We start from the raw sequence: 288,358 nt of genomic DNA, 5'->3' as shown, positions 1-288,358 counted from the left end.
AGACTCTACAACAGCCAAGTCTAAACTGTGAGCAGTGCAGTGCACATAACAGGTTGTGTATCCAAAACTAACTTTTTCAGTCCTTTGAACTTACCTCTCATATTCGAGGCACCATCATAGTACTGTTCTCTTAAGTTAACCATTGACAAATCAAGATGAGCAAAAACGTCTTTTAAAGTACTAAACAGAATTTGTGGTGAAGTGTTTGGGATCTTGTATAAGCCAATAAAGTCTTCGTTGATGATTAAAGAGTCATTGACAGTATGGATGCAAAATGACACTTGGTCGTGAATCGAAGAATCACAGCTGATTCCTCAAACTGGGGAGGGGGAGGGGGGGGGGCTGCTATCAAGTACGGGGTCCCACAGGGTTCGGTCTTAGGTCCTTTACTGTTCTTGATATACATTAATGACTTACCATTCCACATTGATGAAGATGCAAAGTTAGTTCTTTTTGCTGATGATACAAGTATAGTAATAACATCCAAAAACCAGGAACTAAGTGATGTAATTGTAAATGATGTTTTTCACAAAATTATTAAGTGGTTCTCAACAAACGGACTCTCTGTAAATTTTGATAAAACACAGTATATACAGTTCCGTACAGTAAATGGCACAACTCCAGTAATAAATATAGATGTTGAACAGAAGTCTGTAGCTAAGGTAGAATTTTCAAAATTTTTAGGTGTGTCCATTGATGAGAGGTTAAACTGGAAGCAACACATTGATGGTCTGCCGAAACGTCTGAGCTCAGCTACGTATGCTATTGGGGTTATTGCAAATTTTGGTGATAAGAATCTCAGTAAATTAGCTTACTATGCTTACTTTCATTCACTGCTTTCGTATGGCATCACATTCTGGGGTAATTCATCGTTGAGTAGAAAAGTATTCATTGCTAAAAAACGTGTAATCAGACTAATTGCTGGAGCCCACCCACGGTCATCCTACAGACATCTATTTAAGGATCTAGGGATCCTCACAGTATATATATTCACTTATGAAATTTGTTCTTAATAATCCAACCCAGTTCAAAAGTAATAGCAGTGTGCATAGCTATAACACCAGGAGAAAGGATGATCTTCATTATGCAGGGTTAAATCTGACTTTGGCACAGAAAGGGGTAAATTATGCTGCCACAAAAGTCTTTGGTCACTTACCAAACAGCATCAAAAGCCTAACAGATAGTCAACCAATATTTAAAAATAAATTAAAAGAATTTCTAGATGACAACTCCTTCTACTCATTGGCTGAATTTTTAGATATAAATTAAATGAGGGGAAAAAAACTAACTTAAACATTAGTGTCGTGCAATATTTTGTGTAATGTAATATCTTGTACAGACATCTTTTATTAACCTGACACGTTCCACATCATTACGAAGTGTCGTATTCATGATCCATGGAACAAGTATTAATCTAATCTAATCTTGTTTCGTCAACCATAACAGAAAATTGTCTCAAGAGCTAAACGGCCTTTCTTCAGATCACTATCTAACTGTTCATTCAATTGGAAGGCCACACTTCGGTTAGTGATAGAATTTAGTTCAGAACACCTTTAAGTGTAAACATATTTTCATGAAGACGGAATTTTTCCAAAGCCTTTTTCCAGATACAAAACCCTGCGGAAGTAAATGCATCTTTTATTATTTTTAATTCAAGAAAATTGTGATAGATTTTTAGCATCTGCCTCTTTGTAGGTTTTGCAGAAAACTTTTTTGGTAGATGCTTCATATTCTAACCATGTATATTTGATCAACCAAGACATGAAATGATCTTCCCCTACCGGATTGTTCAGGATTCAGCTGTGAACGGTTCTCGCCTGAAGACTACGAAGCAATTGACGACACAATCGTTGTTGGAAGTTGACTTGCAGTGTCATCAACTTCAAAACGCGCCTTTTTGGTAACAAATTTAACCATTGCAAACTTAATTAACAATACACTACGGGACTATAGTAAACGAATAAAATACAGTCATATAAAATAGTCCACTAGACACTAAAGTCGGAACACTAAACACGTCTGCAGCATGCACTGAACGAAGCTATCCACACTGACTGCGAGAGCAGAGTGGGCTTTATATAGCCACACCATCGTAATTTCTCGAAGCGTCAAGGCGACGCGAGGCGGAGGGTTCCAGGCGCTTCTGCTCCAGTCCTCTTGATGTCGTCGCGCCGCAGTGCTGGCCCGCCGGCGCCAGACTTTACCCGAAGGTTTACCCACCGGGAAAAATTCTAAGTTTGCACGCAGCACTGTAACACTACCATGATTCACACCACTCTTTTCAGTCAGCCTGCTTATTACCGTAATAATTATTTGTTTTAACTCATTACTTACTGTATTTTAAAAGGTAACTATTGTCAAACAAGGAAAACAAAAAATTCCTACATAATTTTGTGATTTTACAAAGCATAATATAACTAATAATTTTCTTGCGAAGCATAATATAACTAATAATTTTCTTGAATTATTGGGGGGGGGGGGGGGGGAGACTACGCTCTCACCCCCCCCCCCCCCAAACGATTTTTTGAGGGGGCTGCGGCCCCTCAGGCCCCATGGAGTCGGCGCCTGTGGTTATTAATACACCAACGCTCACGTCAGTGATGGATACTGAATCTTCTCAAAAATTCACGTAAAAATCGGAGAAGACTCGCAACATACGCAATTGGGGAGCCAGCCCAACGCATGCTGAACATTAGTTTGCTATTCATCTACCCAGAGGATGCTGCTGCCGGGACCTGACCTGCAGCTCCAGGCAAGAACCGACTAGCAGGCTAGCCAGAAATTTTCTTCGTACCCACTGCTCGCAAGAGCCACAAGCCAGAAATTTCCATCCATTCCAGCCACAGGCTATCTCTGCCCTCTGTCACGCACTATGCAGTGTCGTCCTAGGAAACATGACACATTTATCATTGTAATTACAATGAAATATTATGATTGGAGCCGCAATCTGATGACATTTGACAATGAGTGTATCGTAAATACCTCCTCCTGATTGCTGTGTCTCTGGAAGTATTAATGGTTGTCCTTGTTACAGCCAGACATAATTTTCCATCTATTAATCGAACTCTCCTAGCCCAAATCCATAACCCCCCAACTTGTATGACCAGACATTGTCATTTTCTTTGCAAATGTCATAACAATGACCACAGTAACTTAACAGTTTAGCACAAATTTCACAAGCCTACCATTCACAACGAATCTATCACTCCGAATTAAGTGGTCTTCCATACAAACACTAGGACCCTAAACACAGACAGTGATTGTGGGATGTGTATCAACAGACTGAGAGTGTGGGTGCATGTTCCCAGCAGTATAAGCTCGTAATAAAATCATCCTTATAATCGAATTTATAAAGTGGTTCAGATGAGTAAGATGGTATTAATCCGATATTTGCAACTCCCTCATGCTGCTCCTAGATATTTCCCACCCTAACAAACTATGTATAACACATTCTATCTCGATGACTTGTAGGTAGTTTAACAGGGATTCTGCTATATACCCATGGGGTTATAGGGAGGGGAGGATAATGGTTGATTGAGAAGGATCATATAGAGTAGACGGTGTGCTATGTTAGGAATCACTTAAAAATGCAACGCTACATTGAAGTTGTAAGAAATGCACAAAATCCTCTGTCCAATACACTGGATATTCAGACTGACAGTGTTTAGCTTTCCGGAAGAAATGCTGTCTGCGATTTGGAATGAAGTCTCCATTCAGTTGCATACTTGTGTTGTATCCTATGGAGATGTCTCTTTATGATTACCGCCACTGGTGAATCACATTCATCGAACTTTCATATCTCGAAGTGAGTCACCTTTGTCAAACCTATCTGCTAAGGACCCCTTATAGAAAAACTCCAAAGTGGTTTTAGTCAGTCCTCTGCAACTTGTAATTGTTCCTCAGTCCCTGCTCCTCCCTCCCTGCAGCTTTGTCCGTGTCAACGTCCCAAATTTAAGTTTGAACTGACCGCAAGCCAGAGAGTGCTGTATAAAACAACTGTCTGCATCCTGTGGTGAAACAGGGTGATTTAAGTTAAAGTGACAGGAACACGTTTTGACCAATCAGTGGAAATCAGAACTTATTGTCGTAGCTCCACCAACTGTGTACAATGTGTAAGGCCAGTGCCAAACGAAGCTTTCTCCTACAACATAAGGTAGCAGGAAAGACAGTACAAGCAGTTACAGTGGTGTTTCTTATCAAGAAAATTTGTAAGTCTCCACACCATAGGGGAACTGGAAGAAGGATGAGGATTCTGCTGCAGCATTGCGGTGCATTTGCGAACTACATTCAGGTATTGCAGTCCAAAGGAGACAAGACTCCTTCAGTGTGCATTTGTGTGTCATCCAACAGAGAAAAACTACGAACTATGAATTCGGAAAGACATTACCCTGTCCCTCTGTTCCGATATATTGAAAACAAATACTGTCTGTGTGCTGACATCGAGCATATGTGGCGATCCTTTCAAATATACAGTTATTGGTGTACTGGAGCAGCCGGCCGTTGTGACCGAGCGGTTCTAGGCGCTTCAGTCCGGAACCGCGCTGCTGCTACAGTCGCAGGTTCGCATCCTGCCTCAGACATGGGTGTGTGTGATGTCCTTAGGTTAGTTAGGTTTAAGAAGTTCTAAGTCGAAGGGACTGGTGACCTCAGATGTTAAGTCCCATAGTGCTTAGAGCCATTTGAACAATTCCACTGGAGCAGGTAGCCAGTGATCGAAGTCACTTGTACAGACTAGTGTAAAGTTTCATGGCCCATGCTGTAGGAGGACCATATCCCAAAGGGTATCAGTCGCAAGAGGGGGTACCCGTGTTGTTGTGTCATTAGCAGTTTGATACACAGTTTCTCAGCAGTAACATATCCAAGCGCCATATGACTACAGGTTTATACACTGCCATTCATTTTGTTTTTTCACCAAAGCTCTGACATCTCTGTCAGGTGCTAAATCACATTAACACATTTTGATCAGTTGGCTCTCACAGATAGCTGGACATTGGAAGGTATAAACAAGCTGCATCCACAACACACAGGATGGTTGAAATAATAGATACAGGCAGTGTTTCTTATTGACAAAAATGTGAAAGACATCACAACATATGGAAACTGGAAGAGTCATTGTGGAGCGTTTCCAGACAGCTACCTGAAGGTGGTGATCTCTACATTTAATCTCATCTTTCACAGTGATGTGGAAGCAGATGTCCAGGTGTTCTGTTTCGAAGAGACCAATAGCATTGTTTCCTTATACTGCAGTCAAGTGTGCGGTCACTGTTTCAGTGCTGGTCCCTGGAAGGTGTTGCTCCCACCAAGACTCTCTTAATCACAAAGAAATGGTATCAGTCAATCAATATGTGATAATCAACAACATACCAGTGGATGAATGGGGTAGAAAAAACGCCATCATTATGGGGCAATGTACTGTAATAAGCGATAGTGTGATCAGTTTTTCCATAATATTAATGTTGACCAACGTGACAGCAGCATGCTTCCCAATTTTTGTATCATCACAAACCATCCCTCCACCACTTTGTGTGTACCATACAGTAGATTGTGAATGTAGATAGATTACTGTGCAGTATGTCCATTCGTCATTAATTCTTGATGAACCTATACACCAATGTGTACCAGACATCATCCTATACCAAAGCAGTTAGGTTAGCTATATATTTCTAGCACTTTCGTCGTCCTATGAAAGTTACGATTGCCCATCTTTTCCTATTTGGATGAGACACTCAGCGTTCTCGCATTCTTGGGATAAAGTTGGAGATTGAAAGAATTCTGCACATTGTTTCTTACCAACCCTCCCTACAATAGTCACAGATTCAGTTTGTGGATGATCAAAAGTAGAAGGGTACCTATACCCTTACATTCAACATCTCGTGATGGAAAAGAGCAAGCTTACTTCATAACTGCTGCTCAGGGAAGACTATTCTGCACACATCCTCCTCGTGGCACCCATCCAAGATCTCTCCAGATGCGCGCATGTCGAGGAGGTTAGCACCCTTTACGGTGTTAGTATACATGGGAGTGTTGTGGTGATGCAAAACACAGTTAAGAACAAATGTGTGGTTTATGTATGATGGAGTTCCACTCAGATGGAGTTTGAAACATTTTATGTAAAACATCTGTGCTATCAATTCTAAAGTGTTGCTCTAGTGTCCGGGATCAGCATGCAGAAGGTATTGGCAAGAGAGAAATGGTCATCGAACATAAACACATGCACTTCTAAGGCTATACGGTTCTGTACTTACTATAATGTTTAAGACATGTAGTTTCTGAAATATTAATCATGCAGAGTGCAACACAATTAATCATCTAATGCAGGGCTTATATATCCAACATCTGAAATACACCCATCCTACATGTTTTGTATCCCACTCACTGAGGTGACGAACTTGGTGATGATAAAACTGCTTTCTTCTAACACCAAAGAAAAAACAGTCTTTGTGATACATGCACAATACAGCTTTCCAGAGGTGTATAACGCCCACAGTTTACATCTGATTACGGTTCAGAAATTCTGTTCTCGCATCAGTCCTATAAAATGATCGTGAGCAATGGAAAATGTCTCTTACAAGGAAACAAACACATAGCAGCAGTATTTGACATGTGAAATTATATGCCATACTGCACTAACTCCATTAACAGGACAACTGTCAAGCAAATATATAAATAAAGTTTGCAGTACCCCATAAACACCTGTCACTAACTTAGAATCACTCCAGTTACGAAACTGAAGACTCAATTTATGTCCAAGATGTGGCAGAGAAATGCAGTACTTAGAGCATTCATCTAGAAGATATTCACAAAACTGGTGCACCCCGAGGGAATAATGGAAAAATGGTTAAACGTGTGATAAGTAACCTTCAGCAACACTTCCATCTCTCTAGGATGCATCATCAGTCTACCATTAAAACATTAGTCATTACAGCCCCTCTCAAAAAGTTGCTCCATCTAATTTATATCATTCTTTAATGCAGATCCATGTTAATTTGGAGGCAGATGATTCTCTTTACCAGGAAAGTATCAAAGACAGCAGTCAATTTGCATCTATCACTATTGCCTCAATAGACGTACAGTAAAGTGTTGTTAGAAAACCATACAGCAACTGTTGTGTAAGGTACGTGTTAGCTGACACCACATGGTTGTGATTGGTATAGTGTTCAGGGAAGCACATTGTAAATGTTTGTTAGGATTTAAAACACCTAAACAGTGGTGCACAGGGTCAAACACTCAATCCATTCTTTAGTTGTAATCTGGTAATACAACGTTCTTTAGCTAAGGATGCTTTATAAAAATCTATAAGGTGGTCGCTGATAACTTTGGTGTCACACTTGGGCCTGTGGCCCAAAATATATAAATTTATTGCTCTACATTTGGTGGTCATCCATAGCATTCTGCTGTATGTCTATAGAGGTAATAGAGACACATGCAGGTTGATTGCTGTCTTTGATGCTTTCCTGGAAAAGAGAACCGTCTGCATCTAAACTGACATGGGTCTGCATTAAAGGATGACAGAAAGTAGGAGTGATCGGTTGAGAGGGGTTGTAATGAGGTACGATTTAGTGGTAGACTGACGATGCATTCCAGAGAGAGGGAGACATTGCTGCAGGTTATGCATCATGCAATAAACCATTTTTTTCCTGTTGTTCTCTCAGGATGCCTCAGACAAGTGGCATAGCTTGCAATTGACATGTTCTGTGTGCGTGACTTGGAGTGCTATCTACCTGCAATCGGTAACAGCGAACAGCTCCATACCACAGTCAGTAGAGGGTTTGAAACCCATAGGGTTAATCATGTCCACCGATGGAAAAGCTATTTCAACACCCTCCTCTAGACAAATGAAGGTGAATGCAAAGTACTGAATTTCCCTGCCACAGCTTGCACATAAATAGAGTCTCCAGTTTCATAACTGCAGTGATTCTAAGTTAGTGATAGGTGTGAACCATAGTTATGGACTCAATTCGCTCTGTTCCTTTACAAGATGTGGTAAGTAGTGGATGTAGTGCCCTCCTACTTCTGCTCAGCTGCAAATCAAATAAGTGACAGTGTTGTAGGGAGTGTTGGTCAAAGACCATATGGGGAGATCTTTCAATCTCCAATTTTGTGATAAAATTGCGAGAATCCTCTGTGGCTCTCATCCACTTAGAGAAAGATGGGCAAACATAATAGTAAATTACACATTATGATAGGAGTGCTAGAAATATGTAACCAACCTAACTGCATTGGCATAGGATGATGTCTGGTATACTTTGGTGTATATGTTCGACAATTAACCGTAAATGACATACTGCACAGTAATCTACATTTTCCATCTGCTATATGGTACACATGAAGTACTGCAGGAATGATTGGGAAGCATGCTGCTGTGTAACTGATTAGCGTTGAAATAACGTAAAAACTGGTAAAAGTGATCGCATTATCAACTGTGATGATTATTATAATACACTGCTGCATATCGATGGTGTTTTTTCCACTCAATCTGTCCACTGGTATGCTGTTGATTATCACAAATCATAATGATTGACCGATACCACTTGTGTGTGATGGAGAGAGTCTTGGTGGGAGCAACACCTTCCGGAGGTGGCCAGCACCAAAACAGTGATTGCATAGATGGCTACAATGTCAGAAATCCTTGCTCTTTGTCTCTTTGAAACAGAACACCTGGACATCTGCTTCCCTGCCACTGTGAAAGATGAAATTAAATGTTGAGGTCATCGCTTTCGGGTAGCTGTTTGGAAACGCTCCACAATGGTGCAAAATTCCAGTTTCTATATGTGATGTCCAGCTTTCTGTGAGAGCCAGTGGATCGAAATGTGTTAATGTGGTGTAGCACGTGACACAGACCTCGAAGTCATGGTGGAAAAACAAAATGTATGGTGGCGAACAAAGCTGTAGTCATATAGTGTGTAACCCCCCATTAAATTATTAGTTTAGTCAGCCGGTGTCGTAATTTTGAAATAAGAGTTAGTATGAATGTCGCGTAATAATTATTTAGCGTGAAGCGCCGTTGCGACTCGGGCAAAGGTCAATTGTGAAAACTAAGCCACTGAATATTGTAAGTAACATTATTAAGGAATACACCCAACGGACTGCACAAAATAAGAGGGCACGTACATTCGCGAGTGAGTGGTTCAAAATGAGAATTAATACTGTGAAGGAGGTGGGTCATAAGTATAATTACGTCGGTACACATTCAGTTGTATGCGAACGTACAATCGGGATAGAGGCATTCCCTGTGGCCTGGGCAAAAAGAATTGGTTAAAATGCTTTTAGTTACCTGAGAAAGAAAATAATAGGACATCATAATTAAATGAAAAGAAAGATTGCAGGTTCAGAATGTCACAGCAAATATGACCTAAGTATTGAAATAGACATTGGTGGTCACGAAGGGGAAGAGATGAACACATTTACGTACCTCTGTTGTTGAGCAGCGTTGTGAATATCGTCGCCTCCATCTAAATTCTCCATACAAAATTAAAATAATAATAATAATAATCTTCCAGAGCTACAGGAGCTGCGATCCGTGGTACCGTAAATGAGAAAATCGCATTGTTTCAGAAGTTTCTTTCATTTTTTAGCATAATTTCATTTCTAATTATAGAGCACTTCGTGTATACATACCATCACCAGGACAAGAGAACAATGAAAGGTAACTACAGGGTTATTACAAATGATTGAAGCGATTTCACAGCTCTACAATAACTTTATTATTTGAGATATTTTCACAATGCTTTGCACACACATACAAAAACTCAAAAAGTTTTTTTAGGCATTCACAAATGTTCGATATGTGCCCCTTTAGTGATTCGGCAGACATCAAGCCGATAATCAAGTTCCTCCCACACTCAGCGGAGCATGTTCCCATCAGTGAGTTCGAAAGCATCGTTGATGCGAGCTCGCAGTTCTGGCACGTTTCTTGGTAGAGGAGATTTAAACACTGAATCCTTCACATAACCCCACAGAAAGAAATCGCATGGGGTTAAGTCAGGAGAGCGTGGAGGCCATGACATGAATTGCTGATCATGATCTCCACCACGACCGATCCATCGGTTTTCCAATCTCCTGTTTAAGAAATGCCTAACATCATGATGGAAGTGCGGTGGAGCACCATCCTGTTGAAAGATGAAGTCGGCGCTGTCGGTCTCCAGTTGTGGCATGAGCCACTTTTCTAGCATGTCCAGATACACGTGTCCTGTAACGTTTTGTTTGCAGAAGAAAAAGGGGCCGTAAACTTTAAACTGTGAGATTGCACAAAACACGTTAACTTTTGGTGAATTGCGAATTTGCTGCACGAATGTGTGAGGATTCTCTACCGCCCAGATTTGCACATTGTGTCTGTTCACTTCACCATTAAGAAAAAATGTTGCTTCATCACTGAAAACAAGTTTCGCACTGAACGCATCCTCTTCCATGAGCTGTTGCAACCGCGCCGAAAATTCAAAGCGTTTGACTTTATCGGGTGTCAGGGCTTGTAGCAAATGTAAACGGTAAGGCTTCTGCTTCAGCCTTTTCCGTAAGATTTTCCAAACCATCGACTGTGGTACGTTTAGCTCCCTGCTTGCTTTATTCGTCGACTTCCGCGGGCTGCGCATGAAACTTGCCCACACGCGTTCAACCGTTTCTTCGCTCACTGCAGGCCTACCCGTTGATTTCCCCTTACAGAGGCATCCAGAAGCTTTAAACTGCACATACCAACACCGAATGGAGTTAGCAGTTGGTGGATCTTTGTTGAACTTCGTCCTGAAGTGTCGTTGCACTGTTATGACTGACTGATGTGAGTGCATTTCAAGCACGACATACGCTTTCTCGGCTCCTGTCGCCATTTTGTCTCACTGCGCTCTCGAGCGCTTTGGCGGCAGAAACCTGAAGTGCGGCTTCAGCCGAACAAAACTTTGAGTTTTTCTATGTATCTGTAGTGTGTCGTGACCATATGTCAATGAATGGAGCTACAGTGAATTTATGAAATCGCTTCAATCATTTGTAATCGCCCTGTATTACTGAAACTAATACACGAAAAGTGTAAATCTTCTTTTTTCCGTCACTGTTAAATACTTTTTAAGTTAATCTTTGGTATGAGAGTCGAATAATTCTCTATACGTTTATCAATAAGAAAAGATTATTAGGTTCCTGTGTGTTGCCCCCCTTGGGCGAATTGTCCGAAGAAACGTCAAATTCTAGGAAATGAGCCCAACCACTTTACATACTGGTAATTCCTTCACTACTTAACACACGTACTTGAATTGCACTGTTAGTGTCTTTTAAGTGATTTCTCATCATCACTTTTAGATTACACAAAAGATGCATTAACTTACACACTACACATAAAAATTACTGCATCGTCCGTTACATCATATACATGAGTATTACATTACATTTTATACAAGTCCATAGTTCCGTTCTTAGTGATGGGTCTGTAGCGTCATTGTTGCTGTGTACAAATACCATTTTCAGTAGCACATTGACGGTAAAATTACATTTCACAAGTCTTTTCTGTGATTCTGCAGTTACATTTTTCCTGAAAATAAAAAAATTCACAATAACGCCGTACATTTTGGTGTGTCGATCCAGGCTGTAGGGTTCCCAAGGGTATCTGGAGTGGTGTGATAAATTCTTCCTTATACACTCCTGGAAATGGAAAAAAGAACACATTGACACTCCGGTGTCAATGATCACACGCAATGTACACTGCGAGAGGGCTGTACAAGCAATGATCACACGCACGGCACAGCGGACACACCAGGAACCGCGGTGTTGGCCGTCGAATGGCGCTAGCTGCGCAGCATTTGTGCACCGCCGCCGTCAGTGTCGGCCAGTTTGCCGTGGCATACGGAGCTCCATCTCAGTCTTTAACACTGGTAGCATGCCGCGACAGCGTGGACGTGAACCGTATATGCAGTTGACGGACTTTGAGCGAGGGCGTATAGTGGGCATGCGGGAGGCCGGGTGGACGTACCGCCGAATTGCTCAACACGTGGGGCGTGAGGTCTCCACAGTACATCGATGTTGTCGCCAGTGGTCGGCGGAAGGTGCACGTGCCCGTCGACCTGGGACCGGACCGCAGCGACGCACGGATGCACGCCAAGACCGTAGGATCCTACGCAGTGCCGTAGGGGACCGCACCGCCACTTCCCAGCAAATTAGGGACACTGTTGCTCCTGGGGTATCGGCGTCTCCATGAAGCTGGGCTACGGTCCCGCACACCGTTAGGCCGTCTTCCGCTCACGCCCCAACATCGTGCAGCCCGCCTCCAGTGGTGTCGCGACAGGCGTGAATGGAGGGACGAATGGAGACGTGTCGTCTTCAGCGATGAGAGTCGCTTCTGCCTTGGTGCCAATGATGGTCGTATGCGTGTTTGGCGCTGTGCAGGTGAGCGCCACAATCAGGACTGCATACGACCGAGGCACACAGGGCCAACACCCGGCATCATGGTGTGGGGAGCGATCTCCTACACTGGCCGTACACCACTGGTGATCGTCGAGGGGACACTCAATAGTGCACGGTACATCCAAACCGTCATCGAACCCATCGTTCTACCATTCCTAGACCGGCAAGGGAACTTGCTGTTCCAACAGGACAATGCACGTCCGCATGTATCCCGTGCCACCCAACGTGCTCTAGAAGGTGTAAGTCAACTACCCTGCCCAGCAAGATCTCCGGATCTGTCCCCCATTGAGCATGTTTGGGACTGGATGAAGCGTCGTCTCAGGCGGTCTGCACGTCCAGCACGAACGCTGGTCCAACTGAGGCGCCAGGTGGAAATGGCATGGCAAGCCGTTCCACAGGACTACATCCAGCATCTCTACGATCGTCTCCATGGGAGAATAGCAGCCTGCATTGCTGCGAAAGGTGGATATACACTGTACTAGTGCCGACATTGTGCATGCTCTGTTGCCTGTGTCTATGTGCCTGTGGTTCTGTCAGTGTGATCATGTGATGTATCTGACCCCAGGAATGTGTCAATAAAGTTTCCCCTTCCTGGGACAATGAATTCACGGTGTTCTTATTTCAATTTCCAGGAGTGTAGTTGCTTACGCGCTCCACTGCCTCCCTCTTTTATACCAGGATATATTTGATACCACCCCAGTATATCTCCTGTCTGGGTTTTGTAGTTGTCTCATCATGGGCAAGATAAACACGTAACAAATAAAATTCACAGAGATTAGTATTAGTCTAACGCGCTCGCGCCCCAGATGTTTGCGTGATGTAGTAATTATGGTACGCGTAATTGGAGACATTGTTTGCACAGCAATCGTCGACGTAGTGTAACAGAGGAGGAATAAGGAGGGGAACCAGCTCGCATTCGCCGAGTTGGATGAAAAACTGCCTTAAACACCATTCTCAGTCTGGCCGACACACCGGACCTCGACACCAATCCGCCGGGTGGATTCGTGCCGGGGACCGGCACGCTTCCCGCTCGGGAAGCTGCGCGTTAGACGGTGCGGCTAGCCGTGCGGGCGGAGCTACCTTTACTTTTACCGCATTAAAAAATAGTCACATGCAAAGTTTAAGAAAGTTTTATTCAAACTGATTACACACAAGACAATGCCATCTTATGATATAAAAAAGTTACAATTGCGGTTCTCTTCTTAACACTAACATACCAGAGGTGCTGGTCTGCCTAAAGTTCAATGAACATGGATGTCGTTTTTATTTCGTAACGTGGGACGTGTATCATGAGCTGTAGTGGTAAGACTTTATTTAGCGGGTCAAGAAATCGTGTCTCTACATCTCTTTGCACTATGGTGAGTGTCCATTTGGAGGTAGATTTTGCTTTCCATTCATATTGTCCTCTTGTATCACGCTGTCAGTCAATAATGCGTCAGTTACAAGCAACCACACACGCAACATTTAGTCTAGCAGCACGCTACGCACTGTTTGTAAGCCAGTAGTCGCGCGCCCACTGCCGGGTAGCGATTCTTGCATGCCTGTCAATACATCTTTATGAAGTGTTTCGTGCAGCGTTCGCAGAATTAACGAAACTACTGCACCTGCTTCAACTCGTCGTACACATTAGCTGTGAGAAGGGACCACAGGGCACTTCCTACGTTCACTGCACGAAGATAAGTACTTCGCTTTACTATTTAGCTTGCCAATGGCACAGTGTCCTAGTGCACTAACACCCGTACCGTAGTAGGCTTTCTCGATTCACCAACTCCAATTTATTCCGAAGTAGAAGGCTTGTGGTATAAAACTTATCCTCACTTGCTTCTATCCGTATAACTCTCGTGTCACTAAATAAATCACTGTCACTGAATAACTCACTGTCATTGGGTAACTATACACTGTTCCGTTCATTTTTACCGTTCAAAAAAGTGTAGCTTATGAGAACACTAGCTAGGTTTTAGTAGTTTATGCCCATGTTCGTTATTTGCTACTGTATCCTCTTTCAAAACCTTATCTCTGTACACACTGCTCAAAATATTTCATTACAGAAGTTGTTAGTGGAATGTGCTCTCAGAAAATACGTGCCTCTAGTACTACAATTGGCGATCACGATACTATCTTACATCCCCACAGGGCATAAGAGAACACGTTTTCGAGAACAACAGCACTTCCCTAACTTAGTATTGTGCTATAAATGCACCTATACATCGATACGACTATACAAAAAAATGAATGCACCAAAAGTGCTTATAGAAATTGTCTTCAAATGAGGCGAAATCAGTGCATTAACTACTCGTGAATTACTGGGGGGGAGGGGGGTTAGTAATGATACACAAATAAAAAAACAAGTAGAATGAAATAAAAACACACAAATAAACAAATCACTATAATTAAATTCACACTTAATAGAAAATTAAAATGCAAGGTAAAACGAACAACAGATTGATAATGAAGCTTGGCTGCTGTACGATGTACTGCTTCCTAAGTTTGTGTCTGTGTTTGTACGTTTTCATGTTCCTGTGTTCATCTTTGCATCACTATATGTGGACATTTTTTTTTCTCTTTTCCTTTTTTTTTATTATTGAAGGTGACTTCTTACGTCACTTCTTCAACAAAATATCTTCAACTGAGGTTCGATAAAATATTATAAACGTAAGAGAAAATACGTGATGCATTCTTCTAAAGTCAACAGTGATTATTAGTACTTTCATGTCGAAGAAAAGACAAATTATTAAAAATCTCTAATGTTACTGAGCGTCAAGTAGTGTAATTTTCAGTGATCTTGATAATATTTTATAAAGTCGATCGTAAATTGTAGTGACATTAGTGTAACGTAGTTACTTCTCATCGCCGGCTAAAGTCTCGTAGCCTCTCAGTGAACACCACCTGTAAAGAATTATGTTTGTTTCGGCATTACCTAATTTCTCTGCCGGTCAGTTTCCCGTAACTTGCCTCATACATATTTCTTTTTATTATTATTATTATTATTATTATTATTATTATTATTATTATTATTATTATTAGAGATGGTGTCAAGTTTGCCTCAGATAAAGTTTACAAATCGTATCTCAGCAGTGTATTTGCACTCTAACGTGTGCATAAAGTTGAAAAATTATTTGTATTTCAGTAACATCACACTAGTTATTATTCGCATGTTGTATGTTCAGATGCACTTTACTTAGATTAGGTTGTCACGTCTATGATATATATCACGCTAAACTTTCATTAGCGGCCAGAAATCATTTCACCATGTTGTTGTTGTTGTTGTTGTTGTTGTTGTCTTCTTCAGTTCTGAGACTGGTTTGATGCAGCTCTCCATGCTAATCTATCCTGTGCAAGTTTCTTCATCTCCCAGTGCCTACTGCAACCTACAACTTTCTGAATCTGCTTAGTGTATTCATCTCTTGGTCTCCCTCTGCGATTTTTACCCTCCACGCTGCCCTCCAGTGCTAAATTTGTGATCCCTTGATGCCTCAGAACATGTCCTACCAACCGGTCTCTTCTTCTCGTCAAGTTGTGCCACAAACTCCTTTTCTCCCCAATTCTATTCAATACACCCTCATTAGTTATGTGATCTACCCATCTAATCTTCAGCATTCTTCTGTAGCACCACATTTCGAAAACTTCTATTCTCTTCTTGTCCAAACTATTTATCGTCCATGTTTCACTTTCATACATGGCTACACTCCATACAAATACTTTTCAGAAACGACTTCCTGACACTTAAATCTATACTCGATGTTAACAAATTTCTCTTCTTCAGAAACGCTTTCCTTGCCATTACCAGTCTACATTTTATATCTTCTCTACTTCGACCATCATCAGTTATTTTGCTCCCCAAATAGCAAAACTCCTTTACTACTTTAAGCGTCTCATTTCCTAATCTAATTCCCTCAGAATCACCCGACATAATTCGACTACATTCCATTATCCTCGTTTTGCTTTTGCTTTTGTTGATGTTCATCTTATATCCTCCTTTCAAGACACTGTCCATTCCGTTCAGCTGCTCTTCCAAGTCCTTTGCTGTCTCTGACAGAATTACAATGTCATCGGCGAACCTCAAAGTTTTTATTTCTTCTCCATGTATTTTAATACCTACTCCGAATTTTTCTTTTGTTTCCTTTACTGCTTGCTCAATGTACAGATTGAATAACATCGGGGGTAGGGTACAACCCTGTCTCACTCCCTTCCCAATCACTGCTTCCCTTTCATGTCCCTCGACTCTTATAACTGCCATCTGGTTTCTGTACAAATTGTAAATAGCCTTTCGCTCCCTGTATTTTACCGCAGCCACCTTTAGAATTTGAAAGAGAGCGTTCCAGTCAACATTGTCAAAAAGTTTCTCTAAGTCTACAAATGCTGGAAACGTAGGTTTGCCTTTCCTTAATCTTTCTTCTAAGATAAGTCGTAAGGTCAGTATTGCTTCACGTGTTCCAATATTTCTACGGAATCCAAACTGATCTTCCCCGAGGTCGGATTCTACCAGTTTTTCCATTCGTCTGTAAAGAATTCGTGTTAGTATTTTGCAGCTGTGACTTATTAAACTGATAGTTCGGTAATTTTCACATCTGTCAACACCTGCTTTCTTTGGGATTGGAATTATTATATGCTTCTTGAAGTCTGAGGGTATTTCGCCTGTCTCATACATCTTGCTCACCAGATGGTAGAGTTTTGTCAGGACCGGCTCTCCCAAGGCCGTCAGTATTTCTAATGGAATGTTGTCTACTCCCGGGGCCTTGTTTCGGCTCAGGTCTTTCAGTGCTCTGTCAAACTCTTCACGCAGTATCGTATCTCCCATTTCATCATCATCTACATTCTCTTCGATTTCTATAATATTGTCCGCAACATTTCACCATTACAAAAAAAAAAAAAAAAAAAACACTTTACTCCAAGTATTCATATATAATGCCTTGTGGTGTGGATACATCATAAAAAAATTCTCTCTGTAACATGACATGTACTTGCGTGACCATATACTTATGTACCTTAGGGAGTCCAATATTTTCTGTTACTTCTGTTACTTACTCTGTGCCTTACAATCTTGATGCACAAGTGGCATAAGAAAACTTACAGCTACTTTGTTCAGAGGTCTGTGCTAATTGTTCGCTCCAGAATCCTTCGTACATAAACTCAAAACTAAAATACCACTGTGATCATAAACTATTCAGTCAAACCTTCTAACTACACCTGGTGCTAACATGGCTAGTCATCAACTGAAGTGTATGTCCTAGGTTGCTTCTGTATTGTGTCCACAGTTACTTACAAATGTAAACAAAGATAGTGAAATGCTCCGATTCATGTAGCTGCATCAAATATACTTACTTTACCATAACCGTATTCCTTCTTTTTACCATAGGTTACTTACTCCACTCGTTTGCATAGATAAATGTAAAGTGTGATACTTAAACATGGTAGAATTTCCTCAAGTCTCTGCGTGCATAGAGTCCTTTGATTTTACCATTGTGATAACACACAAGTAAATAATATCCGTCTTGCGGAATATGTACAATAATGTGTGGACCAGTATATTTTATTTGCCACTTAGCGTTTTTCTTGGCTAACAGAGAAGATTTCACATGGGTCTTAAATAACTCCTTTTCTCCAAACACAAATCTGGCAACACCATGAAGCTGTTTTGTCAAAGTGTTTCCTTATGGCGTTGAACTTGTTCTGTAATAGAGATCAATACCTGTCTCACCTTTTTTCATCTTGATACCTTAGGAAATTACTACCATGGTAGCATGGATCGCCCCCACAGCTATCCATGGTCAACAAGGGGGAGCATAATGAGGCCACGGTTAGTTTAACTACACATTATTACTATTTGTAAGTGTTTCGTTTGTCACTTCTATAATATTCACTCCCAACGTGTTCCTCTGTTGCGCATTCCGATAATGATTCTGCCCTGAGACCATAGGCGTATTGCTACTTTACGAATGAGACTGATAGGGTTGATTACTAATCGGGTACTGCCACTGCACACTTCGTGGGTCAGTCGTGTTGTTGCTAAATTGAGCCTGAAAATTATCCACTGATTCCCGTTATTGTTTCTATTCCGTTTCCGGTTACCGGAGTAGCCAAAGTAGATTCTGTCACCATTTTTTCTTTTCCTTTTATACCCTGGGTTAAAATTTTGGTTATAGTTATTAATAAAATTGCCTCCAGAACTTGGGCCTGGCATATACGCTGCTGCGACAGGATCGACAAAAGCCGGCTGTGGTTCACCGGCCCACGCTGCTTTGTTGACGCCGTACACTACTGCGGCTGGCGCTGCCCAGGCTGGTTGCCACCACTGCGACGGAAATTATTTTGGTTGGTGTGGCTCTGTTTTGCATTTTCATTAATTAAGTCTGTAGAGTCCAAGACAGATAGAAAATACTACTAATTGCTTTCGGGTACTTGTACTAGCTTTTCCCGATTATTAAGCGGTAGTTTAGCTTTCAGAATGCGTAGGACGTCATTGTGTGTCATTGGCTCGTTCCAGAACCTTGTCTTATTTAAATATTTCTCAAAATACTTTTGCAGTGATCCAAATTTTGGATTATATTGTTCAGGGTTGAATATGGCTTTTCTTAATCTCTCTTGAACGCCATGTGACCAGTACTTTGAAAGAAACACGTTTTCAAACTTTTCTAATGTCTGACAAATTTCCAACATTTCCATCGCTTTGGATGTAACCTGTAACATATTGTATCTTTTGCTGTTCTGACCACGTTTTAGGCTATACATTTTTGAATAACTTTATAAAAATTATCAGATGCACAGACATCTTTTCAGAGATAAACACTTGAAATTGCCGGTGTTTTATAAGACTATCGTCTAACAAAACTGATGACAAAGTGGGTTCAACTATCTGCTGTCCTTCCTTCATCATGGTGTAGTTACCGTACATCTCATAATTTGGTGAACACACACGTACATTCGGAGTAGGATAGTCACTGATTGCACTATCGCTCTTACCTGTGGGTATATTGTCAAGCTGTTCTTCTGCATCTTGGTGTCGTTCTTTCATTGCACCAAGTTTCCTGTTAAGTTGCTCGACTATTTGATTCTACTATCCTGGTAAGTCCTGTGTCAAAGTTTCCTGTATCTGGCCTATGTTAGTTTGCAGTTTAACTACAGATGTGTTTTGTGGTGTAGTGTATACGTGTTCCATTGTGTTACTTTTTGATTTTTCTAAATCTGTTTCTATAGTACGGTTTATATGTGTGTCTTTTTCTTCTAGAAAGTCCTCAAACTGCTGTTTTACCTGTTTTGTCATGCCCTTAACCTGATCTACAGCTTCCTGCATTTTGTATTTAGCTCAGTTTTCTGTACACTCATAGCATTGAAATTTTCAGTTAACTTACGTATCTGATCTGGCACATCCTTAACTGTGGTTTTTAAATGATCAATAACCTGATTCATGGAATTTTAATCTTCACGTACTACTTCCGTTACCTGATCCGCTACCTCTCTTTTTAGTTGCGTCAATTGCGTCGTCATGTTATTCCGCATATCTGTAATGTTTTTTACATGACTGTCTAGCTTGTTCATTTGAGTGGTTACACTCCCTATCTGTGTATTAATTTGGGCTGTTATCTGAGTTACAAATTGTGACATCAAATCTGTGTACATTACTCTAGACATGTGCATAATGTGTGGCTGTTATGGTCATGTGAGGTTCAAAGTGAGTGGTTCAAAATGAGAATTAATACTGTAAAGGAAATGGGTCATAAGTATGGTTACATCGGTACACGTCTGGACCTTGTACATTTGCGGAATCTGGACCAGATACCACAGTTGATATATTATCGTCTGTCGCTTGCGACTGAGTACCACTAGTCGCTGCGACTGCGTTGTCAGTATCTGCAATGTTTTCTTATTCTGTATTAGGCATAGGATGAGCAACTGATTCCCCGTCGGATGAATTATCCATCGTTTCGGTTTGTGATCTTAATTTCACCATAGCTGTACATAGACGTAATTCAGCGTGCAGCCGAACTTCACTACTATTACGGCTCCCACAACACGTAAACAAATCACAGATGACGTCGCGCTCGTTCATGAAATTCAGTGCAGTGAGCTAAGCATCTGGTGAAACAGAACACTGATAAGTGACATCTACGCGCCCAATCAATGAAAATAATTCGCCATCTTGTAGTAAATACATGTATAATATGTTCACAAAAATCTGCAAAACTAACTGAAAAAGAATTTTGAAAAAAAAGTGCGTGTTACGCAGTGGGTCTCGCAAAAATGCAGTTTCATCCCATATTTACCGTCAAACAATAGCGTAGTAGTGCTGTTGCTCTTACCTTGTGTATTTTCTTTTGCCGGTCAGTTTTCTTGGTAGTTGGTTTAACGTTCAATGTTCAAAACTTTCTTCTTTCCTAGAGTTTTAGGATAAATATTTGTAAATGTTATGGACTGATTTCGGTAGTATTTTTCTTATCTTGTACGCAGTTTGGGTAACATGTAAAAGAAACAATTGGTTGTAGCCACAATAATGAATGGAAAAATTATTCACATATTTCAACCTAAAACTGGTACTTTTTCTCTTTGAAACAAAGGTCATGGCACTCGGCCGCCATTGTAACCTCCTGTTAAATTGTTAGAAACTTAGTCAGCCGGTGTCGTAATTTTGAAATGAGAGTTAGTATGAATGTCGCGTGATAAACATTTCATGTGAAGCGCCGTTGCGACACAGGGAAAGGTCAATTTGAAAACTAACCCACTGAATACTATAAGTAACGTTATTAAGGAACACACCCGACTGACTACACAAAATAAGAGGGCCATGGTCCAAAGTGAGTGGTTAAAAATGAGAATTAATACTATAAAGGAAATGGGTCATAAGTATAGTTACGTCGGTACACAGTTGTATTCGAACGTACAATCGGGATAGAGGCACGTACGTTCTAATTACTATCATTCTCCGTGGCCTGGGTATAAAGAGTTGTGGTTAAAATGCATTTAGTTACCTGAGAAAGAAAATAATCGGACATCGTAATTAAATGAAAGGAAAGATTGCAGGATCAGAATGTCGCGGCAAATATGACCTAAATATTGAAATTGACATTGGTGTCCACGAAGGGAAAGAGATGAAGACATTCATGTACCTTTATTGTTAAGCAACGCCGTCGTGAAGACCATCGCCTCTATCTAAATTCTCCATACAAAATTAAAATAATAATAATCTTCCAGAGTTACAGAAGCTGGCACATATGGTATCTATCATAAATGAGGAAATCGTGTTGTTTCAGAAGTTTCTTGCATTGATCAATTTGTTGATTCCGATCATGGTTTTCCGAGCATGCATCTGCCTAGCCCCTCCCGCAAATTGTACAAGAACATAGCATGCAACTGAGCTGAAATTTGAATTTTTCAGTACTTCCAACGTAATGGACTTCTTACCAAATGACCCAACTCTGCCAGAATCGGCCAATAGGAGGCAAGGGAAAAAATCCAGAATGGAGAAGAGTATCTTTTGGAAACCGGGCAGTTGTGGGATCGAATCCCGCCAAGTTAACTAGTTCTAGTATCCACCAATATGATGTAAGGACAAAACTGACTGCACACAGAGGGTATCGATTTAATTCTTCTATTTTCGGAAATAACTCTGTAAAAGGGGAATCCACATTTCGTGTGAGAAAATCCAGGTCTATGGTCAACAACACCTCTGTCTCATATTCGTCTTGAGACATCATATTCAAGTGAGACACTGTGCACTAGTTTCGTTAAAATGTCGTACAACATAGTTCCTAAGTTTCTGTTGGCTAGGATACGACTTGTGACTTGTAAATAGGTGAAAGTATGTTTCATTCCAAATGATGCTGCTAAAGGAATCCTATATATAGGGATACAGGCACAGTGGGATGGTCGCGGTTCCAATATTATTATTATTCATCCTTACGTTCCTCCTAGCAGCAGCTAATCACGTGTAGAACTGCAAAGGGTTACACCCCTGTATGTCAGTGATAGCTTGCTGTCCTATTATTATTACCACCCATCCTTCCCATGTAGGTCTATTGCATAGACTGGCCAGAGCAAGTCTCCAGTGCTACTAGACTAACAGCGAAAATATGCACTCAACATCTAGCAGTTATTGATGAAACTGGATGGAGCTACTGTCTAGTGCTTGATCAATGCCAACTCTGTTTGTTTAAATAAACGATATTCTGCACTGCGTAAATAATAATAAAGACTTACATTTGTTGTATCCAGCAGCCCAGCACAGAATGAGTCCTTCTCCCCCCCCCCCCCCAATCTTTCCAGATGGGGGAGGGGTGAGAAGGGGAGTTAATTGGGGGGAGAACCAACAGCACTCTCTAGTGTTGGTGTAGTAAAGTATATCAGTTAGTCTCCAAACCTTAAGGTGAATTCACAAATTTGATGTACCTGCCAATAAAGTTGAGTTTCATGCAATTTTTGGAATTTCCCGCCAAAATTTCAATTTTCCACTCATGGAACAGATGGGGAAAACCCATAATGTCATCAGTAGGTTGGGGTAATTATTCAGTTTGTATCACTTCGATACAAAGTGGTGTATAACAATAGGTTATGGACCTGTCAATCAAAAGAGAACAATAGTTCAAGGGCTGACATGGAGCAGAACAATTGGTTTGCCCCTGAATGTATGCTTTCCCCTGATGTAGACAACAAACCATAACAAAAGGGCCTGATGCCCCCTTTGCCCTGTTACTTTTGTTAGTGATATTAATCAGTATTTACAAACACTAAGCTCATCATTACAAGGAAGAGAGGAAACTTATTTCCGATTTGGCACAGTATGTTTTCATCTCCCACAACAAATTAAAATTCTTTCGGGAAGACCTTGATACTAAATCATTATCTCATTTCACATGCTTGAAGAAGATTTTACTGCAAGCCTTCCTTTAGTTCAGGTGCAAATACAGGATTATCTAAACAGAATGTTTGCCCTTATTGAAGAAATCAATGTCAGGTTAGTGATGTGACGGCACTTCAAAGCTTCATTTTCATTCTCGAATGTTGTAGAAAATGGCTGCCCTGTTTCACCACCAATTACTAAGAATTCAACAGCTGTACAGTTGGAGCTACTGGAACTTCAAGACGACAAAGGACTAAATGGCCCGAAATGTAGTGGTCGTTAAACTGCTGAATTTTGGAAGAAGGATTCAGAAGAAAAATATCCACTAACAAGAGAGTGTGCCAAGAGACTTACCACTGTTTTTGGGACCAACAGGAAACAAATATACTAACAAAAATTCGTTTGCACAGAAAACTTGAAATGCCAAACGGCGGGTCGGTGTGGCCGAGTGGTTCTAGGCGCTTCAATTTGGAACCGCGCGACCGCTACAGTCGCAGGTTCGAATCCTACCTTGGGCATGGAAGTGTGTGATGTCCTTAGGGTAGTTAGGTTTAAGTAGTTCTAAGTTCTAGGGGACTAATGACCTCAGATGTTAAGTCCCATAATGCTCAGAGTCATTTGAACCATTTTTGAAATGCGAAACAATGGAAACATGAGCTTCAAGAACGGCACTAAAGTGGCCACTGCTCTTCAGCACTGTTGATTTGCGAAGTCGGCAACAGTGGTAACTCGAAGTTTAACTTTTGTGGATTTATCTATAACGGGATGGAGAAGACAACGTATTATTGTCATTTAGTTTTCTTACATAGAAATTGATGAAATATATGATGAGATAAAAGAAATTATTCACGTAGTGAAAGGAGACGAAAATTTAATAGTCATGGGTGACTGGAATTCGACAGTAGGAAAAGGGAGAGAAGGAAACATAGTAGGTGAATATGGATCTAAGCTAAGAAATGAAAGAGGAAGCCGTCAGGTAGAATTTTGCTCAGAGCATAACTTAATCATAGCTAACACTTGGTTCAAGAATCATAAAAGAATGTTGTATACAAGGAAGAATCCTGGAGATACTAGAAGGTATCACATAGATTTTATAATGGTAAGACAGAGATTTAGGAACCAGGTTTTAAATTGTAAGACAATTCCAGGGGCAGATGTGGACTCTGACCACAATGTATTGGTTATGAACTGTAGATTAAAACTGAAGAAACTGCAAAAAGGTGTGAATTTAAGGAAATGGGACTTTGATAAACTGACTAAATCAGAGGTTGTACAGAGTTTCAGGGAGAGCATAAGGGAACAATTGACAGGAATGGGGGAAAGAAATACAGTAGAAGAAGAATGGATAGCTTTGAGGGATGAAATAGTTAAGGCAGCAGAGGATCAAGTATGTAAAAAATCGAGGGCTATCTCACTAGGGGTAAGATAGATAATTCCTACGGGAACATTAAAGTCACCTTTGGAGAAAAGAGAACGACTTGTATGATTATCAAGAGCTCAGATGGAAACCCAGTTCATAGCAAAGAAGGGTAAGCAGAAAGGTGGAAGGAGTATATAGAGGATCTATACAAGGGCGATGTACTTGAGGACAATATTACGGTAATGGAAGAGGATGTAGATGAAGATGAAATTGGAGATATGATACTGCGTGAAGAGTTTGGCAGAGCACTGATAGATCTGAGTCGAAACAAGGCTCCGGGAGTAGACAACATTCCATTAGAACTACTGACAGTCTTGGGAGAGCCAGTCCTGACAAAACTCTACCACCTGGTGAGCAAGATGTATGAGACAAGCGAAATACCCTCAGACTTCGAGAAGCATATAATAATTCAAATCCCAAATAAAGCAGGTGTTGACAGGTGTGAAAATTACCAAACTATCAGTGTAATATGTCACAGCTGCAAAATGCTAACGCGAATTCTTTACAGACGAATGGAAAATCTGGTAGAAGCCGACCTCGGGGAAGATCAGTTTGGATTCCGTAGAAATATTGGAACACGTGGGACGATACTGACCTTACGACTTATCTTAGAAGAAAGATTAAGGAAAGGCAAACCTAAGTTCCAAGCATTTGTAGACTTAGAGAAAGCTTTTGACAATGTTGACTGGAATACTCTCTTTCAAATTCTAAAGGTGGCAGGGGTAAAATATAGGAAGCGAAAGGCTATTTACAATTTGTACAGAAACCAGATGGCAGTTATAAGAGTCGAGGGGCATGAAAGGGAAGCAGTGGTTGGGAAGGAAGTGAGACAGGGTTGTAGCCTCTTCCCGATGTTATTCAATCTGTATATTGAGCAAGCAGTAAAGGAAACAAAAGAAAAATTCGGAGTAGGTATTAAAATCCATGGAGAAGGAATATAAACTTTGAGGTTCTCCGATGACATTGTAATTCTGTCAGAGACAGCAAATGACTTTGACGAACAGTTGAACGGAATGGACAGTGTCTTGAAAGAAGGATATAAGATGAACGTCAACAAAAGCAAAATGAGGATAATGGAATGTAGTCAAGTTAACTCGGGTGATGATGAGGGAATTAGATTAGGAAATGAGACACTTAAAGTAGTAAAGGAGTTTTGCTATTTGGGGAGCAAAATAACTGATGATGCTCGAAGTAGAGAGGATATAAAATGTAGACTGGCAATGGCAAGGAAAGCGTTTCTGAAGAAGAGAAATTTGTTAACATCGAGTACAGATTTAAGTGTCAGGAAGTCGTTTCTGAAAGTATTTGTATGGAGTGTAGCCATGTATGGAAGTGAAACATGGACGATAAATAGTTTGGATAAGAAGAGAATAGAAGCTTTCGAAATGTGGTGCTACAGAAGAATGCTGAAGATTAGGTGGGTATATCACATAACTAATGAGGAGGTATTAAATAGAATTTGGGAGAAGAGGAATTTAATGTACAACTTGACAAGAAGAAGGGATCGGTTGGTAGGACATGTTCTGAGGCATCAAGGGATTACCAATTTAGTGTTGGAGGGCAGCGTGGAGGGTAAAAATCGTAGAGGAAGACCAAGAGATGAATACTCTAAGCAGATTCAGAACGATGTAGGTTGTAGTAAGTACTGGGAGATGAAGAAGCTTGCACAGGATAGAGTAGCATGGAGAGCTGCATCAAACCAGTTTCAGGACTGAAGACCACAACAACAATAACATTGTTGGTTGCATGCATGGCCTAGGGGTAGCGTCTTTGATTAATAATCAAGTCGTCCTCAGTCCCTGGTTGAAAACCCACCCAGCTGCGCGGAGTGTCCGTGTGGTTTGAGGCGCCATGTCAGTGGTTGCGCGAGTCCTCTCTCTGGCATGGGTGTATGTGTTGTTCTTAGCATAAGTCAGTTTACGTAGTGTGTAAGTCTAGGGACCGATGACCTCAGCACTTTGGTTTCTTCGGAATTCACACACATTTGAACATTTGAAACCTGCCCCACCTTGAATTCTAATTAATAATCAGCATTGGCGGCCAAAGATTTCCGGCACAAGAAGTCTCCCTCATCCTGCCGATGGACATATGAAAGAAGGTGAAGGAGTAGACAGAAGTTTAGGGCACTCTGTTGTCCTTGGGGTGGGAAACTACCCCTAAAGGTGGAAGGATTAACAATGATCAACGGCATGGACATTCAGAAGGCGATGGAAACCACTGCATTAAAGACACATGACGTGATTCCACAGGACTTGTGGCCTGTAAATGAAAAAGTGTCATAATGATCTCTTCATTGGCAAAAGATTTCGGAATAACCCCCTTTCGGATCTTCGGGAGGGACTGCCAAGGTGGAGGTGACCATGAGAAAGGGAGTGAGTAACCAACGAAAGGATAACATTCTACAAACCGGGGCATGGAATATTAGAAGCAGGAACGTGGCAGGGAGGCTAGAAAATCGGAAATGGGAAATGCAACGGCTCAATCTGGATATAGAAGGCGTCAGTGAAGTGAAATGGGAAGAAGGCAAACATTTCTGGTCAGATGAGTGTAGGGTAATATCAACAGCAACACAAAACTGAAAGGAAATGAAATGATCGTATGGCATTGGCCGGGAGGCCCCATGCGGGGAAGTTCGGCCGCCGTATTGCAAGTCCTTATTTGTTGACACCACTTCGGCGACTTGCGAGTCAATGATGATGAAATGATTATGGAGAACACACAACACTCAGTCATCACGAGGCAGAGAAAATCCCTGACACCACCGGGAATCGAACCCGGGACCCCGTGCGCGGGAAGCGAGAACTCTACCGCAAGACTATGAGCTGCAGACAACACAAAGTGATACAATGGGAGTAGGATTCATTATGCATAGGAAGGTAGGGCAGAGAGTGTGTTAATGTGAACAGTTCAGTGACAGATTTGTTCTTATCAGAATCGACAGTAAACCAACAGCAATAGTTCAGGTACACATGCAGACCTCGTAAGCTGAAGATGAAGAGATATGAGGATATTAAAGGGGTAATGCAATACGTAAAGGGAGATGAAAATCTAATAATGGGGGACTGGAACGCAGTAGTAGGGGAAAGAGTAGAAAAATAGGTTACAGGAGAATATGAGATTGGGGCAAGGAACGAGATAGGGGCAAGATTAATTGAGTTCTGTAATAAATTTCAGCTAGTGACAGCGAATACTCTGTTTAGGAAACACAAGAGGAGACGGTGTACTTGGAAAAGACCAGGAGATACGGGAATATTTCAGTTAGATTACATCATGGTCCGGCAGAGATCCCGAAATCAGATACTGGATTGTAAGGCGTACCCAGGAGCAGATACAGACTCAGATCACAACGTAGTAGTGATTAAGAGTAGGCTGAAATTCAAGAGATTAGTCAAGAAGAATCAATAAGCAAAAAAGTGGGATATGGAAGTACTAAGGGATGACGAGCCAAGCTTGAAGTTCCGTAAGGCTATAGATACAGCGGTTAGGAATAGCTCAGTAGACACTACACCTGAAGAGGAATGGACATCTCTGAAAAGAGCAATCACAGAAATTTGAAAGAAAAACATAAGTACGAACACAGTAACTGTGAAGAAACCATGGGTAACAGAAGAAATATTTCAATTGATCGAAGAAAGAAGTAAGTACAAAAATGTTCCGGGTAATTCAGGAATACAGAAATACAAGTCTCTGAGGAATGAAATAAATAGGAAGTGCAGGGAAGCTAAGACGAAATGGCTGCATGAAAAATGTGAAGAAACCCGAAAAGAAATGATAGTCAGAAGCTACAGGAATTCCACTGTTGAATGAAGAGGAGAGAGTGGTTAGGTGAAAAGAATCTATTGAAGCCGTCTATGAGGGGGAAGATTTGTCTGATGTGATAGAAGAATGAAAGTAAGCCAGTTTAGAAGAGATAGAGGATGCACTATTAGAATCAGAATTTAAGAGAGCCTTGGAGGACTTAAGATCAGTTAAGGCAGAAGGGATAGATAACATTCCATCAGAATTTCTAAAAATCATTGATGGAAGTGGTACCGAAATGACTATTCACGTTGGTTTGTAGAATGTGTGTTTCTGGCGACATACCATGTGTCTTTCGGAAAAATATCATCGCCACAATTCTGAAGACTGCATGAGCTGACTAGTGCGTGAATTATCGCACAGTCCACATGACAGCTCATGTATCTAAGTTGCTGATAAGAATAATAAACAAAAGAGCAGAAAATAGATGTGTTAGATGACGTATCAGTTTGGCGTTAGGAAAGGTAAAGGCACCAGAAAGACAATTCTGATGTTGCGGTTGACAATGTAACATGGTGCAATATGTTAGAAATTCTGAGAAAAATAGGGGTAAGCTATAGGGAGGACGCGTAATATACAATATGTGCAAAGGCCAAGAGGGAATAATAATAGTGGACGACCAGGAAAGAAATAGTCAGAATAAAAAGGGTGTATGAAATGTAGTCCTCCGCCCCTACTGTTCAATCTGTACATCAAAGAAGCAATGATGGAAACAAAAGAAAGTTTCAGGAGTAGAATTAAAACTCAAGGTGCAAAGATATTAATGATACGATTCACTGATGACATTGCTATTCTGAGTAAAAGTGAAGAAGAATTACACGATCTGCTGAATGGAATGAACAGTCTAATGAATACAGAATATGGACCGAGAGTAAATTGAAGAAGACGAAAATAATGAGAAATAGCAGAAATGAAAACAACGAGAAATTTTACATCAGGATTGATGGTCATCTCATGGTCATGACATTAAGGAATTTTACTACCTAGGCAGCAAAATAACTAATGACAGACGGAGCAAGGAGGACGCCAAAAGTAGGCTAGCACTGGCAAAAGGGGCATTCCTGGCCTATGGAAGTCTACTAGTATCAAACATAGGCCTCAATTTGAGGAAAATGTTTCTGAGAATGTGCGTCTGGAGCACATCAATATATGGCTGTGAAACATGGACAATGCAGAAACCGGAACGGAAGAGAATCTAAGCATTTGAAATGTGGTGCTGCAGACAACTGTTGAAAATTAGGTGGACTGATCGGGTAAGGATGAGTAGGTTTTGTGCAGAATCGGAGAAGAAAGGAATATGTGGGAAACACTGACAAGGAAAAGGGACAGGATGGTAGGACATCTGTTAAGACATCAGAGTATGACCTCCATGGTACTAGTGGGAGTTAGTAAGGGCAAAACCTGTAGAGGAAAACGAAGACAGGAATACATCCAGCAAGTAATTGAGGATTTTTATTGCAAGTGCTACTCTGGTCTATGAGATGATGAGGTTGGTACAGAAGATGAATTCAAGGTGAGCTGCATCAAACCAATCAGAAGACTGATGACTTAAAAAGAAAAAAAAATTGCCAGTGCTGTAAGACCTGTAAGTTGTAACAATCGATTCAAACCATAGAGTGATTCTGTTGACAAATGTGGCTCTACGAGTTAGAACTTTATAATTTGCTCATATAGACAACATGACGTTAATGTCAAGTTCACGGGATTCATGAAGATGAGGGCACGATTTTAATTGTTCAACAACTTTTAAGCATTGTAGATGATGTTGGTGTTGACACTGGTTGAACAATGTAAATAATGCAGTTTATTAAAGTTAGCAATGAGCTCTAGAGTCAAAATAAAGGGAACAGATAACAATAAAACCATACAAATTTATGAACAATAGGAATCAGAATATACATAGGGTGTTCCTGTGTAGCCTATACTTCATGGATTCTCAGTTGAATAATTTCGTTTTGTAGAGACAATTCTGAACAAGTTTTCAAGAGTCTTTACTAAGATTACTTGTGGTTTTGAAGAAAGTTATTTTGTGCTAAGTCTAGTAACGACATGTAAACTCCTTTTTTTACATTAGTCCAAGTAACCTCATGTTACAAAATAATTACTAAAACATACAAAAAACTTTCGGATTTTTGAGCAACCACCTTTAACCAACCTCTATTACTTTCTTTCTCATCAAATTCAAAATTGTGTCATAAACACTTAACAATAATACAAAATATAATTCCGATTTCTAAAATTTTTGAACTTTCCTCGGTTTGATCATATTCGATTCCGACACAAGGTCAGCATTTAACGATGTGCGTAGAGTAACACCAAGAAATAAACAAGTTTCGTGGTCGACAGATTTGCAGATGCAGCCGCAGAGCTCCACAGTCTGCTTCACTCGCGACAACAGTTACTAACGATAGGAACAAGGTCAATCAATTATGTATAATTACTTTAGCTGTAGCTGTCCCAGTTTTAATATTATCTTGAATTCATTACAACAAGGCATGTGAATTGGACATGTGTGATTTGGATACAGCAACGTTAAACTAAAAACTGCTAAATAATGAGCGCTAAAGGTGGCTCTTCAACACCAGAAAAGTGAATGTAGTAGTGGGGTTGTGCGAGAAGAGAAAAAAAATCGAGAAAACAATTGCTTTATGCAAAATCGTTGAATTAAGACATTTATGAAAAGTGGTCAGGAGCAGTTAGTGATGACAACACATAAGTAAAAATCGTGTAGTATAGGGCTAGGATCAAAACGAAGTGTCGTAGTGAACCTGATTGAAAGCCAGACACACAAGACGAATGTGAAAGCTAAGGACCACACAAGAAGTATTTCTGATAAGAAATTTTTTTTTCAGTTAGTACGAATTAGACAATGGGAATAGTACAGAGTACCCTCCGCACCGCATGGTGGCTTAGGAGTATGTATGTAGGTGTAGATGAATATTATTACTGTCATACTACATTCTAAGACAAAAAAAATGACGTTCAACGAAGGAATTACCCGAATGGGACGTAAATCAGAATTCGAGATGTATATGTATAGACATACAAATAATTACAATTTCAGAAAAATTGGGCGATTTACTAAAGAGAAAGAGTATCGGAAATTGAGAAATTTGGTCCACCTCTGCCCCTTATGCCAGCAGTTATTCGGCTTTGCATTGATTGATAGAGTTGTTGGATGCCCCTCTGAGGGATATTTTGCCAAATTCTGTCCAACTGGCGCGATAGCTCGTCAAAATTCCGACGTGGTCGTAGGGTCCTGCCCATAATGCTCGAAAAGTTCTCAATTAGGGAGAGATCTGGCGACCTTGCTGGCCAAGGTAGGATTTGGTAAGCACGAAGACGAGCAGTAGAAACTCTCACCGAGTGCAGGCGGGCATTATCTTGCTGAAATATAAGCCCAAGTTAGCTTGCCATGAAGGGCAACAAAACAGGGCGAGAATATCGTCGATGCATTGCTGTGCTGTAAGAGTGACGCGAGTGACAACCAAAGAGATCGTACCACGAAATGAAATGGCATCTCAGACCGTCTCTCCTGGTTATTGGGCCAAATGACAGGTGACAGTCAGGTTGGTATCCCAGCGCTGTTAGGGGTGTCTCCAAACACTTATTCGTTGATCGCTTGGGATCAGTTTGAAGTAGGGCTCATCACTGAAGACAATTCTACCACAGTCAATGAGATTCCAGGTTGAATATGTGCTTGGAAACGCCCTGGCCAGCAGTGGGACACCAAACATACTGTCGCCCGCCATGCTGCAAGAAGTGATGGGCTGGGGGGCCATTCCTTTTCATAGCAACACTCCTTCATTTGTCATCCACGGCACCAGCACAGCACAGTCTCGTTTTGTTGCCCTTCATGGAAAGTTACCCTGGGCTTTAAGCCACCGTGGTACAACAACCGAGTTAGAAAACTGCTGCGGAAGCAAAGGGAACTTCACAGCAAACATAAACATAGCCAAAGCCTTTCAGACAAACGAAAATTACGAGAAGCGAAATGTAGTGTGAGGAGGGCTATGCGAGAGGCGTTCAATGAATTCGAAAGTGAAGTTCTATGTACTGACTTGACAGAAAATCCTAAGAAATTTTGGTCTTATGTCAAAGTGGTAGGTGGATCAAAACAAAATGTCCAGACACTCTGTGACTGAAATGGTACTGAAACAGAGGATGACAGACTAAAGGCCGAAATACTAAATGTCTTTTTCCAAAGCTGTTTCACTGAGGAAGACTGCACTGTAGTTCCTTCTCTAGATTGTCGCACAGATGACAAAATGGTAGATATCGAAATAGACGACAGAGGTATATAGAAACAATTAAAATCGCTCAAAAGAGGAAAGGCCGCTGGACCTGATGGGATACCAGTTCGATTTTACACAGAGTACGCGAAGGAACTTGCCCCCCTAATTGCAGCGGTGTACCGTAGGTCTCTAGAAGAGCGTAGCATTCCAAAGGATTAGAAAAGGGTACAGGTGATCCCCGTTTTCAAGAAGGGACGTCGAACAGATGTGCAGAACTATAGACCTATATCTCTAACGTCGATCAGTTGTAGAATTTTGGAACACATATTATGTTCGAGTATACTGACTTTCCTGGAGACTAGAAATCTACTCTGTAGGAATCAGAATGGGTTTCGAAAAAGACGGTCGTGTGAAACCCAGCTCGCGCTACTCGTCCACGAGACTCAGAGGGCCATAGACACGGGTTCACAGGTAGATGCCGTGTTTTTTGACTTCCGCAAGGCATTCGATACAGTTCCCCACAATCGTTTAATGAACAAAGTAAGAGTATATGGACTATCAGACCAATTGTGTGATTGGATTGAAGAGTTCCTAGATAACAGAACGCAGCATGTCATTCTCAATGGAGAGAAGTCTTCCGAAGTAAGAGTGATTTCAGGTGTGCCGCAGGGGAGTGTCATAGGACCGTTGCTATTCACAATATACATAAATGACCTTGTGGATGACATCGGAAGTTCACTGAGGCTTTCTGCAGATGATGCTGCGGTGTATCGAGAGGTTGTAACAATGGGAAATTGTACTGAAATGCAGGAGGATCTGCAGCGAATTGACGCATGGTGCAGGGAATGGCAATTGAATCTCAATGTAGACAAGTGTAATGTGCTGCTAATACATAGAAAGATAGATCCCTTATCATTTAGCTACAAAATAGCAGGTCAGCAACTGGAAGCGGTTAATACCATAAATTATCTGGGAGTGATTTAAAATGGAATGATCATATAATGTTGATCGTCGGTAAAGCAGATGCCAGACTGAGATTCATTGGAAGAATCCTAAGGAAATGCAATCCGAAAACAAAGGAAGTAGGTTACAGTACGCTTGTTCGCCCACTGCTTGAATACTGCTCAACAGTGTGGGATCCGTACCAGATAGGGTTGATAGAAGATACAGAGAAGATCCAACGGAGAGCAGCGCGCTTCGTTACAGGATCATTTAGTAATCGCGAAAGCGTTGCGGAGATGATAGATAAACTCCAGTGGAAGGCTCTGCAGGAGAGACGCTCAGTAGCTCGGTACGGGCTTTTGTTAAAATTTCGAGAACATACCTTCACCGAGGAGTTAAGCAGTATATTGCTCCCTCCTACGTATATCTCGCGAAGAGACCATGAGGATAAAATCAGAGAGATTAGAGCCCACACAGAAGCATACCGACAATCCTTCTTTCCACGAACAACACGAGACTGGAATAGAAGGGAGAACCAACAGAGGTACTCAGGGTACCCTCCGCCACACACCGTCAGGTGGCTTGCAGAGTATGCATGTAGATGTAGATGTAGATCTAAGCAAGATACTGCCCAGCTGCATATGGCGAGACTTTCAACCGCTTGTCTTTGTGCTTGCCAACCCTACCCTGACCAGCAAGGTCCTCTGATCTTTCCTCAATTAAGAACGTTTTGAGCATTGTGGGCAGAGCCCTCAAACCAGGCCAGGATTTTGACGATGTAACTCGCCAGTTGGACAGAATTGGGCACAGTATAACTCAGGAGGACTTCCTGCAGCTCAGTCAATTAATGCCAAGCCGAATAATTACTTTCATAAGGGCCATAGGTGGACCAACATGTTATTGACTTTCTCAGTTTGTGAAACGCTTTCTCTTGAAGTAATCATCTAATTTTTCTGAAACTGTAATCATTTGTTTGTTTGTACATGTACATCACATCCGCCGATTTCCGTCTCGTTTGGATAATTCCTGCATTGTGTGTCGATTTTTTGGTCTTAGAGTGTATTATTATTGTTATTAAAGGAGTTCTTTATGAATTGGAATTTACAGCTAGAGTAACGAACTGCAACATAAAAATTTCCATAGGAATACAGAATACATTAATATTATTAACGTCAGTATAGCATGAGCTCACGTCTATGATATTACTTTCGTTTCTGGATATTTAAGTAAGAGAAATACCAAAATCATGCCACAATCGCTGATATAAAATTCAGTTCGTTAGTTGCGGCTCATAATTTCAGTTTCAGTTCAGTGCAAAATATTATCGAGAGAGTAAAATCCAATTTTAAGGAGTCAACAATTGCAAAAACAAAAAGTCAAAGTTGCACAAAATGCACAAGCATTATTAAGAATGTACCGGCCGCAAATATTGAGGAAGAGTTAAATAATGATTTAAGAAAGATGCATTTTCCATCCTTATAGACGAGAGTCCAGATTTGACAATATTGGTTAATGTATATGTTAGGGAGACAATTCTGAGGTCAAAACAAAACTTCTTGGTCTAATTCCCAAAGGTTGTATGGAGAAGTCTGAGTTACTTGGTAATAATGTTGTTTTGCGCTGATATTGTCCATGATATGTTAGGTAAGAATGAATCATTCACTATCTCTTAAGAGTAAACTCCGAGGTAACTGTGAAGGTTGTTTTTGTCATTTGGTACATTTAGTTGCCATAGCTGGTTCACAAGAAATCCCTAGCTATGCTGAACGACTGATGCAAAACAGTTACGGCCATTTTCCCCCTTAGAAGAAATTACTGGAGTTCATGCATTCTTCTCAATTAAAAAATATTAAGCTCAATAAAACAAGATGTTGTGTTGTCCTGCAACAATGGAACGTTTTTGTTTAGGGAAGCAACATTCGAGGATAAGAACTGTGTAAGGAATATGATCATTTTTGAATTTCGAAATCCCTATTTAATGCCTTACCTTCCTCTTTTAAACCATGTATTGTACAAGATCTTTATCCAGAGAGTAAAGTGCACGCAAAATACCATGGCCTCTAGATGCACAGTCAGCTGGGAAAGCATGGGGAGAGCGGCAGTGGTGGGGGTTCGCTCAGAGCGGTGTCGGGGAAATACCGTACGCTGGAGGGAAGTGCAGTTCTAAACTGAAGCGTACGCCATCTTTTTTGTCAATATTAAGTGGGGCCCCTCCACGCTCACAGTTGCATGGTGCTAGATATACTGTCATCTCTGCTTTCGTTAGTACATAAAAAGATTTCTCCCGAAAATGCAGAAATTTATTTTCGCCTGCATTGTTAACCATGTGTAACCTTCAGAGATGCATGATGAATGGCGAATTTTGAGTAAAACCTCCAATTTCTCTGTTTGCCATGTCAAAATTTGCTTCTTTCGCCAGACAACAGCGAAGTTTACACTTTCTCACCTCACTAACATGTGCTGACACAACTGCGAAAGAATTCTGAAAGAGTGGTTTATTAAGTTTATTATGTGAGGAACTGAGGAAAAGCAAAGTCAGTAGCTTATGGAAAAACTCATCCTCAGTCCCAAAAAAAATTATAATATTTTCACAAATGTTGTTACAAAACACATAGCATTTCTTGTTTCACCGACTATCCGTGGTGCTTAAAAATTACATTCTTTTAGCGAAAAAGTCTGTAGCTATTGGGATAACATGGTAGATAATGACGTTTTACGTAATAAACCATCATGGTAAAATACTCTCGTCTTTGCATGCTGTCATTTGTCAAAATCTAATTTCAGTGCTTGAAACTGTTTACGAAATATGAGAAATGTTGTGGATATTTCATTCTGGCTTTATCGCTGGCGCGGCGCAATACCAAATGAGTGTGCTACATCGGATCAATTTTCTCGAGATTGGTAACAGATAGATAACTTCACCCAAGTCTAAAGAAAAATTCAATATGTTAGCTAAATATCATACGCAACAATATATTATGTAATATGCGCCAAACGCAAAATCATAACGACCTCTATTTTTCTGAATTTCTTTCTTTCTTACTTTCACGTAAGTATCACAAAAACTATGACCATTAATGAAACGATGGGCACATCATCATGAACCCAACATCTAATGCTATCAGTAAAGTAAAAACGAAACTTTTTTGCAATATAGTTTCTGTAAAATCGTTTGAGACAGATGACAGTGTGAGCGCCTCGATTCTTTCATCACTGACCAGCCGAAAGATGGAAAACACTTATTGGCCTCCCCTTCCGAACAAACGAATGAACTCACCCAGCGCTTTGGATGAATACTGGTCACTGCACATCAGCCACCGTATCGTGTGCGAGCTATAGAAGAATTATCAGAATTTTGACAGTCAGTTTTATAAAACCTTCCTTCCTCAACAAGGACGAGAAGTTAGACAGTTTAAATTTATATGCCCCTAATGTGTAGCGCAGTACTGAAGAAGTTAATTTTGGGGAATAAGCCATAGAAGCGGTAACAGACTGTAGAGCGGGTAAAAGAGCAGTCCACGTCTATTATGTGTGAAATTTTACCAAAAGTGTGTGAGTGATGCCTACAAGAGCTTTCCAGTAAAAACAATTTTTGTAATAACATGTCATATGTGAGTCGAAAAAGTGCCCTGAGTCCCAATATAGCCCAAGTATGTGATATATCGGAACTTGCGGAGATGCACGAAAGGAAGGTTGGTAAACACGAAGCTGTCAGAATAAAACACTTTTCTGGAACAGAAAAACAAGCGTTAGGTTCTAAGAATAGCATCGAATTTCTGAATGCATTAAGTGAAGTAAAAAAATTTGATGAACAGTTTGTGTTCTCGAATATTGGCAAACTGGCAAAAATAATACATATCTTGCCGCATGGGACTGCAGATGTCAAATGGGCTTTTCCGTGACAACGGACATGAAACTAAAAAATATAATAAGCCAAACCCAGAAACACTAAATGCCTACTTAAGAATATCACTTGACATGTAAAACGAGCATTATTGTTGTATTTCATACCCAACTACACAGGAACATATCCTTCAGTCTGGAAAACGTGAATCAGTCCTCTAAGAAAGACAAACAGGTGTTTAAATCGTCTGAAGGTGAATTATAATGATAGTATTAGTAAACAAATGAGAAAATTGAAATTGTCTTCGCATCGCTAAATTGTGCAATTTACTCGTTCATTACAGTCTTAAATTACGAAAACCTGGATAACAAATAATTTCACAACAGACTGCATTTTATTAAACCTAATTCGTAATGGCAGCTAAAAATAATAAAATATTGTGTTGGATAAAACATATACAGTATCCATCTAAACTGATCAGCCAGAACATCATGACCACGTACCTAATAGCTGATATGCCGACCTTTGGCATGGATAACAGTGGCGATACGTCTTCGCATGGAAGCAATGAGGCCGTGTTTGGCTGCTGGAGGGGGTCGGCACCACATCTGCATACACAAGTCACCTAATTTCCTTAAATTCTGGGGAGGGGGCGATGAGCTCTGACGCCACGTTCAATCACATCCCAGATGTGTTCGATCGGGTTCACATCTGGCAAGTTGGGGGGCCAGCACATCAATTGTAACTCACCACTGCGTTCCTCAAACCACTTTGTCACACTCTTTGGGCTTGTGACATGGTGCATTATCTTGTTGAAAAACGCCTCTGCCGTTGGGAAACATAATCGTCATGAAGGGGTGTAAGTGGTTTGCAACAGTATATGATGCTCCTTGGCCGTCACGATGCCTTGCACGAGCTCCACTGGACCCATGGATGCCCACGTGAATGTTCACCAGGGCATAACGGAGCCGCCGCCAGGTTGTCTCTGTCCCTCAGTACAGGTGTCAAGGAGCTGTTCCCTTGGAAGACGACAGATTCGCGCTATCCCATCGGCATATTGAAGAAGTTACCGGGATTCATCAGAACATGCAATGCTCTGCCATTGCGTCAAGGTCCAGTGCCAATGGTTACGCGCCCATTTCAGTTACAGTTGCCGAAGTCATGGTGTTAACTTTGGCACATTCTTGGGTCGTCAGCTGCGAAGGCCCATCGTTAGGAGCGCTTGGTGCACTGTGTGTTCAGATACACTTGTACGCTGCCCAGCATTAAAGTCTGATGTTAGTTCTGAACAGTTCGCCACCTGTCCTGTTTTATCAGTCTGCTCAACTTAAGTCATCCGACATCTGTAATGAGTGGTGGTCGTCCAACTTTGTGACGTCTGGACGTGGTTTCACCTTGGTTCCGCCACATATTGAATACACTCACCACAGCACTCCTTGAACACCCAACAAGTCGTGTAGTTTCCTAAAAGCTCGTGCCAAGCCTCCGGGCCATCACAATCTGCCCGTGGTCAGACTCAGCTAGATCGCTCATCTTCCCCATCCTACTCGCGGAAAACACGCTCACCGATACTACATGTACCATGCGTGTGTCCGACTAGCAACCATTCTTCGCCACGTGACGCTGGTATCGCCTGGGCGGGTTTATATCGATAGTAGGTCGGTGGTCATTATATTCTGGCTGATCACTGTATAACCAGAAAGTACAAGATTTATCAGAATCTGGCGGAACGAGAAGTTAGACAATTTATATGTAATGACCCTAACATGTAAAGCAAGAGAAAAATCTCTCCTTGTGTCATAGAATATTGCAGAACTGAATTCAACAACCATAAGGTGACCAAAATATTGCTACACTACTGGCCATTAAAATTGCTACACCACGAAGATGACGTGCTACAGACGCGAAATTTAACCGACAGGAAGAAGATGCTGTGATACGCAAATGTTTAGCTTTTCAGAGCATTCACACAAGGAGCTTTTCAGAGCATTCACACAAGGTTGGCGCCGGTGGCGACACCTACAACGTGCTGACATGAGGAAAGTTTCCAACCGATTTGTCATACACAAACAGCAATTGACCGGGGTTGCCTGGTGAAACGTTGTTGTGATGCCTCATGTCAGGAGGAGAAACGCGTGCCATCACGTTTCCGACTTTGATAAAGGTCGGATTGTAGCCCATCGCGATTGCGGTTTATCGTATCGCGACATTGCTGCTCGCGTTGGTCGAGATCCAATGACTGTTAGCAGAATATGGAATCGGTGGGTTCAGGAGGGTAATACGGAACGCCGTGCTGGATCCCAACGGCCTCGTATCACTAGCAGTCGAGATGACAGGCACCTTATCCGTATGGCTGTAACGGATCGTGTAGCCACGTCTCGATCCCTGAATCAACAGATGGGGACGTTTGCAAGACAACAACAATCTGCACGAGCAGTTCGACGACGTTTGCAGCAGCATGGACTATCAGCTCGGAGACCATGGCTGCGGTTACCCTTGATGCTGCATCACAGACAGGAGCGCTTGCTATGGTGTACTCAAAGACGCACGTGGGTGCACGAATGGCAAAACATCTTTTTTTCGGATGAATCCAGGTTCTGTTTACAGCATCATGATAGTCGCATCCGTGTTTGGCTACATCGCGGTGAACACACATTGGAAGCGTGTATTCGTCATCGCCATACTGGCGTATCAGCCGGCGTGATGGTATGGGGTGCCATTGGTTACAGGTCTCTGTCACTTCTTGTTCGCATTGACAGAACTTTGAACAGTGGACGTTACATTTCAGATGTGTTACGACCCGTGGCTCTACCCTTCATTCGATCCCTGCGAAACCCTACATTTCAGCAGGATAATGCAGGTCCTGTACAGGCCTTTCTGGATACAGAAAATGTTCGACTTCTGCCCTGGCCAGCACATTCTCCGGATCTCTCACCAGTTGAAAACGTCTGATCAATGGTGGCCGAGCAACTGACTCGTCACAATACGCCAGTCGCTACTCTTGATGAACTGTGGTATCGTGTTGAAGCTGCATGGGCAGCTGTACCTGTACACTGTATCCAAGCTCTGTTTGACTCAATGCCCAGGCGTATCAAGGCCGTTATTACGGCCAGAGGTGTTCTGGGTACTGATTTCTCTGTATCTATGCACCCACATTGCGTGAAAATGTAATCACATGTCAGTTCTAGTATAATATATTTGTCCAATCAATCCCCGTTTATCATCTGCATTTTTTCTTGGTGTAGCAATTTTAATGGCCGGTAGTGTATACTTACAGGTTCATGTATTTCACCGCCGTCTGAAGAAACACTGAAACATTTCACATATAAAGCTAAAAAAAAAACCTTTGTGAATTCCTTACACCTTCATAAGCTCTAATCCCATTTGAAGTCCCCCCGTCGGAGGTTGGAGACCTCCCCTCAGGCATCGGTGTGGGTGTTGTCCTTAGCGTAAGTAAGTTTAAGTTAGATTAAGCAGTGTGTGAGTGTAGGGACCGATGACCTCAGCAGTTTGGTCCCATAGAAACTTACCACAAATTTCCAAATTTTTTTCCCCATTTGAAGAGGAAAGTACCTGTAGCATCAGACTACAATTATTATATGAACAACGATGTTGTAAATTATCCAACTATCTTCAAGTTTATCACTGTCATCCTTGATGTTGTTAATCAGCAAATAGCCTAACTAGAAAGGTATTTCAGTAGCATACACTTGTTTGTGTTTAAGAGCTTTAATTAGCTTGTTTATTGCCTGTCATTTGTGTACGCTATATTACAAATTATATTGGATATTCTTGTATACTGAATATTCTTGTATCGGAAACAACGTATTTTTGGCTGTCCGTCCTGGCTGTACCCCCAACTCCCCTCTCCTCATGCCTAGGTGACGTTAAATCTATGCAGCGTACTTGATGGTTTTGTGTGTGTAAAACAAAGTGCAAGATTTCACCTAAGTAAATTATCCTGCTGTACCAGTTACACCTGCTCAGCAGCAGGAAAGAAAACAAACAAACAAGCAAGTGAAAATATTCACCGCACTAGAAAGGAGGAAGTTAAAACCATCAGTGTAGTCACTCTGGCACAAGCTACATCAAGATAGCAAAATCACTCAGCAGCGAATAATTTTCATTAATGTTATTTTGCTGTTACTCTGATGAGTGCACCGTGTGAAGATCATTTCTCACAGGCCCCTGTACAAACTTTCAGCGGTAATTTCGTGTTCTCTGTCTGTTGAGTTCCGCAATTCACTTTGCCACTCCAAGTGCCTTCTAGTGAGTCGCATCTTGCAGACTCGACAGGTCACCTTCTCCAATATAATTCACACCTGGTCGGGAATGTTGTAACTTTGGGTGTGTGGAACTAGTCTCTCCAGATCCTTTGTGCAGCCTACACAAGTTGCACGCCGATACTATCTATTGGCCGTTGCGTGTGGGTGCGCCAGGTAGTCTGGAGACACTGTAGCGAATACGTATGTCTTGGCCATCCTAGCACTGCGGCGGGCAGATGTGTGTAAAGTACTTCTGAGTAGCACCTCCTATAATTCATAAAAACGTATTTTGACGTAACAAGTTGTGTTGCGTCTCGTCGTTGTGGAGTGGAAATAAAGGGAGGGCGGTAAGATCTCTCTATGTACCAACATAGGACCAGAGGCCTGTAAGTGAATTGCTGCAAGGGAACGAGAAAGTAGGCAAGCGATCGTTCACCCTTCTGCGTGGAACACATGTTTCTGTCCCCCTTGAGACCTCATTTCCGGATTGTCGCCCACGCGAGTCAGCTATCCACGCAGAATAAAAGTGGGTCTTTCTACAGGCTAGTAGTCACTCGCGTATGAGTCAGTGGCTGCAAGGACGCTGAACGCTACAGAGAGTGTACGTAACTTGATTTGAATAAAGTTCAGTAAATCAACTGACTGTGTTCGAGCGCTGATCACCTGCTTACTGTAAGAACCCCCCCCCCCCCCCCCCACACACACACACACCTATCCTGACCAGTAAAACATATTATAAAATGTTTTCAGTATTGGGATCCTCTGGAATTCCTTTCATGGGGAGGGAAGAATACCCACATTCTTCCAATAGGATGTAGTGGTGATTGACACTATTCACGAATGCTTATGTTTCGTACGCTTATGTGGGACTAGCGCATGGTAGATGAACACATAGTTCTTCCGTCGGCGCGCATCTTTTCGGGCGATGCACCAGAACGAGGCACAGCACTAGAGGTAGGTCTGTAGCAGATACTGAGCACGCGAACGGCAATGATGGTAATTTTTTTTTAATAAATAGAGTAACCGGGTTAATCACTTATGGCTGATGCACAACAAGTTACAGTTTTTCAAACTGTTATATAGCACAATTACGCTCAGAAATTCAGCAATTAAAAACAGATGCAGGAGGTAGAAGGGACGTGGATCAGGTAAATAGCATCCCTCGGGATAGATCCGATGAAAGCATCACGGATTCAGCGCTAGTCAAGAATTTTCCTTTGATTCCTATAATTCCAGTCTCTCGTAGGAAATCTGATGAAGATGATCACGCATTAAAAAAAAAAAAATCTGGAAAAGGCAGCAACGTTAGGATCCTGGAGTGATTGGGATAAAGTAAACGTGGCAAAATTGTGGATCCAAGCTCGTGAACTCGATTTTGTTACGTGTGATACCATGTGCCGTCGAGCAGCTACGTAGGACAATTTTAGCAGACACTGACAAGAGGAAGAATATGGCAAGGTTTCACAGGAAACAGTTCCACACGTGTGTGTGCTGGATGGAGAATCTACTGAGCATTTTGCTGATCGCATTAGGAAAATTAATACAAACACATATGATCTCAGTGAGCATGATCCGCACAATGAGGCAAAATTGCATGAAGCAGGACAAAGGGCATTAGGTGCGTTTTTTAACGGGCTACAAGGCGAAGTCGGTCGTGCAGTCATATTAACGCGTTGTGAGACATTTGAATAAGACATTCAAACGACAGTTCGATTTATGGATAAGCTACGGACAACTCAAATGGACCTCAGAACCAGATCATTGTGTGTTCGAAGCTTGCTCAGGAACCAGTTATCATCGGAGTGCACAATAGGCTAGAAATACTCGAAGGAAAGAAGGTGGAGGCAGCCAAGCTGTACCCTTAAAGGATTAAAAAGCAACCGCAAGTACAGTTACACATAAGTTTTGATTAACTTCATGATAGGCCAAAATGAGTATGCGGCTGGAATGCAAATGATAAGTAGGCCTAACAGAGAGAAACGCTACGAATGTATACTAGGGTTGGTTTTGCTGCCAGCGCACCAGCAAAAACAGAAATTAAGTTCGGTCATAATCGTTACTACTGTAGTGGGAACTCTAAGAGGAATGTCAGAATCGTTGAGGTAATGCGCAAACCGAGCAGCGACTCAAGTATACCGTTCCAAGTCTAGGTACTTTTCACTGAAAGCGAGCACATCCCTCTACGGACAGGAAAAATGCCATATATCGACCGCAGATATACAGAAGTGCCAGGGAAGTAATTTGTTGTTAACTAAGCCATCAGTAAACGGTGACTTGCTAGATCAGAGTCATTGCTATGTAGCAAGAACTGTCAACGTCATTATGGACGAACTAAGTGGAAAATCGCTCGTTCCAGTAAGCAGTGCTAACATGAGTAACCCAAAAGCAGAATTACCGCTCGGAACTACTGTGGCAATAGCATCAAACATAGATCAACAAGACGTGATAGAAGTCCCTACAAGGAGAAACACGTACAGGGGTAAGTTACTGTCCCTCGAATGTCAGTACGAAACAGTCACCTGACGAAGTACACGGATGAATCGAACAGGAGCTAGTTACTAAATTAGACCACTTATCGCCGCCGACCGTTGTGGCCGAACGGTTTCAGGCGCTGCAGTCTGGAACCGCGCGACCGCTACGGACGCAGGTTCGAATCTTGCCCGGGGCATGGATGTGTGTGATATCCTTAGGTTTGTTAGGTTTAAGTAGTTCTAAGTCTAGGGGATTGATGACCTCAGATGTTAAGTCCCATAGTGCTCAGAGCCATTTGAACAACTTGAACTTATCGCCGAAGAATCGGGAAATAATTTCACCAGTGCCACTGAGCTACTCTGATATTTTCCGTGAGCGGGATAATCTCCCAGCAACTCCATTAGTTTAACACAGTATACGTGCAGGAGGAGCAGCACCCATCGCTCAACGACGATACAGACTCCTGTACAGCCAACAAGCCTTAGTCGACGGGATGATTAAACAACAACTGAAAGCTGGGATCGTTGAATATAGAGAACCGTCAAATCCACCCTGGCCATTGTTCATCGTAATCATGAAGAAGAAATCGCTTAAAGGAGAACAGAAATATCAATTTTCTGTTGATTACCAGAAGATGAATGTCTCAGTGTTACCCGACATTCATTCGTTACCGGATCTTGTACACTCACTGGATAATCTTGGTTTATGCAAAATCTTTTCTGTTTGTGACCTAACCACCGGGTACAATCAACCAACTGTACATCCAGACGATTGGGCTAAAATATCATTTATTATGTCTATAGTTGTGTACAAGTGTAATGTACAAGTATAACCATCACCCTTTTGGTCTAAAGAATGCGCCAGCTACATTCCATTGTCTGACAGATACTGTCTTCAGAGGACTGACCCCCACTGAGAACTAATGCCAAGGCTGCAAATTGACAGTAGTAGAACAACAAGGACATGAGGACGCTTTGTTAGTGTGGATTGCCTACATCAGGGGCAAGTATATATTCGGAGGCAAACCTATTGTCCTCTTTTGATTGACAGCTCCTTAAACTGCAGTTCTGCCAAGAGTATTATGACCCTCTGAGAATAATGCATTCTTTTCATGATCAGGTCCTTATCCTATTATTTGGTTAAATGCTGTCTGGTTTACCTCGATGATGTTATAATTTTCAGCCGAGACATGCAACAATATGCTGAACGATTGTAAGCTGTATTTGAGAGACTAAGCGGAGTAAATTTTTCCTTGTCTGTGTCAAAATGTCATTTTTCTATATCTGAAGCAGAGTATTTGCAACACAGGTAAATTGCAGATGGAGTCAGATGTAACTCAAAATTGGTGGAAGGTCTGAAGAACTATCAGGAACTTATGAATGTTAAAGCACTACAGTCTTAGTGACTTTTTAGGCTTTCCTGGTGCAGTAAGTCTTGAAAGTCTCAATGGCTGCCAGATCCTAAAATCAACTAGATTCAATATTTTGGCCATCCAACAGTTGCTATGTTATGAAGATCACTGCTGCTGCTGCTGCTGTTGAGTCCCACTGAGAACTAAAGCCAAGGCTGCATATTGACAATAGTAAGGCAACAAGGACATGAAGACGATTTGTTAGCGTGGGTTGCCTACATCAGGGGCAATTATATATTCAGGGGCAAACTTTCTGATCTCTTTTGATTGGTAGCTCCTTTATCTATTGTTCTGCTAGGAGGATTATAACCCTCTTTGGATAATTTGTCCTTTTATTATTCGGTTAAGTGGTTTAAAAAAAACCCCCACAAATCCCCCTCCACATCCTCCCCCTCCTCCGTCCCCATCCCTCTGGGAATACCCTCACCGATACAAGCACACTTTTGATATCAATTTGATTGACTAATAAATTAAGTTGATCAATTAATTAACGTATCCCCCTCCATCTGCAACCTGGAAATCGGCGAGAATAAGACTCAGTTGATTATGTATTAGGTGGGAAGACGATTGGAGTGTATGAAGTATTTCTTAAATAGTTTAGACAATGTGTGGAATGTTGTTTATTTAAACATAGTTTATTTATTCAGTTAAAGAACTTGTGGGGAAACTGACTGCAGTGTATGGAATACTTTTTATTTAGACAATTTGTGGGTGACAAGGTGACATGAAATATGTAAGCAATTGTGGCTGTTGTGTTGGCAGAAGACCCAACACTGGGTTACGAATGGAGGCCAAAAGGCACGCGTTTTAGCTCACGCAGGCTGGCGTGAGGAGGGAAGAATTATACTGACGTGAGGTCTGGAACATGACAAGGAATTAGAATTCAGAAAGTGGACGTAATTAGTTTGATACTTAACTTTAATCCATTAATGATGAACTTCGCTCTTGATGGTACATGATTCACAATATTATCAGTTCAGAATACATTCTTGAAGAATATAGCGCCTTGCTAGGTCGTAGCAAATGACGTAGCTGAAGGCTATGCTAAACTGTCGTCTCTGCAAATGAGAGCGTATGTAGTCAGTGAACCATCGCTAGTAAAGTCGGCTGTACAACTGGGTCGAGTGCTAGGGAGTTTCTCTAGACTAGACCTGCCGTGTGGCGGCGCTCGGTTTGCAGTCACTGATAGTGGCGACACGCGGACCTGACGTATACTGACGGACCGCGGCCGATTTAAAGGCTACCACCTAGCAAGTGTGGTGTCAGGCGGTGACACCACAGTGGCACTTTTTTCTTCTGATTGCGCATGTAAACGCTGAGTGCGTTTACTTTATATTTGTTGCCAGATCCAGGGACGTTAAAGCACTTATTTTTTATTTTCCTCGCGTTTCAAAGCACACAGGTGTCTAAGCACAGAAGAGAAAATCAGAACAAATATCTAAAACTTCGTAAACCTACTGCCACTTTCTGCAAACAGACGAATTACTTGAATCTCAGTGGCAAACTATTTGGTACAGATCGAGAAATATACAGCAGACATATTGCACTGACCGTTAAACCCTGCAAAAGTGGTCTACACATCATGAAGGGAATGAAGAGTGGTATAGAAGCCACTGTTTGGGGTGTCCCGCATTTGAGCCTATCGTCAGGACGCCGTCACAACGGTCAAAAACACACTATATCCTGATTACAGATCACGTTGCTAAATACCACTGACGACAATCTCATGGCCCCCAAACAAAGCATCAAGTGGCTGTATTCTGTTGATCAGGAAATACCAGACGCACTACCTGTTCTCTCTTTCTCAAGAAGCCACTCCCTGCTTGTCCGTATGAACTGATGTCTCGAAACACGCAGACGGATTTTTTCAACTCTCCTCAGAATATCGTGTTCCTATTGGATAATGCTGGAGACAAAGGGAGAGCTGACGACATTTCGATGTCAAAAATAGAGCGAAATAATCAATTTGCACTAACCTATCAAATTAATTGCTTAACAGTTTACAAGAGTCAAATAGATCGCTTAAAACACTCTCCACACCTTACGATGATCCTTCTTTGTAATAAAACATATTTTCGAAGTTTGAGTATCACACATAATCATTACGCAAATCAAGTAATGAAATTTCCGGGACAAATTGATCGTAGCACCAAACGTATCTGGTGAAACAAAAAAATCATACCGATCACACAAGCTAGTGATAGTGAGGAGCACACATTGCACTGACTACATAGTAGCCCCATCCGCACTGGTTAGGGGAGAGAGACCCACAGCCAAGCAGGCCATGCCTGCCCATACCGAACACTTCTGTTTTGTAATACATGTAACGGAAATAATAAATTGATAAATCTGAAATTTGATGTTGCGATTGGGTTTTTAAAGCACTATACAATTCTTCTCCAGTGCATTTGAAAGGAGGGAGGAAATGATCTACTGTGTGATAGGATAATAACAACAAGTACTGCTGCGACTCTTACATCACACGTACTCACCTTCAGGACGTCCACAATCAGCACACTGTGCCGCAGTACAGCGCCATCGGCGGAAACTACGCCGTAAGCGTGGCGCATGGCCGCAGCCAAGACAGTGCATGTCAGTAAGAGAGAGGTCCGCCAGCTGTGCAGAGTCCTCTCCGGGAGGAGAGGGATCCGAATGCTATCAGCACCCCTGCGCCAACACTCGTCAAATTGAATCTTGTCAAATATCCATATACTTGCAACACATGCGGTCTGAAGGCTACTCAGTGCAAACTGGTATACAAAGGATGGGCCACCCCCATCCCAGAACAAAGGCATCATCTGAGATACTGTTTCTAGCCAAGATCTGACTGCTTCCTGCTACACTTTCTACGGCCATCTCGAGAGGTGCAAGAATACTGAGACCCAGACACATATTTAAATATCAGTGTAAGTACAATTAAATATTACACTGAGCGACGTACTGGAAATGTCTCCTCTTGATGACTTTGGTTCTGGAAGGAATCTCACGTTGCAATTTCAATCTCTATACCACATGTAAAATCTCTCTCATACCCTTACAGTTATACCTCCATCATGACAGGACGCACAGTCATTTTCTCTGCACATGCCGGAACATAATCCACAGTAACTGTACACTGCAACATATACACATTTTAGACAAGCACTGCAGTTACCGTTTATATGTGTACATCACCTGAAAAAATTATGGTGCACCCACACTTATAACGGCAAGGTGTCTCGATTCTCCTCAGTTCTAGGAAATTTTTTTACGTTTAAGCCTTCCAGTCAGCACTTCAGGAAGATTCTGCATCCTGCTAAGACTCTCTCAAACAAGTGTTGTAAAAGCACAGGCGTCTGGTACTATGTGATAATCAATAGCGGTCCCACGGACGAAAGGGTTGGAATACATCACCAATATGGGTTGGTGTACTGTAATCAACCTCGCAGTCGATAGCGCAACAAGGAAAATGTGAGGATATGGTTAGGGAGGACGACGAGGGGACGTTCTGTGTCTCCATTTTGTTACAGCCATATTGCCCATCCTGTTTGTACACTATAGCAGATCCAGTTGAACCCTCGCATTGCTATATTGTGAAGCTTTTTATGAAATGAATCTGTCACTGCTTATGTCCAGACATAGTCCTCAATGAGTTAAAAACACAATTCACCACGTCAAATCTATCCTCCCCTTACGACTAGACATATGTAATTCTGTTTAGTTTTTAGATGAACAGTGTTCTTATTAGTTCCCACAAACGCCTGGTGAATGTTGGAACATAAGCCACAGTACCTTTATGTTCAAGCAGCAGCATAACATTTTTGAATATCATTGACAGGTGTATGAAAAAATTATTAATTTGTGGATTTCACCACTTCCACGAGACCTTTTCATATTTTCCTTGCTTGTAAATCCAGCCAACACAGTGGTGTCTTTTATACATTCAGACCGCCAAGTCAGGATTTGTGTCAGTGCATTCCACTCATAGCTACTGTAGGCCTATCTTCTATCATGCAGATCATACAAATTTCCCCTGACTAAGAAATCATTGTGAATGCATTATACACTAGAGTACATCCATTCAGAGTTAATTTTCAGGGGCCATGCGAATGAGTGGAGTAACCGCAAAATTGTTCTAGTCGAAGCGCATTTTTAAGTTCCTGTTGCTAAGCGCCGTACCTGTTCAACACTTTGGAGCAGCAGGTGGGCATACAATAGACTTCTGTTTGTCCCTTTCAACGCACCAACTGTATGTAACTGAATAATCACTATGAATCCATCACCATCCAGTTATTCAGCTTCAAGTGTGTGAAGGATGTCTGTAAATAAGGTAATGCCATTATTCTAATAGTGAATTTGAGGAGTGGTAGTGAGTATATTGTGCAAATTACGCTCATGCTTTAGTTGTCACTATTAAAGTGGAAAAGTGACTGTACAGTTCTGCTCATTCAAGAGCAGAGCTGCAGTCACACATTAGAAAAAAAAATTGTAGATGTCTTACCTCCTCAATATGCTAAGACAGTTAGCCTTGGGGACTACGGATTTGCGGGGAAAAGAGAATGTTACTGCTAATTACGTGGTTGAGTGGGTGAAATCAAGAAATGCATGCAATGTGCTCTCAGATATTTATATGAAACTGATTAAGAGTCGTTGCCACGTGAATGTTTTTGCTTACTACTGTACACGTTCCCTACATAACTTGTACCATTGCTATGTGATATATACAGCACAGATTTTATTTGCTACCTTTTAAAAGGGATGAACTCATTTCGAAGTATGAGCCCTGCTTTAAGCACTATGACTCGAATGTGCGATGCCAGATTGATGGGCCACCATCAATTAAAATATGTTGTATTGGGTGTATTGCTTGAAAGATCAACAACAACAACAACAACAACAATAATAATAATAATAATAATAATAATAATAATAATAATGTCTGTTTCATAGCCAAGCAAGATGCTATTACTTTTTCAATGGCTTATTTCTTTACTTCATGTTTTCTGTAATGATGAGCATAGACAGTTCATATTTAAATACTCGGCATTCCTGGAAGTTACTGGAATAATTGAAAGATTCCCAGCAACCATTGCATTGGCGAGGTCTATCAAGAATTTGAAGTATACTAAAATACAGAGGAGTGGTTAACACATTTCTACTATGGAGTTCACTGGGATGATCGTCGCACACCTTACACAGATATGGTGACATCGCTTTGATCATTTGACAACACTGATACCATCATCCGCATCAAGAGGAAGGAGAAGATCTCATGGATGCATGGAATCTTCAAGTTTGCTGCTACTCAAGACCTGGAATTCTCCATCGACTCAAGAAGAAGAAGTGAAAATGGTGTCATTGTTATATCTGCTAATGAAAATGTAAAATTACTTCGAGAAACATATGAGTTTTTACCTCATAATATGTGTATGGTTTCTTTTCGTCCTGTTTATGCTTTGGTAGTACACAGCTTCATCCAGATACTATGTCTTTGGCTTTCCTAGATATGTTTATAGACATGTTTGCTATATGCCTTTGGTAGCAGACGTGGCCACGCAGCTTCTACTCCCATAACCCAATATGCATGCTGCACGATAGGTGTAATTCAATGCCACGCAGCATTAGCCGAGCGACCTAAGGCGCTGCAGTCAGGGACTGTACGGTTGATCCCGGCAGAGGTTCGAGTCCTCCCTTGGGCATGGGTGTGTGTATTTGTCCTTAGGATAAAATGGCTCTGAGCACTATGGGACTTAACTTCTGAGGTCATCAATCCCCTAGAACTTAGAACTACTTAAACCTAACTAATCGAAGGACATCACACACATTCATGCCCAAGGCAGGATTCGAACCTGCGAGTGTAGCAGTCATGCGGCTTCAGGCTGTAGTGCCTAGAACTGCTCGGCCCCTCCGGCTGGCTTTCCTTAGGATAATTTAGGTTAAGTAGTGTGTAAGCTTAGGGACTGATGACCTTATCAGTTAAGTCCCATAAGATTTCACACACTTTTTTTTTTAATTCCATGCAAGCATTCTATATATTTTGTCTTAAACTTCAAGTCCTTCACAGCAATCATCTTCAGAAAAACGAATGACATCAATTTGTCCCTGCATATATATATATATATATATATATATATATATATATATATATATATATATATATATATATATATAATGCAGCAGGGGATAGGCTCTTTTTGTAAATAACGATAACAAAGACGTATGATAAGGAATTTTTTGTTTATTCAGTTCACACAGATACAGTATAGTTCTTGAGATTACAGTTCAGTTCTTGAGGTACAGTTCATTTCTTGAGGTACAATTTAGTTATTGAGGTACATTATAGTTCTTCAGGTACAAACTGACTCTGCTATTCCAAAGCAGAGATACTTTTAACTTACATTAATTGGTTGACAATTTTTTTTTCAGTAGCATTGGACGAGAATGTTAACAATTTTTCCAGTCCCAGTAGCAATTATTTAAATGAAGAGAGCGTGTTTGAAAGTTGCTCTGTAGAGCTTAGTGACCTGAACACACTGGTTATAGCAATCTATAGAATTCCAGGATGTGAAGTAACAAAAGTGTTTTTAGCCAAATTCGAATGCCTCCTGGAAAAACTCCAGAAAGAAAGATAAAAAGTTGTTATAGCAGCAGACTTCAACTTAAATGTCTTAGTTGAAAGAATGATTCCACAAAATTTCATGACTTAATTCAAAAATCTGGTTTCAAGCTAAATTTTTCTGAAGGCACTAGGGAAAACAGGAGATCAGTGATCTGGAATGATAATATTATTTTTGTTGTTGTTGTGGTCTTCAGTCCTGAGACTGGTTTGAAGCATCTCTCCATGCTAATCTATCCTGTGCAAGCTCCTTCATCTCCCAGTACGTACTGCAACCTACATCCTTCTGAATCTGCTTAGTGTATTCATCTCTTGGTCTTCCTCTACGATTTTTACCCTCCACGTTGCCCTCCAATGCTAAATTTGTGATCCCTTGATGCCTCAGGACATGTCCTACCAACCGATCCCTTCATCTAGTCAAGTTGTCCCACAAACTACTCTTCTCCCCAATCCTATTCAGTACCTCCTCATTAGTTACATGATCTACGCATCTTATCCTCAGCATTCTTCTGTAGCACCACATTTCGAAAGTTTCTATTCTCTTCTTGTCTAAACTATTTATCGTCCATGTTTCACTTCCATACATGGCTACACTCCATACAAATACTTTCAGAAACAACTTCCCGACACTTAAATCTATACTCGATGTTAACAAATGTCTCTTCTTCAGAAACGCTTTCCTTGCCATTGCCAGCCTACATTTAATATCCTCTCTACTTCGACCATCATCAGTTATTTTGCTCCCCAAATATCAAAACTCCTTTACTACTTTAAGTGTCTCATTTCCTAATCTAATTCCCTCAGCATCACCCGACTACATTCCATTATCCTCGTTTTGCTTTTGTTGATGTTCATCTTATATCCTCCTTTCAAGACACTGTCGATTCCGTTCCACTACTCTTCCAAGTCCTTTGCTGTCTCTGACAGAATTACAATGTCATCGGCGAACCTCAAAGTTTTTATTTCTTCTCCATGGATTTTAATACCTACTCCGAATATTTCTTTTGTTTCCTTTACTGCTTGCTCAATTTACAGATTGAATAACATCGAGGATAGGCTACAACACTGTCTCACTCCCTTCCCAACCACTGCTTCCCTTTCATGCCCCTCGACTCTTATAACTCCCATCTGGTTTCTGTACAAATTGTAAATAGCCTTTTGCTCCCTGTATTTTACGCCTGCCACCTTTAGAATTTGAAAGAGAGTGTTCCAGTCAACATTGTCAAAAGCTTTCTCTAAGTCTACAAATGCTGGAAACGTAGGTTTGCCTTTCCTTAATCTATATTCTAAGATAAGTCATAGGGTCAGTATTGCCTCACGTGTTCCATTATTTCTACAGAATCCAAACTGATCTTCGCCGAGGTCGCTCTACCAGTTTTTCCATTCGTCTGTAAAGAATTCGCGTTAGTAGTTTGCAGCTGTGATTTATTGAACTGATAGTTCGGTAATTTTTTTTGCACTTCCCGTCGATCTCATTTTTAAGACGTTTGTATTCCTTTTTGCCTGCTTCATTTACTCCATTTTTATATTTTCTCCTTTCATCAATTAAATTCAATATTTCTTCTGTTACCCAAGGATTTCTACTAGCCCTCGTCTTTTTACCTACTTGATCCTCTGCTGCCTTCACTACTTCATCCCTCAGAGCTGCCCATTCGTCTTCTACTGTATTTCTTTCCCCCATTCCTGTCAATTGTTCCCTTACGCTGTCCCTGAAACTCTGTACAACCTCTGGTTTAGTCAGTTTATCTAGGTCCCATCTCCTTAAATTCCCACCTTTTTGCAATTTTTTCAGTTTTAATCTACAGTTCATAACCAATAGATTGTGGTCAGAGTCCACATCTGCCCCTGGAAATGTCCAACAATTTAAGACCTGGTTCCTAAATCTCTGTCTTACCATTATATAATCTGTCTGATACCTTTTAGTATCTCCAGGATTTTTCCATGTATACAACCTTATTTTATGATTCTTGAACCAAGTGTTAGCTATGATTAAGTTATGCTCTGTGCAAAATTCTAACAGATGGTTGCCTCTTTCATTTCTTAGCCCCAATCCATATGCACCTACTACGTTTCCTTCTCTCCTTTTTCCTACTGTCGAATTCCAGTCACCCATGCCTATTAAATTTTCGTCTCCCTTCACTACCTGAATAATTTCTTTTATTTCATCATACATTTCTTCAATTTCTTCGTCATCTGCAGAGCTAGTTGGCATATAAACTTGTACTACTGTAGTAGGCATGGGCATCGTGTCTATCTTGGCCACTATAATACGTTCACTATGCTGTTTGTAGTAGCTTACCCACACTCCTATTTTCCTATTCATTATTAAACCTACTCCCACATTACCCCTATTTGATTTTGTATTTATAACCCTGTATTCACCTGACCAGAAGTCTTGTTCCTCCTGCCACCAAACTTCACTAATTCCCACTATATCTAACTTTAACCTATCCATTTCCCTTTTTAAATTTTCTAACCTACCTGCCCGATTAAGGGATCTGACATTTCACGCTCCGATACTTAGGACGCCAGTTTTCTTTCTCCTGCTAACGACATCCTCTTGAATAGTCCCCGCCCGGAGATCCGAATGGGGGACTATTTTACCTCCAGAATATTTTACCCAAGAGGACGCCATCATCATTAACCATACAGTAAAGCTGCATGCCCTCGGGAAAAATTACGGCTGTAGTTTCCCCTTGCTTTCAGCCATTTGCAGTACCACAACAGCAAGGCCGTTTTGGTTAATGTTACAAGGCCAGATCAGTCAATCATCCAGACTGTTGCCCCTGCAACTACTGAAAAGGCTGCTGCCCCTCTTCAGGAACCACACGTGTGTCTGACCTCTCAACAGATACCCCTCCGTTGTGGATGCACCTACGGTACGGCTATCTGTATCGTTGAGGCACGCAAGCCTCCCCACCAACGGTAAGGTCCATGGTTCATGGGGGGAGGGATAATATTATTACTAACTACAAAATTTGACATTGGAAATAAGCAAAAAAAACTGCTTAGACTTGGGTATTTCAGATCACTCAGCACTGTTTATTGAGCTCCCAAAAGCAAATAACCTAAGCCTCCAGAAGTGTGTATAAAAAGGGATCTCAGTAAAATTAAAATGGATTTATTCCGCAGTAAATTAAGTATAATAAGCTGGCCTGTAGACCACAATAGTTCAAGCTCTATAAACTATCACCAATTCTTAAATTGTTTCTTAGGGATTTTAAGGAATCATTTCCTCATAGATATAAGCAAAAGAAAGTAAGTGGTTAGCTCAAATGGACTACAACAGGGATAAAAATTTCTAGTGCCAGAAAGAGAGAGCTCCACAATGAGTTAAAATCAAACAGAAATACGGATTTTGTTACTTATGTCAAACAGTATAAAGCAGTATTTAGGAAAGGTGTAGTGGCAACTAAAAAATGGCAAATAATAAATTCATACGAGAACACAGAAATAAGGAAAAAGCAGTGTGGTCAGTTGTTCGGTCTGAATGAGGAGTCAAAGTAAAAATTCATGAGATTTTGAAAATTAGACATGAAAATTAAATTATAGTAAACCCTGTTCAGATGTCAAGTTGCTTCAATGAATTCTTTCTAAATGTAGTAAGATCGGATGTGTATATGACATTCTATCAGGGCATCACAAATTTGGAAAATAGCCAGAACACATCTTTTAAACAATTTGAAAATATCACCCAAAGGGATGTGGAAAAGGAAATATTGTCTCTAAAAAACAAAACCTCACATGGATGGGATGAAAGAACAACATCTGTAATCAAGTATGTGTACAACATTATTTCTCAACCACTGTCAACTATTATAAAGCAATATTTTGAACAGGAATGCTTTCCAGATGTATTGAAATATGCTGAGATCAAACCTCTATTCAAGAAAGGATCGACAGAAGATATGGGGAATTACCACTCTATCTCTCTCTCTTGGCGGTCTTCTCTAAAGTGTTTGAAAAGATTGCAGCAAAACAAAACAAATTAATAACTTTCTGACTGTAAATGATATAATTTTTAAAAAACCAGTTTGGTTTCCAACACGGTAAAAGCACTGTGAATTCTAAAGATGAGTTTATCCAAAAAATATGCTCCACATTAGATAAAGGTAGAAAGGTCACAGGAATATTCTCTGATCTAACTAAAGCTTTCGATTCATGCATTACTCCTCCACAAATTACAGATGTATGGAATCAGGGATACTGCTTTAAAATGGTTTAGCTCTTACCTGTCAGGTAGGAAACAAACAGTAATTTTAACTTCAAATGGAACCGATTATTCATCAGACTGGAAAACAGTTGCCCAAGGAGTCCCACAAGGTTCGATATTAGGTCCCTATCTATTTTTTTTTTTTTTACGTAAATGACCTGCCGCTTGCTATTGATGCTCATTCATTCTTATTTGCTGATGATACATCAGTTCTAATTGAAAATGAGGTATCTGAAAATATTCCAGAAAAAGTAAAAAAAACTTGAATCTTGGTTCTATCAAAATGGACTAAAACTAAATGTAACTAAAACCAAAATGATGCAATTTGAAGATAAATCAGTAGAAAGGAGTGAAATAAAGATAACTTGCAATGCTCAAGATATCACAGAAGCAAACCACGTGAAGTTCTTAGGCCTAAATCTTGACAAAAATTTAAATTGGAAGGTACACATAGATTACTTAGCAAATAAACTGAACAACTTAGCATTTGCAATATGTATTTTGTCAGGTGCCACAAACATGGATACCATAAAGATAGTTTATCACTGCTACTTTGAGTCAGTTATTCGTTATGGCATAATCTTCTGGGGAAATTCAGCAAATGTCTCGAGGGTCGTAGTATTACAAAAGAAAGTAATTAGAAACATGTGTGTTGCAAAAAAATGGGAATCCTGTCGACCAATGTTAAAAAATTTTAAAACACTATCTATCCCCTGACTTTACATATATGAGATGGTGGTGTTCCTATATAAAAATCAACATATACTAGACACTTTCCATTTTGACCACAACTACAGCACTTTCCATGTAGATAACTTCAAACTTCCAACATATCGTTTAAAACTTTATGCCCAAACGCCAGAGTATATGGGGTTAAAAATTTTCAATAAAATAAAGGCAGTAATATATTTAAAATGGAGATTGGTTCACTGAAAAGATTGCTCTTTGCTCTTCTGATGGAAAGTGTTATTATTCTGTCGATAAATTCATTGAGGACAGCTCCACAGTCTGAACACAGGGATTGTATTACATGTATTATTCTATGTACATGAGTAGCCGTAACTTAGAAATGTAAAATATAATGTATACTTTCGTATTTCCCGTAAAAAAGTTAAAAAAGTTTCTTTTGTAAACCTTGACATGTCTCCTGTACATCAAAACATATCATTTCAAAATTGTACTAATGAGATGAATAAATCACGTATCACATACCTTTTACAATGTTCACCCTGATAGCTGAGTGGTCAGGGTGACAGACTGTCAATCCTAAGGGCCCGTGTTCGATTCCTGGCTGGGTCAGAGATTTTCTCTGCTCAGGGAATTGGTGTTGTGTTGCCCTAATCATCATCATTTCATCCCTTTGACGCATCAAATCGAAAGACTTGCACCCGGCAAACGGTGTACCTGACAGGAGGCCTTTGTCACACGACATTTAAATTTACCTTTTAAAATTATTCTGGTGGACAGTGGACACTTAGAACCTAATTTTCACAATCCCAATAGCAAAGGTTTTTACAATAATACTTCTGATGGGCTGTGTACATTAAAAAAATGGTCCTGAGCACTATGGGACTTAACTTCTGAGGTCATCAATCCCCTAGAACTTAGAACTACTTAAACCTAACGAACCTAAGAACATCACACACATCCATGCCCGAGGCAGGATTCGAACCTGTGACTGTAGCGGTCACATGGTTCCAGACTGTAGCAACTAGAACCACAAAGCCACACTGGCTGTTTGTGTACATTTAAAAACTAATCTCAATCTGTTATCTAATCAATGGCTAACGACACGTGAAAACTTAAAAAACTATTCTATTTACAAGACACACATGGTATATATGTATTTTCCTTGTTTCTTTTATCTTTTTTTCCACACATAGTGTGCGTGTATACACACATACATAGTACACATAAATAAATAGATTTTACATTACACACACACACACACACACACACACACACACACACACACAAAATTACCTACAACAGGATAAAAGGGTCATACTACTACTCAGCAGAGTCTCTTTCTCTCTCTCTCTCTCTCTCTCTCTCTCTCTCTCTCTCTCTCTCACTGATTCTCTCCCTCTCACTCAATAAGAGTCCCCCCTATCTCTTATCTTGTTACAAGTGAGTAGTGTCAGTATGGAACAGTTTCAATCCTGTCACCACAAGTGACCCTTTTAACATCATGAGGAAACAGGCCAATTTTAGACCGCAGCACAGTGTACATCTCATATCCTCTCGACTGAATACTAGTTTGCCGTATCATATGCGGTGGCTGCGGTGCAGCACCGCAATCACTGCTACATGGTACAGCAAATAGTCTTCAATAGAGAGGGCCCTCAATGCCATATGATGCACATCCTTAGCCTGCCTGTGGGTGGCACCTTCCAATGTGCGATACCCATACAGTTTTGATCTAAGACCTAAAAACTTCACAATTGACAATCCAGTCACCTTGTCTTTCATAAGGCCAATAACGTTCTTATTCTGTGGAACAATACTGTAAGGATTATCAGCTGTGTATGAGGAGATGTAGAATTCATTACCATGGTACCTCATTACTTCACATGGACCGCAGTTCTTCACCCATTAGATGACACTATCTGTAACCATATATCTATAATTTATGATCTGCAAAACGAGTTTTAGGAAACTCTTAATGAAAGCAGTAAATGTGAAGTTTGGATAGGTCTAGTGTACACATAGATAGGTTTCATAAACTCTACTGTGGTCTTTGTCATCTCCACAGCAACCCACTTAAAATTTGGTCTGGCAATGCATTTTCTTACGCCGTAACGTTCACCTCATTCAGTTCTATCAGAATTTCATGTCATTCCCTCAAATTTTCTACTGTTTTGCTGAAAATGAATTATTCATTAATTTATAAAAAGTCGCACATCATGGAGGCTCTCTGTCTCATCTTCAGCTCAATACACTACTTCAACCAGGGGGACTGTCTGAAGGAGACAGCCCGGGTGATTCTAACCAGCTCCATTCTTAAGCTGAGACACTGCTGGAGATTATGGTAATGAATAATGTATCTCCACTTATTCTCCCGTGTTGTCATTTGTTTTGGGGTGGAGTCTCCTTGTGGACTAGATGCTCTGGACACAGTGACAAATAGGCATGCGCTTCATGCAGACTGATAGGGTATGTGAGTTCTGGGTTCACCACATACTCTACATCAGAGTCAGCTGCCATACTGCTCATGATTTTTCCACCTAATCCCTTGCATTCGTCTTTGGGCACCCATCGAAACTCAACAATCGGCAGTGGTTGTTGCACTGCGTCGCCTTATAAGTTATTTACAACCAACTGTGAGTTAACGAGCATCGCACTCTCATTTAAATATATGGCCGAAAGAGTCAGTTTTCAGGAATTGTGAAACGAACCCTGTCGTCCAGGACCGTGTGCCACAAAGGGCGCAGATTCACCACGAGTTGGGGAAACTCACAGGCGTCTACTGTATATTGAGGCCTTAGTGCTCTAGTGTGCGAGTGCGACAGACAAGGACCTATGTCACAGGGAAACCCAGTAGAAGGCCTTTGTGGCCAAGGGGACGTAGCAGTGTTAAGTATGACGGACCTAAGATCGGCATGAAGGGAAACATTTATGAAAACTATTTAGTTCTATAGTAATGCAGGGAACCAAGCGAACTTGAATATTAGTCACATCTATAATAGTTTAGGAATTACTCTTAAAGTGAAATTAACAAGTTTAGTAGCAAAGACCTAAATGCTAAAATCTGAACGCTTTGGTCGATATTAACGATCGACATCTCATATAGAAGCGCGTCATTATAATGACAAACATTGTAAATTTCAACTCTATAACTTTATTTGTTTAAAAGATACAATAAATTTAAATTATCAGTATTTTCAGTTAAGCATCAGATGATCATTTCCTCCACACAAAACATATAGCACGATGACAGAATGACACCTTATTGAATCATTAGGTAATAGAATATTTGTTGTAAAGTTTATTGCATAATAGTTACTTTTGTTCTGTGTTTATTTATCAGAAAGCACACTGGTGCAAGGCTACTGGCGGTGACATTCAAAGTTAAGAAGGAAATTGTATTGGTTTTATGTAAAAGAATTTAACGTTTGGTATATAATGGATATTGTTGTTAATTTATTTAGAACGTAAAAGAGGTCAAGCTTTTAATTATGTAAGTATGTTAAAATGAAAAGTAATGCAGAATAAGCTTTAGCCAATCAGATGGACGTCTTCAGGAAAGGGAACTGCGCTAGTCAGTTGAGCGAAGATGTTCGGCGCGCGGGAATTGCCGTCGGAGATGGGCAGAGGGCAGTGCTGGTCGAGGCACCAAAGGGGACAGGTCGGCTGCAGACACCAAAGGTTACAGTTCGGATTGAGACGCGAAAACGGAGAGTCGGTCTTTAGGCAGCTAGGAAGTGACAAGACTTACAAAATTTCGTTATGTGTGGTACCCGGGACTTGGTCTCTGAGCGGCGAGCAGCTGTGCGCCTGTTGTGAACTCTGACTTTTCACATAGTTAACGGGATGGAGTATTGGACTGGTAATTCGCGATGAGATTGTGAATGATCTTCCTGTGTCAAATGGATATGTGCTCTAGTGTAACAATAACTCTAAATACGACCACTTTCGCTATTAGTTTGCTTTTTGAATGAACATTACTCTAACCAAGTCGCAACTGTGTGGCCTACATCTCTTATGAGTCGTGAATTTAGTTCCTGATATTATTATTATCGTTATTATGTGTTATATTAACTTCGTATTTCGCAAACTTGCCATCAGCCAGACAATTTAACCAAAGGGTCACAAGTGTCTAATTTAGGGCGTGTAATACGACACGTGTGGTTCAACCCATAGACGAGTTTGAGCCAAAACATTTTGATGAAGGAGAACCGCATGTGAGCCCGAAAAACTTTGGGATGTTAGCTTACAAAGTACAGTATGTAACTCGAATCAAGAGATGTGTTGAACCTGTCATCCATCTGTGGGTTATTTGCCTTCACATGCCTATGGCCAAATTGGCAGAGTTCCCCAGGGATCCCTCGCTCAAAGAAAAGAGGCATGTCAGCATCGGTCAATAGTTTGATGCTGCACTTTGTTTTCTTGTGCATTCTATCCCAAGGCACTCAAGGTGCCATGTCGTAAAAAGTGGGATACAGAGAATTAGTGGTCATGCATAGACTCCGGAATTTCTCGAAAACTTCCACAAGCAAGCGGCCATCTGTGTATCTCTGTCTATGTAAAGCCGCGTGTACTCTTACTAAAGTGGAGATGTTGAATTCCCGCCTGACATTCACGGATGCTCATACTCTGCATTCATGGCATCGCCTGTAACGTTGCTGGAGAATGCAGTTATGTTAGGTAGTCTGGTTCACTCAGTTTTGCCGTACTATACACATACTCGCATGGGAAAACCCCTTCCTAGTCACAAGTTGAAACTTCTCCTCATTGGGAAATGCAGCTCGAGTGATATCCATATCCTCCCAAGGTTCAATGAGTTTCTGGAATGGTGCCTGCATAAAATGTAACGTGTCAAGGAAGCGGAGCGTAATGAAATGTATTTCTTGACGCTCTCAGGTAGGGCACTGACCTGATTTTGTTCTCAACCAAAATCAGAAAATCAGCCAAGTCCTCAACTAAAAAGTGAGTGTCATACCAACTTCAATTATGTAAGAAAACTGGTAGCGCCTTATTAGCTGGTACATCGAATTGTATGTATTGTGGGCTTCCCCATATGATGAAGTGGTCCTTATGAGGAGTATCTGCTTTTCTATCTAACGGAGCACACAAATATGACCTTCAATCATGTTATTGTACAGATCTTTGTTCTCCTCCAATTTGGTCATGGGAATGTTGTCACTGTGAACCTTATCAACCTCCATGATAGTTTTTCGAGTCAGTAAGCAGCGAAACGCAGGATTATCCCTGACATAAGCTTTGCAGCGGTTAAGGCTAAATTAGAGGACGATGCAATTTGGTATGTGGCCGTATATGGTACATGTTTTTCTATAAAGGTGATATATGAGGTCGTGAGGTCACCTTCACAATGGGTCACAGGAGCGAGGAGGCTTTCAAAGTCGGTGTACACTACAAACAGGCATCACTCCTAGGTGTGAGCATTTTTAAGCTTTATGAATTTGTTTTCCTCAGTAGGCATAATAACACGTACTGGGTCCTTGGAAGTGCGATCTACTAGATGCTCTATCAGTAATTTTTCTGAGGGTAAGTAATTCGGGCACCTTAATGAAATATGCTTTTTACAGCTGTCGTTATTCAGTTGAGAGAATAGGTGTTGGGACATGTCTTTGATCCAAACATTATGATAATTGCCTTTCTCCATATTTTTCTCATCAGAGAGTAAGAGCATGTCTACATACATCTTATGCTCACTGGCAAATTTTGAGAAATGGAGGAGCCAACGACTATACACTTCTCCTGCTCATCTGTCTTGCTTTTCTTCTCCAGGTCATAATCATGAACCAAAATTCAGGTATTCTGCACCTCAAATTTGGTATGTCCTGAATCTTGATGGGGAACTCGATACCATCACAGTTATAGAACTTTGTCAAGGTATCTACCTTACTGAGATGTGCCTTCTGGATGTACCTTGTAATTTCTCTCGCAAACCAGGATGGACCACGCAAAACAAGCCTCATCGTTTCAATTTTCGACATTAATGCATGCCTGCTTATTAGCCATATTCTTAGAGAGCTTGATATATCTAGACCTTCCTTTTACCGGATCATAGAAATGTGCATGGATGTCCAGGTGTAGTATTCAGCTGAGTGCTTTAACTGACCCTCTAACTTCCATCTCAGAAAACTGGGCAAATATAGCACTCAAGGTGGATTTACGAAACCATTCAGAAACTGATGTGCTCCGTTTTATCACCGCTTACAGTCATTAACGTACAGTGAACCGGCTTCATTGCTTTGCCCACGCACTATGTTGAAGCGAGAGGCTTGGTGACAGAAACAATTAGGCCTGCGTTCAGCTGCACCTCGCGGTTGCACTCCTGCCCGATCATGTCAGCACGTGTGTGTAGGTGAACATCTATTTGGATTAGGAATTTCTCAGGTGTTACGTATGAATGGGGGTGCCGCCATCTCATGCTTGCGGGACGCTGGCGTGGGGCCTGTGCATGGTTTGACAGCTGATGGCTGCGTCGATTGTACAGTCATGCTAAAAAGTATCCGAACGACCTGAATTGCATTTCGCCTGATTCGCATGCAACTCACATAACGCAGCTGTCTAGCAGGTCCTCTAACAGCTCCTTAGTACAGTCGTTCGACTATTGTATTGAAAATGGCTCAAACAAGTCGCCACGAGAAAACTCAGCTCTGTATCGCAATAACTCAAGATCTAAAGTAATACCACGATACTACAAATATCGGAGAACACCTTATCACAGATAAGACTCTTCTTAAGGCTTGTAACCTCACATTTATTGCAATAAATGACATACCTGAAATGTTACCACTCTCATTATTACGTCAGATAGGTAATGCACGTAATAAGTTCGTCGTATTCATGATTTCCTTTTAAAATTAACATACCGTACTTGTTATTTCACACAAAGTGACATTAAAAAGTCAAGTTATTCACGAGCAGCTAGTTGAGAATATGTATGAACTTCAAATGACACGGCGAACCGTATCGTTCTGCATTTGGATTCAAACCCAGGTCATGCAGACTAAGATTTCGTGACTGACGGAAACTAACAGTCATTCCTGACTAGGCATACAGAGAGTGATATACCTCGATTTTAGACAGCATCAGTTAGCAAATATCAACTATAAATTACATAACGTAAACATTTTTAACGATGCGAATTCCTACCCAGCATCTATTGTCCCTGTTAACGAACTACCAGAGATGTTAACCCAGAACCTAATCGGATTGTTATCGAAGCACAATCGACTGTGACATATCGGATTTTCTCGGCAGTAGCTAGATGTTTTAACTGAAATGACGAGACGAGACATTGATTTTTTTCCTTCCCAGGGCTCCAACCCAGAACCTATCGCTGTTAGTATTAGACAAAACGAACGTTAAATATGGGTTTGTTACATCAGCAGCGACATGTGAGCATGTTTGAACTAGAAATAATATGACGAAGAGTTCAATGCTGACTGGGAATCGAATCCCACACATACCGTTGTTGACTACACATAAAGAGACGTCAGTTACATAATGTCTCCACCAGCAGCTCGGAATAACATCCTCGAACTTAGAGTGATCTCTCAAATAGTTCTGCGTCTCACAGTGAGTAAAAAACGTCAGATATCCTTAGTGTTGACAACGAATGAAAATGCATTAAAAATCAAAATTATTATCCATCGGCAGATAGGTGTTTTCATGCTAGAGCTTGATAATACATAATGAAAACTTCAGTGCCGGGCCAGCATTCGAACCCATTCACTCGCAATATGTGGAGATGTTGAGGAATCTGCAGTTTTGAACAAACAACAAATTGTGCTGTTTGAGGCTGCTTGATAGGTTCATGGAAATTACACCGGATAATATTGTAGAAATCGCACAATATTTCAGCGAGACAACTGCCCGCCATCTTGAGGTGCGACAGTAGCACCTGAAGACGGAGGGCAGTTGTCTCGCTGAAATATTGTGCGGTTTCTACAATATTATAGGGCGTAATTCCCGGGAACATATCGAGCAAACAACAAATTGTAGTCGAGATGTATTGTCACGAAGGATCAGATTCCATGTTAAGGGCTGTCTGAGTTCCAATGCAAGTTCAGAACCAATTTTATCGACATACAGAAGCTCAAATAAAAGATGGAATAAGGGTCCTGTGACCCTACATAGCGTTTGTTTCGTCACTATAAATAAATAACTAGTATAAGAAAGTGTACTGGTGACAGAGTTCCCACATTTCGCCACTCCTGACTTTATTGTGGTGCAACCTAACGACTACTTGGTAGAGAAGGAATATCATGTTCAATGTGAATTTCAGACCACAATGCCATTATACCTTCTTCACTTGGCGTAGCCAGAAGTGGATAGAATCTGTCTCTCCATATTAAAAATCATGGGCAGAAGTTGGAATCGAACCCACACTGGCATCATAGGAACCTATCATCAATCCAACAGACCACCAAATCATCTGCTGTCTGACTCATTTTTCTTTCATATCACCGTTGCGGCACACTCGATGAGAATTCTGACACACAGGCTCCCTGTAGTGGTTTGCAGCATGTTCAGTACATTCATTTACTTGGTTGACCGAATCGCCATGAACTAGCTGCCTCGGCTACCCAGTGCATACATTCGACTCTATTTGGTAATCACCAAAATAAAATCATGTAAATGCCACCTACGTAGAACTGCCAACAGTGTAGGATGCAGAAATTTAAAGAGGACGTGTTCCTTTCCATTTTAGCTACTCTATTGCGCTATACTGTTTGTTGAAAACGTCGTGCAGTGCAAAAGAAAAGCTGTAACTGTCTGTCTCTCAGAAGTCTAGATCAGGCCATATGCATTATCTCACAACACTGTTGGATGCGAAAGTTCTGGAGGAAGTATTGTTGACTTCTGGAGGTGCTGTAGCTAGATGACAGCTAGTAGCGTCACGGTAAGTGTCACGCACTGTAGATAAGATGTTGCGAGTTACATTTAATTCGCTGCTACATTTTTTTCAACGCAATTCTGCTGTCTGCTGAAGTTACCAGTTTAATGGAACTTTGGACGTAATTACCTTCACTTCTCAACACAAAATAGCGGCATGTGGAAAAAGGGCTAACTTCTGTGACATTTTGTTCTTTTCAGGTTTAATAGACGGGCAGGCAGCAGATGCATCTCGAAATTTTTGTATTATGTATGGGGAGAGCGCATCATGCCAAAATAGTCAGAAAAGTATTTTCTACATTATCTGTCGGCTGGTAGTGGCATTTTATTCTTCTTCAAACCTTGTTTGACAGCTTTAACTCAGAACATGTTTTCTACATGCATGTAATCAATAAACTGCATGTGCAATGTCAGACTGTTATAGATCACATCAGAGAATTCGCATATGTCGTTGATGATTAATTTCTCTCTCATGTTTAGTATAGACGCTTTTTCAGAGGTCAGCACGTCACCAGAGAGCTAGCAAAGAGGTATGTGTTGCCGACTTCTTTTACGAGTCCAATAGTGTCTAGAACTCGTAAACCGCTATTTAAAGGACGAGTTTAGTTGCGATTTATACGTGCAACGACTTTCCTGAGCTGAAAACCGTAAATTTACAATCTTTTGTAACACCTGAAGCGATAATAACTCAGATTATTCAATCGAAATGACAGGAAAAATCAAGTGAACTTTGAGGCTTAACTCCGTGCTCACCAAGAAGTAACTCGTCGATCACAGAGTTGCCAAATATACCTTGCCTTGTTGCCAAATCTCAGTTACAGTACTAGCAGGAAGAAGACGAACCGATGTTATCCTACAGCGGGCTGGGAAGTGACCACAGCTGGCCTTTCAAAGACACGGCTGCGACAACCTGGAATACATAATGCAACTGATTCGCATTTCTGTAACCAGGTTTAGAGATTGGAGCGTAGTTACTAATAATACTCAGAACTGACTGCAAACTAAGCATCATAAATCAGTAACTCTCATAGTTGTTTTTATATTTCACTTGTAACTGTTCAAATGGTTCAAATGGCTCTGAGCACTATGGGACTTAACTGCTATGGTCATCAGTCCCCTAGAACTTAGAACTACTTAAACCTAACTAACCTAAGGACATCACACACATCCATGCCCGAGGCAGGATTCGAACCTGCGACCATAGCGGTCGCGCGGTACCAGACTGTAGCGCCTAGAACCGCTCGGCCAGAAAGGCCGGCACTCACTCGTAACTGTACTCAAACCTAAGAAACTCATTCATGGACGTTTTCGTGCCTCGCCGATAGTCGAGCACACCAAACAAATAAAAATAAAAAAAGAATGTGTGTGTGTGTGTGTGTGTGAGAGAGAGAGAGAGAGAGAGAGAGAGAGAGAGAGAGAGAGAGAGAGCGAGAGAGAGAGAGAAAGAGTGAGAGAGAGTGAGAGGAAGAGAAATAAAGATAAAGAAGAATGAGAGAGAGGGTAAAATATTGTTGTAAAGAAACTGAATACCGGTATGTAAAGAAATCTTTCATTAAAATAACACGTTCCATATCATTAAGAAGTGTCGTATTCATAATCTATGGAACAAGTATTAATCCAATCTAATCAATCATATTGCCGACTAGCCGTGAAGAGTCATGAATTACCGAAATTTTCGCCAATATCAGTAACCAAATCTAAACTTGAAAATAAAAGACGACAGTTTTTGTAATAAACCGGGACTCCTATCGAGACCCTTTCATCCCTGTTAACTAACCACGAAAGATGTCTGATATACCTCCATTCAAAAGTAACAAAGTGTGTATGCATTTAAAGATGAAGTGCATGAAGTGAAGTTCTGTGACGGAGGTACGAACCCAACACGTAATCGGATTGTTAACTAAGTAAAATCAAATGTTACGTATCGGTTTTTCTTACCAGCTGTTAGGTGATTGAATCTAAAATAAGGATACAAATTTGCATGCCTGAGCGACAATCGAACCGCACTCCTATCGTTCCTCTTTATAGTACACGAATATAGCTTATGTATCAATTGCTTACTCGCCAACAATAAGATGTGTGCGTGTTTGACCAGAAATTGTTGGCAACACATGAACAGACATTAAAAATACACGTTAATTTTCACTAGCAGGTCGGTGTGCACGTGATAGGGCTTGAAATGAAACTATGAATATTTTTGTACTGGGTCAGGAATCGGACCCACATACTTACCTTTGGAGGTGACCTAGAGAAGATTGCAGTCTTGGAAAAAGGAACGAAATGATTGACTATCCTGTTCCGAGAGATTCAGATCCTCGAAAGAGGAGATACGAATTCGAATCATAGTCCAAATTTTTCAACGTCTCTAGTTCAATCAAGTACAAGTAAAATAAGAGCCCTGTTCCTTTAAATGGCTATCGGTTCATCAAATAAAATAAAATTTTGTAATGTAAGTAAGTTTACTGGCGACAGTATTTCTGTTTACAGTGACCTCCGCCTACGTCATTTCCCAAAGCAAACCCGCCTGTCCAGTTGGGAATGAAGGAACGTGATGTTTAATGCGGAATCTGGATTATAACGTCTTGCCCTTGAGGTTACCAGAGGTAAAGTAAATCTGTTTGTGCCTCTTAAAAGTAAATGATTGTACCCACGCATTGCACTTGGGATAGTTGGTTCCACCACACCACATTTCCCAGCCCCAGGAGTGTGCTGTAACAGATGATGTGCTTAGCTTACAAAATTAATGACGGTGGAAAAAATGCGAGTCTATTAAATGGTTAAGTAGAAGGAAGCTTCTGACGCGGAGATTGTGCTATTCTCACGTCAGCACTATGTAAAGACTCTTCTAGGCATCATAGCCTCAATGTGAAGCCATTTTGAAATTTTCAATAATTCAGGAAATCACACGAGGAAAAGGGGGACGTAATGTCTTCCACTGGAAGGTCATGTTGTTTTATTTAAATGATTACAAAATCAGGTAAAACGAACAGTGAGGTGGTCAGTATAAGCACATTACTGTTGTCAGTATGATGTTGCACCGCCCAGGGCCTGTAATGATAAAGGGCCCGTTTAGGTCAGTCATATTGTTTACAGAAGTCGAAGAGAGAGCACTACTCAATTCTACAATCCGTATGCATTACATACACACAGAAATTACTGTTACAGTGTACTAATGGAGCCCAATGAATGAATTGCATATTTTCGGTTCTCGCGACATCTTATCTACAGTGCGTGACACTTACCGTGACGCTACTAGCTGTCATCTAGCTACAGCACCTCCAGAAGTCAACAATACTTCCTCCAGAACTTTCGCATCCAACAGTGCTGTGAGATAATGCATATGGCCTGATCTAGACTTCTGAGAGACAGACAGTTACAGCTTTTCTTTTGCACTGCACGACGTTTTCAACAAACAGTATAGCGCAATAGAGTAGCTAAAATGGAAAGGAACACGTCCTCTTTAAATTTCTGCATCCTACACTGTTGGCAGTTCTACGTAGGTGGCATTTACATGATTTTATTTCGGTGATTACCAAACAGAGTCGAATGTATGCACTGGGTAGCCGAGGCAGCTAGTTCATGGCGATTCGGTCAACCAAGTAAATGAATGTACTGAACATGCTGCAAACCACTACAGGGAGCCTGTGTGTCAGAATTCTCATCGAGTGTGCCGCAACGGTGATATGAAAGAAAAATGAGTCAGACAGCAGATGATTTGGTGGTCTGTTGGATTGATGATAGGTTCCTTTGATGCCAGTCTGGGTTCGATTCCAACTTCTGCCCATGATTTTTAATATGGAGAGACAGATTCTATCCACTTCTGGCTACGCCAAGTGAAGAAGGTATAATGGCATTGTGGTCTGAAATTCACATTGAACATGATATTCCTTCTCTACCAAGTAGTCGTTAGGTTGCACCACAATAAAGTCAGGAGTGGCGAAATGTGGGAACTCTGTCACCAGTACACTTTCTTATACTAGTTATTTATTTATAGTGACGAAACAAACGCTATGTAGGGTCACAGGACCCTTATTCCATCTTTTATTTGAGCTTCTATATGTCGATAAAATTGGTTCTGAACTTGCATTGGAACTCAGACAGCCCTTAACACGGAATCTGATCCTTCGTGACAATACATCTCGACTACAATTTGTTGTTTGCTCGATAGGTACCCGGGAATTACGCCCTATAATATTGTAGAAACCGCACAATATTTCAACGAGACAAATGCCCTCCGTCTTCAGGTGCTACTGTCGCACCTCAAGATGGCGGGCAGTTGTCTCGCTGAAATATTGTGCGATTTCTACAATATTATCCGGTGTAATTTCCAGGAACCTATCAAGCAGCCTCAAACAGTACAATTTGTTGTTTGTTCAAAACTGCAGATTCCTCAACATCTCCACATATTGCGAGTGAATGGGTTCGAATGCTGGCCCAGCACTAAAGTTTTCATTATGTATTATCAAGCTCTAGCATGAAAACACCTATCTGCCGATGGATAATAATTTTGATTTTTAATGCATTTTCATTCGTTGTCAACACTAAGGATATCTGACGTTTTTTACTCACTGTGAGACGCAGAACTATTTGAGAGATCACTCTAAGTTCGAGGATGTTATTTCGAGCTGCTGGTGGAGAAAAATTCTGTAGCTGACGTCTCTTTGTGAGTAGTCAACAACGGTATGTGTGGGATTCGATTCCCAGTCAGCATTGAACTCTTCGTCATATTATTTCTAGTTCAAACATGCTCACATGTCGCTGCTGATGTAACAAACCCATATTTAACGTTCGTTTTGTCTAATACTAACAGCGATAGGTTCTGGGTTGGAGCCCTGGGAAGGAAAAAAATCAATGTCTCGTCTCGTCATTTCAGTTAAAACATCTAGCTACTGCCGAGAAAATCCGATATGTCACAGTCGATTGTGCTTCGATAACAATCCGATTAGGTTCTGGGTTAACATCTCTGGTAGTTCGTTAACAGGGACAATAGATGCTGGGTAGGAATTCGCATCGTTAAAAATGTTTACGTTATGTAATTTATAGTTGATATTTGCTAACTGATATTGTCTAAAATCGAGGTATATCACTCTCTGTATGCCTAGTCAGGAATGACTGTTAGTTTCCGTCAGTCACGAAATCTTAGTCTGCATGATCTGGGTTTGAATCCAAATGCAGAACGAGACGGTTCGTCGTGTCATTTGAAGTTCATACATATCCTCAACTAGCTGCTCGTGAATAACTTAACTTTTTAATGTCATTTTGTGTTAAATAACAAGTACGGTATGTTAATTTTAAAAGGAAATCATGAATACGACGAACTTATTACGTGCATTACCTATCTGACGTAATAATGAGAGTGGTAACATTTCAGGTATGTCATTTATTGCAATAAATGTGAGGTTACAAGCCTTAAGAAGAGTCTTATCTGTGATTGGGTGTTCTCTGATATTTGTAGTATCGTGGTATTACTTTACATCTTGAATTATTGCGATACAGAGCCGAGTTTTCTAGTGGTGACTTGTTGGAGCCATTTTCAATAGTCGAACGACTGTACTAAGGAGCGGTTAGAGGACCTGCTAGACAGCTGCGTTATGTGAGTTGCATGCGAATCAGGCGAAATGCAATTCAGGTCGTTCGTATACTTTTTAGCACGACTGTACAATCGACGCAGCCATCAGCTGTCAAACCATGCACAGGCCCCACGCCATCGTCCCGCAAGCATGAGATGGCGGCACCCCCATTCATACGTAACACCTGAGAAATTCCTATCCAAATAGATGTTCACCTACACACACGTGCTGACATGATCGGGCAGGAGTGCAACTGCGAGGTGCAGCTGAACGCAGGCCTAATTGTTTCTGTCACCAAGCCTCTCGCTTCAACATTGTGCATGGGCACAGCAATGAAGCCGGTTCACTGTACGTTAATGACTGTAAGCGGTGATACCACACATCTCCTCTTCAATATTGCTATGTCCTAGTCCATTTACGATCTCTTCAGCTGTGTCAACAAAAGCTTTTTTGTTTGTGGATACACTTTTCAGCTAGGGTGGAATCGCTATCAAAGGTGTCAGCTCCAGCTCTCTCATTAAATCTTTTTAGATCCTTATTGAGACGTTTGTACTCTTTTTTCAAAATAATTAGTCCAAAAGGCAGAAATTCTACTTTTTTGCGTGAGTTTTGTTCACCATCTGGTAAATTTTCGCACGTGGACTTCATTTATGATACATGTGTTTGAATTGATACTACTTGAGCTAAGCTTTCATGTACGCTTCATAAACTACTGTGCCATTGCGAATTCCTCAACTCGGCATTCTCTTTCACCTGGATTTTAACACAATCTACAAAGTTTTTTGTCTAGCTGACTGTTCGTAACAGTAAATTCTGTATCTAATTTATTAGTTGCATCTGTCGACTACGTGTTCAAATTAGTATGTATATTTTCGAATTCTTATAAAAGTGTCACGACTTTATGGTACAAGGGACTGAGAGTTAGATCTAAATTCCCAAGAACTTAGGAACGCTAGTGATTTCTATACTCAAGTCTGCATGTAACTCAGTATTCATTTGTGAAGTATAGTTCTATGGTCGATACCTGTGAATAATGACTGTCAGATAAACGTACAGAATGTGTGTGTGTCTGTTCCGTTCACTCAATATCGAGCTCGGAAAATTTCCTACGTCTGTTGCATACATAGTTTAAAGAAATAAGATTGGCTAAGTGTATTTACTTCTTCAACTACAAATGAAAAATATGACAATTTTCTGCAGATATTTGAATACTACTTTAATTGCAATTTCCCAGAGAAAACATAGACTATCACTAATAAAGAAACAGAAAGGTTGGGCTCACAAAAAATATTAAAACTTCATCAGAAAAGATGATGCTGTTGCACAGACTTAGCAAACTGAACAATGGCAAATACAAAGAGTTCAAGGTATACTACAAAAATGACAAAACCACATACAGCAGAATCGTCAAATCGGCTAAAAGAGCTCTTAATGATAAAACAATTAGGTAATGTTCCAGCAAATGTAAGACTGTCTGTGGTATAGTGAATGAACTGACTGGTAGAACGTTTAGGATAGAGGATAAAATCACACTAAATATAGAAGGACAAAAGACTGAAAATGCACATAAAATTGCCAATAAATTCGACAGCTATTGTTCAGAAATTTCCAAAAATCGCATAACCAACTCTTCAAATACTGTACACCCTCTACCACAAGTCTCCTGACCAACTCCCCAAACACTGTACACTCTCTTCTCAAAAACAATACTCCTCTGAACTTCATTTTCCTATCTCCTACAACACCGTATGAAATTGAAGACATTATTAAAAAAAAGTTAAAAAGATGTGTTCTGCAGGCCATGATACGATACCCTGGTTCTTCCTCATAAGTGTTTAAATTACATCAGTGGACCCCTGTCAAATATCATAAATACCTAATTTCTGGAGGGAACAGTTCCAAACCAGCTAAAATTATACCTCTTTACAAGAAGGGAGAGAAAACGGACATATCAAACTTTAGGCCAATTACTATACTATCTGCCTTCTCAAAAATATTTGAATACTGCATGTCAATTAGGTTACAAATATTTTTAAATTCTAACAACATAATCACATCTTCCCAATACAGATTTCGGAAAAATAGGTCCAAGTTACATTGACCATAAACAACCTGCTGTTGGTATATTTCTTGAGCAGTGGAAGGCATTTGACATGGTCGACCACAAGCTGCTTCTTGTGAAACTCCAGAAGTATGGGATTAGAGGAGTAGCCCATAATTGATTCCGTAGCTACCATAGGGAAAGAAAGCAATATGTAGAAATAAGAAAATCAAAAACATTCAGGCACTGCAGGTCAGACACACTACATACAACAAATGATGTCCCTCAGGGACCTGTTCTTGGCCCTGTTCTTTTCATATGTTCCTAAATGATCTCCCAGAACACATACCAAATGCCAGCTCCTTTCCGTATTCCGACGACACAAATATTCTGATAACCAGTAGAGGTGACACATTGTAGGATGCAGTCAATGAAACTACTTGTCAATTACAATCTTGGTTTGAAGCAAACAGACTACTTATAAATACTTAAAAACTGTAAGTATGAAGTTCCACACTAGACACACAAGACCTCCTTCAATGCAGTTATATTTATTGGCAAAGATGACATTACAAACAGGCAGGACAGCAAACTTCTTGGACTTACCATCAGTAACACTCTAAACTGGAAACCACATATTAAGGCACTGTCACAGAAGCTTAATAAAATCTGTCATTTATTAAGATCATTAAAAGACACAGCCATTGTATATACCTTGAAGCTGGTGTACCATGCCCTGTTGGAGTCTTTCTTGAGCTATGGACTAATCTTCTAGGGAAATAGCTCTGAATCTCTCACAATTTTCAAGTTACAAAAACAAGTTGTAATAATAATGAAATGTAAAAAAAGAACTGTTTCAACAGTTAAAAATACTGTCACTGCCATGCCTGTATATAGTGGAACTATCTCATTTTACAGTACGGCACTTGGAATCCCTCCACAGAAATGCAGACCACCACACACGACACCAGAAACAAAACCCAATTACAAATTATAGCTCACAATACAAAATTATATGCTAATGGGGTTAAGTGTATGGGCATTAAAATATACAAAAACTTCCCAGCATATATAAAAACAAGCAAAAAAACAAAAATAATGAGAATTAAATTAAAGGAATCGCTACTAAATCACTGTTTCTATTCCATACATAAATTTTGCGAAACAAAATTTTAATTATTTGTAATAAGCTCTTTATTCACTTGTAGGTATTTCTACTTAGCAAGTTAATTTAATTATTGTATGTTATTTATAATCTGTCTGTATCTCTTACATGAACTCTGCTATGTACCACCACTGCCATCTCTCAACACACACCACCTTTTTTATATTTTGTCTATCTCTCCTATATGTATTTTGCTATGTGAGCTACATATCACTACTGTCATCTCTCATCATACAACGTCGTAACATAATTATGCTATGTAACATAATTATAATAATCATAATCAAACTCAATAAGAAAGACAATAATTAATATAAATAAAGAAAGAACAATATGTTCTAATCTCAGAAGAACCATTAATAAATGTTTACGTTTATAAGAAAAAACATAAACACCAGCAAAATGAACCAACTAAGAAGTAAAGACAGAGAATATAAACATTAGTTTTAATAGTTTAAAAAAACACCGGTCTTGTAAACCATAAATAAGTCTAGCCCTCGCTTTTAAAACTTCGAGGTGGAAAAGCTTCCATCATTGGTCCCCAAAACCGATATTTTAAATAAACTAACCCCTGAAATGATTAAAATAATAATTATATCACTATCAAACGTAATGAATATTAATTTTATTAAATTAAGACACCCAATATCAATAATGCTTTTCATTATCCTACAAACTTTGTTAGTTGGATTAATAACAGGAACAATAATGGAAAGACATTGATTAACATATAAAAAATACTGAAACTATAAATATTGATAATTCAATCAATTATCAAGAAATAACAATATCTTTAGAAAAATTATATAACAAACCAACATTCATTATTACAATAATAATAATAATTTATTTATTTTTAGCACTATTAGCAGTCGTTAAAATCACTAATATTAACCAGGGGCCTTTTCCTAAAATAAGATAATTTACTAATGAATAAACCCTTATGATTAAGACATCCTTTAATTAAAATTATTAATAACTCTTTAGTCGATTTACCTGCACCAACAAATATTTCATTTTGATGAAATTTTGGGTCCCTGCTAGGGTTATGTTTGGTAATTCAAGTCGTAACTGGACTATTTTTAGCTATACATTATACATCAAATATTGAAATAGCATTTAGTAGTGTAGTACACATCTGCCGAGACATAAATAATGGTTGAATTATTCGAACTGTACATGCAAATGGAGCATCTATATTTTTTATTTGTATTTATTTACGTGTAGGATGAGGAATTTACTATGGGTCTTATATATACATACACACCTGAATAATTGTAACAGTAATTCTATTCTTAGTTATAGCAACCGCATTTATAGGATATGTTTTACCTTGAGGTCAAATATCATTTTGAGGTGCGACAGTAATTACTAATTTATTATCAGCAATTCCATATTTAGGAACAGATTTAGTTCAATGAGTGTGAGGAGGGTTTGCTGTTGATAACGCAACATTAAATCGATTTTTCACATACCGTTTTGTATTACCATTTATTATTGCTGCTATAGCAGCAATTCATTTATTCTTTCTTCACCAAACAGGCTCTAATAACCCATTAGGTCTAAATGGAGGTATCGAAAAATTCCATTTCATCCATACTATACTTTCAAGGATTCTTTTACACTTGTATTATTAACATCATTATTAATTATATTATGCTTAATTAATCCTTACCTCCTAGGAGATCCAGATAATTTTGTACCTGCTAACCCACTAGTAACACCAGTTCATATTCAACCAGAATGATATTTCTTATTTGCATATGCAATTCTACGATCAATTCCTAATAAGTTAGAAGGTGTTATTGCATTATTCTTATCAATTTGAATCTTAATAATATTACCATTTTATAATAAAACACAATTCTGAGGTATCCAATTCTATCCTATTAATCAGATTTTATTCTGAATTATAGTAGTTGTTGTATGCTTATTAACATGAATTGGTAAACGACCTGTTGAAGAACCTTATATTATAACAGGACAAATCTTAACAATTATCTACTTTACATACTTCTTAATTAATGTCCATGCTGCAAACGCATGAGATAAGCTAATTAAGGAATAATAAGTTAATTAGCTTAGGAAAAGCATATGTTTTGAAAACATAAAACTAGAAGTTTAACTCTTCTATTAACTTTTCTTAAAAAATTTCACTAAATAAACGAGATAAATAAAATTTTTAAACCAAAAAAGAAAATAAAAAAATTCAAAGATAAAGGTAAAAAACTTTTTCAAGCTAAGAATATTAACTTATCGTAACGGAAACGTGGTAATGTACCCCGAACTCAAATAAAGCCAAAGGATATAATAGCAAGCTTAATAAAAAATATAAAAGAATAAAAATCACCACCTAAAAAAATTAAAGCTAGTAATATTCTTATAAAAACAATTCTAGTATACTCAGCTAAAAAAATTAAAGTAAAACCACCTGCATCATATTCAATATTAAACCCTGAAACTAACTCAGATTCACCTTTGGCAAAGTCAAAAGGAGTACGGTTAGTTTCAGCTAAACAAGAAGCAAAACAAGCTAAAGCTAAAGGAAAAGAAATAATAATAAATCAACAATAAAGCTGATAATTTATAAAATCAAACATGTTAAAACTACCAATTAAAATAATTAAAGATAATAAAATTAAAGCCAAACTAAATTCATATGAAATTGTTTGAGCAACAGAACGAAGAGAACCTAATAAAGAATAATTTGAATTAGAAGATCAACCAGCAATTATAACGGTATAAACACCTAATCTAGTGCAACATAAAAAAAACAAAAATCCATAAGAAAAAGAACGTATATAAGTTAGGTAAGGGAAAATTACTCAAACAGCCAAAGAAATTATTAAATTAAAAACAGGAGAAAATAATAAAGTAAATAATTATATATAATAGGAATTGGCTGCTCCTTACAAATTAACTTAATAGCATCACTGAAGGGTTGTGGAATTCCTACAAATCCTACTTTATTTTGTCCCTTTCGAATCTGAATATAACCTAAAACCTTACGCTCTAATAAAGTTAGAAAAGCAACACTAATTAAAACACAAATAACTAATAAAAGAAATTCAAAATAAACATAAATAAATCATTAAGTATCAATACTATTTGTAGAAAAAATCTACATAAATGAATTCTAAATTCAACACATTAATCTGTCAACATAGTAAATTAATTAATATTAATCAATATAATAAAAAAGATTTTAACCATATGGTCCTTTCGTACTAATATGGATTAATAGTCTTAGGATACAAACCGACCTGGCTCACGCCGGTCTGAACTCAGATCATGTAAGAATTTAAAGGTTGAACAGACCTGATCACTGGGCTCCTGCACCCAAACTTTTTCTTAATCCAACATTGAGGTCGCAATCTGCTTTGTCGATATGAGCTCTCAAAAACAATTATGCTGTTATCCCTAAGGTAACTTAATCTTATGATCATAAATTATGGATCAAAACAACAAACATAAATCAATAATATAATAATGAAGAGTTTATTTATTCTTCATGTCACCCCAAAAAAACATCATCATTAAATACAGAAAGACAAACAAAAAACTATATAAAAGTAAAATGTTAAGCTCGATAGGGTCTTCTCGGCTTAAGAAGTATTTAAGCCTTTTGACTCAAAAGTTAAATTCAGAAATTTATTAAGAGACAGTTGATTTCTCGTCAAGCCATTCATTCCAGCCACTTATTAAGAGACTAATGATTATGCTACATTTGCACGGTCAAAATACTGCGGCTTTTTAAAAATCTGCTCAGTGAGCAGGCCAGACCTCAAAGTATTTTCAAGAGGACATGTTTTTGATAAACAGGCGGAAATCAATTTTGCCTAGTTCCTTATAATAAGTTTACAAGGTAAAAATTTTATACAAATAAATATACTCATTCTATCTTTATTAAAAAATTTTTAAAATTAAATTAATAATCTTAATAAAAAACCTAAAATATTTATAAAATCAAAATAAAAAATAATGAACTAAAACGTAATCTTAAAGATAGCTGGTTTAAAGCTTACTATTATATTTTTATAAAACAAATTATAGGTTATTAACTTCAAAGCTTATCTCTTGAAGAATAAATAAGTTAATATATATACACTCCTGGAAATGGAAAAAAGAACACATTGACACTGGTGTGTCAGACCCACCATACTTGCTCCGGACACTGCGAGAGGGCTGTACAAGCAATGATCACACGCACGGCACAGCGGACACACCAGGAACTGCGGTGTTGGCCGTCGAATGGCGCTAGCTGCGCAGCATTTGTGCACCGCCGCCGTCAGTGTCAGCCAGTTTGCCATGGCATACGGAGCTCCATAGCAGTCTTTAACACTGGTAGCATGCCGCGACAGTGTGGACGTGAACCGTATGTGCAGTTGACGGACTTTGAGCGAGGGCGTATAGTGGGCATGCGGGAGGCCGGGTGGACGTACCGCCGAATTGCTCAACACGTGGGGCGTGAGATCTCCACAGTACATCGATGTTGTCGCCAGTGGTCGGCGGAAGGTGCACGTGCCCGTCGACCTGGGACCAGACCGCAGCGACGCACGGATGCACGCCAAGCCCGTAGGATCCTACGCAGTGCCGTAGAGGACCGCACCACCACTTCCCAGCAAATTAGGGACACTGTTGCTCCTGGGGTATCGGCGAGGACCATTCGCAACCATCTCCATGAAGCTGGGCTATGGTCCCGCACACCGTTAGGCCGTCTTCCGCTCACGCCCCAACATCGTGCAGCCTGCCTCCAGTGGTGTCGCGACAGGCGTGAATGGAGGGACGAATGGAGATGTGTCGTCTTCAGCGATGAGAGTCGCTTCTGCCTTGGTGCCAATGATGGTCGTATGCGTGTTTGGCGCCGTGCAGGTGAGCGCCACATTCAGGACTGCATACGACCGAGGCACACAGGGCCAACACCCGGCATCATGGTGTGGGGAGCGATCTCCTACACTGGCCGTACACCACTGGTGATCGTCGAGGGGACACTGAATAGTGCACGGTACATCCAAACCGTCATCGAACCCATCGTTCTACCATTCCTAGACCGGCAAGGGAACTTGCTGTTCCAACAGGACAATGCACGTCCGCATGTATCCCGTGCCACCCAACGTGCTCTAGAAGGTGTAAGTCAACTACCCTGGCCAGCAAGATCTCCGGATCTGTCCCCCATTGAGCATGTTTGGGACTGGATGAAGCGTCGTCTCACGCGGTCTGCACGTCCAGCACGAACGCTGGTCCAACTGAGGCGCCAGGTGGAAATGGCATGGCAAGCCGTTCCACAGGACTACATCCAGCATCTCTACGATCGTCTCCATGGGAGAATAGCAGCCTGCATTGCTGCGAAAGGTGGATATACACTGTACTAGTGCCGACATTGTGCATGCTCTGTTGCCTGTGTCTATGTGCCTGTGGTTCTGTCAGTGTGATCATGTGATGTATCTGACCCCAGGAATGTGTCAATAAAGTTTCCCCTTCCTGGGACAATGAATTCACGGTGTTCTTATTTCAATTTCCAGGAGTGTACTTAAAAAATTAAATAAAAACAATTAACTTCAAAAAATTAAATTTTTCTTAAGAAACTAGTTATCTTGGGAAACGATTTACATCTCATTTCTATAAATAATTTAATAATAATTATGATACATTAACTATATATTATTTATAAATCAACCCAAATCGAGACAAGTAAAATAAATTCTAACATTTTTATAAACCTTGATACAAAATGTACAATAAATAAAATATACTTAAAAAAATAAAAATAATATTTCATAAAACACTTACATTATCAATAAACTATAATTTAAAAAATCATGTTATGTAACATAAGTTTCAAATTGACTTGTCCTATATTATGATGGACTTAGAGAAAGCTTTTGACAATGTTGACTGGAATACTCTCTTTCAAATTCTAAAGGTGCCAGGGGTAAAATACAGGGAGTGAAAGGTTATTTACAATTTGTACAGAAACCAGATGGCAGTTATAAGAGTCGAGGGACATGAAAGGGAAGCAGTGGTTGGGAAATGAGTAAGACAGTGTTGTAGCCTCTCCCCGATGTTATTCAATCTGTATATTGAGCAAGCAGTAAAGGAAACAAAAGAAATGTTCGGAGTAGGTATTAAAATCCATGGAGAAGAAATAAAAACTTTGAGGTTCGCCAATGACATTGTAAATCTGTCAGAGACAGCAAAGGACTTGGAAGAGCAGTTGAATGGAATGGACAGTGTCTTGAAAGGAGGATATAAGATGAACATCGACAAAAGCAAAACGAGGATAATGCAATGTAGTCGAATTAAGTCAGGTGATGCTGAGGGAATTAGATTAGGAAATGAGAGACTTAAAGTAGTAAAGGAGTTTTGCTATTTGGGGAGCAAAATAACTGATGATGGTCGAAGTACAGAGGATATAAAATGTAGACTGGCAATGGCAAGGAAAGCGTTTCTAAAGAAGAGAAATTTGTTGACATCGAGTATAGATTTAAGTGTCAGGAAGTCATTTCTGAAAGTATTTGTATGGAGTGTAGTCATGTATGGAAGTGAAACATGGACAATAAATAGTTTGGACAAGAAGAGAATAGAAGCTTTCGAAATGTGGTGCTACAGAAGAATGCTGAAGATTAGATGGGTAGATCACATAACTAATGAGGAAGTATTGAATGGGATTGGGGAGAAGAGGAGTTTGTAGCACAACTTGACCAGAAGAAGGGATCAGTTGATATGACTTGTTCTAAGGCATCAAGGGATCACAAAGTTAGCATTGGAGGGCAGCGTGGAGGGTAAAAATCGTAGAGGGAGACCAAGAGATGAATACACTAAGCAGATTCAGAAGGATGTAGGCTGCAGTAGGTACTGGGAGATGAAGAAGCTTGCACAAGATAGAGTAGCATGGAGAGCTGCATCAAACTAGTCTCAGGACTGAAGACCACAACAAAGACAACATATCATGATGTGCTTTGCTGTACAAAATGCATGTTCTAGAAGACTAATAAAAAATAAGTAAATAGTTTCTATCCTAATAATTTTGAAAACAGAAATTTCCTACTGATGATTGTGAATTAACCTCATCGACTGTTGTATTGTATTGTATTGTATTTTATGGAACTGGGGACCTAGAAATGACGGAGAGGCTTCATCCCTGGCACAGCCCACAGTGGTACACAACCCCACAACAGGCTACAGCAGTCCACTCACCCCATCGCCACCCCACACTGATCCCAGGGTTATCCTGCAGTTTGGCCTCCAGTCAGTGGACACTGTAACGAAACATATTAAAGGCTTTACTGTACCGAAGTATGCGATACCCTCCAAATTCAACCAGTTTAACGAGTATTTATGATTATAGAAAAGTTATTGTGTATGTTAACAATGATTGCATAACATGTCTGCATAAACAGTCAACCCATTAAATTATATTGAATAACTGACCCACACAAAAGTTTATATCACTTGATCACTGATACAGCAAATGTCATCATGTAAAAACACGAAGTTCATCTTAAATAATTAATATGAAGTACGAAAAATAGTGGCCAACTTAGGTATTTTGGATCTCCTTAAATAAAAATCACCCAGTGAAACCTATTTGTTCACTAGGAGCGTTTTCACTCAGTATTCACGAAATCAATCCTATTTTAGACGAAAACCAATGTAACTCTTAATAATTCATGTTATTTACTTATTTATGCAAATTAGAGAAGTCAATTGACAAACTTCTAAAAAACGGCCTTTTTGTAACAAAGAATTATTCTGTCAAGTCAACAAATCTGTCTGTCATTTTAATAACATGTTAAATCATGTCACTCGATGCAAATTTATAACTTTTCTGCACAAATTATGATAACAGATGTACATGTGACTTGTAAACTATATCTCTTTTTAGTAGTTCTTTGACAATGTTATAAATACAAGCAGCAAGAACGGTCGGAAGGCAGTCGGAATGTCACTTTGGTAAAGTGTGTTTGTGGGTTATTGTTTGAGGTGGATAAACAATGCAAAGAATATGTAACGGAAGTACTACTTTGTGTTGAGTCATGGTCTTTGGTGGACAGTGGAATTAAGATGGCCACCAGAATAATAAATATTTGAAGTTTACATATTTGTTGGTTTTGCTCGTTCTTTATCGTCAAAAGCACATAAAAAACACAGGACCTCATGTTTTTAATCCTAGACAACCAGATGTAGAGCCAGCATCAGCATCGAGAGACAGCAGCGATCCAGCAAGTAGCAGCGATTACTACAACACAATGCATTTTAATGGCGCCAACCTAACATCAAGTGCTAACAAGCTCCGTAAATGGGAGTGAAATAGTGCGATTACAGCAATTAGCAATATCTACGACCAGCCGACCATTACAACACCCCCCCCCCCCCCCCTCCCGGAATGTCTTCACGCCAGACGAGAGTAACCCCAATAATTTGCTCATCGACTGTTAAGTCATGTAACATAATTTGGTCTAACATTTTGTCCATTCACTCTAGTTGAATTCAGTTCTATATTGTTTTTGACTGTGACAATCGCATCTTGCTGCGATGTATCGTCATTTTCATTACCTAATACATTACATTCTTACTCAGTGTTTTTCTAATCTGTACTGTTAGTATTAATTTTCTCATTGACACTAGGTACACACTGTAACTGAATTATTGAAATATAACAGAAACCCAATAGTTATGGAAAATTTCACTCCTGATATATGTTTGCGACTAGATGACTTCTCATTATTGTCACTGTTACTATATGAAAATCGCTTACTACTGCAATGAAAATTCAAGTCTACCATAAGTATTGTTGCTTGCACAAAAGTTTTAAGCAAGTTAAGGGTCATGATATCAAGGCAAAATTGCTTTCGTATTGTATTGTGTTGTATTGTATGGAACTGGGGACCTAGAAATGTCTGAGAGGCTTTGTCCCCACCATAACCCTCTGTGGTTGACAACACCACAACAGGCTACAGCAGTCCATTCACCCCACTGCCAGCCGACATCAAACCCAGGGTTATTGTGTGGTTTGGCCCCCAGTGGATCGCCACAAGAACGTCTCACACCAGACAAGTGTAACCCTAATGTTCGCTTGGTAGAGTAATTATGGTGTACACATATGTGGAGAAAATGTTTATGCAGCAATCGCCGACATAGTGTAACCGAGGCAGAGCATGCAGAACCAGCCTGCATTCGCCAAGGCAGATGAAAAGCGCCTTAAAAACCATCCACACGCTGGTCAGCACACTGGGCCTCGACTCTAATCCACCAGGAGGATTAGTGCCGGGAACCGGCACGCCTTCCCGCTCGGAAAGCAGTGCATTAGACTGCATGGCTAACTGGGTGGGCAGCTTTTGTATGCTATGATCAATGGAATATTCTTCATCTTACCTTTTTTTGATGTATTTCTGTTCATGTTCCGTAAAGTTCAGTTACTTGTCTCTGAAAAAAATTTTCTCCATGATTTTATTCCATAGATTATATCCACATAAAGATATCAAAGATTTAAGCACTAAACAAAAGAAGTCAGTGCACCTCAACCACTTCTGCATCTAGTACCCAAAGCCAAGTACAACACTCTGTTATATGTAAACCTCAAACACTTCAGTGCCTACAGCCTGCAGCCTACAGCTCTTATGGAAAATACATCAATCTTTATAAAAATTTGGAGAGTCTATCTGATATTAAAAAATAAAAATATTTCTAGGATGTGATACAATATATATTTTTTGCTTAACTGCATACAAAATATCCACATTAGTTTTGAAACAAACTGGAGAATTTCATAATAAATGTTAGACTAGGTTCCAAGGTAAGTACAAAGAATCTTTGAAATCTATTATGAAAATTTTGTTACTCTATTCATAGTGAAATGATAATATAGAAACTGTACATTAAATACATTTTTGGAAACAGTGAATAAGAATGATAACAATACAGTCTGGCAGCCGGCGCACCACGGGAGGAGTTAGCTGAGTTGTGGGTGATAAACATTTCCCCTGTCTTCTCTTCCCATTTTGACATAGTTGCTAGGGAATAACTTTCTATGTTGTTAACAGGGTCTGACTGACCATAGGCTGCATACTGTTTGATGATGAGAACAGCTCATTGTTTCGACAATGACTGTGAAATACAGGCACTAGAAACCAGAGGAAAAAGGCCAATTTCTTGAATTATGACCACAACATGTCCTATGGCATTAAAACCCAACACCCCTGCTCGCCATAAGTGGCCATACTGGAAGGGTTCTCTGGCGGGCTGTAAAAATTCAAGAGCCTAAAGGAACTGTCTTTTTTGGTTGGCCTATGCACACAGAATGGTATTCTTTGTGGATTTCAGGTTCATGTAAGTCGAATCTGTGTAAGGCAAAAACTCTGGGGATGAGAATATGGGTCCCAGTGTGCTTAAATATTTTGCAGCAAGAGATGCGCTAATACAATGTGGAACTATACTCGCCAGTATACTGGAAGTATTTGAGAATGGAAGGGAGACAGTTAGAATAGGAGATGGAAGTCATTGCCCATAATGTATGTATATACAATCATGCCACTCCTTAAAACTCGTTAGCAGGAGAAGTTATAGCATTTCACTGTGTATGAACAGAGTCTGTTGTGTCTAGTGTTAGAAGAATTCAAGGAAAAAGCAATAACTGTGAGCTACTTACTCTGTCTACTTCAGAATTCACACCAGAGATGCTAGAGCTAGACCAATGCCAGAGAAACTGTACAGAATCCTGTATTATTTACAGTCAGTTATGGAAGAAAGTATTCAGCAATAGGTCATTGCAGAAATTGTACAACCCTCTACTAGCCTCTGGGCATCACCAATAGTGATTATACCCAAGAAATCTATTAATGGCAAGAAGAATTATCACCTGTGTGTGGATATGAGGATGGTAAATGAAGTCGCCACCCTGATGTGTGTCATTTGCCTCATACTGGCGAGACTTTGGGTAGACTGAGAAACTGTAAATTCTTCACAACTTTAGATATAAAATCAGGATGTCATCAGATTCTGATTGCACTCCAAGACAGGCAAAAAACTACCTTTGTATTGCTCTCTGGGCTGTACGAATTCTTGAGAATGACTTTTGGTATAAGAAACGTGCATGCCACATTTCAAAAAATCTCAGACTTGTTATGTGGGTTAAAGCCCATGACATGTTGGTCAATTTAGATGACATCATTCTATTCTCTAGGCCAACTGAGGAAAGGTTAAGTGATTAAGAAAAATGCTGTGAAGGTTACAAGGCACTCACTTCAGTCTGAAACTGGAAAAATGCTTTTCTGCAGAATCGCAGGTTCAGCCTCTGGGACATTTTATTTGATCTGCTGGAGTAAAGCCTGATCTATGGCAGATAGAAGAACAGGCAACTTTCCTGCACCCTCTAATATAATCAATCCCTAAGAATGATTTATTATTGTTGATTTGTAACTAAACCCTTAACAGAGTTATTGAAGAAAGGACTAGCTTCTGAATAGACTGCAGAATGCAAAACTAATGCAACAGGATAAAGATGTGTTAATTTATTTACACTTGATGATACACCCTTATATTCAGAATGCATTTATATTGTCATGTAATGCTCAAGATAGTGCTATGGGTTGCATTCTGAGCTGGGCACAAGATGGCAATGAAAAACCGATTGACTACTCCTCTCACCAACGCATTGTATAATGCGGAAAGAGCCTAACAGTACTACTGTTTACATTCATTTGTTATTCACAACTCTACAAAGATGTTACAGTACTACTGTTTACATTCATTTGTTATTCACGACTCTACAAAGATTTTAACACCTCTGTTAAGTGTCGCAAAACCAAGAAAAGAGGTCCAGCATAGCTCGGCACTGCTGGCATGGACCTAAGGCCTGTTCCACAATGGGACACTGGTGATGGTCACCAGCGATGGTCACCGAAAGAGATACATTCGTTTGGCCTGGGCCGTTCACACCGGGACATTATACTGCCTCAGCAAGCCACTGTGACCCAGCAGTGACTCACTCTAACCACATGTGATGGGCAAGGTCACTGTGTTTACAGCAATCACCACCAGACATGCATTAGTTTCATGCTGGAACACTGATCACAGACATAGCACTGCAGATTTGCCAACCAACAGGCAGCCATTTCTGAGACAGTGACTCGAAATATTCATTGTACATTATACTGTACACACTGTACCCATGAGTTTAGATGTGATTAACATGGAAGATCTAAGTAAAGTAGAAAGCCGTCCTGCTATTTGGGATGTGAAAATGATGACTATAGCAACAAAGTGATGAAAACGAATGTGTGGCAAGAAATTGTAACGAAGTTTGTGCCTGATTTCAATGAGAAGAGCATGGATAAGAAAAACAAAATTGCTAAGTTGTATATTCTTTTTCCAAATTTAATACCTTATTTTTCGGACCATAAAAGGCTAGCAAAATTTAGTTGCTACCCCTGTACGAGTCTATTTCACTAACTAATCAATTGGCTGTACCTGCGGTGTCGGGCACCAGTGATCCGAGAGTGTTCACCAGTCACCGGTGACCATCACTGGTGACTATCACCAGTGTCCCAGTGTGAAACGGGCCTAAAATGGCATCACTCTGCACAACAACGAATAAGTTACGCTCGGTGTTGGTACAATACATCAAAGGAAATGGTTCATTCATCATCGATCTACTTGTCGGCTTTCTCGTTTCTCCTCATTATTGACACATGCTGGCGCATACAGGAACATTGTTGTGCATCTTCCAACACACTGCTATAATGTGAAGTGAAAGAGGTGGGTATTGTTCCATTAAACAATGGTTTTACCTGGCAAGGTGATTATTTTCTGCCAGTTTCAATTGACTGGTAGCAATTTAAGAGATATAGTAACATTATGTTGAACAAACGGTATGTGTAGTTAATACTTAATCGAGGTGAATGAGAAAGACAAACTCTCTGAGCGTGAAATTATGTTGCATTTCAAATGCGGTAAAACACAAAATTTATGGGACTTTAAGAAACAAGGATAAGATTCAAGACGAATGGATGTAAGGGAACAGGTAGACGAAAAGAAAGGCGAAGAAGACCAGAAATGAAGAAATTAACAAAATAGTGTGAGAATGGTTTGTAAGTTCACAGGCAAAAAACTTAGCTTTATCTAGACCCATGTTGTAGAGTGAGGCTCTGAAAGTCACTAAAGAGCTTGGAATCACAGAGTTTAAGGCATCCACAGGATGGATGGAGAGTTTCAAAGCTAGGAAAAACGTGTGGAATGAAGAGTGTGGGGAGGCTAAGGATGTACAGGAAAGTTGTAGCGACAGAATGGAAGACAATGATTTCCAACTCAATTGTGAATTGTGACCCAGAGAGTTTTGTGTGATCCGGAAACTTGTCCACTTTGGAAAATTATTTTAGCCCCAGGCGATTACATTTTGAGCAAGTTTTATTGTATTTCAAATGCTGTTCGTATGGCAGGAAGTTCAGAGTGATAATTGACCATGCCAACCTTTTATGGCTCCTGAATTTGAAAGACTCCACCGGTCATTTAGCTTGTTGGGCAGTGAAATTAAGCAAGTATACTCCATAAGCTGGGAAAATTTTATCGGAATGCACACGCCTCAAGTAATAGGGCCTGTGTAATATAAGCAGATGAGGTAATTATTGCAGGTACAAATCAATATGGAGTGCCTTCCTGTACACATTGTGTCCCTTAGTGCCATCTGCTTTGTGATTGACTAGGACATCCAAAACAGGGAGTTCACCATTCTCTTCCACATCCATGGCAAATTTGGTGCTGGGGTGCAGAGTGTTCAGACATTGAAACAATCGAAGCCTTCCACACCCATGTGGCTACCAACAAATGTGTCATCACCATATCTGAAGAAGCATGCTGGGAATCGGTGAAGCTTTTTCTAGAGCTTGCTCTTCAATATATTCCATGAATATGTTTGCTACAACTAATGATAGAGGATACTCTATGGCAACAACATCTGCTTGTTGATAAGAGACTGTAGATTTGAGGACAAATTCTAAGAGGTAGGTCATCGTGGGGCTGGACTTCTCTCTGATCAGAATAAGGGAATCCGAGACAGCACTCTGGTCAAGAAAGAGAACTCATCAAAACTCTCCACGAAATCCCAGTAATAAGGGCTTCTAGCCAGCAGCTGTGAGTGAAGGGGTGGACAATGATGTGAGTATAAAGGAGGTGTGATAAAGCGAAGACGCTCATTTGACTGTTATCACTCGATGATGGCAGCAAATATTATGCTTAAAAAATGTCTGCACCCAGCTGGACATGAGAGAGGGCAATGCAGTCTAACTGTGTCTTTGTGGTCCCTACAGGAACAATGTTTATGATGGTCTTACATTTCTACATTCCTCAATTAATATTGGTTCTGGAAACTTTGTAAGTATGTTTCCACAAGCAACGTAAGTTGATTAAATGAAGGGTAGGTTTATAGGACACATCCTAAGGCACCAAGAATTAGTTAATTTGGTATTGAAGTGTGGGATAACATTTTGGAAGGAAACTGAGGCTTAACTACAGTAAGTGGATTCCAATGTAAGTAAAATTTAGTGGTTATGCAGATATGAGCCCCCCCATGAACCATAGACCTTGCCCTTGGTGGGAAGGCTTGCCTGCCTCAGCGATACAGATAGCCTTACCATAGGTGCAACCACAATGGAGGGGTATCTGTTGAGAGGCCAGACAAACGTGTGGTTCCTGAAGATGGGCAGCAGCCTTTTCAGTAGTTGCAGGGGCAACAGTCTGGATGATTGACTGATCTGGCCTTGAACCACTAACCAAAACGGCCTTGCTGTGCTGGTACTGCGAACGGCTGAAAGCAAGGGGAAACTATGGCCGTAATTTTTTCCGAGGGCATGCAGCTTTACTGTATGAGTAAATGATGATGGCATCCTCTTGGGTAAAATATTCTGGAGGTAAAATAGTCCCCCATTCAGATCTCCGGGCGGGGACTACTCAGGAGGACGTCGTTGTCAGGAGAAAGAAAACTGGCGTTCTATGGATCGGAGCATGGAATGTCAGATCCCTTAATCGGGCAGGTAGGTTAGAAAATTTAAAAAGGGAAATGGATAGGTTAAAGTTGGATATAGTGGGAATTAGTGAAGTTCGGTGGCAGGAGGAACAAGAATTTTGGTCAGGTGAATACAGGGTTATAAATACAAAACCAAATAGGGGTAATGCAGGAGTAGGTTTCATAATGAATAAAAAAATAGGAGTGCGGGTAAACTACTACAAACAGCACAGCGAACGCATTGTTGTGGCCAAGATAGACACGAAGCCCACACCTACGACAGTAGTACAAGTCTATATGCCAACTAGCTTTGCAGATGACAAAGAAATTGAAGAAATGTATGATGAAATAAAAGAAATTATTCAGATAGTGAAGGGAGATGAAAATTTAATAGTCATGGGTGACTGGAATTCGGTAGTAGGAAAAGGGAGAAAAGAAAATGTAGTAGGTGAATATGGATTGGGGGTAAGAAATGAAAGAGGAAGCCGCCTGGTAGAATTTTGCGCAGAGCATAACTTAATCATAGCTAACACTTGGTTCAAGAATCATCAAAGAAGGTTGTATACGTGGAAGAACCCTGGAGATATTAAAAGGTATCAGATAGATTATATAATGGTAAGACAGAGATTTAGGAACCAGGTTTTAAGTTGTAAGACATTTCCAGGGGCAGATGTGGACTCTGACCACAATCTATTGGTTATGAACTGTAGATTAAAACTGAAGAAACTGCAAAAAGGTGGGAATTTAAGGAGCTGGGACCCGGATAAACTGACTAAACCAGAGGTTGCACATAAGGGAACAATTGACAAGAATGGGGGAAATAAATACAGTAGAAGAAGAATGGGTAGCTCTGCGGGATGAAGTAGAGAAGGCAGCAGAGGATCAAGTAGGTAAAAAGACAAGGGCTAATAGAAATCCTTGGGTGACAGAAGAAATATTGAATTTAATTGACGAAAGGAGAAAATATAAAAATGCAGTAAATGAAGCAGGCAAAAAGGAATACAAACGTCTCAAAAATGATATCGACAGGAAGTGAAAAATGGCTAAGCAGGCATGGCTACAGGACAACTGTAAGAATATAGAGGCTTATCTCACTAGAGGTAAGATAGATACTGCCTACAGGAAAATTAAAGAGAGCTTTGGAGAAAAGAGAACGACTTGTATGGATATCAAGAGCTCAGATGGAAACCCAGTTCTAAGCAAAGAAGGGAAAACAGAAAGGTGGAAAGAGTATATAGAGGGTCTTTACAAGGGCGATGTACTTGAGGACAATATTATGGAAATGGAAGAGGATGTAGATGAAGATGAAATGGGAAATATGATACTGCATGAAGAGTTTGACAGAGCACTGAAAGACCTGAGTCAAACAAGGCCCCGGGAGTAGACAACATTCGATTAGAACTACTGACGGCCTTGGGAGAGCCAGTCCTGACAAAACTCTACCATCTGGTGAGCCAAATGTATGAGACAGACAAAATACCTTCAGACTTCAAGAAGAATATAATAATTCCAATGCCAAAGAAAGCAGGTGTTGACAGATGTGAAAATTACTGAACAATCAGTTTAATAAGTCACTGCTGCAAAATACTAACGTGAATTCTTTACAGACGAATGGAAAAACTGGTAGAAGCTGACCTTGGGGAAGATCAGTTTGGATTCTGTAGAAATATGGGGACATGTGAGGCAATACTGACCCTACGACTTATTTTAGAAGCTAGATTAAGAAAAGGCAAACCTACGTTTCTAGCATTTGTAGACTTAGAGAAAGCTTTTGACAATGTTGACTGGAATACTCTCTTTCAAATTTTGAAAGTGGCAGGGGTAAAATACAGGGAGCAAAAGGCTATTCACAATTTGTACAGAAACCAGATGGCAGTTATAAGAGTCAAGGGACATGAAACGGAAGCAGTGGTTGGGAAGGAAGTGAGACAGGGTTGTAATCTCTCCCCGATGTTATTCAATCTGTATATTGAGAAAGCAGTAAAGCAAACAAAAGAAAAATTTGGAGTAGGTATTAAAATCCATGGAGAAGAAATAAAAACTTTGAGGTTTGCCGATGACATTGTAATTCTGTCAGAGACAGCAAAGGACTTGGAAGAGGAGTTGAACGGAATGGACAGTGTCTTGAAAGGAGGATATAAGATGAACATCAACAAAAGCAAAACGAGAGTAATGGAATGTAGTCGAATTAAGTCGGGTGATGCTGAGGGAATTAGATTAGGAAATGAGACACTTAAAGCAGTAAAGGAGTTTTGCTATTTGGGGAGCAAAATAACTGATGATGGTCGAAGTAGAGAGGATATAAAATGTAGACTGGCAATGGCAAGGAAAGCGTTTCTGAAGAAGAGAAATTTGTTAACATCGAGTATAGATTTAAGTGTCAGGAAGTCGTTTCTGAAAGTATATGTATGTAGTGTAGCCATGTATGGAAGTGAGACATGGACGATAAATAGTTTGGACAAGAAGAGAATAGAAGCTTTCGAAATGTGGTGCTACAGAAGAATGCTGAAGATTAGATGGGTAGATCACATAACGAATGAGGAGGTACTGAATAGGATTGGGGAGAAGAGGAGTTTGTGGCACAACTTGACTAGAAGAAGGGATCGGTTGGTAGCACATGTTCTGAGGCATCAAGGGATCACAAATTTAGTATTGGAGGGCAGCGTGGAGGGTAAAAATCGTAGAGGGAGACCAAGAGATGAATACACTAAGCAGATTCAGAAGGATGTAGGTTGCAGTAGGTACTGGGAGATGAAGAAGCTTGCGCAGGATAGAGTAGCGTGGAGAGCTGCATCAAACCAGTCTCAGGACTGAAGACCACAACAACAACAACAACAACAACAACAACAACAAACAACAGATATGAGGGGATGTTCCCAAGAGAGACTAGGGTGGATAGCTGCATGAAACCAGTTAAAGCCTGATGAGTACTGTTGGCACAGAAACAGCAGCAGCAGCACCTGCAACTTGTTTGTCAGAGTGAAGAACTAACGTTGGTATAATATTTTAATTCTTCTCGGATGTTCAAATCTTTGTTTGCTTTTTCAAAGATTTTATCAGTGACTTTGTCTAGAAGAAAATAGAATATTTTTAAAGACTTTCTCAACATTCAAGCTCCTTTGAAGCTAATGACACCTCAACAATATTCTTAGGGATTTTCTTACCACATCTTTTGAAAATCATAATTTAGTTCATTCCTAGTGTGTCAATTTTCATTAGAATAATCTGTGTAGCTGGCAACCCTCATTGCAGAATTTTGTGGCTGCAAACTGCATTTCTGAGCACTCAACAACCATGATAGAAATCATGTCCAAATCACTTTTCAGAGTGTGAGGATGGCTTAACTGTCCTTCACTACATGAAGCCTGTTAACAATTCTTTTTCTCTAAAAGTGGGAAATGCCTGCAACAGTGTATCAAAATATTAACTTTATTTACCTGTATGGGTACCCAGACATAAAGAATAGGAATTATAAGCAAGGACAATTTGTGGTCTACTCCAGTATGATAACGAATGGTTGCCTTTGGACTTTAAACTCTGTGCTACTGTAAACAGTTTTTGGCAGCTTCATAATTTTACTTCCTGCACCAATATGATAAGTAAATTCTGCATTGCCATCCTATTCTCATGCCACTGCAGGTGATGTCTATACTCCATACAGCAGCAGAAGAGCTCTGACAGCTGACGCAGCTGTGGCGCATATGCTTCGTGCATCCACAACAGCCAATCAGATCATGATCTTTTGTTTATGTTACCATGGCAATGCCCCAGTGTTGCCATAGTGCTGGGCAACTGCTGCTTTCAGTCAGTTCCACCACATGCTACATTCAGGTTTGTGTGTATACATGTGCATTCTGCTACTTCTGTGAGTTTCTTGCAGTGTGTGTAAGTGAAAAATTTTACATGTAACATTTGTGCAGTTTGCTTTACCTTGTTAATGTTGAAAATTTGATTGTGTGAAACCATATTTGTGGTAATTTTTTTTAAAGATGTTACCACCATTTGATGGCAATAATTTTTATTTTATTGATTATACGATCCAGAGTTTGGCCATAGGCCATTTTCAAGCCCAGTAACTTATTTATATGTCAAAAGATATCAGACTGGTATGAAATACAGTGAAATCTGAACTGCATAACAATAAAATAAAAATTATTGCAGCCAAATGGCTGCAACATCATTAAAGGAAATATTCATGTGTGTGTTTGTGTAAGGTGACAAACACAGGTAGCACATGTGAAAAAAATACTCCATCAAGGAAGACATCGGTCAGCCGAATGCTGCCCCTACAGGAATGCTGCAATGAATGACGTGGCATTGTTAGGTTCTGAAGGAGCGCAAGTGTTGCTGAAGGGCGGGACGGGAAGGTCTGTCACCCTGTTCTCCCTGCCCCTGGCTCGCTGCCCGTCCGTGTCGAATAGCAGCAAGAGTACTGCCAGCTGTCAGAGCTCTTCTCTCAATGTAAGGAGTATAGTACAGAACAGGGCAATTGTAAATCTATGACTGTGTGTAAAATTTGACAGTACACACTGCATATACTGGAAACAAGATATCAGTTTTCAGTAATGTGTAGGATTAACACTTGCTGGCAGATGTTTTGATGGAAGCGTTTTCATTCTTTATTTTGTGAAATAAAATTACATGCAAAAAACATTGAACGGAAGCAACAAGGAAATTTATTTCATTAAAACGTTTGTACATACATTGTAATTTAAAACTTCCTTTATTATTTCTTTTCTATCTTTTACATTAATCTACTTGAATTTTGTATAATATATAAAAAACAAGTTACAAAGTGCTTTTAATTTTTTTATTAATTTATCCATCCTTCTTCACAGTATATGGATCTTTTCATGCTTTAGATTTAAGCGTAGATTAGGCACATCATGCCATTTCTCTATACCCATGTTTCAACAACTTTAGATGGGCTCTGATTTAAACAATTTGTCTGTTTTCATGTGAAATATGAATATATGATGTCCATTCTGGAAGTTATCAAGATCAATGTTGTTTAAGATCAGTAGCTACGAAGGAAATTGATGTGACTTCAGCAGAATTCCTGGAAAACGAAAATAAAGTTTTTCACATTTTTACAAAGATGGTATTTCATAGTAGAATTCAGTCATTTGTTGAAAATTATTTGCAACTGTCAACTGAATTCTATACATAAATTTATACTACAGCTGCTGAAAAATAACAGATATGACTAAAATAATAAAGTTGGAACTGCATGAGACCTTCTAAATGCTACAAAAAGGGTAAAGAAGAATGTGTAATAAAACTGCTCACTAATCACAAACACATTTTCATTTTATTTGGACATAAAGAGGAGACAACTGTTTTAACTTCTATATTCCTGACCTTAACTTACAACAATTTTAGGTTTTGTGTGGCAACACTATTGTGTGCAGTATAATGGATCATTAACTTATATGATAAATTAATGCATTATCAATTCTTAGGAAAAAGGTGTAATTTGGAAATTCAGTTTGGCAGGCAGTAGAATAATCAAAAGGTCTGCAGTCAGTCTGTGCTTGACATTAAGGATTCACTTCCTGGAAAAAGTTTAATAGCATGTCTGCATAGTGGTTTGAATTATGTGACAAACTGGAATTTCTTATGCATTTGGAGGGGTTAGTTCTCATGTTAGAGCAAATTCACAGTAAATGCATGGCTCTTATAGGTCTGCAGGGAATATATGGTGGAACTGTGTATGTGTGTGTGAAATATCTGAACAGACACATGATTAGATCAACACAAACATACCTCAGTACATTGTTCTTACGAAGACAGACAGTCAGAAGCAAAAGTAACATCTGTTATGTTCAAGATAGTCTAACGAGGCCACCCCTGGCGCCACTGTTCATGGAACCACGGGACTGCTACGGTCGCAGGTTCAAATCCTGCCTCGGGCATGGATGTGTGTGGTGTCCTTAGGTTAGTTAGGTTTAAGTAGTTCTAAGTTCTAGGGGACTGATGACCACAGAAGTTAAGTCCCATAGTGCTCAGAGCCATCGCCACTGTTCACAATATATGTAAATGATCTTGCAGATAACTGATGTATTTCTGTATTTCTGTTAGACTGGTGGCATAATTGGCAACTTACTACAAAATGCAGTGACACATTCAGATGATCACTGCCTGATGTGAAGACTGTTAGCCTACCCTCAGTGCCAAAAAGTAATGTAATGCACAGAAATAGATGAAAGTATCTGTATTAATAACATTTCATTGCACAATAGGTGATCAGTCATGATGCACAAGTATCTACAAGTTTGTATGCAAAGATTTCATGTGGAATGAACACACAGATATAGCTACTGGGAAGGCAAATGCCAATCTGATTTATTGGAACGATTATAAGGAAGAGTAATTCATGCACCTAAGACATTTCTTACAAAACCTTCTCATAATTGCATTATTAGAGAAATTCTGGACCACACAGAAGGGTACTGACGATTTCTCTCTCCGAGAACCAACAGCAAAAAGAATAGAAAAGGGGTACAATGATACAGGTTCATTATGTTTCCCAATGTGGTACCCACAGGCGGGGAGTGCCATAGTTTCTCTGGAAAACTGCAAGTGGCTGAAACAGCTGAGTGGATGGCAGCCAATCTTACACAAATAAAAGAGAACACACAAGAGGAATTCAAGCATAAAGCTCAGAATCATTAACAATATACAAACAAAATCTGAATAGCAAACCAAGAGCAATAACTGGGAACAAGCATGTTACTGTGTGCAAATAGTAATACCAGCAACCAAAAAGCTTTGGATACATCAACACGACTGGCTGATGAATGAGCCGACACTTTTCTAGTGGTCTATGTCACCCAGAAGTCTTGTTAACATACCCGTGTGTGGCCATGACATCATAAATCTCTGGAGAGCAAATGCTGGTACATCCATCTGTATATCAATGTCCAAATGCAGTGAAGATACTAAATTCTTCTCCACTTTAATGGGGTTGGAAGTGACCAGACCTATGTTTTAGCTACTGGGGCAATGGGGAGCATTGTGCCCTGGCAGTGGCTCCAACAGTATCTCAATTTCCAAATTTTCTATCCCTTTGGCATCTTATTCATTTGCTGTCTACTTCAGTTGAGGCTGTAGTTGCTGCTGAGGCACTGAGACTGTCGGTGATTGTAGCATCAGAGAAAGTGACTCAAATTCCATGAGTTGCCAGACCTGTGCTGGTTCAGTCATCAACTGCTGCCACAGCTGGTAGTAATGGCATGGTGATACATGTTTGAAAGAGCTTGGTATTGTCTTGCCAGAAAATGGAACCAATTACTACACAGAACCACGGATTGCCACTTCGGTAAGCAAACAAATCAGAGCTGACCAGGATGTCATTTCTTGCAAGTTCTAGTTTCTTCAGCTTCTCAGTGAAATGTCCCAAGTCCTTTATGTATGTATCAGTCTCTCAAACATGCAGCTGGAGTAAAGAGGACAAGTGTTTTGGAAGTTTATACGTTGGTGAACCAGTAGCACTAACAGTCAGTCTTAATGGAACATTATTCTTACGGATCTTTGATAATCCATACAGCTGAGGTGTTAGTCTTCTGTGTCCTGGAGGGTCCTCTTTTTGTCTGCTGAGAACTAAGTGCAGATCCACTACATCAGATCTGCACTTAGTTTTTGGTGCACATTGCATCTAGTAGGTCCTGGTTCTTCTGCTTGTAATCTTCAGTTTTCATTATGATGGTCACATTTTCCTTATCCAAGAAGATCAGAGAGTGTCTTAGATCAGCAAAGGAGAAAAGAAACCCACTTGCAATGTCAGGAATATACTCCATACCATGTAAAGGTGGAAAAGTGTATGTTGGAATGACTGGATGATAAGTCAACACTAGAATCACTGAACATGAGTGGCATTGCTGGTTGTTCCAGGATGAAAAATTAGCCACGGAAGAGCACACTCTTTGGAAGACCAACCACATAGTAAAATATGTGAACATGGAAGTTCTTGGTGTAGAAAAGAGTTGTCACACCTGCTTATTCAGGGAAGAAGTAGACATACACAAACATGACAATGGCTTCAACAAGCAAGAAGAAAGCCTCAAGTTGAACAGATGCTGAATTCCCATGTTGCAGCAAATGATCGTTGCAGGTAGCAAGGGGAGAACCTCTGCAGTAATTACCACAGAAAAGCTCTTGGACACTGGTGTGCCATATACAGAGTGTCTCACCTAACTCTGCCACCTCAAATATCTCTGGAACAACAATAGATATTCAAAAATGGTTTCCACCAGCATGAATGTATGGCAGGGGCTTAGGAAACCAAATACTATGTGAAATTTTAAAAAGTAAACAAATACTATTTTTAACACAAACTTGTGTATTTTTAAATGGACACCCCCTATTATTTTGTATGCAATCAATAGCATGAAAAATCACAAACATAATGGCATTGGTTGCATTGCAATATGTCAGTTACATCCCGAGAAATTCTGAAGCTAAGTTGACACTTGAAATAAATGAAATGCACAGCTAGCGCACGTCCTGAGACTCAAGCTGCCAATAATTGTGATGTGATTGATGTACTATGTCAGTGGAGTGTTAATGTATGGTGTGGTAATGTATGACAACACAGCATTGGCTCATATTTCATTGATGGCACTCCTAAAGGGGAATAGTTTAGCCCCTTCTTGAACTGTACCTTACTTGAACCTGTCCACCTCTTACAATGTGTTTTCTTGTGGCTTGTTACATTTGCCGTCATCTAGTTGATATGTAGGCCTTCAGTAATGAAGAAAAACTAGATATTATTTTAACTTATGGCAAATGTCACAGAAATGCAACCGCAACTGTGACACTGTATGCTGAATGCTAGCCAGATCAGCAGTGTCCATTGTGTCAAACCATTGGCAACATCTGCAAGACACTCATGTAAACAGGAAGCTGGGTTCCCACAAAATGTTGACTTACAATGCCAGTGACTGGCAATGGAAACGGATTTGCTGTTATGGCTGGTGTAGCACACAATCCTCAGGTGGGTGTATGAAAAATTGCTTGAGGTGTAGAAATAAGCCACAGTAGAGTGTGCAGAATCTTGCATCAGTATCAGTTTCATCCGTTCCATATCTCATTGCACCAACAACTGTACAGGACTGACTTTGAATCCCACATTGCATTCTGTCATTTTTCACTTCAGCATTTTCAAGGCACTCCAGTATTCAGAAGCAATACATTGTTTATGGATGAGGCTTCATTTACAAATCATGGTAATGTGAATCTGCGGAACATGCACTACTGGTCCATGCAAAATCCCCACTGGATTCGCCAAGTTGCTCATCAATGACAGTGGAGTGTCAATTTCTGGTGTGGGTCATTGTGAACTGTATTGTAGGTCCCTAGTTTTACCATGGAACATTGAATAGACAGTGATATGCATCATTTCTTTAACACACACTAGCACTCCTCATAGATACTCTAGGATTGGAAAATTGTCTATCATTGTGGTTTCAACAAGATGGATGCTCTGCACACAATGCAAAAGTTGCCAGAGACATTCTAGATGTGACATATCCAATTAGGTGGATCATCCAAGGAGGTACTGTGTAGGCAGTCCCCCAACTTGACATCATTAGACTTCTTTCTCTGGGGCGCAGTGAGAGACAGAGTGTATCGAGAACCCCCAATGACAGTAGAGGATATGCAACATTGTATTACTGAGGCATGTAATGGCAATATCTGTAGAAACTCTGCAATCCGTGCAACACTCTCTCGTTACCCATCTACAAACATGTATTGATGCAAACAGAGGGCACTACTAATATATGTTGACATGACACAGTCTCATTGGTCAAGATGTGGATGTATTTTCTAAGCTGGATGTAATGCAGAACAATACAGTTCCTGTGGGAGACAAGGCACTAGTAAATGTGTTTAGCAAAGTGAATTAAAGTGTAGCTCTAGTTGTCATTTTGCTAGAATAAAAATACATTTACAATATGAAAAATGTAACTTTGCATTGGTTTGCTTGGTTTTGTGGATTGTTCATACCTTCCCATTGTGTGAGCCCCTGACACAGGCAGCATAAGGTGCATGCTTGAGTCTCAAGATGCGCGCTATCTGTGCGCTTAATTTATTTCAAGAGTCATCTTTGCTTTTCTCGGGATGTAATTGACATATTGTGGTGCAACCAATGCCATTATTTTTGTGATTTTTCATGCGATTGATTGCATATAAAACAACAGGAGGTGTCCATTTAAAAATACACAAGTTTGTGTTGAAAATAGTATTTGTTTACGTTTTAAAATTTCGCATAGTATTTAGTTTCCCAAGCCCCTGCTGGTGAAAACCATTTTTGAATATCTATTGTTGCTCCAGAGATATTTGAGGTGGCAAAGTTAGATGAGACACCCTGTATATAAGCTGCACCTGTGAGCTCGACTCCAGTCCACCATCAGCAAAGCATGTTGGAACTTTGACAGTGCCAGCCACTTGTGCTGGCAAAACATCAGAAAAATCATCAAACATATGTCAACCAAAGACCCAGAGATGGAAGGGATATTCCATGTAATGTAGGTCACACTTACAATACTTAAAAGTTTAAAATTTGGTACCTTCTATATATTTTTTGAAAAGTCTGGACTTTTTGGTGTATTGCAACAATCGTTTGTGGCCCATTATTGCTTTCCCTCCATTATTATTAGCAATTTTTATAATGCCATATGTTTTTCATATGATGAGAGTGTGAATTATTGGAGATTTTGGACCTACATTTCAACTAACTGGCAGGTAAGAATTAGCATATCATTATTTATATTACCATTACATACCCTAATGTATTGCATAAAGAGTATAAAACTGAAGTAGGTAAATTATAGGTTAGGATAAATAATATAACACAACAGCACGAACTTTCAAGTAACATGAGTCACTTTCATCTAATTAAGTTTTTATACCAAGAAAGATATTAGAGATAACTTTATCTTGATCAGTAATTTACTTCTTAGTGTGAATGTGTAACTAAAACCATTACTAAAAATTTCCCAATTTCCACCAATATTGTAAAAACAGAAAACTAAATGTGTAACGTGAGTCACATAATCTGAGCTACAGTTGTACTATTGTAAGGTTAGAAGAAGAGAATGCCTTTAGCAGCAGCAGAAAGACAGTGTAGGAGGAGGGAAAAGTTAAAGAGTGAAGAAAAATATGAAGAATTTAAGAAGAAGCATCTGGAAGAATCTATAAAAAGCCAGCAGAAGCAGAAACAAAAGGTTCTACAGCTGAGTCAACATAGGCAATGACTGTTATTAGAAGAAAGAAGAGCTAAAAATAGGGTGGGAGTTAGAAAACATAGGTAACATAAGTTACAAAATCAGCAGCCTAGCAAAGCAGGTTTGTCATAATGTAAGTCACATGGTGCCCTGGATAAAGCCATGACTCAAGTAGTGCAATTGCTTACATTAGCAAGGTACTGTCAACTGTACCTGAAAATGTGAAGGTAGTTTCAATCTGGTCAGATGGACCGGCCTCACAACTTAAAAACAAACATGTTTTGATTCCAAACAGCACACAGTATTCTAGATTAGTTTCTTGTAGTCCTCATTCTTGATAGGTGTTGAAGCTAACATCAGTTTGGCATTTCAAAGTATCACGCATAAATACACTGAGTGTGTACCAGCAGGATCAACTGCAATACATCACTTTGGCCTCAGTTCACAAAATTTTGGGGACCCCAATTCACTGTCATATGCTTACAGTAGGCTATGAACATTTCTTTCATGTTACAAAGTAGGACACATTTCTGCTTATGACCTTTTTCACTGTCCACTCTTACTGCTATGTAATTGTTTTTGCCTGGGTACAGCTGAGAAAATTAATCATGTTTGAAGAACCTGAGGACTTTATCTTTGAGGCATTTTTGAGTATGCCTAGCAATGTAAAGGATCAAACTTTCCTGAGAAGAGGGGAACTAATGTATGAATTATGGAGGAGACAGGTAGATCCTAAAGGTACTGTCCAGGAGCTATGGAACAAGTATGCAACAACAGTTATTTGCAGGTTGTTCAACAGATTACTGAGCTCAGTGAGATAAATCTGACTGTTGTCTTAATTCATGACACATTTAAAGAAATATTAGATCTGTTGGAATGTGAGGATACTCTCAGTCAAATATGAAGATTTCAGGCCCATTTGGATCACTATGTTGACAGAATGAGTGACCTAGTGGATGTGGACAAGAATCAGGAACAATTTTTAGAAACCTATAGCAACACTATTAATGAATGGTTTCAGACCCATAATAGAAAAATGAGTAACTTCGGTAGTGAAGTTAATTCGAGTGTTCGTAATAGAGAGGCTGGCTAAACAATCATTGATACTCTGTTCACAAAGTTGCAGAACCACAGGATTTTTTGAAACAGTGTTGTCATTCATCATTGAATTCAGTGGGTCATATAGCTGAATTTTTGTATTTTATGATAGGTTTCAGAATAGAGCTCAGACCATGGAACTGGGTGATTTAAATGCTTTAAGATCAGTTGAGGTAAATGTGAAGAATAATGTAAATGATGAAGTATAGCACACCAAAGAGGAAAATAATACTTGGAAAGGCCTGCAGGGGCTACTTTATCATCAGTCTGGCTGTGAATATTAATAAACTGTGTTCAGCAAGTTAGAAGGAAAGTGGTGGCATTGAAACCTCCGCACACCAAGGAGCAAGTAGTAAGCCATATTTTACAGTGGCTAAGCCCTGAGAATAGTCAGAGAGCAGTATTTTGTCAGGTCTGCAAGATGTTGGCTCAATTAGACTAGGTAGTTCTGGAGAGCCAGGCTGTGGAATTTGTGGATATGCACAGGGATAGCCAATCTGTAAGAGCAAGAGATTGGGAGAGTAGAGATTTAGATGGGGGGCAGGTGGTGGAGGAAGTACGGGAAGGAAGAGGAGGAGGAGGAGGAGGAGGAGAAGGAGGAAGGTATTAGAGAAGGACACCTGGGGAACACTTCATCAAAAGTAGTTTGTCAGAATTGTGGCAAACCTAGATGTGTATGAAGGGAATTTAGGAAGAAGAGTAGAGAGCAAGAATTATGAGAACTGCAACAAAGACGGGGCAGATTTAGAGCCAGTTTAAGGCACAAGTGAGATAAGATGCCATTTGGGGCACCAAGCTGAGTGGAGTGTCAGAGGCACCACAACTATAAGATTTCTATACAGCACATATCACAATTTGTAGGAACCATTTAGGGCGCCAAGCCAAGAGGGGTGCCAGGGACAACCAAGTGCAAGATTTGTATACAATGTGTATCACAATTAGTAGAGAAAACTGACATGGATGAAAGTGTATGAGAGAAGAAGGGCTTGGGGCTGGGAGGTGCCACAACAAGTGGATTTTTCCTATTTATTATGTTTTCCTTCTCCCATAAATAAACAATTATTTCTAATTATTATCTTATTTTCAATATATTTAACTATTGGCGAGTAACACCTGCATGAAAATCTGAAGTTCTTCTTTAGACTGGATTTCAATGGAATTTATTATTCAGATTATTATTTTTGCTGCTCTGATCCCATTGGTGTAATTAGTTGTCATTACAACTCTCATAATTAAAACTTATAACTGACTGCAATATACTTTGCTACATGCAAAACTTCATGAGCTAATCAACATAGTTTGGAAAAGTGATATACACCAATCAAAAGTTAAACATTCCCACTTTTCAGTAATGGATTTTAAATTACCTAAAGCTAATTATCTTCAACAGTAACTGAACTTTGAAGTTCATGAGCAGCCCCTTTTTCAATGCATATTTTCATGAGAAGCACTGTTAAATTCTGCACTTTGACCACATACTTTTGTTACCTTAACTTACCTATACAAAATGATATACAGCACTGATTAACTCATTAATTAATACTTTCATGTAATTTCCTGTAATTTGCGATCACACTTATACATATAAAGAAGGTGACTCAAATTGCATAAAGACAGTAGTTTGCTGTAATTTTATAGATTTCTGACTAGTAACATTTTATAAAAGCATAAATCACCTTAGTTCTAATAGTTCATCAAAAATAGTAAATTCCAACCTAGTCAAATTTTAAAGCATTATGTACTTTTCAAAGTAACAGTCTGTTCTTCACCCATGCATGAGCTGTTGGACATCACCAAAAACTGACAGTTCTTAATTTGAGAGCTAACAAGTAAAATCTGAGTCAGATGTGCTCTTGTTGTTGACTCACCTCACAATTATGTGCACTCTATATGCAAAAATTAAATGCACCAGCAAACGCCAGTGTTTAACTGAACTCTAATGTTTCATTGCTTTCAAGAAGATTCTGTAACTTAAATTAATTAATAGTGTAATTGGACTGTGTTGCGAACAAGTACTGTGAAAGGTAATTCTCATATGAGTGATTTATTGTTAAACTTAATAAATCATGTAATGGACTCACTTAAATTAACTACTGAAGAGTAAATAACCTTCAGTGGGCTAATTAATTGCGAACCATCACAATTTCATGTAAAGATGAACTTTTTTTGTGCCACAATACAGCAATCAACTTTGCCAGTGTAGCTGCGGGTGCTGGCCTGAACACCTCCACTAATAATGTTTCATAGAGAAAAATCTGATCACTATAGTTAATAACTGAAATTTGAAAAAAAAATGTGTTTGTTAATGTTTTATGGTTTCTGAGGAACTTCCTGAAGCCATGGGAATTCCCCCAACATCAGTATTCTATATTCTGACAAATGATTTCAAGTAGAGAAGAATTTCTGCAGGATAAGTTCCATACTGATTGACTGCTGAAGAGAAGCAGAAATGCCTGGACATTGCAATCTTGCTCAAACAATGATTTGACCATGAAGGTCAAGGACTCTTGTGTTGAATTGTCACTATAGATGAAACATGAGTTAGAGACTTCAACCAGCGTTGAAATCACAGTCCAATGAGTGGAGGGCTTAATTCTCCATGTCCAAAAAAATTTCAACATGCTCAAGCAAATGATGATTTTTGGTTACTATCACCAAGGAATCATCATAACAAATAGAGTCCCATGTGGAACAAGTCTGACAGCAGTGTGTTATTGTAACTTTATACAAACTGTGCACAGAAAACTACACAAAACCCAACCTCAGTTGCTCAAGGCTGAGCCACTCATTCTCCATGACAATGCTTACCCACATATCGGCAATATTATAGACTAAAAACTGCTTGAATATGGATCGGAAGTGTCACCACATCTTCCCCAAAACCTGAATACAAGTCCACCAGACTTCAATGTTCCCATAGTTGAAAAAATGTATACACCGACATAATTATCTTTCGCTGGAAGCACTTTCTACCACCATTACCTGAGCTATTCAACAGGTGAACAGAAGTGGCATTATCGATGAAATAATAAAAGCTTCTGAGATGTTGAGATTCAGTCATAGAGAAGCAGGGAGATCATTTTGAAGGACTGTTAAGAGATAATTAAAAAATAAATAAACAGAAAATAAAAAAAATAAACCTGTAAGTAAACAAGAAATTAGTGTGCATTGTCTATGAAACATCTCTCGTAATATTGTCAGATCTGCTGATTCTCTTTGCAATGCTGAAAGTGCTGTCTTGCATCCACGTGAAATTAAATATATCTAAAGAGAAAATGGCAGAAAGAAGCAAGATACTTCTTGGTACATATGGGTTTATATTTTAATTTGTTTGTAAAAAAAATCTTTTATAACTACATATATCTATTAGACTATTGAGTAGGTAAATTTGAAAGATGAGAAACTGCAGGTCAGTGGCTTAATCCACTCTCTTTTATTGGGTAAATGACAAGTTGTGGAACACTTAAAGTTACCTTTTACTCTTTTCACATGGAACCTTTGGTTTCATGATGATTTTGGGATGAGGATGACCTCAGATGATTAAGTGATTCTATTTTTTACACAAGATAATGTAACTTTTAAGTGTTCCGAAAACACTGTGTATGTAATAAAGGATTGTGGATGATGCAACTGTCCAGTGGTTTCTTCACTTTTTAAAATGGACTTCTACAGTTGCGGCTGCCCCATAAGAAGAGCTCTTTGTGAGTAGTTAAACATATTTCACATGGACAGTTGTCTTATGTATTTCACTGGATAGTGTGTCTGAATTATGTAGACAATATACTGCACATTGGTTGTCAATTGATTGTTGTCCCATGGCACTACAGTCATCCCAGTGGGGAAAAAAAACTACAGCACCCATCACACCAAATCCCAAAACTAACAATTCTACAAGTCAGGCACCTTTCACTTACAGTTAAAATAATACTTTAGTAAGAATAAGCCAAACAAGAAAATTCATATACAAACATTTAGCCTATACACAACTGTATATAGACAAACTGCTAGTGCATATATGAGATTCTCTACGTCTACTGTGGGGAAGAAAAAATAAAAGTTTTACAATAACCTGACTTTACTGTCTGTTTGTGGTTTTTGTGATAATAAGTGAAGAAAATGAAATATTTAATAATCAGATTTAAAAAACATATTCCTACATGTACTCACATTTACTGAGCAATCTGTACCAAACTAAATGTTATTATAATCTAAATAACTTATTTTACAGGAGCATAAAACTTGCTCATCTCGTTCAGTGCATCTTATACTTCAGTAAACATGGTAAACATTGTGAGGCAAAGAACAATCCTCTTATACTCACTGCTACTAGATAACATAATTTGTTCCTCAGAACACTTCACTTACCTCTCTTTTTCCGACTTGAATTTATTGGAATGCAATTTACTTGTGTAACTTCACGTTTAGGCAGCCATGGTATGTCCAACACCTGTACATCACACACTTGCTGGTTCTGAAATAACACCACACCATCAGATGAAAATCTGTGGATTTAGTTTTAACATATGTATACACAAAAAGTCAAGTTGTATGAAATTGAGAAGTCACCTAAGAAAATTTAACAACTGCAAGGAGACAGAATGGATGGCAAATGATTACTTTCAGGAGGTGAAACTGAAAGTACTGCTGATGGATACAATTAAAAGTAGAAAAAAACTATCCATTTTTTTTGGAATTGTCAGTTTGTTCCACGACCAACAAATATGTTAACAATTTTGAGATACTACGAAGACAGAAGTCACTAAGTTTCTAAATAATTATGACAATTTTTGCTATTATGCAACCCAAAACACAACAACAAATCTTCAAATGATGCCCTTTGTGTAAAGGCAGCATTATTGTTAACACTATTAAAAAGCTCTATTCAAATATATATTGAAGTGTGGACTTGGTTGTCACTGCTTACGGTCATAAACATACAGTGAACTGGTTCTATTGTTGCATCCAAGCACTATGCTCTAGGGAGAGGCTTTGTGATGGGAAATGTTGAGGGTCATTTTTGTCGGTGACTCACATTTGTTTTTCCATACCTTAAAAGATAGTACAAACAACATTTACCATTAAAGTCCATACATACAGATTCATTGCACTGGCAGTATGGTTCAATCACCGATCCTGGAGGGTATACACTCTGGTGATGAGCCGTGGCACGACCATGTAGATCATGTAAGACAAAGGCTGTGTCTCCAAAAGTTCAGTTTTTGGCGTGATCTGTGGATCGTCATGACTTTCATGGGTGGGAGAAAAAGCTCTACAAAATGAATGGATGCATGTCGTGAAATGAGCAAATGTGCAAGATTTCACATACATGTTTGTGGGGAATCACGTTAACTTGACCCTCGTGGTTTATGGCGAGAAAGATCAGTGATGGTGAGAACGGTTGGAGACATGAGTTGCATCGCTTTGACGAGCTCACACTGCCTGCCTGCTTTGTCCCACCTGGGCCTGTGCATGATACACCATTGCCAAAATTTGGTGTAACAGGAAAGCTGCATGCTTGGGCTGTGCGAATGCCTGGCACCATTTGGTTGTGTCAACTGTGCTGCAGCTCTGCTCTTCTCCCGGAGGTCAGAGCTCCATAGCCACGAAAAAATACGGCGATCAATCTGTAGCACTCATTTGTTTAAGTTCGTACACTGCATGGTGACAGTGTGGGCATGGCTGCAGTCGGTCACTCAGCAGTTAAAGGATGGTGGCCATAATGTCAGCACGCCAGACTGGTGTTGTTGGGCTTGTCCTCGCATGGTCAGCTAGTGATAGTGCCAGCAGCATGCACTGGCTAGGAACCTTCCGTAGGAAAGTGCACGTGGCTGCAAGTCAGCTGGGAAGATGTCTCAAAGGCCAGTGCACTGATATCTTAATAATGATCCAGAGTGTTCACTAATGCTACAGTTAATGCACTTCAGTAGAACAAATTTCACTTTTTAAATTGTTTAGAGTGACATCAAGAATGACAAGTACAAGTGTTCACACTTGCATGTTCCGCAAGTTCATCGACTGACTCAGTTGCAGGAGCACAGTGCATTTCTTGATCCAGCCTCAACATTCGAGACAGTGGAGGCCCAGAGAGTATACATGAGTATGGTGTCTTCACGACTTGAATGCAGGTCCTAGAGCTGCTAAGGACAAGTCCGGTGGTAGTGTGGGTGATGTGTGGAGCTCAATGACAACGCAAATACAGTAGCTGGCACAAATGCCACTCTGGCCTCAACATCCAATGCAGCGGAAGCACAGGGGTGCAAACAAAGGTCCAGGAACTGTGACAGACAGGGGAGGCATTGTCTGGAGCTCAACTGGAGCTACCGGCTGAATGTGTGTTCAGCTGGAGACGGGGTCTCTACAGCACAAACATTTGAATCAGAGGCGGTGGCTGGTGCATGTGGTGGGGGTGAACAGTGCACCTATGTTGGGTGTGGTCCAGGCGGCAGCACTGGCTACCTGGGTGGTGTGATGGGAGGTGCATGTGGTGCCGCAATGACAGCAGGCTGCTGCTGTGCATCACCAGTGGCTACAGGAGCGGGATCTGTCTGACTGCTGGTGGAAATAGTGTTGACTGCTGTCAGATCTTCCTCTGGGTCTAAAAAGTTTGTGGCTGCTGGAGCAGGCAAGTTGTAAGCTGGCTTGACATGGTTGGTTGAGACTGTAGACTGCTTCATGTTGCACTCAATGTCCAGCATTTTTTCCGTTGGTTGATCACATGGTGTAGTCCAGAGCAGGGCAGCTAGAGGGGTGACTGTACTGCGTCATAACACAACATAACCCGCATGCAGCGCTGCAAGTTGGTGTGCACAAATACCTTCCCTGTGCCGTGCTGCATCGGCTTGTGCTCTCGGAGGCCAGCCATTTGAGTGCACAGGCATTTTACCAGAGTGGGTGCCATGGCTCCATGTAGGGGTGATACTTCTACAAAATCACCCAGTCTTGTCAGAGGCTGTCCATAAACGAGATCGGCAAGGGCCACATCGATCTCCTCCTTTGGCATTATTGCAGGCCGAGCAGCACCAGTGGGAGTTCCACAGGTCATGAGGTGTCATGGAAAGTTAGGGCAGCTTCCAGAGTCCTGTGGAGCCGTTCAACCATGCCATTTGACGCCAGATGGTAGCGTGTTGTCCTGTGTAATAGAATGACACACTGTCTGTCGACATGCATGAATAATGCACAGTGAAATTGGCAGCTGTGGTCAGTTGTCACATTACTGGGACATCCAAAGCATGCCACCCAGGTGTCAATGAATGTGGTGGCAACAGTCTTGGCAGTGAAGTCCATCATGGGTGTTGCCACAGCCAGTGAGTGAAGCAGTCCACTATACTTATAAGATATCACTTGCCTTAAGAGAGGGAGAGAGCAGGCCAATGAGGTCCACATGGACGTGTGCAAATTGACTTGTTACATTGGGGAAGGTGCCCACAGGTGCATGGGTGTGCCTCCAAACTTATGGCAAGCTGACATGGCATATGAGAGCATGCCCATTCGCAGCAGTCCTTCCAAAGCCTGCGCCAGATAAAACGCACAGCAATGAGGATCAAAATGCTGTTGGTGCCAGGGTATCACAGCATGTGCACACAGTTGAGGGCACTGCACCGTAATTTCTCTGGGAGGAACAGTCAGTGCGCACCGGTTGAGATGTCACACCAAATTTTCAGGCACCAGGCCTGTTGCAAGCTGCTGGAGGTGGCGTGACAGAAACTGTGCAGTTCTTCATCTTTCTCCTGTACTTTGCCAATGTCCTCAAAGTTTTCACAAGGATGATATAATGGCACACGCTCAGGTCAAACAATTAGCAACTACGTTGTCTATCCCCAAAATATGATGGATGTCAGTAGTAAATTGCAACCTGTACTCTAAATGCTGGAGATGACACAGTGAGCAACGTGACTGTTGTGAAATGCTTGAGTAATCAGTTAGTGGGCAGTGAAAATGACAAATTGTCGGGCTACTACTGACGGGTGGAAGTATTTTACTGCCCCATATACCGGAAGCAACTCTCAGCGATAAGCGCTCCAAGCACATTGCGATTCAGATACCTTCTTAGAGAAAAATGCGAGCATGTGTCAGGTCCCATCAAGGTGCTGTTGTAATGCCGTGCTGACGTCGGTCTGGCTGGCATCCACCACTAAGATCGCACAGTGTCCGGGTGCGCCAGCTGTGTTCCTTCTGTGAGATTTTGTCCTGAGCCTGTGGAGCTCTGTTCCACTGTGTCCGTCCAATTAACAGGGGTCTTCCCTTTTGAGTTGGGACTGTGGGGTGCCTTAGTCATGGGCTTTTACATGGCTGCAGCATTGGACAGAGCAAGTTTGACATGCTGTGGTAATGGTGCAATTTCTTGTGCATCTGAGGGTGCAGCCTGTTTAGAATGACTTGCACTTTCTCCGGCAGTGGTGTCAATCTGGAAGGGGTAATTAAGTGCCCATGGAACTTGTTTTCCATCACACTGAATGCACACTTCACTCAGGTGCTGAAAGATGATGGTTAGGTGGTGGCAGTGGAGCTTGAGCAACTTGGACTGCAGTAGGTCGTTGTTGAGGTATGCAAAACAAAATGGTTATCCTGACAATATGCCATCCAGGGACTGCTGCCAGATCTGGGCAGCATTCCAAAGACCAAACGTCACAGACAGGCTTTCAAAAAACCCAAAGGATGTTACAATAACTGTTTTCTCAATGACTTCAGGTGCCACTGGAATTTGGGTGTATGCCTTTGAGCAATTGATCTTACTAAATAATGCACAGCCTGCCAGTGTGTGGCTGAAGTCTTGAAGGTGTGGGGTCTGATCTGTCTGGCATTATTTGTGTATTAAGGGCATGATGCTCCACACATGGGCACCATGAATTGTCTTTTGTTGGGACAAAATGTAGCACCAATGACCACGGGCTGCTTTACAGTCAAACGACGCCTTCCCACAGCATGACCTCAAAATCTACCTTTGCTACTGCAAGTCTGTTTTGCGTGAGTTGATGTGGGTGGCTTGATATGGGAGGGCGGGATGCGGTTGGTATGTCGTGCAACATCGAATGTTTAATGTCCTTTGGTGCACGAGCTGGTCAAGTGAGGTCAGGAAATGTTTCGAGGATGTCAGCATAAGGTCTAGGGCACTTCACAGGTTTTATACTGTAGAATGTGGCCTGTCAGTACTGTCCGACTATCTTTAAATTTGTTGTTGTGTCAATGAGCTGGCTGTTTGTTATGTTGGCTAGCAACCTATAGTGGCCAAGAAAGTCTGCACCCAGGATCAGCTCATTGACATCGGCCACAGAAAACATCCATGAGTATGTGTGGTGTAGTCCTAGGTCTAAATTGCTGTTGTGTATGCCGCAAGTTTTAATGGCCAAATTGTTCACTGCCTGTGAGGGAGAGTGCCTCAGCCTGCCTGTGGTCTCCTGATATAGAACAGGGGAATATTGCAAGGTCTGAACCTGTGTTAACAAGGTACTTCACGCTGCCCACTTATTATGCTGTGAAGAGACATCTTGATCCTGAATTGCAGCCAGGTGTGTGTCGGCCCAGTTGCAGTTGGCATATGGGAGCATGCAGGGAGGATGACACTTTGTTGCTTCATTGACAAAGCATGCATGGTACCAGCAGAAGTTGCTAGCCAGCTGCTTTGCTATCCATGGAGTACTGTTGGAATGGCTGGTGCTGGACTGTCAGTTGCATGAGGCGGTTCATCAGTGGATGGGTCAGCTGCCACTGTGGTGCCTGCTGCCCTCCGCCCTTGAATGCACCAACTAGTCAACTTGAGTGACAAGAGCTGCCACCTTTGCATCCAAGTTATGCACTAGCTGGGGCAGGTCAGTGTCTGAGGTGGTGGCTGCAGTGGGTCACGCTGCCATGGAGGTGGGGGAAAAGTGTCATAAGCTGCTGCGGCTGTGGCATTCGGCACCATCGCCAGTGCATTGTGCACCCAGTCGGCCAAGTTTGCAGCAGCATCCAACAGCATCTCTGTCTGTTCTGTTATCACTGCCTGCACCTGAGCTGGTAGGCTGCACACCCAGATAATGCATAACAACGAGCCCGGCACCAAGTCAGACTGTGTGGTACTCTGCAAGTGGTGCAGGAACTGTGCGGGCCACAGGTCGTTGCATTCCTCTCGTCACAGTAGTTGGTGCTCCCCTTGTTCCTCTGATGATGAGATCGACTGAGTCAGCTCTTCCTTGAGGCATTTATATGATGACTGCATCAATGAGGTGGTGATTATATCCCGCACTTTGGCTGCATATATTTGGTCAAGCTGGCTCACTATATGCCCACATTTTGCAAGTTGGCAGGTTATGTGGTTGCTCATGTAGACTGCCTCCACTTGGCTGAACCACATTATGGGGTCACATGGCCGAAAGGGAGGTAGCCTGACCAACACCTGTCCAGTGCTTGTGGCCACTCCAGCAATTGTAGTAGGTGTTGGTGTGGCGGGACTTAGTACGCCAAAATTTTGCTGAGATGTCTGCAGTTGTGCAGAGTCCATGTGTGTAGGGCATGCTTGTAACTCACTCTCCAGCCTCTCGCTGCAGGTGAACAGGTCTTTGATAATCTTTTGCAGCTTTTATAAAGTCGCTATCTTAATTAAGTCCTCACACAATGAGAAAGCACACAATGAAGATAACACAACACATGACAAAAAAGCACAAAAAATAACACTAGGCAGTTCACAAGTGAAGCATACAAACACAAAAAGAAACACAAAAAACATGTTCATCCAAAAACCTCAGTAATTTTTCACTATGGAATACTGTTCAGGTGCCAGTCAACTCACAGTTCCATGTCACTCATACCAATGAATGTTCATTACCAAGTGTTAGCCTCAGATCACGTCGGGGTCACCAGTGATGCAGAGACGTGGTTATCACTGCTTTCAGTCATAAACATGCAGTGAACTGGCTTTACTGCTGCGCCCATACACTGTGCTCAAGTAAGAGGCTTGTTGACAGGAAATGAGGAGGATAATTTTTGTTGGTGACACACATTTATTTTTCCACACATTGCAAGATGGTAAGAGCAATGCTTATCATTAATGTCTGTCCATACAGGACTGTTGCACTGGTGGTACTGCTTGATCAATGATCCTGGAGAATATATACTCTGATGATGAGCCATGGTGAAACCCCATGGACCACACGAGACAATGACCATGTCTCCAAAAGTTCAGTTTTTGGCGCGAACCATCATGCGTCATGACTCTTGCAGATGGGAGAAAAAGCACTGTGAAAGGAATGGATGTGTGCCATGAAATGAGTGAGTGTGCAAGATTTTGCATACTTGTTTATGGGGAGCCATGTTAACTCGATTCATGTGATCCACAATAAGAAATGTAGGAGATTTGTGTCGCGTTGCATTCACCAGCTTGTACTGCCCATCTGCTCTGTCCAGTGTGGGTTGGGAAAGCTGTGCACATTAGCCACGTTAGTGCAGGCATTTGCTTATGTTGGCTGTGCTGCAGTTCCACCCTTCATACATTTCTGTGGTGTGGCTGCCACAATATTATATATGTGGTAGGAGATTTATGCTTCATTTTACATTCAAATAATTAAAGAAACTATAAAATTCATTGTTTGTTCTGCATATTTGATGTAAACATGTGTACTAACATTATTTTTTGGCTGAATTGCACATTTGAAAGTAATAAGAGTGTTTGAAACAATTTTGCACATATGTTGAAACAACTTACTGTAATGATTTTTAATTATGTTATCAAAAATTGTACTGTTAACAATGGAGCATTTGTTCAAAGTCCTATGTAAAGATGGGAGTTGACCACTAGAGAGCTTTGTTGATCAGAGGATTTGTGACAGACCACTTGTGTCACTTTGTACAATAAAAATGTAATGAAAAGTATAAAGGCATATCTGTTACTTAATCCATGTAGCACACTGAATAGGCTTTTGATCCAAATCAAATTCTTGGGAAGAATTCCTGTACAACAAACGTGATACACCACCCATACAGACTGTTAACATTCTGTCAAGTTTAAAATTGCAGCAAGTTTATATAATTTTTTACTGTTAAGAACAAAAATACATTTATTATAGAGGAATGAAAGATTATGTTGCATTACAGCATGATCAAGGAGCTGGAATCCACTGAAACTAGTCAGGATGGTCATATTAATTTCTTTCAAGTTGGTTGTATTAACCTCTTGTAAGTTTCATGTGTATTCATATCACATATCATATTTCTCAAAAATCTAAGTCATACACAGCACTGAGGACCTAGAAGGGTGTAACAAATGTAAAACTGAGTGATGGTTTTGAAATAAACTGAAGCTTGTTGCCTGCTGTTATCAAACACTGGAATGAAAATCTGGAATGAGAAAGTGCAATAGCAAACACAATAGACATGGAACACCAAAACAGAAGAGTATAGTACAAAACTTTTATTTTACTTTTGTGGGTGCTATGGAGAAACATTGTTTGTGATGGAACATTTTTGCGATATTTCAGACTATTAGTAAACCAAAAAATGTCAAAATCAGACTATAGTCTGGGGCAGAGAACAAAGGAAAGGGACAAGTTTGGGCTAACATAAAAAGAAACAGAAAGCTATTCAATGTCAGGGTGTTGATTATTTCAAGAATTTCTAGACTGGCTTAAGGCGCATGTTGTTAATGATGTAAGGGGACAGAGTATCAAAATAGATGGAATATGTGATGAACTTGGTCATAAATTATCTGAATAATGAAACAGTTCAGTTAAATAGTGAACCAATGATTCAAATTTTGCAGGCAGGAGGTGATTTGACAAGTGGCAATGTAAACAGTGTTCATCTTGCATAAGATGCATGAGAAACACATGGAATTCTGATTACCGATAAATCTGAGGTAGAACAAGAAACTGATCAGGCATATCTTGACTTTCACAATGAACTAAATGATATTACTAGGGTACTGCCAAAAATTTTAATGGGCCTAGTAATGACAAAGTAGCTTGTGTGATGACAGTATACAACTCTATATTTTCAGTGACATAGATGACAATGACGATGAGATTACATGTTTTCCAGTATTAAAAGTTGAATATCTAACTAAAGATTAGGAAGACATTATATTTGAAAATTTTGGAAGTGGAGAAATCTACATCTTTAAATGATGCTCAAATTTCACAAATTAAGTCTGAATTTCATGAGCTAACTCTCAAATCTGACTGGAACATTCATGTGAATATGCAGATTCAGTTTTAGAAAATGAACAAAGTACTGTGACTAACGTAGAGAATAGTCATGCATCAGTTGAAGCCAATGACAATCTAATTATTCCATGCAGTGATAATTTAGAAACAAACATTTTGAGTGAAAGAGATGACATTGAAAGTGTTGTAACTAGGCTGTCTGAATCAGTCAATTTTCCAGTGCTGTACAAAAAAGTTTTTAAACCTGTTGCACAGTGGGGAGGGAGTACACTCAGTGCATGAAACTCAAAAATGATACTACATGTGGATTTACTAGAATTTTATGAGTGTTTACAGCTTGACTGGTGGAAGGCATATACAAATATATTGGAAGGCATATACAAATATATGCTGCAAATAGTTTAAAAACAATGAAACATGAGTCTGTAGTAACACAGAGCACAATGTAGACTTAGGCAAGACACTTGAATCCGTAGATAAACTGTGTAACTTTGACACACCTACTTCTTGTTCTGTCCAAAACTTACAAGGTACTGTATTGATTGGTTTTGAGCTATCATTTGTTTCAAGTGAAAGAGTAACAGTGTTTTGTAAATACAGAACTGTATTTGCTTGTACTAAAAGGTCAAGTAGTTCGAAAGTAGATTTGAAGGAAAATTGATAATAAAGTTTAGAGACACAAACATGTTCATTATTGTTGGAAAGGTTCCACAAGAATGTACAAAAAGAGAAGCCATGGAGACCACCAGGTAGAATAAATGAAGTGCAAGACCAATAGCAATTCACAGAAGTTTGCCTTCATGAAGGAACAACATTATTTTTTAATCCCATTTTCAGTATTGACTGTAACTTTGGCCACTGACAATGTTTATGTTTGGAATTTATATTGAGATTATGTCATCACTGTTTGATGCTTTTGATTGTTTTGTGTTAGGAGATATAATGTAATGTGAACACTGAGGACTACGTTGGACTTTGTTTATTTTATACTTTCAGTTATTTAGTAGTAGGATTGAAACTGTGTTCAGAATGATTAATAATTTTACTTTTCTTTATGTCTTTTTCCACAAAATGGATTTACTATTTTCTATTTTCATAATACTTGCTGAAAGATGTGGTAAGTTGCACTTATTAATAGCACTATACAGTATTAATGCTAAAAATGTTGGGAAATTAATGATTATGATATATAGTAGCTGATATAGGAAGCTTCATCAACGTTTTACTGGAATAAATTACTGATTTTTTGATATGATGAAAGAGATTATGTTGAGAAAGCTTTGTGTTATGCTGCTGGGGAGGATAATTTTGTAAATGGACTCATCCATCAGACACTTGTAGATTTGCTATATGGTTCACCTTGGTGCATAGTGATTAACATTAAAGGCTAGATTGCACTATGATGTCTCCATGAACTAATAATTAAACAATGTTCATAATAATCAATAGTCAGTGAAATGTGTTCTAGTACACTAAGCTAATGATTGATGGTAGGGAATGTCATCACAAATTGTGGAGATTCAATGAATTGTGTAGCACATCACGGACAGGATTTGAAACTCAAATACTTTATCTTTGTGTATATTACACTGAAGAACCAAAGAAACTGGTATAGGCATGCATATTCAAATACAGAGATATGTAAATGGGCAGAATATAGCACTGTGGTTGGCAATGCATATATAAGACAACAAGTGTCTGGCACAGTTGTTAGATCGGTTGCTGCTGCTACAATGGCAGGTTATCACGATTTAAGTGAGTTTGAACATGGTGTTACAGTTGGTTCAAGAGCAATTGGACACAGCATCTCTGAGGTAGCAATGAAGTGGGGATTTTCCCACACGACCATTTCATGAGTGTACTGTGAATAACAGGAATCTGGTAAAACATTAAATCTCTGACATTGCTGTTGCCACCTGAAAGAATGGGACCAATGATGATGGAAGAGAATTGTTCAGCATGACAGAAGTGCAACATTTCCGCAAATTGCTGCAGATTTTTCAATGCTTGGCCATCAAAAAGCGTCAGCATGTGAACCATTTATTGAAACATCATCGATATAGGCTTTCAGAGCTGAAGGCCCACTCGTGTACCCTTGATGACTGCATGACACAAAGCTTTATGCCTTGCCTGGGCCCAGCATCACCGACACTGGACTCCTGATGGCTAGAAACATGTTGCCTGGTCAGACAAGTCTCATTTGAAATTGTATAGAGTGGATGGATGTGTATGGGTATGGAGGTAACCTTATGACTCCATGGACCTACATGTCAGCAGGGGACTGTTCAAGCCAGTGGAGGATCTGTAATAGTGTGTGGTGTGTGTAGTTGGAGTGATATGTGATCTCTGATACATCTAGATACGACTATGACAGGTGACACGTATGTAAACATCCTGTCTGATCATCTGCATCCATTCTGTGCATTGTGATGGACCTGGGCATTCCAAAAGGACAATGCAACATCCAACATGTCCAGAATTGCTACAGAGTGGCTCCAGGAACACTCTTCTGGGTTTAAACACTTCTGCTGGCCACCAAACTCACCAGACATGAGCATTATTGAGCATATCTGGGATGCCTTGCAACATGCTGTTCAGAAGAGATCTCCACCCCCTCGTATCTTATGGATTTTTGGACAGCCCTGCAGGATTCATGGTATCATTTCCCTCCAGCACTGCTTCAGACATTAGTTGAGTCCATGCCATGTCATGTTGCAGCACTTCTGCATGCTCATGGGGGGCCTTACACTGTAGTAGGAAGATGTACCAGTTTCTTTGCGTATGCGGGGTATGTTTGAGGAATGAAACACTAACATGTAGCACCCAAAGTTGACTCCCTATTATAATGTTTAATCATTACACTTCTAGTTAAAGCATGACATAGCTGGCATTAGGAATATGTTCTGTGTGACTGAGTCATTTTATTTGTGTAAGCATTATCTAGTCTTAGTCAGTTTGGAAGCATTTGGTACTCAGTTTCAATTTATTTGATTAGTAAGAGATTCAGAGATATTTTGGCTAAGTAAATACATTCTTTGTCAGTAGATAATAATGGAAGTGTTACAGAGCATTTATGTAATTTGATCAGATTATAGTTTCAGAATTTGCAAGCTTAGTACAGGATCTTCATTAGCATGAAATCAAAAGTTAATTAATTTGCATTTTACTGCTCTTATTTCATAAAATGTTTCAGTGTGTTGTGCTGTATGAGCACATAGTATGTAGTGAGAAGTTAGTTAGGTTGCGTTTCATTTTTCGTGATAAATTCATTGTGACTTGTTGGAACAGAGTTTATTGTGTGGAATTAACAACAAATGTTGGCAGTAAATGGCAGAGTATGGAATGGAAACATCCAAATAAAGTTCAAGACCCAACTGTCCACAGGAAAACTGATGCTTACAGTTTTTTGGGACGCACAAGGCCCAGTACTGGAACATTATTAAAGGGGCATAACAATAAACATTGTACATTACAGTTAGATGCTTACTGCTAGGCTAAAGTCTGCAATTCGAAGCAATCGCTGAGTATTGCTGTCAAAAGGTGTTGTGTTGTTGAACGACAGTGCCCGTCTGTATACTGCTGCCCACACTGTTGAAACACTCCAGAAACTCACATCTGAAGTACTGGATCATCCTCCATATAGTCCCAATCTTGCCCCTTCTCACTATCACTTGTTTGGTTCACTCAAACAGGCATTAAAGGGCTGTTGATTTGCCTCAGATGAATCAGTGAAAGAAGCGGTGCATTCCTAGTTCACAGTTCAACTGAGAACCTTCTTTTATGAGGGTATCAGGAAGCTTGTACAACAAGGGACCAAGTGAGTTGAAACTCAAGGAGACTATGTCAAAAATGATCTTTTGGTAAGTTTCCTATTTGGTTACAATAAAATTTTATAACTACTTTGTGGATAATAACTGACTTAACCTCGTATTTGTTTAAATTAAAGAATCTGTTGCATTATGTTCAATTTGTGAAAGATATGCAGCAGAAAAGTTTCAATGTGTTAATATAAGAGGACTTCCTTATTGTTACTATGATTATGCGGCTCATCCAGTTAATTTAATTAACACTTGTACTCACTATGCAGCATTTTACTGACATTTCTGAATTGCTTTACTAATGCATCTGCTACAGATATTTATTTATTTATTTATTTATCGGTCCAAGAATCAGTTTCGTACATTGTTTCTACTTGTGATATAGGATAGTGGTAAACCTAGTTAGTTTACAATACAGTAGTCATTTGTCTACATTGTTGACATAATAAAAATACAGGTCGCACCTGATGAAGGTCTCGAGCTACGTGACCGAAATATCGTGCAAGTACGATGCTGATATCCGGCAGAACACCCGACAACCCAAGATGTCATAATAATCTAGGTTGGTGTACTACATTGCTTCTACATGTGATAATAGCAGTTATTAAGTGAGATGACATGATAAGCACAATGTAAACTATATTACGAAGTGACAATTAGTGAAATTTGGTCAACGAGGTTTACTTATATGATGTTCCGTAAACTCAGACAAAGAATAGAAGCAGTGGTCAAGCAAGAACTTTTTTAACTTTATTTTAAATGCATTTAATGTTGGTATGCATTTTAGGTAAGAATGCTTATGGTTATATAACATAGCTCCAGAATGATACACTCCTTGTTTGCATAAGTTTGTATTTACTGTGTTCCTGTGTAGGTTCATCTTCTGTCTAGTTTCATGTGTGTGTATATCATAGTTGTGTTTGAAGAGATTTTTCTTTTTTAAAATGCCCCCTTTTGTGAAAATTAGTAATTCATATATATATATAAGCAAGGCAGTGGCAATATTTTCAGAGTTTTAAAAAGGGTTCTACAGGAATCCTTCGATTTAGCCTTTTTTATCACCGTGATAATTTTTTCCTGTATTTTAAATGTTTTTGTAGTATTTGTAGCATTAACCCAAAAAAAATTCCCGTACTTAAGTAGCAACTGTATACTGCAATGATACTTTGTCAGCACTGACGAGCAGCTTGTATTTCGAGTGAGGATCCTAGCAGCATATGCTAGTGAATTCAGTATCTTATTTAAATTGTTTAGGTGTATCTCCCACTTCAGATCTCCCTGAACATGTACGCCTAGAAATTTAGTATGACTGACCTTCAACACATTTTTTCCTTCGATAATGAAAACCGGGTTTGCAGGATGGAGGTTTTGTGTGCTATGAAAGTTAACTGCCACAGTTTTTTCAGAATTTATGATGAGCCTATTTGTCTTGAACCAGTGTGTTAAAATATGCATAACTGATACTGCAGCCTCCTGCAGATTTTCCTCATTCTGTGATTCAATTAGAATATTGGTGTCACCTGCAAACAGTACAGTGCATTTATGTTCGTATGCGTTTTAGATAAGAAGGCATATAGTTATGTAACATAGCTCCAGAATGATACACTCCATATGTATTTTACTAGCCAAGTCATTTACGTACAGCATAAATAGGACAGGTCCTAGAACTGACCCTTGTGGGACTCCATACTTGATTTTTCTGCCCATCACTGTAAAAACTAGAATTTTTTTGTCTTTCACTATCTTTGCTTTTTATTTCTGCAATCTGCTGATGATTTATGAGGTATGACTGGATCCACTTTTCAGACTGGCCTATAATTCTATAATTACTGAATTTACGCAAGAGAATGCCATGGTCAATCACATCAAAGGCTTTACTTACATCCAGAAATATCCCAGATACATGCTGTTTTCATCCACTGCTTTTAATACTTCATTTAAGAAGGGAAAAATTGATGACTGAGTTGGCTTTCCAGCTCTGAAACCATGTTGGGAGTCACTTATCAGCCTCTCTTTATTTAAGAAAACTTAATCATCTAAGGAACATATTTTCCATAATTTTGCTGAGGCCTGACAAAACTGGAAGTGGTCTATTATTAGCAATATAACTTCTGCACCCATCGTATGCAAAGGTGTTACTTTTGCAGTTTTTAGATTATTTGGAAATACAACACTCTCAAAAGATGAATTTACTATGTCTGTTAGTGGTTCCACAATAAATGTTGCACTAGCTTTGGTAATAGCATCTGGTATCTCATCAACACCCACTGAATATTTATTAGGTAATTCTTTTAGGATTCTTGACAGTTCCTCATGTGTTTGAATGAATTTTTGGATCTGAGTGACTGGTTGGCTGTTTGTCATGGTGTGTATTTATTAACTGCTGTGCTATATTTGAGAAATACTCATTGAAAGCACTAGCAACATGTTTTGGGGTCAGTTCGTTTATTTTTATTCATAATCAGCTGTATATTACTGTGATTAAGTGGCCTCGAACCCTTTTCTTTCCTTATAATTCGCCAGGTTGCTTTAGTTTTATTCTTGTAATCACACAATATTTTGTCATTTTCTAGTTTTTATTTTTGCTTTGAAATAACTCGTGTTAGTGTTCTTTTGTATCTTTTGAAATATGCAATAAAGTCAGGACTGGTATTATGCTTGGAGTACTCATACAATCTCCTTTTATTTTGACATGATATCCTTATCCCTTTTGTAATTCACTTGTTTGTTTTTTGAATAGAGGTCAACATAGTTGTTTTCTTGGGAAAAGCCATTTCAAAAAATGTTTGAATGTAGCCATAAACTTATCATATTTGTCATTGGTCTCATTACAGTCATATACATCTTTCCACCTTTCACCCTCTAGGAGAGAAAAAAAATTCCAAATTTTTTTATACTGAAATTCCTTACAGTGTGTTGTATTCAACTGGGGATTTGGGATCCTGAAACATTCATTGCAAGAATTTGAGCATAGTGATTGCTAAAACCCATGTTTACAACTTGTGTGTTATAAGCATATTTGCACATATTTTTTAAGATCTGATCAATAATAGACAAGGAGGTAGGTGTTTCTCGAGTTGGTTAAGTTACTGTTGGACTGATGTTGAATGATTGTAGTAAATTAATAATGTCACCTCTGAATTTATTGACTGTAAAACACATTTTGTCTCCATCTGGTGACCTGTTGACTTGCAGTAATTAACTGGAGGAATGAGGTTTCATTAAGCTGACTGATACTTAAGCTGCCATTAACAGAATAATTAGTATAATGCATTAAATTAACTTAAATTCAATTATAATAACCATAATTTTCAATATTTCTTGCTACACGGTTGCTTTTTTGTTTTGTTGGATCAGGAAATTTACTGAGTAGTGTACTATAAACGGAGATAAGTGATTAACATTAATGTTGCTAAACAGCTGTCAATGAAACTTAGTACATAACTAAATTTTTCAAAAAATTTTCTTGCTGATTTTAACATTATGTGTCTTTATGAGAAAGTACTATTTACTTTATTGTGCCTAGGTTTGTCACAGGTTCAGATTTACTGTAGTAATTGTAACAACATGTGACAGCTTAATTGTGAGTTGATGCAGAAGTAATGATCTTTGAAGCTATTCATTTTACTTTAATTTTTTGAACATCCATGTTATCATATACAATGATATAGGACTTGTCATATGTTGATACAAAAAGAAAAAAGCTTAAATAATAGTCTCCCTGTAGAAATCATACAGATAATTAAGTACATAAACAGAAACAAATAACACAGATAAAATCAAACAGATTACCAGATACATGAACCAAACAAATTCTAAGTTTACATTATATCTAGTGACACATGTCCACATTTCACTTGAGTTGTGGATGTCCTCGAATTCATAAAATGCATGTGCTTGTCAACACTGTAAAAGTTTTCAATTACAAGCATTTTCTTAGGCTCATTTTTTAAAAGAGGTAATATTGTTTTAACTCTTAAAGGAAGGACACTAAAAAAATGGGGCGATATGTTATACTTTTTTGATACTGGGCTTTCTTATGTACTTCTCCATGGAAGACAGTTCTGTATCTAGTTTCATAGTCATAGTAATCCCTGTTAAAAGCAAAGAACTGGTGATGGGATTTTGAAAGGCATATATTTTCATGGATATACATGGATGGAAGAGCCATAAATTTCAGTTCTTTGAATGTTTCCTCACAGGACTTCTTAAGTACAAACCATTTTATAATTCTTATTGCTCGTTTTTTTATAGTAAATGAGCATTTTGCTGGACTTGAAATACCCCAAAATATGATACCATATCACAGTACACTAAGCATGAATCCATAAAAGGCACTCCTCACTGTTTCTTCATTGCAGAAATTTTTGAGTGTTCTTAATATATATAACAGCTTTTATTTAATTTTTTTATTGAGCCGTTCTATATGTTTATCCCATTCAAGGTGCTTGTATAACTGAATTATTAAAAATTTAGTATTTAAAGTTTTCTCACATCTTTTGGGCAGTGTATGAACCCCGCATCAAAAAAATTGTTCATCTTTTGAAGTGATCCATGAATCGAACCAATTTGTGACTTCTTCATGAGATAAAAAGTGTTGGTCAGTCAGGCCATGCTCCACTGATCTAAACAGGTGACAGTCAGATGCAGCAATGTCTGGAGAATATGGCAGGTGGGGTAGGATTTCCCATTTTAATGTTTCCAAGTATATTTTGAGCTCTTTTTCAACGTGGGGTTGAGCCTTGTCGTGCTGCAAAATCACTTTATAGTGCCTCTTGCTGTATTGTGGCCATTTATCTTTTAATGCTCTGCTTAAGTGCACCTGTGATTGTTTCACTTGGTTTTAACACCTCACAGTACACTACACCGAATCTGTGAATACTCGGTTTGGCCGTCAACATGGAAGCGTGGCCGGGATATCCCCATTATTTTTTGAATTTAGGTTTATCATAATGAACCCATTTTTCATCCCCGGTCACAATGTGATGCAAAAATCCCTTCCGTTTTTGCCTCTGAAGCAACTGTTCACAAACACATAAACACCATTCAACACCTCTTGGTTTCAGCTCACACGGGGCCAAAGTTCCTTCTTTCTGAATCATGCCCATAGCCTTGAGACATTTTGAAATGGCTTCCTATGTCACTCCCACTAACCATGCCAATTCTTCTTGAGTTTGATGTGAGTTTTCACTCAGTAATGTCTCCAATTCGGCATCTTCGAAAACATTCTCTCTTCCACCACTATGACCATCTACGATGTTAAAATCACCATTCTTGAAGAGCTGAAACCACTCATGACACATTCTTTCACTAATAGCATCTGTACTGTACGTACTTCAGAGCATATATCTGCTGTGTTTAATTACTTTATCTGGAATACCATCTGCACCACATGAAAATTTGTTCTTTAATTTGCTTATTGCATTCTCTGCCTAATGCACTCTTACAGGATACAAAAACATACATGGCTCTAAGTGCTATGGGACTAACTACAAAAACATAGTTTTGAGATTTACAGAGATGATATGATTAGTCTTTATATGATTTTCTACTGTACTTGTAAAGGGCCTATTGAATATAGTGGCAATTTGTAAAGGAATATTTGTAGTTTTACCCTTGGTTTTTGCTTTGCTTGTGCCTAATTTTGTATTTATCACATTCCAAACTGACTTCATTTTTTTGTTACCCTTGTTTCTGTTGATAGATGAACCATTGCTTGATTTTTTGTTGTTGCTGTGTTGACTTTCTTGTACACTTTTCTGTAACAGTTTACATACTGTTTCAGAGGTAGATTTTGCCTAGCCGATTTAATTAATTTTCTAATTTGCTCTGAAGATTTTCTTGTCCCCTGTGTTATCATTTATTTCTGTTTTTACGTTGATTTCCTTAAGAGGGGATGGAATTTCATAGTTACGTTTTTAACAAGATAAAAATGACTCAGACTTCATATCTGCATTGTCACGTTTATCCAAATCCCAGTTTGAATTTTTTAACAATGAATTAAAAGTCCTAACATTGTCCTCATTTATAAATCTCACTTTTCCTGGAATTTGTGCTGAGCAGATTAATTACAGTAAATTTTGTTGCTTCATTATCTGAGAATCCAGTATCAACCACTTCTACAGGGTTATTACAAATGATTGAAGCGATTTCACAGCTCTACAATAACTTTATTATTTGAGATATTTTCACAATGCTTTGCACACACATACAAAAACTCAAAAAGTTTTTTAGGCATTCACAAATGTTCAATATGTGCCCCTTTAGTGATTCAGCAGACATCAAGCCAATAATCAAGTTCCTCCCACACTCAGCGCAGCATGTCCCCATCAATGAATTCGAAAGCATCGTTGATGCGAGCTTGCAGTTCTGGCACGTTTCTTGGTAGAGGAGGTTTAAACACTGAATCTTTCACATAACCCCACAGAAAGAAATCGCATGGGGTTAAGTCAGGAGAGCGTGGAGGCCATGACATGAATTGCTGATCATGATCTCCACCACGACCGATCCATCGGTTTTCCAATCTTCTGTTTAAGAAATGGCGAACATCATGATGGAAGTGTGGTGGAGCACCATCCTGTTGAAAGATGAAGTCGACGCTGTTGGTCTCCAGTTGTGGCATGAGCCAATTTTCCAGCATGTACAGATACACGTGTCCTGTAACGTTTTTTTCGCAGAAGAAAAAGGGGCCGTAAACTTTAAACCGTGAGATTGCACAAAACACATTAACTTTTGGTGAATTGCGAATTTGCTGCACAAATGCATGAGGATTCTCTACTGCCCAGATTTGCACATTGTGTCTGTTCACTTCACCATTAAGAAAAAATGTTGCTTCATCACTGAAAACAAGTTTCGCACTGAAGGCATCCTCTTCCATGAGCTGTTGCAACCGCGCCGAAAATTCAAAGCGTTTGACTTTATCGGGTGTCAGGGCTTGTAGCAAATGTAAACGGTAAGGCTTCTGCTTTAGCCTTTTCCATAAGATTTTCCAAACCATCGGCTGTGGTACGTTTAGCTCCCTGCTTGCTTTATTCGTCGACTTCCGCGGGCTACGCATGAAACTTGCCCGCACGCGTTCAACCATTTCTTCGCTCACTGCAGGCCGACCTGTTGATTTCCCCTTACAGAGGCATCCAGAAGCTTTAAACTGTGCAGCCGGCCATGGTGGTCTAGGAGTTCTGGCACTGCAGTCCGGAACCGCGGGACTGCTACGGTCGCAGGTTTGAATCCTGCCTCGGGCATGGGTGTGTGTGATGTCCTTATGTTAGTTAGGTTTAAGTAGTTCTGAGTTCTAGGGGACTTATGATGTAAGATGTTGAGTCCCATAGTGCTCAGAGCCATTTTTTTTTTTAACTGCGCATACCATCGCCGAATGGAGTGAGCAGTTGGTGGGTCTTTGTTGAACTTCGTCCTGAAGTGTCGTTGCACTGTTATGACTGACTGATGTGAGTGCATTTCAAGCGCGACATATGCTTTCTCGGCTCCTGTCACCATTTTGTCTCACTGCACTCTTGAGCACTCTGGCGGCAGAAACCTGAAGTGCAGCTTCAGCCGAACAAAACTTTATGAGTTTTTCTATATATCTGTAGTGTGTCGTGACCATATGTCAATGAATGGAGTTACAGTGAATTTTTGAAATTGATTCAATCATTTGTAATAGCCCTGTATACTATTACAAATGTTTGCACGTCAGAAAAGATTTGATCAATTGTAGTTTTAGAGGTCTTTCCAGGTTTACTGTATTCGTGGCCAGTGGATGGTAAATTGTGTTAATACAACAAATTATTCAGTTTAGATACATTTTGATAGGTTATTTGAAAGTTACATTGAAATCTCCAACTAGACTAATGTTTTCTTTAAAATCCTTTAATTCACTAAAGAGTTTTTTTACACTGTCTAAAAATGCCATAAAGGAGCCTGATGGGGATTGGTATATGCACACAATGATAATTTTGGGTTCTTTACATTTGCAAACACAATGTTCAAAACTTTTTCAATGTTATTTATATTACTGAACTTAATTTCTTTGCATTCAATTCCTTGCTTTCAATATATGCATTTTCTCCACCTATAAAAGTCTCTCTACAGAAGCTACTAATAATTTCAAATTCTGTTATTCTAGTGGTACTAGCTTGGTTTTCCTTCAACCAGTGTTCACTCACACTTAAAACTGAAATATCCTTTAGCTGATCAAGCAAAAGTACTTCTAACTCAGCAGTTTAAATATTCTTTCTTTATTTGCATTTCATTAGTGGAAGTGAAGAGATTTTTTTCACTGTAATGTAACTTTATGTGGATTTATCAGTTCAGTTCATTCTTACATGCATTTTAGTTGAATTTCAATAATTATTACAATTTATCCTAGAGTTTCAACTTTTCTTTTCATAATATTGTACACTCCATGCTGGATTTTCCATTGTTTAGTTATTGACATGAAAATTGAAAAGAAATGGAAGAATACAGATGTAATTGTTACAATGGAAACAGAGAGCTAAATGAAAATATTTGCCATGTGTATCAGATATCTTTGCTTTTCCCATTTATGTTTAATGACTTCTGTTGACCATGAGAGAAGAATAGTAATATGTCAGACTTTGTTATTTGATGAAAGTCTTCTAAAAAAGTTACTTGTCCTGATCTGAAAGTAGCTGTTGCACCCTATGTGTCAGCTTCCATGTGCTTGCATGAAGTCCCGTGTTTTGCTGTGATAGTACAGTGTCGTGTTTGCACAGCAAGAGAATCGCTATCAAGTAGTGCTGCACTGGGCACCAGGAGAGCTGAGTTGCATGTGCAATTTGTTTTTCCATGCACATGTTTATGCTTAGATTTAAATTTATTTTCTGTTTCAGCTACACTCTGATACTATCCTATGAAGTTTTTCAGCACCCTTTCTGATTAAAAACTGTGATCCTGAAAGGGGCCTATACTTCAATTGAGTTATTCTTGAGTTACAATTGGAGAGTAGCCTAACATGATGGAATTAATAAAACCTGTTTTTCCATTCCTGTGGTTTTCCTCCTATAAACAGAACACATCTTACAACTGTCGGGCAGCATTTCCCTGTAAGCACTGACAAATGGTGATCCCAAGGTGCCCAGAAGGAAAATTAATGTGTCAGAAACACAGTGAACCATGCAATAGTCAAAGAATGCACTCTTTCAGGATTAGCACTAAGCCTTTGCAACCATTCTGGCCACACAATCATGTTCTTTGGTTTGCACAAGCAGAAGAATATTTCTGCTGCATGGGAAAAATGGCTAATGTGACGAAGTTTGCCCTGGTCTTAAGTCCATTGGACCACAGATTTGCAGTCGAGGTACAAGATATCATTACCACATCACCTGAAACAGCCTCATACACTAAGCTCAAGACAGAATTGATACAACATGTGGCTGCCTCCCAGGAAGATCACATAATCACATTCGGCAAGTGCTACCACAGGAAGAGATTAGCAATATCAAGCCATTGCAATAACTGAGTCATCTGCGCAGTAAAGTTGACATGGACACAGTATTGGATACCTTGCTATGAACATTATGGGATAGCCATTTGCCACTGCAGATCAAGGCAATCATTGCCTCACAGACAGACATACAGCTCAATTGAGCAACACATAGATCTGTTGGTAAGATTGTTGGTTTGGTGATCAGGCAAAAACGTGTTCACCTTCTTGTTTGTTCCCAAATGTCGCTGACAGTTGGCAGTAGGTGCAACTTACTGCCGAACATCCTCCAAGTGCCTGTTTTTAACCGATTGAGGGTCCAGCATCAAATTCCTGGTAGACACTGGCTCAGACCTAAGTATATTGCCTTGTATGCCTCAGCATCATTGCCAGGCACCAATTGCTTTTTGCCTAACAGCTACTAACAACTGATCAATTGCAATGTATACCACTCAACAGTTGTACCTTAACATTGGACAGTAACACCATATCACAGAGGCAGAGCAGACTTGGTGCACTACCAGCTACTAGCAAATGTGTTGAATGCCTGCTTGGTGGACAACATCACCAGCCTTACTGCCACCACCTTCCACTGCTGCATAGTAGTCCACAATGCCAAGCTGATGTCCAGTGGTGAGTATGCTGCATTACTGAGGGACTACCTGACTTTGACCAGGCCACCCAGTGCCCCAAGGTGAATACCCCATGATACATTGCACCATATTAAATCAATGGATGGACTCTCAATGGTGTGTATGTCTAGATGTTTGCTAAGTGTTTGGCTCTGGACTGTTTAGCAACTGCAAAGGCCAGATTTGATTTCATGTTACAGGAAGGCTTAACATGACCATCTAAAGGTTTGTGGTCATCGGCATTATACTTAGTGCCAAAGAAAGGTGGAACCTGGCACCCATGCAGTGATTATTGTGGCTTAACTTTCAAACAGTTTCTGACAGATACCCTATACTGCTGTTAAGGGTCTTTTTACACACTACATGGTGCCACCATTTTCACTGTCTTGGACTGAGCAAAAGCTAACACCCTGATAACTGAAGCTGCAGGAGACATACCAAAGACCACCATAATCTCACCTTTTGGTTTATATGAGAGCATGATTATGACCTTCAGCTTATGCAGTGCAGCTCAAATGTCATAGAGATTTATAGATTCTGTTCTTCAAAGATTACCATTCTGCTTTTTTTATCTTGATGATGCCCTGTTGTTCTTCACCAATCTGGAACAACATCATCAGCACCTGCTTTAGGTCTTTGGATAACTAGAACAATATGGAGTCATACTGAAGATAGCCAAATGTGTTTTTGGGCCACCAGAAGTGACGTTTCTTGGTCATAAAATCTCAGCTGTGGGCTTCCTTCCTCTAACTGAGACGGTAGAAGCAATACTACAACCACTCAGGCGTTTCTTGTGTGTACTTAATTTCTACAGATGACACCTTCCCCATGCAACAGAGATACAGGAACCTTCGACAGTAATTTTGTCAGGTCATAATGTTAAAACAGGAAGTCTCTTGTGCACTGGACAGAATATATGTTCTCTGCATTTGAGGATGCGAAGTAGAGCATGGCTGAGTGCAGCATTTTAAGCATCCCCAAAACTTGGTGCACCACTAGCTACTGTCAAACATGGTGCACCACTAGCTACTGTCATGGATATGATCCAGGTACCCATTGGTGTGGCACTATAACAAAGCCTGGCAACCCACTGGCATATTACTCCCACAAACAAAATGGAGTATATATGACTGTGAGCTTCTGGCTGTGTACCAGGCAGTCAGATATCTTCATCTGCAAGTCAAAGTATGAGTCTTTACTTTCATGACTTCTCTTCTTCTACATTGATCTATAAATGTTTACCAACAACAGGTAATGTATGTGTGGTGAGAGGGCGGCAGCGGTCGGTAGAAAGCAGAGCCAAATCTTGTAAATAGGGTGGATAAATTTGAGCTCCAAATCCCTCAGCTTTCCTATTGCCAAAGGACACCTTATATGCAGATGCATTCTCCTGAAATGGGGTTACTTTGGTTTTTTCCTTCATCACCTTTTTCTAGATCATTTGTGTCATATGTGCCAGTTATTGATTTGCCCTTAGTAACATAATTATCAAGAAGAACTCTTTTTGTATTCCAGATGAGACTTCCTATCATCTTTCTTACAGATGAGATCAACTTGACTTTTTGGTGCAAAATTAATAGCTGCCACTGACTGCAAATGTGTTTGTTTCTTACATGAGGTGTTATCCACAGTAAAAAAACCAGTTCACAAGGTTGACTGCATTCTTTTTAAAATGATCCAAACATTCAGTCTTCATGATTTTCTTTTAGCAGCTTGTTCTTGCTCTTAATTGATAAAAGTGAGGTTGACAATTATCTTTGTGAGGCCATTGCTTTCCATTGCTTTTATTTCTTTGTGAATAGTGGGTATATCTTTCACAGTGTCTACAGGAGTGTGTGCGCATGCACGCTTTTGTGTGTGTGTGTGTGTGTGTGTGTGTGTGTGTGTGTGTGTGCACTTTTGCAAGAAAAAAGCAAGAACTTGAAAGCTAGTGCGAATGCTGTTATTTCCTGTTATGTGTCTCTGTGCACTACATATTGGTCCACTGTAGGTGAGAAACAGCATTTCTCATATTTTACATATACACTGTGTATCACTCAAGTGTATGACGGAGGATTCTTTTCATTCATATTAAGATTTCTTCCTGCTCCATTCACGGATGGAGTGTAGGAAGTATGAGTGCTTGTTCACCTGTGCGTAAGTTATTATTTGCTTATATTTAATATGCTCAATCAGTATGGGATAGATATGTAGAGGTCCAAAGAATGTCCATACTGTATCTCCTGAAATATGGTTCACGAATTTTTCTAAGTCAGTTCTTGTGATATATATATATCTTTCTTTCAGTGTCTTCCACCTGAGATTTTACACTATCTCAGTTGTACTCTTTCACAAATCAAACAAGACTATATGACAATTCATACTACTCTTCTTTGTATACACTCTATGTTTCTGCAGTGACACCGGTCCCACCCTCTTGAGCAGCCTGCAAGAATGGGCTATGTATCTGTTTTGTGTGCAGATATTTGTAGACAAACTATACCCAGCATCCTATCAATGATTTGTAGCCTGTCATTTGTTTCACCTATTACTGAGGGTATATGGTTGTTCCACTTAACATCTCTATACATGGTTACTCACAAATATTTGCATGGCATGACTGACTAGTTGTAACTAATTAATCCTGTAGTCAAAGGATATCACACTTATGTTTCATGAAGTGAAAAATTTAGCATTTCCCTACATTAAGAGCTACTTGTCAGCCTTTGCACAAAGCTGATATTTTGTCCACATCTAAACAAGTACTACCGCAATATGTACTGGATTGCATTTGCTCATATACAACTCCATCATTTGAGAAAACCTTGAGATTGCAACTAATACTATCAATCAAAGCATTATATATAACTTGAACATCAATGATCTTACTACACTCCTCCGAGTCAAACCAAACCTCCTTTGGTGTCAGTAGATTATTCTCAATCCAGGGTAATGTGCTGTGTCCTGTTTGTCATGAAATTCTCATGTGTCTGCCTTATAAGGCAAGACAATCATCCCTATTGTCATTTTGCTCAGTAAGTTGGAGATGAGTGGGGTAGCAAATTAGGGATGGAGTGGAGAAAAATAAACACAAAAGAGAAGCCAGGTTAGAGTCAACTCCATTAAATTCATATATATGAACCCACAGTACAGTGATGGTAACAAGATGTATAGCAAGGCCAGGTTTGGTATGAGATTTGAATGCACTGGACTACAGAGAACGATTACAAATGGGAGAATACAAGGCATGAGAGGCAAGTCTCAGCTAGTTACGTTCTTTACTATATGAAACTTAAATGTCATACAAACTATTCACAGTGGGAAAAAAGGAGATTAAAGCGATACAATTTCAAACACAGGTGTCAGTGAACACAGGTATTATGAAGGGAAATGGAGATTCATTAAATATGAACTGTTTTTGTTTCATGTTTCTATGATATAACGCTTACCGGTTCTCCTGTTGTAATGCAAGCAGAACTGGCATCATCTTCTCCACTGTTGGAGTTGGTTCTACAAACTTCTAGCCGGATGTAATAAATTACACCATCAACAACCTAAAACAAATGTACCTTTTTTATATCAGAACCACAATGAAGTCCAAATCTGAAGGCAGGTTCATAAATGAAGCATAACACTTGCAAGAAAAAGCACATTTAGTACTGACTCCAATGTACAACCAGCACAGAACTGACCTCTTGGATGGAGAATGCACCTGTTTATAAAAACACTGAATATTGCTGGATGCCAGTATTTACACAATTATCAAGTATTCCTGAATGTACAGAAATTACAATCGTAAGATATTTCAATAATCTTCCAGATAAATATCAAATCTGTTAATGTAAACTTTCGTGTGCATGTGTGTGTGTGTGTGTGTGTGTGTGTGTGTGTGTGTGTGTGTGTGTGTGTGTGTGTGTGTGTGTTTGTGATCTAATTCGAAACCCATGGATCAATTTCAACCAAATGTAGACTTTGAGTATCAGCATTGTGGGATTTATATCCTCCTAGCTCCAATAGGAGTACAGATGCAGGCAAAAATGTCTTTTTCAGCCCTTGGCATATAGTCTCCCTGTACAACAGACATGTTCCACTGGAGTGATGGTGCTGAGTGTAAATTTCGGTTGTGTTCATTACCAGAATAAACTCGACATAAATGTTAAAAAGTGTTTAACATGTGAAAAAATTGATGTATATCATGATAATATGTGTATTGCAGGTTTTGTTATTGAAAAAGTTTCAGAAGGAAGACATGGTGTGGCCCAAAATTGCGTAACTGAAATCACATATGGAGCTAGTACCACATCTTACAAATCGAGAGAGCCAATACAAAGACTTTGCTACTGCAAATCGCATGCCATGAAGGGCATAATGTGCATAAACTGTAAAACTGTATACCATTTCACACGTGTAATGGCAGGTCCAAGATGAAAACTATAGTGTTGCAAAAGGTGTAATGAATATGCCCTAGACAAAGCACTACAGAAGAGCGACTGCAAAGTCGAAATTATTGCTATGCTGTTAGAAGAGGTACATTCCTTGAAATACAAATATACCAATAACAATCAATGTGAGTATAAAATAAACAGTGATCTTGTAATTGATAATGATACTAGAACCAGCAGTAACAAATATGATATCAACTGCAAAAAATCTAGGAAAACCGCAAAAAGTGTTATAGCATGTGTAAAATGCGAAACAAAATTTCACTTTCGATGTGCAAAGGTGGACTGCACATTGAAAGGAAATGAGAAGTTTAGAAAAACATGGAAGTGTAATATGTGTAGGCCTACCGATATACTAAACAGGCCCGCAAATATCCCGCTAACAAACAGATTTGAAGTGCTCGATGTAGACAGCAACGATGAGACTCTTGAAGCTCAAACAGAACACTCTCAATCATCGAATGCTGCAGTAACTCTTCCTGAAAGCACTGCAGCTTCTGAACTTCAACAAGGACATCAAATTCTGTGTGATGCTGCTGTTCCTGTTCTGAAAAACATCTGTCAACATGAATCGCTTTATAGTATTCCAAGAAGCTTATCATTCTTGCCAATAGTCACGGTCGAGAGATTGCTTCTCGTATAAATGAAGTTGCTGAAACTGTGAAGCCAACAGGATTCATCAAGCCTGGAGCATCTCTCTCTCAAATATGTATGTATATACATTCAGAAGAAATCAGCAAGTTGTCATCCAAGGATTTCATTGTACTACTTGGTGGCTCTAATGACATGTACCGTAATGAAACACCAGTAGCCTGCCAAGAACTAAAGAGGTGTCCTAGGACACACAAAAGTAAAATATGTAAACATTCCACAGAGGTATGACTTACATCAGTTGTCTTGTGTGAACAGAGAGGTCAAACTTGCAAATGAACAGCTTTCAAACATATGTAAACGATTTAAAAATGTAAATGTTCTAGATGTAAGTGGTGTTGGTCGAAGATTCCATACCTCACATGGGCTTCATTTGAACAGTCTTGGGAAAAGGTTTTTAGCACAAAAACTAATTGAAAGAAGCACAGGCAATATTTTTACTACAAATTCAACAGTAATGACAAAATGTGTTTCATCGCCAACCACAGAAAAGAAAAATATTGATTTTTTCCCACAGTAACACATTCCAGTAGTAGTCAACACTCCAATAAGACCTTTTTAGGCAGAACAGAAGAGAGCACAGTGTAAATGTTGTACATTTTGATAATTTAACTTGAGTGAAAGCTAACATTAAGAAACCAGTTAAAAATAAAATTGATACGCTATATTGTTTAAAAATATTTCATCAGAATATAAGGAGTCTTTTGATTAAAAAAGAAGAGCTGCTGCTTTCTCTGGAAGAAACAGCTGACACAGATGGAATACTTCCTGATGTGCTCTGCTTAACTGAACATCACTTGGAAGCCACAGAAATTAATCAGCTACATTTAAATAGTTATAAAATTGGTTCTTCCTACTGTCAGAACAACTTAAGACAAGGCGGAGTGGCAATTTACACACACAATAATATTAAGTCACAAGTTATAGATGTATCTAAATACTGTATTGAACAGCACTTTGAATTTTGTGCAGTCAAATTAGAGCTCAAAACACAGTTCCTGATCATAATAACAGTTTACAGGGCACCTATGGGAAACATTCAAAAATTTCTCTCTCAGCTTGAAACAGTTCTTACTAAACTTTATAGAAACAATAGTAATGTCATAACATGCGGTGACTTTAACATAAACTTACTCACAAAAAATAACCACCAGAAACTATTAGAATCACTACTGTTAACCTTCAATCTGCTCCACATGATCTCATTCCCAACAAGAGTACATGGGCACAGCAAGACCCTGATTGATAATCTGTTCCTAGATCCCACAAATTACAATGAAGTGATGACATGGGCTGTAACAAATGGTCTGTCTGATCACGATGGTCAAATGACAACCTTAAAACTTGCCAGCAGCAAAACAGCACATGGCCATTGTAAGCAAGTCAAACATATTAGAACAATAAATGCCAAATCTACTTGCTTGTTCAGACATAGTTTATGCCATGAAAAATGGGAGGAAGTATACCAGGCTGACACCGTGAATGAGAAGTTCAACTCTTCCTTCAACTTATTCCTTAAACATTTTGAAGCTTCTTTCCCCCAAAGACAGATTAAAATCATACCAGCCTGTAGTAAAAGGAAAGAGTGGCTAACTACTGGCATAAAAATATCATGTAACAAAAAGAGATATCTGTATGTTTCAGACCCAGCAGTAAAGTTACATTAGAAGAAATACTGTAAAATTCTAACAAGTCTAATCAAGAAGGCCAAACAGTTGCACTAAGAAAAAAACATTAGCAACTCAAAAAATAAAATAAAAACCATATGGCACATCATGAAAAGTGAGACAAACAGGGACATAAAACCTGACAATAATAAACACCAAGTTTCAGCCTCAGGGTTCAAAAACTTTTTTCTCACTATAGCTGAAAAAACAGTGAACCATAATAAACAGTCTCACACAGAAGCTATTGAACTAGTTAACCACATTCAAATAACATCTAAAGTAGCACTTCATTTCAGAAGTACAACCCCTAAAGAAATTAAAAAAAAAATCCATAAAATTACTCAAAAACTCAGATTCCTGTGGATACGATGGCATATCAAGCAGGATTTTAAAATCATGTGCACACTTAATCAGTTATATATTGTGCTATTTGTGCAATCAATCTATGGAAACTGGTGTGTTCCCAGATAGATTAAAACATGCAGTAGTTATGCCAATCCACAAAAATGGGGTAAGGGATGAAATAACCAACTATCGGCCCATCTCTCTGCTGCCAGTATTCTCAAAGGTATTTGAGAGAAAAGTGTCTGATAGGATTTATAGTCACACTACACAAAATGACTTACTGGCTCCTACACAGTTCGGCTTTCGTAAGGGCTCCTCCACAGACAGAGCTATATTTATCCTAACAGATGAACTTTTAGGTGAATTAAATTACAAAAGGTATCTAATGGGGATATTCTGTGACGTTGCCAAGGCATTTGATTGTGTAGATCACAACACACTCTTAAAAAAGCTTCCACATGGCTTACTGGCTCCTACACAGTTCGGCTTTCGTAAGGGCTCCTCCACAGACAGGGCTATATTTAACCTAACAGATGAGATTTTAGGTGAATTAAATTACAAAAGGTATCCAATGGGGATATTCTGTGATGTTGCCAAGGCATTTGATTGTGTAGATCACAACACACTCTTAAAAAAGCTTCCACATTATGGCATTACAGAGAAATCTTTGACTTGGATAGAATCATACTTACAGAACAGGAAGCAAAGGGTTGTCTTAAGGGGGACAGGTACAGCATTAAAACCAGACTGGGGAAATATAAAGTATGGGGTCCTGCAGGGCTTGAGTCCTGGGCCACTAATTTTCCTGATCTACGTTAATGATCTATCAATCACAATTAATAACAGAGCAAAAATAGTAATGTTTGCCAACAATACAACTAGCCTTGTAGAAGGACCCAATTCCACAATGCAGGATACAGCCATGACAGTCTCTACTCAAGTACAGAAATGGTTCACTGTGAATAGCCTAACCTTAAATCTTTCAAAAACCAATATGATACAGTTTCTGGAAAAAAAAAAAAAAAACAGTTCCTGATATACATGTTAACAATTTACAAAATTAATGAAACCACACATACAAAATTCCTAGGTATTCAGATAGACACTCACCTAAGCTGGAAAGAACAAATTGATCAGCTGGTCAAGAAACTTAGCTCATCGTGCTTTGCACTAAGAGCTCTCCATCAGTTAGTGGACAGAGAAATAATGTTGTTGTCACATTTTGCGTATTTCCATTCTATTCTCTCCTATGGCATAAACTTCTGGGGAAATGCTGCAGGTGTTGAAAAAGTATTCAGAATACAAAAACGAGCAGTGAGGCTAATATGTGAGGTCCCTAATGGGGCATCTTTCAGAGGACTCTTCAAATCTCTCAGGATACTTACCATCACAGGTCAGTATATATATACCGTATTCACTGATGTTATTTGGAGCCAACAACAGGGAATTGTTTCAGAAAAATTGTGACATCCACAACCATGACACAAGACAGGTGAAAAATTTTCGCCAAGGCTCTGCAACTCTCACTAAAGTACATAGGGGAGTTACTGAGTCAGGTATAAATGTCTTCAAAAAGCTCCCTATCAATATAAAAAAAGGAAATAAATAATATACAGGTTTTCAAAAGGAAGCTAAAATAATTCCTCATCAAACAAACTTTCTATAAAATGAATGAATACTTAGAGTTATAGGGTGTAAGAATGGGAAAATTGCCTAAGAAAAACACTCCCTTAAAGATAAAGTGTGATACTGTTACTTGTAGTTTAACTGAAATTGTGGTGATGAAATGTAAATTTATCTATGTTATTAGGAGAAAATGTGAACTCCCATGTATCCCACACTCTTGAGTATTCACTTAAACCTCTTCTTAAGGAATGCAGTTAAAATTTCTATTCAATCCAAACCATGACCATGAAGCAAATTTACCTGCTTATATATGTCAGTAGCATAAAAATATGCACTATCACTTATTCTACTATTTTAAACAGCCACTTAAACTGTTTCTGGCATAATGCAATCTTTAATACTGCATGCAAGTAATTGTTCTTGTTAAATAAACAAATGTCTGTGCAATGTAATGGGTAAATGTTCATGTACTACTGTAATTGTATCAGTTGACTTGTCCTATATTACTTGTGCGCTGGTTGTACAATATGTAATCAACAGGACCAAATAAATAAATAAAAATAAATAAATAAACAGTGTTGACCCTCTGACATCCAAGTAGTGACAAAGGATATAATACCACCAAAAGCAGTGCTTTAGAACTTTTTTCATAGTCCCGTTGTCCACACAAGTTTAAAAATCCATACCAAGCCTCCTGGGCTCTATCTCAGTCACCAATGCTTAGCCTTACAGCACTTTTGTCTTTCTCCTGGACAAACAGTGTCCACATGCAAGCCAGCTGTCTTGCTTCTTTGGTGCTGGTGGTTACGTACGAGAGTTGCCCAGAAAGTAATGCAGTGCACATTTTTTCTTCAGTAACTCTTTATTGAACATAATGAGAATTACACACACAAAAGACTGGTGTTTTATCTACACACACTATTTTTCCACATAATCTTTATCCCATGTTAAGGTCTTCCTCCAGCATAAAACATGGGCGTGCGTGCCTGTTGGTATTAATCCTTGTCCTGATGGTGGAGCCAGTGATTCACTGTGTAAATCACCTCCTCATCACACTCAAAATGCCGAGTCATAATGCGTCTGTCCTCATGAATGACAACATCAGCTTGCTGCAACATGTCAGGTGTGACAGCCGTGGATGGTCTCCCAGACCACTGCAAATCATAGAGGTTCATCATGCCCAGTAACTAACTGTACTTCTGTTGACAGCAGATGCTCCATAGACTTTCCACAAGTGTTTGTGAATATTTGTGAATATTGTGTTTCTTTCTCTGTAGTGAGAAATTCAGTGATGGCATGTTGTTTGTAATGTACATCACGTACACTATTTTGAAACTGTCCTACAGCTACGCTATCTGTTGGGTGTGATGGAAACTTGGCATGCACACTAAGGAGATTTCAAATAATACATATGTAACATTTCATATTCATAGCATTGTATTCAGCTGATAAAAAAAAATGCAGTTCATTATTTTCTGGGCAACACTCATATTTCATGTAGAGATCCTGAGTATCATCTGACTGAACAAAGTATTTATTGTTGACTAGACCTCATGACAGTGAAGCAGAAAGAACAGTGTAAAGTGTACAGTGTCTTGGTTCACTGTGCTGTATGTGAATGTTGTAACAGGCAGTACAGTACCCCATTCTCTCCATTTTACATTAATGTATATTGACAGCATATCTGCTAATGTTTTATTAAAGTGTTGTGTGGGACCGCTAATCTGTGGATGGTAGACAGTTATCATTCTGTGTGTGATGTCAGAACATGGAATTATCTTTGGTACTACGAGGTGCATTCAAGTTCTAAGGCCTCCGATTTTTTTTCTCCAGACTGGAAAGAGATAGATACATGCGCATTGTTTTAAAATGAGGCTGCGTTCATTGTCAATACGTCCCAGAGATGGCAGCACCGTACGGCAGATGGAATTTTACCGCCAGCGGCGAGAATGAGAACTGTTTTAAATACTTAAAATGGCGACGCTTTCCTTACTTGAACAGCGTGCAATCATTCGTTTTCTGAATTTGTGTGGTGTGAAACCAATTGAAATTCATCGACAGTTGAAGGAGACATGTGGTGATTGAGTTATGGATGTGTCGAAAGTGCGTTTGTGGGTGCGACAGTTTAATGAAGGCAGAACATCGTGTGACAACAAACCGAAACAACCTCGGGCTCGCACAAGCCAGTCTGACGACATGTATCGAGAAAGTGGAGAGAATTGTTTTGGGGGATCGCCGAATGACTGTTGAACAGATCGCCTCCAGAGTTGGCATTTCTGTGAGTTTTGTGCACACAATCCTGCATGACGACCTGGAAATGCGAAAAGTGTCATCCAGGTGGGTGCCACAAATGCTGACGGACGACCACATGGCTGCCCGTGTGGCATGTTGCCAAGCAATGTTGACGCACAACGACAGCATGAATGGGACTTTCTTTTCATCAGTTGTGACAATGGATGAGACGTGGACGCCATTTTTCAATCCAGAAACAAAGCCCCAGTCAGCTCAATGGAAGCACACAGATTCACCGCCACCAAAAAAATTTTGGGTCACCGCCAGTGCTGAAAAAAAGATGGTGTCCATGTTCTGGGACAGCGAGGGCGTAATCCTTACCCATTGCGTTCGAAAGGGCACTACAGTAACAGGTGCATCCTACGAAAATGTTTTGAAGAACAAATTCCTTCCTGCACTGCAACAAAAACGTCCGGGAAGGGCTGCGCTTGTGCTGTTTCACCAAGACAACGCACCCGCACATCGAGCTAATGTTACGCAACAGTTTCTTCGTGATAACAACTTTGAAGTGATTCCTCATGCTCCCTACTCACCTGACCTGGCTCCTAGTGACTTTTGGCTTTTTCCAACAATGAAAGACACTCTCTGTAGCCACACATTCACCAGCTGTGCTGCTACTGACTTAGCGATTTTCCAGTGGTCAAAACAGACTCCTAAAGAAGCCTTCGCCACTGCCACGGAATCATGGCATCAGCATTGTGAAAAATGTGTACGTCTGCAGGGCGATTTTGTCGAGAAGTAATGCCAATTTCATCGATTTCGGGTGAGTAGTTAATTAGAAAAAAAATCGGAGGGCTTAGAACTTGAATGCATCTCGTAGTCTCGACTCGAAAATCTTTTCAGATGAGACATCATCACACAGGGTGATTTGTGCTTCCAGAAGATGTCTTCTACAAGGAACTCCAAAATTTATGGAGCTGCAGCAGTTGGCACTTTTGGTGACTGCATAGCAAGTAAGGTAGTAAGTGCAGCCATCAATTCCTGTTTGTTGAGTTTGAGAACCTCCATTAGAGATCGATATCGATTCCTATACAGCACAATGGCACTGCTACAGTTGGGACTGGTACCAGATGCCCCAGAGGTAACAGCAGCAGGTCCTTTTATTATTGGCATCCCTTACAGTGTCTCACAGCATAACGGGCCTGTCAAGACATGGATAGTGATTTCTGCATCTGTTTCTATCTCGGGGTGTATATGTGGACAAGGAAAAAAATTCCAGGATTTTTCCCGGATTTCCCGATTAAAAATACACTTCTTCCCAGGTGAAAATACACTTTTTCCTTGTTAAGTGACAGTATACTCTTCCCCAGCACTGTAAAACTCATCAGTCCTTTGAATGTTTATGGTTTTATATACTGATGTAGAATATCCTGGCACTTTAGAAAACAAATCTCATGGGGGGAGGGGGGGGGGGGGGAACACACACACACGTCACGTTTTGAAAGACCTTTGATGTGTACACTGCATATTTTTGTTTTACAAAGGTATAAATTTGAATTCCACCAAACACCACATGTCACTTTCCAAAGCATTGAAATCGAGATTGCGATGCACTTTTGTAAGCCAGTCACAGCTCACGTCACGTGATCTCGCCAGCTGATGACAGCATAGGACACGTGATGTAGTCAGTCAATAGCAAGATCACTCTTAAGTAGCCCGAACACACAAATAAGAAAAGTTAATGGTTTAAATTAATATACATAGCATTTACATATAATATTGGTCTTTAAGATAGATAAGCTGGAAGAAGAGCTAACTCCCACCTATAATGTTGATCTTTCTTTACATGTGTTACACTTTAAGATACATCACACAAAAGTGCCAGTAAGATTTTTAATAACAACATAAATTTCTGATCTTCTGGGCTCGAAATCTTCTAAATGGTCATCCTCAAAGAGTTGATTTTTAAATGAGCGTCAAATGCTTTGTGATTTAAGAAATTCATCGTACATTCTTGCACCTAGTTCATCTTGCATAAAAGGAAATTTACTTTGAAAATAATGCTTTTCAAACCACCATTCGCAATATTTTCTCGTGACCTGTTAGAAATTAGTTTGTTTCAACAGTTGCCAGAGAGTGCCAGATAACAGGCCTCACTGTGCTTGCGCAGCTACTATAACATTGGAAGCCTGTATGTTCGTACGTTTAAAACATTTAAAGATCTTGCATTATGTCATAAAAGAAACAAGAAAGAGGATAGAGGATACTTCAAGAGCATCAGAATTTTGCTAACCATTCTGAAATGAATAATTCGGCTTAAAGTGCACATTTGTATGTCCAGATTCAGATGTAAATTTTCTTGAGTACCAGTATTGTATTATCTTATGTTTGGTTCTTTATTATGGCATAATGCCATACGAGGTGGAAGATGGAAAACGTGCACTTGAAATGCAGCAAACAGTTGAAACTAGCAAACAGTGTGAAATTAAACACTTCATTTCAAATAAATTGACTGCCTCAGTGGAAATGATTAATAAAAGCCAAATCTCTTAGCAAACCGACAAAAATAGCTTCATTATTCTGCAAGGTGATTAACACTTGACTGTCATAAAGGTGGAAATAAAATCTGAAACTAATAACATATTTTAGCCTTTCATAATTATGCGAACGTATTTTAATTCATTTGATAGCTCCTGGTCACAGAAATCCATTTTGTTTTCATTTAATGTGTGAGCAATAAGTGAAGAGGAAACAGCTAAATCACTAAACGTAAAACACAGGTCATGTGGAAACTCCCCACCTCCCCACTACAACTCAGACTGCTCTCTGCATCAGCCCCGGATCTACAATATTTTCGAACAGGGGCAATACTGGATACAGCCACACAGCTGTAGCCAGAAACAGAAGAAGGTACTACTCATACGCGACTCAATTGCGCATGCCCAAGAGCCCACCCACAACTGCTCAAATGAATCTAATTCAAACAGTTGTCACATCATGCACATTGGAGACAATTTGTTGTTAAGAAGCATTGCATAGACTTCCTAAAGCCTTTGACACACTTTTCTGTTGGCAGACGCTTGTATGAGCACTGTTTTGTCATTGTATACAGCGCATTTCCTTTGCAACAAGTTTTATTTTCATTTTTTTTTTCTCTCGTTACTGTTTTGTTGCTGCAGTATTATTCTGCAGTAGTGTAATACAGCAATATCCTTTGTTAAGAGTATCAGTTTTTACCAGTCAAAATCACAAAAATTTAACTGAATACGAAAACAATGAAAAAATCCCAGAATTCTAAACAATTCCAGGGTTTTTCCTGGTTTTCTCCCGGATGAAAAAATTCCCGGGTTGTTCCTGGATCTCCCGGTTGTCTCAGGTCATATACACCCTGTGTCTGGAGTTGTCATGAAACCCAGGTCCCCTGATGTTGGAGTGTCATGGAAATACTTGAAGACAGCTGGCTGTAGATGAACTGGGATGACTAACACCATTTCAATCCAACTGGATCGCAGTTCCCCTTATACAATGCACCATTTATTAATTAGAACTCTCCTTTGGCAGTTCCCGATCCTTCAAGATGTCTATGGTTTTCAGCAGTGCTGGATCTTCCCTCTGTTTAATAGTAATGCCATTTAATGAGGCAATGACAGATTTCATGCAAACTTCTGTGTTCCACTACAGTATTACTTGAAAGGCAATTGGCATCTTTGTTTTTGCATCCACTTTTGTATACCACTGTGACATTGTACCCTCAAAAGCCTCAGTGCCCATCTTTGTAGTCAACCCAATGTATCCTTCAAGCTAATAAGTCAGCATAGAGAATGGTGGTGTATCACAACAAAGAATGATTGGCTAAACAAATAAATCCAGAACATGTATATGCCCCAAACAGCTGCAAGGCACTCTTTCTCATGTGTAGAGTATTTCACCTCTGACTTATAGAGTACTCTGCAAACATAAACTATCACCTTGTAGTCACTTTCTTGAATTTTCACTAGAACTGCACTTATATCATAACTGACAATGTCAGTTTAAAGTTCTGCCTCAACTATCTCTTACTATAATGCTAGGACTGAAAAGTTATTGCCTCCTTAATGACAAGTAGAGAGCTTCCTTGCACCTCATTCCAGGGAAATTTCTCATCTTGCAACAATAGTTACTGTAATGGACATGCCTTGGTGCAAAAGTCCAATCGCTGGTAGCATGTGCACTTACCAATAAAAACTCTCAGAACACACATGTACTGGGAAGTCAGAAAATATATGATTTTTTTTTTGGGGGGGGGGGGGAGGGGGTTGGGAATGACACCTTCACACTAAGTGCCCAATATTTTTATTTCTTGGATGGTGAAGAGGGACTTTCTTGGACTGGGATACAGGTCTGCAGTCTGAATACATTTTGCCATGATTGCCAGGTGGCTGAGATGTAGTTCAAATATTTTCAAAAAATGACAATGTGAACCATATGGCACAGAGATGTCAAACATTTGATTTTGCAGCAGGTTGTGCTTCATATTCTGGTGCACTACACAGTCTAAATGAAATAACTTTGAAGTCGCAGAGGCTGTCGAGAGTTATGAAGGCAAGATCTTCCCAGTCAGCCTCATAAACCCTGATTTACCAGTATCCTCTCTCCACATCCACAGTTGAGAAATATGTACTTTGCCCCTTTCAGGCAGTCTATGATGTTAGCAATGTGTGGCAATGGATAGACATCGTTCTTCAATTTAGAGCACTTGCCCGCGAAAGGCAAAGGTCCTGAGTTTGAGTCTCGGTCCGGCACACAGTTTTAATCTGCCAGGAAGTTTCATAACAGCACACACTTTGCTGCAGAGTTAAAATCTCATTCTGGAAACATCCCCCAGGCTGTGGCTAAGCCATGTCTCCGCAATATCCTTTCTTTCAGGAGTGCTAGTTCTGCAAGGTTCGCAGAAGAGCTTCTGTAAAGTTTGGAAGGTAGGAGATGAGATACTGGCAGAAGTAAAGCTGTGAGGAGGGGGCATGAGTCGTGCTTGGGTAGCTCAGTTGGTAGAGCACTTGCCTGCAAAAGGCAAAGGTCCCAAGTTCGAGTCTCGGTCCGGCACACAGTTTTAATCTGCCAGGAAGTTTCATCTTTCTTCATGATTTTGTTCAGTTGTTGGTAGTCAACACAGGAACATCATGTGCTGTCTTTGTTCACCATGACCACATGAGATGACCAGAAACAATCTCAAGGTTGAGTGATGTGATTTTGCAGGATCTTCTCCCCTTCCTACCAGATTATCTGTTGTTCAGCCAGTGACACTATATGAGCACTGGCTAATTTGAGTACACTGAACAGCCAGAACATTTGACCCCTGAATTATTGTTGATATAAACACATCCCAGCAATATCAGTGTCACCTGGTGAGAAATGACTGGTGATCAAACACACGCACAGTGCATGTAGTATCAGTGAGTGTGCCATCCATGTACAGAGTGGGAAAGGTGCACAGTCTATCTGAGTTTCCCAAGGGCAGACTGTAATGGCCCAGAAGCTCAACACAAGTATGTTGGAAATTGTATGGCTTGTCAGATCTTCAAGGAGTGCTGTCGTGAGTGTCTGCAACACATCCTGACATTGTTGGTTTCGGTGGCCACTCCTCATTACAGATGTCAGACTTCATAGGCTGGGCATGCTAGTAAAACAGGACAGACAATGAACTGTGGTGAAACTAACATCAGACTTTAATGTTGGGCAGAGAATAGAGTGTCTGAAAACACAGTGCACAAAATACCCCTAATGAAGGGCCTCTGCAGCTGACAACCCATGCACATGCCAATGTTAACACCATGACATTGACAACTATTACTCAAATGGGCACATGACCATTGGCACTGGACATTGGCATAGTGGCAGAGTGTTGCATGATATGATGAATTCTGATACCTCCTTCATCATGAAGATGACAGGGGAACAGCTCCTTGACAACTGTACTGCAGGACATAGACAAGCTGGTAGGACAGAGACAATGTGTTGTCCTCTGGCCTTCAAATATCTATTTTCCTGTGGGGCATTGTACTTGGTGGAGAAGCTACACATGCACTGGTCAGGAGATGGGTTTTCATTTGACAGCTGCAGCATATTCTGAGTTGCTCAATCCATTTTCCTATGCATTTGGTGGAGATTGGTGCTAATTATTGATACACCTCTTCTTTCCCATTCTCCATTACCTCCCAACTTATGCCTGGACAGTCATGGCAGATAACTCTTGTGGGCATAGTCCAACATCTCTGACCATCATATTCTGCTGTACCTATTCTTTTCATAGCTAGCATATGAGAGAGGCATGCTCATGGTGGTCTTCCATAACTTCAGCAGCTGGTCATACCTCTTTCATTCAACTCCTCTGTTGCATTTCCTTGATTCAATGGCTTCTGATGAGTTCCTCTATCATCATGATATCCCCTACCAGAAGAGCTGGTATATACCACCTGTGACCCTTTTTATCAAATTTGTGATTTTGTCAACTTCTGTCCTATTTTGATTAAAGATGTTGCATTGTGCCAAAATGTTCTGTATGTATGATTGTGTTGTTTTCCCTGACAAGTGGCTTGTTCTTCAATTGTTTGTCCACTAAGAAGACTTGCTGTTCATTATCACCAAACATTTTCTTCAGCTTGACCTAAAATTTGGCTCAACTACTGGGCTTCTCTTTGTTGTTCTCGAATGACTATTGGGCTGCTCTGTCCAAGTAAAAGTACACATCTACTGAACACAAAATGCAAATCCAACTGTTGTAACTGGTGAATTGGTCAATCTCTTAGAGCAATTTCATCAGGTTCTGAGCAACATCTTCTCAAAACACTGATGGGTGCCTGCTGTGCAGCTGACTGGCACTGCTTACTCTCTTCCAATATTATCTGGTGTGTGAGTATCTCCTGAATACATGGATCTTAGGAACCATGTACTGTTTTTGTGACACTGTGACTTTGTCAAGCACAAAATGCATGTGGCAAGGCCACAGCATCTGTCCAGACCAGACCTCATCACATCAGAAGAGAGGGTAATAAAATTAATTCTTTAATTCTGATCACAGATTTGAACCCCAAATAAAATTCTGTGTAAACTGATACATAACTGAGACCATTGGATTGATTAATTAACAATTCATCAAACCTAATTACTGAACTGATACTGCTAAATTAATTTTGCCAAGTCCACAGAAAGTACCCAGGTAATGTCTACAAAGAGGACCATCGTTTGAAGAAGGCAATGCAAATTTAACATTTCTTGTCTAATTAACATAGATAATGCCCAAAATGCCGAAATCTGGTTTTCTGGCCGTTATTTCAAAGTATCATTGAAGCCACATGGTGATGGAGGCACACACAATTCTGAGAATTTGTGCCAGGTCAGATCACCCAACTTGAGGGCTGGAACTTGGCCAATCCAGGCAGCCAGGACAGTAGGAATCGTTCCATCTCTCAACCACTGTTAGGTTGGCTATAAGGAGATGCACAGTAGCTCATTGACAGAGTATTTAATTAACCTGAGGAGCAGCTCTCCAGACCATTCCATTACAATTTCTAGAGGCATCAACATCACAAGCTTCAGTGTATGGTACTTAGTTCCTTTAGTGGCTACTGCCTGCCATCACCTTTGGAATGTTAGTCATCTGCAAATCACTTGTGATGTTTAGGATTAGTAAGCACATTGGAATTACAGTGACTGCCACTTTACTACCACTACATATGTACCAGATTGACATGTACAGTAGTGTGGTAAGCTGTTTTGACCCTGTTACTGTTATAATAAGCATGACCCATGGTTAGTTTCTTCTGTTATTGTGATACCTGTTATTTTAGTTCTGTGCTCTCTCTGGGGACCGATCTTTATTGTAAAGCTGGTTTTGTTGTACGAATGTGTGTACTTTCAACTTGTCCTATAGGAAATCTATTGCTCATCCAGTGGCTACATTTTGTGAGTGATAGTTTATGGAAACTTGTGACAGGGCTACCTGTCATTTATGTGTTCATTTTTGAATATATGTTTCTCCAGATTCTCCTGACCTTCATTGTCAGGAGCTACCCTACAGCCCCTTTTGTAAATCAATTACTTACTAGGCAATGAAACACCTGTAGTAAGAAACCAAGAGTGATGCCTGGGACCAAATATCTGCAGGTAAGTGATATGCTGGGAAACAATGTTAGTTGGAGCTTCTTTCCTAATCTGCTACAGCTACATCCACCAACAACTGCAGGCTACAGACATGATGACTGTGACAGGACCAACTAGGTTTCCCAGCCTGGTCGCAAGTTTCAGTCACTGCTGTTGTTGGCTGCTCTTTGCCGAGTAACAGTGACAGTAATGTGACTTGTTTTCTGCTACCCTTATTCTGTAGGTGGCGACCTAGTTTATTTTTACATTCAGAGAGAGAGTGGGTCTTATTATTCTTTTCTTGTTGCAAGCAGCAGCAATTTTACCATGAAGGAATGCTTGCAGTACAGAACAGGTGGTTTGGTAGACAGAGAAGAACAAAGGTAGGATGACTTGCGAGATCTACATCTAAATCTACATTTATACTCCGCAAGCCACCCAATGGTGTGTGGTGGAGGGCACTTTACGTGCCACTGTCATTACCTCCCTTTTCTGTTCCAGTCGCATATGGTTCGTGGGAAGAACGACTACCGGAAAGCCCATTACATTCGTGATCTCCTCGGGAGGCATAAGTAGGGGGCAGCAATATATTCAATACCTCATCCAAAAATGCACCCTCTCGAAACCTGGGCAGCAAGCTACACTGCGATGCAGAGCGCCTCTCTTGCAGAGTCTGCCACTTGAGTCTGCCACTTGAGTTTGTTAAACATCTCCGTAACGCTATCACAGTTACCAAATAACCCTGTGACGAAACGCGCCACTCTTCTTTGGATCTTCTCTATCTCCTCCATCAACCTGATCTGGTATGGATCCCACACTGATGAGCAATACTCAAGTACAGGTCAAACGAGTGTTTTGTAAGCCACCTCCTTTGTTGATGGACTACATTTTCTAAGGACTCTCCCAATGAATCTCAACCTGGTACCCACCTTACCAACAATTAATTTTATATTATCATTCCACTTCAAATCGTTCCGCACGCACACTTCCAGATACTTTACAGAAGTAACTGCTATCAGTGTTTGTTCCGCTATCATATAATCATACAATAAAGGATCCTTCTTTCTACGTATTCACAATACATTACATTTGTCTATGTTAATGGTCAGTTGCCACTCCCTGCATCAAGTGCCTATCTGCTGCAGATCTTCCTGCATTTCGCTACAATTTTCTAATGCTGCAACTTCTCTGTATACTACAGCATCATCTGCGAAAAGCCGCATGGAACTTCCGACACTATCTGCTAGGTCATGCACAGCACCTTCCCCCCAGAAGCAGCAGAACCCAGCCTTTGTATGGGGTTTTCCTTCCTAATAGATAATGCTCAGCAACCAAGGTGGGTGAGCTGGCCCCGGGAATGAGAACTGCTGGCCACAGTTATGACTGACACTGCTGCAACTAAGCCGCCACCAATGTGGCAGTGCCGACCAATGCGGTTGCGGCCCACAGTACCACCAGTGACACTGACACTGACATCACTGCCCTCAGCATGCCGACATCAAGAAGACCCCCATGCCTCCTTCAACACTGCAGGTTGCAGTTGCAAATCACAACCTGGCAAGTGACGCTTTTTTTGACGAGCTGTTGTTGCAGATGTGATGCAGGCTATGTTGGACCTGTTGCTGGCAGTAATTACAACTCAAAGCACTGGAACTGTGAGCACAATTACAGGAGTTACATGTATGAAGTGCAGAATTGTGCACCTTTTTCAGTGCGCATTTGTGTGCACAACGTGAGAAACTAAGTTCAGAGTTAAAAAGCAGGTTTTAGCTGCAATTGCTGATGTGCAGGCTGTTGATCTGCTGAAGCATGGTGATGTGCTAGACCAGGTCTGAGTTGAAAATAAGGTAGCATGGAATAAGATGGAGGAAAAGCCCTGTTCATAGGTGTTAGGTTTAAAGGGGTTGATGAGCAAGTAGTAAATGTCACTTGTGAAATTGTAGAGTGAAAAAATTAAGCTTGAAGTGCTGAGTAGATGGGTAGGAGAGTCCAGTACAGTCATTTATGTTCACAGAAAAATGTTCAGTACTCTGGAATTCTGGTTTGAGTCAGCAGAGGAAAAATTGGGAGAATTTTAAACAAAGATTGTGGACAAGGTTGCCATGTAATACATGGTATTTCAGTTAGAATCTAAAATAGGTGATAAGATTGCCAGTGCAGTGCCTGTCCAGCAAATTTCTGGGTCTGGGATGGGACAGCTGTTGTCTCCAAAAGTGCAGGGGAGGGGAACGTTATGAGTGGCTGCTCTGAGTATGCACATCACAGAGAATGGCGGGCTGTCAGAAGGATTATCTAAAACTTCTACCAAGAGAGCCACTACTGTTCTGGTTTGAACTAGCATTTTGAATTAGGTGAAAAAAGAATTACCCCACTTGCTTGGAAGCTAAACTCACCTGTTTGTACAACAGACAATTCCTTACATTTCCCCTAACTGGGAGTGTTTTAGTGGAATGAATTCGAAAGTTCATCCCATGCACCTCTCCAAAAGTTTCCAAGACTGGCACAAGTCTGGTAAAATCAGTCAACAGCTATTACTGAACCATTTGGACAACACCTCATATCCAAGGCATGCCTATGGTGGAAATAGCTGGATGATATGGTGCAGACCTTGTGCAGCTGAGCCGTGAGTCCCTGGCTCACTACTAGAACTGTGCACATCAGGAGAGAGTTATATGATGTCTGATGACGGAGCCGCATTTCAGACATAGTGGCAGGAGTCTGCAGGAGTTTTTTCTCTGTGAAGATTTGGCTGTATAGCGGAGCTAGAGCCACCCATAGATCCCAAGGAAATGATTCCATTAAGATATAATAGGATACCAGAATGGGTGAGGTAACAATTATTAATTGTCAGTATACGACAGACTTTGGAAATACTGTCAGCACTAAACAACTTTCAAGAGGAGAGAAACTATTGCTCTGTACCTATCTTAGGAATGGGTCACAGCAATGCACAACCACTGAATCAAACTTCTAGAGCCAATAGGTCCAGACAAGACAATGGTCAGACAGGTCAAGGACAAGGCAAAAACTCCCATCTGAATAATCAGGATGACAGCAATGTTCTGTCAGTGCAGCATTTTAATTCGAAAGGAAGGAAATTCAAGGACAATTGGTGCTGTGTGGCATCTCAGAACAATAATGACATACAACTGACAGCTTTTGCTTCTATTATGGGAGTTGTGACAGAAAACTGACAAGCACAGTTGCATTACTCCTGCTGGCTTTGTGTAGTTATTCAGCAAGCGTGGTGAACTCCTCACTGAATCCTTTGGAGGACTTATGGGTGGGACAGTGGGAAGTATAAAGGGCGCCAATGGTGCACAATCCAAGCTGGTAAAACAAGCAGGTGTTATTGTAATTGTCACTGCAAAGGATATACATCACACCAGCTTGCTCTGGTTGTGGCATGACTTTCAGTACCTGTACTCCTGGGTGCTTAGTGACTGAGTTGCATCAATGTCATAACTGATTGTGAGCATGAAAAAGTCAGCATTTGAGTGAACAAGAGCAGACATACTCTGCAATTCTGTGAGCTACTGAAGGGGTGCTCCCCAGCAGTGTGGCTTACCCAGCTGCTGGCAGCTTAGGTGGATTCCCTGGTACAGCCTCGCAGTCCTGCAGGAAACAGATGGCCCTGCCAAGTGAGAGCGTCCCCCATCCCCTGGTTGCATGAGTAAAAGCTTGAGAAAAGGATTAGGGAAGGGAGCCATCTGACCTTGAAGCATCAGGCCACCTCATTTGTGGAAATGCAAGACAGGCCAAGCTCATGGAGTGGACCCACCTGTTATTTAGACAGGTGGCAAAGTGTCTCGCTATGCTGGAACAGGATGTGCTCTCCAAGAAGATGGAATCAGTTACTGTCAAACAATTAACTAAGTGTCTTCTGTGCCAGAGGGCTAAGCCAGCAAGAGAATGAATTATGAGATTAATGCAGCACGTATTTGAATCTGCAATGTGAGAACTACTGTCAGTAGAAATGTAGTGGGAAGTCTCCCTATAGGTAGAGCTGGAACTCAGTTTCTTTTTGCCATCCTAGATTAATTTACAAAGTACAGGGTGTATCAAAAAGAATCATCCAATTTTGCATGCCTGTATTTCTGAAACTAGTAAACATAAACAATGATTTTAGTTTTTTGGTGAATGGGAAATTCAAAAAGTGTTTTTTTCATACCTTTTCATAGGTATTTAATATGCACCCTTGAGATGCACGGCACATGTCAATGCGGTATTCAAATTGTTCCCACAATGCAGGGAGCGTGTCTTGAGTTACAGCTTCCACAGTTGCTGTTATGTAAGGTCTCAGTTCATTCATTGTTGTTGGTAATGGAGGCATATAAACAGAGTCTTTTATAAACCCCCCACAAGAAATAATCACATACAGTCAGGTCCGGTGACCTTGGAGGCCAGTAATGTAAGGTTGAATCATTTGTTCGAGTGTGACGGATTCAATGTTCAGTAATCCTTTGATTTAAAAATACATGCACTTCCAGATGCCAGTGAGTGGTGTCACATCCTGTTGGTGGATGAAGTCATTCAAATCAGTCTCCGGCTGTGGGAAAAGAAAGTTCTCAGGCATATCAAGATATGTGCTTCCTAAAAAAAAAATATGGACCATACACCTTTTCCTGTGAAACTGCACAAAACACATTAAATTTTGGAGAGTCCCTCTCATGTTGTACAGCTTCATGTGGTTGTTCCATACTCCATATTCTCACATTATGATGGTTCACCTTTCCATTTAAATGGAATGTTGCCTTGTCGCTAAACACTTAAGTGTGGAAGAAACCATTATCCTCCTTCTCGCCAAGAACAAAATTACGGAACTCCACATGTTGTTGTTTGTTGCTTGTCACCTTCATGAAGAGTTTGCAGTAGCTGAATTTTGTATAGTTTCACGTGTAAACATCAACACAACACACGCTAGATGGACATTGGGGGCATGTTGAGCTGCATGGCAAACTGGTTTCTGCAGCCTCCCTGTGAAACTATGGTGGATGCATTCGAAGTCTGTCAGGCACTTGAGGATGGCCCAGCGATTTGCTGTTACACAAATAACCTGTTTCTTGGAACTGTTCATGCCATTATCTAATGTTCTGTGCTATAGGAGGATCCACACCATACCCAGTACGAAAGTCATGCTGAACTGTGCAAAATGTAGAACACAAAACACTTTCTGTTGTCCAGACACCATTTTTAATAGACCTGAAGTGGGCACACACTGCTGCTACCTATCAGGAACCATGTAAAACTTGATAGTCTGCTCTTTCCAACAGTACATTGTTCACACACATATCTCAAGTAACATAATAGTTATGCTTTTTTTAAACCAGATGATTCTATTTGATACACCCTGTATATTATGTTCTATTCCATGAGAATCACGTCAGCTATTGTTCTTGTGAGGTGTTTGTGGCATTACGCTGATAAGTTTGGTAACCCCAAAGTGATCTTGTTGGACAATTGACCACAGTTCATATCTTGGGCCTTGATCACTACAATGCAGCAGTGAGGAATCACCATTCACCTGAGGCCTATGTGAAAGACAGGCCGCGGTGCGTGCATCACGAAGGTAGGCCGAGCTTGCTAACTAGCTTGCTCTACTCAGCAGAAAAACTTGCTCGCTCTACTCAGCAGAAAAACTGCATATCTACACCTGTTAGCTCATAACTGGATGTGTATGTACAAACAAGAATCGCTTCTTCTTCTGGAATCCACTATTATGGTGATAGAAAGTGCTTAGGCCTATTAATTATTCATTATGGCTGCGTTGGGGTACAATAAAATTAAAATCATGTCAAGATGATTAACAGTTGCATAAAACAACACATCTTGTATGAAATGAGGACTGTTATGCAGCAGAGATTAAATGCTACAAACAAGCTGTTATACCATTTATGTCGAGAATTAATCTTAAATTTTGTTGTATGACCAGTAGTCAATAAGACTTCGCAATACCAGATTCCAGTAGAAGATGCAATTTTCATTGGCACATACACACCCAGTTGTGATTTAACAGGTTTAGAAGTGCATTTTGTCTGCTTAGTGAAGCAAGCGAGTGAGCTTAGGCCTGCCTTCATGATGTACACGCTGCGACCTGTCTTTCTTGTTGGCCCTGTATTCACCAGACAAGCATTTACCATGCAGCCATGAACGCAGCTTAATGGGTTTTCACAAAATGGGGAACCTGGCAAGGATTCACTGTTCAGCTCAAAATACCAAATAGGTTCCGTATTTCCTGCAGTTCAAAGAGATCATTAACAGTTTAATTCATGATGCTAAAAGCTGTTCCCCAGCTGAACTTATGTTTGGGGGGCCAGTAATTATGCCCCTCAGAGCCACAGTGCAATTACCTCCTTCCCCAGAAGAGGAACTACAAACAAAATTGTCAAATGCTCTAACAAGAATGAGGAGGAATGAAGCTCGCAGGAAGGTCACCATGATTGCATAGCCAAGAGCCCTATGATTAAGGAAGGTGATTTGGTTCTAGTCTGAAACTATCACTGGTCTGGTCTCTTAGAAAAGAAAGCCAAGTTCTATCAACTGTATGACTGTCCCTACTGAGTTGAAAAGTTCTATGTGATCACTCCTATAGCTCCTACGTAGTAGTCGGCCGAGATATCAGTGCTGAAAACGGCATACAGAGCATTGCAAATATAAAGCTGTTGATCAGCCAGACCCATTCATGCCTGTAAATAATTTCAAACTCATGAAATCGAATTTGTGATAATATTGTAGGCTATTTAATTTTAATTTGCTTAGAAATAAAGGGTGATTAAGACAATTTTGCCCTTTATGCAGTGTGTGCCTAAAGTAATGTTTTCACATGGGCTAATATAACAATGAAAACAATCAGTTTTTGACAAAGTAATTTAATAGGATAGGAAAAAAAAGCTACTCATCAAACAGCAACAGAACACATTCCCCAGTTATAAGTTGTGTTGTGATTCACATAACTGTGTAATGATTAGCAAGTATTAAGAAGGAAATTGAGGACAAATTTAGAGAGTTCAAGGAGGACAAATGGCTGATACTGTTGGGAAAGGCTTGGGTGGATTGGAATAGTGGAACCTAGAAATATAGAGCACATGTCTTGCAGTGGGTGTAAGTGGAAAGGGTATAATGAACTAGAGTTTGTTCCCCTTGAGGCAGTAGGAGGCACCGGGAATGGGAAAGTGAATGCCATGTATGACAGGCATGACTGGGTGCAATCATAACCCATCTCCCCCTCCTTATTATTTGCCAAAGACAGATAATGTTTGCAAACCAATCTCTAATATCCAGGACTTCACAATAGCACAACAGTGTCAAGAAGTTAGATTGAACAACATGACAAAAACACACACACACACATGCATGCACGCACACTGCTGTCACTCGGGCTACTATCTAGAATTGAATCATAAAATTTATATAATGCTAACATTACACTAGGGAAATAGGATGAAGGGGGGTTAAATGAGTTATTAAGTGTCAAGTTCTTATATTTTTTATGTCAAGGGAGGTCAAACCCTACTATCAAGAGGCATCTCAAGGAATACACTGCAAAAAATGCATAATAAGAAGAGAATCACTTAATGTGGGGAAGAAAATTAGTTAAGAAAAAGTGGTAGCTGGAGATGAACAATCACAATACCATTATCATTGTGTTGGTCTCAACTCACAGTTCTTTCGGCACTTCTAGAAAGCAGATAGTATGTGAAACATGGATCTTAAAGGAAAAATCTGTCTTGTGTTGAGACTAGTATCTATCTAGCAGCCTCATCCAGGCATAGTGATTTCAATGGGAAAATAAATGTGTGAGAGAAGAGAAAAACAATAAATGTATTTTAGAATATACAAACATAATATATTTCAAGAATCTTCCAAAAATGATAAATACTAAATAACAATTAACTGTTGGGGGTATGGTTTGAACTAGCAACCCGCATCAGCTAACAATGGTAACTGCTGCACTACAATGCGTGCAGCAAAGCTTGTGGCTAAGTCTAAGTGTGTCTAAAAGAGCTTTTGATTTTTTTAAGTAATCTGAGATTTTCCTTTGGTAACTGCAATGTCTGCATTTTTGCACTTTGTTTGGACAAAACACTTAGAGGCCAACAGAGCTAAATGCAGTTTCTGTTTGTATAGATTTGGGAGTGTTTGTGTTTTTCATTGCGAGAATGAGGAAGGCAAGTTGGGAATCTGGTGGGTGCTGAAATTTAGCAGGAGAACCAACTACAAGGTCTGATTTCATTAGTTTTTCTCAGTGGGCAATAGAGATAACTGCATAGCCCTACTGTTCTTGTTGTTACCCTCAAATGGCACACTGTGATTTGGAAGCAATAAATATGGATTTTGATATGGACTTTGAACCTGACAACACTTTAGGGAGTAAGATTTTCAATCATAATGTTAGGGAAACCACAAACAAATTGATCAGGTGAAATGGATTAAGAGACTGTATGAGTATCATGGAGATCACCAAAAACCAATTTCTTGCTTATTGAGATTCCTCCAAACATGACCACCAGGTGTGAAGTACATTGAAGCCTTTGGTTGTAACTGTGGTTGAGAAAATAGAAGCCATCTGGTAGTAAAATTCTGTCTGGGGGTCGTGAGCAATACAAGTATGGAAACATTAACCACCAGTTGAAAAATGCATCTGTCAGAGCACAAAAGGTAAATATGCTCCTCATTAAAAGACTCTGACATAAGTGCGAAATAAACTGCATCAGTCCTCATTCAGCCTTCCTCACCAAAAATTTAGCATGCAAACAAATTTATACTCTTAACACAGAAGATTCTCAATCCTTTTCCCCTTGTTTCTCTCTGTAGTGAAACCTTCACCAAAGGCCTTGCCACAGTGGTAACACCTGTTCCTGTTTGATCACCAAAATTGAGTGCTGTCAGGCTGGGCTTGTGCTTGGATGGGTGACCATCCAGTCCAGTGGGGTGCACTCAGCCCTTGTTAGGCAAACTGAGGACCTACTTGACTGAGAAGTAGCAGCTCTGGTTTCATAACCTGACCTTCGGCCGGAGTTGCGGTGTGCTGACCACATGCCCCTCCGTATCTGCAACCAGTGACACCTGTGGTCTGAGGACAACATGGCAGCTCTTTGGTACCAATGGGCCTTCATGGACTGTTTGGGCATAGTTTTCTTTTTAGTTTTAGTTTTTTAGTGAAACCATACTCAGTATCTCCCTCTCACTGTACTGTCTATATACATCCATCTCCCAGTGACATGGTTTTTCCCCAATTGGCACTTTCTTTTGTCTGTCTGTTTCACTGTCAAAAGTCTTCAACCATTTTTCTCATTCATCCATACCACTGTCTCCTTCTCCACGACTCTGTCCCACTGCCATTGTCTTTGCCCCATCCTTTTTCTCTCCCATTGCCACTGTCTCTTTCTTTCTCAGTTACAGTCTGCTGCCCTTCTCTTCAACAACCATTGTCTCCTCTCCACATGTGCCCTTGAGGATGGAATGGTGTGGGGGTTTCAATTCCTAGAGCAGTCAACTTTAATACATGAGTATGTGGGATGGGGCAGCATGATCAAATTTTTTCATTTTAAATTTCGGTGGTCTTGATGGGTCCACACACCCCCAAACCTAAGTATGGTCTCCACTCATCTTTTTCATTTCCAGTGTCTCCTCACTCTTTGGCTCCCACTGCAATTGCCTTCATATAGCTCTCTTTCTCTTTCATGGCCACTTTCTCTCTCTGTCCATCACTGTCTCCTCTCTCTTCCTGTCTGTCTGGTACTGTCTTCGCTCTCTTCCACTGCCACTGTCTCTCTGCTACTCTCTTTCAGCACAAAAAAGTGTGAATATGAACACATGCCAAAATTTTTGGTGAGAAAGATAGAATCAGGATTGTAACAGCTGGTTCCCCTTTTTCCTCTCAGAGTTCTTTAAACAGGAGAATATTCACCCTCTTATTCTCCAGTAGAAGCATTTTTCAACTTCTTCCCTTCTTTCTCCTGCCACGGCAGGGTGTGCTGCTTTTATAAAAAGAATTCTATAGGTCAGTAGAGTTTTGACAGTTTATTTATATACTTCTACACATTTACATACTTTGACATGTATAAACAAGAAATAGGTAAGCCTAAAATAACTCTGTCTGAGCAGTTCTCAGACACTGACTGACTGCCATGCCATCCTCAGACGATACGGTCACTGGATGTGGATTTGGAGAGGCATATGGTCAGCATACCATTCTCCCAGACATTATCAGTATTTTTGTGACCAGAGCCTCTACTTCTCAGCCAAATAGCTCCTCAATTGACCTCACAAAGGCTTAGTGCTTCCCCCTTGCCAGTGGCACTGGGCAGACTCAGACTGTCACCCATCCAAGTGCTAGTCGAGCCCAACAGCGCTTACCTTTAGAGATCTGATAGGAACTGGTGTTACAACTGCAGCAACGCCATTGGCAAGCATAATATAAGATTAACACAAAATCATTTCCCATCAAATGAAAGTTCCCTGCACACTACTTTACATAAAAGTGCACAACATTTTTAGGCTACAACTATAGTATGCCAAAAAATGTGGTGTTTGATTTGCAAGTACAAAGAATGTAATATCACAGAATAAATTTTTATAAGGTGCTTACACTGCCATGTGGCACCACTCATTGTTGAAAAAAGCCAACTAGAAACATAGTTTTCTGAACTCAGAATCCTTGCAATGACGTCAGAATGACCCCACATCTCTTGCCAAGTGTTACAATAGTTAAAACTACATTTATTACTCAGATCAGATGTTACAGGCATATTTTATGTGCATAAATATAGTAACTTTGAACTTCCTGATCTTGATAATGATATAAAAAAAGTTTCTAAGTTCCTGAGAATATCATCATAAGAATAGATGGTGAAAATTTCTACAATTTGCCATGAACAGAAATAATAGAATTGGTCATCCCCAATTTTGGTACATTTGGGATTTCTCAGGGACTGCCCATGAACGAATGGTGCTTTTATAAGCTGCCTAAGACCTGTCCTAAACTACACCTAATGCAAAAGAATCTAAATGTGACAAAGTTATGCAAATGTTTGTTTCACATATAAGCAGAAAAACCATATCCACGTGCAGCAATTGCTCCTGGATATCTGATGATGGATAAATTCCAAAAGGTGTCATATGAGCAATAATGTCTTTTCTTGCCTGATGGTTGACTTTTACCGCTGTGACCCAGTCAGTGTGTATGCAGAACTACTGATTATTATAATGCAAAAGAACCAACCAAAATCCTCAATTTCCTTGGTCTGGAGAAAGTGTCTAATGTTTAAATTTTGACCCTGTGCTATAGGAGAGCTAAATTATGCCCTTTCTTCTGATATGTATAGAAATGGTCACTAGGCCAAGGGCTAATAGATTTGACCTTTTATCTCTATAATCAACTGAACCCACATATGACTCCCAGAAAAATCACATTTTTTGCATGGCTTTTTGTAACATAATGGTACATGCACTGTCATGCGTGTGCAGGTAAGGCTCCACTGAGTCAGCATTATCTGAATGAGTGTCATTATTTAAGGATCACTTAGAAAACTAAATGTTACTGTTGGAGAGAAATTTATGTTTCAGAGCACTAACAAGATGTGGTTGGTCAGGTTTTGTAAGTATTTCCTATCACACAGATGGAAAAAAACACTTTATAAACAGATTAACCCCTGAGACTACCTTTAGAATGCAGTGAAAGACATTGTGCTTCCAAAGTTAAATAAATTTAAATACATAAACTTTATGGGCCTACTGTGCGTCATACTTCCAATCTACGATCCATCTGACACATATCTGCATTATGAACACCCATCTACACTGCTAGGAAAGGCTTGCCACAGTACAGAGGCGTTACAAGTATTGCCTTCGAGAAAGTGATACAGATCAAGAGCATAGAAAGCTCGAGCATCTTGTTGTAATGGTGTACAAGTTGATTGTGTACCTTCCTTTGGTTTGAATTGTGTGTGATCTCACTGGGAATTTACACAATCTTTGTAACCCATAAACTATGATTATGTTGCAGAAAAATAAATCAAAAGCTTTACAGAATCCATATGCTGGCTTATTACTCAGATAAGGGTGTTCAGCAAGTATGTTGACTTGTATAGGTTAATCCTTATAAAAAAGTAAAAACAGCAACCAACTCCTTATATTCCATGGAAGAACTTCTGTTATTGTAAAGTGTAAAAGGTGGCAGGTAGGAGTAGTTTACTCACATCTGTGTATTTAAAAATATATATAATATTATTAATAATAACAATAACTTGCATGTGAACATACAATGACTTATTTCATACCATGATGAATTATCATGCAACTTATTCATGGAACATGAAACTAACTAACCAGCCAATCACTGTTAGTAACATCATTTATTATAAAACAAAAAGTGACATTAATGATACTGCACCAACATATTCATATCCAGATGGGTGTTCATATTTAAAACTGCATTTAACTTCTGCTGTACTTGTGATGTTTAATTTTTCTTGTTGTGGCAAAAACAAGCATCAAGTGTATAGCACATGGTACATCTAATTTTAAACATTCACAGAAATCTAGGAATGATTCTGTCAGCTTGGAACCAATAGTGATATTACATGATTTAAATAAATAGTACTATTAATTTTACTTTTTTGTAATAATTCACTTTTGTTTTTACACAACATAGTTCCACTGTCGCAATTTCCAACAAAACATCATACTGACGTATATATTTTAATAAAAATGAATTGAAAATATTAAATAGGAGTGACAACAATAGAAAGTGGGAAACCTTCAGAAATACAATAAAACCAAAGGAAAATAAACACTTTGGAGAAGAAAACTGATAACCATGGTGTTATATAAAAACAATATCGAAAAACGAGGCATTTTAACAGAATGATTCTTGTAAGATGCCTAGTTCTAAATAAAAGATATAGCCTACTGATATTAGTAAAGAACTCCTCCAAATGAACCTCATCACTTCAGTGAAAATCATTGACAAGCATGTGCAGGAGGTATATTTGCAGCAGTTCATTAATACAGCAGCAGCAAAATTTTCACAAATCAGACTCAAGATTATCCATTACAATAACCTTAATAGAACTGATATTTTTATGCAGCTAGCTGTAAAGAATAAGAGGGGTATTACTATTGTTGATCACAATAATAATAACCTGATAGATCAGTAGTACCATTCAGTGACACACAAGAGTATTTTATTTTAAGAGATTATACATATATGTCCTTGATATTTAATAGCAATAAAAAGGGCAGACTGAAATTGCAAGCACATTAACTTCAGCACTTCCAAATGTTACAATCATATTTTGAAGTTGAATTTTTTCTTTACCTGAGTTTCTGCACTGATTATTCGAGCTATCTTGAAAGTTCCATCTAATCTGTTATCAATTACAGGCAGTGCAAAAGCTGATATATTCTTGATGATTGGATCACTGACATTAGCTTTTGTACGACCTCCAGGAATAAGAGTAGTAGTATTACCTTCTGTGTGACCTGCATTAACAGCAAGCTGCAAAATAAAATAAATTTCAATTAAAGTGTCAGACCCGGAACAGATTATATATACAATGTTTTGCTGAAAAGTAATGCCTCTGATTTTTTAATGTGGAAAGTCTTAAAGCTTTTTAAATAAAACAAATGTTATTAACACTCTACATCCTTATTCTCTGTGTCTACGTATCTGTTTCTCAATGGTGATAAACACATTTCTCCAAATGAGAGACCAGTTTGATACTCTCACTGTAGAATGTTTGATTTTATTGATGGAGCCACAATCTCACGTCTGCTTGCACCACTTGCTTACTATCCAAGTGAAGAGCTTGAAGGTATTCTCTGAGTTTTGGAAACAGGTAAATCAGACAGGTCAATTTGGGACCATATTGTGGATGAACAATAACAGTAAACCCATGTGTCTTATTGTTGCAGATATCACAGTGCTCAAGTATGCCCTGGCAATGTCACACTGAAGGAGATGATGCTCCACATATGGACAAACTTTTTGAATGAATGCTTTCAGTTTTCTCAATTGTGGCATACTGTTCATCATGCACCGAGATAGGTACATTGCACACCGGCATGTTACGCTACACAATGTGGAGCCCTCTAGTGGCAGAGGATTGAATTTGTGTCAATGAAGCAGGAAAGCTGATGAGCTATATAAATGACATGTAATACCTAAACCAATATTGAGTGCAGGACAAAAATTCAGAGGCATTACTTTTCAACATGTTCTCATATTGTAACATGGCATGATCGCAAATGTGAACTTTAATGTAACAGAGTCTCCATATAGCTCTAAAAAGTGCTTTCATCTTTCAAGCTATTGATGGATAACAAAACACAGATGATTCAGTAAAATCTTCTTCCAGAGTCCTTGAGATTTTTCTCATCACTGTATTAACCTGCTGGGAACATACAACAACTATAGTTCCTCTACTTACCTCACTGTTTCCTTTTTTGCTAATAGTTGTCCTCTCTCTCTTTCTCTCACATCCATGATTTTTTTACCTACCCTGAAGACCCAAATTGGAAACGCTAGTTCTAAAGAAGTTTTGGTTTGTTGCTTCTGAGTATTTGATTTGTTTTTTAATTTTTTTCCGTAGTCCTGTGATCCATGCTATTTTTGTCTTTTGCCATAAATTCAGGAATATTTGTTTTGTTAGCCTGACCTCATAGAAGCGGTGGAAGGGTTCAAAAAGGGTAACAAACCTTTATATCTAAAGATTTACACATATTTCAGTGAATCATGGCATTGATTCTCATTTTCCAACTCTTTTGTTTGTGTTCAACAATTTGTCTTTATAGCATCTCTAGTCTAGCTAGCTTGCAGTTCTGTATTGAAGCTTCACACACATATAAACATTCTGACCTTACAATTTTAGTATAATGTTTTTGTTTTGTTATTTCTAGAACTCCAATACTTGAGACAAACATTTTTAGTTGGATCATAAGGTCTTTACATTTTATTAATTACCAGTAAACCACTGATTATTTAAGGAATTGAACTCAAATGTACAGAGCAGCTTCAAACTTTTGATTACTTTACAAATGAGTTAGTGTGTTAAACGTAAGCATATAAACAAGAAAAAGTTTAGAAAAGCTTTGATATCTTGTTCAAAGTTCATTGGAAGTCACTAAGTGCTCTAAATGTCAAATATTAAATGAGTACAGTCTGGGTAATTTGTACTCTGTTTTAAGCAAAAGCTAGTTTTTCACACATCTCAATTCTTTATAATGCCATATCACCTAAAATGTGTGTCGTACACTTATATAACTCTGCAGGGACATTTAGTGGAATACATGGACAATGTCTGCAAAATGTCATGTGAACAGAGTTAGTTGTAAAGAAGTAGCAAATTAAATTTTCATGCATCATGTGGCAACTTTACTGCATGAACAGAAATTTTAATTTAATTTTATTTTATTTTATTTATTTTTGAGTTCTGTGGATCCTTAATGCAAGTGTTGTGCTATACTGTAGAATGTGTCATATTATTACAGTAATTACTATACATAAATGGTAATGAGGCTTACAACCTTAATTAAATGTTAATGGATACATCAAAAGTGTGGTGAAAGGGTTAAGGAGACAGTAGTAATAATAGTGATACGAACAGTTTGTAGGGATTACAGTCTAATTAAAAAAATAAAGTTTTCTTTCAATAAGTGATATACCTGTGCTATACAGTAAGTTCCCTTTATAATACTTACAAGAAAAGTCAGTTCACATCATCAAAAAAATTTCTGTAAGGAACAGGAAGAGCTATCCGAAATATAAAGTTTGGCTATTTTTTTGAATTTAATCAGACCCTCAATGAATGATTTAACATGAGCTGGATGTTTATTGTAAAACTTATTGGACTTCTTAAATGCTCTCATTCTCAAGCACTGGAAGAATTCAAACTGGGTATTTTGCATGGTAAGATACATATACACAGTGTCCAACTGCATCAACTGTCTTATTAAAACCTATAACCCAACATCGTAACTCTTAATGAGTAAATTACAGTAGCATTTCAAATTTTTAAATTCTGCCAATTGTTACACAAAATATTGAAAACCAAATTTTGATTGGCACTGAACAAGCCTCTCAACTGGAGCTGCTGTGTTATCTCAGCTACTGTGATCTTAAATTAAAATCCATTTATAACTCTCTGAATGATGTCATTATTTATAACACTACGTTTACTGAACATCTGGTACATCTTGGGCAAGTGTTGCTTCAGTTTAGTGAGGCTTGGCTCACTCTTAAGTCCTCTAAGATTAACATACGCTGTTGACCGATTTCTTTCTTGGGCATTTGGTGTCAGCCGAAGGTGCCAGAATTAATCAAGAACATATGCATGATTTGCATAAATTCCCTCCATCTAAGAACAAGGAGGGGTAGCCAGGTTTACTGGCATGGCCAACTTTCACAAATTTGTGCCTAATGTGGTACAACTGGCAGCCCCCCTTAATAGCGTGTGTAGAAATGGAGAGGTTTTTGAGTGGGGCAAAAGTTAACAAGCCTCATTTGAATCCATCAAAGAAGCTCCTAGTAATCCACCAGTTTTGATGATACCTAATTTTGAGTTGCTGTTTATTGTACAGAATGTTGCCTCAAATGCCAGCATTGCTGCCATTGTTTATAGGAATCTGAGGGTCAATGCAGTCCGATAGCATATACCATGAAGAGATTGTCTCCTGCTGAGTTTATATATTTGTTTTATGAGTGGGAAACTCTTGTGGTTCTCTTTGTCTTAGAGAAATTTTATCTTGAGCTTAGGGAATTCCAACTCGAGACTGATAACCATGCCTTAAGTTGTGTGTTGGGGTGCCCAAGGGAGATGAGGAGGATCGCTCTTCAGGCAGTCCACATCTTGGCTTTCCAAATTACTGTCAAACACATTAGAGGCACCGAAAATCAAATTGCTAACCTCCTCAGCTAGGGACAGTCATGTTGGAAGTGGTCGACAAGCTCCACCTATAGCTTGTGTGTGTCTTAAGTGACGCACTAGAAATCTATTTGGGTCTGAAGCACTAACAGGATCAAGATCCTTCTATTCATCCTATTAAGTGTGGGTTCCTGGGGAAATTATGTTTTAAATAAAGGTATGATTTGCTGTAAGGGAAGGAAGGGCAAGAATTTTAAGATCTGCCTACCCAAGGAGTTGGTACCAACTGTCTTCCATTATCTTCACAATTCTGTGCTGGCTGGTCATTTAGGAGTGTACAAGACTGCTGCTAAAACTAGACAACATGTGGCATAGCCCTCCTTGTACTTCACTGCCATTATTACCTTGAAAATCTTTTATCATTGTGGGTAGTTGTTGTTTTCCGTCTTTTGGTGCTGTCATTTAGTGTGTTCCAAGCAGACTGGGTTGCCGAGCAGAGATTATACTGGACAGCCTTATTTTCTCACTAGATATTTGTGGGGAGTTTTGGGTGTCATCTCTGCACTGGATAAGCAATGACTGCAACTGAATACTTTGTGAACTAGTTTTATGGCAAATTTAAATGTTGTTTTGACCCAAACATTTTAAGATTTTAATTTCCCTGGATTGTTCTCTTGATTTGGCTGTAGCTCCCCATGTGTTTGTAAATTGTATTCCATATGCTCAGTTGATACTGTGTCATTACACTTAAGGTTTCATTCGCGTGCTCTGGGCTTAGTTGTGCTAATTTGATTTTGTGTGCATCCAGTAGGCATCTTGACAATTTAATATTTACTAATGTATGCTCCATACTCGAGGTGTCTATGTTAAACTTGATTGCTTGTGTGCCTTGTACTGCTATGCACAGGTGTGAGCATATGAGCCTGGTTGGCACTTGTGAGCCTTGTTTTGCGTGCCTGTAATCTCACAGTTCTGTTCGTCCCCCCACCAGTTGTCAGGCAGTTGGGCTAGTGAGGCATTAACTGGGTCTGCCATTATGCATAACAGTGTTATTGTAGCCTGCTCAATGCACAGAATTCATATAAAAGATATGTTGTTTTTGTTTTGTACTACCCATCAGTGTCTTTGATACAATTTTGGAGTGTTTGCTTTAACAGCTTGTGCTCTCCAAGCGGTCACTAAATTCTGTGTTAAAGTAAAGGGTTTTAGTTTTGTTTATTACCATACCTTTGGGTTGCGCATTAAGAGTGGTGTGTTTTTACTGGTGTTGTATTTTTATACTTCTAAAAGAAATAGAGGTTCATATGTCAATGCTTTCCTAAAAATATTGGTGGGAATGAAGAATTTCGCCTGTGGTATTCACTGAGGGTATCAGGGTCTCTTGTCCCTGCTAGTGGTGATTATTGCATATTGTTCAAAGCTACTCTAATAAGCAGGGTTTGTGATCCCTCACTTCCCTGGATCAAATTCTTGTCCTTTCTTGGCATAATCTTGTTCCTTCTTCAGGCTAATTATTATTAGCATGTTCACACCGCTTTGCACTTATTATCCATTGTTAATAAATTCTGAGAATTATCATTCTCTGTCCCACCATTTGTCAATTGCTAAAATTGTCATTTGAAGTAAAGTGTTTCTTACTGATCTCTTGCCCACTAAGGGATTGTTGTAGGGTGAGACAATCAAATTTTTTTGTTCCTTTAAATTGAATTATTGTCTTTTCTATCAGAAAGCTTTTTATTGTTGAATTAGTGTTTTAAAATCATAAGTTCATTTGAATTTAAAAAATCATCTATATTTTCATGTAAAGTTTGTTGCTTGTTTTAATTCTGAAAACTTTGATGAATAACTAATTTATGTGTAATAAATGGTGACTGACTGTCTTAAACCCTGATGTCCAGTCCTTCTACTAAAATGCTTTATTGGCAATTCAGGGTACCAAGGTTTTCTGATTACAATATATATTAGATTTCTATGTATTTTTGTGCATTTTTTGTTATGTTTCTCATGCATTTATGTTTTTTCAGCTGAAATTCTGGGATCAGTTTATGTTTGCTATTTCCCCCTAAAAGATTGTTTCTGTAAGATTTGGTGGATGTATTGCATATTCTAGGCAGCTCACATCAATATCCTCTCAGATTTTTTTGTCTTCAATTATCTATCTTTTTTTCTGAAGAAACCTCCACCTGCATTTGTTCACTCGTTCATTAGAGTTTTACAGCCCAGCAACTGTCAGAGACAGTGTAAAAGTGAAGTAGTGAAGAGATTGATTTGTAAACTATGAGGGTAGGCTAAAAGTAGTGGCTCAAAAATTTTTATTCTGTTCTCAATATGATTGACTTCCCTGCTTCACTGGCACAAGTTGCAGCCCTCTGCTATTAGTGGGCTCAAAATTATAGTGTAAAGCCTGGTGGTGTGTAACATCACTATATCTGTGCATGAGAAACAGCACACTGTACTCGAGTCTCTAACAGCAGAAAACATGCCACCAATTGAAACCCATAAACGACTGCAAGCAGTGAAACTTCCTGGCAGATTAAAACTGTGTGCCCGACCGAGACTCGAACTCAGAACCTTTGCCTTTCGCGGGCAAGTGCTCTACCATCTGAGCCACCGAAGCACGACTCACGCCCGGTACTCACAGCTTTACTTCTGCCAGTATCTCGTCTCCTACCTTCCAAACTTTATGGTGATGCAAGCAGTGTATGGTGATGATTGTATTGACATCAGTATTGTGGGATTCTGGATTGGCAGTGCTTGTAATGAAGGAAACAGTGGTATTAACCTTAATGTGTGTGACAGAGCTTTGAGTGGATGACAGTATATAGCAAACGACAAGACTCATCGGAATTCAGTTGATGAACTCAGCACAGAAAATCATTGGATAACACAGACACAGCTCTTAGGTAAGTGTGGCATATAATGTGAAGTGAGACTCTAGATCTGTCAACAAAATCAAACATTCTACAGAGATGATGTCAACAAACTGTTACTCATTGGGAGAAATGTGTTCATCGCCAGGATGACTAGATTGAGAAATAAATATGTAGACATGAAGAATAAAAATGTAGAATATTGATCATGTTTGTTTTGTTTAAAAAGCTTTACAAGTTTTCATGTAAACAATTTGGAGGTAAAAATTTTCAGCATGCCCTCATATGTACAGAGATTAGTAGAAACACTAAAATAGATACAACAGGTATGGAATTGGAATTTAATCATCCACATCTTGAGTGCAGTGTTTCTTTACAGTCTCATCAACAGATGACTGCCAAAAACTATATGAACTGGTAACAGACTTGAGCTCTAATTAATACTTTCTTAGAGTATTATTTGCACATTTCAAAACTGTGAGGCTATTTTCAGAGAACATCTTAGCTGATTTCTATTAGAGATATTTTTGAAAATCACAAAAGGGCCTACTGCATTGAGCTATTCAAAAAATGGGGTGATCTGACAGTTCCAAGTAAATATGTAACCCAAATCACAGTTTTTATGAAAAAATTGAGAAATATGTAGCAAACAGCTCCATACATGATCATAAAACCAGATAGAGTTATTATTTGTGCCTGGATAGAATGAATAGTAAAAAGACCCAAACAACTATTTTTTACTAAGGACTCAAGGTATATAATCACCTGACAAAAGATATCAAAAACATAAAGGAACTCTATAAATTTAAAGCATATCCTAAGGAATATTTATGAAAAAATAGTTTTTATTCCATTAAAGACTTCATGCAACTTAAGATTAATACAAATATATAAGCAGGTTGACCAGTTACAAAGTAGAAAAAGAGGAGGGAATATGCTTGTAAGGAATAAATACATGAAACTTTGGAAACACAATACATTGTACCGTATTTACTCGAATCTAAGCCGCACTTTTTTTCCGGTTTTTGTAATCCAAAAAACCGCCTGCGGCTTAGAATCGAGTGCAAAGCAAGCGGAAGTTCTGAAAAATGTTGGCAGATGCCGCCACAACTAACTTCTGCCGTCGAATATATGTAGCGCTACACTGGCATGCTTTGTAGGCGCAAAGACAAATACTGGCGCCAAAACCTCTGCGTCAGTAAATAAATTTAAAAAAAGGGTGGAAGACGAGCTTTTTTTTCTCCGCCCTGAGTTTCGACCACTGCATTTTCATACATTATCCACCAAAGTAAATACAAATTCCGTATTGTTCATCTTCGAATGTAGCAGAATTTCAATGTACTACGAAAATCCGACTGGCAAGACTGTTCGGGATGTTTGTCAATATGACCAACTCTACGTTCTGAATTTTTTCATACCTGTGAGAAGAGATGGTTGCTAATAGGAACCTGATGAAATGTGAATCACATGCAGTATTCTCTTCACCATAAGAATAATACGAATGTAAACATTTTGTCATGTATTCTTTCCTGTTTGCTGCTATCTCATTTAAATCCTGTCTGCTTAGTAAACTACGAAACTAGATTGAGACAATGGCAAACGCGGAAGAATATACGTATCGTGTCATGTTTATATTCGTATTATTCTTATGCCTAATAGTGATACAGTCAGAAACGAAGTGCGGCAACTGACTAGATTTTTAAATCTAAGATGACCCTAATTTCTGTGCAGAATTTGATGTACTAAAGAAGCGGCTGCAAAGATTTTCAAACGGAGAAACATTTTCGCCTAACTCTCGTTCAGAACATGTTCTATCATATGCAGTCTATTATTTGGTTCTTGATCATTATCAAAGAAAGCAGCAGTGTAAGTAACAGCAAATAGCAGTCTCTTGTCATTGTTTCGCTAATGACACGATTCCTCTCTTTTTTTTTTAATTGTAAGCTTCGTTGATGAAGCTTAAAAAAGCTCAAAGCAAGAAAATAACTGTTTACACAGTAACAAATGCCCTCACTGATCATGATGCGCAGTTAGGATAAATAACATAATGCCTCACACTATGAATACTCCTCAATGGAAATCAGTTAGAATAATTAATGACTCCAGGACAAATGATTTTAAGAATAGTTTACAGATAACGACAAGTGATGAAATTTATATTGAACCAAATGCTAATATTAAATTTAATCTGTTCCATGATAAATTCATATCATTTTTTTGATAATAGCTATCCATGTCAGATAACCAGAAAGGACACTAAACAGACACTAGATAGATTAAAGTATCTTGTGACAAGAATAAGTAGGGATCCTGTAGTAGTTGCACACTATAAAAACTACTCAAAATTACTAAGAAAGTTATTAAAACGTCAAGAAACCAGTAATTTTGACGACAGCCTTAAGGCTAGATGGAATGTAGTGAAACAGGAGACAGAACAACTACCCACAGAAGAAGATTACATCAAATGGATATGCTAGAAATGATGAGTCACAAGTAGCAAGTTCATTTAATAATAATTTCTTAAATGTGGTAGAAAGTGTAGGAACAAAAAATTCAAGAGAAAAATCGTAGCACTGAGTTGAAAAAATAGCTCTCATAAAATTCAGTCACATGAGTATATCACCAGCTTCTCCTTCGAAAATTAAAAAAAAAAAAAAAAAAAAACACACATTCTCTCAAAAATTCGAGGGTCATTCAATAATTAAAGAGACAAATTGGTCTGGAGAAAAAACTGTTAGTAGGGAAAGTTTGGTACTTTTATGGCTTTAAGTTGGCATCACTGGCATGAGCCCAGACCAGCTGATGTATCAACATTGTTTTGTTTATAACCTCAAAAATACATTTCAAGATGGCGAGTCCCCTTGAAACGTCCACATTAGTTGGACAATGTTCTGTTATTCGTTTTTTACTTCCTGAGGGCGAGAAACCATTGAATATATACGAGGTGCATTCAAGTTCTAAGGCCTCCAATTTTTTTTCTCCAGACTGGAAAGAAATAGAAACATGCGCATTGTTATAAAATGAGGCCGCATTCATTGTCAATATGTCCCAGAGATGGCAGCACCGTACAGCAGATGGAATTTTACCGCCAGCGGCGAGAATGAGAATTGTTTTAAATACTTAAAATGGCAACGTTTCCCTTACTTGAACAGCGTGCAATCATTCGTTTTCTGAATTTGCGTGGTGTGAAACCAATTGAAATTCATCGACAGTTGAAGGAGACATGTGGTGATGGAGTTATGGATGTGTCGAAAGTGCATTCGTGGGTGCGACAGTTTAATGAAGGCAGAACATCATGTGACAACAAACCAAAACAACCTCGGGTTCGCACAAGCCGGTCTGACAACATGACCGAGAAAGTGGAGAGAATTGTTTTGGGGGATCGCCGAATGACTGTTGAACAGATCGCCTTCAGAGTTGGGATTTCTGTGGGTTCTGTGCACACAATCCTGCATGACGACCTAAAAATGCGAAAAGTGTCATCCAGGTGGGTGCCACAAATGCTGATGGACGACCACATGGCTGCCCATGTGGCATGTTGCCAAGCAATGTTGACGCACAACGACAGCATGAATGGGACTTTCTTTTCGTCAGTTGTGACAATGGATGAGACGTGGATGCCATTTTTCAGTCCAGAAACAAAGCGCCAGTCAGCTCAATGGAAGCACACAGATTCACCGCCACCAAAAAAATTTCGGGTAACCACCAGTGCTGAAAAAATGATGGTGTCCATGTCCTGGGACAGCGAGGGCGTAATCCTTACCCATTGCATTCCAAAGGGCACTACGGTAACAGGTGCATCCTACGAAAATGTTTTGAAAAACAAATTCCTTCCTGCACTGCAACAAAAACGTCCGGGAAGGGCTGCGTGTGTGCTGTTTCACCAAGACAATGCACCCGCACATCGAGCTAACGTTATGCAACAGTTTCTTCGTGATAATAACTTTGAACTCATTCCCCATGCTCCCTACTCACCTGACATGGCTCCTAGTGACTTTTGGCTTTTTCCAACAATGAAAGACACTCTCCGTGGCCGCACATTCACCAGCCGTGCTGCTATTGCCTCAGCGATTTTCCAGTGGTCAAAACAGACTCCTAAAGAAGCCTTCGCCGTTGCCATGGAATCATGGCGTCAGCGTTGTGAAAAATGTGTACGTCTGCAGGGCGATTACGTCGAGAAGTAACGCCAGTTTCATCGATTTTGGGTGAGTAGTTAATTAGAAAAAAAATCGGAGGCCTTAGAACTTGAATGCACCTCATACTGTAGAATGTGTAAAGTTTGTGGTGAAGGTTGTATGAATCGTGCAAATTCTTGCAATTGGGTAGAACAGTTCAAAAATGGTCCCGACTGAGTGACTGACAAACACTGTTCTGGCTGACCTGTTGTAGATTCAACTCCCTCACTTGAAAGTCGAATTTATTCTTCCTGACCATCGTGGGACAGAGGAAATGATAGTTGATAAATCTGAAGTTAGTACTGGTACAGTTCATAACATTATCTGTAACAGGCTGAAGTACCACTAAACATGTGCAGGATGGGTCCCAATGGAATTGATGCGGCTACACATTGAAACAAGGTTGAGAGTGTGCGCAGAGCTAAAGGATCGTTATGAAAGAGAAGGTGAGCACTTCCTCGACAAATCTTTAACTTGTGGTGAAACTTGGGTTTACTATTATGACCCAGAATCAAAAAGACAAAGCATGGAATGGAAGCACACCGACTCACCTGTCCAGAAAAAATTCAAAACCCAAGCATCAGCAGGAAAAGTCATGTTGACAGTGTTTTGGGATGCTGAATGTCCAGTTTATTGTGATTATCTCAAAGAGCAGCGTACAATGAACAGCCAATACTACTCGGATTTGCTTTTAACCAAAGTGAAGCCAGCCATGAGAGAGAGACATTGTGGATGTCAGAGGAGAGGTGTGATTCTCCAGCAAGACAACGCACATCCTCATATTGCTCTACTAATCCATGAAACCATAAAATAATGGGCTGGAAGTACTGCCTCATTCCCCTTACAGTCCTGATGTAGCACCTAGTGATATCCATTTGTTTGGTGCACTGAAGGAGGCATTACATGGAAAGAGTTTCCAGGACAACGAGGACCTGAAAAAGTTTGTGGGAAAATTGGTTCAAACACCAAGATAAAGAGTTCTTTGCAGCCGTAACAGAAAATCTTCTAGGCCATTGGAACAAGTGCATAAATGTTCATGGGGATTTCGTTGTAAAGTAGAAAAAGTATTGTTTTGTAAAAGTAAATGCTCTTTTTCCAGACCAATTTGTCTCTTTAATTTGTGACTGGCCCTCGAAAGAGCTCATGTGGTGTTGGTGGGGTTGCCAATAGGGCAATAAAGATTTGTTTCCATACAACAAGCCCAGTCATATCCAAAATATGTACTGTATCACAAACTCAACGAATTTTTCCACAGAGAATGAAATTTGCCATTGTTAAACCCCTCTTTACGAAAGGCAATAAAAAATATATCAGTAACTACCGACCTGTTTCAATGCTGACTACCTTTTCCAAAATTTTTTGAGAAAGTGATGTATTCTAGACTATTATCTTGCCTTAACAACAGTAATATCTTGAGCAAATCACAGTTTGGGTTTCAGAAGGGTTAATCTACTGATAATGCCATTTATAATTTCACTCACCAGATTTTACAAGCATTAAATAACAAAATAGCATCAGCTGACATTTTCTGCAACCTCTCTACAGCATTTGACTATGTGAATCACGGTATTCTCTTGGATAAATTGGAGCTTTATGGTATTGACAGTACACCAGACAATGTGATAATGTCATATCCAACCAAAAGAAAGCAAAAAGGTGTACTTAGTAATTCAACCAATATGTTCTGGGGACATAATTCTGATGGAAGAGATCACATATGGGATTCCTCCAGGCTTAATTGTAGGTCCACTATTGTTGCTCATATATGCAAACTATCTTTTGCCTAATATGCAGAATTAGTTTTTCTTGTAGATGATACTAGTATTGTAGTTAATAAGGCATACACACCTAATGGAAGAAATAGCAAGCAAAGATTTAAGATCTTAGTATTAAGTATCATCGACTAGTTTTCTGCGAATGGCCTCACACTCAATTTTAAAAAGACACAAAGACACTACATCTTCAGTCCTGCACTTCTAGGGGTACTACATCAATGAAAAGTGTAACACATGGTGAGAAAATAATAAATAGGGTGTAAACTTCAAAATTCTAAGGTATCAATAGTGATAAGATTTTAATTGGAAAACACACATTTAGGAACTGCTACAACAACTTAGTTAAGTCACATTTGTACTTAGAATCAGAACAAATCTTGGGGAGAGACAAATCAGTAAGCTGACATATTTTCATCCAGTAATGTAATATGGAATAATGTTCAAGGCAGTGGCGGCTCGTAAGTACACATTGTGGGTGTTCACAAATTTTTAGATGCATAAATTTGAGAGTGTGACATTAATAGCGTATGGTGTATAACAGTTATGCTTATCAACACTTATGTACAGCTACAGCCACTGCCAATAACAATAACAACAGTAATAATAACAGTAATAAGATGTGCAACTTATCTGACAAAAGAAAGAATTGTTTTTGTGGAAATTTGTTGTTTTGTACGTAATTAAGTACAGTTCAGAGTAATAACGAAATAATAATCTTCCGCAACGCTCCATTTCGCATTTTTGTGTAAATGGGAGTTTCCGTGCTTTTCCATTTTTCGGACAAATGTACAAAATCCCTAATAGATGTACTAGTTCACGAATTACTTCTGGGCTGAAAATCAGATATTGTTATGCTGCACGCACACAACAACTTGTGCTAACTCTACACTTCCTTGTTAAATGTCCTCTTGTAGTCACGCTTATTTGATGCTGTCACTCTCTCAAGCAAATTATCTATTCTCGGAGGCCCTTGTTCCTTTGCGGCTAACTTTTCCTGGTAATTTACTTTTCTGTTCCCATATCGAGATTTTCTCTCTCCAGCAGAGTGTGCGCTGATATGAGACTTCATGGCAGATTAAAGCTGTGTGCCAGACTGAAACCCGAACTCGTGACCTTTGCTTTTCGTGGTCAAGTGCTCTACTGACTGAGCTATCCAAACATTACTCAAGATTCGTCCTCACAGTTTTACTTTTCGGGCAGCATTTTAAACACATTCAACACAGTTCATGTTTACAGTGCACACAAATGTAGATTCCCACACAGTAAACAACCAACTCCAAACACAAGGGGCTGTTTGTGGAAATAATTAACTAAAGTAGTGATGTCAACCAATATGGTCATTTGACTAGAAACAAATGAGACACTGAGATCCATAAGGGCATAAAGCACACCGCCGTCGATCCCAAATTTAAATAAATATCAGAAAAACCAGTGATACAGCTTTTCGCGAATTTTCATATATACTTTGTGGACCTACAGCACAGATATACCTGACTCACCATAAGATCAACAGATGACAGAAGCATGGATAAATGCTACAGTCTCACAGTTGACAAAGACGTGCTTTAGGTCCTTATTGTTCTCAGCGCCTCAAATAGATTACTGTATGATAAGATCAAAAACCTGAAATGCTATAACTCATTTAGGAATCCACAAAATAGCTTTACTTTCACTACAGCTTTATACTGACGTCCATCCAATTTTACTACAGCATACAGTGTGTGAATTAGCATATCTGAGGAGCACGCTATCATCTAGCAGGATTTATGCAAAGCAAAGGGGGATAAAAGTCTGATGCAGTGTGCTACCATCTGATGGCACTGATGTAGACTTCCAGCTAAGTGGAAAGGGCTAGCTGTGCACATTGTGAACCGTGCACATTGGGTATCAAATCTGTATGTGTTTGGCCAGTAAGGCAATCACGTTGTGTGAGTAGCGCATGCGCAAAAGTTCCTTAACAGGTGCACAACCGAAGGTGTGCTTGCGACCACGATGCCAAGTTTCACGAAGTCTAGAAGAGTAGTAGTACCATAGATTTATTTATGTCTATATTTATTTGTTTATTTAGTGCCCTTACTATCGCACCATGATACTGGACTTGTCCTAGTACAAAACAGTATTGAATATTATATGTTTACATTATGTACAAAATCTTATCATTCATATCAACACAGCTTTATAACAAAACATTATTCTGCTTAATTAGATTGTAAAAGTTTATACATACGTACAGATAAAATAAAAGCTAGCAAAACACCTTTGTTGATTTTACTAAAACTATTATATAGCAGTACTTAAGTTAAATAGGCATAGTAACAAATAGCACAGAAGTTAGGTGCATAATTAGATACATACATGGATATAAGAAGTTTTGTTTTATATAAAATGATTATGAATTTTTGGTTAGAGAATCATGAAGCAGAGCTATGGATATGAGCAAAATTCCAGGTACTCATTAATGTTGTAGAAGCTGTTGCTTATTAGTAGATTTTTTAGTTCTTTTTTTAAATGTATTAATGTTTGGTACTTTTTTGATATTATCTGGCAAATCTCTGTAAAGAATTTTTGGTTTGTAAACAGAACTGTCCTGATATATTGATTTTCTGTGCATATCCCTACAATAGTCATCCCTGTTCCTTGTTTGATAATTGTGGATCTCACTATTAAAAGCTGAAACTTGATGGTTTTTAATGAAGCAGATACTTTCAGATATAAATATAGATGGTAAGGTCATGATTCTTAATTCCTTAGAGATACCGCTACATGAGGCTCTGTAAACAACATCACTTATTAATCTTACACCTTTCTTTTGAAACTTGAGAGACTGCTTTGCGAAAGAAGTATTTCCCCAAAATACTATACCATACCTCAGTAGACTATGCATGTATTCATAATAAGCATTTAACAATGTTTCAGTATTGCAGTTACCTTTAAGCATTCTTAATATGTAACAGCACTTGCTTAATTTTTTGTTAATCATTTCTATATGTTTTTCCCATCTTAGATGCTCATCCACCCATAATCCTAAAAAATTATGTGATTCTTTTGCTGACTTTGGCTATTTAATAATGGGAATTTTACATTGATCCTTTTTTTGTTTCCTTATATGGTTGAAGTTCATCCATACAGTTTTCTTGTTATTGACAACTAGACAGTTACCTTTAAACCATTTTTCTGCCACTTCTGCTGTTTGGCCGATTTTTTTCTGCATCTTATAATCATTCTTTCCTTTCATTATGAAGCTGGTATCATCAGCAAATAATATAGTATCAGCTGCTGAAAACTGTTGATGTAGGTCATTAATAAAAACCAAGAATGAAAATGGACCCAATACTGAGCCCTGTGGCACCCCATAATTAACTCTTTTTGTATTCAGAATGGTGCATATTTCCATCCTGAGAAATTTGAACTCTTTGTTTCCTGTCAGTTAAATATGACTTGAACCACTCATAGCAAACACCATGGACACCATAATTGTATAGTTTTACTAATAGTAGATTATAGAACCAGAATGACTAGATTATGATTTATAAGATCAAACGCTTTGGAAAGGTCCAAAAGAACCTACAGATCAGTTCCTTGTCCTCAATAGCTTTGTAAACAAGTTTTAGGAAATTGAAGAGAGCCATTTGTGTAGATTTGCCTTTTGTGAAGCCATTCTGTGCATTTACAAGAATTTTTTTTTTTAGGAAGTCTAGCAATCTGTCATACATTATTCTTTCTATTATTTCCGAAAATACAGATAATAATGATAGTGGTCTGAAATTTTTAATGTCAGACTTGTCACCACTTTTATAAACAGATATTACTGTTGACTCTTAAGTTTACTTGGAAACTCACCAGTTTCAAAGGAGTCACTGATTATGTCCACAAGTTGAGAGACAACATTAGTGGTACTATATTAATAATTTTGTCAGGGACACTATCAAATCCGCAGATCATTTTACTTTTTAGTTTACTGATAGCCGTTTGTACTTCTTTGGGTGTTATAGGGCATAGGTAGATTGTCCATACATTTACTGGAGTTATTACTTTTGTCTTTGAATCATATTTAGTTGTGATCAGGTTTTGGGCTACATTAACATAATTTTAATTAAATATATTATGGTAGCTGTTAGAAGTGGATCATCAACAATTTCATTTCTGTGTTCTATGGTACTTCATTACTTGCATTTTCATGTTTGCCTGTATGATTACTAATAACTTTCCACTCTGATTTCATTTTGTTGTTTCCCTTTCTGATATACGAATCTTTGATCTTCTTTGTTGCAGGAACTATCACTTCCCTGTGTTTTTTCCTATAACACATTACATGTAGTTTCAAGGTATCATTTTGCTTTACACATCTATATAGCAGTCTAAGACTTTCTGATGGTTATTTGATTCACTTGTTATCCACGAATTTGGTTTTTTGTTTATTTTCATTCTCTTCAGAGGGAATGAAATATCGTAGCAGTATTTATAATTTGACAAGAATGTGTTGAATTGTTTATCTTGAATTATTGGTTTCCATGTTCCAATATACATTTTTTAACATGAGACATGAGATTAAAAGCCCTAATGCTGTCATCATTAATTAATCTTCCGTCAATATATCTCCTGTTGTCACTTTTCCATAAAATTTCCTTAAAGTCAATTTAATTTCTTGATTCTCAGAGAAATCTGTATTCAATACCTCAGATTTAAAGACACATTTTGATTTGTCAGTGAATATTTGGTCAATAGTACTTTTACTTTTGCTGCTGTATGTGGTGGTACCTTCTGCATGTATGTCCATATTGTATGTTTTTAGTAGATTAACCAGTTTCTGCCCTTTTTTACAGTTGTTCTTGAAATTATCATTGAAATCCCCGAGCACAATTATTTATTCTGACTATTTAGAAAGTTCAGAAGATTTTCCAAATTTTCAGAGAAAGATTCAAAATTGCTGATGGGGATCTATATATACATGCAGCTATGATTTTACTTTCTGTTAGTTCATATAAACAATATTCAAAATCTTTTTCAATACAGCAGACATTTGTGAACCTAATTTCCTTTGATTTAATATCTGTTCTGACATATAAACATGTTCCACTACCTCTGTATGCTACCCTGCAAAAGCTGCTGATCAACGGAAGTCTGAAATCCCAGCTGCACATTTTTGTATTTCCAGCATCCAGTGTTCAGTTACACAAATGATTGAAATATCCTTCAATGTATCATTCAAAAGGACGTCTAGCTCGTATACCTTACTGGTTAAGCCCTGTACATTATGATATAGGAGAGCTAAAGAGTTATTCAGTTCTATGAGAGGTATATTTCTTGCCTGGTTAATTCTTTGAAGAGTAGGCTCTAGTCTTCTTTACGATTCTGTCTTGATTTTCCCCTCCTGGGGGTCCTGGGCTTCTTCTTAGTTCTTTTCTTCTGCAGTGGATTGGGCCATAAAAAATCGTTCATGTGTTGTTTGGATGCTGACCTCTGCTTGGTATTTTGCCGTGATCTGTTGTTTTTTTCTTCCGTCCAACTCCTTAGTCTTTTTACTAGGTGATATTGTCTTCTGTGCTGCTTCCCTGTCATTTTTCAACTGAAGACATTTTTTGTTCTTTCTGGTTTCTTCTCTTGTTATTTTCTCATATTGTTGTGGTTTTATCTTCTGTGCTGCTTCCTTGTCACTTGTTTGTTCTATAGCATGCATATTTGCTGTTAATTTTTTGGTTTCGTCTTCTGTTGTTTTCACATATTATAAGCATTCAGTTTCGATGACTGACTGATCTAAGTGCCGTACCTTTTGGGTTGCAGCATCTATGTTGCGTTTAACAACATTCAAAGAAAAATAACCAATAAATGTGTAAGGTGTAGAAAGTAAGGTTGTTCAGTGTTCACGTGCTCTTTGTGCTCTTACAGAGCAGCTGCCACTGGTTCTAGGATAACTCATCTGTAAGAAAGAAAGTCGCCATTGTACAAAAACGTTCTGTAAGAATAATATGTGGTGCTCACCCACAATCCTATTGTAGACACCTGTTTAAGGAGTTGGGCGTTCTGATTACTGCTTCACAATATATTTATTCTCTCATAAAGTCTCTTCTAAATAAGACTCTCTTTGAGTTCAAAAGGAATAATGATGTACAAAATAACAATGTCTGAAGGAAGAACGACATTCATCACTCCACATTAAGGTTGTCTTTAGCAGAAGAGGGATACACAACGCTGCTACTATAATTTTTGATCATTTACCCAGTGATGTAAAATGTCTGAGGAAACCAAAGTAAAATTTGAAAACAAAGTGAAGCAGTTTCTCATTGGCAACTGTAAAAGAATATATACATAACTTAGAAATGTTCAGAATGTAACCACATGCATAAATTAGTGATGTGAATGTAAAATGACTTGTTCCACATCATTACGATCCATCTTGAAAAATGATCCATGGAACATGTAACTAACTAAATAACTAACTACTTCATAAGCCACCTTAAGGTCTGTGGCAAAGGCTACTTCTGATACGACTTCCCTTTCTCCCTTTCCTGTTCTATTTGCAAAAGAAACACAGGAAGAATAAGTGTTGGTCATTCTCCACAGAGGTTCTAAGTTATCTGATTTTCTTGTCACAGTCATTTTATAAGAGGTATGTGGGAGGATTTAATACATGGTTAGACTCTCTTTCGCTGACTAAGGAATTTAGCAGTAAACATATATCTTATGATCCACTAATCTCTCTTGTGATGCCTACCACTGCAGTCTGATAAGAATTTCTACAAACCTCTTACACTTATTAAATGAATCCTTGTTGGAACACACCACTCTTCTTTGGGTCTTCTGTTTCATATATATAGTTCATATCCAGTAATGGCCCCAGACTACCAAGCTTATTTAGAAGTGCAATTAATGTGTAACTTTGCTATTTCCACACTCCTTAATGCTCTGCTTCATAACATTATTTATGTACACGATGGAGAATGAATCCAGACAGTTTTACTGCCCTCAGCCCGCATTACTTACATCTATATCCTACAAATCACTACAATGCGTAAAAGTTATGGAGTAAAACGGCGACAGTAAAAAGAACAACGAAACAGAGGAAGAGTGAGAAGCACGTTTAAGTTCCCAACGAACGAGAATGATCACCGTGAGAAGCAAAGAAACCGATGAATAACGAAATTAACGGACTGAATAATCAAGAATTGCGACACAATCTTATAATAAAAGACTGCGAACTGAAGTGAGCCATGAAAATATCACTCTACGAGAAGTGCGGACAAGGACAATTGAACAGTACAACTTGGCATTCCAGTACGACCCGACGAAAGAATATTACAAACACAAACATATCATAATCGGAAAAATGGATAACATCTGACAATTTTGCAACGCGAACGAAATCAGTATAGAAACACCAGGAGTCTGTTGCATGAATGGAAAAATTCGACTGACACCATGGGAAACGCCTCCGCAAGAATTTTTACATTACATGATTGGGGAAACTCCAGAATCAAAACACTTTCTTTAAAATATAAAAGCGTACATTGCCTGCTTCCAAAAGACTGCTTTCGGTGTCATTTCGATCAACACTAACAGAGATGAAATCGATCATGTTGTCTCCATCCAAGGAGATATCTATCACAACATGAAATCAATACTACCACTACCCAATGAACACTATAAATTTCTGGAAGCACATCTCATCAGAAACGAAGAAGCAGAAAATGATCAACGATGCACAAATATCAGTGGACTGAGACGGGTAGTAGCCGAAGATGCACAGAGGATCTTACTCAAATACATATCAAGTGATTCACATATTCAAAACAGCACTAGACCGAATGATTTCTCAAGACTATAAATTTATAATTCGGGCCGACGTCGATTTAATGCAACTCAGATATACTAAGTAGCCATCGTAATTGTGGACAATGAAAACACAAGCCGTGACATAACTGTTCAACGAAGAAGAGGACTACAATAGAATGCAGATACACAAAACGGGTTAGAACACTGTTGCAGAAACAACGAAACAAACATGCCAAATTAAAAAAGAAAAAAGAAAAAAAACGCAAAATCCCAAGATTGGCGATCTTTTACAGGAGCTCAAAATTTAACTCGGACTTCAATGCGAGATGCATAACGAAACTTTGCCTCGAAACCTGGCAGAAAATCCAAAGAGATTCTGGTCATATGTGAAGTATGTTAGCGGCAAGAAACAATCACTGCTTTCTCTGCGCGTTAGCAATGGAGATACTATCGAAGACAGTGCTGCCAAAGCAGAATTACTAAACACAGCCTTCCGAAATGCTTTCACAAAAGAAGACGAAGTAAACATTCCAGAATTCGAATCAAGATGAGCTGCCAACATGAGTAACGTAGAAGTAAATATCCTCGGAATAGTGAAGCAACTTAAATCACTTAATAAAAGTAGGTTTTCTGGTCAAGGCTGTATACCAGTTAGGTTCCTTTCATAGTATGCTGATGCATTAGCTCCATACTTAACAATCATATACAACCGTTCGCTCGGCAAAAGATCCGTAACCAAAGACTGGAAATTTGCACAGGTCACACCAATATTCAAGAAAGGTAGTAGGAGTAGTCCACCTAATTACAGGCCCATATCGTTAACGTCGATATGCCGCAGGATTGTGGAACATATATTGTGTTCGAACACTATGAATTATCTCGAAGAAAAAGGTCTATTGGCACAGTCAACATGAGTTTAGAAAACATCGTTCCTGTGAATCACAAATGGCTCTTCATTTGCATGAAGTGTTGAGTGGTATTGACAAGGGATTTCAGATGGATTCCGTATTTCTAGATTTCCGGAAGGCATTTGACACTGTACAACACAAGCGGCTTGTAGTGAAATTGCGTGCTTATGGAATTTCGTCTCAGTTATGTGACTGGATTTGCGACTTCCCGGCAGAGAGGTCACAGTTCGCAGTAATTGACAGAAAGTCATCGAGTAAAACAGAATGATTCTGGCGTTCCCCAAGGTAGTATTATTGGCCCTTTTCAGTTCCTTATTTATATAAACGATTTGGGAGACAATCTGAGCAGCCGTCTTAGATTGTTTGCAGATGACGCTGTCGTTTGTCGACTAACAAAGTCTTCAGAAGATCAAAATAAATTGCAAAACGATTTAGAAAGATATCTGAATGGTGCGAACATTGTCAGTTGACCCTAAATAACGAAAAGTGTGGGGTCACCCACATGAGTGTTTGCACGATAAATCAGTCTAATCTAAAGGCCGTAAATTCAGCTAAATACCTAGGAATTACAATTAAGAACAACTTAAACTGGAAGGATTACATAGAAAATGTTGTAGGACCGACGGAGTACATCCAAAAAGTTCAGAGAACGGCAGCACGTTTTGTATCATCGCGAAATATAGCAGAGAGTGTCACTGAAATGATACAGAATTTGGGCAGGACATCATCAAAAGAAAGGCGTTTTTCGTAGCGACGGAATCCTCTCACGAAATTCCAGTCTCCAACTTTCTCCTCCGAATATTTTGTTGACACCGACCTACATAGGGAGAAACGATCACCACGATAAAACGAGGGAATTCCGAGCTCGTACGGAAAGATATCCTGTTCGTTCTTTCCGCGCGATATACGAGATCGGAATAATACAGAATTGTGAAGGTGGTTCGATAAACCCTCTGCCAGGCACTTAAATGTGATTTGCGGAGTATCCATGTAGATGTAGATGTACGTACGCTCATTTACCGTTCATAAGATGCCCTCCGGTATTCATTACTATTTCTGCACGGAGAGGACGGATGTCATTTTAATTTGAAACAAATCCAATCGACACAGGCGTAGATATAAACAAAAAAGGCACTTCCAAGGAGTTCTACGCTTACCGTTTAATGATAAGAGACAATGAAACAAACGATCACGTTCCCAAAACGCGCCGTTTATTCCAACAATTCATGGTAGATTTGTATACAAAAAGAGAAGCGGAACGGATGCTTTCCGTAAGACTCAACCAGAAGAACTAAGAACGGAAGAATACATCCACCTTCAGGATGTCATTTTAAATGATGGAAACACTGACGAGATCGGGACAATGGTAAGCTTACCGTCATCATACATAAGTCCAAGACATGCACGAGTTCACTCAAGATGCCATGACCTGCATAAGAAAATGTGGTCTAACTGACCTCTTCATAACTTTCACATTCAACTCGTCGTGGCCAGAAATCAAAGAATAACTAAGATGCGGTCAATCCCACATGCATCAACGCGACATAATAGCCGGAGTTTCCCGACAAAAACAAATGAGATTAACTGAAGTCATCACAAAACATCACATCCTTGGAACCGTCAGATGCTGGATGTACACAATCGAAAGGCAAAAACGAGAACTGCGTCACTCACAAATCACATATGGATGCACGACAGATTTCTCCCACAAATATCGACAAAATCATCAACCTACAAGCGTCAGTACTTGGACGACACGAAAACCGGAGTTGATGGCTATCCCAAATACAGAAGACGATCACCAAAAAACGACGACTGCACAGCAAAAATACGAATAACGAGGCAGCGAGGAACTGGAAACAGATAATCAATGGGTAGTACAGTGTAACACACTACTTTCCAAAATATTACAAGCACACCTAAACGTAGAATACTGTACTTCAGCGAAATCCATCAGAGGAAGTTGACATGGTTATTTCAAAATGCCAAAGACAGCGAACAACAAAATGGAAACAACGAGATCCTCATCTACCAAATGGGACGATACACCAACAGTAAAGAAGCAGCATGGCGGATTTTCAGTTTTCCCATACACGAATACGAACCAGGCATGCAACATCTAGCAGTACATTGGAGAATGGACAGAGAGTTTACTCCACAAAAGACACCGCCAGAAACATTGCAAGCGAACCATCTCAGAACACAACATTAACAGCTTTTTAGCAACTGTGCTAAAAGGATCCATTCGCGAAAACATTTTGCCTACTATATGTCGACCTCCCTGCCTATTATATGTGGAACACATCAAGAAAAATCTTTCAGCGACGGATAGAAGGAATTCCAGTAGATCATTCAGCAATCATGAAAACTGGCGCACTAGGCCGAGTATACACCGTACATCCGAACAATATGGAATGTTTCTATCTCCAGATGTTGCTACACGAAATACGGGGACCAAAAATTTTCACAGATCTCAAGACTGTTGACGGTTACTTGTGACATACGTACAGAGAAGCATGCCAATGCTTAGGACTATTGGAAAACGACAACCACTGGGAATTAACACTGCAAGAAGCCTTACTCACAGCTTCAGCTGAACAAATGAGAGAATTATTCGCCGTAATTCTAACAGCATGTAACCCATCGAATTGAAACAGCTATGGGACTTCTTCATAGAGTGTACGAATCCGACAAGCTCATCCTGAGCTGACCAACGAATTCAACGACGACATCTTCAATGAAGCATTCAGTCGCTTAGAAGATAAATGTTTCGTAACAAACAAACAAATCTTCGTACAACTTGAGATGCAAGAACCACGAAAAGATGCTATCAGTGTGCTAAACTTCGGAATTGCGAAGAAAAAAGTTGCAGTATCAACGAGCTACTTTAATACATTGCTCACAAGAAACCATTCCTCAATGACAATCAAAAGGAAATTTACAATCTTATCAAGGCCCGGATCGACAACAACACTAGCGGAATAATTTACTTGGGCGCACCGGGCGGCACCGGGAAAACGTTTCTAATAAATCTATTGCTGGTGGAAATACGTGCAAAACAACACGTCGCACTTTGACTGGCATCATCCGGTATTGCAGCCACAGTTTCAGAAGGAGGACGAACTGCCCGTTCCGCCCTACAACTAGCGTTGAATACAGCCGAACAACAGTTCCCGGTATGTACAATTTCAAGAGCATCTGGACGGGGTGAACTTCTAAAGAAAGCTAAAATTATCTATAATAATCTATAAAAAAAATCACTCGAAGCCATGGACAGAAGATTACAAGACTTGCGAGGAAGCTTTGAAGTTATGGGAGGAGATTTAATCATACTCTCAGCAGACTTACAGCAAACAGTTCCAGTCATTCCCAAGTAATCACCAGGAGACGAGATCAACTCATGCTTAAAAAAAGTCACATCCCTGGCCACGCTTACAAACATTGGGACTAAGAAAAAGTATGAGAGCTGAACTATCAAAAGACAAAACAACAGCACATTCTGCTCATCTTTACAAACAGCTGAAGACACATATCCCATTGACAAGACGACAGGCCTCATTAAACTCAACAGCGACTTCTGCAGTATAGCTGCTGCTGGAAACGAATTCGCCGACCAAATTTTTCCAAATATTGTCCACAACTATACTAATACGGACTGGCGATTTTAAAGGGCAGTTTTGGCAACTGAAAACTCTTGTCGACAATATTAACTTTAATATTGAAAAGAAAATTCCCGGTGAAGAGAGAATATACAAATCGATCGACACGATGGCAAACGTTGAAGAAAGTGTTAACTTCCCTACAGAATTTTTAAACTCTTTGCAAATACCAGGAATGCCATTACACCGCCTTCGACATAAAATTGTATCTCCGTTCATACTACTCAGAAATCTCAACTCATCAAAACTATGTAATGGAACAAGTATGAATGTCAAACAGCTATCGAATAACATCATCGCAAACCGATCTTATGACTGGAAAGTACAAACGACACACATTATTTATCCCCAGAATACCACTGATAGTTACAGACTTTACAGACGAATGGAAAAACTGGTAGAAGCTGACCTTGGGGAAGATCAGTTTTGATTCCGTCGAAATATGGGAATACGTGAGGCAATACTGACCCTACGACTTATTTATGAAGCCCGATTAAGAAAAGGCAAACCTACGTTTCTAGCATTTGTAGACTTAGAGAAAGCGTTTGACAATGTTGACTGGAATACTCTCTTTCAAATTCTGAAGGTGGCAGGGGGAAAATACAGGGAGCAAAATGCTATTTGCAATTTGTACAGAAACCTGATGGCAGTTGTAAGGGGACATGAAAGGGAAGCAGTGGTTGAGAAGGGAGTGAGACAGGGTTGTAGCCTCTCCCCGATGTTGTTCAATCTGTATATTGAGCAAGCAGTAAAGGAAACAAAAGAAGAATTTGGAGTAGGTATTAAAATCCATGGAGAAGAAATAAAAACTTTAAGGTTCGCCGATGACATTGTAATTCTGTCAGAGACAGCAAAGGACTTGGAAGAGCAGTTGAACGGAATCGACAGTGTCTTGAAAGGAGGATATAAGATGAATATCAACAAAAGCAAAACGAGGATAATGGAATGTAGTCGAATTAAGTCGGGTGATGCTGAGAGATTTAGATTAGGAAATGAGACACTTACAGTAGTAAAGGTGTTTTGCTGTTTGGGGAGCATAATAACTGATGATGGTCGAAGTAGAGAGGATATAAAATGTAGACTGGCAATGGCAAGGAAAGCGTTTCTGAAGAAGAGAAATTTGTTAACATCGAGTATAGATTTAAGTGTCAGGAAGTCGTTTCTGAAAGTATATGTATGGAGTGTAGCCATGTATGGAAGTGAAACATGGACGATAACTCGTTTGGACAAGAAGATAAGAGAAACTTTCGAATTGTGGTGCTACAGAAGAATGCTGAAGATTAGATGGGTAGATTACATAACTGATGAGGAGGTACTGAATAGGACTGGGGAGAAGAGGAGTTTGTGGCACAACTTCACTAGAAGAAGGGATCGGTTGATAGGACATGTTCTGAGGCATCACGGGATCACCAATTTAGTGTTGGATGGCAGCGTGGAGAGTAAAAATCGTAGAAGGAAACCAAGAGATGAATACACTAAGCAGATTCAGAGGGATGTAGGCTGCAGTACATACTGGGAGATGAAGAAGCTTGCGCAGGATAGAGTAGCATGGAGAGCTGCATCAAACCAGTCTCAGGACTGAAGACCACAACAACAACAACAACAACAACACTTTTCTCTACTGAACTGCCATTCTAATTTAAGATACTGCAATTTCCAATCAAATTAGTCTACAGTTTTACAGTTCAGAAAGCGCAAGGACAAAGTTTAAAATATTGCGGCATCGACATCAAAGACTCCTGCTTCTCTGTTGGTCTACTAAATTTAGCTTGCTCTCGAGTAGAAAATTCGAAAAATTTGTACGTATACACCCCAGATAACAAAATGAAAAATGTTGTTTATAAACAAGTAGTGTAAAAAGCTGGAATATGATTTCAATAAAAAATTTTACCTCTTATACTTTAACAATTGCTGTAAATAGTTAGAATACGTTTTTAACTTTTTTTTTTACTTCTCATATTTAAAGTTTCTCGTTTTATTTCATCTACCACACATTCTCATATCTCCTCCCTGAGCGAAGCTGGGTACCCCAGCTAGTATAACTATAAGCAATAAGAAATAAAATAGAAAACTAGAAATATCTGTGGAATTTTGTTATTAAGAAGGATGAAATGCTTTGCATGTATTTTTCGGTTTGAACTGAACTAAACCTCCGCACACAATTTAAATTTGTTTAACCACCTTTAGTCATCATACATGCTAGTGATGTTGATACAGGTTGAATGTAAATAATGCACCCAATTAAAGATAGCAACTCATGTTAGCCAACAATGAAATGCCGCACAGGTGGTAAGTAAAGATAAAACCAAACAAATTTATAAACAATGAGTCAAAATGTAAGGTCTTCTTGTATGACTCACAGATTCTCAATTGACTAACTTTCGTTTTGTAAAGGCGATTTTGAACATCTTTTTGATAGTCTTTACTGAAACTGCATGTGAAGGAAGTGTACTAAAAAGTTTAATGCCCAGTTATAAATAATTATTTTGTTTTTTCCTAAGTCGACGAACGGCATGGAAACTTTATTTTTTTCGTTTTTACCTCGAACCAAATAATTAATAGAACATATATAAAGCTTGCAACTTTAACTCCCTTTTCATTTTCTTTTTCATCCACATTCAAGGTTGTTTCCTACATATTTGCTAGTAACGTAAGAAAAAATATTGTATATCAATTTCTGAAATTTTTGTACTTACTTCTGTCACATTACAGGTATATGGAGGGTGTGTATTTACCAAAATGCATAAACAGTATAACACCAGAAAATAAGTTTCATGGTCGAAAGATTTACAGCGGCAGCAGCGCAGCAACACAATTTCCTTTTGCTGTACTCGTAACGACTAACGATACGAACACGGCGCCGCTAGTATTATAGTGTGTCATTGGCGGTGACGTTGCGATAGTAGGGTTCGTGGTGGGGGAGGCGGGAGAGTGGTGAGGGGGGGGGGGGTCTTGACAGCAGCTGAGCGGCCATTGACTTCTTATTACCTTCGCCTCGATGGCGTTGAAACTACACGGCGTGCCTGGTAATTTTGTGTATGTAAAATGAAGTGCGAGATATTACCGAAGAAAATTATCCTGCCAATTGCACAGCAGCAGGAATGAAAACAAACAAGATGGCGAAAACTTTCACAAGATTACGAAGAAGGAAGTTAAAAGCATCAGTGTTGTCGCTCTGCAACTAGTTACACAAAGATAGAAAAATTACTCGGAAATGAATCCTGTTCAATAATTCTTTTGCCGTTACAATAATGGGTACAGCGCATGAAGAATGATTTCTTACAGGCCCCTGTGCGAACTTGCTGTAGTAATTTCCGGTTCTCTGCCTTTAGTGGCACATTGGTGCCTGCAAAATACTCTGAAGATAATTTTTTTTCTTCTTTCTTCTTAGTTAACTGAGATGTTTAACCATTTATCCAACTTCCGCACGAAGGAAACACGTCAGGTAAGAAATTCACGTCGCCCATCTTTGCGCACGCTTCACGCCTCCTGTTATTCTCATTCTTGTCCCTCTGCGAAACGGAGTGAGTGAATAGTGATTGACTGTGTGCCTCTGTACGAGACCTAGTACCCTTTATTTTCCCTACGTAGATGTTAACACTCTTATGCGAGATGACCATTGGCTACAACAGAACCATTCAGCACTCTCTATGAAATGCTGCTTCTCAATAGCGTTCTGTCAAACGACCGTCTTCTAACACTACAAGGATTCCCTTCTATGTTCACAGAGTACTTCTATAACACACTTGTACTACCAAACCGTGCAGTATGAAATGTAGCAACATGCCTATGAACTGCTTTGATGTCTTCCTTCACTCCGACTTGCTGGGATTCACAAACACTCTTAACAAGACGGTGTCCAAAAATGAGTCACACCAATTTTTTGTACACGGTGTCCCTTATACTACGTAGATGTTAACACTCTCCCAGAAAGCTACTAAAAATTCCCAGTCGTTCATCCGCCGTCTCTAAAGCTGAATCTGTGTACCTACTCGTTCTATTTCTTTTCGTTTCGTAATCTTACCCCCAGATAGTTAACCGACATGCCGCTAATACTTCAAAGATTGCTGGTCTCACAGCTTGCCAGAACGCCTGTTATGTAAGCGAGAATAGCGGGCAATAGCGTTGGCCAGCGGCCCATAGACGTAGTGTACAATAATGTTGTGCAACGTTACTGTATTTTTTCCTAGAGTGCTCAATAAAAATGTAAAATATTCAGTATGGTTAGAAAATATGGACGATCAAGAAGCTGCTGCTGTGGCAGTTGCTCTACTTGAGGTTCAATGACATAAATGTCAATCAGAATATTTTACTTGCTGGTGCAACATCAGATCTGCACAGCGACAACACTATGCTTGTTCCATAGAGTAAATATCTCTGGAGTGAGCACTCACATGCGCAGAACAGATTTTGTGTTGTCAACATACATTGCCGGCCTGGTCACGTGATCTCGGGACGTCGTGTGTTTGTTCGTATAGCGCCCTGTATATTTAGAATGTCACTACATCCCTAGTACAGACGGATTCTTTTCGTACGTGTCGTGGATTATTTATATATGTTGTGCAGACATTTTAACAGTATCCATTTGATACCGGGAATAAACCAGCTACGTAACTTTTAAGGGCAAGTGGTATTACATTCAGCTTCTTTGCGATAGGTGTCATAGTTCAGATGCACTCGATTTTTGGTAGTTTTTGGTATGATACCGCACTTTATAGTATTACAGAGCCTGAAGTACATTTTCGCAGTGATAGTCCTGCAAAACGACTTGACAGTACGTTAGTATTTTCGCAAGTGTCCGAAAAACACCGAATTTACCACACATTAGCGATTATATCCCTGCTAATTCGTCCTTTTTGCTTGTATTTCTGCGTATTTATTTTCTCGTTTTTGCGACCTAAAGCACAATTTGTCTTACTGGTGGAACTTTGAGGTATTTATTTAACGCATTTTAAGTACTTGCTCCCAGTTCATTAAATAAATAGTAGACGGAGTAATCTGTATACATAATTGACAAGTCACTGATAAATGCATGGAGGATAGTATTTACTGAAACAACTAACCTTTCTCTTTCCTGTTCCACTAGCAAATTTACGAGAGGAAGCGATTGTTTGCAAGCTTTTGTACGAGCCGTAATATCTATTATATAGTCATAAAATCCTAGAAAAATAGGTCTACAGAATCAAGTCTTAATTATAATGCATCTCGAAATTTTTGAACGTATACAGTGTTTCTTACCAAAATGAAAACTATAATTAGAGCTATATGGAATGTACCCATGAACAGTTACTATCCCTCCTTTCACATATTTTTCTTTGCATCCGTAGCAACAACGTAATTCACCATCGCTATTACACTATCAACAAACGGAGAAACACAACAAAAACTCTTGGTATTATAAACTTCAAACGCTGCAAAAAGCACACACGCACAGCGATGTCCCGAGATCACGTGACAATCCTGGTTTAATGTTGACAACATGCGCAGAACGCAATGCTCACTCCAGAGATATTTACTCTATGGCTTGTTCTTAAGGAATTCTTGTAAAACGTTTTTCCTTGTAGCTGTAGGCTGTCGCCTCTGTACTTAGTGAACAACAACGCAGAAGAGTAATTGCTTATGTTTCCGGTTTATATATTTATCTGCTCTAACATCCCACAATGTTTGCAATGATTTGCACATTTCGATGCACTCTAATATGAATGATCTTTCTTCTTGTTCTGAACTCTTAACAGTAGATAAACACAACACTGAACACAAAGAACCATGGGGTCAATTCTGGTGTCCGATCCCATTCGTTGGCTTTGAGCAAAGACGTCTTACCTACGGCAGAGACGCTACATAGAGGCAATCTTGGAAAACAACTGATCATACTCATGAACAAACGAAAGTAGCAACGATAAAGTTACAATAACAGACCACGTGATTAATTACTTAGTGACAAATTATATCGAAAAGAACTGAAGGTAGCGAAAATAAATAAGAACCCAAAACGAGAAGTATACGTGTCTGAATAAATTATTATCGTAATTTATTCGCATAAGAAAAGTACAGAGAACCTTTAAATCCATTACAGTACAGCGCATGATGAAGATGTAACATTGTGAAATAGCGTTAAATTTTAATAATAATTATTGAATCTCACAGATCTAGAGCACAAGTAACGAAAATTCGCAAGAAGTAGGGTCCAAAGAATATTGTAATCAGTAACTAGAATTAAGCAATAGAGGTCAATTCCAGTTATTGATTCCAACCATTCCACGATTCGTTATTTATACAGTTTTAACAACAAGTGTGTGCATAAAGTGTTACAGGATTTCTACATGTGATATTACTCCCTTCACCACTAAGAAACAAAACGTTGGAATCTTTACCTACAATATCTGTTACTTTTTCGTAGTACTCCTGAGATCAAGAAGAAATATAGAAATCCTACAAAAACCTAATATCAAAATTATGAACCATCGAATAGTTACCGATTTCAATTTTTGTAATACCAATACACTAGTTTTAAAGGGCAATAAAAAATGTAGAAATGCTAGTACGTTTCAGAGCATACAACTCCTGCAAAAGTAACTTGTATATTAATCATGAAACGGTTGGAATTGGTAACTGGAATTTTCCTATAGAGGTTAATTATAGTTGATTCCAATATTCGTTACTTTCTGTGGATTTTCGGGAGTTGTGTACTGGCTTTTCTTCTAGAATTCAGCGTGTCGGTTTCTCAACATTTCATGCTTCTGTTTCGTATTTGTTGTAATTCATTTCATTTTCCCGTTTTTCTGCTACATTTTAGTTTCTCCCCGTCCAAAACCCCAACTTTCCTGCTCTTCTCCCGCTAGAATCAATAGTTAAGAGTAAAATGAACGCTATTTTATAATAGTATGACTTCACCATCGCTTTACTGTAATGCAATTGAAAGGTTGTCTGTGCTTCTCTACTCACATAAACGACGGGAATACTTCTTATCAGACATGAAAATCTGTTTTTAATTCTTGTTCTTATTTGTTTTCGTTATCTGCAATTCGTTCATAAAACAGGGTGTCCCACTTAAACCTACCTGATTTCAAAGAACCAGGGAAAAATAACACAGTAGATACGACAATGAAAAATGCTCCACATTGTAGAGCATCTCAAAGAATTTATTTATTTATCATCTATATACCTCTACATGTGAACGATTTGTAGCACGAAGAATATCAAGTCTACGTTTAAAAAAAATGGTTCAAATGGCTCTGAGCACTATGGGCAACGCTGGACATTACGTGTAATACGACATGACTCGATTTCACCTTCAATTTTAGAACTGAATTACACATGACACAGCTACGCGAACCAGCTAACACATAAACGGCCGTCACGCCAAGTCTCGCTCACAACAGACATGAATTTCAACTTGATCAGGCCACAGTTACGGTTGCGCATGCACAGTTTGCAGGAATTTTGAAATGACCCTCGTAGTAGACTTCTTTTAGCCAGGAATGCTCTTTTTCTCTGTGCTATGTCGTTTCTCATATCATAATATCTTCGTCTGTCATTGCAATTTTGCGTCGAAGTTGACAGAATTTCTTCACTTTATCTATTACGTGGTCCCCAATTTTGATGTTAAAGTCTACCGCTAATGCCAATTCTTCTCCGCCTCACTACCTTAATCTTTCTTCAGTAGTGTTCATCCTCTTGAACAGGTCCGGCAACTCTAGCGCCTTCTGTGAATGTTGTCACCGATTGATGGAACTGTTATCCTGTTTGAAAGTGAGGAAAAACTACAAGACTTGTTCGGTGAATCTTACATGGTGGGTCAATAATGGCTTTACAACTTTGGAATCATATAGACATTTATTGAGATAATTTGCAGAATCGGTAGATATGTCAATTTGTAGCAAACAACCTCAAGTTTCCCATGAAAGTGTCAAGTGTCATTTTGGATCGTTGTGACTACCATTTGCGATGCAGCAAACATCTCACCGGTAATCAATTTCTTCCCGCACTTGTTGCAGCAAATCCGGCGTAACTTATGCAACGGCAGCGAAGATAAATTGTTTGATAGGGGAGGAACGCACACACCCCAGTGAAAGAAATCCAGTGGTGTCAAGTCTGGGGAGCTAGATGGCCATGCGAGTTCCCCTTCAGGGCCAATTCACCGACCTGGGAAGCGGTTATCGAGAAGACCTCGAACTTCCGTGAGGAAATGAGGTGGTGCATCCTCCTGCTGGTAGTAAACTACTCCATCTCAGTAATATTCATCGACCTACGAAATTAACAAGTTTTCAAACATCTACATATACACAACACCAGTGATAAGTTTCTCCATGGAGAAGAAAGTGAAAGTAGCCACTTACCTGGCACTACACTGGTGCTCCTGGTGGCGGAATGGGGTCCTGATCCACTACATGAATCAAACTTGAAACTTGTTTCTACAAACTGACCCATCTACCGATTCTGTAAGTTATCTCAATAAATTTCTATATCATTCAAAAGTTGTAAAGATCTTTTTGACTTTCCATATACAGGGTGTTACAAAAAAGGACGGCCAAATTTTCAGGAAACATTCCTCACACACAAAGAAAGAAAATATGTTATGTGGACACGTGTCCGGAAACGCTTACTTTCCGTGTTAGAGCTCATTTTATTACTTCTCTTCAAATCACATTAATCATGGAATGGAAACACACAGCAACAGAACGTACCAGCGTGACTTCAAACACTTTGTTACGTGAAATGTTCAAAATGTCCTCCGTTAGCGAGGATACATGCATCCACCCTCCGTCGCATGGAATCCCTGATGCGCTGATGCAGCCCTGGAGAATGGCGTATTGTATCACAGCCGTCCACAATACGGGCACGAAGACTCTCTACATTTGGTACCGGGGTTGCGTAGATAAGAGCTTTCAAATGCCCCCATAAATGAAAGTCAAGAGGGTTGAGGTCAGGAGAGCGTGGAGGCCATGGAATTGGTCAGCCTCTACCAATCCATCGGTCACCGAATCTGTTGTTGAGAAGCGTACGAACACTTCGACTGAAATGTGCAAGAGCTCCATCGTGCATGAACCACATGTTGTATCGTAAAGGCACATGTTCTAGCAGCACAGGTAGGGTATCCCGTATGAAATCATGATAACGTGCTCCACTGAGCATAGGTGGAATAACATGGGGCCCAATCAAGACATCACCAACAATGCCTGCCCAAACGTTCACAGAAAATCTGTGTTGATGACGTGATTGCACAATTGCGTGCGCATTCTCGTCAGCTCACACATGTTGATTGTGAAAATTTACAATTTGATCACGTTGGAATTAAGCCTCATCCGTAAAGAGAACATTTGCACTGAAATGAGGATTGACACTTTGTTGGATGAACCATTCGCAGAAGTGTACCCGTGGAGGCCAATCAGCTGGTGATAGTGCCTGCACACGCTGTACATGGTACGGAAACAACTGGTTCTCCCGTAGCACTCTCCATACAGGGACGTGGTCAACGTTACCTTGTACAGCAACAACTTCTCTGATGCTGACATAAGGGTTATCGTCAACTGCAAGAAGAATTGCCTCGTCCATTGCAGGTGTCCTCGTCGTTCTAGGTCTTCCCCAGTCGCGAGTCATAGGCTGGAATGTTCCGTGCTCCCTAAGACGCCGATCAATTGCTTCGAACGTCTTCCTGTCGGGACACCTTCGTTCTGGAAATCTCTCTCGATACAAACGTACCGCGCCACGGCTATTGCCCCGTGCTAATCCATACATCAAATGGGCATCTGCCAACTCCGCATTTGTAAACATTGCACTGACTGCAAAACCACCTTCGTGATGAACACTAACCTGTTGATGCTACGTACTGATGTGCTTGATGCTAGTACTGTAGAGCAATGAGTCGCATGTCAACACAAGCACCGAAGTCAACATTACCTTCCTTCAATTTGGCCAACTAGTGGTGAATAGAGAAAGTACAGTACATACTGATGAAACTAAAATGAGCTCTAACATGGAAATTAAGCGTTTCCGGACACATGTCCACATAACATCTCTTCTTTATTTGTGTGTGAGGAATGTTTCCTGAAAGTCTGGCCGTACCTTTTTGTAACACCCTGTATAGGCGACGTAGTTTGTAGTGGTCCTGTGGTAAATCTCTTATCCTGAACACAGGAACATTCGAGATCGAATCACGGAAATTTTCAGTCCCCGAAATGAAGTCGAATTCAAAGACTTGCAACCTGCCATAGAGTTACGCGAAATTATCATTATTATTATTACTATTATTACTGGATGTTCCCCATAGCTGCGCTCCCATATTGATAATTTTGTTACGATGATTGACGGTGAGTTAGTAGGCTATTGTACGTGCAATAATATCAACTGCTCTCATGTGTCTGCTTGTTCAGATAAGCATGGCTCTGATGTGTGGAGGGGTGTGGGCAGCAGCGTACATCTATGCATCGTGCTGTTGAAGCAGCTATACATCATACAAGGTGTACATTATGAAAAAAGTCAATAATTTTTTAACATGATTTATAATCACTATTGCAAATATTGGGCTTCTTGGTAATGTACGTCTTTTACATTCCTCAGGGAGTCACACCTAGTGATACGTGGCTGGCGACCACGGGGTCCCGAGCTGACAGGAAAATGACATGACGCCTCATCCCCCGAACTGGAGAATCATTTTGATTTTGGTTCAAGGTTGTCTTTGCCTACATTGGCTTTCTTTCTGGACTTCGGAGACCAGTCTTCCCCTTTCTTCCAATTCTTCCGCAGCTCAGATGGCTTCTTGGGCACCGTCGACCATTTCTTGAAGATCCATCGCTGAAACGCATGAGTCTCTTCAGTCTTCAAAATCATTGAGTGTCTTCACTTCAAATCCTGGCAAGAGACCCTTATACGGTGCTGCCAGGTGGGCCCACCCTTTACCTTGCTTTGTGACAGTGGAGCCTTGTATCCCAATGTTGGGTCCAGGTAGGCTAGTTTAAGGTGGCTGTTCTTATGGACAAAAATGTAGGTGCATTTATGATGTAACCGCCTTGCTGGAATCACAACTGTCGAAAAAATAAATAAATCAAAGTTAAATTCTTTAGGACTATTAATCTTGAAGGCGGTAGCTGAAACAAAACTTCTTGAAGTTGGACTGGTATAACTTGTTCAGAAAAGAAATAAGTTGGCTTAAACTTAACTTCATTTCGTTGCTCCACTGCAGTTGATTTTTCCTGTAAATTTCTTGAGCGATGACGGCCCATATAGCACCATTGTTCTCCAGTAAGGTGGAAAGTCAAAAAGTGATCCAAGTGTACTCAAATTTAGAACTTTGAATGTTGTTTATTTCTTGACTTGACGATATGTCTCACACCGCAGCTCAAAATCTCATATTGTACTGGCCCCCCTCGCGGACTTACATTCACATTTATAAACATTGGTATAGTTTGTGTGGCCAACGCAGTAAGTAAGTATAGTTTGTTATTGATAGTCATTCACTCTGAATTTTAATCCTACTCTTGAATCCTGCTTTTATTTATTTCATTACTTATTCGAAATACTGGTTGGACAGTTATGGAGATAAAATGCATCCCTGTCTCACGCGCTTTTATTTCGAAACTTCTCTCTCGGTCTTCCATCTTTATGCGTCCTCTCAGGGAACGTGAAAACGTACGTGGACGAGGAGCTGGCGACGTCACAGAGTGGAATTCCAGGTTCCACTACACTATAGAGAGTGAAATAAACAACTGGAACTTCCGATTTTTGCTTCGTGGAGAGGAATGTGGGCAATGACATGCGACATCGTTTTACGTCACAAGCAGAACAATGGAGTCGCCATATTGTACGGCGTTAAACATGCTATTTGGTGCGTTTTCTTTATGAAAATGAGTTCATTGTTTGAATTGAAGCCGTTTCAGAGCGTCAGTAAATTGAAGGTCTCTCGGAAACGCGTCGTTTTAGCTACAATTTGTTATAACAAAATAAAACTACGTATCTGTATGCAAAGGCTTTGCGTGGTCGATTTATTTTTGTGTTAAAATTTGTGTGCTACGGAAGTATACCGTTTCAATGCTACTGCACAATGATGATCTATCAAAAGCGCGTCTTTCTGGTACAATTTTCATATTAAATATCAAGTAATGACATTTGTAGATACAGGCTTTATACAGTGTATGCCATATATGGACACCTGGTTGCAACGGCGAAGCTGTAGCGCAGTTGATGAGGTATGAAGAGAAAGGTAGAAGAACAGCGTTTACCTCCTTCTAAATTTTTTTCCACGTTTCGCGTTCCAAAAGATTCTGGATCTTTCTTGTTAATTTAATAGAAGAATTTTTTCGAATGTCCATGGTATTTATTGCAAATAATGTATTTACTGTTATTCTTGTTGCAAAGGCAAAAATCTTAATGCCACTGTCAGTACATGTCTGAAAGTAAACACAAGCTATGCATTTGTACTTTTTGCTATGTTGAAACTTTCTGTAAAGTATACACACACATCTCTGGGTTTATGGACCGGCTTAAGTTTGCATCTTGCCACTAAATTATTTTTCCACTGATGGTGAGTAGCTTCGAAAAAGTATCTTCCATTCGAATGAAATTACGCAATGAATCTCGGTCTTGATATCTATGTGATTAAGTACGTTACTTCAGAGTGTTGGTGGTCAATGCAACATCGAGAAAATGGGTATTATGCACGCACAAACTGACTTAATACACTATATCTTAACTATATTCAATTTAAAACCGAAAAAGGGAAGAAAATTCAGTTAACGAACTACTAATAGATATCACAGGTTGTTGTTCAGTATTATGTAACGCTCCACTACGAACAAGTAGCTGTTCAAGCTACCACCATGTCGGGAATCTTCTTCGCGATTTTCTCCGCTCTTATTCGACAATTGCTAACAGAGTTAATGGAGCTGTTTAACGGGCATCCATTTTCTTCACGAAACTACCGTATGTGGTTTGCGAGCCAAAGCCGACAAGGGCCCCTGGAGAGCGCTGAGAAAGCGAATCACGTTAACCAACTCGTCCCGTGTGCCCGCGACTCTCTCTCTTGAAGTCGGACGTCTCGTCCGCGTCCACGTCAACGTTAGTGGCCTCAACCCATATGAGGATGGCTTTATTGTTCTCTCGTTGTTGTTGCAATTATACGGTACATTGTATATTACTTGCCTTTCTCTATTCCGTGCACTTATGTACTGCTCTGAGCATATGAAATATCTTACACCACTTTATATGGTCGAACACATACTCTCAGTCGGCACATACTGTTACCCGTAACGTACGTTAAACTCAACGCGAAAGAGTAAAAACCGGGGTCTGACAACTAATACAGGCGTATTACCTTTCTCGGAGGTCTGCTTTTTGTGTCTTAAGTATACCTGTGACTGTAGCCATAATGGGCTAGTGCATGGAGTGGTACCATCTTTGCGTTGTATGATGATTCGAGAGTTATTAATTTGTTCATTTATAGCTTGTTTACATATGCTACCTAGGAATTGAAGGAAACTCTAACTTTTTATTGTGTATAAAAATAGCTCCTATACGTATTATAAATTAAAATCCCCGCCATCTATTTTGTCTGTATGTGAAGGCTAGTCTCAGGAATCACTGGAAGGATTCTGATACGATTTTCACTAACAGTAAGACTGATTAACAACGAAGGGTTTTGTATATAGTTTGCGAGGTGCGTTCATTAAGTAATGGTACACATTTTTTTCTCGACTAGGTTAGGTTCAAAAATTGTGGAATTTGTTGTGGGATGTCGTAGAATATTCTGGCTACAGTCCCTATAGTTTCATAACGTTCCACTACATGGCAACGCTATACGTAGCTTTCAAAATGGCGTCTGTAACAGATGTGCATTCCAAGCAGAGAGCTGTCATTGAGTTTTTTTCGGTGGAAAACCAGGGCGTTGCCGATATTCGTAGACACATGTAGAATGTCTATGGTGATCTGTAAGTGAATAAAAGAACGACAAGTTATTGGGCAAGGCATCTGTCATCATCACAACAAGGTCGCGCAAACCTCTCCAAACTCCCACACGCCAGCCACCCGCATACAGCTGTGAGTCCTGCAGTGTTGGAATGTGCGGGCTCTCTCATTCGAGGTGATCAATGGATCACAATGAAATGCCTCGTTTCTAACTGGATGTGGCTGTTGGCAACGGTGGCACTCTCCTCCACCAGTTGGGGTACTCAAAGATGTCTACCAACTGGGTTCGTCGCCACCTAAGACAATCGTAAAGAGCAACAAAGGATCATCTGTGCAGGAATTGCTTGCGCATTACAAGACGATGAAACATGTGCTCATGGAGTGGTGCTACACTCTTCACCTCCAAAGTGTAGCGTATCAACTGCATTCGGTCAAAAAGTAGCTCAGAGCAGAAGTGAGTGTTGCAGAGCCAGCCTCAGACAGGCAAGGGTGATATGCACTGTGAAGCAAAACACGGCTGACAGACATTGCAAAGCAAAGCAAAGTGGGTGCAGTATAACGATAGCCGATGCTGCAATACGCCAGCGGATGGGCAGAAGCCTTTCTCATTTGTCACCACAGAAGTGTTTAGAGTATGTGCTTTAAGCCCTAAACGAACATTTTCTTGAGTGTATAAGTAGTCAGCTATTCATGTACCGAAATATTATCATCTGAGTATCACAGCGTACACCTCAAGCCAGTGACACCAGGAGCGACATCCTGAAAGACAGTACGGGTCCACTGTTCGACCAATTGTAGGGCAGGCTGCCCTGAGTCATGAAAGCAGGCACCGCCACAGCAGAGGGTTATCTGCTTACTGTAAGGGAGGGGAGGTCACGGCCACTTCTGCGGAACTGTCAGCTGCGCTGCCACGCTATCATCACGGCCGCCTCCGCAGACGTCACAGTCAGCTGCATTTGAGAGGTGCCAAGCTCGGCGTCGCACTTCGCACGGTCAGCAATGCTGGACACCTATTGTTTCACATGAGAGGCAACTGGACGCCTCCACCAAGCTGTTCCTGATGTACTACAGCTGAGGGCTGGAATAAAGAAGTTAATTAAACAAAACTACTGTCGTCCTGACGTCTCATTTCGCTCTCCACGGGTGACAATCCATATAGGAGATCCCCCCCACCCCCACACGCTTGCGAGCCCGCCTGCATTTCCACCACTTCCACCCCCGCCGCCCACGCTAGTTAGCGCGCACGTTATTCGTTCGTTTCTTTCGCCAGTCGACTAGACTGAATCGAGCTATCGAGAAGTTGTACTTTCCTATGTATCACTCGCGTCCGCGTCATCGTATTTTATACGTTTGTGTTTGGCACATAGATAGCTAACACATACCTACGAGAAAAGTGGTGACCATTTTAGTGATCTCGATAAGTTATTCTGTCTCGCATTTGTCCGAGAAAAGTCGCGAATATTCTACTGTTTTCTTGTACAGAGAACCTTCAATACGTAGCGTTATAAATACGAACTATTCGCCTAATAGGCATTACATTCAGAAGCAGAAATATTAAAACTGAAGAATGAATAAGTAAAAAGTCCTAGTTATAGCAAGTGAAAGTGTGAGGATTAGTCAAGAGTGAGAGTGACTAGTTAACCATGAAGTATTAATAACAGTAATTCATAGTAATTTCTAAGTAAAAATATTGTTTCGAGACTCGTAACAATATTTTTACCAATAACGTAGCCGACCAGAGTGTCCGAGCTGTTCTAGGCGCTTCAGTCTGTAACCGCGCGACCGCTATGGTCACAGGTTGGAATCCTGCCTCGGGCATGGATGTGTGTGATGTCCTTAGGTTAGTTAGGATTAAGTAGTTCTAAGTTCTAGGGCACTGATGACCTCAGCTGTTAAGTCCCATAGTGCTCAGAGCCATTTGAACTAATAATGTAACAATAGTTTCCCATACCTAAACTCGTAATACGAGTTAGATATGGGAAACTATTGTTACGTATATCTCCGATGATAGTGACTTTTTTATTACGGTAAAAGTAAAAATAGCTCAAGATATCTTTAGCGCCACCACCTTTTCTGAATCCGCCACTGTCTAACACCGGAGTCAGATCATTGATGTCGCTTCTTAGAGCAACGTGTGAACCTGCTGCCTGGAGTACGGCAAGTCCAAAAATTTTGATTGTATTTTGGTCATGGAGAAAAGGTTTGAATTTTGTAAAGTAGTTTTATTGCGAGTAGGGAATTAGTGGATTTGACTAGGTTTGGAGTTAATGGAAGTCACGATTGGTTAGTGCTTGTTAGATGTGCACAGTGTAACCTTGAGGCCACTCAACGCCAAGTACAGAATCTGTTCCAGTAAAATGTTACGCATGTAATTGGTGGGGGATATGGCTAGGCAGCGCCGGGAGTCGAGATGGCTCATGACTAGACGTAAGATTTAAGTTAATGTATTTTGTTTTCTTGACTTGCAAGTGTTTGTTCTTAAAATGAGTGTTTTCAAGGACAAAGCTTCGACAGACCAGAGACACAAGAAGCGTCAGAGCCTGAATCAAATGGTTCAAATGGCTCTGAGCACTATGGGACTTAACATCTGAGGTCATCAGTCCCCTAGACTTAGAACTACTTAAACCTAACTAACCTAAGGACATCACACATATCCATGCCCAAGGCAGGATTCGAACCTGCGACAGTAGCAGCAGCGAGGTTTCGGACTGAAGCGCCTAGAACCGTCAGCGCCTGAAGCAGTGTGCATATTGTCAGAAAAGGTAGTACAAGTGACATTGGATAGTACAGAACTGCGTGGGTTGGTAGAATCGCGATCGTCACAGCAGCGTTTGTACACTACTGGCCATTAAAATTGCTACACCACGAAGATGACGTGCTACAGACGCGAAATTTAACCGTCAGGAAGAAGATGCTGTGATATGCAAATGATTAGCTTTTCAGAGCATTCACACAAGGTTGGCGCCGGTAGCGACATATACAACATGTTCACATGAGGAAAGTTTCCAACTCATTTCTCATAGACAAACAGCAGTTGACCGGCGTTGCCTGGTGAAACGTTGTCGTGATGCCTCGTGTAAGGAGGAGAAATGCGTACCATCACGTTTCCGACTTTGATAAAGGTCGGATTGTAGCCTATCGCGATTACGGTTTATAGTATCGCGACATTGCTGCTCGTGTTGCTCGAGATCCAATGACTGTTAGCAGAATATGGAATCGGTGGGTTCAGGAGGGTAATACGGAACGCTGTGCTGGATCCCAACGGCCTCGTATCACTAGCAGTCGAGATGACAGGCATCTTATCCGCATGGCTCTAACGGATCGTGCAGCCACATCTCGATCCCTGAGTCAACAGATGGGGACGTTTGCAAGACAAGAGCCATCTGCACGAACAGTTCGACGACGTTTGCAGCAGCATGGACTATCAGCTCGGAGACCATGGCTACGGTTACCCTTGACGCTGCATCACAGACAGGAGCGCCTGCGATGTTGTACTCAACGACGAACCTGGGTACACGAATGGCAAAACGTTATTTTTTCGGATGAATCCAGGTTCTGTTTACAGCATCATGATGGTCGCATCCGTGTTTGGCGACATCGCGGTGAACGCACATTGGAAGCGTGTATTCGTCATCGCCATACTGGCGTATCACCCGGCGTGATGGTATCCGGTGCCATTGGTTACACGTCTCGGTCACCTCTTGTTTGCATTGACGGCATTTTGAACAGTGGACGTTACGTTTCAGATGTGTTACGACCCGTGGCTCTACACTTCATTCGATCCCTGTGAAACCCTACATTTCAGCAGGATAATGCACGACCGCATGTTTCAGGTCCTGTACGGGCGTTTCTGGATACAGAAAATGTTCGACTGCTGCCCTGGCCAGTGCATTCTCCAGATCTCTCACCAACTGAAAACGTCTGGTCAATGGTGGCCGAGCAACTGTCTCGTCACAATACGCCAGTCACTACTCTTGATGAACTGTGGTATCGTATTGAAGCTGCATGGGCAGCTGTACCTGTACACGCCATCCAAACTCTGTTTGACTCAATGCCCAGGCGCATCAAGGCCGTTATTACGGCCAGAGGTGGTTGTTCTGGGTACTGATTTCTCTGTATCTATGCACCCAAATTGCGTGAAAATGTAATCACATGTCAGTTCTAGTATAATATATTTATCCAATGAATACTCGTTTATCATCTGCATTTCTTCTTGGTGTAGCTATTTTAATGGCCAGTAGTGTATATTTGTCAGTCGTTAGTTTAATTGTTCCAATTTCTGGTAACGCAACCGAGGATGTGCAGGACTTTGTGGGAGACCTTGAAAATCTGGTTGAGATGGAAGGTTGGTCTGATAAGGAATTATTGAGTGTTAGAAAACTAAGACTAACAGGGGAAGCTATTTTGGATGAAGCTGACAGAGGGCACGCGATGCTTTTTTAAGTGGGCTGCATGGAGAAATATCACGATGTGTACGGACGGTGGGTCCGATGGATTTCTGCACAGCAGTGCGGTTAGCTATAGAGTGTCGGGAGATGAATTTGTTGACTGAACTGCAGGGTAAACGGACAGTGTTTGCATCTAGTATAAAATGTTTCAGGTGTGGACGAAAGTGGCATGTAAGGAGGCAGTCTCGACAGCCTCAGTGTGAAGTGAATAAATTAAAAGGAAGTAATAGTTTTAGAAGTAGAGGGCCTGGGAAGAATATGGTGTTAAACGCCAACGAAGTCCACCTAGGGTATTCCCAGTAATTTTGGATGCTACTGAAACGTAGTAGATGTGGATTGTGCGATAAGAAGAATAGTGGGAAAAATGAGTTTCAGGATGTTATTGGACACAGGGGCGCATGTGTCGGTCGCCATTAGTGATCAGGTGAACCGTAAGCAATGGGACGTACCACGGTACAGGCTGCGTGGAGTGGGGATAAAGATGTCACTCCATTGAGATCGATGGGCATAGACTTTTGCCTGGCTGCGGTTCAATTTAAACAATATATAAAGATAGTGCCACACGTGAGTAAGGGCTATTACATGATTCTGCGATTAGATTTCATGTATCAGGATTGTGCCATAATCGATGTTCGGCAACATGGGTGGAACTTGGAAAAATGTTTCAGTTAGGTGAAGCCATTGCCGGCGTAGCGATGTCGCGAGGGGTGTCTGTCGTGAAAGACACCGATTAAACCACGAACGACCACACTAAGATTTGATTCACATGATTGTGTACTTAAGGGTACTGGGGACTCCCTTTGGGTCAGTGTGGAGTCTAGGTTGTCGATGAGACTTTGTTTGTGGAGGAACCATTAGAAGAGAATGAAGTATTATATCAGGCGGGTTGCTTGTTTAAAAGAGGTATTGTATGCGTAAAAGAAATAAAGGTGGGAAAGGCGGAAACTGTTTCTACAGATAATTTTAGTGCAGAGGTCAAGGGATCAACAAAGGGGTTGTTAATCGCTAATGTGGATAACCTGGAAGAAGGGGAATGGGACATAACGCTTGTCAGCCACTGACAATCGCTGGACGCCACTGAAACTGCTTTATGAGAAAAAGTGAAGCACCTAGAGGGAAGCAATAGGGAACGGGTGGAAAAATTACTTTTACAATTTAAGGACTCGTTTTTTCCAAAAGGGCCACTACCAGCTACGCATATTACACGGCATCACTTACCAAGGGGAAATGAATCACCATCTCAAACCATACAGAATACCTAGGAACTTGCAGCAAATTTTGGAGGAATTTATCGAGCAACAGGTGAAAGATGGAATAATTGAAAAAAGAAGTAGTGCTTGGGGGGCAGGAACAGTAGTCGTGCAAAAATAAATAAATAAAAAATTAAAGAAATGAAACACGAAAGTATAGCTTGTTTTGTGATTGCAGACATCTAAATACGAAAACCGTGACGGACACCTACTCCTTGCCAAACATCACAGAAACCTTCGATCATTTATGGTAAAGAAAATATTTTTTAATAAAGGATTTGAAGAGCTGTTATCACCAGATACAAGTTGCAATGCAGGATCGACACAAAACAGCGTTTTTGGCACCCTGGGGACACTACCACTTCAGAAGAATGTCATCCGCATTAGAAAATGCACCTGCAACGTTTCAGAGATCGCTGAACGGAGTGCTCAGAGGTTGAAAACCATGGCTCGATGACATATTTATCTATGGAAGTGATATGGAACGTCTTATACAGGGATTAAGAGAAGTATTCCTCAGATTAAAAGCAGCGAAGTTAACATTGAGTAAGAAAAGTGTAATTTTGTGATGGAAAATGTAGCTTACCTAGGTCATATCATAAATAAAGATGAGGTTAAGATAGACAAAGCATTAATTAGAGCTGTACTTGAATTTCCTGTACCAGAATCAGTAAAGAAGTTGCAATCGTTTAGGAGTCGCGGACTTCTTCTGCTGGCTCGTAAAACGATTTGCGGGTACAGCCAGACCGTGGACACAATTTTTAAAAAAGGGTACTAAATTTGTGTGGTCAGAAGAATGCCAGCATGCTTTTCAGGAGCTAAAAGAAACTTTAACATCAAGTCCGATATTGGTATTTCCAGATGTTAATGGAGAATTTGTTTTATCATGTGATGCATTGAACCATGCACTTGGCTGTGTGCTGTCACAAGAGGTAGAAGGAGTAGAACATGCTGTAGGTTATACATCAAGACAATTAAATTCTGCAGAAAGCAGTTATTCCACGACGGAAAAAGCGATGTTAAGCCTTATTTATGGAATAACGTATTTCCTAAATGTACGGTAAAATGTTTAGAGTAATAGCAGATCGTGCAGCATTAAAATGGTTGTTGGGGTTAAAGGATTCTTCTAGTAGGTTGATGCGATGGGCAATTAGACTAAGTGAATTTGATTTCGAAGTCACGCATAAACATGGGAAGAAGCACGGAAATGCGGATGGCTGAAGTATAAAAAGTAGCAGTATTACATATGGAGATACTGAGCCTAAGGAACGGCAAACTGCAAAGACGGTGGATGATGATTTTAAGCCATAATTTAAGCAGTCACAGATTTGCGTGAGGATTGCATTGCTATGCAGAGAACCTATGTTGGCACCACGGTAGTAGTACCTGCGAAGTTAAGGAACAGAGTGCTAAAAGAGAATAGGCAGACGTACGTAAGCCAGTATGTGTGGAACTGCATACAGTGCCCACAGAGAGCGCATTTGTGTCAAACAAGAGCAGCATAGTAGTGGGGGTAGGCCAGTGCAAGCGCATTTTGTTAGTGTGGGTTACCTACATCAGGGGCAGGTATGCACTCAGGGGCAAACCTATTTTGACAGGTTGGTTAGTTTGTGGGTGTTGAAGGGACCAGACTACAAAGGCCATCAGTCCCTCATTGACAGGCACTTAACCTATTGTTCCCCCACCGCCTCCCCCAACACCAGTCCCCTCTCGCTGCTGAAGGTACACTTTCAGGTCTGAGTTACTGGAATAGGCCCCCCTCTCACTCTTATCAATTTGATTGACTGCTTAATGAAATTGATCAATTAATTAACCTTTCTGGTGTGAAAGTGCCATGCCCCCCCCCCCCCCCCAGCCACATTCCTAAGGTGGGAAGTTCAAATTCCATCAGGACAAGCCGGCCGTTGTGGCCGTGTGGTTCTAGGCGCTTCAGTCTGGAACTGCTTGACCGCTACGGTCGCAGGTTCGAATCCTGCTTCGGGCATGGATGTGTGTGATGTCCTTAGGTTAGTTAGGTTTAATTAGTTCTAAGTTCTAGGGGACTGATGACCACAGATGTTAAGTCCCATAGTGCTCAGAGCCATTTGAACCATCAGGGCAATCGCAACCTCTACTAACCTAAGAAAATGGCGGGAAAGAAAGGGCACTTGGGCTACCTCCACTAACCTAAGTCATCCGATCGCCACCTCTTCCTAGGAATTGGTTGGAAAAGGACTCATCCTGTTCTGGATAGGACGGACATAAGTCTTACTTAACCTATTGTTCTGTTAAGTGGTTTTCAATGTCATTCCCCTTTCCTTAAACTATTGTACCGCCTTTGATGCCAAATTAAGTAATTAGTTATGTCCTCCCACCATTTTCTGGTTCACTTTTAGAATTTCACAGGCTTCTGAACGCCATTTCTAGAGCATTTTTCTTTTGACACTCACCCCCTTAAACTATTGTACTGCATTTTAAAAAAATACGCAAATTAACCTAGTGTTATGCACTTAACCTGCTCATCTGCTACATGTCACCCACTCACGCAACCCCCCTACCCCACCAACTATTGTACAGCTAACACCACGTTGATATAGAAAAAATATGCAAATTAATTAAATCGATATTGTTCACATGTATGGGGTAGCTTTTTTTTAATTCGCAGCATCCTATTGGTCAGTGAAATCGATGGAATACAAACAAAAGATCTCTAGTAAAAAACACCCCCCACCCCCACTCGACACCCACTGCCGCAGCTGCCACTGCCGTCAGCTGCCAAGCGACGCATAGGTGTCAGTTCAGGTCCCAGGGGAATGAGACAGCGACATCTTTTTCGTACATAACAGCCGAGAAATTCCTGTCGAAACACGTGTTCACCGAGGTACCATTGCTGACACGATGATGCGTAGCTGTGCTGCGGGTCTAGCGTCGAGATAGATGCTCCAATGCTTCCCAGAATAGCACAGGGTGCATTCTTCCTAGCGATCATCACTGAATTTACCCATCAAACTGCTGCTGCTGCCAGTGTGTGAGCACCGTCTCAAATGACATTAGTTTTTGGTGAAGAAGAGTGTTATTAAGGAGGTGACGTTTAAGATAGAAGATAACAAAATATGTATAATGTTTGCATGGAATTACGCCTATCATGCAGCATGAATTCGATTATAGGAACAGGAGGCATGTGACCGTGTCCGCTTCCAAAGATATATAGCAGACATGTCTAAAATTATATCTCCTGTACTTGAGGAAAACCACAGACATAGTATGTTATTAAAAAACTGCACGCTGTCACAGCAGGAGCATGGTTGAGAAAAAAGAACACAGAGGTTGTGAGGTAAAAATTCATTTATTTCTGATCCAACTTAAAAGTAAATTTACATTTTCATAAGCAGACACAGCAACACGTTTTTCGTAGATGTTCTTGAGTCGATGGAGAGAAGGACACCTGTAGAATTCCAGGTCGTGAATAGTAGCAAACTTTAAGATTCGAAACATCCATAAGATCTTCTCCTTCCCTTTCATGTAGACGATGGTATTCGTGAGGTCGAATAATTTAAGTGCCGTCACCATATCTTTGTACGGTATGCCTGGAATCATCCCAGTGAATTCCATAGTAGAAATGTGTTAAACACTTTGCACTCTTCCGTGTCTTAGCACATTTCACGTACTTGAAAGACCTTGATGATGCAGTATTTGCTGAGAATGTCTGTATTATTCCAGTATTTTGTGTGAACACTACAAACGCAACATCTTTAAATATGAACTGACTACGCTCACCATCATAGAAACCCTGAGCGGCTGTGACGATGTTCACACCTTGAGACGCCATTGTGAAATGCTCTAGGTATGGTACAGCACCTATTCATTTATACAGCGTGTTGCACAACACTGGTGAGCAGGCACTAGTTGATCACACGGTCATGTAGAACTAGAGTGTATGTGGCAGTGTGTTCTGGGAAATTTGTCGAAGATTCAAATTCAATTCGCACATCTATAGGTCCAGACTTTGTATTATGATGATAAGTGAAAGCTCCTTGAACTTACGTGGACTGAGTAGACACCCTCCTCCCTGTCCTTTGGCAATTTCATAGTAAAAAGCAAGAAACCTTGCATAAATGTCATAAGCTAGACTGTATACATTTTGATTCCACTGCAGATATAAATTGTCATATGGGTAGAATTCTGAAGTGAGGTAGACTTTGGAATTAGTTAACCTGTAGTTGCTGAACACGGTGGAATCATTTGTTATATTACCTCTTCTATCAGTCTGAAACGCATGTGTGATGAATATAGGTGTCTCTAGCTGCGAAGAGGTTTTAATAGCCCATGTTTGTCTGCTCGCAGTCGGTAACACTGTGTACTCGAAAACCTCCCACAAGCGAAAATTCAGTGACAGAAATGTACCGGAATTCAGGACTTTTAAAAACTTCAAACGCTACTCGTTGGATACACTGATGTGAGGCATTTTCCATATTATCTTGCTGATTGTGATAATATTCTTCTCTTGAGCTCCTTGAATATATGAGTTATTGTCCGTCCGCTCCACACCAGAATGAGCTCCTATTTAGCCTTCTTAATAATCTACCTCATGTCCTCAAAGTACCTCATAAGAGTTTTTAGAGGTATGCATGTAGTAAATCGCTTGTACTCTGCAACTGTTCTATCCTCTGTATCGTCTATGAACCATCCCGCATTTTCTAAACTATGCAGATCTGCGGGTGATGCAGAGACACATGTTTTAAGGGTCGAAGTTATGCTGACATTGTGTGTACAGTCGATCTGGGACCCATTGAGTTAATAGCGTATCTCTTGGAACAGGAATGTTAAAGCAATATGTGTAATCTTGGTTCCCACTGTATCACTGCCATCAGTTTTCTTGAATGACCCCTCTAGATGTATGAAACCCTTGCATGGAAGTGTGAGTGCATCTTGGTGCTGGATGACAATCCAATTCCTGACGTATAATTCTCTCATCATACCCTACTGGACTGGTTATATAGAGTGAGGACGTCATTGCGCGGTTTCAAGCCAACTGATTTAAGAAACTCGTAGTTCACACAGGTTATCACTTTGCTGTTCGGTAGCAAAGTGACATGCTGTGGATTGTGTGCACTTCTTTTATACCGTACACCCATCCCGCCTTAGACGTAATCGTACAATGATCTCCTCACCACAAAAGTCAACAATTTGGTTATTTTGGTCGACAATACGCAGCTCCAAATAATCCACTGTCTCAGCTGTCACTGGAAGACATATTGCCTTGGCAGGGGTCTCAACAATCTTATACCCCGTTGCAGCTGGGGGGAAGAATCCGTAAATAGTATGAATCAGACTATCGTTGAGATGAGATAGGAGTTCGTTGCAAAGTTACACTCAACTCGGATTGTGCTGACGGGAAGTATGTCCACAGTCTGATCTGACTTGTACAATTTACTTTGATCCTTCTTCAAAACCTGCCCTTTTGTGAAACCCAGCAGGCGCCCTATTCAACCTTTCTGGTTAAATTCAATCGTTGCATTTATAGTCCTTACTTCAGATTTCAGTGTATTGTTGTTTGCACGTAGTTCAATACCTTTTCCAGACTGTTTTTAAGACTTCGTTTAAGTCGTCGATATCGTATGCATCCGGTTCTATTTCCACAATATCTTTTTCATCATTAATATCCAGATGCAGTTTGCTGTTAGTCTCAGTGATATTTGGGATGCTGTTGTACGTCTCCAGTCCAATCAATGCAATACTCCATTGACCAACGCTCAAATCAATTGGCGGGAAGCAATTTGCACGCAATACAGACGATCGTTCTTTTAACGTCAAATTGTACGACATTGCATCTGAACCTCAACTGATAAATGAATGTTTAAACATCCTCCTTATATAGCGTGCTTCTTCTTCGTGAACGTCAAGAGAAACTTGATGCATAGATGTCCACAGAGGTGTGTATTAAAGTCCTGATAGCGTCGATAATTGTAGAGCACATGTCTTCTGTGAGTAAAGTATTGTTGTAATTCTTCTGGCGGTTGCAGGTCACCAAATGAGTCGAAATAGTAGATGGTATCCGCATTTTTCATATCATATGATACCCAGTGGCTGCTGGGGCCTCCAGCAACATCTAAATTCGCAGTGCCACATTTACCAGTTTTCCACATAGTCTTCGGTAATGTATACTCATAAACACCACGGAGTCTTGGTATGTTGAATTTTTTCTAACAAACTTAAGAAGATCAGTATTTGTGAGTGGTCGATCTGGTAGGACCGCTAATGGGCTTATGAATAAACCAAGCTCTTTCCTGTACGGTTTCATGTATAGTCCTTTTCCGATGGCTGCGGCTTCCATCACGCGGTTATGTCTTCTTGCCTCTACTAAGTGCGCTTTGGAGTTTTGTGCGTTCTTGAGCGTTCGAGAGATAGCTGCAGCACCACTGGCGAGTGACCCTACCGCCGAGGTTACTGGGTATTGGTAGAATTCAAAGTGATTTAACCGATCTTCTTCTTCTTCTTCTTCTTCTTCCCGCATCTTTCTGCTTCAGTGCGGTTTTAGCTGCATACATCGCTGTCAGGATACAGTACTTCAAACAGCTCTGCTTTCCGCCCTTGTCTTTCTTCTTGTTAAGTGCACAACGTGCAGCATTCATAACTCGCTTGAAATTCATCACTCCTAAACCCAGCTAATTTTTTCCTCGCATGGTTTTATCAACTACAAATGCTGCGAGGCATTTACCTATACCAATATCCTTTCTTCTCCGTATCGCCTTAGCCTTATCAGCTAAAGTCCTATCTGCAATGTGACGACTTGATAGATCTTTATTTGCTGTGTATGCAATGTCATGTTCCATACACGCTTCGTCGAGCAGATTAACCTCCTTATCACCTCGTGCCAAGTGTTTCTGAAGCTTTGTCCCAGATCCACAATAGTTATATCCAAGGATGTGTAATTCCACTGGCAGTTTGTCTAGAATACCACCACCTCCTCTAATGCGTCTCCTAGCATGCGTGTTATGCTACTGTGGTGGTTGTGAACTATGCGCCCCCGTTATATAGCAAATCGTCGGCATCAATCCAACTGTTTTGCGTAGCAGAAAAACCAAGCCATTTGACCACTGCTATATTTCCACGACGTCTTATGACTCTCTCCACGAGAAAAACTTCCGGTTCTGAGCTTTTCTGCTGCTCCGCAGTGTAGAAGCTGCCTGCAATTTCTCCACCTTTACTATCCATCAATATATAAGTTCTAGGATTCGTTCTTTGCGCCTTTGAAACTGTAAATATCTCTGTTGACCAGTTCGGTAGGTATGATTTCTCAAATGCCGTCTTGTGTTTTGAGATACGTACCAAATCAACTAAATTAAATTTCTGTCTGCGTGGATCCAGCATTTTAATGCAGTACTACACCGTTTCCATGAGTCCATTATCACGAACATCTATTGGTCTCATTTTTATTGTGGTAGGTTTGGTTCGATTATACTGAGCATTTATTTGTGTCCATTTGTATGAGCGGCGAAGGTTAAAACGCATCCACATTCGACCTTTAATTGTTCTGTTCAGACGCTCCATGATACTTGCCTTCAGGAGAGTGAATGTTGAGTAGTGATGTATTCCATACCGCTGCATCACGGTCTTGAAATACCTATTGTAAAGCTCTCCGCCGTAATCGGTTTGTACGTTGTCTGGGAATCAATTCGTCCCTGTCTGTAGCAACCGCTCAAAAACATCCGCGACGTTTCTATCCGTTTTTTTTTTTTTACAGGTAATGCCCTAGCAAATTTGGAGTATGTATCAATAACCATTAAAATATATTTGAATCTATTATTCTCATGTGAATATTCCATCATATCTACAAGATCAGTTTGACAGAAGTCATCCAAACCTTTAATCATAACATGCCTACGAGGGTATGTTTTGCGTGCTGGTTTGTGCAGTTCTCGAACTACTGTCTCCATAGTTATCCGATGATACCTCTCTCTCAAAGCTCAGAGATTATTGAAACAACCTCATTCGAATGAGCTGTATTACCTGCAGACGTAGTCGATCTATTAGCTCGTTGGGGTCGTCGTAATACACATACTGCGGGATTCGAGTGTTCACTGCTTTATGCTCAATGTCAATACCATCACCGCTGCTGCAGCTGTTGTCGTTGTTGTTGCCGTTTTCGCCTTCAAGTACTGGTTTCATAATGGTTTTACATTTCTTGTTGCTCAGTCTTTTCGCGATCTTATGTACTCAGTCATGTGCATTATTTCACGGTACGTTTCCCTATCATTAACTGAATAATTGATAGGTTTTTTGGTAGGTCTTAGAAAAATAAGATTCATTAAGCCAGGTGTTCTCTCAAACCGTCTATCACCAATCTGTATTGTGTCATCAGTTTCAGTTATAGGATACGTACCCAACATGTTCGATCTTCCCCTGCTAACGCCGAATGTTCTATCTATCTGACCAGGGGCGTGACGGATAATGAATTTGTTAATGGCTAAACCATCGTTATCGTGTGTTTTTGTTTTTTCTGAGAGCTGTCGGAGAGATTCAGTAATCGGCTTAAAGGTCTCTCTTAGTGTTTGCTGTCTATCCATGTGCCCTAACCTCAGCAACCGTAATTTCTCACGAACTGCTTTCCGCACTTGAATCACTTTCTGCTTCGTTGACATCTCGGTGTATACTAATCAGACATCTCTGCAGCGTTAGGCTTTATATATTATATTATATTTTCTTCTTCCTCTTACTATGTACCTGCTCCCCCTTCTCAATAACAAGGAAATCTACATCTGTTTTCCCCTCAATAGCCTCGACCTTTTCATTTAAGTCGGTTTCTTTCTTACCGACTTCATTAACTACCTCATTTAACACATTCACCATTCTCAGAAGAGTCTGGTAATATGTCTCTAGTTCCCTGGCATACCTCCAACTTTGTGAACAATAGCCTGAATTTTCGCATCCATGTACAGACGAATGTTCTGTCTGTGTACACACATTCACTCGGGTTGAGAGCTAGACATACGCGCTAATTTTGTCCATGGGGTAGCGTAGACTGATGTAGAGGAAAGATGCCTATTATGCGATAGTTCCCTATTATGAGACACCCCAGCTATGCTCATGTTAGGGGTTGCACTCTGGTGGAGAGTTTCTTAAACACGTCTATTGCGTGACAGACGACGACACAGCGAATAGGATGCCATAGTTGAGCCGGACACAGTACGTAGAGGTTGATACAAAATTTCTTGTGTTTGGAGTTTTTGCGACATCGGTGTTAAGACAATATTTCAGCTTAAAGGTGAGTGGATATTACTGCATTCTTTAATTGTTGTTATTTGTGACGGTATTACGTATAATTATTGACAATTAGGTTCATTTTCCAACGAACGTTGTTAGCAAGTGCGTGATTCTTTGTGTAACATGGCGAAATTCCTAAAATGCGATAGTATGGGGATCATCTGGTGAGCAAGATGTATGAGACAGGTGAAATACCCTCAGACTTCAAGAAGAATATAAGAATTCCAATCCCAAAGAAAGCAGGTGCTGAAAGATGTGAAAATTACTGAACTATCAGTTTAATAAGTCACAGCTGCAAAATACTAACGCGAATTCTTTACAGACGAATGGAAAAACTGCTAGAAGCCGATCTCGGGGAAGATCGGTTTGGATTCCGTAGAAATGTTGGAACACGTGAGGCAATACTGACCCTACGACTTATCTTAGAAAATAGATTAAGGAGAGGCAAACCTACGTTTCTAGCATTTGTAGACTTAGAGAAAGCTTTTCACAATGTTGACTGGAATACTCTCTTTCGAATTCTGAAGGTGGCAGGGGGAAAATACAGGGAGCGAAAGGATATTTACAATTTGTACAAAAACCAGATGGCAGTGGTAAGAGTCGAGGGGCATGAAAGGGAAGCAGCGGTTGGGAAGGGAGTGAGACAGGGTTGTAGCCTCTCCCCGATGTTATTCATTCTCTATATTGAGCAAGCAGTAAAGGAAACAAAAGAAAAATTCGGAGTAGGTATTAAAATCCATGGAAAAGAAATAAAAACTTTGTGGTTCGCCGATGACATTGTAATTCTGTCAGAGACAGCAGAGGACTTGGAAGAGCAGTTGAACGGAATGGATAGTGTCTTTGAAGGAGGATATAAGATGAACATCAACAAAAGCAAAATGAGGATAATGGAATGTAGTCGAATTAAGTCGGGTGATGTTGAGGGAATTACATCAGGGAATGAGACACTTAAAGTAGTAAAGGAATTTTGCTATTTGGAGAGCAAAATAACTGTTGATGGTCGAAGTAGAGAGGATATAAAATGTAGACTGGCAATGGCAAGGAAAGTGTTTCTGAAGAAGAGAAATTTGATAACATCAAGTATAGATTTAAGTGTCAGGAAGTCATTTCTGAAAGTATTTGTATGGAGTGTAGCCATGTATGGAAGTGAAACATGGACGATAAATAGTTTAGACAAGAAGAGAATAGAAGCTTTCGATATGTGGTGCTACAGAAGAATGCTGAAGATAAGATACGTAGATCACGTAGCTAATGAGGAGGTGTTGAATAAGATTGGCGAGGAGAGAAGTTTGTGGCACAACTTGACTAGAAGAAGGGATCCGCTGGTAGGACATGTTCTGCGGCATCAAGGGATCACCAATTTAGTATTGGAGGGCAGCGTGGAGGGTAAAAATCGTAGAGGAAGACGAAGAGATGAATACACCAAGCAGATTCAGAAGGATGTAGGTTGCAGTAGGTACTGGGAGATGAAGAAGCTTGCGCAGGATAGAGTAGCATGGAGAGCTGCATCAAACCAGTCTCAGGACTGAAGACCACAACAACAACAACAACTTTTCTTGGGTTCTATTTTTCTATCTTTTGGCTTAATTCTGTGCTCTTCAGTATCTGTTCTGCACCTGCATTCCTTGTAACAGTTATGGTCGCACAGCTGATTATCGCACTTGACAGAGCCCCAGCCGGCCGGAGTGGCCGAGCGGTTCTAGGCGCTTCAGTCTGGAACCGCGCGACCGCTGCTGTCGCAGGTTCGAATCCTGCCTCGGGCATGGATGTGTGTGGGGTTCTTAGGTTAGTTAGGTTTAAGTAGTTCTAAGTTCTAGGGGACTGATGACCTCAGATGTTAAGTCCCATAGTGCTCAGAGCCATTTGAACCATTTGAACAGAGCCCCAGTACTAAGTTTATATGTTTACTTCTGTCGTCGAGCGGCCTCTCTGGGCGGTTTGCTGTACGTAGAATGCTGTGTCTGCTCGACATACTTCTCCCGAGCGAGAGGCAGTATGTTATGAAAAGTGTTTTTGGATTTGGTCTGTCACATTACTTACGACAAGCGGACCATTTATGTCATGACTTAAGATCAACTAGGCAAGGATTTAGTATAAGGTTGTTATCAGTATGAGTTGCTCATTTTATTCGTTAAGATGCTGTAGTTTTACCCTAATTTCCTATTTTGTTTAACTGCAGGCAACCCGATGATGTTCAACGAACGAAACCGGTCGTAACACAATGAATGTGTAACAATACATGCAAGGCGCTTTTCATTAATCATCAATACTTGTGTCTGCTGTGGTGCTCCACATGGTCAGTAGTCACGTAGATGTAGATGTGCAGGGTGGCACAGTTAAAAAAGTAGCCCGCCTCCCCTTTGAATGCGTATACAGTATTTCGATTTCTGAAATAGTAGGTACAACACCGGACAGTTTTACGCAGTAATCGATTGTTAGCATTCTTCTGTAAACATTTCAGTTTATTTCATCAGTGAAGTTAAACATTTCTCTTTGCGGTCAGTGAAATGACTTTCTCGTTTGAAGAAAGAATTGAAATTGTGGAAGAACATGTGAAAACAGGTTCGTTAAGGAAAATCGCGAAATTTTCGAGGTCGAGTGTCTGGTTGGAGGAATACCAGCAAAGAGAGCCATACAGATTCTGTATAAAAATTGACGCACCTACGGATCCGTGCAAAATGCAACGACAAAAAATTCCTTCAGTTCGCACACCAGAAGCTACTGCAGACATTCACCGAAGAACTATTGACAGCCCAAAGATGTCTACACGTAAATTGGCCCAACAGGCGCATGTAAGTAGGAGGACTTGCAAGCGGATATTAAAAAGTCTTAATTTGAAGCCATATCGTGTGACGGTTGTGCAGCAATTATGGGAGGAGGACAGCCAGAAAGTGTAAATTACTGCACGTGGCTTTTGAACAACATCAACGATAGTTTGCTAGGCCTTTCCATTGTATCATGAGTGATGAAGTATGGTTTCATCTTTCCACTTGTGTGACTTCATAGAACACGGAGAACCCTAAAACTGTATATCACAACCACTCCTTGATGGAAAAAAAAAGAAATCGGCATTTAGTGCTCTATAGCAGGCATGCGTATCATGCGACTGATATTTTTTGACACTATCCTCAACACGGTTGCATATACAGAAATTTTTGATGTACTTTAAGCTCAACTCACTGAATATGAAAGATAATATTGCTTCTTCCAGCAACGAACTGTCAGCAAACATCCATGGCCACCACGTTCGCCGGATCTAACATGCGATTTTTTTTCCTGTGGGGCACTTGAAGAGCAAAGCCTATGAAACAAATCCATAGACAATACAGGGACTGAGAAGACAACATCAGCCGTGAAGTTGCCGCCATCGATATCTGTACTTTACGCGGGGATCTCTGAATACGCTTAGACTTGCACGGCTGTGTATTGATGTTGCAAGAGGGCCCCTTTCAGCATCTTACATGAATTTCTTTTTCACTGTAAATAAATGGTAAGTCCATTTCAGCTCTTCGTTTCTGTGATTTCGCTACATTTCCCTTATACCTACACTGACTACTTTTACCTGTACCACCTTGTAGTCGTAGATCCCATGGCTGTGTCATGAGGGGGTGAGTGGCAAGGTCAAGGAGACTGCACGAGAAACAGGTCTGTAAACCGAGGATGCGCTCGACAGATACTACTGGAGGGAAACAACCAAGCAAGCGGACCCTGCAACAATGTGAAACACAAACCAGGAAAGAGGGAGTCAAGCACGGAATCTTTGCGTCAGCCATTTGCGTGGCAGCTGCGCTGGTCCAGATTATCTCCAAAAAAGAAACGCACATCATGCAGCCAGAGGTCGTGGTTTCTCATCAGAGGAAATCAGGCACGGCCCGAGGTTATACCGGGGCCAGTTCTAAAACGAGTGGATCATACTAAAAAAAAGATAGTACCGGAGTAGCGATTCTTTCCGTGTCATTCGGTCATCTATAACGAAGGAAAGTTTGGAGATTGTGCTCTGTACGCAGTGAAATCAGCCTTTTCGTTCTGTTTCCACGCAAGCGACTGGTAAATATTTATTTTTCTGACAGCAAAAAGAATTCCGTCAGAACTAATAACGAGATTCGACAAGTATTTTGTCTGGAATGTAGTATTATATGGCAGTGAATAATGGATGTCAAAAAGATGGAGGAAAGAATACTAGGATGGTTTTTTAACGTCGCAGTCGTAAAAAATACCTGAAATGAAATGGACTAACAGAATGAGAAATCGAAAGGCACTTTTAAGAATAGTAGGGGAAAGAAAACTACAATAAAAATGATAAGAATGAGGAATACGTCTTGGTTGGGACATATATTTTGCGAAGAAATTTCCCGCACAGGAAAGCCATCGCAGCAAAGATTGCTGCGGAGACAAGAGAGTGTACAGTCAATATCTGTCGCAAACAAATGCACGAAAGAAGAAGTAAATATTTTCCTTTCTTTTAAGCTGACACGAAATGAACTGGATCTTGGGTTCGAACCGTTAGTAATATTACCGTGCGAGGTGGCACCGTTGTTAGTACCCTCGTATTCAGCAAGACGATGCTTATAACCCACGCCCGGCCTCAAGATTTATGTTTTCCGTTATTTTCGAATTCGCTCCAGGCAAATATCAGTAAGGATCCTTTGAAAGAGCACAGCCGATTTCCTTCCCATCCTCGAAACAATTAGAGCTTGTGCTCCCTCTCTAGTAGCTTCGACGTCGACGAGACGTTAAAACCTAATCTTCCTTCTTTAATGGTACACTATACGACAAAAGAAATGACACACCACGAAGGAATTATCCGAATGGGACGAAGTCAGTAGATGTACAGTCGTGGACGAAACGAGCGAGACCCCATGCCTTTTCGTTAAGCTGATCCGCACAACTTTAAAGTCTGCTACACAGCATAACAGGCAAGGTGACGAAGTGCTACCAACATACTATAAACAGGCGTGAAACTGAAAAACTATCCGAACCTTGTCAAACTGTTTTCAATCAAGTGTAAGACTATATAAACACTGATTAGTGTGTTAAACACAGTACGTAAATATAAGATATGAATGAAAGAAGAAACGATAATTAGTGTGAACTGTACTAATAAAAATTAATTTCAGCTTATCGAGATAAATATAACTGTTTTAGTAAGACAAAGTACTCCAGATCGTTACGAATTGGCAAAATATTATGCGCATTCGGCCGCGAAAAAGTCGGTGTCAACGTTCAGACCAGTCATACTGGATTACCATTGCTGACCTACCATGAAATTGTGGAAATTTAGCAATGCGTGAATATTCATAACGAAATTCAGCTAAAAATCATTCAGTGTCACACTTAAGTCAATTCAATTATTGACTGAAACCGAGAAAGTAGGCAGTAAGAAGTATGAAATTCTACAAGAGTTTCATATTGATTTCCACAAGGCGCCAGTACAGAATAAAGGTAACAATAAAACGTATTGGGGGCGCGATAATTTCTAAAAATTGCTTTACTGATAGTCTATCTGCCTCCATCGAAATTAAAACGGAAAACAAACCAGACCTCCCTTGCAGTAGCAAACACCTTTCACTACTCTAGTAGACAACCCAGGCAAACAGCCCTCTATTATTGCCCCAGACATGAATAAGCCGACAATTTCGCATTGAAAATGACAAAATGATCTGCAGTTTCTTTGCATAAAGCTTTCTGGACTCAAAAACATGAATTTTCTGCCTTTATGTCACCGCTTACGTGACAATCATTCGGGATGTTTATCGAAATAACAAAATACTGTTATTAGCGAGTAAATTTAGCAGGATAATTCTGCAGCACCCTAGGAAATAAACGGTGACATAGCTGTCAAACGTATTCTACAATGTTTCGAATTCTCAATTAGACTCCCCTCAGCCAGAAAACGTTCATTAGCCGAAGTGTGTCTTAAGCTAGCTAGCAATGGGAACGATCGCACTTCTAAAACGCGGTGGCATTAATACTGGGATCTGAATTACCATGTGTATAGGCAAATGGATTTTATTTGCATTCCTGTAAACGTGATTTGGATCTAAAGCGTAGCTACGATTAATATGCTGATGTATCGACTGTAGCTAGAACATTTGAATAAAAAGTAGGGGGAATTATTTATGCGGCCCTCATCGTCAGTAACTGTGGTAGCTATTTTCGTTGTTAGGATTTCGTCACCTAAATCGGTAAAAATAGAACCCTACTTGTTTCACTTTCTTGACCGCCTATCTGTCTACCCAACCCTTAAAACCCGTTTACCTCGAGTACGGGTAGACATAATAAGAGGAAATGTTTCGCACTTCCTGCGGTATACGGTCCCTTGGTGGTGTAAAACAGTGAGCTTCCATGTCAACGCAATCTAAAGTACGGCCGTTTATGTAAAGAAACTTACGGGAAAGGTCAAAAAATGGCTCTAAGAACTATGCTAACAAACTGCTTAGTTCATCAGTCCCCTGGACCTAGAACTACTTTAACCTACCTAACCTAAAGACATCACACACATACAAGCCCGAGGTAGGATTCCAACCTGCGACTGAAGCAGCCGCGAGCTTCGTGACTGAAGTGCCTAGAACCGCTTGGCCACCGAACCCGGCGAAACCTTTTTCACCTTACGTATAATGATAATATATACTGTCTAGTGAGGATAAACTGTATTCGCCAGCAACTCAGATCGTTTGCTCACAGAACATTTACGAAGCTACATTCAAATTTTGTTCGAAGTCGTCTGCAATATCCACTTATAAACACCCTAGGAATGTCGTATCCGATATCCACTCCTGAAGACACTGGCAGATACTGCAGTACAAGTACTAATTAATTTATTGTTATTGGTCCAAGCATGGCGTTTTATTTCAGTATCAATTTAACGCACCTAGGTGTTGTCTATGGCTGAAAATAATGAACAGAAAATAAATAAACAGCAAACAACTTGATGTTCAAATCAAATGTAATTCACATGTAGCACATTACGACATAATTCCGTTGTTACATCTACATGACTACATCTACTGGATTTCTTTGCAGTCCAGATTTACGTGCCTGGCAGATGGTTCATCGAACCACCTTCGGACTATTTCTCTACCGTCCCACTCTTTAACTGCGTGCGGTAAATGGACCACTTAAATCTTTTCTTACGAGCCCTGAATTACATTATTACTATGGTCATTTCTTCCTGTGTAAGTTCCCGAGGAAATAATGTTTTAGCATTCAGAACACATGTTGGTGATTGAAATTTCGTTCAAAGATCTCGCTGCAACGAAAAACGCTTTTGTTTTCATGAATGTCACCCCAACTCGCTTATCAAATCTGGGACTCTCTCTCCCCTATTTCGTGACATTACAAACCGTGCTACCGTTCTTAGGACGTTTTTGGCGTGCATCGTCAATTACGTCTGTCAAGGATCCCATACCGCGCGGGAATAGCATAGCAGTGGACGGACAAACGTAGTGTAGGCAGCGTTTTCACTAGACCTGTTGCGTATTCTTAGCGTACGGCGAATAAAACGCAGTCTTTCGTTGGCCTTCCCCACAAAAGTATGTTGGCAATCGTTCCAGTTTAAGTTTTATTGGGTACTGAGATGAATATACAGTATTTCGACTTGTGTTTTGTCCTGTAACCGAAAGTTAATTATTGTTACTGGACGCAGCTTTTGTGTTTAATGTATTCCTCATTCAACAGAGTACATTCCTCGTACACCACACGTTACTGTTTCAAAGTATTAAATTGTTACTGATGTCACCAAGTTGCAGTGGTCATCTAAACTTGCCGTTTTGAAACAAAGGAGAATATTATAACGAAATATGGCAACTAAGAAACGGACTATCCAAATAAACAAACATTTCCGGTTCAAGTCGTTGCAGTAGGTCTACTAGACCGTTACGTAAACTAGGAGCAAAGTCCATTAGTAGATCATTATCAGGAAAACCAGCCCTCACAATGCAAACTGCCACTACTAGAACGAAAGTTTCCAAACGTGTCAATGAGTAGTCGAGGAAAGTGGACGTATTCTGTCTACTGAATCGCAACGCACGCCACTTACGAGGGGACCCGCCAAGTGTCATACCACGATGTTGCTGAAGCTTCGCTCAGTGAAAGAGGGGACAAAAATAAGCGAACATGTGTTTTGGCTAATCAGCATAAGCTCGACCGCTTCTGGGAAAACGACGGTCAAAGTTTTCAATGCGCAGTCGCTATAGTGTAGATACTTTTTAGCAGCTGAGCCACCGCTTCAATTGAATCCTTACACGCTAAAATGTCTGGTTCGTTTTCGATGGAGGCAGATAGACTATCAGTAAAGCAATTTTAAGAAATTCTCGCGCCTCCAATACGTTTTATTGCTACATTTATTCTGTACCAGCGCCCTGTGGATGTCACTACGAAACTCTTGTAGAATTTCATACTTGTTACTGCCTACTTTTTCCGCTTCAGCCAATAATTGAATTGACTTAAGTGAGACACTGAATGATTTTGAGCTGAATTTCGTTACGAATCTTCACGCATTGCTCAATTTCCACACTTTCATGGTAGGTCAGCAACGGTAATCGAGTATGACTGGTCTGAATGTTGACACAGACCGTTTCGCGACCGAATGCACATAATATTTTGCTAATTCGTAAAGATATGGGGTACTTTGTCTTACTAAAACAGTTACGTTATCTCAGTAAGCTGAAATTAATTTTTATTACTACAGTTCATACTAATTAGCGTTTCTTCTTTCATTCATATCGTATATTTACGTGTTGTGTATAACACACTAATTAGCATTAATATAGTCTTACTCATGATTGAAAACAGTCTGACAAAGTTCGGATAGTTTCCCAATTTCACACCTGTGCGTAGTATGTTGGTAGCACTTCATCGCCTTGCCTGTTATGTTGTATAGCAGACTTTAAAGCTGTGCGGATCAGCATAACGAAAAGGCGAGGGGTCTCGCTCGTTTTGTCCACGACTGTACATGTGCAGACAAACTGTCACACTGTCAGAAAAATTGGATGATTTATTCAAGAGAAAGAGGTTCGCAAATCGGGCAAGAAGTAGCGCCTTGGCCCACCACTGGCCCTTATGCAGTTATGGAATTGTTGGATCTCCTCCTGAGGGATATCAAGCTAAATTCTGTCAAAATGGCATGTTACATTATCAAAATCCAGAGCTGTTTGGAGGGCCCTGACCATAATGCTCCAAAGGTTCTCAGTTGGGGAGAGATCTGGCGACTTTGCTGGCCAAGATAGAGTTTGGCAAGTATGAAGACAAGCAGAAGAAACTTTCGACGTGTGCAGGCAGGCATTATCTTGCTGAAATGCAAGCCCAGGATGGCTTGCCATGAAGGGCAACGAAATGGGCCGTACATTACCATCGACGTACCGCTATGCTGTAAGGGTGCTGTGGTAGACAAACAAAGGGGTTCTGCTGTGAAAAGAAATTGCACCGCTGACCATCATACCTGGTTGTTGGGCCATAAGGGGGGCAACATTCAGGTTGGTAGCCACCGCTGTCTGGGACGTCTCCAGCCATATCTTCGGCCTGGAATATGATTGACTGGAGTAGAGTTGTCTTCAGCGATGATTCCCGCTTTGAAATGAGCCCCAGGAACCAGTGAAGACGTGTCTGGGGACGCCCTGGACAGCAGTGGGATACCGACCTAACGGTCGCCCGCCATACAGCCCGATAAGCAGGGGAGATGGTCTGGGGTGCCATTTCTTTTCATAGCAGGACATCTATGGTTGTGATCTGCTGCACACTTACAGTAAAGCAGTACGTCAATAATGTTCTACACCCTGTTTTGTTGCCCTTCGTGGCAAGCCATCCTGGGCATACATTTCAACAAGACAACGTTCAACTGCACACGGCGAGAGTTTCTGCTGATTGTTTTCGTGCTTGCCAAACCCTACCGTGGCAAGCAAGGTGGCCAGACCTCTCCCCAATTGCGAATGTTTGGAGCACAATGGGCAGGGCCCTCCAAACATCTGGTGATTTTGACGATCTAACTCGCCAGTTGTACAGAATTTGTCACTCTAACCCTCAGCAGGACATCCAACAATTCTGTCAATCGATACCAAGCTGAACGACTACTTGCAGAAGGGCCAGAGGTGAAGCAACGCTTTATTGACTTGCTCAATTTGTGAAATCCGTTCTCTTGAATAAATCACCAAATTTTTCTGAATTTGTAATCATTAGTTTGTCTGTACATGTACATCACGTCTGGCGAGATCTACCCAATACGGGTAAGTCCTTTGTGGTGCGACGTACCTTTTTTTCTTTTAGAGTCTGTTATGAACAACTTTTGAGACAGCTTTATCTGTGGAAGGTGGTTTTGGTAAATGGCGAAAAACTGCAGGAAACGTTCCTTGAGAGATACAGAGCATTCAAGGTCACATGGACATATAGTTGGAAATTCATTCCACGGGAGGTACTCTCCTGAAGACAGAAATAAGAGTTCTTTGACTGTGTAGGTTCTACTGATTGAAAGGACACATGGGAACACACCAGGAAATTGGATTGTTGTGCCTGAAACAGTGTTTCAGCTCCGCACTCAAGAGGGTAGTGAGCTGGATCACCATCTTGTAACAGCCACAGTACCCTTCACACCACCAAAGGCACGTCTTTCAGCAGAGAGACAGGGTCATCAACAGGGAGCGTAGATATGCCTCGGCTGTGACGTGTTGTGGAAGGAATACTGGTCGCAGGAGGTAGTCGCCATTAATCCATGTTAAGGTTCGTGCTGATGATTCGCTACCATCATATTATGGGGATTGTTAATAGCCCTCAGGTGAGCGTTGTGAAGATTGATGATACTGTTCCCCCCACAAAGATAGCTTCATTTGTGAGTAAGATAAATGATAGACATTCAAGCACGGTCGTGGTCTGTGCGACGAACCAGTGACAAAGCCATCGCCGTGAAGACAAGTTCGTAGTGAATCAACCATGCACGTGTTGTAAGTGGCACTGATACTGGTAGTTCTCATGCAGAATGTTGCACACAGTTTTCTGGTTTACTTTAGACTAGTGGGCCATCTGCCTGTTGCTGGTACTGGGGTTACTGTCAGAGATCTTTTACCTGCTGTTTCTAGTAGCTGTACCTCCTTGGAACACGTTTATAACTGCACACCCATATGACCTGTTTTTGCTTCTTATCCTCTCAGCTGTCGTTTCCTGCAGTTTGGCCGCATTTATCTACATCTACATGATTACTCTGCAATTCACATTTAAGTGCTTGGCAGAGGGTTCATCGAACCACAATCATACCATTCCACTCCCGAGCAGCGCGCGAGAAAAACGAACACCTAAACCTTTCTGTTCGAGCTCTGATTTCTCTTATTTTATTTTGAGGATCATTCCTACCTATGTAGGTTGGGCTTAACAAAATATTTTCGCATTCGGAAGAGAAAGTTGGTGACTGAAATTTCGTAAATAGATCTCGCCGCGACGAAAAACGTCTTTGCTTTAATGACTTCCACCCCAACTCGCGTATCATATCTGCCACACTCTCTCCCCTATTACTTGATAATACAAAACGAGCTGCCCTTTTTTGCACCCTTTCGATGTCCTCTGTCAATCCCACCTGGTAAGGATCCCACACCGCACAGCAATATTCTGACAGAGGACGAACAAGTGTAGTGTAAGCTGTCTCTTTAGTGAACTTGTTGCATATTCTAAGTGTCCTGCCAATGAAACGCAACCTTTGGCTCGCCTTCCCCACAATATTAGCTATGTGGTCTTTCCAACTGAAGTTGTTCGTAATTTTAACACCCAGGTGTGGCTGGATTGAAGAGTTTTTAGCAAACAGGACACAGCATGTTGTTATCAACGGAGAGACGTCTACAGACATTAAAGTAACCTCTGGCGTGCCACAGGGGAGTGTTAGGGGACCATTGCTTTTCACAATATATATAAATGACCTAGTAGATAGTGTCGGAAGTTCCATGCGGCTTTTCGCGGATGATGCTGTAGTATACAGAGAAGTTGCAGCATTAGAAAATTGTAGCGAAATGCAGGAAGATCTGCAGCGGATAGGCACTTGGTGCAGGGAGTGGCAACTGACCCTTAACATAGACAAATGTAATCTATTGCGAATACATAGAAAGAAGGATCCCTTATTGTATGATTATATGATAGCGGAACAAACACTGGTAGCAGTTACTTCTGTAAAATATCTGGGAGTATGCGTGCGGAACGATTTGAAGTGGAATGATCATATAAAATTAATTGTTGGTAAGGCGGGTACCAGGTTGAGATTCATTGGGAGAGTCCTTAGAAAATGTAGTCCATCAACAAAGGAGGTGGCTTACAAAACACTCGTTCGACCTATACTTGAGTATTGCGCATCAGTGTGGGATCCGTACCAGATCGGGTTGACGGAGGAGATAGAGAAGATCCAAAGAAGAGCGGCGCGTTTCGTCACAGGGTTATTTGGTAACCGTGATAGCGTTACGGAGATGTTTAACAAACTCAAGTGGCAGACTCTGCAAGAGAGGCGCTCTGCATCGCGGTGTAGCTTGCTTGCCAGGTTTCGAGAGGGTGCGTTTCTGGATGAGGTATCGAATATATTGCTTCCCCCTACTTATACCTCCCGAGGAGATCACGAATGAAAAATTAGAGAGATTAGAGCGCGCACAGAGGCTTTCAGACAGTCGTTCTTCCCGCGAACCATACGCGACTGGAACAGGAAAGGGAGATAATGACAGTGGCACGTAAAGTGCCCTCCGCCACACACCGTTGGGTGGCTTGCGGAGTATAAATGTAAATGTAAATGTACTTAGTTGAATTGACAGCCTTGAGAATTGTACTATTTATCGAGTAATCGATTTCCAACAGATTTCTTTTGGAGCTCATGTGAATCACCTCACACTTTTCGTTATTTAGCGTCAACTGCCACCTGCCACACCATACAGCAATCTTTTCTAAATCGCTTTGCAACTGATACTGGTCTTCGGATGACCTTACTAGACGGTTAATTACAGCTTCATCTGCGAACAACCTAAGAGAACTGCTCAGATTGACACCCAGGTCATTTATAGAGATCAGGAACAGCAGAGGTCCCAGGACGCTTCCCTGGGGAACATAACTCCCCTTCTCATAATACTGTTAATAACTGTGTATCTGCAAGGCCTCCCACAAGTGTCTACATAACAGTTTACATGCAGAGTATATATTTCTATTTTTCCCAAATTAAAGTTATCAAACTACTGACAACAAACACATAAGCCTGAGATGGTAGATTGTATAGAATAGTCTTGCATTTATAGAGGTCACCTTACATTTAGAGATGAAGCTTTGGCTATTGAAGTCGTGCAGATTCAGGAAGGCAAGGCTCGGCAATTGATATTTGCATCGAAAAAGGCTTAAGTTTTCCCAATATGTTGAACTGTTTGATACAGTATCAACATTGCTTGAATGATTATGTGACATTGACTCACGTGAGCCAGCCGCGGTGGTCTCGCGGTTCTAGGCGCGCAGTCCGGAACCGCGCGACTGCTACAGTCGCAGGTTTGAATCCTGCCTCGGGCATGGATGTGTGTGATGTCCTTAGGTTAGTTAGGTTTAAGTAGTTCTAAGTTCTAGGGGACTGATGACCACAGCTGTTAAGTCCTGTAATGCTCAGAGCCATTTGAACCATTTGACTCACGTGACACTAGTGCAAGAGATATGCAAGAACCTATGAACTGGGCACTGCAACAGCCTATTGCATGGATTAAAATGTGACGATTTTGTGAAACACAGAAAGAAATAGCATTATATTCTACCATTGTACAAACTTGTATGGTATTTGAACAGGTTTGCAATAAACATTGTTATCAACATCGCTTGAACAATTATGTGACATTGACTCACATGACACTAGTGAAAGAGATATGCAAGAACCTATGAACTGGGCACTGCAACAGCCTATTGCTTGGATTAAAATGTGATGATTTTGTGAAACACATAAAGAAATAGCATTAAATTCTACCACTGTACAAACTTGTATCGTATTTGAACAGGTTTGCAATAAACATTGTCAAACACATTTGGACTAGGTATACAAACATTAATGCTGATTTTTAAGTAAAGGTAACATTCAAAAACAGAAATGTTGTTCTTCAAAAAACATTGATTCAGAAACCAGACCAGTATTTTATTTGGTTATGGGAGACTGTAATGATTTACTAAGTGGGTTGCAAATTACAAATTTGGTCACTGTTCATGTATTAGAATACAGGGTAAAAGTGTTACCAACTTTTAATCATCTTTAGAAGATGATTGTGACATTCAGTTGAAACAAGAAGAAAAATTAATCCAAAATGAAATATCTAACAAAGGAATTAAATTATACTAAATTAACTGTAATTCTTATCGCTAGAATAAATTACAGTGGCAAGACCCGACATGGGGATAGTAACAACAGACATCACTATGGATCGTGGGACGAGCAGAAGTCTGAGAATGGGACAGAATTGTAACTGCAATCTTTCTTTCATATATTAGTTGGTGTTGTTACATATGACCTGCACTGTAGACGATATTGCAGTCTTTTTTCACAGTTGCTCAAGGTGAGGGTTGGATGAGGAACAGTGACACCAGCTCAGCTGTGAGCTTTGAAGATTGCGGTGAGAGGAATGATGAGTGAGTGGCAAATTTCCTCATGTTGCCAACAATGTGAATCTATACAACCTACTTTGGCTTTTTATGAACATCTACCACATTTAAACAGCAGTTTGCCTGAATCTACTTGTAATCTGAATCAAACTGACTTTAAAATTGGACAAATACTCAACAACAGTATCCATTTCTGCAGAGGTTGGTAAAAGTGTAGATAGGGGCCAGAGGTGTACTTATGTGTGTCTCGCTACAATGTTGTTGACACTCACCATGACATATGACTGGAATTAAAGGGAGAGTGTCAGCTGGTTCTACACAGCCAATGAGAGGGTAGCAGGCTGTTGATATTTTTGGATGGAAGAGACATACTACAGACTACAGGGTTAGTAAGAAAAAAAAGTGGAAAACAAAATGGCCTGAAAATTAATGTAAACCAATCTTTCTGTTTATTTTATTTCTTGTAGTATTTTCAAAATATAGACAATACATGGGACAAGTTTAGAATAGATATATGTTAACTTTTTGGCAGATACTTTACATGAGTAAAACAGTTGTAATTTTGATTAGTCAGAATAAGACAAAAATAAATTTTTTCAATGAGCCTCTTAAGAAAAGGGGGGGGGGGCGAGGTCACCTCATACCCAAGACCATCTTATACTTCAGTAAATATGGTAAATATTGTGAGGCAAAGAACAATCCTCTTATACTCACTGCCACTAGATAACATAACAGCCTAAAAAAGTTTAATAACTCATTCTTCAGAACATTCACTCACCTCTCTTTTCCGCCTTGCATTTATTGCAGTGCAATTTAGTTCTGAAACTTCACGTTCAGGCAGCCATGGTCTATCCCACACCTGTACGTCACACAGGTACTTGTTCTGAAATAACACCACACCATAAGATGAAAATCTGTGGATTTAGTTTTAACACATGTATACACAAAGAATAAAGTTGTATGAAAAGGAGAAGTCTCCTGAGAAAATTTTACAACTACAAGGAGACAGAATGCGTGGCAAATGATTACTTTCAGGAAGTGAAACTGAAAGTAGTGCTGATGGATACAATTAAAATTTTCAAAATAGTTTTGACAATTTGTGGTATTATGCAACCCAAAACACAACAACAAATCTTCACAAGATGCCTTTTGTGCAAAGGTAGCATTATTGTTAACACTGTTGAAAAGCTCTATTCAAATATATATTGAAGTGTGGACTTGATTGTCACTGCTTACAGTCATAAGCATGCAGCAATCCGGCTTTATTGCTGTACCCAAGCACTACGCTCAAGGGTGAGACTTGGTGACAGGAAATGATGGGAATCGTTTTTGTCAGTGACACACATTTATTTTTCCATACTTTACAAGATAGTACAAACAACATTTATCATTAATGTCCATACATACAGATCCATTGTACAGGCAGTATGGTTCAGTGACCGATTTTGGTGGGATATACACTGTGGTGATGAGCTGTGGCGCGACCATGTGGACCACGCAAAACAAATGTTGCATCTCCGAAAGTCCAGTTTTTGATGTGCCCATGGATCGCCATGACTTTCACAGGTCGGAGGTAAAGCTCTACAAAATGAATGGATGGACGTCGTGAAATGAGAAAATGTGCAAGATTTCACATACACAGTTGTGAGGGATCGTGTTAACTTGGCTTGGTTTATGGCGAGAAAGGTCGGAGATGACGAGAAAGGTTGGAGACATGAGTTGCATCGCGTTTACCAGCTCGCACTGCCTGCCTGCTTTGTCCCACATGGGCCTGTGCATGATGCACCATTGCCAAAATTTTGTGTAGCAGGAAAGCTGCATGTGTGGGCCATGCAAATGCCTGGCACCATTTAGTGGTGTCAGCTGTGCTGCAGCTCTCCCCTTCGTGCGTTTCTCTCAGGGAGCAGCGTTCCATAGGTGCAAAAAAAAAAAAAAAAAAAAAAAAATGCCAATCGGTCCATGGCCTGCATTTGTTTAAGTTCGCATGTTGCATGGTGACAGTGTGGGCACAGCTGCGCTGGGCTGGTCAGCAGTGGAGGGCTGGTGGCCCATGAAGTCAGCATGCCGGACTAGCGTTGTTGGGTGTGTCCTTGCACAGTCAGCTAGTGACAGTGCCGGTAGCATGTGCTGGCTAGAAACTTTCTGTAGCAAAGTGTGGTGTATGCATGTGGCTGCAAGTCAGTTGGGAAGATGTCTCAAAGGCCAATACACTGATATCTTAATAACAACATGGAGTGTTCATTAGTGCTACAGTTAATGCACTACAGTAGAACAAATTTCACTTTTTAAATTGTTCAGAGTGATATCAAGAATGACAATTCCAGGTGTTCACATGTAGCATGTCCCACAAGTTCATCAACTGACTCAGTTGCAGGAGCACAGTGCATTGCTTGATCCAGCCTCAAAACTCGAGGCAACACAGACCCGGAGAGTGTACACGAGTATGGTGTCTTCACGACCTCAACGCGGGTCCTAGAGCTGCTAAGGACAAGTCCGGTGGCACAGAGGTTAATGTGTGGAGCTCAATGGCAATGCAAATACAGTAGCTGGCACAAACACCAATCTTGCCTTAACACCCAATGTGGCAGAGCCACAGAGTCACAAACGCAGGCCCAGGAGCTGCAAAGGACATGGGAGGCACTGTCTGGAGCTCGACTGGATCTATCAGCTGAAGGTGTGTTCAGCTGGGGATGGGATCTCTATAGCACAGACATTTGAATCAGACCTGGAGGCCAGGGCATGTGCTGTAGTCCACTGGCAGCTGTGGTGACGGTCCGGGCAGCAGCACGGGCTGCCTGGTTGGTGTGGTGGAAGGTGTATGTGGTGCCAAAATAACAGCAGGCTGCAGCTGTGCATCACCGGTGGCTACAGGTGCGGGATCTGTCTGACTGCTGGTGGAAATAGAGTCATCTGCTGTCAGATCTTCCTCGGGGACTAAAAAGCGTGTGGCTGCTGGACCTGGCAAGTTGTCAGCTGGCTTGATGCGGTTGGTTGAGACTGTAGACTGTTTCCTGTTGCACTCAATGTCCAACGTTTTTTCCCTCAGATGATCACATGGTGTGGTCCAGAGCAGGAGAGCTAGAGAGGTGACTGTTCTGTGTTGGTATGCAACATGATGTGCATGCAGTGCTGCAGGTTGATGTGCATGAATATCTTCCAGTGCCATACTGCATCGGCTCGTGCTCTCAGAGACCAGCCATTTGAGTGCGCAGGCATTTTACCAGAGTGGGTGCCATGGCTCCATGTGGGGGTGATACTTCTACAAAATCACCCAGTCTTGTCAGAGGCTGTCCATAAACGAGATCGGCACATGCCACATCGATCTCCTCCTTTGGCATTACTTGCAGGCCGATCAGTACCAGTGGGAGTGCCTCAGGCCATGATGTGTTATGGAAAGTTAAGGCAGCTTTCAGAGTCCTGTGGTGCCGTTCAACCATGCCATTTGACGCCGGATGATAGCGTGTTGTCTCGTGTAATCGGATGCCACACTGTCTGGCGACGTGTGTGAACAATGTGCAGTGAAACTGGCGACTGTGGTCAGTCGTCACATTACTGGGACATATAAAGCAAGCCACTCTGGTGTCCACGAATGTGGTGGCAACGGTCTTGGCAGTGAAGTCTATGATTGGTGTTGATGCAGCCAGTTAGTGAAGTGGTCCACTATACTTATAAGATACCATGTGCCTTAAGAGAGGGAGAGAGCAGGCCAATGAGGTCCACATGGACGTGTGCAAATTGACATGTTGCATTGGGGAAGGTGCCTCCTGACTTTGGCAAGCTGACATGGCATGTGAGAGCATGCCCATTTGCAGCAGTCCTTCTGAAACCTGCACCAGATGAAACACACAGCGAGGAGGATCAAAATCCTGTTGGTGTCAGGGTGTTACAGCACGTGCACACTGTCGAGTGCACTGCACCGGAATTTCTCTGGGAGGAACAGTTGGTGAGCACTGGCTGAGATGTCACACCAAATTTTCCATGTAGTTCTGGGGACAGGTACCAACCTCTGTTGCAAGCTGCTGGAGGTGGCGTGACAGAAACTGTGCATTCTCCTGTACTTTGCCAACGTCCTCAAAGTTTTCACAAGGATGATATAATGGCACACGCTCAGGTCAAACAATCAGCGACTATGTTGTCTATCCCCGAAATATGGCGGATGTCAGTAGTAAATTGTGACATTGCTGGATATGACACGGTGAACAGAGTGATTGTTGTGAAACACATGAGTAATCAGTTTGTGCTCAGTGAAGATGATGAGTTGTCAGACTACTACTGATGGGCGGAAGTATTTCACTGCTGCATATACCGCAAGCAACTCTTGGCCATAAGCAATCCAAGTGCATTGCGATTCCGATAGCTTCTTAGAGATAAAACTGAACATCTGCCAGCTCCCATCAAGGTGCTGTTGTAACGCCATGCTGATGTCGGTCTGGCTGGCATTCACCACTACATCTAAGATTGCACTGTATTGCTTCTGTGACATTTAATTTTGAGTCCATGAATCTCTACTTCAGCATGTCTGTCCAATTCACAGGGGTCTTTCCTTTCGAATTGGGACTGTGTAGTGCCTTAGTCATGGGCTCTTGCATGGTGGCAGCATTGGGCAGAGCATGGCGGTAAAAGTTCAACATGCCAAGGTAACGGAGTTATTTCTTGTGCATCTGAGGATGCAGCATGTTTAGAATCACTTGCACTTTGTCCAGCTATGGTGTCAATCTGGTGGAGGTAATTAAGTGGCCATGGACCTCGTTTCTCATCACACTGAATGCACACTTCACTGGATTGACAATGATGCCAGCTTCACTCAGGTGCTGAAAGACGGTAGTTAGGTGGTGGCAATGGATCTTCAGCAACTTGGACTGCAGCAGGACATCGTCAAGGTATGTGAAACAAAATGGCAAGCCTCACAATATGCCATCCAGGGAATGCTGCCAGGTATAGGCAGCAGTGCAAAAACCATACATCACAAACAGGCTTTCAAAAAGCCCAAAGGGCAGTACAATAGCTGTTTTCTCAATGTCTTCAGGTGCCACCAAAATTTGGGTATTTGCCTTTGCACAATCAATCTTGCTAAATAATGCACAACCTGCCAATGCGTGGCTAAAGTCATGAAGGTGTGGGACTGGATCTGTCTGGCACTGTTTGTGAGCTAAGAGCATAACACTCCCCACATGGGCACCATGACTTGTCTTTCTTCAGTCTAAATGTGGCACCAATGACCATGGGCTGCTTGACTGTCGAACTGTGCCTTCCCACAGCGTGACCTTCAAATCTGCCTTTGCTACTGCAAGACTATTGGGTGCGAGTTGACGTGGGTGGCATGATGTGGGAGGGCAGGACGTGGTTATTGTGTCATGCACCATCAAATGATTAATGTCCTTTGGTGCACCAGCCAGGCAAGTGAGGTCATGGAATTTTTTGAGGATGTCATCATATGGTCTAGAGCACTTCACAGTTTTTATACTGTACAATGTGGCCTGCCAGTGCTGTATCACTGTCTTTAAATTTTTTGTCACATCAATGAGCTGGCCATTTGTTATGTTGGCTAGCAACCTGTAGTGGCTAAGAAAGTCTGCACCCAGGATCAGCTGATTTTTCAGCCACAGAAAACATCCACAAATATGTATGGTGTAGTCCTAGGTCTAAATTACTGTTGTGTGTGCAGTAAGTTTTAATGGCCAAATTGTTTGCTGCCTGTGAGGGAGGGTACCTCAGACTTCCCTGCTGTCTCCTAATATAGGATGGAGGAATATTGCAAGGTCTGAACCCATGTTTACAAGATACTTCACGCTGCCCACACATGCTATGAAGAGACATCTTGATACTGAATTGCAGCCAGGTGCTCATAGGCCTGGTTGCACTTGGCATTTGGGAGCATGTAGGGAGGATGACACTTTGTTGCTTCATTGACGAAGCATGCATGCATGCTTTATGTGGATTTATCAGTTCATTCTTACATACATTTTAGTTGAATTTCAATAATTATTACAATTTATCCTAGAATGTTGTGGTTATCATTAAGTGTTTTGCAAAATTGTATTTATTATGGACTAAAGTATGGATGGGCAGGGGGGTTAATTTGATGGTCTCTATTGTCATGCTATTGTAATGAAAAGGAAAGTTGCTACTCACCATATAGCGGAGATACCGAGTCGCAGATAGGCTAAACAAAAAGACCCTCACAATTAAAGCTTTGGGCCATTGACTTTTCTCAACAACAGATGACACACACACACACACACACTCAAATGCAGCTCACACACACATGACTGCAGTCTCACGCAATTGTAAGGTTTCAGTTGCCTGAGACTGCTACATGAGCACTAGCTGTGTTTGCAAGAGTGTCCGTGCATGTGTGTGTGTGTATGTGTGTCTGTCATCTATTGTTGACAAAGGCCAATGGCTGAAAGCTTTAATTGTGAGAATCTTTTTGTTGTGCCTGTCTATAACTCAGCATCTCCACTACATGGTGAGCAGCAATTTTCCTTTTCATAATATTGTACATTCCATCCTGGATTTTCCATTGTTTGATTATTGGAATGAAAATTAAAAACTAATGGTAGAATACAGAAGTAATTGTTACATTGGAAACAGAGAGCTAAATGAATATATTTGTCATGTGTATCAGATATTTTTGATTTTCCCATTTATGTTTTATGACTTTTGTTGACCATGAGAGAAGAATAGTAATATAAGATGTCAGATTTTGTTATTTAATGAAAATCTTCTAAGAAAGTTAGTTGTCCTGATCTGAATGAAGCTGCTGCACACTATGCATCAGCCTCCATCTTTTGCAGGAAGTCCTGTGTTTTGCAGTGATGGTAGAGTATCATGTTTGTATGCCAAGAGAATTGCTTTCAAGTATTTCTACCCTGGTCACCAGGAGAGCTGGGTTGTATGAGCAATTTTTTTCTCCAGGCACATGTTTAGCTTAGATTTAAATTTATTTTCTGTTTTGACTACACTCTGATACCATGCTATGATGTTTTTCAGCATCCTTTCTGATTAAAAACTGTGATTCTGTAAGGAGGCTATGCTTCAATTCAATTATTCTTGAGTTATGAGTGGAGAGTAGCCTAATGTGTTGGAATTAATAAAATCTGTTATCCATTCCTGAGTTTTTTCCTCCTATATATAGAACACATCTGACAACTGTTGGGCAGCATTTCCCCTATAAGCACTGACAAATGGTGATCCAAAGGTGCCCGGAAGGAAAAGTAAGGTGACAGAGACACAGCGAACCATGCAATGGTTGAAGAGTGCACTGTTTCAGGATTAGCACTAAGCCTTTGCCACCATTCTGGCCACACAATCATGTTCTTTGGTTAGCACAAGCAGAGGCATATTTCTGCTGCATGGGAAAAATGACCAATGTGACTAAGTTTGCCCTTGTCTTAAATCCGTTGGACCACAGATTTGCAGTCGAGGTACAAGATATCATTACTGCACCACCTGAGAAAGGTGCATACACTAAGCTCAAGACAGAATTGATACAACATGCTGCTGCCTCCCTGGAAGATCACATGATCATATTAGGCAAGTGCTAACACAGGAAGAGATCAGCAATGGCAAGCCTTTGCAGTAACTGTGCCATCTGCGCAGTAAAGTTGACATGGGCATAGTATCGGATACCTTGCTATGAACATTATGGGATATCCACTTGCCACTGCAGATCAAGGCAACTGTTGCCTCGGAGATGGACATGCAGCTCAATTGAGCAACACACAGGTATGTTGGTAACATTGCTAGTATGGTAATCAGGTGAAGAAGTGTTCACCATCTTGTTTGTTCCCAAATGTCACTGACAGTCAGTAGCAGGCACAACTTATTGCCGAACATCCTTCAAGTGCCTGTTTTTAATTGATGGAGCATCCGGTATAGAATTCCTGGTAGACGCTGTCTCTGACCTGAGTATATTGCTTTGTATGTCTCTGCATCATTGTCAGGTGCCAATTGCTTTTTGCCTAACAGCTACTAACATCTCTTCAATTGCGTTGTATGCCAGTCAGCTGTTGGACCTTAATATTGGACTGTACCACCCATACGTGTGGGATTTCACCATTGCGGACATCACAGAGGTAGAGCAGACCTGGTGCACTACCAGCGCCTACCAAATGTGGCGAATGCCCACTTGGTGGACAACATCACCAGCCTTGTTGTCACCAGCTTCCACTCCCGCACAGCAGTCCACAGTGCCAGCTGACGGAGGCTTCAAGTGGTGAGTACGCTGCATTACTGAAGGACTACCTCACTTTGACCAGACCACCCGGGGCCCCAAGGTGAATACCCCGTGATACAGTGCACCATATTAAATCAATGGATGGACTCTCCATGTTGTCTATGTCTAGATGTTTGCTAAATGTTTGGCTCCGGACTGTTTAGCAACTGTGAAGGCCAAATTTGATTTCATGCTACAGGAAGGATTAATGCAACCATCAAAAAGTCTGTGGTCACCGGCATTGTACTTAGTGCCAATGAAAGGTGACACCTGACATCAATGCAGTGATTATTATGGCTTAACTTTCGAACAGTCTCTGGCAAATACTTTATACCACTATTACAGGAACTTTAATTACACACTACATGGTGCCACCATTTTCACCATCTTGGACTGAGCAAAATCTTACACCCTGATACCTGCAGGTGCAGGAAACATACCAAAACCACCATAATCTCACCTTTTGGTTTATATGAGAGAGCATGATTATGACCTTCGGCTTATGCAATGCAGCTCAAATGTAGCAGAGATTTATAGATTCTGTTCTCCAAAGATTACCATTTTGCTTTGCTTACCTTGATGATGCCCTGGTGTTCTCCACCAATCTGGACAACATCAGTTCCTGCTTGAGGTCTTCGGATAACTAGAACAATACGGAGCCGTAATGAACATAGCAAAATGTGTTTCTGGCAGTCAGAAGTGACGCTTCTTGGTCATAAAATCTCTGCTTTGGGCTTTCTTCCTTTGACCAAGAAGGTAGAAGCAATACTACAACCACCCAGGCCACCTACAGCCAAGGAATTACAACATTTCTTGTGCGTGCTTAATTTCTACAGATGACACCTTCCCCATGCAGCAGAGATACAGGAACCTTTGACAGCTCCTAATGTTAAAACAAGAAGTCTGTTGTGCACTGGATAGAAGATGTGTGCTCCGCATTCAAGGATACAAAGAAGGGAAATGCCAATGGCAGTGCTTTAAGCATCCCCAAAACATGATGCAGCACGAACTACTATTGTGGATATGAGCCAGATACCCATTGGTGCGGCACTCTAACAATGCCTGGCATATTACTCCCACACATGAAATATATGACTGTGAGCTTCTGGCTGTACCAGGCAGTCAGATATCTTCATCTGCAAGTCGAAGTATGAGTCTTTACTTTCACGACTTCTCTGTCTTCTACATTGACCTCTAAATGTGTACCAACCACAGGTAATGTATGTGTGGTGGAGGGGGGGGGGGGGTAGTGGTAGTTAAAAAGTAGAGCCAAATGTTGTAAATAGGGTGGACAAATTTGAGCTTCAAATCCCTCAGCTTTCCCATTGCCAAAGGGTACCTTGTACGTAGATGAATTCTTCAGACATGAGGCTACTTCTTTTTCCTTCATCACCCTTTTCTAGAACACTTGTGTTGTATGTGTCAGTTATTGCTTAGACCTTAGCAATATAATTGTTGAGAAGAACTCTTTTTGTATTCCAGGTAAGACTTCTTGTCATCTTTCTTACAGGTGAAATCAACTTGACTTTATGGTGCAAAATTAATAGCTGCCACTGACTGCACATGCGTTTGTTTCTTGTACAAGATTGACTGCATTCTTTTTTAAAATGATCCAAACATTAAGTCTTCATGATTTTCTTTTAGCAGCTTCTATTGGTTAGTGGTTGTTCATTGTTAAAAGTGAGGTTGATAATTATATTTGGGAGCCCAATGCTTTTATTTCTATATGAGTAGTAGCTATATCTTTCACAGTGGCCATAGGAGGGTGTGTGTTTCCTGTTATAAGTCTCTGTGAACCGCACATTGGTCTGCTGTAGCTGAGAAATTACATTTTCCATATTTTACATATACACTGTGTATCACTGTAGTGTATGGCAGAGGGTGCTTTTCATTCATATTAAGATTTCTTCCTGTTCTGTTCATGGATGGAGTGTAGGAAGTATGAGTGCTTGTTCGCTTGTGTGTAAGTTATTATTTGGTTATTTTTAATCTGCTCAGTTACTTTATGGGATAGATATATAGAGGTCAAAAGAATGTCCATAGTGTATCTCCTGAAATATGGTTCATGAATTTTTCTAAGCCAGTTCTTGTGGTATGTATATCTTTCTTTCAGTGTTTCCCACCTGAGATTTCACACCATTTCTGTTGCACTCTTTCACCAGTCAAACAAGTCTGTGAAATTTCTACTGCTCTTCTTTGTATACACTCTATGTTTCTGCAGTGACACAGGTCCCACCATCTTGAGCAGCCTGCAAGCATGGGCTATGTATAGGTTTTGTATGCAGTCATTTGTAGAGAAACGATACCTAGCATCCTACCAATGAATTGTAGCCTACCATTTGTTTCACCTATAACTGAGGCTATATGGTTGTTCCACTTCACATCTCTATACATTGTTACTCACAAATATTTGCATGACATAACTGACTAGTTGCAACTAACTAATCCTGTAGTCAAAGGATATCACACTTGTTTCATGAAGTGAAAAATTTAACGTTTCCCTACATTAAGAGCTACTTGTCAGTCTTTGCACAAGGCTGATATTGTGTCCACATCTAAAAAGATACTACCACAATATGTATTGGATTGAATTTGCTCATATATAAGTTCATCGTTTGTGAAAATCCTGAGATTGCAACTACAACTATCCATCAAAGCATTATGTATAACTTGAACATCAATGGTGTTACTATATTCCTCCAAGTCAAACCAAACCTTCTTTGGTGTCAGTAGATTACCCTCAGTCCAGGATAATATGCTGCATCCTGTTTGTCATGAAATTTTCATGTGTCTGCCTTAGAAGGCATCAGGACAATGATCCCTATTGCAATTTTGCTCTGTAAGTTGGAGATGAGTGGGGTAGCAAATTAGGGATGGAGAGGAGAAAAGTAAACACAAAAGAGAAGCCAGGTTAGAGTCAACTCCATTACATTCATATACACACATAAAAAAAGTTTTGCATCACCCCGGTTCCCAGAACTCCTGAAGATAGATGTTGACTGTGGATATTTTATCACAGACATAGTCTCTTTTTACTGTTCAGAGATGTCAGTACACCCGCCCAAAAATGTAAACAACCATGCATGAGCAGCACCTATTAGATTTAGGGGGTCCGACAACCAATCAGTTCCAGTCATTCCACCAGGAAGGAGGTACATGACTCATGTTGTATGTAGTTCAACCATACCTAGACGGTCAGTACCGCAGTTTGATTGCATCCTCTTTGTTACTTTGTGCCAGTAAGGGCTCTCAGCAAGTGGTGTCCAGGCATCTCGGAGTTAACCAAAGTGATATTGTTTGGATATGGAGTAGATACAGAAGGACAGGAACTGACGATGACATGCCTCGTTCAGGTTGCCCAAGGACTACTACTGCAGTGAATGACCACTACATATGGATTATGGCTCGGAGTAACTCTGACAGCAATGCCACCATGTTGAATAATGCGTTTCATGCAGCCACAGGATGTCATGTTATGGCTCAAACGGTGTGCAGTAGGATGCATGATGAGCAACTTCACTCCCAATGTCCACGGCGAGGTCCATCTTTGCAACCACAACAACATACAGCACAGTCCAGATGGGCCCAACAAAATGCTGAATGGACCACTCAGGATTGGCATCATGTTCTCTTCACCGATAATCGTCGGAGATGCGTTTGGAGGCAACCTGGTTGGGCTGAATGCCTTAGACACACTGTCCTGTGAGTGCAGCAAGGTGGAGGTTCCATGCTGTTTTGGGGTGGCATTATGTGGGACCAATGTACACCACTGGTGGTCATGGAAGGTGCCATAACAGCTGTATGTTACGAGAAAGCCACCTCCAACCAACAGTGCAAGCATATCAGCAGCATATTGGCGAGGCATACGTCTTCATGGATGACAATTTGCATCCCCATTGTGCACATCTTGTGAATGACTTCCTTCAGAATAACGAGACATCACTTGACTGGAGTTGCCAGCATGTTCTCCAGACATGAACCCTATCGAACATGCCTGAGATAGATTGAATAGGGCTGTTTATGGACGATGTGACCCACCAACCACTCTGAGTAATCTATGCTGAATCGCTGTTGAGGAGTGGGACAATCTGGACCAACAGTGCCTTGATGAACTTGTGGATAGTATGACATGATGAATACAGGCATGCATCAATGCAAGAGGATGTGCTACTGGGTATTAGAGGTACCAATGTGTACAGCAATCTGGATCACCACCTCTGAAGGTCTCGCTATATGGTGGTACAACAAGCAATGAGTGGTTTTCATGAGCAATAAAAAGGGCAGAAATGATGTTTATGTTGATCTCTATTCCAATTTTCTGTACAGGTTCCGGAACTCTTGGAACTGAGGTGATGTAAAACATTTTTTGATGTGTGTATACGAACCCACAGTATCAGTGAACACAAGTATTATGAAGGGAAATGCAGGTACATGAAATATGAACTGTTTTCGTTTCATGTTTCTATGATATAACTCTTACCGCTTCTCCTGTTTGAATGCACTCGGAACTGGCATCATCTTCTCCCCTGTTGGAGTTGGTGGTACAAACTTCTAGCCGGAGGTAATAAAGAGTACCTTCAACAACCTAAAACAAATGTGCCTTTTTATATATCAGAACCACAATCAAGTCCAAATCTGAAGGCAGGTTCATAAATGAAGTATAACACTTACAAGAAAAAGCACATTTAGTACTGTCACCAATGTACAACCAGAGCAGAACTGACCTCTTGGATGGAGAATGCAGCTACTTATACAAACACTGAATATTGCTGAATGCCAGTATTTATACAAACATCAAGTATTCCTGAATGTACAGAAATTCTTGGCATATACTCTCGCTGCATAACTGGCATGTTCCGTGGGAACAGTGTTGTCCCGCCAAATCAGTCTGCTTTGCAGGCCAGTTTAGATTTAGTGGTAAGAAACGATGGTCCAGGCACCTAAAAGTAGGCTGCCTATCATGACTGGTATGTTGTGTTGGAGTAGTACTGGCCTACGTTATCTATCTGCTTTGCAAGGCGGCCTGTACGTCAGGGGCAAATAAATGATTTTTGAAGCCACTCTTGTGTAGCCTGCCCTGTATGACAGATGTGTTGTGGGAACAGTGTCGTCCCGCCAAATCAGTCTGCTTTGCAGGGTAGTCTACATTTAGTGGTAAAAAATAGTGGTCCAGACCCCTACAAGTAGGCTGCCTATAAAGACTGGTATGTTGTGTTGGAGTAGTACTGGCCTGCATTATCCACCTGCTTTGCAAGGCAGCCTGTACGTCAGGGGCAAATAAATGATTTTGAAGCCCCTGATATGTAGCCTTCCCTGTATGACATGGATGTCATGATGTCATGGGAGCAGTATCAGCCCTTCATCATTTAAGAGTACTCCCTGCACTACACATGGAGATGACTTGGCTGGGCACAGTCTTAAATGGATAGAGGAAGGGACGGATAGAATGAAAGGATGAAGAGGAGATGCATGACGCAGGTGTAAGATGTAGAGTGGTAGTGTTTAGGTGAGAAAGGAAGAGGGGGGACAGGGATGGAAAGAGAATTAGGGAGGATGATTGGTTAGAGGAAGGGGAAAGAAAGACATTGTCACAGAGGGGGAATGGAGGAAATAGACAGAGAGAAGTAAAGGAGGAGATTAAGAGACAAAGAGAGTGGGGAGGATGAGATAGACACATATAGTTGGGAGAATGGTGTGGGCACAGAGAGGGGAACAAGGTGGTGTGTTCAATATACATGTCAAACTTTTACGCAGGTGAAGCCAAGGGGAAGAGGCTAATAATAAATAATTGCTGGTGGTCAGGTTTGCACTGATGATCCACAATATGCCAGCCGGGGATGCTAACCATTACACTATCGTGCATGCCCCACATGTCATGGCATTACTCCCTCACCTGGAGAAACAGCAACCCCCTCTTTCAGAAGTTCCCATTGGTGCTGACAACAGTGTACTGGATCTAGACCTTGTCAATGGTCCTCATTATGGTGGTACTGTCAGGTGTTTGCATTCTCGTCACGTTGTTACATCCCCTTCATTATGATGCACATTGAAGGTAGCCCTCCTACCAAAGCTTCACAACTGTTGAGTGGGTCTTCATTTCCTTGAACCTCCCTTTGTCAATATGCACCTCTGGACTGTGGTAGGGCTTCATAGGCAGGACAAGGATGATGTCCCTGTACTTAAGTTGTCTTGATGAAGGGTCATAATTCTCGACTTCAAATGTGACATCCGAATAGTGACAAATGATATGACACCACCAAAAGCAGTGCTTTAGTAATTTTTTTCATAGTCCTGTTGTCCACACAAGCATAAAAATTCATACCAAGCCTCCTGGGATCTATCTCACCCACTGGTGCTTAGCGTTTCTGTACTTTTGTCTTTCTCCTGGACATCCAGTGTCCACATGCAAGCCAGCTGCCTTGCTTCTTCAGCGCTGGTGATTATGTTTGAGGGTTGCACACAAAGTAATGCAGCGCACATTTTTTCTTCAATAATTCTTTATTGAACATAATGAGAATTACACACACAAAAGAATGGTGTTTTATCTACACACACAAATTTTCCAGGTAATCTCTATCCCATTTTATGGCCTTCCTCCAGCGTGAAACATAGGTGTGTATGCCCTGTTGGTACCAGTCCTTGTCCTGGTGGTGGAGCCAGTGCTTCAGTGTGTAAACCACCTCCTCAACATCCACAAAATGCAGAGTTGTAATGGGTCTGTCCTCATGAATGACAACATCAGCTCACTGCAACATGCGAGGTATGACAGCTGTGGATGGTCTCCCTGACCACTGCAAATCATTGAGCTCCACTGAATTGCCTGGTGACCTCACCCTCTGTGCCCAGTGACTAACTGTGCTTCTGTCCACAGCAGATGCTCCATAGACTTTGCACAAGCATTTGTGAATATTCCCCAGTTTCTTTCTCTGTAGTGAGAAATTCGATGATGGCATGTTGCTTGTAATGTACATCACCTACAGACATAATTTTGAAGCTGTCCTGCAGCTACACTATCTCTCGGGTGTGACGGAAACTTGGCGGATGCACTCAGGGGACTTCAAATAATACGTATGTAATGTTTCACATTCACAGCATTGTTTTTGGATGAGAAAAAAAAATGCAGTGCATTACTTTCTGGGCAACCCTCATATATCATGTAGTGATCATGAGTATCATCTGTCTGAAACTGGAACAAGGTACTTATTGTGACTTGACCTCATGTCAGTGAAGCAGAATGAACAGTGTGAAGGTTCAAATGGTTCAAATGGCTCTGAGCACCATGGGACTTAACATCTGAGGTCATCAGTCCCCTAGAACTTAGAACTACTTAAACCTAACTAACCTAAAGACATCATACACAGCCATGCCCAAGGCAGGATTCGAACCTGTGACCATAGCGGTCTCGCAGTTCCAGACTGAAGCCCCTAGAACCACTGAGCCACAACGGCCAGCACAGTGTGAAGTGTGCATTGTCTTGTTTCATTGTGCTATCTGTGAACATTGTGACAGGCAGTACAGTACTCCATTCTCTCCATTTAAATTAATGTATATTCAGAGAATATCTGCCAATGTTTTATTAAAGTGCTGTGTGGGACCACTAATCTGTGGATGGTAGACAGTTATTATGCTGTGTGTGATGTCAGAACATGAAATTACCTTTGATACTAGTCTCGACTGGAAAACTTTTTCAGATGAGACATCATCACAAAGGGTGCTTTGTGCTTCCAAATGATGTCTTCTACAAGGAACTCCACAATTTATGGAGCTGCAGCAGTTGGCACTTTTGGTGACTGCATAGCAGGTGAGGTAGTCAGTGCAGACTCTTGTCCATCAATTCCTGTTTGCTGAGTTCAGGAAACTCCATGAGAGATTGATACCTATACAGCACAATGGCACTGCTACAGATGGATCTGGTATCAGATGCCCCAGAGGTAACAGCAGCAGGTCCTTTTATTATTGACATCCCTTACTGTGTCTCACAGCATAATGGGCCTGTCAAGACCTGCCTAGCATTTCCTGCATCTGTTTATATCTAGAGTCATCATGAATCCTAGGTCTCCTGATGTTGGAGTGTCATGGAAATGCTTGAAGACAGCTGGCCGTAGATGAGCTGGGATGACTAGTACCATTTCAATTCAACAGGGTCACAGTTCCCCTTATACAATGCACCATTTATTAATTAGAACTCTCCTTTGGTCAGTTCCTGATCCTTCAAGATGTCTATGGTTTTCAGCGGTGCTGGATCTTCCCTCTATTTAACAGTAATGTCATTTAATGCAGCAATGACAGATTTCATGCACACTGCTGTGTTCCACTACAGTATTACTTGAAAGGCAGTTGGAATCTTTGTTTTTGCATCTGCTTTTGTATATCACTGTGACATCATACCCCCAAAAGCCTGAATGCCCATCTTGATAGTCAACCCAATGGATCCTTCAAGCTAATAAGCCAGCATAGAGAATGGTGGCTTATCACAACAAAGAATGATTGGCTAAACAAATAAATCCAGAACTTGTATACGGCCCAAACAGCGCAAGGCACTCTCTCACGTGTAGAATATTTCACATCTGATATAAACTGTCACCTTTTAGTCACCTTCCTGAATTTTCGCTAGAGCTGCACTTATATCATAACCAACAGTGTCAGTTTAAAGTTCTGCCTCAGTAATCTCTTACTACAATGCTAGGACTGAAGAAGTTACTGTCTCCTTAAGCACAAGTAGAGAGCTTTCTTGCACCTCATTCCAGGAAAACTTCTCATCTTGCAACAATCGTTACTGTAATGGACATGCCTTGGTACAAAAGTCCAATTGTTGGTAGCATGTGCACTTTCCAAGAAAAATTCTCAAAACACAAAATTATGTGATAGATGCCCAGAATTTTTATTTCTTGGCCAGTGAAGAGGGGCTTTCCTGGACTGGGGCAAAGGTCTGCAGTCTGAATACATTTTGCCATGGTTGGCAGGTGGCTGAGATGTAGTTCAAACACTTTCAAAAAATGACACTTTGAATCATATGACACTGAGACGTTGTCCCTTTAAGATTTTGCAGCAGGTTGTGCATCATATGCTGGTGCATTACACAGTCTAAATGGCATACCTTTAATGTAACAGAGACTGTCAAGAGTAATGAAGGCAAGCTGTTCCAAGTCAGCCTCATAAACCCAGATTTACCATTAGCCTGTCTCCACATCCACAGTTGAGAAATATGTACTTTGCCCCTTTCAGGCAGTCTACAATGTTAGCAATGTGTGGCAATGCATAGACATCGTTCTTCATGAAACTTCCTGGCAGATTAAAACAGTTTGCCAGACCGAGACTTGAACATGGGGACTTTGCCTTTCGTGGGCAAGTGCTCTACCCTCTGAGCTACCCAAGCATGACTCACACCCTGTCCTCACAGCTTCACTTCTGCCAGTACCTTGTCTCCTACCTTCCAAAATTTACAGAAACTCTCCTGCACAGGAGAGCCAAGTGAGAGTGTCCCCCCATCCCCTGGCTGCCTGAGAAAAAGCTTGAGAAAAGGATTAGGGAAGGGAGCTGTTTGACCTTGAGGCAGCAGGTCACCTCATTTGCAGAACTGCAAGACAGGCCAAGCTCATGGAGTGGACCCACCTGTTATTTAGACACTATTGGGTGGCAAATTGTCTCGCTATGCTGAAACAGGATGTGCACTCCAAGAAGATGGAATTAGATACTGTGAAACAATTAACCACATGTCTCCAGTGCCTGAAGGCTAAGCCAGCAAGAGAAAGTATTATGAGATTATTGCAGCACGTCTTTGCATCTGCACTGTGAGAACTACTCTCAGTAGATACGTAGTGGGAAGTCTCCCTATAGGCAGAGGTGGAACTCAGTTTCTTTTTGCCATCCTAGATTAATTTAAAACATACAGTTTGTATCAAAAAGAATCATCTAATTTGGCATGCCTGTATTCCTCAAACTAGTAAACATATACAATGAATTTTGTTTTTTGGTGAACGAGAAATTCAAAAAGTTTTTTTTCATATCTTTTCAAAGGTGTTCAATATGCACCTCCTTGGGATGCATGACATATGTCAGTGTGGTATTCAAATTGTTCCCACACCACAGGGAGCATGTCTTGAGTTACAGCTTCCACAGTTGCTGTTATGTGAAGCCTCAGTTCATTCACTGTTGCTGTTAACGGAGTCACATAAACAGTCTTTTATAAACCCTCCCCCCACAAGAAATAATCACATACAGTCAAGTCCGGTGGCCTTGGAGGCCAGTAATCTAAGGTTGAATCATTTGTTCAAGTGTGACCAATCCAGTGTTCAGTAATTCTTTGATTTAAAAATACATGTGCTTCCAGATGCCAGTGAGTGGTGTCCTATACTGTTGGTGAATGAAGTCATTCAAATCAGTCTCCAGCTGTGGGAAAAGACAGTTCTCAGGCATATAAAGATATGTGCTTCCTGTAACAGACTTTTCAGCAAAGAAAAATGGACCATACACCTTTTTCTGTGAACTGCACAAAACACTTTAAATTTTGGAGAGTCCCTCTCATGTTGTATAGCTTCGTGTGGTTGTTCCATACTCCATATTCTCACATTATGATGGTTCACCTTTCCATTTAAATGGAATGTTGCCTTGTCACTAAACACTAAGTGTGGAAGAGAACTGTCATCCTCCATCTTGCCAAGAACGAAATTACAGAACTTCACATGTTGTTATTTGTCATCTTAATGAAGAGTTTGCAGTAGCTGAATTTTGTATGGTTTCATGTGTATACATCAACAAAACCCATGCCAGATGGACATCAGGGGCATGTTGAGCTGTTGAGCTGCATGGCAAACTGGTTTTTGCAGCCTCCTTGTGGAACTATGGTGGATGCATTCGAAGTCTGTCAGACACTCAAGGATGGCCCAGCAATTTGCCTTTACACAAATAACCTGCACCTTGGAACTGTTCATGCCATTGTCTAATGTTCTGTGCTATAGGAGGATCCACACCATGCCAAGTACAAAAGCCATGCTGAACTGCACAAAACGTAGAACACAAAACACTTTCTGTTGTCCCGACACCATTTTTAGTAGACCTGAAGTGAGCACACACTGCTGACTTGAGAGTTTGCTCTTTCCAACAGTACATTATTCACACACATATCTCAAATAACATAATAGTTATGCTTTTTTAAACCAGATGATTCTTCTTGATACACCCTGTACACTATTTTCTATTCCATGAGAATAACGTCAGCTATTGCTCTTGTGAGGTGTTTGTGGCATTACGCTGATAAGTTTGGTAACCCCAAAGGGATCTTGTTGGACAATGGATCACAGTTCATATCTTGTGCCTTGATCACTAAAATGCAGCTGTGAGGAATCACTATTCACCTGAGGCCTATGAGAAAGACAGGCAGCGGCGCGTACATCACGAAGGTGGGCTGAGCTCGCTCACTTGCTTGCTCTACTCAGCAGAAAAACTCGCTTGCTCTACTCAGCAGAAAAACTGCATTTCGACACCTGTTAACTGGATGTGTATTTACAAACAAGAATTGCATATTCTTCTGGAATCCACTATTATGGTGATAGAAAGTGCTTAGGCCTACTAATTATTTGTTACAGCTGTACTGGTGTACAATAAAATTAAAATCATGTCAAGATGATTGCATATCTTGTATGAAATGAGGACTCTTACACAGCAGAGATTAAATGCTACAAACAAGCTGTTATACCATTAATTTTGAGAAATTATCTTAAATTTTTTTGTATGACCAGTAGTCAATAATACTTCACAATACCAGATTCCAGTAGAAGATGCAATTCTCATTGGCACGTACACACCCAGTTGCGAGTTAACAGGTTTAGAAGTGCATTTTGTCTGCTTAGTTAAGCAAGCGAGTGAGCTCAGGCCTACCTTCATGATGTACATGCTGCGATCTGTCTTTCTTGTGGGCCTTAAATTCACTAGATAAGCATTTACCATGCAGCGATGAACCCAGCTTAATGAGTTTCCACAAAATAGGGAACCTGGCAAGGATTCACTGTTCAGCTCGAGATACCAAATAGGTTCAGTATATCCTGCAGTTCAAAGAGATCATTAACAGTTTAATTCACAATGCTAAAAGCCGTTCCCCAGCTGAGCTGATGCTTGAGGGGCCAGTAATTATGCCCCTCAGAGCCACAGTGCAATTACCTCCTTCCCCAGAAGAGGAACTACAAACAAAATTGTCAGACGCCCTAACAAGAATGCGGAGGAATAAAGCAGGCAGGAAGGGGCACCATGATTGCATAGCCAAGAGCCCTATGATTAAGGAAGGTGATTTGGTTCTAGTCTGAAACCATCACTGGTCTGATCTCTTAGAAAAGAAAGCCAATTTCTATCAACTGTACAACAGCCCCTACTGAGTTGAAAAAGTTCTATGTGATCACTTCTATACCTCCTATGTAGTTGTTGGGCCAGATATCAATGCTGAGGATGGCATACAGAATATTGCAAATATAAAGCTGTTCATCAGCCAGACCCATTCATGCCCATAAATCAATTTCAAACTCCAGTTTAGCATTCATGAGTGTGAAATTGTGATGATATTAATTTTCATTTGCTTAGAAATAAAGAGTGAGGTTAAGATAATTTTTCCCTTTATGCTGTGTGTGCCTAAGGTAATGTGTTCACATGGGCTTATACAACAACAAAAACAATCAATTTTTGACAAAGTAATTTAATAGGATAGAAAAAAAAGCTACTCATGAAACGGTGGCAGTTATAAGTTGTGTTGCGATTTACGTAACTGTGTAATGATTAGCAAGCATTAAGAAGGAAACTGAGGAGCAATATACAGGGTTCGATAAGGACAAATGGGTGATGCTGTTGGGAAAAGTTTTGGCATGGATTGGAATAGTAGAAACTGGAAATACAGAGCACATGTCCTGCAGTGGGTGTAGGTGGAGAGGGTAATAATGAAGTAGAGTTGTTCCCCTTGAAGCAGCAGGAGGCACTGGGAATGGGAAAGTGAATGCCATGCATGACAGGTATCACTGGGAGCAACAATCATAAGCCATCTCACCCAACCCCCCCCCCCCCCCACCCCCCCTCTCTACCCTATTATTTTCCATAGACAGACAAGGTTTGTGAACCGATCTCTAATACCAGGGACTTCACAATAGTGTCAAGAAGTTAGATTGAACATGGCGAACACCCACCCACCCACCCACCCACCCACACACACACACACACACACACACACACACACATAAACACACGGACACACACACACACACACACACACACACACACACACACATATGCTCGCATGTGCACACCACTGTCACTTGGGCTACTATCTAGAATCGAATCATAAAATTTATATGATGCTAACATTTCACTAGGTAAATAGGATGAAGGGGGGTTAGATGAGTTATTAAGTGTAAAATTCTTATATTTTTTTATGTCAAGGGTTGTCAAACCCTACTATCAGGAGACATCTCAAAGAATACACTGCAAAAAATGCATAGTAAGAGGAGAATGACTTAATGTGGGGAAGAAAATTAGTTAAGAAAAAGGGGTACCTGGAGATGAACAATCACAATATCATTATGATTCTGTTGGTCTCAACACACAGTTCTTTTAGCACTTCTAGAAAATAGAAAGTATGGGAAACATTGATCTGTAACAGATAAAGCTGTCTTGTGTTGAGACTAGTATCTCTCTAGAAACCTCATCCAGGCATAGTGATTTCAATGGAAAAATAAACATGGGGGAGAAGAGAAAAACAATAAACATAGTATTAAAGGGAATATTATAACACTATATTAAGCCAAGAGATGTAACTGAGAGGAAACTGAAGGGTAGGAAAGGTTCATGTTGCCTTAAGGTACCGTATTAGTGTTGGGCACTCAAAAGTTGAAGTGCTATCACAGAGACCACAAGTTGTCATATGGGATCATATTCTGGGGAAACTGGGCAAACTGAGTAAACGTTTTTAGCATGCAAAAGCATGTAATAAGACCCATTAATAGTGTAAATTCAAGAACATGATGTAGAAACCCATTCAAGGAACTTTCTATTCTAGCCATGGCTTCTCAGTGTATTTATTCCTTAACGAAATTTGCTCCAAGTTATATATCTCTACTTCCAACCAATAGCTCAATACATAGTATCAATACCAGGAATAAGAAAACTCTACATAAAGACCTAAAATCACTTACCATGGTCCAAAAAGGGGTCCAATATTCAGGAAAACACATTTTAAATATATTGCCAGCAACCATTAAAAACTTGTTTTTAGATAAAGCACAGATTAAACAGAGTTTGAAAGACTTTTTGACAGGCTACTCCTTATACTCTATAGATGAACATCTTAACAGGGACTGTTAGACCAGCTTAAGTAAAAATGTCTGTTAGATTTCAATTTTAAAAGCACTTGGTCACAAAAGACAAAATTAGGTATTTTGTGTATGATAAATTTATTAGAAGTGCATAATTGTGTTTCATTCTGACAGTGTTTCAATTGTGTGAATATCACCAATTTCATTTTACTGTAATGTATTCACCTATTTTGACAATCTCCTGGCAAATGAACAGGGTAATGAGTATTATATTTGTATGCTTCATGTTTTTTATGTTATACTTTCTGACTTGTTCCACACCCACAAGAATCATCTCATTTTTGGGTTTATGGAATGAAAACTGAATCTAATCTAATCTAATCTGAGGTTTTACTGTGACAGCTGAAGACTATGAGAGAACGTTCCGCAGCTGGGTCACCATATATATCGTGTTGCTGGCTCCTCCCTCAGAGAATGCCAAAAACACAAGTCTTTGGTGTGTTTGAAGTACTAACCAAATGGCTTATTACAAAGTGGTGACAGATTGCAGCAAGCACATGCCTCACGAGGTCACAGGTCAGTATGGAACAATGGTGTGAGGCACTGGAGTGGTGTTTCAGAGACATTGACAAAAGGGTGCTGCTCCTGTCACTGGGATGTGATCAGTGCAGCCGTGAAGGGTAGTGATCGCTGCTTTGGCTAGTTAAAGGACTGACCCAGCTGCTCTCCAATTATCCTCTGCCGACAGAGTCAACAGTAGAATGTGTCCTTCTGTTCACCTGACCAGGAGTTGTGAGTGCCAGTGTTTAATGTAAAATTAAAGGACCCATTGAGTTCTTGTCCAGTGATTCATCCAGTAAAACTAATGTTTTAATTTAGTGTCATGATCTGGGTCAAGTTAATGATAGTCATTACAGTGCTGATAAATACTGTCTGTGGGAAGGGTCCCCGTAGGTCACACTGACCTCCTTCTCACAACGAAATTAAAAACTGTAAAAATAAATGGAGGCAGTATTGAGGGAAAATTGTACTTAGGCTGAGGAATTATTTTATATAATATTGTGTACAGAGGTAGTTCTGCTAGGTACCATTCGTTAAAAAGCTTTAGTCTTATTTATTAAGTGTCTTAATTTGTGTGTTTTTTTGTTGTTGTTGTGTACTGGAGTTGAAAAGGGCTCTGTTTTCTTTGAGAGCAGCTGTTGCCCAAATCATACACTTGAGGAGGCAGCTGTAATGCAGTAACTTGGTCAAACATAAAACACACTTGACAAGACCACAGTATCTGTCCAGACCAGTCCTCACCACAAAGGAAGAGAGAGTGTTAAAATTAATCATTTAAATCTGATCAAGATTTGTATTCCAAATAAAATTCCGAGTAAACTGATACCTAACCTAGCCCAGTTCATTAATTAATTAATAAGACATCAAATATAAGTACTGAATTGACACTGCTAAATTAATTTTCTCAAATCCACAGACAGTAATAAGGTACTGTCTACATAGGGGACCATCGCTTGAAGGGGGAATGACAAATTTAACATTCCCTGTTTAACTAAAATAAAAAACGCAAATGACAGCACAATCTAGCTCAGTTTTTGGACATAGCTTAGAATCACTGTTGAAGCCATGCACAGGTGGAGGCAGACAGAGTTCTCCCAAGTTCTGAGACTTTGTGCCAGTTCTGTGCCATGAAGGTGCACCTTAGCCTATTGACCAGTCTTTAAATAACCTTGGGAGCAGCTCTCCAGCCCATTCCATTGCAGTTTCTACAGGTGTCAACACTGTAAGGCTTGGTGTAAGGCAGTTATCTGCATTTAGTGGCCAGTGTTTCCCATTACCTTGGAAACAGCCTAGGTTAGTCACCCATGAACCACTCATAATATTTAGAGTTACTAGGCACATTGTTACAATGATTGCGACTGTACTATTGCTACATCTGCACCAAAAGATACTGGTGCTGCAGATCAGCATGTAGCATGGTAAGCTGTTTTGGCTGACCCCTGTTACTGTTACCATAAGCATGACCATCAGTTAGTTTCTTCTGTAATTGTGATACCCATTATTTTATTTCTGTGCTCTCTCTGGGGACTGATCTTTATTCTGAAGACTGTTTTGCTGTGAGAACTTGCATGCTATCATCTTGCCCTACAGCGTGTCCATTGCTCGTCCAGTGGCTACATTATGTGAATGATAATTTATGGAAACTTGTGACAGAGCTAACTCTCATTCATATCTGTTTTTGAATCTATGCTTCTCTAGATTATCCTGACTTTCATCATCTGCAACTTCCTTAATGCTCATTTTGTAAATCAATTCCTTACAAGGCAATGAAACACCTTTTGTAAGAAAAGGAGTTCAATGCCTGTGACATAAGATATGCAGGTGAGTGATCTGTTAGGGAACAATTTCACACAGAGCTTCTTTGCTAATTTGCTGCAGTTATATCCATCAACAACCAAAGGCAGCACTTGTAATCCATTTCTGTCCATGCAGGCGACATCTTTTACACTGCCTTACTGGGGCCATTGTGATGTAGGTATTCTGAAGCATTCGGCATCTCCACCAAACAATTTCATGTCATAGCCACAATCAAGTCCAAATCCAAAAGTAGGGTCATCAGTGAAGTACAACACTTAGAAGTGAAAGCATGTTTATCACTGGCTGTCTGAACATGAACTATTCCTGGGGGGATAGTCCAGATATTTATACAAACACCAAATATTTTAGAACATATAAACATATTTCAAGAACCTTCCACAAAAAGGTGAATACTAAATAACAATTAACTGTTGGAGGTATGGTTTGAACTGGCGTCCCACAACACATCAGCCAAGAATTATAATCACTGCACTACAATGCGTGCACCAAAGCTTGTGGCTAAGTCTAAGTGTGTCTAAAAGAGCTATTTGATTTTTTGAAGTAATCTGAAGTTCTCCTTTGGTAATTGCAATGTCTATATTTTTCAAATTTGTTTGGACAAAACACTTAGAAGCCAATGGAGCTAAATGTGGTTTCTGTTTGTATAGATTTGGGAGTGTGTGTGTTTTTTGTTGAGAGAATGAGGAAGGTAAGTTGGAAACCCAGTGGGTGCTGAGATTGAGCAGGAGAACCAACTACAAGGTCTCATTTCATCAGTTTTTCTCAGTGGACAATAGAGATAACTGCATAGCCCTACTGTTCTTGTTGTCACTCTCAAATGGCACACTGTGATTTGGAAGCAATAAATATGGATTTTGGTATGGACTTTGAACTTGACAACACTTTAGGGAGTAAGCTTTCATTCGTAATGTTAGAGAAAATCACAAACAAATTTATCAGGTGAAACAGATTAAGAGACTGAGTGAGCATCATTGAGATCATCAAAAACCATTTTCTTGCTTACTGAGATTCCTCCTAAGATGACCACCAGGTGTGAAGTACATTGATGCCTTTAGTTGTAACTGTGGTTGGGAAAACAGAAGCCATCTGGTAGTAAAATTCTGTCTGGGGATCATGAACAATACTGGTATTGAAACATAAATGACCAGTTGAAAAATGCAGCTGTCAGAGCACAAAAGGCAAATATGCTCCTCTTTAAAAGACTCTGACATATGTGCGAAATCAGCTGCATCAGTCCTCATTCTGCCTTCCTCACCAAAAATTTAGCAGGCAAACAAATTTGTACTGCTAACACAGAACATTCTCAATCCTTTTCCCCTTGTTTCTCTCTGTAGTGAAACTTTCACCAATGGCCTTGCCACAGTGGTAACATCAGTTCCCATTAAATCACCGAAGTTAAATGCTGTTGGGCTGGGCTAGTGCTTGGACAGGTGACCACCCAGTCTGCTTAATGCTGTTGGCAACCGGGGTGTACTCAGCCCTCGTGAGGTAAACTGAGGACCTACCTGACTGAGAAGAGTAGCGGCTCCAATTTCATAACCTGACATACAGCCGGAAGTGTGGTGTGCTGACCACATGCCCTCCGTATCTGCATCCAGTGACACCTGTGGACTGGGGACAACATGACAGCTGATCAGTACCATTGGGCCTTCATGGACTGTTTGGACACAGTCTTTTTTTTTAGTTTTAGTTTTTTAGTGAAAACTTCATACTCAGTATCTCCCTCTCACTGCACTGTCTATATACGTCTCTCTCCCAGTGTCACATGCTTTTTCTCCAGTCGGCACTTTCTTTTATCTACCTCTTCCACTGTCAAAAGTCTTCAACCATTTCTCTTATTGATCCATACCACTGTCTCCTTCTCGATGACTCTGCCATTGTCTTTGCCCCATTCTTTCTCTGTCCCATTTTCACTGTCTCTTTCTTTCTCACTTACAGTCTGCTGTACTTCTCTTCAACAACCATTGTCTCCTCTCCACACATGCCTTCGGGGATGGAATGGTGTGGGGGTTTCAATTCCTAGAGCAGTCAATTTTATTTTAACACGTGAGTATATGGAATGGGGCAGCATGATCAATTTTTTTCATTTTAAATTTCATTGGTCTGGATGGGTGCACCCCCCGCCCCCCCTCAAACCTAAGTACAGTCTCCACTCATCTTTTTCATTTCCAATGTCTCCTCTCTCTTTGGCTCCCACTTCAATTGTCTTCATATAGCTCTCTTTCTCTGACATGGCCACTTTCTCTCTCTGACCATCACTGTCTCATCTCTCTTCCTGTCTGTCTCCCCTCTCTTTTACTGCCACTGTCTCTCTGCTACTCTCTTTAGCACAAAAAAGTGTGAATATGTTCACATGCCAAAATTTTTGGTGAGATAGATAGACCCAGGATTGTGATGGCTGGTTCCACTTTTTTCTGTCAGAGTCCTTTAAAGAGGAGCATATTCACCTTTTTGTTCTCCAGTAGTAGCATTTTTCAACTGCTTCCCTTCTTTCTCCTGCCACACCAGGGTATGCTGCTTTTATAAAAAGAATTCTATAGGTCAGTAGAGTTTTGACAGTTTATTTATATACTTCTGCACATTTACATACTTTGACATGTATAAACAAGAAATAAGTACGCCTAAAATAACTCTGTCTGAGCAGGTCTCGGAAGGCCCAACAGTACCGACTGACTGCCATGCCATCCTCAGCTGATACAGGTAATTGGATGTGGATATGGAGAGGCATGTGGTCAGCACGCCGTTCTCCTGGACATTGTCAGTTTTTGTGACCAGAACCACTACTTCTCAGCTAAATAACTCCTCAATTGGTCTCACAAAGGCTCAGTGCTCCCCCCTTGCCAGTGGCACTTGGCAGACTCAGACAGTCACCCATCCAAGTGCTAGCCAAGCCCAACAGCTCTTACCTTCAGTGATCTGATAGGAACTGGTGTTACAACTGCAGCAAGGCCATTGGCAAGCATAATATAAGGTTAACACAAAATCATCTCCCATCAAATGAAAGTTCCCTGCACACTACTTTACTTAAAAGTGCACAACATTTTTAGGCTACACCTACAGTATACCAAAAAAACATGGTGTTTGATTTGCAAGTACAAAGAATGTAATATGACAAAATAAATTTTTGTAAGGTGCTTACACTGCCACATGGCACCACTCATTGTCAAAAAAAGTCAACTAGAAACATAGTTTTCTGTACTCAGAATCCTTGCAATGACCTCAGAATGACCCCACATCTCTTGCCAAGTGTTACATTGGTTAAAATTACATTTATTCCTCAGGCCAGATATTACATGCATATTTTATATGCATAAAGATGGTAACTTTGAACTTCCTGATCTTGACAATGATATAAAAAAAAAGTTTCTAAGTTCCTGAGAATATCATCATAAGAATAGACGGTGACAATTTCTACAATATGCCATGAACTGAAATAATAGACGTGACTATCCCCACAATCAGTACATTTGGTACCCAAAAATCATGTTTTTTTGGGATTTCTCAGGAACTGCCCATGAACAAATAGTACTTTTATAAGCTTCCTAAGGCCTGTCCTAAACTACACCTAATGCAAAAGAATATAAATGTGACAAAGTTATGCAAATATTTGTTTCACATATAAGCAGATAAACCATATCCACGTGCAGCAATTGCCCCTGGATATCTGATGATGGATAAATTCCAAAAGGTGTCATATGAGCAGTAATATCATTTCTTGCCTGATGGTTGACTTTGACCATAGTGATCCAGTCAGCATGTATGCTGAACTACTGATTATTATAACGCAGAGAACCAACCAACATCCTCAATTTGCTTGGTCTGGAGGAAGTGTCTAATGTTTAAATTTTGACCCTGTGCTATAGGAGAGCTACATTATGCCCTTTCTTCTGATATGTATACAAATGGATACTAGGCCAAGGGCTAAAACATTTGACCTTTTATCTCTGTACTTAACTGAACCCACATATGACTCCCAGAAAAATCACATTTTTTTTCATGGCTTTTTGTAGCATCGTGGTCCATGCACTGTCACGCATGTGCAGATAAGGCTCCACTGATTAGGTATTATCTGAATGAGTGTCACTATTTCAGGATCACTGAGAAAACTAAATGGCATGTTGGAGAGAAATTTATGTTTCAGAGCACAGACAACAGGTGGTTGCTCAAGTTTTGTAAGTATTTCCTATTACACAGATGGAAAAAAAACACTTCAAAACAGGTTAACCCCTGAGACTATCTTTAGAATGCAGTGAAAGGCATATACCATATGTAGGTTTTATAAGCAGTCAATTAACATAATACTGGATTTTGAAAAAACAGACCTGAGACCACAGTCCTGGGCAAGCATGCACAAGTTGTGCTTCCAAAGCTAAATAAATTTAAATAAATAAACTTGATGAGCCTGCTGTGCTTTGCACTCCCAATCTATGATCCATTTGATACATATCTGCATTGTGAGCACCCAACTACACTGATACGCAAGGCTTCTCAGAGTACAGAGGCGTTACAAGTATTGCCTTCGAGAAAGTGATACAGATCAAGAGCGTAGAAAGCTCGAGCATCTTGTTGTAATGGTGTACAAGTTGATTGTGTATCTCCCTTTAGTTTGAGTTGTGTGTGATCTTACTGGGAATTTACATAACCTTTGTAACCCATAAACTATGATTATGTTGCAGAAAAATAAATCAAAAGCTTTACAGAATCCATGTGCTGGGTCATTATTCAGATAAGGGTGTTCGACAAGTATGTTGACTTATACAGGTTAATTCTTACAAAAAAGTAAAAACATCAACCAACTCCTTATATTCCATGGAAGAATTTCTGTTATTGTAAAGTGTAAAAGGTGGTGGGTTGGAGTAGTTAACTCACATCTGTGTATTTAAAAATATATATAATATTATTAATAATAACAATAACTTGTAATGTGAACATGCAATGACTTATTTCATACCATTATGAATTATCATGCAACTTATTCATGGAACATGAAACTAACTAAGTAGCCAACTGCTGTTAGTAACACCATTTATTAAAAACAAATAGTGCCATTAATGATACTGCACCAACATGTTCATATCCAGATGGGTGTTCATATTTAAAACTGCATGTAACTTATGTTGTAAATGTGATGTTTACTTTTTTTTTGTTGTGTCAAAAACAAACATCAATTGCATAGCACATGGTACATCTAATTTTAAAAATGACAGACATATGGGAACGCCTTTGTCATCTTGAAACCAATAGCGATACTACATGATTTAAATAAATAGTACTATTAATTTTACTTTCTTGTAATAATTCACTTTTGTTTTTGCACAACATAGTCCCACTGTGGCAATTTCCAACAAAACATCGTAGTGACATACATACTTTCATAAAAATGAATTTAAAATATTTAATAGGAGTGACAACAATGGAAAGTTGGAAACCTTCAGAAATAGAATAAAACCAAAGGAAAATACACACTTTAGAGAAGAAAACTGATAACCATGGTGTTATATAAAAACAATATGAAAAAAGGAGGCATTTTAACAGAATGATTCTTGCAAGATGCCAAGTTCTAAATAAAAGATATAGGCTACTGATACTACTAAAAAAACTCCTCCAAATGAACCTCATCACTTCAGTGAAAATCATTGACAAGCATGTGCAAGAGGTATACTTGCAGTAGTTCATTAATACAGCAGCAGCAAAATTTTCACAAATCAGACTCAAGATTATCCATTAAAATAACCTTAATAGAACTTCTTCAGTAATAATTGATATTTTTATGCAGCTAACTGTAAAGAATAAGAGGGGTATTACTATTGATGGTCACAATAATAATAACCTGATAGATCAGTAGTACCATTCAGTAACACACAAGAGTATTTTATTTTGAGAGATTAAACAGATATGTTCTTGATAATTAATAGCAATAAAAATGACAGACTGAAATTGCAGCACATTAACTCCAGCACTTTCGAATGTTAGAATCATATTTTGAAGTTGAGTTTTTTCTTTACCTGAGTTTCTGCACTGACAATTCGAGCTATCTTGAAAGTTCCATCTAATCTGTTATCAATTGTAGGCAGTGCAAAAGCTGATATATTCTTGATGATTGGATCACTGACATTAGCTTTTGTAAGACCTCCAAGAATATGAGTAGTAGTATTACCTTCTGTGTGACCTGCATTAACAGCAAGCTGTAAAATAAAATAAATTTCAATAAAAGTGCCAGGCCTGGAACAAATTATATATACAATGTTTTGCTGAAAAGTAATGCCTCTGATTTTTTAATGTCGAAACTCTTAAAGCTTTTTAAATAAAACAGACTTTATTAACACTCTACATCCTTATTCTTTGTGTCTATGTATCTGTTTCTCAATGTAGTCACCCTGGTGATAAACACATTTCTCCAAATGAGACACCAGTTTGATTCTCTCACTGTAGAATGTTTGATTTTACTGATGGAGCCAGAACCTCACCTCTGCTTGCACCACTTGCTTACTATCAAAGTGAAGTCGTTGAAGGTATTCTCCAAGTTTTGGAAACAGAGGAAAGTCAGACAGGTCAAGTTGGGACTGTATGGAGGATGAACAATAACAATAAACCAAATGTGTCTTATTGTTGCATTTATCACAGGGCCCATGTATGGCCTGGCAATGTCACACTGAAGGAGAGGATGCTCCATGTGTGGACAAACTCTATGAATTAATGTTTCAGATTTCTCAATTACAGCACACTGTTTCTCATGCACCAACATAGGTACATTGCACACTGCCATGTTACACTGCACAATGTGGAGCCCTCTAGTGGCAGAGGATTGGATTTGTGTCAGTCAAGCAGGAAAGCTGACTGAGGTATATACATGACATGTAATACCTAAACCAATTTTGAGTGCAGGATAAAAATTCAGAGGCATTAATTTTCAACACGTCCTCACATTGTAACATGGCATGATCACAAATAAGAACTTTAATGTAACAGAATGTCCATATGGTTCTAAAAAATGCTTTCATCTTTCAAGCTATTGATGCATAACAAAACACAGAGGATACAGTAAAATCTTCTTCCAGAGTTCTTTGAGATTTTTCTCATTACTGTATTAACCTGCTAGGAACATGCAGAACCTCAGTTCCTCTACTTACCTCACTGTTTCCTTTGTTGCCAATAGTTGTCCTCTCTCTCTTTCTCTCTCATCCTTGATTTTTTCACCTACCTTAAAGACCCAAATTGGAAACCCTAGTTCTAAACAAGTTTTGATTTGTTGCTTCTGAGTATTTGATTTGTTTTTTAATTTTTTCCATAGTCCTGTGATCCATGCTATCTTTGTCTTTTTCCAGAAATTCAGAAATATTGGTTTTGTTAGCCTGACCTCATAGATTTGGTGGAAGTGTTCGAAAAGGGTAACATTACTTTGCCTGGATGTCTAATGATTTATGCATATTTCAGTGACTCATGTCATTGCTTCTCATTTTACAACTCTTTTGTTTGTGTTCAACAATTTGTCTTTATAGCATCTCTAGTCTAGCTAGCTTGCAGTTCTGTATTAAAGATTCACACACATAAAACATTCTGACCTTACAATTGTAGTATAATGTTTTAGTTTTGTTATTTCTAGAACTGCAATCCTTGAGGCAAACATTTTTAGTTGGATCATAAGCTCTTTGCATTTTATTAATTAGCAGTAAACCACTGATTTTGGAAGACGGCCAAGGTCCTGATGTTCAGGAAGCCGGGGAAAGACCACAGCCTCCCATAAAATTACCGACCCATCAGTCTTCTGAGCTTGCTCATGGTGTAATGTAAGAGGAAGCCTGTTAGGTTCCCCGCAGGACTCGGCGTCTCTCAGTTCCTGCAGTCGGCATTTGGGTGCTGGCACGACAACCTGCACTTCTTGGCATCGTTGCCGAATGCTTTGTGGTACCAGCTTAAAGGGTGAGCAGAGTGAGGAGGAGGTAGAGACTGCGACAGTGGGGGCGGCTTGTCTCCTTGATTTGTTCTGGTAACAGACCGGACAATGGAGAGGGTGAGCCGATGCTGCCAGAAGTAGACGAGATGACGGTGGAGTGAGCCCTGCCTCTGCCGGCTGAAGGTCGGTATACGGGCGCGGCTGCGCCGATGAACAGTGTGGAATGAACCGGCTGATGTACAGCGAATACAGCTGGTCAGCGATGCGTAGGCGAGAGCCGATGGACTCAAACGAGTGTGGTAACAGATGGATCTGTAGATCAGTAGGTAGTTTGGCAGACCACACAGCCCATAGCGTGGCGTCAGGCACGGTATGCTCGTTCACGAGCAATCAAAGGTGGCGCCATAGCTGTGAGGGGGTGTGTTCCTTCAGGTGCTCCTCATAGAGAATCTTGATTATTTACTCTCATGGCGAGCAGGCAAGTCGTTCCATTATAGTCTTCTTTGCAAACTCGTATTTTGGTGCAGGTGGCGGCGAAAGGAGCAGGTCACAAATCAAATCTGAGTGGTCGTAGAGGTGTGTGATGAGGCAGAGAAATTTTGAGTTGTCGTCAGACACATGATGTAACTCAAACAGATGCTCGACGAGCGCGAACCACAATGCCGGTTTGTCCTCGCATAAGGGCGGTAGCTTCGGCAGGCGGCCAGGAGAGGGTGACAACGGTGGCTTCGGTGTCTCCTGGGGTAGCAGGTGGACTGAGGTTAAGTCAGAGGCCGGCGCGGTAGGCCCGGATTTAAATCAGGCGAGCGAATCCATAGTAGCGGCAGCTGGCATAGTTGACTATGTGTCATGAAACCACGGCACGGCAGGCATGGACGGTACTGTGGAAATGGGCAGACGGACAGACATGAGGGGGGCCCAGAAACTGAACCGTGAGTGACGAGTGCTGGATGGAAATGACCCGCTTCCGGAACAGGGCGAGAGACCGGCACAGGAGACACAGGCGGTGCTGTGGGAGCGGGAGGCAGTTGAGCGACTGGAAATGGGGACCCCCTCAAGTGAGGGGGGGGGGGGGCGGTGCGGGGAGGGGTTGAGAACGCCACCCATGTGAAAACTATCTGATGCATAACGTGGCGAAACCAGCAGAGCTCTACCCAAAACAAAGCTCCCACAGGGAGAGTGCCGTCATATGGGAGCCAAGAGAAGATCAAGACATATTAATATTACCTGCAGACAATGGCAACGCAACGATGTTCCTATCCCAACAGGATTATGCTGAGAAGATGTGGGGCCTACTTGGTGGCAGCGCATACCGCAAGACTGACACCGATCCTACCAAGAGGGTCGAGAGGAAGACTCTGGTGCTTCTCAAGGATTCCAGCTTCCCTGACGAGATTACCAAGAAGCTATGCCCGAGGCCTGCTGTTCCTCCTAGACTTTACGGACTGCCGAAGGTGCACAAGGAATCGATTCCGTTACGTCCCATTGTCAGCAATATTGGTGCCCCAGCGCACCTTCTCGCCAAACACCTCAAACAACTGCTTAGCCCTTACGTTGGGAGATGTACACAGCATATCCGTAACTCCGTGGATTTCCTGGGACCTTGCGCTTAAGGAATCTGACATACTGGTGAGCTTCGACGTGATATCTCTATTCACTAAAGTTCCATTACAAGAATCCTTGGGACTTACCAGCCAAAAATTTGACGAAGAGACCAACATTTTCAGACATGTTCTGACATCAACTTACTTCTTATTTGACGGTGCATACTAAGAGCAGACAGAAGGAGTAGCCACGGGGAGTCCACTCTCACCTGTTGTCGCAAATATGTACATGGAACATTTCGAGGAGGAAGCTCTTGAATCAGCACATCTAAAATCCACCTGTTTCTTTAGATATGTGGATGATACCTTCCTTATCTGGCCACATGGAAGAGATAAACTGGCAGACTTCCTCACACATCTCAACTCCAGACACGAGAATATTAAGTTCACCATGGAGATCGAAACTGATGGGATGCTCCCTTTCCTAGATGTTTTGATTAGAAGACGAGCTGACGGCACTTTGGGCCACAGCGTGTATAGGAAGAAGACGCACACCGATTTGTACCTACATGCGGATAGCTGCCACCACCCGGCAGAAAAGAATGGCGTGCTCAAAACTCTTGTACACAGAGCTCACACCATCTCCGACAGGGACAGTCTCCAACAAGAATTAGACCATCTGTAGACCGTGTTTCGGAGGAACGGTTGCAAGGAAGGGCAAATTCGGAAGGCTCTATATCCCACACCTGCAGCACCGGCGGAAACTTGAGGAACCTCAGGAGGAGGCGGCCTTGGCTATTATTCCGTTTTGTGGGGCCTCATCCAGAAAAATTGGACGCATTTTACGTAAACACCTGGTGAAAATTGTCTTCCGCCTCCAAGCAAAACCAAGAGCCTTCTTGGTAGTGTCAAGGTCAACCTTTGTCTAAGTAAATCAGGGGTTTATCATATACCTTGCCAATGCGGTAGTGTATACATAGGGTAAATCATTTGTACCATTGAGGATCGATGCTGAGAACATCAACGGCACACTAGACTGCAACAGCCCAGTAAGTCGGCAATCGCAGAGCATTGCCTGTCGGAACTCCACAGCATGGATTATGACCACACAGACTTCCAAATACTGGGACTGTGTCATCAAAGGAGCCATAGAGATCAGAGTAAAGGAGCCACAACTAAATCGTGACAGCGGTTATATCCTTAGCAAGGCGTGGGACCCCGCGATAGCCCGGATTGAGAAGAAAAAGGATATTTACCAGAGTCTACCGACTTCAGGGGAGGAGGGAAGAATAACGACAGCGGTGCCGGCAGACCCTCCTGAACGAGAAGATCTAGGACGCAGCGCCCAGACGGCGGCAGAACGGACGCTGTACCTGGACCGCACCGACTCATAGGAAGCGCCTGAGGGAGGAGCGGGAGGGGGATTGTCCTATGTGTACATGGCGCCGGGTCCGTCCCTCCCTCCCTACCTAATAAATCATCCCAAGTGCGAGATGGCGGACGCCGCTAGCACTTCTCCTGCCGTTACCCGCAGCAAGACCGCAACACACGAGGCGCGAGGATCGACTGCACCCGCCGAAACTCGCGCCCCGCCCGCTACCGAAGGCAAGGGAGCGGCTGGCGACGTTCGACCGCTTGGCGCGAAAGCGCAAAAGCAGCTCGAGTCGCGCCGGCTAATCACCGAACTATTCGGAGCGGACATCTCACCCACCAAAAACAGCGGCACTAAACATCCCAGTACATTCCCCTGTAACTGGACAGACATGCACCATTGCCCCACCGACGCCGCAACCTCAAGAGGTCGAGGCAGCGGCGGCGGAAGCGGACCCAGAAAACCAGCCCTGGCAAGTGGAGGGCCCTAGACGCAAACCAAGAAAAACGACACAGACAACCGAGCAACCAAGCTCGCTAGGCAACCGAAAGGCGCTGTTGCTGATGCCAACTGGCACATCTCAGGCTAGCAACAACAACAAGAAACAAAACACAAACACGGCTGTGGCGAATAACAACAAAGCACACAAAGCCACAGCTGTGCCCACACAACACAAGACTTGTTTCTCCCCTGTCGTTACACAAAACTATGGGAAGCTTAGTGCCCTTAACACTGCATTCGCGGAAAGGCACGTTAACAGCACATTACACGCAAAGTACTCGGGGGATAGGTTCTTACTGTACGTTGCCACAGACAATGAATACAAAGATATTCTGACCTTCCTCAAAGATCGGAAGCTCGAACACTATACGTACAGAACGCTGTACGAGAGAACCCAGCAGTACGTGATCAAGGGAGTGGATCCCAGTACCCCCAACGAGACAGTACAGGCGGCGCTCTGTTATCTGGAATTCGACAGCAAAAGTGTCTCCCGGATGACGGGGTTCCGCATACACGCACCGCTACCACACTACATGGTTGAGTTAGCCGACAAGGCTGATTCCCGCACCATCCTGCAGATAAAGAGGTTTCTGCGGATGGACGTACGTGTAGAACACTACGAACCACCCATAGTCCCCCAACAATGTAACAACTGCCAGCGATTCGGCCACTCGGCCCTTCGTTGTGGCCTGGCAACTCGTTGCCGCGAATGTGCTGGCAATCACAGACCCATCACCTGTACACAAACACAGCCAAACCAACGACGCTGTGCCAACTGCAGTGGGCCCCATGCGGCCAATTTCAGGCAGTGCAGTGTATACAAACAGGCGCTGAAGCGTAAGCAAGACAAGCACAGGGTACAGCACGACATCCCACTTCCAAGGCCAGCACCGAACCTAGTAAGGAACGGCGTAACGTTTGCCACGGTTGCACGCCCTGGCGGAACGACACAGGCCGCGGAACCTCAGCGCCCTTCACAAACACGCGAAACAACCGCTGCAATAGCTACGCATCAGCCACAGACAACACCAGAAAATCAACAAGCACCGGTGCCAACACCTATGCCCCCAAACAACACGACCCCACTCCCGGAAGTCACGTGCTGCGAAGAAACGTACACTATACAGGAAAACGCACCCACACAAAAAACCCCAGAACCCCAAGCCCAGAGGAAGTATAGACGTACATGTAAGCACAGAGCGGGGAACACCAAATCACCACAACAGGCCACCCAATGACAGCAGACCAATAACACACAGGTAAACAGTCAACAAGACATCGAGACTGCAACCCACACCACCATCCCCCTCACCACAGAAGTAACACAGGCGCCACAACCTCTGCCACAAAACATAAACACAAATGCCACTCCTCACAACACACCAATACCCGCACAAGCGGCCGCTAACTCTACAACAGCACCTCAGGGTGCCACATCCAACTCCAACACATCACCTGGGGGAATATTGGAAACACTATTCCCTCGACACACGACCGTTCAAATCCTTACCAAGGTGCTGACGGCCGCCACTACACTCATCACCCAGCTCATGAGCGCCGAACCCGGCAATACCGGGCTGTCATACACACTGCCATCACGACACTTTTTCACTCTCTTACATGAATAACATACCACACCCGGCCCGTAACGCAAATATGCACATACTATCACAGATCCTGTTCTGGAATGCAGACTCGATCTACAACATAAGGACAGAATTTGTCGCGCTCATGGATCGCAAGGGAATCCTTGTCGCACTACTGAGCGAGACTAAGCTTAAACCGCACAAACAAACTTTCCTGGCTACTGCGCCTATCGTACCGACCGACCGGGCGACGCCGTGGCAGGTGGAACTGCAATCGTCATACACAAAGACATTGAGCACACAAACATAGAGCTCCCTGAACTGGAAAAAATCGAGGCTGCGGCCGTCAGAGTCAATTTCAACGGAGCCTACACTACACTGATATCGGTATACAACAGTCAACACGCGATATCAGCACGCTACTCAACATCTCACCGTGAGTAATAGTCGCTGGAGATCTGAACGCAAAACACCCAAAATGAAATTCACGCATACGAAATCCCGACGGCAAAAAACTATACGAACATTCACTAGGCAGAAACTACATTACACTAGCACCGACTGAACCGACGCACATTCCCTATCAGAGGGGACACAGGCCAGACGTGTTAGACATGGCCCTCATCAAGGGCATTACATCGACACTCAACATTGCCGTTGAAAACGATCTGCCCTCAAACCACCAACCTGTAATACTATACATTGAGGAAACACTGCAGCACATGGAACAACGCAGGATGTTGAACTACGGGCGTGCGAATTGGACATTGTTCAAGGAAACGCTCGATAGTCACATCCCACCCATACACGAAATTAACGAAACAGCACAAATTGACGAGGCAGAAAAACCCTCACTAACGCAATCCAGGACGCAATGGCGGGCACCATACCTGATCGCACCTCACAACAACACAGTGCGGCCCTGCCCCAAAAAATCTTGGGCCTAATCTCAATGAAGAATCGCCTCGGGAGACAATGGCAGTGTACCAGGCGTCAGTACTTCAAACGGCACATTAACAGGCTACAGGGCATCATACACGACAAAATACAAACACATAGAACACAACAGTGGAACCAAAAACTCGAAGGGCTGGACACCGCGCGACCTAGCGTGTGGCAACTAGCCCGACACTTCACCAGGGAGAAAATGTACACCTCAACGCTCCAAGGGCCTCACGGACCTGCATACTCAGCGGAGGAGAAAGCAGAACTAATGGCTCGCACACTCGCAGCGTTATTCACACCGAACCTGGTACTATCAGATCCAGAAGGTTACATGCATTTTAGCCCGACCATCGCGCGACGACATTCGACATGCTAGTACAGCCGAAGTCTCCTGCGCTATAATGCATTCCGCTGCTAGGAAAGCCCCTGTCGTGATGGCATTCAAAACCGTGCCCTCCAGGAGTTCACGGATAAAGACACTGAACACCTAACACACATAACGAATGCCATACTAAAACACCAACACTTCCCCGCCTTTTGGAAGACGGCCAAGGTCCTGATGTTCAGGAAGCCGGGGAAAGACCACAGCCTCCCATAAAATTACCGACCCATCAGTCTTCTGAGCTCGCTCAGCAAGGTTGTTGAGAAGGTGATTCTCAAACGCATCACTAGGAACTGCATAACAAATGACATCCTGAGACCAGAGCAGTTCGTCTTCAGGAATCACCACTCCACAACATAACAACTCTTACGGGTCGTTGAACATATAACACATGGCTTCAACACAAACAAAGCAACAAGAGCGGTGTTTCTAGACATCGAAAAGGCTTTCGACCGTATATGGCACAACGGCCTCATTCGCAAACTCAGCGACGCGGGGTTCCCCGACGGGCTGGTGCGTCTCATACACTCATACCTGACAGACATGAGTTTCAACACTGACGTGCAGGGAAAACAATCAACACGACACGGTATACACGCGGGAGTACCTCAGGGAACCATCCTTGGGCCCCTATTGTTTAACCTCTACATAAACGATCTCCCAACCACACACAACACAAAGATGGCAATCTACGCGGATGACGCAGCCAACCTCGCGCAAGATTGGGAACCATCAAACATTACGTCACGCTTACAGACCGCTCTCAGAGTGACCGAGCCTTGGTTAGAGAAATGGCGTGTTAGAGTAAACGTCGACAAGTGTGAAGCCGTTCTGTTCACTAGAAGACCGAAGCAACTGCGCAAACACCGATACTGCAGACCAATAACTCTACATGCACGCCCAATACGTTTCCGCGAGAAAGTCAAATACATCGGTGTCTGGCTGGACCGGAAATTACTCTGGGGGGACCACATACAACACGTGACCAACCGAGCAAGCGCGAGGCTCAAACAGCTCTACCCTAAGCTCAACAGGCGTAGCACACTGAACAGAAGGGTGACGAGGTCCATGTACATGACACTTATTCGACCCCTGATGTTCGCAGCCCCTGCCTGGGGATACGCTGCGCCCACACGCCTGCGCCGTCTGCAGATCATACAAAACAAAGTACTCATAAGCAATGCTCCACGATACACACGCATCGCGGACCTCCACCGGGAACACCGACTTGACACTATCACAAAGGTAATCCACAAACTCACCACAAGACTATACAGAAACTCCAGACATTCGCAGAACCCGTTTATTCTGAATATGGGGAACTACGACCGCAACCATAGATGGAAACATAACAGACCAAAAGACATACTTGTAAGGAACTAACATCTATGGCCAAGTACACGCACACACAACGGTACAGGTGAGCCCCTGTTAAACAGCCACCATTACTGGATATCCAGTTGGAAGACATTTGCCGAATAAGTGGCACCACCCAGGGAAGCCGTACCGTACACTACATGCAGACAAGCTCCACTGCCCCCCCCCCCCCCCCCCCCACAGTGAGATGATCTATGGCCGATCTCCCACTAATATATAACGATCCTGATTGTTCCAGGAATGCAGCGGCTGCAGCAAACTCGGATACACCGCCATCGCCTGCCACAGTAATGCTGCATGATACCCATACTAACAAACCCTACCTTGCATGAACTATCGCAACTAGTAAGCCACTACTGCTCTTACTACCCATCACACTGTCGCAGAGGTTTTTTTCCCACGGCCCGATCCTTGGCACTTTTTTCCCTCTGCTCTTCTAATTGCTACCCTCATTCGCGTTTCGTCCACCATCTGTCACCTGATGGACCATGTTAATGGTCGCACGGATAATATCACAGCCCAGCATCCTGTGATCCACCTATTAGATAACTAACATGTTGACGGAGGTGACAGTAGAACTTTTGGTTTGGTCACCACGTTGGTGCGGGCGTGGAGGGGCCCCATCTCTATTAACACCGCCGGTCAGTACATCAGCGCACCTGATGATGGCAACGTGTTCTATTGCCGAAATATTGTGTCCTATGCACACTCATACCAGGCTGTTCACCCGAGATTTATTTCGTCAGTTCTGGGATAACTCATCTTTAAGAAAGAAAGTCGCCATTGTGCAAAAACGTGCTGTAAGAATAATATGTGGTGTTCATCCGTAATCTTCTTATAGACATCTGTTTAAGGAGTTGGGCATTCTGACTATTGCTTCACAATATATTTATTCTCTCATGAAGTTTCTTCTAAATAAGACACTCTTTGAGTTCAAAAGGAACAATGATGTACAAAATCACAATACCCGAAGGAAAAACAACATTCATCACTTCACATTAAGGTTGTCTTTAGCACAAAAAGGGGTACACAATGCCGCTACAAAATTTCTTGATCGAAACATGTAACTAACTATATACTTCATGAGCCACCTTAAAGCCTGTGGCAAAAGCTACTTCTGATACCACTTCCATTTCTCCCTTTCCTGTTCTATTTGCAAATGAAATACAGGAAGAATAAGTGTTGGTCAGCCTTCACACAGGCTCTTAAGTTATCCGATTTTCTTGCTCAATCATTTTACAAGAGGTATGTGGAAGTATTTAATACATGGTTTGAATTTCTTCGGCACAGACTATGAAATTTAACAATAAACATATGTTATGATCCACTACATCTATCTTGTAATGCCTACCACTGCAGTCTGATAAGCATTTCTACAAACCTCTTACACTTACTAAATGAATCCTTGTTGAAACACACCATTCTTCTTTGGGTCTTCTGTTTCATATACATAGTTCATATCTAGTAATGGCCCCAGACTGTCAAGCATATAAAGAAGTGCAACCTTCAGTGACTTATTCTGCCAATTAATGTGTAACTTGACTATTTATACACTCCTACACTCCTTAATGCTCTGCTTCATAACATTATTTATGTACATGATGGGGAATGAATCAACGAATGGATGGATGGATGGATGTGTAACAGTAAAACTGTACTGACAGTTTTACTGCCCTCAGCCCACTTTACTTACATTTATATACATTTGTATCCTACAAATCACTACAATGTGTGTCTCTAATGAATTTCACATTGGCAAGAACATACATCCATGAATACTGAAGCAGAATAAATGAAAATGAAAGGCAACATTAAGCCACTTCCATATTGTAGCTTAAAAAATTTAGATTATAAAAGTAAGTGTACAATGTGTCAATCGCTAAAACTTAGAAATGAGTCCCAGTATGCTCAGTTATATGTTGTGGTAGCACTCTATTCCCCATCCATGAATAAGGTTCCCGTTTTTACCTGAAGGACGTGCTTTCGAAGATATAAGGGCTGGCATGTTTCACACTCTAGAAATTTCTAGAGCATTCGACAGTATTCGAGAACATTCCAGAACATTTGAGAGTATTCGTGAACATTCCACGACATTCCAGAATTATCCACAATGGTCTTTGATGTTCTGGAATAGTCTGGAACATTTAGGAAGATTCTAGAATGTTCGGGAACATACCAGATCACTGTGGAACATTGTGGACCATTCGATGCCTTTTTGGTATATTCTGGAATCCTCCACTGGTGGGGTAAATAAAGAAAGACCCGTCGTGGGTTCGAACATCAGTTTCTTATCAGTGATGAAGGAAGCAGCCGAAAAATTACTGCAGTGAGTGCATAAAAACAAAAAGTGAAACGTGAGTAGTCAAAGTGATACAGTGACAATATAAACCGAAAATAACGTGTGAAACGTATGTGAAGTGTACTTAGTGTATGTGTTAATAAAATTTTGATTTATATTTTAGACAATGCCCAAACATAAAAGAGAAGCAGATCTTGTAGTTATGAAGTAAAACGGAGATAATAAAAGGAACAACGAAAAAACGAAACATACGAAGAGAGCGAAGCACGTGTGGCGTCTTCTGTCATCGTCCAGTGCCGTGACATGCGCGGGTGCTTGAAAGTAGTGCCTCGAAACTTCCCCGCTGAACAGCAGACACGCTATACACAAGCGACATTTGTTCTGTGAGTTACTCTTTGTGGTTTTCTGTTCCACGTTCTACTGTTCCACGCTCTACTCCTTGGCGAAAGCGTGAATCCAAGTGTGTTATATACGGAATAATTTACCGTACGAACTTTTCTCACGCCTTCGCACGAGTTATCGATTGCAGTGTATTATTGTGTTTCGCCCGCAGGGTTTCGTTAATAAACTGTTACATCAAGCCTACAAGCACACACAGATGTTAAACCGTCGATCGCGGTAATTCAAACCGGTACCGACACACGTTTAAATTCCCAACGAACGAGAATGAACACCGTGAGAAGCAGAGAAATCGAAGAACATCGAAACGAATGGACTGGAGAATCAAGAATTCCGACACAGTCTTATAATAAAAGACCGCGAACTGAAGCGAGCCATGAAAATATCACCCCACGAGAAATGCGGACGAGGACAACTGAATAGTACAACCTATCTTTCCAGTAAGACCCGACGAAAGAATATAACAAACACAAACACGTAGTAATCGGAAAATGGATAAGATCTGCCAATTTAGCAACGCGAACAAATTCAATAGAGAAACACCAGGATTCTGTTGCATAAATGGAAAAATTCGATTAACACCACTGGAAGCACTTCCGCATGAATTTTTACATAACATGATTGGGGAAACTCCTGAATCAAAACACTTTCTTCAAAATATAAAAGCGTACAATGCCTGCTTCCAAATGACGGCTTTCGGTGTCTTTTCGGTCAACACTAACAGAGATGAAATCGACCATGTTCTCTCCATCCAAGGATAAATCTATCACAACATGAAATCAATACTACCACTACCCAACGAACACCATAAATTTCTGCAAGCATATTTCATCAGAAACGAAGAAGCAGAAAATGATTAACGATGCACATATATCAGTTGACTGAGACGGGGAGTAGCCCGAGATGTGCAGAGGAGCCTACTCGAATATATATCAGCTGATTCACATATTCAAAACAGCATTAGACCGAATGATTTCTCATGACTATAAAGTTAAAATTCGAGCCGACAAAAGACTGCAAGGAGAACACAAACGTCGATGTAATGCACCTCAGATATACGAAGTCGCCATCGTAATTGTGGACAATGAAAACACAAGCCGTGACATAATTGTTCAACGAAGAGAAGAAGGACTACAACAAATTGCAGAGACACGCCGTACATATGATGCTCTCCAGTATTCATTACTATTTCTGCACGGAGAGGACGGATGTCATTTTAATATCAAACAAATCCAACTGAAACAGGCGTAGAGAAAAACAAAAAGTCACCTCCAAGGAGTTCTACGCTTGCCGTTTAATGATAATAGACAATGAAACACACGGTCGCATTCTCAAAACGCGTCGTTTATTCCAACAATTCGTGGTAGATTTGTATGCAAAAATAGAAGCGGAACGGATGCTGTCCGTAAGACTCAACCAGACTCCACCTTCAAGACCTCATCATAAATGACAGAAACATTTACGACATTGGAACAATGGTAATCTTACCGTTATCATACATAAGTCCGAGACATGCACGAATTCACTCAAGATGCCGTGAGGTGCATAAGAAAATATGGTCGACCTGACCTGACCTCTTCATAACATTCACATGCAAGTCGTCGTGGCCGGAATTCAAAGAACAACTAAGATACGGACAATTCCACATGCATCAACACCACATAACAGCCGAAGTTCCCAAAAAAACATATGAGATTTATTGAAGTCATAAGAAAAAATCGCATCCTTGGAACGGCTAGATGCTGGATGTACACAATCGAATGGCAAAAAACGAGAACTGCCTCACTCACAAAATCACATACGGCTGCACGACAGAATTCCTCGCGCAGTTACCAACAAAATCATACAAGCTGAATTTCCCAACCCACAATAAGATATGGAACTGTACGACATAGTCGCGAAAAAGATGATTCACGGATCATGTGGGCCATTAAACGACAGTTTATCAATACTTAGACAACACGCAAATCGGAGTTGATGGCTATCCCAAATACAGAAGATGAGCACCCAAAAACGGCGACTGCACAGCAGAAATACGAATAACGAGGCAGTGATGAACTGGAAATAGATAATCAATGGGTAGTACGATGTATCACATTACTTTCCAAAATATACCAAGCACACATAAACGTAGAATACTGCAATTCAGTGAAATCCATCAAAGGAAGTTGACATGACAGTATTTCAAACAGCCAAAGACAGTTAACAACAAAATAGAAACGACGAGATCCTCATCTGCCAAATGGGATGATACATCAACAGTAAAGAAGCAGCCTGCCGGATTTTCAGATTTGCCATACACGAATACGATCCAAGTGTGCAAACATCTAGCAGTACATTTGGAGAATGGAGAGGGAGTTTACTCCACAAAAGACACCGCCAGAAACATTGCAAGCGAACCACCTCAGAACACAAAATTAACAGCTTTTTACCAACTGTGCTAAAATGATCCATTCGCGAAAACATTGTCTACCTCCCTACCTATTATATGTAGAACACAACAAGAAAAATCTTTCAACGACGGAAACAAGGAATTCCAGTAGAAGATCATTCAGGAACCATGAAAACTAGCGCACTAGGCCGAGTATACACCGAACAATACAGACTGTTTCTATCTCCAGATGTTGCTACACGAAATATGGGAATCAAAAATTTTCACAGATCCCATGACTGTTGACGGTTACTTGTGACAGATATACAGCATGACAATGCTTAGGACTATTGGGAAACGACAACCACTGGGAATTATCACTGCAAGAAGCCTTACTGACAGCCTCAGCTGAACAAATGAGAGAATTATTCGCCCTAATTCTAACAGCATGTAACCCATCGAAACCAAAACAGCTATGGGACTTCTTCAAAGAGTGTACGAATTCGACAAGCTCATCCTGAGCTGACCAACGAATTCAACGACATCTTCAATGAAACATTCATTCACTTAGAAAACAAATGTTTAGCAACAAACAAACAGATCTTTAGTACAACTTGAGATGCAATCACCACGAAAAGATGCTATCAGTGTGATAAACTTCGAAATTAAAAAGGAAAAAAGTTGCAAAATCAACAAGCTACTTTAATACATTGCTCACAATAAACCACTCCTCAATGACAACCAAAAGGAAATTTACAATCTTTTCAAGAATTCTGTACTTGGACGCACCAGGCGGCACCGAAAAAATGTTTCCAATAAATCTATTACTGGCGGAAATACGTGCAAAACAACACGTCGCACGTGCGCTGGCATCATCCGGTATTGCAGCCACAGTTTCAGAAGGAGGGCGAAGTGCCCGTTCCGCCCTACAACTAGCGTTGAATACAGCCGAACAACAGTTCCCGGTATGTACAATTTCAAGATCAAGTGGACGGGGTGAACTTCTGAAGCAAGCTAAAATTATCTTCTGGGACGAATGCACAATGGCACATAAAAAAACGCTCAACGCCATGGACAGAACATTACAAGACTTGCGAGGAAGTTCTGAAGTGACGGGAGGAGAGTTAATCATACTCTCAGGAGACTTTCAGCAAACACTTCCAGTTATCCCCAAGACAATACCAGGAGACGAGATCAATTCATGCTTAAAAGAAGTCACATCTCTGGCCACGCTTTCAAATATTGGGACTAAGAAAAAGTATGAGAGCTGAACTATCGAAAGACGAAACAACAGCACATTTTGCTCAACTTTTACAGACAGCCGAAGACACATAGCCTATTGACAAGACGACAGGCCCATTAAACTCAACAGCGACTTCTGCAACATAGCCGCTGCTGAATAAGAGCTCGTCGGCCAAATTTATCCAAAAAATGTTCACAATTATACCAATACGGACTGGCTATTTTAAAGGGCAGTTTTGGCAACTAAAAGCTCCTGTCGACAATATCAGCTTTATTATTCAAAAGAAAATTCCAGGTGAAGAGAGAATATACAAATCGATCGACACGATGGCAAACGTTGAAGAAAGTGTTAACTTTCCTACAGAATTTGCAAACAGCAGGAATGCCATTACACCGCCTTAGACATAAAATTGTATCTCCGTTCATACTACTCGGAACTCTCAACTCACCAAAACTATGTAATGGAACAAGTACGAATATCAGACAGCTATCGAATAACATCATCGCAGCCGAACTTAAGACTGGAAAGTACAAACGACACACATTAATTATCCCCAGAATACCACTGATCTCTACTGAACTGCCATTCTAATTTAAAAGACTGCAATTTCCAATCAGATTAGTCTACAGTTTTACAGTTAAGGAAGCGCAAGGACAAACTTTAAATGTTGCGGCTTCAACCTCAGAGACTCCTGCTTCTCTCATGATCTACTACAAGTAGCTTGCTCTCGAGTAGAAAATTCGAAAAATTTCTACGTATGCGCCTCAGAAAACAAAATGAAAAATGTTGTTTATAAACAAGTGTTGTAAATAGCTAGAATAAGATTTCAATAAAAGAATTACTTTAACAAATGCTGTAAATAGTTGGAATACATTTTCAACATTTTTTTTGTTTTGTTTTACCTCTCATACTTTAAAGTTTCTCCTTTTATTCCATCTACCACACATTCTCATATCTCCTCCATGAGCGAAGCTGGGTACCCCAGCTAGTATAATTATAAGTAACAAAAAATAAAATAGAAAACTAGAAATATCTGTGGATTTTTACTACAAAAAAAATGATGAAATACGTTACTGAAATTTTTCGGTTTGAACCGAACTAAACCTCCACACACGTATAAATTTAAATTTGTTTAACCATCTTTCATCATTGTACATGCTAGTGATGTTGACACAGGTTGAAGAACGTAAATAATGCACCAAATTAATGACAGCAATACATGTTAGTTTACAATGATATGCCGCACAGGTGGTAAGTAAAGATAAAACCAAACCAATTTATAAACAAAGAGTCAAAGTGTAAGGTCTTCTTGTATGACTCACAGATTCTCAATTGACTAACTTTCGTTTTGTAAAGGCGATTTTGAACACCTTTTTGATAGTCTTTACTGAAACTGCGCGTGAAGGAAGTGAAGTAAAAGGTTTAGTGCCCAGGTGTAAATAATTATTTTGTTTTTCCCAAGTCGACGAACGGCATGTAAACTTTATTTTTTCGTTTTTACCTCGAACCAAATAATTAATAAAACATACATAAATCTTGAAACTTTAACTCCCTTTTCATTTTATTTTTCATCCACATCCAACGTTGTTTCCTACATATTTGCTAGTAACGTAAGAAAAAAATATTGTATATCGATTTCTGAAATTTTTGTACTTACTTCTGTCTGATTACAGACCCATGGGGGGTGTGCATTTACCGAAATGCATAAACAATATAACACCAAGAAGTAAACTAGTTTCATGGTCGGAAGATTGACAGCGGCAGCAGCGCAACTCCACAATCTCCTTCTGCTGTACTCACGACAACTAACGATACGAAAAAGGCGTCGCTATTATTATAGTGTGTCGTTGGCGGTGACGTTGCGATGGAGGGGGGGCTAGACAGTAGCTGAGCGGCTATTGGCTGTGCACCCACTTCTTATCATCTCATGCCTCGATAGCGTTGAAAGTATACGGCGTGCCTTGTAATTTTGTGTACGTAAAACGAAGCGCGAGATTATACCGAAGAAAATTATCCTGCTACGCTTGTAACAATTGCACAGCAGCAGGAAAGAAAATAAACAAGATGGTGATAGCATTCACAAGACAAGAAAAAAGGAAGTTAAAACCATCAGTGTTGCCGCTCTCCGACTAGTTACATAAATGATTTTTGCCGTTACAAAGACTGGTACAGCGTGTGAAGAATGATTTCTTATAGGCCCCTGTGCGAACTTGCAGTAGTAATTTCCGGTTCTCTGTCTTTAGTGGTACAATGTTGCCCGGAAAATATTAATCGATTTTACTCTGAAGACAATTTTTTTCTTCTCTCTTCACGCGAGATATTTACTCACATTTTAGTTAACTGAGATGTTTAATCATTTATCCAATTTCCACACGAAAAAAACACGTCAGAAAGAAATTCACGTCGCCCAGCCGGCCGGAGTGTCCGAGCGGTTGTAGGCGATTTAGTCTGGAACCGCGCGACAGCTGCGGTCGCAGGTTCGAATCCTGTTTCGGGCATGGATGTGTGTGATGTCCTTAGGCTGGATAGGTTTAAGTAGTTCTAAGTTCTAGGGGACTGATGACCTCAGAAGTTACGTCCCATAGTGCTCAGAGCCACTCACGTCGCCCATCTTAGCGCACGCTCCACACCTCCTGTCATTCTCATTCTTCTCCCTCTGGGAAACGGAGTGAGTGAAAAGTGATTGACTGTGTGCCTCTGTACGAGACCTAGTGTCCTTTATTTTCCCTTACTGGTTCTTATGCGAGACAACCGTTGGCTACAACAGAACCATTCAGCAATCTCTATCGAATGCTGCTCTCAATAGCGTTTTGTGAAACGCTCGTCTTCTAAACACTAAGAATTCCCTTCTAAGCTCACGGAGTATTTCCGTAACACACTCGTACTACCGAACCGTGCAGTATCATATGTAGCAACACGCCTATGAACTGCTTCGATGTCTTCTTTATCTACGACTTGCTGGGATTCACAAAGACTCTTAACAAGACGGTGCCCAAAAATGGGTTGCACAAATGTTTTGTACCCGGTACCCCTTGTACTACGTAAATGTTAACACTCTCCCAGAAAGCAACCAAAAATTCGTAGTCCTTCATCTGCCGTCTCTAAAGCTGAATCTGTCTACCTACTCGTTTCATTTCTTTTCGTTTCGCAATCTTACTCCCAGATAGTTAACCGACATGCCACTAATACTTCAAAGATAGCTGGTCTCACAGCTTGCCAGAACACCTGTTATGTAAGCGAGAATAGCGGCCAAAAGCGTTGGCCAGCGGCCCATAGGCGTAGTGTACAATAATGTTGTGCAATGTTATTGAATGTCTTCCTAAAATACTCAATAAAAATGTGCAATATCCAGTATGGTTTGAAGTTATGGACGATCAAGATGCGGAAGCTGTGACAGTTGCTCTACTTGAGGTTCAATGAGATAAATGTCAATCAGAATTTTTTACTAGCTGGTGCAACATCTGATACATTATTTAAGATTGTTGTCGCTATGCTTGTTCTTAAGGAATTCCTTATAGCTGAAGGCCATAGTCTCTGTATTTAGTGAACAACAATGCAGAAGAATAATGCATAATTAGAATTATATATTAATACCTTCAGCTGCTGACGGGCGATGATATATATCAACGGGGACAGGTGAAAATCTATGCCCCGACCGGCACTCGAACCCAGGATCTCCTGCTTACATGGCTGACGCGCTATCCACCTCCGATTTTTTTTTTTTTTTCGTTACAGTTCGTTGTGTTTGGTCTGGGTGGACGTCACAAGACATTCGTTCAAGCTGATCGTCGATTCCTTGACTCAGTTTTTTTTTATTAGAGAGAGCACGCAGCCCTCTGACCGAACATTCTGAGTTACCGTGCCGGCTTTCTGAGCCACCCGAGGGCACAGAGGGCACTACATTCGTAGTGTCCCTACCCAACACGCTCATTACTCGTGGAAGACATTCTTAACAAGTTCCGTAAGAGTTCGGGTAATATGTGTGCATCTGTACAGAAGAAGAAGGTCATGGCCAGTATTGCCAGAACTATATTCCGGGTGATCAAAAGTCAGTATAATTTTGAAAACTGAATAAATCACGGAATAATGTAGATAGAGAGGTACAAATTGACGCACATGCTTGGAATGACATGGGGTTTTAGTAGAACAAAAAAAAATACAAAAGTTCAAAAAATGTCCGACAGATGCGTTGGCGCTTCATCTGATCAGAATAGCAATAATTATCATAGCAAAGTAAGACAAAGCAAAGATGATGTTCTTTACAGGAAATTCTCAATATGTCCACCATCATTCCTCAACAATAGCTGTAGTCGAGGAATAATGTTGTGAACAGCACTGTAAAGCATGTCCGGATTTATGGTGAGGCATTGGCGTCGGATGTTGTCTTTCAGCATCCCTAGAGATGTCGGTCGATCACGATACACTTGCGACTTCAGGTAACCCCAAAGCTAATAATCGCACGGACTGAGGTCTGGGGACCTGGGAGGCCAAGCATGACGAAAGTCGCGGCTGAGCACACGATCATCACCAAACGATGAGCGCAAGAGATCTTTCACGCGTCTAGCAATGTGGGGTGGTTCTAATAAAACCCCATGTCATTCCAAGCATGTGTGTCAATTTTTACCTCTCTATCTACATTATTCCGTGGTTTATTAAGTTGTCATATTTATACTGACTTTTTGATCACCTGGTACTTTTATGGATATGGTGTCTGTTCTTCCGGACATGTCCGCAAGAACAGATACTATCTTCATATATATACAGGGTGTTGCAAAAAGGTACGGCCAAACTTTCAGGAAACCTTCCTCACACACAAAGAAAGAAAATATATTATGTAGACATGTGTCCGGAAACGCTTACTTTCCATGTTACAGCTCATTTTATTACTTCTCTTCAAATCACATTAATCATGGAATGGAAACACACAGCAACAAAACGTACCAGCGTGACTTCAAACACTTTGTTACAGGAAATCTTCAAAATGTCCTCCGTTAGCGAGGATACATGCATCCACCCCCGTCGCATGGAATCCCTGATGCGCTGATGCAGCCCTGGAGAATGGCGTATTGTATCACAGCCGTCCACAATACGAGCACGAAGAGTCTCTACATTTGGTACCGGGGTTGCGTAGACAAGAGCTTTCAAATGCCCCCATAAATGAAAGTCAAGAGGATTGAGGTCAGAGAGCGTGGAGGCCATGGAATTGGTCCGCCTCTACCAATCCATCGGTCACCGAATCTGTTGTTGAGAAGCGTACGAACACTTCGACTGAAATGTGCAGGAGCTCCATCGTGCATGAACCACGTGTTGTGTCGTACTTGTAAAGGCACATGTTCTAGCAGCACAGGTAGAGTATCCCGTATGAAATCATGATAACGTGCTCCATTGAGCGTAGGTGGAAGAACATGGGGCCCAATCAAGACATCACCAACAATGCCTGCCCAAAAGTTCACAGAAAATCTGTGTTGATGACGTGTTGCACAATTGCGTCCTTCAATTGGGCCAACTGGCGGTGAATGGAGTCAGTACATACTGACGAAACTAAAATGAGCTCTAACATGGAAATTAAGCGTTTCCGGACAAATGTCCACATAACAACTTTTCTTTATTTGTATGTGAGGAATGTTTCCTGAAAGTTTGGCCGTACCTTTTTGTAACACCCTGTATAGTTAAGGCTCACCGACCATTTGACCATCTTCTGTGCGAATGCACAAACAGTGCCCACACTCTTACGGGAATCGGTAAAGCCACGAGTAATGAGTGTAATGGGGAAGGGCACTACGAATATAGTGTGGGACAGTAAGTTGGGAATGTGTGTCACACGGGAGGCGTGCCCAATTCTGTTTAGTACCTCCTCATTAGTTGCTAAACAGAACCCAATTTATCTTCAGCTTTCTTCTATAGTACCACATTTCAAAAGTTTCTATTCTCTTCTTATCTAAACTGTTTATCGTCCTTGTTTCACTTCCGTACAAGGCTACACTGTATACAAATATTTTCAGAAAAGATTTGGTCACACTTAAATCTATACTCGAGGTTAACAAGTATCTCTTCTTCAGAAACGCTTTCCTTGCCATTGTCAGTCTACATTTTATATCCTCTCTACTTCCAGCATCACCAGTTATTTTGCTGCCCAAATAGCAAAACTCATCTACTACTTGAAGTGTCTCATTTCCTAATCTAATTCTCTCAGCATCGCCTGACTTAATTCGACCACATTCCATTGTCCTCGTTTTGCTTTTGTTGATTTTCATCTCACGAGGGTTGGAACTTTAATGGTGGCAACAAATTATATGCAGCTCGTACAAAATAGATACGTGTTTTAAAGTTTTACTGACTTCAGAGTAGTCACCAGCATTGTGTATAGCCCGTTGCCAGCGATGTGGAAGTCGTGGGATACTCTTAGCAGTGTCAGTTGTGTTGACAGTTCGAGAGTTGCGGTCTATTGCCCGACGAATTTCTAGCAGTTCTGAAGCGAATACCGTTAAGTGTTTCCTTCAGTTTAGAAATCGAGCTGAACTTACTAGGGCTTAAGTCAGGGGAGTGCAGTAAGTGGTATAGCACTTAGCAGCCCAACAGTCAAAGAAATAGTAACAACTTGCACCATACGTGCTTGAGCACTGTTCTGCAAAATGATGGTCAGGTCCTGCAGAAAGTGTCATCACTTGTGTCTCTAAGCTGGTCGTAGGTTGTATTCCAAAAATGAAAGGCATAGAGACAGAAGTGATGACACTTTCTGCAGGACAATGCTCAAGCACGTACACTACAAGCTGTCAGTGATTTGTTTGACTGATGGGGCTGCTAAGTGCTATACCAACTACTGCACTCCCCTGACTCAAGCCCTCGTAAGTTCAGCGCGATTTCTAAATTGTAGGAAACACTTCATGGCATTCGCTTCAGAACTGCCACAAATTCGTCGGGCGATAGACCGCGCCGCTCGAACTGTCACCACAACTGGCACCACTAAGAGTATCCTACGACGTCCACATCGCCGGAAACGGATTATACACAATGCTGGTGACTACTTTGAAGGTCAGTAAAACTTTGAAACATGTACCTATTTTGTAAGGGCTGTACATAAATAGTTGCCGCTATTAAAGTTCCAACCCTCGTATATCCTCCTTTCAATACACTATCCATTCCGTTCAACTGCTCTTCCAAATTCTTTGCTGTCTCTGACAGAATTACAATGTCATCGGTAAACCTCAAGGTTTTTGTTTGTTCTACCTGGATTTTAATTCCTACACCAATTTTTTCTTTTGTTTCCTTTACTGTTTGCTCAATACATATATTGAATAACATCGGGGATAGGCTACAACCCCATCTCACTCCCTCCTCAACCACTGCTTCACATTCGTGACCCACGACTCTTATTACTGCCATCTGGTTTCTGTACAAATTGTAAATAGCCTTTCGCTCCCTGTATTTTGCACCTGCCACCTACAGAAGATAAAAGAGAGTATTCCTGTCAACATTGTCAAAAATGGTTCAAATGGCTCTGAGCACTATGGGACTTAACATCTGTGGGCATCAGTCCCCTAGAACTTAGAACTACTTAAACCTAACTAACCTAAGGACATCACACAACACCCAGTCATCACAAGGCAGAGAATCAACATTGTCAAAAGCTTTCTCTAAGTCTACAAAGGTTAGAAACGCAGATTTGCCCTTCCTTAACCTACCTTTCTAAGATAAGTCGTAGGATCAGTATTGCCCGCGTGTTCCTACATTTCTATGGAATCCAAACTGATCTTTCCCGAGGTTGGCGTCTACTAGTTTTTCCATTTGTCTGTATAGAATTCGTGATAGTATTTTGAACCGTGACTTATTAAGCTGACAGTTCGGTAATTTTCACACCTGTCAGCACTTGCTTTCTTTGGAACTGGATTTATTATATTCTTCTTGACGTCTGAGGATATTTCGCCTGTCTCATACATCTTGCTCACCAGATGGAAGAGTGTTGTTATGGCTGGCTCTCCCAAGGCTATCAATAGTTCTAACGGAATGTTGTCTACTCCCGGGGCCTTGATTCGACTTATGTCTTTCATTGCTCTGTAATACACCCTACCTATCATGTCACTCTGCACTTGCTAGTAAATTTCTCACCCGTATTTACGGTGTCCTGCTTATTAACATAGACGTAACCTTTGTGACTGGTGTATTCTTCATCATGTAATGCTGGTTTTCTAATTTCTATCTGGTTGCAACCCAAAACGCCTATTACAGATAGCAGTCTAAGTATTTTTTGCCATTCTAGCATAGCCGTATTAATTTCCTGCATTTTTGATGGGAATCAAATCCAGTTGTGAGCTTTTAAAACTACCTGATCCATAACATATATTGTTGTCCTGTCAACTCCAAAATCCTCTGCCACACCAGTCTGAAATCCAGAATCGCCCAAAAAACGAAGAAGTGTCTCCATCTGTTTCCGGGAAGTTAAGGGTTCCCTGCATTTTCATCATTCAAATGGACATTCCGTTAATACCTCTACATCATTTGAGCTGGTTGGTCAGGAAACAGGGTGCCTTTGATGAATGCTGCTAAACCTTCTCTCGAGATATTAGCTTTATTAACACATCCTCTTCTACAGTAAAGCTTTCATTCCTTAGTGCTTAAGATGCGTATTACTAGAGGTTCAGCTCAATAGAAACATTCATTTAAAGTAAACACAATGGACCGAATGTTTGGAAGGATGCAGATGCGTAGATCTTACTGTTACTTACTTTTATCAATTTCAAACCTGGAACGAGACATTGTAGCATTACTTAGATAGGGTGAAGACAGCTATGGGTGCCTTATGTGTTAATATATCTGGAAGAGAAGCTGTGGTTAGCATCAAAGAAGGTTTGAAGTCAGAGGATCTACCACAGGTGAATGTTTTTGGACAGGTCTTGTTCGTTTTGTGAGTTGGAACATAGGGTTGTGAGTGTCGAAAATGTGCACCCTTTTAATGAGAAAAGGAAAGAGGAAAGGCTGTCTAAGGAGAGCTACAAGGATGCTAGATTGAATGATAACTCTAAACAACATCGAAGAGGAAGTCTGGGCAGCTTTAGATGCAGCAGCAAAACGCATTTTGCGCGCGACTGCACCAAACATTGTGACACTCTACAGGCAGCTGACGCGGGGAGAAAAGTCAGGGGAGGGACGCCGACCTACAGCCATTGGGTTGTCGCACTATGTGCTGTTCACGCCTCTCGGTTGCCGTTCGTGTAGACTTATGTGGGTACTGAATCTGTGTGCGGTCTACTCGATTCTGGATATAGTGTGTCATTCTTGGGCTGTGATTGGTATGTTAATAAGGGTGCACGGGTTTACCATGATTACAATCAGCTAAGGAGGATTGTTGGTCACTTGCTAATGAAAGTTTGGATGTTGTTGGTTTGATCCACTATAAATTTGGGATAGGCGTGTTAACCTTGCCTTGCTGGTTTTTAGTTATTAGGGACCTAATGGTACCTGTGCCACCGGGGTATGACTTTCTTGTGCAGACCTGTTGCATCTTGGACTATGGTCAGAGAAAATTTTATTTTTAGTTATGGACTGAGGAAAAATTTAAATTTTGTAATCGTTGGATAAATGATAATGTATGCCAAGTCCAGGGGGGTGGCTCTGGGTTTGATGTTAGACACCTATTGGAAGCCCAAACTAAACAATTATTGAAAGTCCTTTATCAGTACCTGGTTGTTTTTTCAGAGGTTTTGAGGGTAACGCACAAGATATCTAACTGAATCAAGCTGACCAATCATACTCTGGTCAGTCAGTCACTTTATCAGCTTTCCCCTCCAAAACTGGAAGAGTTGCATAAAATCTTAAGCAGGTTGTTGGAGCACAGTGTTATTAGACCGTCGGTCTCACCCTATGCCTCTCCGAGTTGTTTGGTACCGAAACTAAACAGTGCTGTATGAAGGCCTTTAGTCAACGACCGGTTGCTTAACCACAAGGTCGTTTTCGAATCTGTTCCGCTTCCTGATTTGCATAATTGTTTTGTATGTTTTTCGAACGCATGTGTTTTCTTGGTGTTGACTCTAAACCCACTTACCGAGGAATCGAAACTATTGACAGCTGTCTGTACAGATTATAACTTACATGAATTTAATCATGTGCCCTTCGGATTGTCAAATGGGGCAGTGGTGTTGTCCCGTCTGTTGGAGTCTGTTTTGGGGAGGTTCAGGTTCAAATTCGTATGGACTATGTGGTAATTTATAGTTAAAACTTCGAAGAGCATGTGGAACATATTAGGCAGGTGGTTACAGGCTTAGGAAAGTAGGTCTTAGAGTCACACCAGGCAAGATAACTCTGGTCAAGAGTGAAATTTCGTTTGTAGAGTACATTGCGTTGGAGAAAGGAGTAAGAATTGATCTGCTTTGGACCAGTGCCGTCCACAAGTATCCGTTACCTTGGAGTAAGCAGGAGATTGCCCAGTTCATCAGAATATTCAGTTTTTCTCGCAAATTCGTGAGTAACTTTGTCATTCTTGCAGCTCCTCTCAACCAGCTGAGGAAGAAGGACGGAAAACTTAACTAGTGTGATAGTCAATAGTCACCTTTGAGACACTGAAGAGAGTGATTAGTAATGCTACAGTCCTGGGAATTCCGCATTTTAACCTGATCTTAGTTGTCCACCCGACGCTTCGCAGCAGTCCTGTTGCTGGAACAGGAACGCAAATGCCACCCATTGGCTTACGCTTCGAGGGAACACTCGGGTCTCGAACTCCATTATTCTTTTATGAAGTAGAAGAATTAGCAGTGCTGTTCGCCATTGAAAAGTTTAAGTTTTATCTGGAATATCGACGGTTTCAGCTGAAAACGGGCAATCAAGAGCTGAGTTGGGTAGTACCGTGGCCACAAAAAACCGGAAGGGTAGCCTGGTGGATGGTCTGGATCTCAGCATTCCAGTTTGAGGTGGTTCACATCCATGGTTCACAAAATCAGATTGCTGATGCGCTCAGCCACATGTTCAAACTGGAAGAGGAAGGCAGAGACGGAGTGGAGGGGCCTGGGTCCAAAGTAGTTTCTGCCGTTCTTATAGATATTTCGGCTTTATTTAGTGATCTGAAGGAAGAGCAACAGAAGGATTTCGAACTTTCTGCTATCCACAGGGAATTAAAGGAGGGATACACTTTGGAGGGGTACTCGTTAGAGAAAGGGGTACTTTGCTATCAGGGAGAGTGTGACCAGAAAGCTAAAATTTGCATTATGGACGGGTCTGTGTCGGCTGTTTTTAAATACTGTCATCAGTCTCCGTGTGGTGGTCATTTTCGTGTCTGGAAAACGATAAGCGAAAATAAGCGAGTGCGTTACTTGGGAAGGTACGGCAACTGAGATTCAAAAGCTGGTCAGTACCGCCAAGTGTGGGAAACTCGATGCTGGTAACAGAACGGGACTTTTTCAATCTGCTCGGGAGTTTCACCTTTTGGACAAGCTATTCGTGGTTTATGTGGTACCGCTAGAAAGCGCTAGATATGGTATTCGGTTCATCTTTGTCATGCTGCACGCTTTTAATAAGTTGTTTGACTCATTCCTGGATGAGATACTACCGCTGACACGAGCATCCACCATTTATCGTCCATTTTTGCGAATTTCGGGCCGTCTCGAAGATTTGTTAGTGATAACGCACCTTCATTCACTTTGCGTAAGTTTTGGAAGTTCTGCTTCGGGCACATAATAAATGATATTACGACCACGCCGTAGTATCTGCAATCTCCATTCACTGAGTGGATTAACCGCAGTCTTACGACAGCCTCGATAATTTAGCACTCGGATTCCCAAAGGAGGTGCGGAAGTGGGACCGTTCATTGAACTAGTTAAGCCTTGCGTTTAATACTACTTGCCATGAAACCCACAAAACCATTCCTGACTTGCATGATTGCTTTGTATGGTTTGCCAACCCATGTGTTTCTTGGTGTTGAGTCTAAACCCACTTACCGAGGAATCGAATCTATTGA

At 40.5% G+C, this 288,358-nt stretch overlaps 1 protein-coding gene and 1 pseudogene across 1 annotated transcript; both read right to left on the bottom strand.

Moving 5' to 3' along the window:
• Window positions 1-94,472: 94,472 nt before the first annotated feature.
• Window positions 94,473-278,221, bottom strand: LOC126188846 (uncharacterized). The gene is made up of 8 exons (XM_049930488.1): window positions 278,072-278,221; window positions 260,507-260,686; window positions 242,315-242,419; window positions 230,395-230,499; window positions 161,505-161,684; window positions 132,552-132,656; window positions 106,464-106,569; window positions 94,473-94,831 (listed from the first exon to the last, which is right to left on the bottom strand). The coding sequence occupies exons 1-8, from the start codon at window positions 278,153-278,155 to the stop codon at window positions 94,797-94,799; spliced, it is 900 nt and encodes a 299-aa protein (XP_049786445.1). The 5' UTR covers window positions 278,156-278,221; the 3' UTR covers window positions 94,473-94,796.
• Window positions 257,340-257,458, bottom strand: LOC126189158 (5S ribosomal RNA; annotated as a pseudogene).
• Window positions 278,222-288,358: the final 10,137 nt, after the last annotated feature.

Source organism: Schistocerca cancellata, chromosome 5 (assembly GCF_023864275.1).
Source record: "Schistocerca cancellata isolate TAMUIC-IGC-003103 chromosome 5, iqSchCanc2.1, whole genome shotgun sequence".
Lineage (NCBI taxonomy): Eukaryota > Metazoa > Arthropoda > Insecta > Orthoptera > Acrididae > Schistocerca > Schistocerca cancellata.
Note: the sequence above shows the minus strand (reverse complement) of the source record. Positions and strands in the feature narration are given on the sequence as shown.

What these genes read in the sequence shown, in the direction of transcription:
- LOC126188846 (XM_049930488.1), bottom strand. Translation starts at nt 278,155, where the DNA reads ATGAAACTAGTTTACTTCTTGGTGTTATATTGTTTATGCATTTCGGTA. An exon ending in GCATTCAAACAGGAGAAGCG is followed by an intron (nt 230,500 to 242,314) that starts GTAAGAGTTATA and finishes GTGTTATTTCAG; the next exon opens with AACAAGTACCTGTGTGACGT. An exon ending in TAATCAGTGCAGAAACTCAG is followed by an intron (nt 132,657 to 161,504) that starts GTAAAGAAAAAA and finishes CATTTGTTTTAG; the next exon opens with GTTGTTGATGGTGTAATTTA.